This window comes from Coccomyxa subellipsoidea, assembly GCF_000258705.1.
Source record: "Coccomyxa subellipsoidea C-169, whole genome shotgun sequence".
Lineage (NCBI taxonomy): Eukaryota > Viridiplantae > Chlorophyta > Trebouxiophyceae > Coccomyxaceae > Coccomyxa > Coccomyxa subellipsoidea.
The window spans coordinates 1-272,533 of NW_005178016.1; the positions used below are offsets into that span (position 1 = coordinate 1).

The following is a 272,533-nucleotide window of genomic DNA, read 5'->3' on the forward strand; positions in this document are numbered from 1 at the left end:
CCCTAAACCCTAAACCCTAAACCCTAAACCCTAAACCCTAAACCCTAAACCCTAAACCCTAAACCCTAAACCCTAAACCCTAAACCCTAAACCCTAAACCCTAAACCCTAAACCCTAAACCCTAAACCCTAAACCCTAAACCCTAAACCCTAAACCCTGAACCCTGAACCCTAAACCCTAAACCCTAAACCCTAAACCTAAACCCTAAACCCTAAACCCTAAACCCTAAACCTTAAACCCTGAACCCTAAACCCTAAACCCCGAACCCTAAACCCTAACCCTAAACCCTAAACCCTGAACCCTGAACCCTAAACCCTGAACCCTAAACCCTAAACCCTAAACCCTGAACCCTAAAACCTAAACCCTACACCCTAAATATAAAAAACTTTTGATGGTGGGCTCCAGGAACAGGTGAATCCCAGAGTGCCAAGAGTTTCATTTGAGTGTTTAGGGTCCATGGACAAAGTCTACAAGAGGCCACGCCTTGCCAAGGCCATTTGGCCAAAAAGTACTTTTGGCTGCCAAATAGCGGCTATTCATTGCGTGCTGGGGATCAATAGCAGCTATTTGGCTGCATGGGTCCACGAATAGCCGCTATTAACGAACCTGTTCAGTACTTGGGCAGATCCTCAATAGCAGCTATTGCACTGCATGGGTCCTTGAATAGCTGCTATTATAGCCCCCTTCAGTACTTAGGCAGATCACCAATAGCAGCTATTGGACTGCATGGGGCCTTGAATAGCTGCTATTGTAGCCCCTTTCTGTACCTAGGCAGATCACCAATAGCAGCTATTGGACTGCATGGGGCCTTGAATAGCTGCTATTGTAGCCCCCTTCTGTACCTAGGCAGATTCCCAATAGCAGCTATTCGGCTGCATTCGTGCTTGAATAGCCGCTATTAACAAACCTCTTCAGCACTTAGCCAAATTCACATGCCTCTGCAGGATCCCCAATAGCAGCTATTCGGCTGCATGCGTGCTTGAATAGCCGCTATTTGAAGGATTCGTGGCAGGGAATAGCAGCTATTTGAGGATTGGTGGCGGAGGATAGCTGCTATTTGACCTCTGCCCATCATGGGATGCCCATCATGGTTCATCGACCGTCATGCTACCATCATGCCTAGCCATGCTTCTATGGGTTGTGGGCCTTCCAAGGTTCAAGGCCCCACCTCAACCTATAGTGTTGGTCACACATGGAGGCTTTGAGCCTTGATAGCACTCAGACAAAGCCCTTCTTGCTCCACAATGGCCTTTGAATACTAGCTAAACCTTACACTCCTAAAAAAAATAAAAAATAAAATATAAATAACCCTAACCCTAAAACCCTAAACCCTAAATATAGTTTCAGTCCACGCCTCGCATCAGTTTACTCCTGTTCTGAGTGTCGCACGAAGTCGCCGCGTGATTTTATTTGACCAGACGCGACCAGATAGCTGCTATTCTGCCCCCCGCCTGGGAACCGCACGAGCTGAATAGCTGCTTTTGCAGGAACCGGGGCTGGAAGCGGGCCCGGACGCCCAGCTCAGAGGAGGAGCCGTGACGCCGACCGTCGGCGAAGTCGAGGTGGGTCCTCTGACTGCTCTTGAAACGGCTCCGGCCTCGCGAGGCACCTCGTGGGAAGTCGCACAAGGGGAGGCCCCTCATCGGACTTGGTGGATTTCGGGCTGCCAGGGCGGCATCAATAGCAGCTATCCAGGCCTCCTCTCGGTGGTGTGAATAGCTGCTATTTATGCCTGCGCCAGCATCCTCAGCACTTAGGCGTTTTCAGGTTGATGTGCTGTGCGTGATTCAGGATAGCCGCTTTCTTGCTTTCACCGCCTGGCCAAATAGCAGCTATCTGGCCTCCTGTTTCTTGTGTGAATAGCTGCTATTATGGTTGCACCCGCATCCTCAGCACTTGGGCGTTTTCAGCTTGATGTACGCGATCCAGGATAGCTGCTTTTCTGTATTAACCACCTGGTCAAATAGCAGCTATCTGGCCGCCTGTCGGTGGTATGAATAGCCGCTATTGTGCCTGCCCCAGCAGCCTGGGCACTTAGGCGTTTTCGGGTTGAGGTGCGCGGCCCAGGATAGCTGCTATTCAGGATGTACCGCCTGCAGTCGCAGGCCAGGATAGCGGCTTTCCTGGATGCAGCGCCTGAATAGCAGCTATCCTTGCCGGGTAGGGGAAGGGCATGCTCACACTGGTTGGACGTCTCTGTGAGGTGTTGGTGAGGGTTGCCCTTGTGTAGGTGGCACCCATGGAGGCCCATGGAGCTCTCATGGGTGCATTGGATGCCCCGGCAGCGGCGCCGCTTCCCCCGGCAGGGCTGCAGGTGCACATGGGAGGCTCACCTGAGCTCATGGACCATCATGCACCCATCATGCCAACCATCCCACCACCTTCCCCAGCACCTTCCTTGAGCCTTGCCCCCACCCACATCCAAGGTATGGGTACTCTTGGTCACCTCCAGCCTTGCCACCAATGGGGAACATGATGTATGGCTCCCAGTGCCCACATCAACTTGGCCAAACCTTACACTCCTAAATATTTTAGGAGCTGAAGCCTTTGAAAGGCTGCCATGGTCTTTATGGATTTCTTAAAAGGTGTGCTACCTCCAAAATGGCATTGCAACTTTTTCTGGGACATGCATCATGTGAAAGCTCTATATGAGTGGGTCCCATTGGAGGCCTTTGCACTGTATCATAGGCCCCCCTTTGGAGGAGCTAGGAGCTCCACAAGACTAGAACTTCTTGAACCCTTGAAGGGAAATGATCACTTTTTTCAAGGTGTGATAGCTCCAAAACGGCATTGCAACTTTTGGTGAGACATGCATCAAATGAAAGCCCTATATGTATATGTCCCATTGCAAGTCTTTCCACTATGCCATAGGCCCCCCTTTTGAGGAGCTAGAGCCTCTAGAAGGCTGCCAGGGTCTTTATGGATTTCTTAAAAGGTGTGCTACCTCCAAAATGGCATTGCAACTTTTTCTGGGACATGCATCATGTGAAAGCTCTATATGAGTGGGTCCCATTGGAGGCCTTTGCACTATGTCATAGGCCCCCCTTTGGAGAAGCTAGGGGCTCCACAAGACTAGAAGGGAAATGATCACTTTTTTCAAGGGGTGATAGCTCCAAAACGGCATTGCAACTTTTGGTGAGACATGCATCAAATGAAAGCCCTATATGTATATGTCCCATTGCAAGTCTTTCCACTATGCCATAGGCCCCCCTTTTGAGGAGCTATAGCCAACCCTATGCAAACCCTAGCCTGAAACCATGTTTGAGGCCTTATAGAGAGCCAAGGAGGTCGAATTTTCAAATTATGACTTCGTAGGCGTGATCAGCACATCGAAATTGCCCAAGATCGCCCTTAAAACGGGGGTCCATTTTTGGACACCCCAACCCCAAAACACTAGGTGTAAACCCTAAAATATGGGATAACGGTTATCCCAATGACAAGCAGAGTAAGAACACTATTCTGTACGAGTTCCATGATGTCCCTGTTGCTGGACATGTGGAAGCAGAAAAGACCTACCATGCTGTCAAGAGACATTTCTGGTGGCCTCGCATCCGCAAGGAAATTAAAGAACATGTGTACTCTTGTGACAAGTGTGACAGAGAGAGAGAGAGAGAGAGAGAGTAGTACTCAGAGAGCTGCAGGCCTCTGCAACCTCTTGATATACCAGCACACAAGTGGACAGATATTAGCATTGACTTAATTGTCCAACTGCCTAAAACACGAGCAGGCTTTGATGCCAATTGGTTGTCGTGGACCGATTTTCTAAAATGTGCCACTTCACACTAGCTTCCATGGTCTGAGAGGATGAATAAGGTACTTGAGGACATCCAGAGAATTGTATTGGACCAGATTAAGATGACTGGGACAAGCATTTGAGCACCTGATGAGAATTTGCAGACCACCCCTTTCTACTTGAACTATGGGTACCACCCCAAGAGTACTTATATCACTCACTCCTAGGGAAGCCGCTTCTGCCGGCAATCCCTTTGCTGTCAAAATGAAGTTTGACATGCAACTAGCACTAAACAAGCCAGGGATGCCCTAGGGAAAGTACAAGACAGGTACAAGCTTTACGCTGACAAGCACAGACGTGATATTGCATACGAGCTTGGGATTCGGTGCTCCTTAGCATTAAGAACACCAAGATAAGAGGCAAGAGTGTCTCTAAGTTGATGCCCAGATTCATGGGTACTACAAGATAATTCAACGAGTCGGGAAGATTGCATACAAGCTGAAGCTGCCACCTACCTCAAAGATATTCCTTGTCTTCCATGTTACCTTATTGAAGAAATACAAGGTAGACCCCACGAGACCTCCTACTGATCAGACTGTGTTTGAGCCACCGTGGCTCGTGACTAGACCATCCTGAGAGAAATTTTAGGGTTGAGAAATTTCTCGATTACCAGCTGAGATAGAAGCTAGGCACAAAGAAGAACAAGAAAGTCATGTACTACTTGATCAAGTGGGAAGGTTATCCTTCCACAGAAAATATTTCTGAGCCTGAGCAGAATCTCACACAATTGTGTAAGTAACTTGCAAGTTTCAATAAACGAGTTCTGGAGATCAGAAGCTTCTGGGGGACGCCCTGTTGAAGCCGCCGGCCAAGCCAGACAAGACTAGCCACTAGACCGGTCACAAGGGGTTCATGCGAGCCCGCATCTGAGTACTACTAGTAGATCAGTTTGCACAAGTTCCTAGCTGCACTGCGGTAAAGACATACACGACTACTAATAGCACTAGCCACTAGCACGAGCTACAGACAAGACAAGCGGGCACACAAGACAAGACAAGGCAAGCTCATGGTTTGGTGTTATTCTGGGATACAAGCTCCCTTCTCATTGAGGGGGAGGGATGTATCAGATGCACGTGCTGCCTATCAAGCAAAAGCCTATATAGGCTCTGCTTGGCAGGGACTTGAAACCTCTCTTGCCTACACGCCTCATCTGGATAGCTTATTCATTGTTTAATTTAGTGCTGAATGTTGGTGTTCCCATGGGGGGAGAATTGTTCAGGTCATCGTTTCACATCATTACAAAATCCTCCCACCTACTTCCAATGGCATTTGCAAATAGTCCAACGTCCCTGAGATTTGTACAGCACATGCCAGAATTTCAGGGGATGCCCTGAAGATAGGGCATTTTGGCGCCAGGGCTTTGCCCTGAAGCCATGACGTCTTCTTCCCTTTTTTCTTGGGGCTTCCCTGAAGGCTGCCCCCAATTCATGAACCGCAGTGCCCATCCCTTTAGGGAATCCTGAAGGAGTGTCAAACCCTGTAAAATATAGTCACCACGAGACAAAAGCACAGTAGAGGACAAGAGTAGCAAAGAGAACTTCTTATTGGATTAGTTGTGTTCACTTTTTACGGAGTAAAAAAAAGAATACTACGGAGTCACAATATTGGGAATGAGCTTCAGCCTAAAATTCCCGGTCTCTCTACTCTCGGACAATTTGCTAGGACAAATCGCCGCCTGGCGTACCTGCAAAGGGTCGAATTTTAGGTTTTGGTTTCTTGGAACTTTGACATTTTTATTGGCTTTCAGTGGGTCTCCAAAAATCCGACCAATTTCTTTGAACGAAATTTGGCCTTGCGCAGCGCAGCGAAACTTAGATACTTCATAATTTCAAGTTATGACTCGCAACTATATTAACTTGCAAAGTTTGCGAGTTCTCAACCAATCAATTGATGTAACAAAATAGTTCGAAAATGGTGGCGTGTAGAAGTTTTTGAAAGTGGCGGGGCAGCAGGCAAGCACGGCTGACCGTCGGCCGACGGCAGGGTGACTGCCAGATTTCTGTTGAAGTAAATCCTGTAAGAGAACCACCGGTAATTGCCATTGGTCTGCTTTGATTACGCCTCAAGTCCGTCCTTACGTAAAACTTACATGAGTCTTCAAAAGTGTTGACTGTGTGTGATATCACAAAAAGGTAAGAGAAGCAGGCCGCCAAAAAGTGTAAAACACCACAAGTGGCCATTCATGGCCACCTTCCCTACTTGGTGGCCTAAGTTGCTTGCCCATCTATCTTTGTCCATGATGGATGGTACCGACAAAGTACCTAATTAAAGAGCTTGGTGCTAGACCGACCTATTCTTGCTACAATAGGGATGTTATCTAAGATAATAATACATCCTCATACAAAATTGAATGAAATTAAAGTACTGGAAAACTGAGGAAGCTACAAAGTGCCTCGAGGTGTCCGCGCAGTGCTCAACATGATGATCTGCGGCAGCCCGATACGTGCAGATCCTTCGGAAGACCATCATTTACAGTGATCGATGTCGCGATGGAATGGTATTTACGAGACAATTGTATCGCAACCAAGTCCGCGCAAAACAATTACGCACTCGCCATGTTATGAGGATTTCGATTTCCCGCATCGGATGGCTGCAGTGCAATGCAGCCCGACAACGTAAATCCGTGCACACGGTGCGTTTTTGAGCGCTCGATGTGGCATCGGAAAGAGCTCGCTTTGAAAATTCCATCGCAATTAATTTCACTCAAAGCGCTTGCGTACTCGCAACGAATTTAATTTCGGAGTTTTCTGTTTCACTTTTGATTAATATTTACTTCAAGACCTTGCAGATACGCTAGGCAATCATTCTTCCTTGCAGATTGTCCGAGACTCTAGGTTGAAGGGATTTAAGGGTCGAACCCACCCCCGATCTTTTTTGGGGTAATGTAAAAAATGTACACAATAAGCGGCTGCAGAGTCTGGTGACGTCAGGACACTATGAGTAAAGGGGGAAATAGCCTGAGACTACCGTCTCAGGCTATTTCGGCATGTTTCGGTGCTGCCCGAAGAACTTTCGGCACAGCATGTGCCCGAAGTCTGCCGAACCCATGGCAGAATGCCGAACCCAATTTCGGGCTTCGTTCCGAAAGTTCAGAGCTCCAGCAATTTCACACTGGGAAACACGTTGTTTACGCCCTCCAGCAAAGTTGTAAGGCATATGTCTCGCTGGGGACGATGGTGATTAGAAGACAAGTTGTCTGTCCTCCCGACGTGTGCTCCGCGGCCCAGAAAATTACCTCAGTAGGACTTGCAAGGGGAGCGCTTCTTAAGCACTTGAAGATTCCTGCAGCCAGGCTACAAGGGACGCCTGCACAATCTGCGAGAGTGCGTTGTTTAAAAACCGTTGAGCACCCTTCGCACGATAATACCACAAGCAGCTATGCCTTTGTGCTGCTTGAAGCGGATGTTCAACGTGCAATTTTGAGTGACTTCAAGGTGTACAAGCAGCCCACGAGCATACATGCGAGCCAAGGCAGTTATTGACTGATGTACATAATTAGATGGGAAAAGGACTGGCCTACACGGCCTATGACAACAAGAAGCACCTCCTTCACCGCCAATAATAACGTTGCACTCTATTGTGGTTGTCCTGTAGGCGCAGGGATGCAAAGGTGCCGCTCCGCGGCGTGCTACAAACCTTTTAGACATGGTTCTCCATTTGAATCGCGGACCTGCACCGCTCTGTGAAAGCGCAGGTGCTTTATGGACACGCCGATATCAATCATTATATATAGCAGGCAAAATCAAAAAGGGCACACAAGCGCGCTCGCCCACTGCCACGGAAAAGCTTTCAACTTCTGCTCTAGTTTAGGGGTTTTCTTAGGCCTCCTTTCCCGGATGTGCATATGCACCGACTCATAACATGTCTAAAAGATGTATACGGCTTGCTTTCTTGCCACAATTACGCTGACATATGAAGAAACAACCGCACAAAGTCCTGCGATGGTGTTGCTCTGCGATGAAAACCGAACCAGTCCAGGATATTGAGAATTACCTGCGAAAGTGTCGGAAATCTGCCGAATATAATGCTCCGAACCTTCACGAAACTTCTACGAATTGCCTGCTTTCGGGAGTTTTGGCGCAGTTTCGCAGATCCCCGAAAGTACCTGCCGAACCGGTTTCGGAGGGGGTTTCGTGAGGTTTCGGAATCCCGAGACTACCCCTTTATTCATAGTGAGTTTGATTATTTGTGTACTGCTCATGAGCGTCGGGCATTCAATGCACGTTGCAATAGTTGGGCACATGCAAATGACTGGTGTTTGCATACAGCTAGAGTCCGCCGCAAGCCGCGCATTTTAGACATTGACCCCACCGCAATGCACATTGCTGTGACCCTGAGAACCAAGATGCCAGAATTGCAGAAACGTCCAGCACACGTCAGTGCTTACCTGGAACAGCAGTCTGAGGCAGCGGATGGAGAGGCGGGGCCTACAGATGTTCCAACATTCACCTAGTGCTCAGCGCAATCATCACAAGTAGGCTAACCTGGATTGTGTGTTTGGAGACAGTGCGCACAAATCCGGATCACCCGGCATGATGCTGCACCGGCGAGATAATCTGTTAGAGAGCCAATGCTAGCCTGCTGGACTAGGAGAAAGTCAACAATGCACCCTCATATGGTGTGATCGATATCGAGGTGAGCAGCATCTTCAAGAGAGAGTGTATTACTCCTGCTTGCTGAGCTCCTTGCAGTGTGGTGCCCAACAAAAGTGCGAACACTCTCGTGATCGGAGCACTGATTGCAGACGGTGCGACCGTCTGCCCTGCGCGCTCTTGACACACGATTGTGTCGATTGGATGGGTTGTACCAGCCGTGCGCGCGCACAACGAATGGTGTTCTAAATCTCCTTGGCCAAACCCTTTCGCAGGCGGTAACTGATGTGTGCATTCCGAATGCGAGTCGCTCACGCCGCAGCTCCCTCATATGGTGTTGCACTCATAGCTTGACCAGCTCCCTCCACCTTCAAGGGTCAAGTTGTCACATATTTGTAGGGAAGGCCAAAGATGCGAACCCGAAACTTGGGCCGCAAGCGCTGCGCGGTAAGCAGCACACCATACTGTGTGCTCTAATAGATAGAGGTGCGCAATTGATGTCCACAACGGGATGTAATAAATCAATGTAAAATTCAAATGTGGCTTGGTTCCGCCCACGGTCGATGACGCAGCCTCACGGTGACCCCTCTATACGGGAACCAGCAGGGCTCAAATGTCTCAAAAGGTAGATACAATTGTGTTTTGCAAGAGGGGCCAGCGCATTGGCGCACCTACATGCATACTCATGTGGCAATTAATGTTATCATGACTATGGTAGTGCTATTGTTACAGCCCCACAGGGCTAGGTGCGTTCAATGGTGCAAGTTGCAGCAACTTCGCTAACCTTCCTTTCTACCCTTCCCTATCTTGACACTTTCTCCCGGAGGGCCACGTGTGACATGTCAGACCCATAGAGTTCCATTCTTTCCATACACAGACTGAATCATTTCAAGATTCAGAAGTCGAGGCCTGCCTTTCAGAATCTTCTTGCCTGTCCTTCCCATAGATATGAAGAACAAATCTTTAGGCTACATGTCAGTGACAAATTCTTGCAATGTGACCAAACATCTTCGTCTTCTTGAAATTGTTTTGGACCAAGACGTCAAAATTGCGGTCCTTCCGTGCACTTTCTAGTAGAAACTGAATCCTCACTTCGTGTCACATAGGCCATTATTTTCGGTGGGATGGATTGGTCTAATCATTAGTAAAGATTACTCGGTTAGCTAGCCCTATAGGTGAATCTAAATCTTGCGGCTTTTTATTACACTTTGCTGAACTTGTTGTCATTGGAGGAAAGTCTGGAATAACTTGGTCGAAATTTTTGTCAATTTTTACACACAGTATGTTGATTATTGAAGGCACTCGAGCAATAAGTTTCAGTCATCAATATGGCTTCAATGAGGATTCAGAAAAGTCAAATTCCGACCCTTTATTCTTCTTGTAAATAAATCGCCTGATAAGAGACACCATAGTTGCAACATTAGAATTCCTGTAACCAACAAAGAAATTGGTGTTCGCAAGCATCTCAACATCTGCAAGAATCCTGAAAGTACCATGACAACGCTCTTGAAGAGGACTACTATTATAAATGCCTTGATCATGAGATATGCTTCTCGGCGAGGGCATAACCCTGTTAATGATCAAGCAATCAAAAGTAGCGGTTGCCAACCTCGCCAAGCTATTTGCCAGATTATAGTCATCACCAACAATGATGCAAACAACCTTGCCATGGACATCAGGAGGAAGATGCTTTTTGACTTGATCAAAGGCTCTTGAATGGCCCTTACTTGTGATCTTGTTGGCCCAATCTCCTTGTTCAGACATCTTGTCACCACCACGAGCTTGTATTCCGATAGTCAGCTGTTTGCCCGCCATGAGTCGAATACTCTCGACTTCATAGTCAACAATGTACTGCATCTTGCTTGAAAACTTCCAAACTTTTTCTGTGGCATCTGCCAGCTTTGCATACAGAAGCCTCACACTAGGTTCACCTTCCCTAAAGCTCAGGTCATCTGCACTCGAGCATCCCGCCTGGACTGCGAGCTCTTCTCGCATTTGAAGGAGCTCCATTGTATTAACCTTGCTGCAGTTTTTCAAAACATGTTCACTGGTGGGGAATCTTGTAGGTTGGGATCCGTTAAAAAATACATCCCAACTGTGATTTTCAACTCCAGTATCCGATGGGCAGTGATACGAATGTTCTGAGTCATCAAAATACAGGATATTCCCCGGGCGGGCCACAAATGCCACAGCAAGAATAACGTTGTGCACGTTTGCCATGAATCCCCCGGTATACGACTGGAAGACAATGCAGCGGTCCTGGCTCCCATCATATATTCCGAATGTTGTGGACAATAAACCCAAAGCCGTCACAAGTGACGCGAACCGAAGAGTCAACATATTGGTCGTACGCGTCCTGCAAATTTGTAAATAAAATAGCTCTTACGATCACCCATACCCAAACAGAGGAATTTTGTTGACACTGAATGACAGACTACGTTCTTGACTTGATTCTTTCACTACTCTGTTCAGTCACGAGAACTCGAGTAGTGAAAAAAATGTATGTGTGGGATGACGATTTGTGAAGAAAAAGAATTACACGTACCGCTATTGGCCTCATAAGCGTTCGCGTCAATCGTCAACCGATTGGATGTACGCTACCATTCCGAGCAGGAGTCGAACTCCGCTTTTGATACGAAGTCTGGGAGGAAAATAGGGACTCGCAAAATCTTACGTATCCGAGGTCGGAGAGGTATCGAGAACAAGATGCGTGTGTTCAGCTAAGGCGGTCGTAAGTATCTACAAACCCTTGTATATCCGTTATCCACGTAACCTTGTAGATTCTCCGAAAACCCTTGTAACCCTCAGGATGACTTTTGCTGCCTGAACGAGAGAATGAACACCACATCAATCAACTGTACTGTGAATTTTGGCAGAGATAGCCCTCGAAGCTGTTCCCTGCTTTACAGCCGCTTGAGCTCTTCTTTAGGAACCCCCATGCCAGTGCTCGAAGCTAAGTACGTCAAGCATAGATGACTTAGGTCGTACACAATCATTCCATTCATGATATTTAATTTTATTTTTTAGCAGATCGTGCTGTTTCCGGGCTACATGCAGAACTTATATCAAACAAGTGGAGCCATCAGGTTGGTGGCCAGACCTCGGCCCCTGACAGAGGGTGAAGCAGCACGCAGTGCAGCGTAGTCTGGTCCTCAGAGAAGAGTGAGACAGCGGACCCAGAGGGATGCTGCTGCTCCCTACAGACCTGAGGACATCAGCCCTGGATCTAGTGATCATGAAGCAGATGATCCTGTGGATTTTGACCTGGCTGGCCAAGGAGACCAGGTGCCAGTGCACATGCAATGGAGACCCCATCAGCGTCCATCTTACGAGGATGTCCTCCGGCGCAAAGAGGAGGTGTGGAGGCAGGTGCTGCCAGAAAGTCTTTTAGTTGCCGTCAAGCTCTGTACTGTGATCCTTGCTCAGGTTCTTAGATTTGATGGATTATTGCACTGATGACTTAGGCCACAGTCTCAATGAGCTCGAAGCTGCTACCGAGCTGGATCACTGGGTAGCAGCACAAGATCAGCACCTTGATCAGCGTGATGGGACCCTCTTGACTCTTGCCCACCATCGTCAAGGAAACTTAGAAGATGTTTGCTGTCCTGATTTGCATCGGACTGATGTAGGTAATGGGAATCCACAGAGCGATCCCGATGATGAACAACCTGATAGCAGTCATCAGGACTACTTGCAGGACTTGGCAGCTTTTCAGCCCAAGAGCCTGCCTCACCTCTGGCCAGAACAGAATCAACAGATTGGCTAATGAGGTGCCAATCCCAGCACAACTCCTTTGTTGCGTTGCGGCCAACTCTCCTCCAGAGTGAGTTGCTGAGGCACGCTGTGCCAGTGCCTGGAAGCCGCTGTGGGAGCTGCAGCAATCTCGTGGCACAGATTGTCTGCTTGGACTGTTAATTCCCCTGTGGCAGATTGCTGTGTGGGCCCTGTGATGAGGCAGCCCACCGTACGCTCACCTGCACAGGCGGCAGAGCATTCCCTCTGAGTGCCTGCTGCCTCTGCGCCCATCGCCCGGGATTGGTGAAGCAGGGAGAGAGCAGCAAAGGGGTGAGGCTTTGTGTTCATGAAGGCGTCCTGTTGTTAAGATGTCTTGCAGGCTTACCGCGGCAGTGATGTCCATCATGATACTCAGAAGAAATATTTGTGAATGTTGCAGGGCTATGCTTCAATATCAGACCTGCTGCATGCTCACAGTGTGGGTCAAAGGACTTGTGCGAGCCGGAGCCAACTGCGGAGTGCTTGACCTATGTCATGAACGGTAAGCTCTGCAATGCACCTCTACCGCGATGCTCTACCTGTTGACATGGCTTCGTGCAGAGCTTTGTGCAACAGTGATCTCTTTGTTGGTCAGGGCGTGTGCAGTTCTTCAAAGGGCAGTGCAAATGCAGCTCCTGTGGGCATTATGAGAAGCAGATGCTTACAGATTTCGTCAAGGTTGGATTCTGGCCTGGCACCACAGACGCGCTAGATTTGAGACTGTCTACCGTCTCTGTTTTCCTGGGACGCGATTTTTGCTGGGAATTAGCCACAGACGTCCCGATTACGACCTTTTCGGTTTTAGACATGCGCTGCCACGGCTCAATTAGGGACGAGGGTCGTGCGACCTAGAATATTGACGGCCGGCAGATGTCTGAGCGGGCGGGTGCCGCAGGGACGTGCATTCAGATAGGACAGCATCCGGACAGGTCAGGTGTGACGTTAACGTTATAGGGTGGTCGTCAACCCCTAGGGTCGGGGTGGGGCTGTCACGGAGCTTGCGACAGGATCGCGCGTCAAGAAGCCACCGACAGCACAGCTGACGTCATCGGGAAGCTGGACGTCAGGTAGACGTCAACATGTGTCTGATGTCAGAACTGCATTTCTTTCTGTGAGCTGAGTGGTGGATGTCAGTGTATTGGAGACGATGAGAGGTGTCTACGTGTGTGAAGTGGCTTGCGGGTGTCAGTGTGACCAGTTCAGCGGGAGACCAATCCTAAACACTGAATGCCAGGCTGACATACTCACTTACAAGCTGACTGCCATACATGCACCCATAGATATCTTCTTCCAGACATCCACACAATTGATGCATCTTCTGGACCCTAAACCCTAAACCCTAGACGAATTTCGGATCCTGGTCCCGGGAGAATAGTCACTATTCTGAGCATGCACAATACGGTAGTCACTATTGTACGCAGCCACCATCCAGGATAGTCACTATTTTCAGCTGCAGTTCGTCACCGGTTACGCTTCCGGAACATCCCAAAAAGCTCCGACACTTCTAATATAGGCAAGACAAACAAGCTTAGTGATCCAAGCTACAATACAACCAAGTCACTTTTGCTCACCACCCTATGGACCTACCTTGGATTGGTTTGCACCAATTACTAGACCCCAACTCCTTGATCACTTGGGGGGACTTTAGCTACATTGTAGCTTTGATCAGAGGACCATCTGTAGGAAATGGCCAAACAATGACCTTGTATGACACCTTTGGGAACCTTGTGCAGCAAGCGGCTGTGGCAGGAGTGTGGAGCAAGGCCACCTTTGACACTGCCACCCCTCCTTTGAGCAAGGGAGTGGGCAAGGTATTGGCCAAAGCCTACAATGGCATCCTTGATCCTCATGGATGGGATCAACCCCTGGACATCCAGGATCTAGCAATGAAGCAGCCCATGGAGCACTGTGTGGGGGTTGACCCTGGGAACCTACCATGGCCAGTGGCTGTCTCCCAAGAAGGATACCCATACTTGCTCTTTGGCAAGTGGAGACACAAGTACAAGGAGAGAGTCCATGTGAAGGGAAAGTGGGTGTGGGTGGACAAGAAAGATGAGCAAAAGAGATTGGAGTACATAGGCTGGCGTGTTGGCTAGCACATGGGGACCCACCTTCACCAGCTCATGAGTGCTGCCATGCTTGCCCCAACAAGCCATGGTGTGTGAGGCCATCTTGCTTGAGGTGGGGGACACACCAGGAGAACAATGCACCCCCTAGGGCCACAAGGAAGAGGAGAAGGTGAGTCATATTGCACCACTTTGGCCAACTTTTGATTGCCAGCTCATGGAATCATGGTATCTAGGTGGGCCAAGAGTTTCATTTCAATGTTTGGGGTCCCTAGGCAAAGTCTACAAGAGGCCACATGTTGTGGAAGCTTTAGCTAGGAGCACCTCTTTCTCAGGATAGTGACTATTCTGGGGTGTCACTATCCTGAGGATGGTCCCAGGATAGTGACTATTTACCTGCATCCCTGAATAGTCACTATTCTGGCCGTCACAGGTCCTCCGGATTTGCCAAGCCCTTGGAGCGCGACGACGGCTCGGGGTGAAGCCTCCTTGTTGAGATGGAGGTGAGCACCTTGTTGTGTTTCTCCCAAGCTAGGCTAGGATAGTGACTATGCTGACCTAGCAAGCAACCTCGTGAGCACTTAGGCGAATTCTCATGCTTCGGGGGCTGGCAAGAATAGTGACTATCCTGGGTGCCAGAATAGTGACTATTGCATGCCTCACCCTACAATAGTCACTATTGAACATGGCCATGAATAGTGACTATTGGAAGCCAAGCTATTTTGGAGCTATGCAGAGCCTCTCACTTGACTGGCATGGTGTAGGGGGCATGCCTGGAGCTCATTGGGGTCCACAAGGATGCAAAGGGTGGGGCCAAGGGGGCACACCTCCAATGATTGCCTTAAACATCATGGAAGGCCCATCATGGGTCATTGATCATCATCCTACCATCATGCCTAGCCATGCTTGACGTATTGTGGGCCTTCCAGAGGCCAAGCCCCCACTTTTATGTCAAGTTGGTGTCACAAGTAGAGTCTTTGAGCCTGAGTAGCACTAGGACAAGGTCTCCCTTGCCCACTTGTGGCCATTTCAACTTGGCTAAACCTCACACTCCTGGAGCCCTAACCTGGCCTGTAGGGCCTGGATGATGGCCAGATCCAGGGTTTCTTGGCCATCATGATGCTCAGTGTATCCCCCATGATGGCCATGAAGGTCAAGGGGGCATGAAACCCAATGGCATGATAGTCAAGGGATCATCACACTCAATGGCATGATAGTCAAGAGGGTCATCAATGGAATACCATGATAGTCACCTAAGATGATAGTCAATGAACACTTGAGATGATAGTCATGGAACACCTTGGATGATAGTCAATGAACACCTAAGATGATAGCCATGCAACCCCTTAGATGATAGCCAACACCATAACACTTACTATGATAGTCATGGGACCCCTAGCATGATGGTCACACCTTAAAAAGCCCAACTCAAGGCTCCTAAGTGGCATTTGAGTGTAACACACATGGTGGCAAGAGTTCAACACAGTCTGCCATGTTGTCTTCAACATATTGAGTGCAAGTGTAATTCCACTTGGCAAGTGCTAGGAATCCCATAGGAGCTAGAATAGTGTTCCACTATGTCATTGGCAAGATCCCATGGCCATGATGGTTTCCAAAGTCAACATATATTGTAATAAGTCCAACCAAGTGGTTGGGAGGGGAGCGGCACTGTTTCAGTCACCTTGTGCACAATATATGGATGCATGGCAACTCCTAGTGCTAGGAACATTCCTTCAAGAGCTAGAATGGGCTTTCACCACATGTGGTCACATCCACAAGCTTCTCATAAGTATTTGTAGATAGTCATGGTGGGTATCTCGAGATTTTCAACCTCTATTAAGGGTGTTGTGGTCATAGGACTCATAGCATATGCATGGCTGCTAGGATAGCAGCTTTTTGAGTGCCATTTCATGGACTTTTGATGGTGGGCTCCATGAACAGGTGAATTACGGAGGGCCAAGAATTTCATTTGAGTGTTTAGGGTCCATGGACAAAGTCTATAAGAGGCCACGCCTTGCCAAGGCCATTTGGCCAAAAAGTACTTTTGGCTGCCAAATAGCAGCTATTCATTGCATGCCGGGGATCAATAGCAGCTATTTGGCTGCATGGGTCCATGAATAGCCGCTATTAACAAACCTCTTCAGTACTTGGGCAGATCCTCAATAGCAGCTATTGGACTGCATGGGTCCTTGAATAGCTGCTATTGTAGCCCCCTTCAGTACCTAGGCAGATCCCCAATAGCAGCTATTGGACTGCATGGGTCCTTGAATAGCTGCTATTGTAGCCCCTCCAGTACCTAGGCAGAGCCCCAATAGCAGCTATTTGGCTGCATGCGTGCTTGAATAGCCGCTATTGGAGGATTCGTGGCAGGGAATAGCAGCTATTTGAGGATTGGTGGCGGAGGATAGATGCTATTTGACCTCTGCCCATCATGGTTCATCGACCATCATGCTACCATCATGCCTAGCCATGCTTCTATGGGTTGTGGGCCTTCCAAGGTTCAAGGCCCCACCTCAACCTGTAGAGTTGGTCACACATGGAGGCTTTGAGCCTTGATAGCACTCAGACAAAGCCCTTCTTGCTCCACAATGGCCTTTGAAGACTAGCTAAACCTTACACTCCTGAGGCTCAAAATGAGCCATAAACACTTGGCATGTTGGCATAACTTGGCATCTGGCTTGGTTTGGGGTGAGCACAACTTGGCCATGCATGTTTGGACTTAGCCAAAGTTCATAAAGAGTGTCCCTGGACACTTTGAGCAGGGGGCAGGACCTGGAAAGGCATGCCAGCACAACCATGTGGATGCATGCACTGTCCTATGTGCATGGAGTGGTCATGTGGGGTGTGGCATGTGGGACTTGTGCCTATTCTGAATGTGAATAGTGTCAAAATACATTTCCCATCATCCTTTGGGCAAGTCATGACATGATCTGGAGAGCGACACTCTGAAACTTGCCCAAGGCAGGTGAACATGTCAAGACTTCAACAGGCTGCTGCACATAGTAAACATTTTTGTTTTGAGCCCAACTTGGGTTGGCTTGTAGATCTTACCTTGCTTAGCTCATGTGGGACTTTTGGTCACTTGGACCAAGTTTCCATACAAAGGGTCAAGCATGAACTAGCTACAGGAACCCCATTTCTGACTTAGCCAAATTCTGCCAAAGTCTAGCATTTGCTGTCAGAACTTCAACTATGTGTTGCACAATGCAAAAGTACTTGTTTTGGGCCCAAGTTGGGTTGGTGGAAAGCCCTAGGCAAGGGGGTCCTCTGGATGCCACGTGGACCCCCAGGGCCAAGTTTGGCACCCTCTGGAAGGCTGCCAAACTAGGCCAGAATCTGGCTTTTGCTTGGCATGCACCTTGTAGTGTGTTGTACCAATTTGAGGATGATGCCCCATTGTTCCAAGTTCCAAAATAGTCCTTGGGGAGGTGTTGAGAGCTCTCTATGTCCTTGCATGATTCCATGAAGGTCACCTATAGACACTTCAAGTGCTTCAAGCACAAGTTGTGCATCCCTAGCATTGGGCCTAGGCATGCACATAATATTGCTGTTGCATGACATAGGTGTAAATGTGAGGAGACTCATTTCACAGTCCCATGCAGAAGGCCATGTTATGGGTTGCCAGAGGTGGCTCACAATTTATGGAGGTGGGTGTGAATTTAGATAAGGTTTGCAGTGGCTTGCAAGGCACATGTGGTTGCCTTGGAGGTGTGCAGGGGATCCAAGACCCTTGGCATGGCTGGGAGGACTCATATGGGGCCCATACATGATCCTGCATGGGTGCCAAGTGAAGCGGCACCCTGTGCTGGTGTGCAGCATGGTGTATACATATGCCAGGTGCATGGCTGCATCCTGTGCCCACTTGGAGCATGTGCTGTGCTTGTGCAGTGGGTCCAAGGGCCCTCAGATCTCACAAAGGGTCTCATACATCCCACACAACAAGTATGGGCCATGGCAGCAGTCATTTGCAGCCCAAGGCCAAGTCATGCCAAGTGATGCCAAGTTATGCCAAGTCATATGCCAACATGGGAAACTGGGTCTTAGGCGAAAGTGCTGTTGGATGAATTCCCCTTGAAGCCATGCATTCACCCCTTCAAAAGGGGTGTATATGAAACTTGGCTAGGGGGGTGTGCCTCCATAGAACATGCATGGCTTGGCTTGGCATGCAATTCCAAAAATGTAAACCCAGGATTCCTAAATATGGCGTGACTTTCGATAGTCATGCTATGACTTTTGGGTGCACCGTGACTTTCGATAGTCATGCTATAACCTTTGGGTGCACCGTGACTTTCAAAAGTCATGGCGTGACTTCTGCGGGCTCTTTGATTATTAAAAATCATGGCGTGACTTTTCATAGTCATGCTATGACTTTTTAGTGCACCGTGACTTTCAAAAGTCATGGCGTGACTTCTGTGGGCTTTCTGACTTTTAGAAGTCATGGCGTGACTTTCGATAGTCATGCTATGACTTTTGGGTGCACCGTGACTTTCAACAGTCTTGGCGTGACTTCTGTGGGCTCTTTGGTTATTAAAAGTCATGGCGTGACTTTTGATAGTCATGCTATGACTTTTGGGTGCACCGTGACTATCGAAAGTCACGCTATGACTTCTGTGGGCTCTGTGACTTTTACAAGTCAAGGCGTGACTTTTGATTGTCATGCTATGACTTCTGTGGGCTCTGTGACTTTTAAAAGTCATGGCGTGACTTTCGATAGTCATGCTATGACTTTCTGTGGGCTCTGTGACTTTTAAAAGTCATGGCGTGACTTTTGATAGTCATGCTATCATAGTATGACCTTTAGATTCAGCCGGGAAATGCACTACTTGTGAGCCTCAGACCTGCACTGCATCGGGCCCCTGTACCGGGTATCGTCTCAAATGTTGTACGCGTAAATGGCAACAGTCTTCAATGACGAAACTGATGTGCCTGGCAACGTTAACGGAGAAGCCGTGCACCCAGAGTAGAGCACTCGCCATAAAAAAGGGTCCTGCAGAGAGCCTGACTGACTTATGGCCCAACGACTCTAGTGATCCAGGAATGTCAATCCGATACAGCCCACCCCGGATACTGAAAAACAACGGCCACTGGAGCCCGTACTGGTAAGTATTATTATTACAGGCAGGCAAACCCAAAGACCAAGGCCATAGAGCATGCACATGCGGCGTCTGCAGCCACGTCTGCGGGGCCTACAAAAGTCTGCAGCCTGCCAAGGTGTTGTACCAGTGACTCATCAATTGTCAAACTTTAATCCTTCATGCAATCCCTGCACCGGCTACGTACCCCTCTATAATCCGACACCTAGGGGACCCTAAATCAACTGTTCATAGTTGATTTAGAGTCCCCTGCGATACACCTATTTGTCAGCAATGCAACACCCCTTGGGTGACGTTGAGGGTACTTTGCGAAGCAACCCAGAGGTTTATTCACACAACACAGGCAAGGCCACAATCAACGCATGCACAGCAAGCAACTGCAATCAACTGCAAGAGAGGTCACAGGAAAGACAACACTCAATCACAATCACGGCAAACAGCACGGTATTACAGCCTGTCCTGAGGATAGTCAGCTGGGAGGCTGGAGTTTCCTTGAAGGGGACTCCATAATCGGATTATTCAGAGATTGCTGCAACGCACCGAACCTGAGGGTTGGAGCAAGCTTGTATCATAATGAGTCAAGTCAGCATGGTACCTCCCACAAAGGCATGGCCGTTACAGGCCTTGCAACTCCCCTGCCACAGAAATGTGCGCTTGCCAGCATTTCTGGCAACGACCTCACAAAAAAAAATTTTGTGTGCACAACCCTACCGTATTTACAATGCAAATATACATCCTAATTGCATCATAGTTTTTTAAAATTCTAATGTCTAGGAGTCCTCTTTGTATATAAAGGGGAGAAAGACAATCATTTATACCATGATCATGGAGTGCATCAGTCATGACATATAGTAATCCTGCCGCAGCGGCTGCTCAGGAGGGCCATTTTGGAGGCCACCAACTACTTGCAACGCTCTTATGGTTTGAAATTGGAGATTACCTCAGACCATCTCATTTTTACATGTATGAGTTCTTCATGTGCCATATCAGTGGATCCATTGCAACTTGCATATGTCATCCAGGCAGACACCGTGTGAACAAATTGATAAATTTGTGAAAGGATTCAATCAGATTCTTGTCAGACTGCTCAGAGCAATCGTCTCATGAGTGTCTTGGGTCATGAGAAATGACACTTTCGTAGCATTTGAAAGTCTAGTGCCGCACGATGCTAACCTCCAATCCGACTGCAAAACCCCGAGGTTATCCTTCTTATATTTGCTTCGTAAAAACGTAGGAAGTAAACATACGTATAATAATACAAAATATAATCATGCTCATAATCAGAAAACACAGTTGCATTCATTGGAAGTTCCTCAGGAAGTTTGCTACCAAAGTTTAACAAAGGCCCCAAACCCGGGGTTTGTTGGCATTGCCATTATCGTAGATTCAAAGTACTCTACTCAAAATTAATCAGGCCAGCCCATTTATCCTTCCAGTTCAACGTTCCCAGAATTATTTGCTGGCTGAGCAAGTACCTCTTCAAGGGAGATTCTTTCCAATATGTACTTCACCGTATATTCGTACGTAAACATGTGGCGGTGCTTGGCCAACGCCTCTTGCATGCGCGTGATATTGGCCTCAGCAATCTTTTTAGGAATCAGTTGTATGTCTTTGAATTCCACAACAATTGCAAACTCGTTCCAGTCAACCTTGTCCTCAAATGCTAGCCATTTTTCGTCTTCCCAGACATATATTGGGATAGTGCCTAGCTGAAGAGTCTCATAGAGACGAAATGATGTCGGGCCATAACCCCTGGGGCAAAAGGAAAGATTACTGCTCTCTGTGATAATCTTCCAGTCATCACTCGGGTTTAAGAACAGGTAAGAGGGACTATACCACTTTTGCAACACACTCCTAATGATGTGGTTTCGTGTAGTGCACTGACTGCTCGCGGTAATTGATTTAGAAAGCCCTTTCGGTTTAAGTTCTTCCTTCAAAAGTGGAATGGGTACAGCCCTTAGAGGAGGAATACCACTCCCCGCGGCAAAGACTAAGAAGTCAAGATCAGTGGGCACATGCAGATTCAACAGCGGATGATTGAACCCTAGGCTAGCTTGCATAACTGTGAAGTACTTGAACATTGGATTCAGCTGATTGATCACCTGCTGCATGTGCAATCTGAGAGTTTTGATATGCATGGAATCAGTCCATGCTACTGGAACGTAGATACGTGAAGGCCTAGGCTCCAACGTAAGCCACGCATCATAAAACACGTTCTCTAACCAGGGCCCACTGTATCCGTTGAAACTGTGTTGGGTTGGATGCAAAGACAACGTCTTCTTTATCAGTTTTGCTTGGTACGTCGCGGCATCAGCGATTGTACTGTCGCTGTACATTGCTGCAGACCTTGTCAGAGCCACAGTCAATAGTGTTGCACCCAACGTGACCATTAACCATAGTCTGCTCGCCACCACGCTTGTCCCTGCAAGCCAACAAAAGCACGCCATTCAGATGATATTGAGAAAGCAAGAGAAGAAAGTGAGACACAAGTAATACAGCATCTGTATCATCCAGCGCACGCTGCTCGAAAAGAGCTGAAAGAAGGAAAAAGATGGGACGGATTCTCCAGAACCCCCGGGGCTCGTCAGCACCGTCTAAGTCGGTGCAAGATGTAATATGGGTGCATCTACATGTTTGAAGACGGTGCCACGGCGGGACTCCCCTCACCCATCCCACGTTCAAAAAAGGCTTGCTTCATCGCAGTATAAAAAGGGAATTCGTGGAGGGTGCATATTACCTCCCACTTTTTGTCCACATACTTGTCTATGCAATCTTTGATATCGGCCACCACTCTTCATATCTGAAACCCGCTTTTCCCTTTGGTCGTGATGCGTACAAATGACACAAACACGGTCCTCCGCAGCAAGTTTGAATTCTACTTTTTCCAAATCTGATCATATCATTCTCAAGCAGAAGTCTGATCATCCACACGAGTAGTACAAAACTTCACCTCTGAGAATAAAAGGACAATTTGCACTCGGTTAGAGGACTGCATCTACATAACGCAAAAAGTGTCACCCAAAGTTTCAAGCAACTTGCTGAGAAACGCAGTGTGTAATATGGTCACTTTACTAAAATCTTGCCAATGTAACTTTCACTATCTACTGATTGAGGCCATGGCGATTGGGATGAAAATGGTTCATGGGAATGTCGGTCCGGCACCGGTATGATGGCGTGCCTACTCATCAACCTTCTAGGAGCCCAAATACAACGTACAATGTTTACATGCAATTGTGCTACTACACAACTTGAGATTTGAAGCCGTTTTGGCCTGAATATTTTCCTGGATCCCTGTCAAAACCTGATTTGTATTGTACGATTAGATATTTTTCATCTTCGCACGTCGCTTACCTGATCAAGACTAATTACTTAGGCTCTGACCTCGGGTGGGCTCATTGAATGAAACATTATGTTCATGTTGATGCTGATTTGCGCATTCATAACCATATTTTTGTCAAATCATCACATTCCTATGATCTCCAGTGGATCGCCCATTGTATGAAGTTGAAGTTGGTGCTTCACTTTGGCATATTGTACAATTGCTGTAATGACGCCTACGCCGCCATTAAACTTAGTTGAACACAGTCACGGTGAAAACCTGCGTCTGCATGATGCCAATGTTAACATAAAACGTCCGAGTTAAGTCCAAGTGAGTTACCGGAAATCAGAAACCCAAACTTCATGAGTAGACTAGGAGGACACATTCTGTCTGCGTGATGTTCTGGAGATATTTGGGGGGTTAGTGGCCCCCGGGGCCTGAGCAGGGGTGCATGCATGCATGGATGTTCAAGGGCAAGCCTTGAGCTGAGCTGCCAGCAGTATATATTGTGTTGGAGAGGTGGATTAATTGCTTGTAGCACCAGCTGCGCGGCGCATGCAAATGCCTATCATCTTCTGTTGCGGCAATTTGGATTGCCCTTAGCTCAGCATTGGATTTTGCTTAGATTTCCATGCAGTTGGCTACTAGCCAATAGTATATAGTATAGCTACGACATCACCAAATAATTGACATTGTGGCACGAAACGGTGTTACTTCTTGACTTGATTACGGTATACTTTTTTATCATTCAACTTTATCCTGCATGGCAGGAGAGCCATGTCGAAACTAAATGTTCACTCGAAAGCAAGGGGCATGCAATTTGCATTGAATGCATACATGCTGAATTCAGAATCCTGGAACGAGTAGGACATGTTTTAATTGTAGGCCGTGGCCAACCCAAAAAAAAACCCTGCAACAGTACCTGTAAAATATTTATGTCACATGATTTTGATAATTTACAGGTATACTTGCAGGTTTGGCATACGGCATTTGTATGCCAGATATGTTTAACAACGGTTCAGCTACAGCAGCTTAAGATATTGACAGGCTTGCAGCCAAGGTACGTCACGTTCTTTCCCGGTGGGCATTTCAATTCATTCGCGAACGTAGCGATCTTTCCATTGTCTCGGAAGATGTGGTACAACTCCATGGAGAATGTTGAGTGCCTATTGCCAACAAAGGAATATGCTTGTTGGGTGATGAGAAAATCGACATAAGAATTCACGAGCGATGCCTCCGCATGAGGAATAAGGGATGTAGTCGGCTGCCAAACATCGTCCTTTGTAAAGCACTGGAATGTTTTACAGAAGAGGGTCATGTTGCTTTTTTTGCCACCAGACGCAATGTACACAGCTGACTTGTTTTTCAGCTTGAGGTCTTCCAGCAAGAAAGATACCAAGCCTTCTTCTCCAATATAGCAGAGATCTCCCTGCAAAGGTTTCACATAAGCACTATGATGCCATTAAAATGTAAGTAACTGTTGCACCAACAACTGCTCAAGGTTTCTGTTGGTTGATGACCTTCTTGCATCATGATGATACTAATTATTCTATAATGTCCTTGCGACACAATTCCGTCCAGTATTTTAGGCGATTTTGGCATTACCTGAAATAGCTCACCCTTGCAATAATTCTTCCAATCGTCTTCCATCCTCGCATGAAGAGCGAGAAAATGAAGTGTACCCATGATCTCTTTCAACCTTGACAGTGCATTTTCAATTTCTTCCTACAAAATATGACTAGAAATAATTTGCCTTACGACACGGTGGTGGCCAATTATGACATTAGTCTTTGGCAATGATTCCATGACAGCATCATTGGCAATATTTCGAAAACGTTCAATGAAATTAAAAAAAGTGTGTCGGACTCTCACTCTGAACTGTAAAGATGGTCGAAGTGCCTTCCGTATTTGTTGTTTCAAGACATCGTTCATGTATTGTTCTGTCCAGGGATTATCGATGGTGTGGCGGTCATGCAAGCACACCACACCGTGTCGGTCTGCCCAAGCATCCAGAGTGTGCATGGAGGGACTGATGGCATGGTCTAGGGAATGCTGCAGCTGTGTCAAGCAAACTTGGTGCTTTGACATAGGAAGGGAGGTGGCAACTGACAACCTACACATCCACACAGGCACTGCTAAGCTTGTTCCACATAATTGAGAAATTAGACCACACCTGCTATGCATAAGTAGTGAATACCCGTAAGAAGAAAGTGTCTTCAAAGCAGAAAGATCAAAGAAGAACTCGAACGGTTCAGAGTAGAGATTTGGAACATCTGGATAATTGAAGCGTAATTCTGGTAGAACAAGTGTCCAATGCTTTCTCAAAGCCATAGCAATTGCATTTGCAATGCACATCCTCTGGTTTGAAAGGCCATGATATGCTCCTACGTGGGAAACACATACTTATAGGCAGCTGCACTCCAGGTGCATTTCCGGAATACAATTCTACAGCATCCGCTCCAGACAATTTGGGAAGATATTTACAAATGACTTCATTAGTTGTGTGGGGTGGGCGTTGTTGTGCACAAGTCATACCTGGTACCAAGTAGACTTCTGCGTTGTGGCTATGTCCTTTACCTCTAACGACTATCCCGGAACAGTCTATCAGCAGAAGCAACAAAATTAAGGTCCCTGCAGGGTGCAAGGTCGTGTGATACCGTGATGCCGATGCTTGTGTGATGCCATGAGTTAAACCCACATAACGACACGCTAGAGGTATTGCAGTAATGCAAGACGTTCGCGGCAATATGTATTTTGACTGAAACAGAGGTTTAACTCACCGATTCTGTGATACCAGGCACATGACCTGAGAGCTATTAAGAACATGCGAAAAGCGCCTTTTTGCCTTGTAGCAGCCTTTTGTACTGAACGTATTCTGTCGTTCCTTTCGCTGATTACATTCATAATGCATGAAAGTAATGCAGAGCTGCATCGCACGTCCATAATCCTTGACAGAAATATTTTACCAGAAGAGGGGTCAAGGCATCTCAAAAGTTCATGAGATATGATCATATCTCGGCCATAGGGATGGATTGGGTGAATGCTTTCAAGTTCAAGGCTCTTTTTGAAGAGCTGATGGCAAGGTCAGCGCAAGTGGCAGGCACCATTTATGTGGTTTTGTGTGAAGCAATGGGGCGACAATTTGCACACTGTAATACCGTAAAAATACAGGGGACTCTAAATTAACTGCTTTAAGACTCTTAAATTAAGAGTCCCCTGGAAAACACACAGTGCACCAACCCTCCTAGCTAGGGTTTGCCATTCCCTCCACTCCTGCCATTCCTGACTCCTGACATTCCTTCTACTCCCGCCCATCTTGCCACTCTTGCTACTCCAGCCAGTCCTGCCACTCCTTTTCACCTCTTCTGTCCACCTTGATTCTTAGGAATGATGAAGACTGAATGTAAACCACACAGGGCACTGCCCACGACTACACCTCGTGGTACTGGGAGATCTGTAGAGTTTCTCTGCGGTGCAAACTTTGTACGCAAGCTCGAAGCTGGCACAGCTTGTTGCTTGAACCTTCCAGAAACTGCCAGTGAAGTCTTGCAAGTTCCAAAAACTCAAGTCACCAACTGGCTTGTCACTGCAATGCGATGTGGCACTCGCCGCTGCTTCGCCGCCCACGGTCGCGTTGAAGCTTTGTGAAGTCGCTGCCCAATCGCCACTGGGCCAGTGGCGATGCAGGCTGTATACAAACCTTAGGACACAAGGCTGAGACTTTAGCAATTGAATTTGTCACGCGGGGTACCTTTCCCTGCCTTCCCCTAAATACAATTTAAGTTGCTTCAAAATGTACATCGCAGCTCTGAGCATGCTCAGCAGGCAATCGCCTCAGATTAGGCCTCTTCAGAATAATATGACATGCATATATATGTTACATTATGCCAAATTGATCCTTGTGTTAACATGAAGCCTCTTACAGGAGAGGCATGTCCAAACAACAGATTAGCAATCTGTCATCATGGTATAAACTTGCGCCTCCAGTTCAATCACAGCACGACCTTCATGACAAATGGAAGACCAGTCAGGGTATGTCTCAATGCTACCACACTGTGTCTGGCAGACAACGGTGGCTGGCCCATTCCGGGAATGGCTAGAGTGGCTGGAATGTCAGAAGTGGCAGGAATGGCTGGAGTGGACGAAGTAGAAGGAGTGGCTGGAGTGGCTGGAGTGTCAGGTTTGGCTGGAATGTCAGGAGTGCTACTAGTAGAAGGAGTGGAAGGAACTGCAGGAGTAGAAGAATGTCGGAGTGGAAGGAATGGCCAGAGTAGCTGGAATGGCAGGACTGGCAAGCGTGGCAAGAGTAGAGGGAGTGGCGGGAGTGGCGGGAGAAGAGGAATGACAACATCAGAAGGAGTGGCTGCAGTGGCAAGAGTGGAACCCTAGAACACAGTTCTAGGGTTACAGGAGTCGCAGGAGTAGCAATAAAAGCTAATGACCGAGCCAGGCCTGTCTTTGCATCCTGCCTTTCCTACCTTGTGCATTGGTGTATAGCAGGTCAAGTTGGCGCCTTAAGGTCAAGTGGATTACAACAGTGGATGGGATGGCAATACCCTAGACCCTTGGTACTCCGTCCGAAAACAAGGACTATAAACTGTGTGACCCCTGAAAATCTATACCCTACGTAATGAGGGGTCATTCTGTGATCAGGATTAATGAGAAATCAAGACAAAGCGAGCATGAAAAGACTCAACTACGCCGACCTGATGTTGGAATACGAGGTTGGCCCTAAAATACCTTTCACCTAGATCCTCGGACAAACTGGGCAGACAGTTTGCCGAGCGTATCTGCAAAAGCATGACTTAACCAATACTCATCGAATCTTAATGGATATTGTCGAAACATGTATCTTTGCGAATGGCCCACCTTTTTTAGCAAACTAAAGGTGCTTTGAAAAAGTCTTAAAGAGATCCTTCCAACGAGACACCAGGCGGCGGGCCGCCGCCTCAGATCTAGATCAGAGACCTATGCGACGAGCTGCACGCACCCGCCGTATGATGCGGAAGTTCAAGTTGAGCCGAACATATCTTTGAGACATTCTCAGCATTTCTAATAAAACCACTTGCTGGTTTAATAATAGTGAAAACACCTAATCTTCTCAACGCAATTGTTACATAGGCCTGAACCGTCTCTGTTTTGGGACGCCGTGTCAGACCAATGATTTACACATCACATCATTTCATGATGTTCTGGCACCATGGAAATTCCCATCTGAGCCCCCTGAGTCAGGGGCCTGACCATGGGGCGCCGGGGACATCCAGCCCATAATTTCCCATGAACTCCTGCAATCACTGATTGCAGGTCTCAACTGAGCATTAATGGGATGCGACTTCATTTGAAATCTTGGGAGATTCAATTCTTGAGAAAATCCCATGAAAACTTCAACCTAGGGTATCTCCATGCATGAAGCTGCTTCACACATGAAAAGCCATGGCTGAATATCATGGTATCCCTCACGAGTGTTACTGTTTTCTCCTTTAGCGCTACTGCACAGCGGTAGGCAGTGTCTAAGCTCTGCGATCTGTTTTGCACAGTCTCTTGCACTATCATAGCCACGATGACCTGCTATAGCAGCGCACAACAGTGGCCCAGCCCGTTCGTATCTTCTGCCGTAAAGTAAAGCTTGCCGCGAATGTAATCAAAAGGCTGCACCCGACACGAGAGCTCATTCTAAGGGTTCTTAAATGTATGTAGATGATTATGATGGCCACGCGATGTATTCCGCAGTGGCTGCGAGGTCTGGAACGTCCAAAACGGGGCCGGATCGTGCGGTTATATACAGGAAGAAAGCAACACTGCCAACATGTGATTGTAGATGTAAAAGCTTGTCCTCTAGTTGCTATTTTAAAGGTCTCAGGTTTGATCCCGTGATGTGCACTGCGTTTTTTTTTTTGCACTTTTTCTCGAGACATCGTCGTTCGTGCGACAGGCTGCCGTCACGTTGCCGTCTTGCCCTGCCCATTTCTAGCGCTATTTGTCTTATTTCTGCGCTTTAAACCATGATTTCACACGATCCACCGTCATGGAAAATCATGGGAAAGCTGACTGTCGTGGGAAATCCTGGCGATACCCAAGTGTGCGGTTCCCATGGAACCGTAGGCCAGGACGTCCCAAGATTCACCGGCTACGTGGAGCAAAGCCGTGATTCCATGGTTGCGGCGATTCCGCATTGTTTCTCAGGGCCCCAAAACAGAGACGAACGTGCTTCAAAATATTTCAGATATACTGCCGGCAGGCGGCCTCAGGCTGTACTTCAAGTACCTTGGTTTGGACATGTGCATGTAATTGGGAGTCTTACTTAGTCTGCTTAAGAACCTATGCCTATGCCGAACCTTTCACCTACAAGTATACTTTTCTTTACCCAAAGAATGCCCACCAACCATAACGAAGTTGCACAGCTGCCACCGCAACAACTGTTCCATCCAGATGATCTTCCAACGCCAGAGGCTCAGTCAAATACACGCAAAATAAATCAGCGCAGAGTTTGCCTACAATCTGTCGGATCTAGATGAAGACTTTGACCATCTGGGAAAGTAAAAGCAGCAAAAATTTTTAGGAAGAAAGGGTCATTTGACTTCTCTGGTTCTTTGCAATTGCGTCTGCTGAGATCTCTCGATGACAAAAGTATATTATTGGCGGCGTACCACGAACGTGTTACAAGAAAAGTTTGGGGCCCTCGAGTGTTGCTTTGATCCCTGAATAAGGCAAGAACAGGCGGGAAAAGGCCGCTGCCGCGGTAGTTGGCTAAAAATTCGGGGCATCCCTAAGATTTATAAGATGTTTTATCAGGGAGACTCTCATCGGATGCATGTTTCCCTTGTATTCGGCCTCGTGGCTCAAATTGCCGAAGGAGTGTGGGAGCACCGCGCATGACGTCGTGTACCCCTGAGGCACAGTCTCTACTCACAGGCCTCTCAGAGCAGGCTGCCTTCGGGGCGTTGTAATGGCCAGATCTCAGTTGTTCTCAACTTAGGGTTTGCCCTTAATTCCGCAGGCTGCCCCTAGCCCCTAATTATTTTGTGCATCCCTCGAAGGGCCCTTGGGGACTATTAAATGGTACTAATGCAGTAATTACGTAGTGTGGTAATATATCATTATTACATTATTGAGACCTTGTGGCAGCCACTAGTTTTGTGTGTCTTTACCCCCCTGAGGCTAATTGGTCTTGTAGGGAGTCTGTCACTGCCCATCTTCATATCAAAACTTTCTAAACTGTGTTCCGTCAAAAAATTGGCTTGATATCAGTACAGGTTTGCCTCAAAAATGCATGACTGGCTGAAAGTGGTGCAAAACTAAATAGCTAAGAATTTTTTCCTAATTGTCACATATCGGGGCAATCAAACACAAAAGATGTTCAATAAAAAGTTCATCTGATCCGCAATCATTCACCACTGGGGTAGCTCTAACAAGGGGTAGCAGTTGTGTATCTAGTACCGTACCTTTTGTATGTAATCTTCTCGGAGTTTGGACTTCTAGGAAGGAGCTTATAAGCTATTTAGGCCAATATCCTAAGCCTTTAAGTTCTTCAGACTAGGGTCGTGAAGATTTTGGATCCACCTTCTTCTAGGCTTGCAAATCACCCAACGAATCTGATTCAATTTTCAATTAGATTTATTACAGGCTGCAACAAAACACAGATCGGTTGCACCTGCCCCTGCAAATTGCCCCACAGCAGCACAGATAATGCCATGGCGACTCACGACATTAGCTGCCTCACTGTGTCACACTCAGGCTGATGTCAACAACAAGCAAAACCTGCACTAACTGAAGGAATCCACCTTGAACAAATCGGCATCAATATCAATCTCTTGTGCAAGTTGACTTGTTGCATATCTATACATTTTGTCAGCATACAACCCTTGTGTATTGGCGTGTCCATTTGAATGTGCTAAAAACCACCTGGTGCACCAAATATAACTTTTAAGAGTTCCATGAATATTCAATGGCGTGATTCTGCTCATGCCGTACAAATTATGTCACATGGTCAGACATCAACATGTAATATACACAAATTGCGAAGACAAGGATTCCACACTGCAAAGAGGTAAGGGTACCGTGTGTAGGCAGATAGGTGAGGTTCACCGACTTTCCAGCTGGCCTTTACAAAAACAGTCTCAAATGGATGCATAGAGATATTATCGTATGTCCCATGACGAGATGGATGCGTATTGTTGTTGCACTTCCAATGAACCCTTTTCCTCCAATTAATCCCGACAGGATACCTGCAGAAGACAATGATGCATGTCTGGATCGCCCACCGGAAACAAAATACAGTAATTTGTTTGTAAGTAAACAACGATGACTCGGACCAATGATTGCACCTAATGCGCTGTCATCATGTGAGGCACGTGAGCCTGAAGGGGCGTGATGAGCAATGGCCCAAACAGTGATGTTGTTCTTCAGGTTCTTAGGCACCTGACTAATGCTGCACTTTTCCTTGCCCAAACAGGAACGATGATAGTCCTTTCTTGCAAAAATTTCAGCTGACAATAACCTAAGACAATAATCATGGAGACCTATGTTTGTACGATGTCACAGTAACTTACTACAAAGTAATTGAATTTGGAAGGTTCAAAAAACGTTCAACTAGGGTAGCGACTGCAAGTAAAGTCTTAACTTTAATGCTTTTTGACAACAAAGTGTCAGATTTGGAGTGAAGCTTATGGGGGAGCGCACATCGACATGATGGTTGCAATGTTGTACCCAGCATTGAAGATGGCGGTGGAAAGGCCGTACTCCCCCTTGACTACAATACCGTCACTACAGAGCTTGCACTTACGAACATGGAAGACACCCTCGTCCAACACGGTCTTCAGGCCTATTCTATCCACACCGAAGGCCCAAGACTCCACCTACACGCACAGAAACCGATTGCATTTGCAAAATATGCGATGTAGAGTAATTTCGTACGATTGTCTGTACAATGCAAAGGTTCCTCAGATTGCAAAGGATACCAGCGGAACTGTGATAATACAGCCGGATTGCAACGAATATATGTTGACCAACATGAGCATCAACTTATTTTGCAGCTACACATAATGTTTTGGCAACGTAGTGCATGTTTGTAACAGAAGCACGGGTTGTCAATCGTTACCCTTGGTCCCGGGCCTCCTAGATCTGTCGGAGGCAAACAAACCAACGATGACCCAACCAGTTTGACATTCTCATCAATCCTGTCCGTGAAGACTTGCGTCCACTGCCATGACGGCGGCAAGTAGGAAGGATAAAATGGTCCTCTTACAGAGCTATTCAAAAAAATAAAGTATTTGTATTGCTTTATGATATCTAACTGGCGGCACCATTCAATGGTCACCTGCATGTAAAAAAATCCATTTAAAATCAAGAGCTACATATGGTTGGTTCAATCCTGGTTCAATTTTCAACAGATGTCTACCACCACAAGTCATCAACAAGTGCGTTCGCACGTTGTGTGCCGCAAAATCCATTCCAATATTCTGCTTCCGCAAAAGCAGCGTGAAACCATCCCCCATCCAAGCTTTCGAAACAGTTTTCAAGACTTCTTTGTTGTACTCCTGGGCCTTTGTGAGCAGCGATCGGCAGGGCGAACACTTCCTTGTGTTCACTACAATGAAAGTATCAGTATCGTGAGGACGTATAAAATGGTGACTTCCACCCATTGCAACCCTTGTGAAGAACTGGAAGTTCTCCAGTTGGACTTTGTCTTTTTGATAGTAAGAATATGACACAAGCACTTTCGTTGCCCTTGTTGCCGGAAACCCATATCTGTGTTGGTGTTCTGAAGGAATCACAGACACCGTCTCAAGTGGCCCTCTGGCTTCTTCAGAAGAATGCATTTGACCGGTATTAATGCTTTGTGTCATTGCTGGTTGATCTCTGAAATTCCATGGTTGTCCTATTGAGTCTTGCTCTTCCTGCATCAACTACAAGTGTCCATAATCAATGCCATTCGTTACTTCAGCATCCTTGCTCAGTCTCTAGATAAGAAGACTAAGTCTGTTGTAGCAAAGTCAAAGCTAAAAACCAATGAATCACATAGAATGCAAGACATACAAAGCAATGCGGGAGCCAAGAAGGAAGGAAGGGTTGCCACTCGGTGTGAACATTAATATAGAAAACATTTGCCGGCTCAGGCTTTGTACAAGGGTGTGGTGATATTACGTTTCAAAATCGATAACAACGTAGTGATTGTTGCGCACGCCCAAAACAACCAAAATGAAAAAGGAAATGCGATGCACCTCACTTGCGGTGGAAGTGATGGGCGTCCTTTGGATTTGGCGATCTATAAAGTTCCATATTGAGAAAATGCCGATACCTTCCCCTCCACCGACGTTGACCCTGACATTTCATGCAATTATTGATGACATGATTTTGTTACACCTCGGCTCCAAGAAACAATCTAAGAAACCCCTGATGTTTGAATAACAGAGAATCGGCAGAATGTGGAGAATTGCATAATAACGGTGCTGGGTCTTCAAGCATCAACTGGATGTAGGAAAGCGAGCAGCGAGATAACATATGTTGCACATTACATTCATGTTGAGCAGGGCTCAATTACCTATCACAAAGCCGCCGTGCTTCCGCCATCCAGCTTGCGCTGGTAACCTTTGATGTCACTGTAAGAAAGGCAACTTCATAGCCCGCCTCAGCTATAGCCAAAGACGCCAATTCCTCAAACTGATGCAAGCTGGCTTCCATAGTATCACAAGTATCACAGCACTCACGAATCTCATTATTTCTCATAATTGCTTGCAACCCAGCCTGCAGAGAAGGTACAATTCTTTGGCCGCCGTATATTTTGACATAGAGGCCTGACATACAGAAATTTCAGTCCCTTCTTTTCTTTGTAGGAGATCATTCAGGCAGAGCTAACCTTGGTCACAGCGAACATTCGGCCATCCACCAAGGGATGCTTCTGGTTTTTGGTCTTCACCCAAAATCCAGGGTCCAAACGATTGCAGCTTAAAGTGTCCCCAACCATTTGAATGTTGTCCTTTAATTTTTCTGAGTAAATGGATGTCCAATGCAAATTGTCCTGCAAACCGTAATTAGGATCGGCAAGTAGATTAACAACATTTTCAACAACAGCATGGGGGCGTGAGAAAAGTGATAAAGCAAATTAGGCCAGGCAACAAGTGGACAGACTATTTACCACAAAGGCACAGAGTTTTACCGGCAAATATTGAGGCAAGACAGGGCCACGAAGCGAGGCATCAAGGAAAATATATTTTTGATATTGTGCAAAGCGCGCATGCCGCTTCAATAAGAAATTCACTAAAGACACCCAACCGGAACACCTTTCCTTGTGTAAAAAACCTACAAGGTTGCTGGGCAAGCGATGGACTTCATTTTCACCGTCCCCTGGCCCCTGTAAAATAAGTACAGAAACTTGAAAGGGACGAGGTACACACTACGAGACATCGATTGTTGACACATAACTTTTCTCCGCCCGATCTCTTTCCAGTGCGGCAACGTATGACATTCGTAGGGGAGTTCATCTACCAATCATCACACGTCTCAAGATGAATTTCAGATAGCATTGTGGCTATACCTTGATCGCAATGAAAAAATAATCCACCTGGACACCTCCCATTCCCTTTTCAAAAAATAATTCCAAGTTCTGTAGATGCTCCTTTCTGAACAAAGCATAGCGATACAGTACGACAGTGCTAGCTTTTTGATACGTAGACGATTGCAAACGGAGGTGTCCTGTAGAATTCCTGATGCCACTGCAAGAAGACATGTCAGTTCGGCCTCAAATTTCACGTATGGGTCACGAAGGATCGGAAATGTTAAAAGGCGTATAACTGCCTGGGATATTTGGGGGGCCAAGGCTATGGGCGCAAGAGAATAATAAAATTTTACGCAAAATTGCACCTACCAAAGAAAGACATTGAATAGCAAGGGCTTGGTACAATACTGATCACCTGAAAACAGCGATGCCACAAATTGTTGCCAAAAGCAAGAAGTGAATAAATCGCATTGGCTATCACGTTCTGCTTCTATCTGCCAACATTCTCTGTGTCACGAGGATATCTCTTTCACGCACTCCCACCAGGATTGGGTCGGGGAAAGAAGTGTCTTGCAAAGTGCGTGAGCACGTGTTTGTCCGGCAAGCACCAAGCGAACCTCTGTAAAAGAAAAAAAGTCTTATTCCTCTCTCGAAGGAAAATTATATATGCACCAACTCAGATTATAAGAGCCTGTCAAGGCTTTCGCTCGGCGGCACTCTGTGGCCTTGCGAACCGTTCTCGGCAGCTAAGATTTTCCGTTTCAAGCACTGCTGGCATGCATGATGATGAGAACTGTCTGGGATGAACATGTTGGGATCAATTAGACCGGAATCGTACTTAATGACAGGTACATCAAAATGTTGCATTCACAACAGTTTCTATAGGTAGTACAAGTAATCCTTAAAGCTAGCTAATTTATAAGCTATCACAGAGAAATCGCCCCGTGCAAGTCCTAAAAAGAAGTGATTAAAGTTTGGAGTCAGTTAAACAAGTTGTACCATCTAGATAGTCACTATGATGTGTACTCGGAAAGACCCGTGAGACGCGAGTTGAGTAAGATTCGTCAAATTTGTTGTCATACGTTATCATGTACCATGTGCCCCTCTTAGAGGTCACGTGAAGCCTTAGGGTCCAGAGGGATTGCACGATCGATACCTTTGGAATCAGTGATGAACCTAATATCTCTCACATAACAATGCTCGATGTCGGGTATATGTTCCCTTGTACAAGTATGCCGTTTCCCCTGATTATTTGCAACCGCTGGCCGGCCGCCGGCCCGATCTACTTGATGTATACCATCTACGCACGTGTTGGCGTGGGATGGTAAAAGTAGACCACCATGCCAACCCATGATGGGCAATGCCAACGTGCGAATGCCCGATTCACCGGGTGACTCATTGGGTCGGACCCAATTAAATTAAATTCATTGGGGTTTCCCGAAATCATGCATAGTGCGACAAGACCCTTAGGGTTTGGCATTGTGCTACTCCCATTCATTGTTCCCATTGTTACTAATTAGGCATGAGCAACCTTCTAACCTCTCCCATTCCTCCCACTGCTGCCATCCCTCCCATTTCTCCCATTCCTCCCATTGCTGCCACTGCTGCCATTCCTCCCATTCCTGCCATTCCTCCCATTGCTGCCACTGCTGCCACTGCTCCCATTCCTCCCATTCCTCCCATTGCTGCCACTCCTCCCAATCTTGCCATTCCTCCCATTGCTGCCACTGCTGCCATTCCTGCCATTCCTCCCATTCTCCCTTTCCTCCCATTGCCGCCACTGCTGCCATTAATGCCATTCCTGCCATTCCTGCCATTCCTCCCATCGCTGCCATTGCTGCCACTCCTCCCACTGTTGCCATTGCTGCCATTGCTGCCACTCCTCCCACTGCTGCCATTGCTGCCATTCCTCCCATTCCTCCCATTTCTCCCACTGCTCCCATTTCTCCCACTGCTGCCATTCCTGCCATTCCTCCCATTCCTCCGGGGCGCAACCCAGGGCCCCGGGACGCGCACGGCAACTCCACCCTCAATATTTTATTAAGCCGCCGCGGCGGGAGCGCACCGCTGCCGCCTGGCCGCGCCCCGGGACGCGCACGGCAACCCCACCCTCAATATTTTATTAAGCCGCCGCGGCAGGAGCGCGCCGCTGCCGCCTGGCCGCGCCCCGGGACGCGCACGGCAACCCCACCCTCAATATTTTATTAAGCCGCCGCGGCAGGAGCGCGCCGCTGCCGCCTGGCCGCGCCCCGGGACGCGCACGGCACCCCCACCATCAATATTTTATAAAGCCGCCGCGGCAGGAGCGGGGACGCGCCAACGGGTACAACAGCGCTCCTGGCGCAGCAGCGTCATCGCCTGCCTTCAAATTCCTGTTCAATAGGGGCGCTTTGGGTGCTTTTAAGCGCCGCAAATGATCACTTGCCTGCCTTTCCATCCTGGAGTACAAAGGTTGCTCAAATGTACGCTGGGCATGTGGTGTTCTGATGTAAGTGCTCAGTCTTGTAAAACACCTCCTCTGTTTCACTTGCGATGCATGGAGCCTTCTCATTCACTCTTGGTGGACCCTTGCAACTCAACTTCGGAAAAAAAAAATTGTACGAGCTCGTCAGTGTTTGCCACACAAGAATGCATTCTTGCTTAGCCTGACATGTTGAAGCAGCTATCTTCACAATGTTTTATCTCTGCATGCTGCATCCGGGTATTGGGACGAGGGAGCGAACCCTTATGAACCTTGTGTTTAAGCTTTGGAGAAGGGGGTGGATCTGCCCTTCCGAAGAATGGCAGCAACAACGGCAGTGGCAGCAGTGGGAGGAATGGCAGCAATGGGAACAATGGGAGAAATGGGAGGAATGGCAGGAATGGCAGCAGTGGTAGAAATGGGAGGAATGGCAGGAATGGCAGGAATGGCAGCAGTGGCAGCAGTGGCAGGAATGGCAGGAATCGGAGGAGTGGCAGCAATAGGAGAAATGGGAGGAATGGCAGCAGTGGGAGGAATGGCAGAAATGGGAGAAATGGGAGGAATGGCAGGAATGGCAGGAATGGGAGAAATGGCAGCAATGGCAGGAATGGCAGGAATGGCAGCAGTGGGAGGAATGGCAGGAATGGCAGCAGTGGGAGGAATGGCAAGAATGGCAGCAGTGGGAGGAATGGCAGGAATGGCAGCAGTGGGAGAAATGGGAGGAATGGCAGGAATGGCGGCAGTGGCAGCAATGGGAGAAATGGGAGGAATGGCAGGAATGGCATTAATGGCATTAATGGCAGCAGTGGCAGCAATGGGAGAAATGGCAGCAATGGCAGGAATGGCAGCAGTGGCAGCAATGGGAGGAATGGCAGGAATGGCAGCAGTGGGAGAAATGGGAGGAATGGGAGGAATGGCAGGAATGGCAGGAATGGGAGCTGTGGGGGGAATGGGAGAAATGGGAGGAATGGCGGCAGTGGCAGCAATGTGAGGAATGGGAGGAATGGCAGGAATGGCAGGAATGGGAGAAATGGCAGCAATGGCAGGAATGGCAGCAGTGGGAGAAATGGGAGGAATGGCAGGAATGGCAGGAATGGGAGCAGTGGGGGGAATGGGAGAAATGGGAGGAATGGCTGGAATGGCAGAAGTGGGAGGAATGGGAGGAATGGCAGGAATGGCAGCAGTGGCAGCAATGGGAGGAATGGCAGGAATGGCAGCAGTGGGAGAAATGGGAGGAATGGGAGGAATGGCAGGAATGGCAGGAATGGGAGCTGTGGGGGGAATGGGAGAAATGGGAGGAATGGCGGCAGTGGCAGCAATGGGAGGAATGGGAGGAATGGCAGAAGTGGGAGGAATGGCAAGAATGGCAGCAGTGGGAGAAATGGCAGGAATGGGAGGAATGGCAGCAATGGCAGCAGTGGCAGGAATGGCAGGAATGGGAGGAATGGCAGGAATGGCAGCAATGGGAGGAATGGCAGGAATGGCAGCAGTGGGAGAAATGGGAGGAATGGCAGGAATGGCGGCAGTGGCAGCAATGGGAGGAATGGCAGGAATGGCAGCAGTGGGAGAAATGGGAGGAATGGGAGGAATGGCAGGAATGGCAGGAATGGGAGCTGTGGGGGGAATGGGAGAAATGGGAGGAATGGCGGCAGTGGCAGCAATGGGAGGAATGGGAGGAATGGCAGGAATGGCAGCAGTGGGAGAAATGGGAGGAATGGCAGGAATGGCAGGAATGGGAGCAGTGGGGGGAATGGGAGAAATGGGAGGAATGGCAGAAGTGGGAGGAATGGGAGGAATGGCAGGAATGGCAGCAGTGGCAGCAATGGGAGGAATGGCAGGAATGGCAGCAGTGGGAGAAATGGGAGGAATGGCAGGAATGGCAGGAATGGGAGCTGTGGGGGGAATGGGAGAAATGGGAGGAATGGCGGCAGTGGCAGCAATGGGAGGAATGGCAGGAATGGCAGGAATGGCAGCAGTGGCAGCAGTGGGAGAAATGGGAGGAATGGGATTAATGGCAGGAATGGCAGCAATGGAAGGAATGGCAGCAGTGGCAGCAATGGGAGGAATGGCAGGAATGGCAGCAGTGGGAGAAATGGGAGGAATGGCAGGAATGGCATTAATGGCAGCAGTGGCAGCAATGGGAGGAATGGCAGGAATGGGAAGAATGGGAGGGAGTGGCAACAATAGTAAAACCCTAAGGTCTTGTGGTTCCCTCAAATCATGGCATGTCCACCAAGGGGTATATGTACAATGTGGCAACTTTCAGCCAGGTTCAACCAACAATAAATAAATTATTCAGTATATCTTATACAGTTTATACAGTGTATCTGTAGCTTGTCTGCAGTGCAGACAAGCCTTGCCTGTGGCAGAACAAGCGTGATATCATCAATATCACCTATATCATCTAGGTTTCAGATATTACTCGATGAACAAACAGCTGAGGCACCACTTCTTCAAAAAGGCCAAGTTTGGCGATACAAAATTATGAAGTACATACTTCGTAATGGGCGCTGCCCCCATGCAAGCGTAGTAGACTAATAGTGACGATCTTGCATCGGCGGCCTTTGCCGTTTGCAGTCTGCTTAAGCCGTTACACAGCAGCTTCCCCCTCAATCTATAGATTTATAGCTTAATGGACTTTGGACGGTCCTTTGCACTCTCTACATCATTTTCAATGATGCCAGTTCACAACTGACTGCCTTGCAAAAAGCAGATTTTGACAATTTTGCTCATTTGTGTTGGGATATCCGACAGCGGTGAATTCCTCTTGTTGTCCAGCGATATTATGCTTACCACCACAAGAACTTAAATCAAAATCAACAAGCACCATTCCAGCATCCTCCAAGAGTTGGTATAAGCGCCCCAATGCAGTTGCATGATCTTTTGTTTGGGCAATAATCTTACTGGTATGCACCTCGATTGCAAATTGGTCCACCTTATGGACAAAACTCTCGTCATGCTTGAGAATGTCATCGGCCAGGCCGTATTCACATCCTTCACAGTCCATTTTGAGCACTTGCAACTTTTTCGATGGACAACGCCTTTGCGAGGAGGGGAACGCTTGCTAGAAACCAAACACCAGGTTTGGGTACGAAGGGTGGCGATTCTTTGAGCCTAGCACCCACCTGCAAAAAGACTGCGTTGGCCCCTAAGAAGTTGGATTGGTAGGAGACAGAGGGATCCAATCCCAAACCATAACAGTTGTGTCTTGATATCAAGTCTGTATCAAAGGATGCATCGTAATTGATGCTAAAAGACCAGAAAATACAGGCGCCGTCTGGCTTTATAAAATGAGCCACGTTGCAGATTTGATGCTTGCCATATCCGGACCCATACACTGTAAGATTACACCAATGAGGCACACTAGTTGCGCCCGTTCGGGCCTCAAACGTCGCCGTTATACGCTGTAACGCGTGGACGGCTTGTGCCTCCGAGATGTGCCTGCTAGATGGTTCCCCACCACCTGCGATTTCTTTCTCAGCATCAAGGCACTAAAATCAATGCAATCACGTTTTGTGAAGACACAAGCAGGTTGAGAAACGCTCGAGGGTATGTAACCCGCCTGGCTCGTGGTGGATGAAATTAGATTTTGCTGTGCTCAAGGATTCCAGGATCCATAAAACTAGGAGAAGAATCCGCAGCATGCGAACGCCGGACACACTAGCAGCAACAAATTTCGGCATTCTACGCGAGGAGCTTTCGCATTCCCCGTAAGAGAACTGAAGGCGCATCATCGTGTGATATTTCGTGTTCTCTTCAAAGATAAAAATCATCACGTCTTGCAGCCCTCAGTACATGGGAGATAGAAGGCAATGATAGTTCCCGTTATAACTCGGTGGCCTGCGCAAATCACAGAGCGCAGAGGCCATTCAGCATCCACATAATCTCATATATGAACACTGTCACCCCTGATGTGCATCAGCTCACTCCTGCAGCAAAGCAAGCCCCAAAAAGGCCAATTTGTTGCTCAATTGGCAACCTTTATGGGTGGTCTGGCGCACCTTTGCTTGGCCAGAATGCGCAGCCCAACCCTGAGGGCTGGCACCACTGTTGCATCCAGGTACTCCTTCACTGGGAGCTCTTCTGAGACGACCGCGGTTGCAGCATCCAAAGATGCATCCTCAGGAGATGTCTCCTTGATGGCGACGGTGTCAGGTTGCACCACCGCCGTTGTGTGCTCAAGCGTATCTGTGACTGCCACTTCTGATGCTTGTGGGTCTCCTTGGGAAGTGAGAACATCTTGCACCTCTCCTGTAAGGGGTGATTCTGCGGGGAACAGCAGGTGCATCAGGTCCAATTGCTGTTCTTGAAGAGATAGACACGTCCAAGATGCCTGGCGCTCTTAAGACGCAGAAGATGCTGTCTTGCGTCTTGATGAGGGTGGTCTACAGGCCAAATATGTATATAAATATCGAGACTGGAGGACAACTCACGAACATGTGAAGCAAATGGTGAAGCAAAATGGTGAAGCAAACGCCTCACACCATGGATGTGGTGTGAGGCACAGAGTGCCTACCCGCAGCTGTCTCGCCGTCCGCAGGGCCTGCATAAGCCTCCAATATTTCGGGAGCCTCGAAGACATATTTCTCGATTTCAGCTTGACTATTATCGGCGGCTACACCTTCGGCAATCTCATCGATTTGCTCATCCGTCACTTCCTCGGCAGAGATGCCGAGCGTGGGGATTACAGCTCCAAAGCCGTCTTCATCTACGTATCATTCCAACGGCAGAGATGAGATCGCTCGATTTAGTATGACTAGCAGATGATTTGTAGCTGAATACAATTGGATACACCAGGAAGCAGAATGAACTATAAATAGCAAGCGGACCGCTCTTGTCGTCTGACGGAAGTGGTGCGCCTTCATTGCCTTCGACGGTTCCTTCAATGGAGATGATGTCCATGGTTGGATCCCTACTTTCACCTCTGATGCATACGGAGAACTGAAAGAGAAAAGAAGCAGGGCCAGTTTCCTCGGAAGAATGAGTAGCTAGAGCGGGAGGACCTGCGGGGGAGCCGCAGCTTCTTCGCTGGAGCTGCTTCGGCTAGGTGCATTGTTGTTGTGAACATCGGCATCACAGATCTAGACGATCATTCACGCAAATCATTTGGTATCCACTCAGAGAAGCCGACGAACGCACCGTATAATTTTATTTTCGGGGGAAGGTCTTTAAGCAAAAAGTGATCTGACAAGACGATGAGCGGTACTGAGGAGAAAATCTCACCCGAGTTGCAGCAGTTCTTACTCAATGAGCAAGCAAAGGCTCAGATGCAGCAGACAGTCGCACGATTGACAGACACATGCTGGGACAAATGCGTTGGCACACCAGGTCGCTCTTTGGGCAGCAGAGAGGAGGCTTGTCTCAGCGACTGTGCAAAGCGGTTCATAGAAACAACTCAGGTATGAAAGTAACCTTATTTTCTTAGCTCCTGAGCTTTGCCACATGTGTATGTGGAGGCCCTCTGGTGCCCACAGTGCTCACAACAGCATATGTTGAGTTTCACACGCGCCAACTTACTGTCTCAAGCATTCCCTTCATTTGCTGCAGTTCATCATACAGCGGTTCCAGCAAATAAGCGAGCGCAGGCGGCGGCTTCTAAATAGTGGACCTAGCCATCAGCCAGAAGTTCGGGACATTACTTTGAGCAGCAACTCGCCTTGCAGCCAGCTGATTAGCAATGCTTCAGTTTTCCTGGTCTTGGCTTGGGGTGGCAATCATTAGTAGCATATGCATGAACTGGGGCATGCTCCCGAACTGAAGCCGAAATAATGTCATCTTTTCCTCAGAATCTTTGCAATATTGAGCCATGGCAAGGCTACACTGTGACAGGTGCCTCCCATAATAGCGCTCTTACAACCAAGGTGGTCTGAGCGTCTAAGCGTTTGTGCTTCGTGTCAGAGCAAGTTTCAGATAGGCATGCGCTTTGACGATTATGTCATTTAGTTGACGATTATGTCATCATTTGTCTCATCCGAAGGCAGGGGACTGTAAATTAAGATGATTAAAATGGCTATATACGGAGGGCAACCAGAATGCTGCGCTATGATTGGCTGAACTGGGATCCTCGGCAGTTAATAATTTATAAAATCTCCCGGCAGAACAGGATCCCATGTTCCACGGTTTCATCCGAAACGTCTGCTTGCGCATATTGAAAGCCTCGAAATGTTGCAAGGCTGCTTAAAGTTGTGAACGTCGTTCACTGAACGAGTGTCGCAAGAAACCTTCATACGTTGGGTTATAGATGTTGCTGCTTGGAATGGGAATAGGGGTTGTGATGGTGTCGCAGTCACTGGGGGCTCTTCTCCTACGCACAGACTTACTTCGGCTGGACACATGGGCAGTTCTCTCAGCTAGGAAATTCCTAGCCTAGGATACTATCTGTTTGACACGTGTGCGGCACATGCCGGCAGGTGCCGGGAACTTGCTGCCCTGTCAATGAACCTTTTGCATTGTCCTGATTTCTGCTGTGCTACTTGTATAAGGAGAGTAAGGAGAGTGTAAGAGGTTACTACAGAACCCAGTATGCAGTATGCACAGTGACCCGTGTTTCCTCAGGAACAGACGTAACTCAAGGCACGGTCGTATCTGGGAAAAGCTGGGGTGTTCCCCACGACTGGGGATCCCTGATTACATGTAATCCCGGTAAACCTCAGCGTCGGCATCTTCCGGGATATCCTAGCATCAGTGTGAACTCGGGATTTCCCAGGCACGATAGCGCTCGAGATTTCCCAGAATCGAGAGCGAAGAGTGTGATTTCCCAGTCGCAGGAGCACTGCCTGGGATTTCTCAGGCTGCCAAAACACAGACGGTAATACATGCACAGCCCCGGCCTGGGCCTGTCAATTTCGTTCGTTTTACCGCGCTCTTCAGGAGTCCACGGAAAACCTAAAATGTTTGCTCGCTATTTCGTTGGTCGTAAATCCTGCCAGTTCCCCCAGACCAGGGTGCGCGGCAGAAATTTTGAGGGTCTGGACAGAATGTACCTCTGGCCTTAGGTGACCAGATGAGTCATCTGGAGTCAATGACAGTGACACTGTTTCGATTTGTGGCCGGAACCTGCCAATTGGCGGATTGCAAAAAAAATTGAGGTACTTTGTGGCGTATTGCAAAATCACTGAAGGTCGCCACGATTGGCCGAAAAAAAAATGGACCGTCCCACCTGCCCGCCACTTGTGGCGGGCAAAAAAAATCCTGCCCAACCCCCAATCCGCCACTGTGGCGGGAGAAAAACGAGGCAAAGACTCTTGCGTGTCGGACACGCAATCCGTCACAAACAGGGGATTTGAAGAGCTTTTCCATGAGTGATGCCCTCAACTACTGGTCCACCGTTGAGGATCGCAGGGTGTGTAGGAGGCTCACTGAGGCCCTGGCAGGCTTCATGCAAGGCGCATGCCGCACACTGTGACACCATGTGCCCAGAATGTGCGCCGAGCTGATTGCAATGTAAGTTCTTTTCACAAATCAAAACGTACAAGCTCCAATGCAGAGATATTGGGGCATCTGCCACAATAATGCTTGTACTGGCCGTATTTGGCCAGGACATTGAAGGCTGAGCTGCCCAATATGGAACCAGATATTCACATCATATGACAAACTGTAGTATCACATGCTGGGTCTCTTAGAGAAGAAGATCCATAATTTATGTGTGGAAATTTTCAAGCTTGTCGGCCAGAGGATGCAATGTGCCATATATGTGTGTGCTATTTAGTGTGTGCCCCAGTGTACAGAGTACTGGACACAACGTGTGAGTGCATTGCGCCCTTCAATCGCCGCTGCATGCAATGCGAATAAAAAGATCCTGGACGTCTGCTGCTTGGCGTTGTTCTTAGGTTTTAGGTACAGGGAGTGCATGCCCTCGGTGAGGGTTTGTCCTGAGATATTGTCAGAAGCGTAGGGAACTAGGCTGCAGACTTTTGTAGGCCCCGCAGATGTGGCTGTAGACGCCCTGTTTGTATGCCCTACTAGGTAGTACCAGACACAGCATGGCCTTTCGCTTTGGGTTTGCTAAGCTGCAACATGGTCATAAGAATAGTACCGGTTTACGGCACTGCCACTACGGTATCGTATAGTATATTAGCTATTGAGGTACTGTCTAAGTATTGAATAGATAAAAACGTTGTACCTTGGTGCTCTACAAGCCTTGCTTGTAATTACAATTTAAGCTGCCAATTGACACGAGGGTCATCTAGCGATCCATTTGGAAAGTTAATTTGACAAAGTCCTCAAATTACATGTGCATCATAAAGTTTGTGCATCATATGTACTACATGTAGTACATCTTGCCTCAGGATGTTCCCGGCGGGACGTCCAACACCATGAAGGCAACGCCAAATTCTAACATTCAAGGTTTTAATGCCGCATGTGGCTTCGTGAGTTAAGCTGCCCAGCTGCAGGTTGCTAGCTGGCCCTTCTCAGTCTGTGCGTCATGGGATTCCTCCGAGAAGAGTCTTTGTGTCTTGCCCGCTATGTATTGGTCCATGCCCAGGGTAATAACCATATGGATACTGGCACATTGATAAAAGTCAAACATATGAAAGACTACTGTGAGACAATCTGTCCTTTTGAACTCCTGCTAGTAGCAGATAGGCTGCTCGTACACAATGGCCTACTTGTTGCATGGCAAGGATCCTGATGGTCATGTGCAGTCAAACAATGGCGCAACAAGAACGGAAATGGCACAGCTGAGCTGCTCCATAGGACGGCCCCTTTCAGGCACTAGATGAAGTGCAAGACTTTGTTAGGCTGGCGATTTTCTGTTTGGTGCCGCAAATTAAAATTTGTAGAGAATCTCTATAACTAGAGCTGCATGCACTGAATGTTGTCTCCAAATGATCATGAGACCAGCACTTGGAATAGCTGTCCACCAGAAATTCCCATACATGGCGCAATGGAGTATACTTCTCCAGTGCAGCCAGATATTAGCTGCAGGCCAGTCCCAAAGCTATGATTATTAATATTATTACACGCTTTTCCTCCCAGAAGCAAGGTGCGTCTGCATACAAGCTGCCAGCTTGTATTCAGACCGAAGTGACTGCAGTGCAGTCACTGCGGTCACCGGTAAAGGCTGCCAAAATCCTACCCCTTGATGGACTCGCCAGATCCAAGCAGGACCCAATCAACCGTGGGCACGGTGCTCAGTATTTATACCGCCCCCCGCCAGCCGGGGCTCCCAAAGCTATACAGTGTTATATTATGGGGATAACTATAGCGACGCCATTGATACCCAAGTACTCTGACCCAGAATGAATGCTGTATGAGATGCAACTTGCAGGCAAGACAATTCTAAGAGCTCTCTGCTTATAAGCAGAGAGTTAATTAACCCCACAAGGGCCACCGGAGGGGGAAACTGAGGTATCGGGGGGGATGAGTATCGAGCAGAAGGAAGATCACAGTGTAAGGCTTTGGTGTACTGAGCGTCAAATGGAACTCACAGTGAATGCCATTTCTGCAGTGCAAAATCACTCGGATTATTCCAGGTACATCAAGAACACCAGGCCTTGTGTTTCTGTCTGAGTCAAAACTGGATTGAAAACCTCATGAGATAAACCTCCTAATCAGATACTATGACAGAAACCCCCCCAAACTTTGTCCTGCCGGCGTTTTAGTGCTGGGCAGCCATGATATATTACGTCGACCAATCAGAGCGCAGCATCATGCGTTGTAGGAGGGCAAGGGAATGATTCCCTTGCCCTCCTACAACGTACTGGTCATTCTGAACCCCGCACTTTGGAAATTTCGAGATATGAATAGATTTCCCGCAGGGCTTTCCCGCACGACAAAAAGATCATATTTTTGTTTGCAAGCTAAAAAACAATCATTACAGTGACCAGTACGGTATAGCCATTCTAAAATCGCCTTGGAACCCTAAATTTTAATATGGAAGAAAATTGCATTTGATCACTTTCTAATGAATTACTGCGTGGCATGATGTCGTCGATAGCAGATCTAGATCGCAGAATCCACAACCGTTGAACTTTCAAATGCTCCACTCAAGTGATACTGTTTCAAGTCAAACTAGTTAAACAGTTATTATTATTACAAGTTGGCAAACCCAAAGCCAGAGGCCATAGGGCATACACAAAAGTTGTCGAAGCAGGGAATCGAGCCCTGGTCTCCACGGCCACAACGTGGTGTACTAACCACTATACAACATCGACGCCTGGGAGGGCCCGCTGCAATGGTTTTACCCAATGCCGAGATAACAATAACCCTAAACCCTAAACAGTACTGTCAATAACCAAAGATTCAAATTGTTTGGTGCCGAACAATTTCAAATGTAACGTTTAAACCAAACTCGTATTGAGCTGAATTAGCTCAATACCAACATACAGTATCACCTACGATGATCACTGATCATGGCATATGCATATGTATGAAGGATCAACTTGCCGCAAGTTGTGAAAGTCGAAATCAGCAAGTATGGGACATAAGATGTAAGGACAGTAGCAAATCTCAGTAACCTGATTTTGACAAGAGTTTTTAAATAAATGTTTAAGATTAGGATTAAGATGTTGAATATCAACGGTCGTGGTTCAATTTTGATTGGGCTCGTGGAATTTTTCTGTGTCATCGACGCTTTCAGGCAAGGAAATTGGATTTCAAATCCATGCTACACTTCCCGATATCACAGGACATGGTGACAAATCACTTTTGGGGCATGCTCCGGCCTGCAGACCAGCTCTATGTTAGAATTGTTTTCCTTGTTTGCAATACTTCCAATTCAACCAAGTCAGTATTGACAACACTTTCTTTTAAACGTGTAGAACATTAGCACTAGTGAATGGTTCATCCATATCCTAAGATGATGCTCAGGATTCCAAAGCCGAAATCAAAATGGCTGATAACATTTGTGTCGCCACCACCTGATCGATGATATCACGCAATGTGCCACAAGTGTCGATCATCGACTTGCCGGCCATCGGCATTTGGGTACGTAAAGGGTGAATTAGGATCGTCAATACCATATAATATAGGGTGTTTTTCAGGACAAGATTTACCTGATAACGCTCTGTATTTGGCAACGACCAGATGTCCGACATGGCATGAAAACAGCCAGGAAATGGCAGGCGATCAGGTCGGACTGCAAATGAGGAGTATGTGCCAAGGTGGTCAAGCAGATTTTTATGGTAGACATATTGATGTTTCCCAGAAGTGGTTCTATTAGTGCTATCAACTGCCTTTTTTTGGCTTTCTTGTTTCAGCCACTCCCCATACAACAAGTCCGGTGGTAGCCATGCTGTGTGGACGCTGCATAGCAAGGACACATTGTTAGTAGAAGGAGATGAGGTTGCCTGAGACTTCCTTAATTGACTGGCCATGTGGACCCAATACAGATCAACCTGCGATGCTGAAATCCTATTCCATATGGATTCCTCAAGAGCCGTCGCATTTTGGGAAGCACGAGTAGATAGATTTATAACATTTTGGCCGAAATGAATCTGTCAAATTCCAATCATAAATCCAATTGTTTACAAAGTCCCTCACTTCCAGAGCTTTGTTATGCTTGCTAGGTGTCAAAAGATTATGCATATTGCACACCGTGAGGCCAGTGCCCCGACAAAGAAAAAAGTGGTCATGGTGTGACAAAATAAAGATGAATGGATTGGAATGAAATGAAGTGAACTGAACTGAACGAAAGTGATGTTACGAATTTAAATGCATTCACATTCATGTTAAGGAGGCGCGCGTGCCGTAAGTGTTCTGCGAAGCTGTGCAAGTGCACAGTGGGCAGAAGGATCCCATTCATGCCATAACTCAACCGAACACTCAGCCACTCTTCTGTTTCCCGCGCCGCATTAAGCTTTGCCACCACATACTGCATGATGCGCATCGCATTGGGACACATCCTGCAGTATAGAATAGAATTGTCGTAAGACACTTGCGATAAGCATGAAACCAACAAAACGTTCGCATGCGCTGAGCATAGGTCATTGCCACGCTCTATCTTCGTGGTATCATGTGAGATATCTAGACCCTCCACATATGTCTTGTTCAGAAGTTTATGTGCAAAGTTGTACCCTACCCAAGTTATACACATAAATTTGGCTAGAATCTCGTGCAAGCTCCAAATTCCAGAGTGTGCCTTATTTTATATTATTAATTCTACACGCTTTGCCTGCCAAAAAGCAAGGCACGTCTTGTAGAAGCTGTAGTTTAAGGCTGCCACAATCCTACTACTTGTTGGACTTGCCAAACCCTCAAGTGCCCTACTTTACACGGGGAAATCACAATCATCTGCTTGTAAACTTCATCTAAAATGGTTAGTCGAAAAGTGCATATCACGTCCAGACGCAATGTCCACTGAAGATGCGGCTAAAGCGTCGAATATCTACCCGGTGTGATCGAAGAGAGGGGTTGAGATACAAATTTGTGGAACTCTCACAATGACGTATTATTGCATGCACAACCTCAACCTTAGGTGCACATCTGCAAAAACAAAATACACCCTCTTGCTCTTCCATTGAATCTTTAGCCTTAGACTTTCTGATAGACTTGGTAATTGCCTTGTCAACCACAACGAGTACCTGAAGTCATCTTCCATGAAGAGATAGTAATGTGACAAGGGTGCGGAGGTTTCCATGAGGCTGACAAGGTCGCATGTTTGCTTCCGCACCTGCCTACCCAGAACAGAATATCTCCAGAAATCAGTCATACATTTGTAGGTTGCCATCAAGATGTTGGAGCCACCTGACTCAGTGAGGTTGCACAGCGCAGATTGGCGCATCAACGAATGGCATACTTCTATTGACAGAAGTACCACTTCAAGAAGCAAATGAAGTCATTAAGAAGGGTACTGCCCGGCAGGATTTGGCACATAATGCTGGCAGTGTCGTCACACCTCCCAGGGCGATCGGTAGGGTTATCAAGGTCGTTAGGATCCTCTGTGTCTGGCGCTGGATCAGGCAACAGGCCAGTATTTTCAAGCATTCTCACATAAACGCGTGCCTTAGCCACAAACACATCATCTGCTGGTCCCGTATCAATGCGCCCTTGCACCTGTGTGATCATGGCCTTTGATCTCCTGGTGTTAAACTATTTTGAAAATTGGATCATTTGAAGTCTCCCTATCCTTCAATATGTACGCAACACAGGGTGACGTGTATCCATAGATGCACACACAAGATTTGCATCGTGACATTGCTTTGCTGTAATGCGGCCATATGTGCGGCAAAGATTTGTATAGCAATATCGCATTAATGATGCTGAGAGGTTACCTCGTAGAAGACGCTGTGGTTGCCAATCTGGTTATTCATCACAACCACTATTATATTCTCGTATAGTGGATCACTTGTATCGAGTGGAAGCTCTTCCAATATGCTTTCAAGTGTTTTGCTCAGATAGTCTGCCTCATTTTGCCGCGGAACGGTCGGTATCCCCACAGTAAGCCATGCCTTGCCCAATCTTCTTTTTTGCAAAAGTTGCTGGCATTCCTCAAGACCTTGTACGCCTATTTTTGCATTAGCATCAAGTTTCCTAATTGCATTTCGATGCTGACCGATACTGTTCTGCAAGTTGAGAGCAACATCAGTGCCACGATTTAGACGCACGGTGGCGCTTGCCAGATGTGTCCCCGTCACCTGCAAGAACATTCCAAGGTTCCTGCAAATATTATAGTGAAGGGAAGGTGACAACAACTGGAGCAAAGCAATACAGTCCGTGGTTACAGTCGCATTCATTGATTCAAAGTTTGCTGGAAAGAAGGTTAACATTTGTCTTATAGAACAAGCAAAGGGGGCTTGTGCAGTATCTCAAACAATTAGGCTGTGTAGACCTAGCTACGATAGGTTGAATTGTGCCTTGGTGAGTTCTGGAAATGGGATTTATATTCACCTGTGCGACTTTGGTGAGCCTTGTCAACAAAACTTCTGTACTGCTTATTGATGCCGATGCATTCCTACGATCAATGCAATTCTTTTTTTTGCTCAAAGTAGATCAAGACGTAATGTCGAGCATGTAGCGTGCAGCTTGACAAGGCACCAGGCAAATGACTACCTCAGTGCTTTCCTTGCGGGCAAGGATAGTGTTGTGGAGACGTAGATAAGCAATAAGCACAAAAGTGCATTACCCACTAGGGAAACCACAAGACTTGATTGAATCACATATCCTTGACTTCTATTACTATCAGTGGTCTGACTGCAGTGTGAAGTGTGTAAACGCTGTCGAGGCATCGTTCCCGTAACAGTCAGAGGGAAAGATGTAGGATACTATTAGCCCAAGCAAAGCTACAGAAGCTGCCCGGATTTTCCCCAGCCCATGTGATGCGATGATGAAGAGATTTCAGTTCTATGTGCATGATTCCCCTCCTCCTGTAAGACAATCGACCTCCGGTATGAGTGGGCTTATGTCTGCAATATAGAATAGAAACCGAATATTGTGTAGTTTAAGATTAGAATATATAGGACGTAGATAAGACGTAGCAAGTGATATAGTGGCAGACAACGAAAGGATGCCCACCTCGAGCGACAAGCACCGCAATCACTGACGTGATATCACTTAACTCCTAGAAGTCTGACACGCTTTACGGCATTTGAAGTTCAGAATGACCTGCAAAGCAAAGCTTTCGCAAAGTAATCAGGATTCACTTTAAGCAATTTTCGAAAATTACAGAATCGGAGAAAAAAACCTTGCAGGAATGTCTATGAAGGGGACAATGCTTTCATTGAGATTACAACTTGACTAGCCGGCCCATACATAGGACATCCTGTCAAATGGGCCAACATCCGCTTTCATGTTCAATTACTAACCAAGCAGGCACCAAGATGCACGTGAAGAAGTTGCCGATATTCCGCAAGTGACGAACACTGGGGTGTACTGTACACTGTGCAAGCTCTTCAATCAAGAACCTGTATTTAAAGACTGCGAGGTTGGACCAAGACGTCGTGGAGTGCATAAGTCGCGATATCTTTTCGAACACCAGATATACCTCTGCATCGCACACGGTATATATTTTGGATTAAAGTAAGGCATTGAAGAGCTCCTACCGGGCAGGTGTCACATACTCGAAATCATATGGAGACTGGAAGAGCTGGCCTGCAAGACAGATTCTGGGTCATTGTTGCATTACTCGTTCTCGTTCTTCAAAATAGCGCCCGGTGCATCAATGACACAGTAAGGCAAGAATATAGCTTCTAACATGAACCCGTAAATTCTTTTCGAGCATGTCAACTTTGGAATGCAAGAGGACATGACCTCGTCTAATGTTCAGGGACAACGGCTTGAGGGAATTCTCATCCTTCTCTCGAATACCCGAGGCTCTTCTGGACGCTGGCTGGGGCCTCCATTCTCAGTCCCTTCGTTACATGTGTGGCCAGAAATTGGATCCACACGAGTGCCAAACATTGCTCACCAACAGGACATACTGCCTCGGTCAATTCAGGTGAGAAGGTAGTAGCGTGAAAGAGTGTTTTATTGTGTTGCTCCTTTGTCTCCTATTGACCTTTGTGAAACTACAAGGATAGTAAGATGCAGATGCAACGACTTCGGCAGATTGGTATGCATGCTGCTCTTCGAAGGAGTCCCAAAGAATTTTGATAATCTAGTATCGTTCTATGTAGGGCAGAAGCAGAAAGGTCGAACGCTTGCAAGCGTGAACTTGAGTCATTCCAAGAATGGCGCCTACAACGGGAGAGTTTCGCTGCTGAAATTCATATTTACTGCTTCTCTGATACGAAGGTGGTCGTTAATCGTCATTCTCATGTCGCTTTTTTGATTATCTCACAATAGGCACACGCTAGCCATGCGTTACCTTTCTGCTTGCAAATGTATTAAGAAGCGACGCTTTCCACAATATAATACATGGAAGGATGATCTCAAGGCGGCAGTCAATCCAGTCCTTTTTATTAATGTAGATACCAGATACGGATTGGGCAAGAGCGTGTGAGTACATGATCAAGCGCCTTGAGGTGCCCATGGCTGAGGATTGGGCCTATGAGGAAGATCTCAGAACCTCGTGTCAAGAATATGTTGACTCCAGTTGCCATCATGTGTTGTCTGGTCAAGGACGGCTAAATGCATGCCTCAGGTAATTGACCACAGTGATAAATGAATAAATATATTGTGAGTGAGCTCGACCCTGGCACCTGACAGTCAATTGCACACGAATGTCGCCAGTGCGCAGTATTTTTTTGCTGTGGAATTTCGCCTGCGGCAGCTGAATTTTCAACATCATTGAGGAGCAGGCAGGGCGAATCTGCGTCTTGTGACATACCACGTGTGGGCGGCAAATCCTGGACGGGCAGCATGGAGGTAAGAGACCCTGTGGTAAGAGACCCCAAACCTTTCTTTCCATATGGTCCGAGCAAAGTAAGCATTCGTGGATTGAATATCATACATGGAACATTTCTTGTCACTATAGGTGCACAATTTCGTTTTTCAGTGCTGCCTTGTGACTTTCATCACAGACAAAAAGCGATGGCCAAGACATGCAGAATACATTGTATTTAACAACAGATTTGTCCGTTTACAATAGCAGCCCTTGTGAGGCTATTTATGTGCACATCAATTGATCAGCTGTGCAGCGGATCTATAGCCAATCGACCTAGGACCCATCTTTGCGCCTTAAGTGCGGCTGAAGAGGGGCCTTTTGGTTATCTTATAGCCTTCTTTGCTTGAAATGAAGGTAAGCTGTCTTGAGATCTTTCTATTGCCCAATGTAGGGGACATGCAAGGTTGCAGTGTTGAGCACATACCCTCCTAAGAATTGTGGCTTGGCAACATTCACTGCGGCGCTGCTCGCGCAACTACGTGGACACCTTGTGTTGCCACCCTCTTGCGAGATTGAAGTTATTGCACTGTCGGATCCGTCAGATCGCCTCGTCTACACCGACCCCATTGTCAAATACGACCTGCGCGTTGATTCGGTAAGTGTCACAGTGAAATCTTGCATGGTCCTGGAAACACTACGTTGAAGTGGAATATCGTCTATATATCAAGGGGCTATGGTGCTTGTGGCCTGACCTTCTGGGTTGCAACACAACTGCCGTTGACCTTGCTATATGAAGATATCGCCGGGCTGCTCGGAACCGGTAATCTCTTTGTAAGGTTGAGAATTAAGGGTGTGCTATCGTAATTGCAGTGATGCGCATCAATGCGCGGTGCTGAACGTGATAACATTCGATATCATACGTATCCAAGGAAGCTAGCAACAAACGAAGTTCCCCACTAAAATGGTTTTCATCAGCACCGCTGTCAAGAGTCATTTGTGCCACCATCACTGTTCTAAAAGTGCGATTTGACAATCGTTGAGCAGCTGGTTGTGGTACATTATGAAGACCTACACATCTTTCAATCCTCCTAATCAAGGAGAGAATATGCGCTGATTATGAACCACGATTGCTCAATCATTAAGCAGGTCATTTTGTGTGTCTCTATCAGGAGATGCCGTCCGGGATCATGCTCGAGGCGGTACATTTCATCCATAAGGCGGGTTACAGCCACGTCATAATCCAACAGGTTTCCCAGACTACTTCCTTCAAAAACATAATGTTATTTCCCGTTCAATTTTTTCCTTCATACAATTGTTGACATCAATTATTGTTGAAACTGTGGATGCGTTTTTCTCATAAGTTTTCCACGTACCCCTATGCTGAGCTGCTTCATTCAACATTCATGCGTAGGAGTTTGGGTTGACCCCCATTATGTGGCAGTTGGTGGATGTAGCTCGCTGGCTTGATCCCACCATAAAGCTTTACACTGTGGTACATTCACCGCGAGCCACTCCAAATCTAGAGGAAAGAGGACTTCTGCGTGCTATGTCGGAATATTCTGAGCGCCTGATTGTTATGAGCTGGTAAGAAATTGAAAATTGGTGTGCTCAAAAACCACTGAAAGCATATCTTTGAACTTAGAATCGTGACACAAATTGCTGACAATGGCATGCTCAACAACTTGGGTTGCAATATCATGCAGCAAAGTCTGCACCAAAACTGTAATCTTGATGCAGTGAAATGTACATGGGGATCTATATTCGAGGGAATCCTTACCCAATTTTATGTGTTTGCCAGGTATGGTTGGCATAGCTTGATCTCTGCATATGGTGTAAGCCCACACAAGGTGGTTTTCATTCCCCATGGAGTTAATGCACCGGAAGGCCCAAGGCCTGCACGGCGCTCGAGATCCCTTCAAGGAATGGACAATGCAGCATTGGAGAAAAGCTTGAAGGTGAGGGAGCTTCTGACCAAAGCAGGTAAATATTCCCCTAATGTTGAGAAAAGTTTGGTTCCTTGGTGTGCTCAGGGAAGCCACGTGCAATTGAAAGAAGCTCAAAGATACTCAATGGATTCATTTTGTTCACGCGGATGCTAGAAGTACAAACATGCACTGCTGACCATAGGCGTCAATGACGAGTCGCACCTCATCCTGTCAAACGGGCTTATCCACAAAGCCAAGAGGCTTGACCGTGTTCTCCTGGCATTCTCCAAAGTTCTGGTACAGCACCCAAACACTTTCTTTCTGATACTAGGGAGAGAACATCCAACAGAGCCCCTAGCTGGTGAGCATACATAAATGCCCACTACCTCCTGAGCATGTAGCAATTTGCATAGCAAGCCGATCACCTCTGCACTCATGGCGAAATAGTATCACGATCAACACATAGTACCTTAGCACATCAAGGTGTAAAAAGGCGGTCACTAGTAGGGTGTCTGATCTATACAACTGAAATGCGCACAGGCAAACTCATGCGGAATTTACTTGACTTGGCAACAGCCTTAGGGCTGAAGGACAAAGTCATCTGGCTAAACAACTTTGTACCCACAGAGGAACTAATGTTGATGTTCAAGTGTACGAGCGTATACGTCACAACCTTTGATGAAAGCACTCCAACCTCGGTATGCACCTTGCCACTTACTATTTTTATGCTCCGTTTTCAGAGGCTTAGGCTACTACTGGCTCCTTTCCCTTTGTTAGTATAAACCTTTTGCATGGAAATGGATGACATAGGTTTGGAAGGCTAGAGCCTTCAAATAGCCTGCATCTAATGATTAGGTTCCTTATAAGAAGGGCACTTTTCATTTCTACTATGTTGTAGGGATTGCTCGTGACATTGCTTGCTTCTAGGCCACTTTTGTACTGAAAGTTTTGTTGCTGTTGCGGCTGAATTTGAATAGATATCAGCGGTGCCCCTTGGAGTAGCAGCTTCTTTTGCTCCTCTATTAAGTGGCAGCAGCTTTTCAGATTTGGCGAAAGGAGCTTGTGCATTACGTGTAAAGGTCTTCTAGGGAGCGCTGAGGTTGTGCAATACATGGTGACTGCAGGGAACTCTTCTTATGGCCATGGCAAACGGCATGCCTGTTGTATCAACACCATACCATTTTGCACTTGAGGTGATACAGGACACGAATGGTATTATTGTTCCCTACAAAGATCACAACAGTACATCGCTTGCCAAAGCTCTCTCAACCTTGCTTGAGGATGATGCGTTGCGCAAAGAAATGGTGCGATCCGTACAAGACGAGATTAGTCCTAGCGCACTCACAACAGCAATGGATAATACTTTTCATGATCTTCTCGCTATAACACCACTGATGGCCGTGCCTTGGGGTCGACCATCATATTGTTATGACCCAGTGACCTGCAAGTTGGGTTGATGTTGACGAAGATATTGGATGGCAGGGTGCTCGGGCACAAGCATTCGTACGGAGATGGGACTGGGATCATGTGGCTGCACAATATGCTGGGCTTTTATCTGAGGAGGAGATAGCACCCCTCAGCGCAGATCCATTTGCAGAAGTACCATCAACTGTTGCAACAGCAAAATGGAATGCGTCTACTATAGCTTTGCCCGACGGCAGCTCCTGGAATTTTCGCTATCTTGCTCCACGCCCAATTATTAATATGGGGGCGTATGCGTTATACATTGACGTCGATGTCCAGGTACGCAAGAGCCCTAAGAAAAAGAATAAGAAGGTTTGCTTGTGTGTCAGCAAATTCAAACACATTTGACTTGTTGCTACAGAACATGGTGGAGGTCATGATTTGAATTTTAACGCAAAAATTGTGATGATGTCGGCAAAATCACACATTTGCAGGGCTTTGTTAGGTAGATGGTATGGAGCACAGTGAAAGCCGTTGAACAATGCTGAACAGAACGATACCACAATCCTACGTAGAAATATTAGTTTCAATTCTGCCGTATTTGTGACCCATTACAATTAGACTTATCATAAGTATGCATGGCTCGACAGGTAAACGGAGCTCTCAATTCCATGGGCGAGCTATTTGGCATAGGGGTTTCTTCAGGAAAATTTTGGGTTTTGATGAACGCCGATATCGGAATCGATTTCGAATGGAACCCGAATACTGTGGCAAGGGGCAGACTGGGCGAATTGGGACTGGCCATTGACATGGAGAGTCTCATTCTCCAGATTACTTGCCAGAATGCTATCATAAGAGCCTCACTCACGTCAGGAGGTCTGATAGACTTGCAAATCGACATATATGATAGGTGCAAAAGCTCCCTTTCCGACATTGAATCGGTTTATTTCATGAATGCAGAGAGATATATTGAAAATCTGATATGCAAGTGGACGAATTGCAAAAAAATACTTGATGGCGGTTGGTATGGGAGTCAAAACTTGTGATAATTTTTAATGCTGATGCCAGGTTTGCCAGCCCTAAGGGCATCCTGGGAGAGATCTTTGTCAACCCCTTCGACACATCACAAGAAAGGACATTGGCTGATATGGAAACCTGGGCGCAATGGCAGACAAGAAACAACTTTATGCTTTCCACGGAGTCCTTTGGTCAAACCTGGGAAGTGCAATTCTCGAGCTCAGGCATTATCCGCAGTAATATAATTTGGTTGCCTGAGAATTCCTTACCAAGAACCCGCTACGATACGACTCTTGAGGTCGATGCTTCGCCTTTAGTTTTTGTATTGGAAGGCCCTCTGTTTGGTCCATCTGGCATTGCACAGGTTTGCTTTCCAACGCACTTTAGAAATGTTGCTAGTGCACTTTCACCAATGTTTGCCGAGTGCACATGACATATTTATTTGCGTACACAAAGCCTCACCAGATATTCAGATATAATGATCCAAACTGAGGATGAAGTGCAACAGAGGAAGGGCTTTTTATGAAAATTACATGGAGATCACTGCTTGTCGTGGTACAGGTGAATAGGCGCTATTGGCTACAGCTGTCTCGCACATTTGACTCCCCTGCTGGCCGGCAGAATTTTCTCGTCTTGTTGGATCCTCAGGTAAGTGAAAGTCACTCCCATGTAATCACGGTAATTACATACATTTATGTTTTGAAGGCATTGGCTGCGAAAAGAGCGCATCATGCTAGGATTGAAGGCCGATCAACATGCCCAACAATGGTCTCAGCATGTGGCAGCCTCACTTGACTACAGACGGACTGTCCTACCTTGATAGTAAACATACTCTAAAAGGAGAAATAGGATAATGACGCTGATTAAATTGCAAACAATAGTTCTACCATGTTGCAACAATCCTAACAACTGGTGGCTTATGCTAGCGGTAAAGTACATATGACTAGTATCCTTATATCATTTGAATCTTCATTGATCGGGTCGTAGAGAAATTATCGTGTCATTCTGCAGGAGCCATCAAAGAGCAAGAGCCTGATGGAGATGGGTGTTTTGGAAACGCTTGTATACGAGGCATACCACAAACAGTCTTGGGAGAAGGCAGCATCTCTTCCAGGGCCAGCTATTTTATTCAGGAATTCATGGCCGCCGAATTTTGCGCCACCTATGCCTGAGTTTTTATACATCCACCAGCAAGCTTTTGAATTCCAAGGCATTCCCTCCTCATGGGTGGACCCCATGAATGAGGTGGCCCAGGAGATATGGGTGCCATCAGAATACAATGCACTTGCTTTTGAGGAAGGCGGCGTTCGCCGAAACAAGATAAATGTGGTCAGCCATGGGATTGAATTTGGTAAATTCAATGTATCTCTGCAGCCTTTGAAATTGCCATCACAGAAAGGCTTCAAAATTCTGTTCAACGGTGGCCTTTTACCACGCAAGGGCATCGATGTGTTGCTGAAAGCCTTCACAAGTGCATTCAAGAATAGTGACAACGTAATCCTTATCATCCACTCGGTCTATGGCGACGATTTCCAACTTAAAGAGATTCTGGCTTTTCAAAATGATTCAGAGATGCCTGACATCCTTCTCTTACAGGATGATTTGTCACATTTTGAGATGCTCCAGCTTTATAAAGCAACCGATGTATATGTATCACCATATCGTAGTGAGGGTTTTGGGCTGACAGTCTTGGAAGCCATGGCTATGGGTCTCCAAGTGATTGTGACGGATTTTGGGCCAAGTGTAGAGATATGCCCTACTGATGTGGCAGCGTGCTTGCTGATTGATACAGAGCCAGCACAATGTACAATTAAACCATGTGGCAATATGACCTTATTCGGACACTCAACAGTGCAACAGCCATCTTGGTCAGAGCCTAGTGTGCAATCCTTGAAGTGTCGCATGCAAGAAGTGTATCAGAATTGGCAAGCAGGTCGGGGGTTGGCGGATAAACTGAAGGAAGACATAATGGCCCATGCAGAGAAACACAGCTGGTTTGATGTGGGGTCTTTGATGATAACGAGGATCTTGCTCCTCCTTCAAGAGTTTGGCAAAACATCACCCGAAATGCCATTGGTCAGATAGCAAGCAAATCTTACCCATATTTAAAGGTTCCCGAATATGCAACATCCAAATCTCAACGTGATGCATATTGAATCAATATTATTGATTTTGTCACACCATCCCCGCTTTGACAGCTTTAGGTGCACCATCATCGTGACAATCATATATATATAGAAGATGCATGGAGCGTGGAATGTGGAATGTAATGGACTACATGCGAATGGGTAACAGGTAGGCCGCAGGTAAAAGGACAGGTCTTGGTGTCGGCCATCTGGCCTGTCAGGTAAGTTTGGCCCACGATTCACAGCTACTGTGCCGTCATCTTCGATTCCGCAGAATGTCTGCATGTTTTTTTGGTACTTTGACAGAGGTATCAGAAGCTACGAGGCTCTCTGAGTGTTATGAGATGCAGGTCACACCGTCTGCTCCGATCAGGATATCACCCGCGTTTTTGCTGAGCACTATCGGCGGCTGGGGCAGCCCACCGATGTGCATGCTGACAGTGACTTTGATGCTGAGTATTGTCGTGTTGTCAGTGAGAGGGTTTTGCAGTATGAGTTGCTTTCTCGTGACCCTTGCCACTCAGATGATGTCTTAGACTCTGCGTTCTCTGTGCAGGAGATCGAAGTGCACTTAAAAAGCTCGCTTGTCACAAGGCCGGCACGGATGACGGCCTTGTGAACGAGCTTCTTAAGTATGGTGGGGGTGGGAAGGCCCTTGTTGACATGTTCCACCGGCTCGCCAGTGTCCTGTGGGCCACTGAAAGTGTCCCACAACAGTGGCGATCCGGTAACATTCAATTTACCGGTGACAATGATTGTCAACATCTTCAAAAAGGGCGACAAGGCGGATCCTGGTAACTACCGCGGCATCACTTTGTTGAATCATTCAACTTGAATGTCGTCGGTAAGTTATACAACAAAGCCCTTGACACACGCTTGATGTCTTGGCTGGAGACTCACCAGAGGTTGCACACGTGTCAGGCCGGTTTTCGCCGGAAGCGCAGTTGCGTCGACCATATTCATAACTTGTCCCAGATTGTCCAGAGCCGGATCCGCCAGGGTTTGCCGACGTTCATCATCTTCAGAGATGCAGCTAAGGCCTTTGACACAGTTTGGAGGGATGGCTTATTTGCCAAGTTGTGGGACACCGGAGTGAGAGGCAAGTTCTGCTTAGGAACCTTTATGCCAACACACAGAGCCGCGTGCTTGTGAATGGCAACCACTCGGACTTTTTTCCCATCCAGCAGGGTGTTGCACAGGGGGACCCTCTGTCACCGACTTTATATGCCATTTTTGAGAATGAGCTCCTAGAGACGCTTCATTCGGGACAGGCCGCTTCAGAGTCTTTCATGGCAGGGATTCTTGCTCTCATGTATGCAGATGACCTGGTAGTGTGTGCTACTAGTGCTACTGACCTGCAAGAGAAGGGCATTTTGCCATGTTTTGACCATGCTAGGAAATACAGATATAGAGCGAATGTCGCTAAGTCTGGTGTCATGATTCGTGGGCCTGCTACCGAGCAGGATCGTGCACACCGCTTCTTTTGGGGTGACCAGCAGATCCCAGTAGTTGAGGAGTTCCCGCACCTAGGGGTACTTGTTTCAGCAGATGGCTCGCATGACGCACATTTCGAGAGGGTGGTCAAGCAGGGTAATGCACGTGTCGCGGCTATGAAGCCGCTTTTTACCGATGCTTACCTTGCAGCGCGTTAAGCGCCTACTTTTGCTGACCGCCCTGCGCCCCTGTCTAGAGTATGCTAGTGAGGTGCTTGTGCCCACCACCGCTCAGTCCAGAGCGTTGGAGTCTGTGCAGCTTAAAGCTGCACGAGTGATTTTATGCTGTCCCACATTGACCGCTTCAGAGGCTGTTAGGGAAGATTTGGACCTGCCTTTGCTTAGCTCGCGCAGAGATGTTGCGAAGCTAAAGTGGCAGCACCGGTTGCAAGCTATGCCTGAGAGTCGCTTTGAGAGGTTCCTATATGGTCAGGAGGTCCCTACAGGTGTCAGGGGTAGGAAGAGGCGGTTGTTGAGTCAAGTGTGTGATGGCATTTGGTCATCATTTACTTCGTTCACACGTGACTGGTTAGATGCAGGTTATTCTGCCTTTGTCACTGCCCTTGATGCTGCTGTTCAGGAGAGGGACACCGCGCTGCTTGCGGGGGTCCTCTCAACCACGCCTCGGCTTGGACTGTACAACCGTGTCACTGAGGGTGCAGGTCTAAAAGAGTATCTGCTCCGGCATTCGGATGGGCATCGGGAGCGAAGATCCGGTTCCAGTTTCGGTCTGGCACCTCCATGCTTGCACACCATCGCGCTGACTACCTTCGCAACCATGCCCACGAGGAGGACTCAGATGCTTGCCCGGCCTGTGCCCACGCAGATGTTATGGAGGATGTGCATCATGTATTGTTTCAGTGTGCAGCCTATGCAGAGTTCCGGACTGCCTTATTTGAGTCTTTGAGGGAGTTAGCTGGAGCTGCGTTGTTTGATGCGTTCCTTGCCTTGTCGCCTTTCGAGCGAGCCGCCTCTTTTCTGAGAGACGATTTCATGTCAGAGGTTCCTGATCAGTTGCCTGCGATCCACCGTCTTGTGGACAGTTTCCTTGTTGACCTCGTGTCACATAGAACTTCTTTGTTGTCTGCACGGTGAATTCAGCTCAATGTCTATCTTAAGAAAGCTTTATGATGACCACGGTTTGTCCTGTGTGTGAGTGACTACACACATGTTTGTCTGTGAGTGTCTGCCCAACTCTGGGTTTTCCTGCAAGATACCCTCAACGTCACCTGCAATGGTGTTGCGTTGCTGGCAGGCCAGAGGCCCCGGATATAGAGGGGTACTCATCCGGGGCAGGGAGTGCATGCATGTATATGATGAGTGAGTGATAGGCTGCAGACTAATGAAGGCCCCGCAGATGTGGCTGCAGACGCCCTGCGTGTATGCCCTATGGCCTCTGGCTTTGGGTTTGCCGACCTGTAATAATTATAACAATAATAATCATAATAATAAGATAGTGCCTTGTGACAACGCCACCGTGACCACCGTGTATATAGTGCCACGTCTCGGTGACGTGATCACCACTGCTATGGTGGCCTACCACTGCCAGGCTGGGTGTCACCACTTGAAGCATAACGTTTCAACTGAGTCTACAGTCTGTGTGGTAATCTCAGAATCCTTGTGTTTCAAGGCCCCTTGGCGGCCAAGGAGCATCTTTCAAGTTGAACGTCATTGTTACTAAGATTAATGCACGTTTTCCAGTCCGACTCTTGCGGACGGTCCTTAAGGACTGTATATAAGTCAAGCAACACCTAAAATATTGCTTTCCAGTCTTCTCGACTCTTGCACTTCCTTCAGCAGTCATATGTGCATTGCACATGTGCATGCATGCCTTATGATGATAGCATCAACGTCAAAAAGAAAGTAGACGCCATCATGGTGCCAGGCACCCTCCCATAATGATGAAACCTGGGGCGTGATTAAGAAGGCAGAGGTCAACCATTCCAAAGGCCATATTGACCTCACCACCTTGAGGGCATGGGTTCACCCATGCCCATTAATCACGAGTTAATGTACTCATTGCACAAAATTTATGAGGATTTGTTGAGTGTCTTCTTAGCATTGCTTCTGGACACCCCTAAGAGGATCATAACTCACATACAGCCTTCCAGCTCTTCAATGGTCTGCCTCTAACCCCCGAAGCCTGGGCCAGTGCCTGACATCTTTTCAAAGTTTGACATCTGATTAAAGATATTCTCATCCGATTCCAGTCAATAGATTTCAAGAATCTTGCTTGAACGCCTGTATACTTTTTCCCTCTCGATACGTATACGGTATACCCAAATGTTGCCCCAATTATGTGGCTGCAGACGCACTGCGTGTAAACCCTAAGATCTTTGCCTTTGGGTTCGCCGACCTGCAAGAATTTTAGTAAAACAAAACATGAAAAAAACGGGGAACTGCGTTCTTTAGCCTTCTATAGCCGGTTTTTCTAAGACAAATGTCTGGCGGTACCGGCGGGATATCAAGCATCCCTTCAACCTAGTGTCTTTCACCGTTCCAGAATTAGTCCAAAGTTATGACCGAACACTCTAGATGTGTCAACACGTTGATCTGAACAATGACGAGTCATACGGATGTGTCCGAGAGTCTCGTATCTATTTCTTAAGGTATTACATGGTGTAATAACGCTTCAGAAGTGTGGCACATAGACATCAGTCCCGCCAGCAATAATACACGGCAATGATGTTAGTTTTCCGCGTCGCCGTGGGTTTTACTGTATTGTGCGCCAGTGTATCCTGGAATGTGTTGTGCGCAACCGATTGGGCTTGCCTGGAACGTTATGAAGCGAATGAGTCTGCAAAGAACATTCCTTTGTATCCCAGGTCGTCACGACGCAGCCGTGCTATGCACTCTGAGGTCGAGCACTGGAATTGCCTGTAGAAAGTGCCCGAACAAAGCTGAATTAACAAACTTAGAACCCACAACGAAGTTCAATAGCGTATTTTTCCAGGAAAACAACCTGACTCAGGCCTTTTTTTGTATTCTTCTTGTCTGTAATGCAGGCGGGTCAACTTCTTAAAACTATGTACGCTCAGAAATTAAGCATTCCAGAAATTGCCATTGAAAGGAGCACTAGCAATTGGGGAGACAGCGAAAGGCTGCGTCGCTTGTTTCGCAAGCTGCATGCAGGTGCACAACTGAAAAGCGTGCATGGAAGTATACGTATCTTGTTCATGCGCCTGAAGAAACCCATGTTAGAACATACGAAATAGAGGAGTTTCAAATTGCCTTGGGCAACCCGTCGGCAAGCTAAGGCGAGACAACTATGATTATTGGCTGAGACCCCAAGGTCTTACTGTGTTTCTCTAACACTGCAGGGGAAGCTATCAGCATGGTCGTTTTGGGTGGGTCCATCACGTGTGGAGGGGACACTCGTCACCTAGAGGAGCAATGGCCATACAGGGTTTTCATGTGGATCAACTCTACATTTCCTCATGCAGATCACACATTCTCAAATTTGTGTAAGTCCGCTACTCCATCGATGGTGGTTGCAGCTTGCCTTCAAAGTAGCCTTCCTGAGGAAGTGGACCTTGTCCTTATGGAAGTGCGCTCTTGCTTACATCCCCGCCAGCACATGTGCTACCAGCCTATCAGACAATCAGTGACAGGTGTATGCTAGTAAATTGTGTGATAGCCTTGTGGGTACATTATTAGAGCTGTAGCTTGTAGTAGTCCATCACATGAGATTGCCAATCAAATTGACAGAAATAATGTGCAGCTTTTGTGTGTTTCAGTACACCGTCAATGACGACAGAGGGGCCTCTATGGGCAATCTGAAGGATCTCCCTATTATGGAGAACGAATGGAGGTGCGTCCACACAAGCCACTTGATGCAGAAAGGTGCATTGCATGGCATGGTCCTTGGGGATGTTAGCATTCATGTGCATGAATTGAGGTTCCGACCATATATAGCAAAATATGTTTCATGCTCACGGCAATTGGTGTGTCCGCAAGGCGTGGATTTGAAAGACTTTTGCGGAAGCTCGTCAAGCTTCCCACTTCGCCCGCACTGCTCTATTTGCATGTCTATCAACCTGCATACATGGGGCGTTCATTCTGGATGAGTGCTGAAATGGAAATGGAGACGATATTGCAGTACTACAGCATTCCCACAGTGTCAGCTCGCAATGCCTTGTACCATCTGCTAATTGCTAAGGCCCATGGCTTTTCAGAGGAGGAAGTGCACTGCGGGGTGCATCCAAATCCGTTGGGCCACAGGTATCCCATCTTCTCATACTCGAATTGCAAAGAGGTCCCCTTCCTTAACATGCGTATTCGTCGTGGTGATAATAATCTGAGCACCGGGCCAACATTCAGAGTTCCTGCAAAATAAAGCCATTGGGCTGCTAAATCAGGGGCATTAGGCAAACTTGAATACTGAAAGCAAGGCACAAGTTTTCGAATCTCCTTGCACTTTATGCGGAATTGTGTAGATATTATGCAGACCTCGTCATAGCCACCTTGCAAGACCACGCCTACATTGCTTACACAACAGCAGAGGAGCACATGGAGGCAACAGCAACTTTTGAAAGCTTGAAGAGCGTGCCACCACCCATGTTGGATCAAAATTGGGATTTTGAGAGCGAATGCTTGTCAGGGGATAGCCTTCATCAGGCACTTGTACCAGAACTAACCCAGGTGAGGAGCATTCCTACCATTAGGTGATAGTGACTGTTATGAAATCTGCTAATCGTGGTGACTTGTAGCATACATTTACATACGTAGATTAAGATCATTTGATATAGGCTGATCCGTCTTTGACTGCGGGTATCCGATACCATGAGTCATTGCAATGGTGCGTTTTGAGGAGCTGGGACAACATCGTGTCACAAATTATCTTAATATTGACTTTGCTGCATATTATCCTATTTCACTGTAGGAACAACTCTTTAAAACTCCTATGGCAAATCCAATAGTGTGCTGCTGCGGTCCTGCCACAGTCAAGAAGTTCTACATCATGACATGCAAAAAGGTTATCCTTTCTTCGGTATCTTTGCAGGACTGGACATTTGTGGATGAGGGCAAGCATGGGCACCCAAAACTGGGCTTCGTTACTACTCAACCTGGTGCAAGCATTGTATTACAGGCAAGTTTAATTCTTCCTTGTCACGTAGTCCAATCTATTATACACGTCCACAAGCAAGTTCAAGAGTGTTTTGACGCCTGGACATGAACGCATATGAAGTGTTTGGCTCAGGTGAACACGACATCAGAACACAAGAATTTCCAGGGCGATGTCCTGCTGGCATTGGGCTACCTAGTGAGCTACGAGCACATGGGTTTCTTTTCAGTGGAATGCTTGTCGGGGTGTGCTTGTGAGGGCATACCTAATCACACTGCCACCCACCAATCCCACAGCTCCATATTTAAGTTCGTCTATTTTGCAGCAACGCAAAACAGCCACTGCCGCCTCAGGATAACATCTCTAAACCAAACGGAGTCCGGGGAACACAAGGTCAAATTTGATTCCATCATGGTGGCCACTGGGATCAGTTCCAATTGGGTGAACGATATGAATCACGTTTACCAAAGTTGATTCTTGTGAGGCCGCAGCTTTTCAAGAACCTTGTCAACGTGGTTTTGACCAGGCCATTTAATAAGCAAATGAGTGTCAATGGAGTAATAATTTACTAGCAACTCGTGCAGTTCTTACCACTCGGACTTCAAATAAAATTCATCACGGCTGCTAAAACATCAAAACAACCACACAATCCTAAATCTTTCTATGCGTGGCCATGCGTGGCGTACAAGAGCCAAGGCGGGCAAAGACATAATTTGCGCTTCTGTGATCAGATACCTCATGAGTACCGAAGCAACTCAGAACACACTGTACAAAATGTTTAAAGTAAAGACAAGGGGTTTAAATTTGCATGGCCTAGGCGGGCCGCTCTCAAGTTTAGAGTCAGAGCATTTGAAGTGAAGGTCGACCTCATCATAGCTCCCGAATGCGTGCAGACTAAATCGTGATGCGTGATACAATCTTACAATAAGTGTGATTACAGATGCCACCGACTTGGCATTTTGAGAAACTTGGATCGAAAATGTTCGTGCCAGGCACTGCCAGCCTGGCTTTACTGGATCCATGAGCATATTTTAGTCAATGTAGCACTTACTTGTTGACTGCATGATTTGCCATAGTTGTGTTCAAACGTTGCGAGTGTTGTATTGCTGGCAGGCCAAAAGTATCGGATATCCAGGGTTATGTGTTCGATATATCCGGTATATCCAGAGCGGTAAAAGGTTGCAATGAGATATGAAACAATGCTAGGCTGAAGACTTATGTAGGCCCCGCAGATGTGGCTGCAGATGCCCTCAGGCTGCAGCTGCGTGTATGCCCTATGGCTTTTCGGTTTACCGGCATGTAACATTAACAATAACAGTAGTAATAAGCAGGGTCACCGCATGCGGGAATGCGAATAATGCGGGATATAATAGAATGCGTGTATTTTACTGCATTTTATTTTTGGGCATAGAATGCAGATAAAATGCGAGGTCCACAAATACGCCTTTCTTCCCCTTTGGGAGACCAGTGAGGATGGGTCCCACCCAGCAAGGCTATGATTCCCTGCAAACATCTTGAGAATACCCAAAAAGGGGCTATTCCTGGAATTGCCTGGTTAAACCAGCATTTTGCCTGGCTGTACCCAAGTTTTGCCTGACAAAACCAAGGCAAAACTATTTCTAACGCATGTTACCGCATTTTACCCGCATTTTATTTTTTCCAATAATGCGTGCATTTTTACCGCATTTTATTTTTGGTATCACCGCATGCGGTGACTCTGGTAATAAGCAATATGAACCTTCGAACCAGGCTTGTAGGATAGGTTGCAGGATAGTTTGATCTACATATCTCAAGGCTAGACTTGCTTGAATTGCAATTCCAATTGCGAATTACTTTTATTTCACTAAGAAGGCCCTCACTACCTACTAGGTAGGATTAGTAGGTACTCCCTTACCAATGATTCCAATGATACCGATGATGATGAGGGCACACCACACTGGTTCAACAAGTTGTCATGCGTCTGCAAGAAGGCCTGAGCGCTTTGGTAAAGATCGTCACAAAAGTGGCTTCTCGATAAGTCTGCAGGTGCCACCACTGCAGGTGACAGTGTCTTCGAGACCCAACTTGATGAACACAGAAGCCAGCACCTGATCTTATTACATCTAGATCCAAACGAGCAAGCCAGACCATACAGCAGCCTTGCCCAAGCAGGAAGTGCACTGGATTCGTCACCACTGGTATCGAGCTGGCATGCCATCCGATCACATCATGAGTGCCACTCACCCCGGGTGCACTGCATCACACATGCTACAATGCCAGATAATTAAAGATGCAATGATTCAACGGATTTTTATTTCAAGTTGAACGCTTTCCAATGATAGGATACCCTTGCATTTCCAATCTCCTGGCATTGTGCTTGTAATGATGGCCCACCAGCGGTAATTTGTGACGTTGACTGGCACACAAGCATTCAATGCAAGTTGCCAGTCCAAATCTGGTATCATAGCATGATGCTGGCGGTCACCGGCATTGTGCGTTGTGGCACACTGTGCCAACGATACACAAATGTGTACACTCGGAAAAGGTGCCACTCTAAAGACGAAAGCTTGAAATTTTCCGGGCCACGAAATGTTGTTGTGTAAATAAGTTTTTCGCTCCTCATTTGACATTCACTGTGTCAACTGATGATACTTCTGTCCATGACCAGGTGGAATTTCCAAAGCAATTCTGGGGCAAATAATTGTCGCCATCATTGATAACAATAAATCAATGACGGCTTCATTAGCATGCAAACCATCTTCAGATTCTTCGTGGACTGGTAGCTCCGCTGTTACGTTATACCCTGGAAGAATAGAGAAACCGCGATTGCGAAATATCGGTGTTGTGATATTGCGCAGCTTCACGTTCATCTCCTCCCACTCAAGACTCTTATGGTGGTAAAAGGCATCTCGCCAGATTAGAGCAGCATTCGGGAACAATGTTGCTATTTTATCAGCAAGCATTTCTGCTCTCACACGAATCTCTTCAAGGAAAAGCGACTCGGGAAATTTGTTGACAGAATACGTACTGATCCAATCACCAACAGTGTGCACCCCCTTGTGCACCACGATAGCGTGTATAGGAGTGTCCTTCTGGCCAGCCAAACGTTCTAGTAAGCGTATATCATCTAACGTGAGCATATCAGGTTTCCAAGAAAATTGTACTAGTTTCCCTTTGGCTGTTTCGACAAACATGTCTTCCCAGTCATAGGCGCGGCCAATTTTATTATTATAATGTGCACTGTGACATCCACGAGCGCAATCAAAGCAACCCCATCCCATCTCAAGGTTGCACGGGTGATGCGATGGCCATGTCATACCAAGGTGAACGATGAATCTGTGGAAGAACACTCGGGTACTAGATCCACCCAGAAACAGAACGTTTTGTGTGGACAAGCATTCTGTGCTGGCAACAGACGCCGTAGGCAGGCTGCAATTGTTTGAAAACCACCCTCCATCTCTCCACGCTCCTTCAAGACACGCGGCGTTCAACGAGCTCACTCCCAGGCACAGGAGAAAAATTGCATGTAAGTGCCACCTGAACTGCGTCCCGGACGGTTGGGCCTGCAAGATTGGTAGTTTTACATTTGGCAGTTTCAACATCATCCTTTGCAATGGTTTCCGGCGAGCCTTTCATCAAGATAGTAATAGGCCCCTTACCATCACCGGAGACGATCAGCGCCAAATGATGCGCCGGGTAAAAAGTTAATTCGCTCACCAAAGTAGTCAGAATGACTTTAAAATAGCCTCGCTGAGTGTCTTTCAAGCTTCACGAATATGAATGGACCTCGGACGGAAGCTGCTTATGCGTGCCAATCCTGAGCCTCTTCCGTTGCGAGATACATGGCCTAGCTACTAGCTATATCACCTCTTTGAGATCATGAGTCATATCATATCGGATACCTGAAGGGTTGCATGACACGTTGCTTGTGATTTGCATCCGTCCCTTGTGGGAGTTATGATCATGTGTGTAGGGTATTCTTTACGTTGCTGTTGTATGTGCCCCGTTTCTGGGGCCCCGTCGAGACAGGGGGATCTGTATCATAGAAGGCTTCAGGGTCCATGATATGTCGACAAAAATGGTCCAAATCACCTCTACGGTGCATAATACTCCACAACACTCCGTAACCTTTCATAAGCCAGATTCTCCGTGTATTATGCCGAGCACCTGAGAGTGCAACGCAACGTGATAAAGCAAACTACACAAGCGGAGGGTGAATCGGGTCGTGATGCGAATGTCATATTGCAGAGTTCCGTGATGATTTCCAGAAAAGGTGGTAGCAAGAATAATCTGCATTTATTCTTGTTCTTCCTCAGTTCCTTACTGTTGTGTCAGACATTGGCAAACAGCTTTGACCGCATTCGACAAATACAAGCGAGTAACGCAAAAACCTACAGCGGAAAGCGAGTATTGGTGTTTTACTTCCCGCAATATCACGAGGTTGAAGAAAATAACAAAGCATGGGGAAAGGGCTTCACAGATTTCACGAATGTGGCGAAAGTACACAGAGCAGCTCATGGCCACCCGATAATCAGACCTTCAGAAAGGAACGGCTTCTATGATCTGACTGATGAGCATCAAAGAAAGTTCCAAGGAGAGCTGGCGCGCAAATATGGCATTTACGGCTTCGTGTATATGCATTACTGGTTCTCGAACGGTCCAGTAATGGACAAACCTCTGCAGCTGATGCTAAAAGACGGGCACCCAAATGTGCACTTCTGCTTGATGTGGGCAAATGAGCACTGGACGAAGAGGTGCGCATTGTCGCAACCAAAGCCAAGTACTTTAAAGTTGCGATGGATGTCGTCTTCGTGATTTATACAAGGCTTTGGGTGGTAGAATGTGTTTCCCTAGACCTGGGTTGCAATGTTTGTGTGTCTTCACTGACGCCCAGGTGGGATGGGTTGGACGGCAGTGAGGTGTACCTAAAGCAGACATACAAATCAAACAGCTGGGATGCACATTGGAAGTGGTTGCTGCAATTCTTTCGCCATGAAAAGTACATCTTAGTGCACAACAAACCGTTGCTACTCCTGTACAGAGCATCTGACATTCCCTCGCTGCAAGCACTGTTGAAAAGATGGAGAGCACTAGCACTGCGAGCAGGATTTGATGGCCTGCATGTCATTCAAATGAACGGTGTGAAATGGACACCAGACGCGTTGGAACAACAGCCAGGAGTGGATGGGGTTGTGGAATATTACCCAAACCTTTACAACGGTCCTCAGTGGCCTGTCAATGAGGTTGTGTCCTCCCCTAAGCATGGCGATGTGCATTATTATGGAGCGCACTGTGGATGGGATAACACACCTCGGCATGCCACGGATGGCAAGTACTCCTTTAGGATTGGGCACCCAAGTGTGTACAAGTATGTATTGAGGCAGAACCTTGCTCGGACCAAGCCAGGAGGGTTTGTCTTTGTGAATGCCTGGAACGAATGGGGGGAGGGTGCGTCTATTGAACCAAGCTTGCAGTGGGGAAGAAGATGGCTTGAGGCCACCCGAGATGCCATTCTAGAAGAGGCAAGGGGTGAGTTTGCTACATTGCGACCAAACGGATTTGCTGCATCTGTGCCTTTGCGCCGCGCTGGGGTGCCCACGCCCAAGGAGCGCCAGATTGGTGGTCAGGGTGGCAACGTGTGCATAATTGTCAGAACTCACCAAGACCACTTTTCTGGCCAGCACAACTTGTACCAACTTCTATCGTCTCTGCAAAGCCTGGAGTACAAAAACTGGCAGGCATTTGTGTCTAGGGTAGACGATAAACCATTTCCTGACCTCCCGCATGTGATTGCCGACATTCATGATGATCGCATCCATGGCGTGGATCTGCCAGCCAATTTTCTCGAAGGTTTCTCTTGGAGGAATGCTGGGTACAAGGCGACCGATGAGATCATTAAGCGGCATTGTTCCTCCAAGGAATTTGATTGGTTCATGGTGACCAACGGCGACAATTTCTATGCCCCTGATGCGCTTAATTACCTACCCAGTGAGTACGACATAGTTTTGATGAATTTCTATGGGCGCTACACGGCCATCAATGAGGTGCTAGGCACAAATGCTACCGTGGCTGGCGTGCCGCTTGAACATTGTTGTGTGCGGTTCAATGACCTCAGATGCACACATGCAGCGCCGAAAGTATCATATTCAGATTTGGGTGGCATCATCTTTAACGCTCCCAAGTATCGTGCGGAGGGATGGAATTTCGAACATTATGATGGGCATTGCAAGACTTCTTGCCACGATGGTGCTCTTCTAGAGGACCTTGTTAGAGCTGGCTGGAAGTACACAAGCCATCCCATAGATGTTTGCGCTTTGTACCACAACACCAACCCAGTCAGCTGTCGGATGCTCGGTGGTACATACTTTGACTCCTTAGATATAATGAAGGCAGGCTGCTATGACATGGCAGATATCCAAGAACAGCCTGTCAGTGCCTTGAGACACATCAATTATTTCAACTTCATGCAATCCAAAGGCTCATGCATATGTGAGGGGTATGATGCCAAGCAAATGTAATATATATGGGGCTCGTAACTTGAAATGAGGTCTTTGATGCATGCTTAATGCTATTCAACGATCAAATTTCAAGTTTGCAGTTCAAGGTTGACTCAAGCTTGCTTGCTCGGAGCATGACGCATTGATTGCATCTCATTACATATGCATCAAATTGAGTCGCAAGCCTGGCCTTCAAACGTGAAAATTTCACCATTCCTGACGGTTTCCTGTTTATGGGTCCAGAAAACTGATTGATCTTAAACCGTGACATCATTTGATGGGAATATCCACACCATGACGGAAGGTTACCTAATAGCTTATAAATATTAGCATAGCTAATATATTGTCACAATTACTGTATAACCCACGGTTGATTGGGTCTTGCTTGGACATGTCGAGTCCATCAACGGGTAGAATTTTGGCAGCCTTGCTGCAGCTTGTCTGCAGATGCACCTTGCTTTGAGCAGGAAAAGCGTGTAATAATAATAACAATAATAATAATACTAGCTATGCTAGGCCACGCTCCCAGGTTCGATCCCCAGGAAAAACACTGGGACTTTTTTTTGGATCGATTTTCGGGTACATCATGTATCCCCATAAATCGGCGAATGATTCGGCGTTGCGGCCGCTCCTGAGACACCCGCATCGTCGCTGTCGAAATCCATCCCGAAATTTCGAGCGGTTTGCTAGGGACGACCCCTCGACATTTGTGTAAGAAGGGGGTGTGGACCTGTAGGCTGCAAGGGTGCAATTGCGAGTTGACAAGGCTGCAAGCCTGTGCATATCGGCCACCCGGCGGGTTCCGGCTGCAGACGGACCTGTGTATGCCCTATGGCCCTGGGCTCTAGGTTCGCCACTCATAAAGATTAAGTTTATGATTATTATTATTATTATTATTATTATTATTATTATTATTATTATTATTATTATTATTATTATTATTATTATGCTACGTATTAGCTCTACGGTATATAGCTTACAGGAATAGAACTTGCCAGAAATAGGAATTTAATGATGGAAAAATAATTCGTAAGTAGCCTTTCAAGGTTTGTAGCAAATCTATGTCAGTGTTTCTTATAAAATTTTCAGCTGAAAGGCAATGTGGCTTTGAAAATGTCCTTGAAAGAGCATTCATGTTCAGAAGTCAGTCAATCAGTCAGTCAATTTTTGTCAGTCAAGTTCTGAAACCACCGAAATGCATGAGGCTGAAGATAGGAGATTGAAGAGATTTTTGGCTCAGATTGGTTTTGGGGACATTCAGCTACAAGGGGGAAAATGTGGCTTTTGCGCGGTTGTGATATATTATAATATATTATTATTACACGCTTGCCTATTACACCTGGCTAGGTGCGATCAACAGTGTTAACAACGTTGTTCGTAGCAACCTCACAGTAATTCCTCTCCAGCAGGGTTTAAAAGCCCCCCAGGCCGGCCCCCCAAGGGATTGGCCAAGCTGCTCCAGGGCTAGGGGCAAGTTTTCAGAGCAACCCCGGGATAATTTCAGATTTGGCCAAATGGCATGAGGGCAACGCCGAGAAATCCACGTGGCTGTGACTTGGGGGTTCCCCTGACTTGTCAGGCAATACGAATCACTTGCAGGCCGGCTTAAAAGGAAAATCTGCTTCTCCCTGTTGAAAAATTTTAGGAACCTCAGGGATGCCCCAAAGTTTCAGCTACTATTACTGCGGCAGGCGGGGGCAAAGCCTCCGCCCGCCCCTGCCCTACTTAGGGGCTGGCCAGACATTTTCTAGGACCCCTGTCAAACCCTGCTCTCCAGCCTGGTTAAACTCTCTCTGTCTTGGCACTTTCGCCACCAATGGTATGTCAATCCAATGGAGTCCAGGTCATCCCTAATCATCCACACTGTGGCAATCATTCCGGGTGGAATATTGGTAAAGGCCAATTTGTGGCTTCCAAGCAAACATCTCCCAAAATTCCTTCAATGGCCACAATCTGCCCCAAATATTTCCTAAAAGCCATATTGGCTTTGAAAATTTTAAAACCCCTAAAAAAATCATTGGATGGCCATACTGATGTGTATATATATATTGGCCCCGGCTGGCGAGGGACGGTGCAAATTCTGAGCACCGTGCGCACGGTTGATTGGGTCTTGCTTGGATCTGGCGAGTCCAACAAAAGGGGTAGGATTATGGGAGCCTTTGAATGCAGCTTGTCTGCAGAACGCACCTTGCCTGTTGGCAGGAAAAGCGAGTAATAATAACAAGAATATATAGATCAATATTGAGCGTTCCTTATATAGCTCTGAGTGTCACTGACTCGGCTAAGATGACTGAGTCCATTATCATATTTACAATATGTACAAACTACTACGGTAGTAGTACCAGTGCAACTACTCTGGAATTGACAGCTTGCAAATGATATGCGAAACATGCATACGTACGCCGCTTGCAGCGATCTCAATCCCGGAGTGGGCCACTATCATAGTATTGGCCTTGTCTGTATGCTTCTTCACCCTTCCGTGCCATGGAAGGGGTGAGCAGGTGGCACTTGTTCAGCAAGTTGCTGTCATTCTGGCAAACTATGATATATCATAGTTTATATGATCCAATGCATCATATTAGTCATTGCTACCATCAATGCAACCCTAATCCCGTCATATGACATGCATGATAATGATAATAATAATAATAATTTATAGTCATTCGCCATTCATACATAGTATATGTATGAATGGCGAACCCAGAGCCGAGAGGGCCATAGGGCATACACAGGTCCGTCTGCAGCCGGAACCCGGCCACAGGCTTGCAGCCTTGTCAACTCGCAAATGCACCCTTGCAGCCTACAGGTCTACGTAGTGCAGGAGAACAAATGCTTAGCGATTTGGCCACCTTAGTTGGAACCTAGTCTTAGTGCAACCTTGGTGGTGCTATTTAGGCAACTACAGTCAGAGCGGAATATATCTACTAGATAGTATATAGGTACTAAGACAGGCTTTTCTTTAGTGCTGGATTAGTTCTGGATCAGGGCCTTAGTAGGACTGGGCTCAGTTGAGCCAGAAGCGAACTATGGTCCGACAAATTGATATTCTACAAGTATAGTACAATTATACAACTATCTGAAATCGACATCGGCACACATGGGACTCTAAAATACTTGACAATGAATGACTGGTCTCTCTCTTCACACAGCTGAGCTCGATAGGAATTCCCTCAAACACATCACTCTCACACACATAGTGGCACTCAACAGAAATCAGTCGGCACTGTACTACAGTGCTGACCTAGTAGGTCATGGACTTGCGCTCAATATGCTCTCTCCATGCCTCCTCAAGGCTCACCGGGAACTAAGTGTCTGCCCATCCTGAGCCCTCTCCCTCACAATGCATGTGGCCAAAGATGTTGCCACTCAAACACTGGAAGACCTCAGAACACTGCCCGGCGGCATCTATACGCTTCTGGGCGTCCAGCCTGCAGCATGCATTTATTATGCAGTGTACTAGCTCGGAGCTGTAATGGCCCCGCTAGCTGTACTGGCCCCGGCTGGCGGGGGGCGTTACAAATACTGAGCACCGTGCCCACGGTTGATTGGGTCTTGCTTGGATCTGCCAGAATTTGGCAGCCTTTACATGCAGCTTGTCTGCAGACTCTGTCTCGACTCGTCGGACGCACCTTGCCTTCGGCAGGAAGAGCGTGAAATAATAATAATAATAATAATAATAATAACTAGCTCGTGAGCCATGCCATGTGCATACACATCTAGCATGCTCTGAATGGGATACCCATCAAACAACCACCCTTCTGGCTCGCCTATCTGGGGCACTGGATATCTGAGCACATTGCGCCACCGTGCAAAGAGTGCAATCAAGGTACGTCCACCTTAGTTGGCCCTTATCCATGGGACTAAGCCTGGATGGCCAGACCTTAGTGCTGTACCGGGACTAAGCTACCTTGACCGAACCTTGTTGCTTTAGTGGGGGCATTGGCACTAAAGCTGGCAACAAGGTAGGACTAAGCCAGAATCCTCCTAGGGTCTACCCGTTACGTTGGAGACAAGTAAATGTGCATTTTCAACTATGATTGCCAGTGGCTACCGCGGTCGGCTGTGCTTACTAACTAGCTAGTAGCTAATACCTCTAGGCCAAAGCACGCACCAAACTACTTGTTGATTGACCCCTCCGAGGGGTCCACGTGCACGTTGCCGTCGACTTTGAAATTTTGCTAGTCGAGGACATTCTTGACAATCTTGATCATCGCGGCCCCCGGAGAGGCCCACTTAAGGTTATATATATTAAGGCTACCAGTTTTGGTTCTTATAATCTGGTTCGTCCCTTTCCTGGAGTCCAATGTGAGCTCTCTTGAATGGGTGTTTTGGGCGTTCATGTGCTGGAAATTTCTTTAAAGGGCTGAGTCGGATATCGCATATGTGGCTACCTGCACATGTGATTTCTTTCTTAAAGCCAATTGCTGGCGCTTCAAAGTGGGACACCCAATGCAATTGATTACCGTGGCATGCCTGCGCAGCCTGCAGCCATTGTGTGTGCATGTACGCGCATGCTGCTGGTGTTGCTTACAAATCAATTGCAAGTTGCCCAACAAGCAAGAGTATTCTCGACCAGTCTCGTTGAGGCCTCCTTGTCCCTCGAAAATTGCTGAACAGTACTGATTATTGTCTATTACAGTATGCAGTACCATGCATGTGGCCACGTGATTCAGGCTGCAGTTCATCATGATGGTCTTGTAGGCACCAAGTAGGCAGTGCCACCAACTTGTATACGATTAGCAATTCAAAGAGCACGGACTCCGAGTCGGACTTCAATTAGGCCTAGGAGGCCTGGTCCCAGACACTTAAGTGTTCCTTAGAATAGGCGAGTGTGAGGAACCCTTGCCAAGATGGGACGAGGGTATCATGAACTTCATAATTAAACCTTCAAGTTGGTGGCTGAGAGACAAGGACGCTTGACAATGCGCACTGCTGCTGACACATAGAGGAGCCCAAAGTATTCTCACCTACTAGGCGTGATAGTATCCAGAGTATTGGCTGCGGTCGTATTCTTTGTGAGGCTGAAACGCTCGTCATATACCGTAAATAGTGAAGGGTGCTTCAACCCAACTGGGCGCAGAGGGCAAGGTACGTCTCTAGACAACCTCCAGGTAGAGTCTACGGTATGGAGGCAGGTAAATGATAAAATTGCCAGTAAAAAAATAGCCCTCATATGCGCTCCTGGGCGGCTGTTGGCAGCACTGCTTTTCATGGCGCCCGCAAGAACAAAGCCAGCCTTGTCTCTGCAAGACATCCAGATTACACAAGTGCCAATTCTTAAACGCTGCATCGCAGTATTCAAGACTCAAAGATTCCAGAGTGTCCTTTGTGCACGGCATCAATGCTCGCGCGGTTTACGTGGCAGTGTTGCCATCGCTGGCCTCAACAGCAGCTCGAGCTGCAAGCGCAGAGGCGCGTCGTCTTTGATGGCACGCTCCAGTGCACTCAGCAGACCATCTCGTCCCTCCACGCTCCTGGTAAGGCTCTGCACTGCCCTGCTTGCCGCGGCAGCTCGCAACGCCTGCGCGTCACCACATGAAGTTGAGGCCCATTGTGCCATGAGCCCCTTGTCAAGGGTGGGCACCAGCCAACAACAAGTTGTGGGCAAGCTCGAATGAAACCACTGCAGTGATGCAAAGTTTACTGGCAGAGAGGGTATGGTCAGATGCGCATGTAAGGAGGGGTTGGATTGGATGCACACGCGATGCAGCACACACACAAGCAGCACAGCGCCCTGCTCCCAGAGTGCACAGGGCTCAGCAGAATCATCAGTTCCTTTCTGCCACTGCCAGCGCAAACGAGCATGCTCGAGGCATCCCATGTCATCCCACTGCATCACCGCTGACGATATATTCACAGCGGCAAGCACCCTTCTTGTTCACAGCCAGCCTCCGTCTTCCCGCCAGGTGCAGGAAGCACCCAGGCGGGTCCATGCGTGGCTCTTTTTCTTCTTTCGGATTCACATTTACCTCGGATTTGCATTTTTCCCAGATTCGCGTGCGACGCATGGCGCACCTTGAGCTCAGCGGCAATGATCGAAGCGCCGCCGCCGCCCTCGGCCCAGGCCAGGAAGGCCCCGTCGTCGGCCCACGCGCGCGCCTCGCCTTCGTCCGCAGCGCTGCGAGCAAGGTCCAGCACCACGCCGGGGGCCGGGCCGGCCGGCGCGGCCGAGCCCTTGACATGTGGCATGCCGAGGTACCAGGAGCGGAGCAGGCCAAGCGCCTGCGAGCGTCTGATTGCGCCGTCCGTCGTCGTGATGTGCTTGATGATCTCCTCCTCTGCCAGCCTGCGTACACGCAAATGGTGAATTTTGCGGTGAAGAGCAGGCCAGCGGCACCGCGGGAGCGGCATCTGGCACAACACAAGTCTAGCCTCATCCTCGTCTAGCTCAACAGGGCCCGATACGCACAATCCAGCCCTCCTTCGTGCGGCCATCTGGATGGGAATTGTGGTACTCACTCTGAAAGCAGGAACAAGTAACTATTCTTGGCCAAGAAGGGTGGATAATTGCGGCCTCATCTCCTATATATTGACCCCTACCGAAAACTTTGAGACCTGCTCTTGACGAGCCCAATCCGATTAAGCGTGACTTTGTTTATTCTAGAATCAGGAGGACCCCAAAAAAAAAATTTTGCGTCGCTGGAGGTGCGAGTTTGAGATTGAGTACTACAGTGGTAGATTCACGGCTAGTTCGGTCATGAGCACGGCTGGCGTCTGGCCGCACCTGCGCCGCAGCCGCGTGGCGAGGAAGCAGCGGGCCTGAGGCCAGGGCACAATGCCGTGCAGAACGCCCTTGGCCACCATGCGCACAGGCGTGTCATGCATCTCTGCAAACGCCACCGCCACCTGCACAGACCAGATTTCGATAAATGGCCGCTAGCGCCACTTTTTGGCTATTTCCAATTTCTCCAAGGTCCACCACGCCTCTGGCATGCCTGACCTCTGCCTCCTTAATCGCGCACCAGGCTTCGTCAGGGTAAAGATATAAATAATATATAAATAAATAATTCAGGACCTCAAGCACTGCGATCTATTAGGAGGCTACGACGTTGTCGAGGGTTTTGCAGATGAACCTTGTTTAATTTATTTCAGGGCTGCGCACCTGGCGGTAGACGGGCAGCAGCGCGGCCTCGCGGGCGCGCAGATCCGCCTCCGAGTTGGGTCCGTCCTCGGCCTTGATGCGCGCGATGACCGGGTCGAGTCGGTGCATGGCCTTGATCAGGTCTGGCGCGCGGAACTTGATCTCCACGATCCCCTCCGGCTCGAGCACTCCGCCACGCGCCACCGGGTCCGCATACATCTCAACCTGCACCACAGAAGAGTCTCCACAGTCAGTTGGGCGACACTTCACCGCCGACACCCACTGCATGCTGTACCCCATACTTAGGGTTTGTTTTTATGTTTTACCCTGTATCCTATATCCTATTCTCACCCTGAAACCCTCACATATACAACCCAACCCAACCCTAAATACACACCCTAAATGTAAATGTAAGCCGGGTTTTGCAGCGCAGAGAGGCTGGCATAGCACTAAATGCTGCTGCTGCGGCTGCTCTGCTGAGTCTACAGAGTCTGCTCTACTGGCGCCCGGGCACGCGTGAAAGTGTGAAGGCAATGTACCCCCCACAACCAATACGCTTCTGCTCAGGCAGCTGACATTGAGAGGGCGGACTCGCGCTTATGTCACTGCAAGATTGGCGCTTTCAGTGACCTTAAAATGGGCAGTCGCTTTCTGCATAATCTCAATCCATGTATGACACGCCTGTGCTAAACCTTGAGACACACCTGTTCGGCGTTGATCTGGCCGTCAACGACGACCCAGGCGCCACCCCTGAGCTCTGCTCCCGGGGGCAGGTACACAGTCACCGGCTGCCTGTAGGTCCGCAGCGCTTCCACAATCAGCGAGCCGGCCTGCGCGCACACAGCGAGGTTCAGGGCAGCACTTCACGGGTGTGACAGCAAGCCGCACTCCACCGCCGACAGGCCTCCCTGCAGGACTGCATGAAAGAAACGGCAGATGTATCCAGCGAGGGAAAGCTTGCCAGGCTGTGACACACCCACCGCAAACACGCGTCCTCTGCTGGCCCCATGAGATCACTGCCATTGCATGGTTGCCGTGCAACTGCATGGTGCAGCTAGGCAGGAAGAAATGCCATCGCCACCAAGACGGCCAGAAAGCGGTTGATTCCAGCGGAAAAACGAGGTGGGAGGGAAAGGGGAAAAGGCCGGGAAGCGCGCCTGCAGGACGCCCTCAAAGAGGTCGCGCTGGCCGCCAGAGAATCCGCGCCAGTTGGCGAGGATGAAAAGCGGCAGGCCCTCACGGTCAAATTCCTCCATCGCGTGCGCCGTTTTCAGCGCGCTGTCTGGGAACCACACCTGCCCAGCCTGCGCGAGCACCACTGCCAATATAAAGTATATGCCGGGCAATTGAGTGACGCCAGCCTGCGCATGTCTGAGACAGGCCAGTAGTGATAGCTGGCCAGCCCATGCAAACAAGCAAGCAAGTTCCCAGCCCCCGGTATCACGCGCTGCCATTGCCTGTTTGATGCGCACAAGGACGGTCATGGCCAAGACATCGATCTCGACAGCCATGCCTGACATCCAAGCTGCCCATCAATGATGCCGCTATGCGAAAGACTAATTATTTTGGTAACAAACATTTGTGCAAAGGTATGGGGTCACTCACGAAGCTGCTTGGCGCTCAAAGCCATCAAACACTGATGCAGGCACTTCCACTGAGCAGTGAGGGACCCTGCACCTGGGGGATGATGCGCTCGGAGGAGTCGGGGGCGCCGGGGTCGGCGGGGATGTTGAGCATGACGGTCTGCGTCTCCACGGCGATGACTCCGACGGGGACGCCCCCAAGCCGCGCGCGCCCGGTCACCACGCTCCGCGCCCAGCCGGACTGGCACTCGATCCAGGAGCCGCGGTCGAAGAGGCCGCTGGCCCATGGCTCGCCGCTCGTGGGCGGAGCCGCCGACGCGCTACGGCCCGCGATGGCCGCTCGGGGGTCGAGCTTCTCGCCTGCGCGCAGCGCGTCACACGGCATCAATCCCAGCCGTGCGGATACAAGCGAGCGCTGCCGCCGCTTACGAGGGTCGTTAGTGGGGAGCAGTTGTAGTGTGATGGTGCTGTGCGTATAACCTGTGCTCGTGATAGGGTTGGAGCCATTTTCTCCCTCTAGGAAGCCCTGTAAATATAGATATAATTTATAAGTATGTACTGTAGTGCTCAACCTAAACTGCGCGGAAAATAATTGTAAAAATTGAAAAAAGGGTCGAAAATAAAACCCTAACTCCTGAAATACTTAACCTATTTAAGATCTGAAGGCGGATTTGGAAAGCTCTTGAGCAGGCGCATCTTTTGGGGACGTACTTAATGCACATAACAAAGTTTTTGATCAAGAAAATAGCCCTGCGGGAAGCTGTTTAATAAATCACTTTTTCCAGGGTGCGCAGTTTAGGTTGAGCACTACAGTATATAATTTGTGATATACCCCCACCCCTGTCCTATGGGCCGCGCAGACTGGAGAGGCCAGCACAGCGCACCTGGCCCGGGCGCGTAGACGATGGGGCGCTCGACAGGGTCGGAGCCGACCAACGTGGGCGGCTGGCTGCCGAGCACTGCAGGCACAAAGGAGAGCCACTGCAGCACGGCCGCGCAGCCGGCCAGGTCGTCCTCGACCACGTGGTGGCTCACGCCGTTGACGGCCATGACCTTGGGTCCGCCGAGCTGCATGTGGCTGGTGTACACCTCGCGGCCCAGCAGCTTGTTCAGCGCCGCGTAGCCCGTCAGGATGATCGGCTGGTCCGCGCGCTGGATGCACCTGCGCCACGCACACCGAGTACTGGCACGGCCCTCGTGGGGTTTGTACAGCAGGTACTTGTTGAATATAAGCTGCTGCAGACGCATTGTGCCATTGTGAACCATGCATGCCTCCTGCATTGCCCTACAGCCCTCTTGTCTGTCAAACTTGAGGACAGCTTCGACTGAAGGCTGCAAACAGGACCACCAACTGAATATCTTCCCTCCCCTTGCTTGGTCAGAACGATTGAAAAAACCCTGCTTATGTCCTGCCTTCACCGCAGAATCTGCGGTGTCGCACCTGCGGCCGAGGCGGGCGAGGTAGGCGCCGATGCCAACGGTGCGGCCAGAGACGAGAGTCAGCGTGAAGCCGTCGCGGAAGGCGCGCGCGTACGCGGAAGCTATCGCGCCACTGCCGCTCAAACACTCCACTCCCAAGCCATCCTCCGCGCCCACCACATCTGTCAGCCGCCAGCGCCGCTCGCCTGCAGCGCAAAAAGACATTCAGAGAGCACAACATGGGTGCATGACCAGGCCATGGATACTTGAACCTTTGGGAACTAACCCAGTTTGGACCTGCTGCACCTTCATGGCACCTGAAGACCACGCGCGTGCAAAACCGCATTGGACACGGCCACAGCTCACTGGGCCCTCCGCCCTGCTGCTCCCGTGCGCATTCCTACTGCCACAGTCGGACAGGCGGCACCTACTGTAGTACTTATTCTAGAACCCGCGAATAATAATTGTTTTTTGGCCAAAAAGTGAGGATAAAATAAAACCCTATCTCCCAAAAATATCAAACCTATAAGAATTTTGAGACCCGATTCGGAAAGCTCTCAACAAGCCCAAACCATTGGAGCACGACCCTGGTATACTTGAAGTCAGGAAGACCCCTAAAAGTTGCTCTGAAAAATCATGGCACCGCCGAGGGTGCGGATTTGATATGACTGCTATAGTAGTGGGGCTGCACCTGACCTAGAGCCAGTGTGTCCTGGCCAGGCTTTATGGCAGCTCTTAAAAAATGCAATCCAAGCATCGGACCAACCTGACCCTGGCCACTGAGCCACCACTCAGGATCCAGGACACACCAGAGGCAAACATGTGGACCCATGGAGTAGGATCATGCTGGGAGGCAGGCTTTGACAGGGGTCCAAATAATCCCCAGGCCAGCCCCTAAGTAGGGCAAGGGCGAGCCGCAGTGGTAGCTGGAATCTCAGGGTATCCCTGACATTCCGAAGGATTCTGACCAAGGAGATGCAGGATTTTCTTCCTGAACTTGGCCTCTATATATTTCAAGTTGCCTGGAAAATCCCCTGAGTCACAGCCATGTGGCATCAGGGTGTTGCCCTGGCGCCATTGCGCCAAATCTCATTTATATCCCGGGGCTGCCCTGACACTGTGCCCCTAGCCCTAAACCACTTTGCCCAATCCCTTGGGGGCTGTCAAAGCAACTAAGAGGGCCTCAGAGTGAATATGTGGATGCGACTTGTGCAGCACTGTGGTCAGGAAGAGCAAGGTGTGATGCCGGGAAGAAGCACGCACCGTTGTCTGCAAAGAAGGGCTCTGCCTTGAGGACGGCGGTGTCGGCGCGCGCTGCAATGGAGGAATAGTCGGCGTCGGAGAGGTAGAGGAACTTGTAGCCCTTGGTGGGGTCGGCTGGGTTGTTCCACTCCACCTGTGCGCAAACAAAATTTTGCTCAGTCAATTTAGTTGGCCGCGCATGGTGAAATCCATGCCAAGTCAGGTCAGCCTGCCACTGAGTGGGTGCCGAGTGGGTGCTTCTTGAGCAGTAGCATGACTAGGCCCTTGGTGACCAGAGCTTTCTCACACACGAGCCGCGACGACGTTTGAAATCTGCGAAGGCTTGCCTCGCCCTCAGGTCAAGCAGAACCACACGGGAGCCGCTCAATAATGACAGGCTTTGTGGAAATCCAGCGAGGACAGAGAAGGCTCTACGACCACCTAGTATCAGTTGCAGGCATACAGCAGACGGCACTCATTGCTCAAGGAGATCTTGAATGCAGAGTCCTGGAAAATCTTGTTCAATGCGCTGGATTCAAACCCCTCGCACACAGGAGGTTTGATGCTGTGCTTCCATGGTAGAGCCGATGCTGCAAGCCAGCCTATCCTTGTGCAACCACCCAACCATCCATTGCACATCTTGACATGAGTGCTATTTTCCTAAACCCAAAAAACAAACCCTAAAACCCTAACACTCAAAAAATAAAATCAGAAACTCTGAAAAATTTTTAAAGCCACTTGTGGTGAGTCACCTGCAGGCACTGCTTGACCTCCTGGGCCAGCCCGACGCGCGCGCCGGCGTTGGCCGCCAGGTAAATCAGCGGCAGCTTCTCCTCGAGCGCGTGCTCGGTCGCCGCGCGGAAAACGGCGTCCTCCTTGGTGCCGAACGCGCCGCTGTTGAAGGTGATGTCGTTCGCGACCGCCACGATCTGCAAATGCACCAAGCACCTCAGGCAAGCGGTTGTAAGGGTCACAGTGAATTGATCTGGTTGTACGAAGCTTCTGCTCCGCAGATGCCGGGCGGCAATGGAATCTGTCGAGCAAACATTGCCCCTGCATGCCTGCACGCTAGGAGGCACCAGGCTTCACACACACCCTCATACAAGTTACTAGACCTGCCGGTAGGACGCTGAGGTGCGCAACGCAATATCCGGCAACACTCAATAGAACACGGTCGAGCCGCAGGCGCTGCTGCACATCCTGTCTCGGCAGCCGCCACGCAAGCAGGAGCATGCAAAGAGCGCCTCAAGGAGACTGTTGCCTGGCCGAAGCCAGACAAATAGCTGGATACGGAAGGGCTGAAAGGATCTCAATTATCCTTCTTGCCCCAAGCACACCATGCAAATTGGTGTTCCGGGTGGCAAGAGCTTGTTGTATATGTTGTACATGCAAAACAAGTGACACAAAGAAAGGGGCACCATGCAAACAGGTGTCCTGGGTGCTATGGCAAGAGCTTGTTACATATAATGGGCATGCAAACCGAGAGGCACATAAAAAAGGTGCTTGGGCGCGCACCTTGCGCCCCTGGGGGCACTCGGGGGTCTTCATGGTGAGCGTCCAGGCCACCATGCCGACATCGTTCTGGCCCACGGGGCGAGTCACTGCCACCAGCGGCTTGGGCGCCTGGTGGGTGCCCCCCGGCGGCATCACCAGCTCCTCAACCTCAACCAGTCGGCCTGCATGACATGCACCAAGACTTCATCAATGTGCCCAGCACGCAGAGGTGTCTGCATCGGTGGTGGGTGTGGATACCCTGAAGAAGTGTAGAGCCTCCATCACTTCCGACATCATGCAATTCACTTACAAAGAGCTCTGGAGACCACGGGAATGCAGGTCCAGAATGGCCTGATTGGCGTGAAAAGAGAGCTGCTGGTGGCTGACAAGGGACTCAAGGTTGTGCATCCCACAACATGAGCTGTCCAACCATCCCTGTGCAGGGGGACTGATGAGGAAAACCATAACTGACTTCACCCTGCTGGATTGTGTCTTTATGTTCGGCAGCACTGATGATTGCAGACTGCTGAAATACAGAGGCTGGAAGCTCACAGCGTCTGACCCACCAACTTCGAGTGACATTCTGCAATGCTTGTAAGTAGACACATAAAGATACTTTTAGGCTGGTAACCACATGCTGGAGGTGGTGCTCAGCCGCAGGCCAGTGCTGTCAATGATCGGGGTGGGTTCACGGGGTGGCCACGTCCCGGTGGCGGCAGGCGCGCACCTTTGGGGGCGGCGCATGGCTCGCCGGCGATGGCGCGCGCGGTCCACAGCTCGCGCAGCGCGTTGCCGAAGACGGTGGGGAAGTCGTAGGCGTAGGTGGTCTTGTGGCGGCGCGCGGCCAGGCGCTTCTGCTGCAGACCCTCCAGCGGCGGGTAGGGTGCCAGGATGGGCTGCCGGTGCAGCGGCCCGGCGCCCTCATGCTTGCCGTGGCGCGACTGGTAAATCAGCTCGCCGCTGGGGTGCAGCACCTCGCGGTATATCTGCACGCTGTCCTCCCCGATCTCGTGCCCTGCAAACATGCATGTCCGTCAGGCCAGGCCACCGGCACCCTAGAAGAGCCCTGCCCAGCCCATGGTGGTGCACTCGCTCTGCGGGTGGACTTGAATGCCACGATCATGCAGTAGACACTGCATTGTGCTTCTGCAAACATAAAGCGGACATCAAGGTCCCGCAGTCTGCTGCGGCCCTTCCCGAGGCAAGCCTGACACGAAGTGTGCGTGACTCGGCAGCAACGGGTGGGGGCAGCGTGCTGATAAGAGGGTGCCAGGGCAGGGTTGCACCAGTACTCCATTTTACAAGATGTTAGTACTTCAGTGCTCGTCCTGGGAGGACGTGCTGACGTACTGGCCCAGCAAATGTGGGTGCTCAGGGCCATTTAGTACTCCGCGTACTGGGATATACAGGTGCAACCATGTGGAAAGGGCGAGAACACTTTTTTGCTGTCTCTGGTCTTTGTGAAGAGCATATCCAAATAACGTGCTACCAACAGCTCGACTACTTTGGGAAACTGTTTGCTGCCCATAGGTGAAATCTTCTCATCTTGACAAAAGTCCTTATAGATGGATGGCAGGTGCAGGGGGGTCACCTGTGGGGGAGGAGACGACGAGGCGCCAGGCGCCACTGGCGTCCGGGACGGGCAGGCGAACCTCCCACTGCGCGACAGCCGAGCGGCGCAGTCCGGCGCCGTAACGGGCCATCACAGTCGCGCCGGCCGCTCGCAGTGCCACGGCCACGCGGCCCTCGTCGGCCGGCGCGTTCAGCGGCAGCTGCGGCAGCACCGACAGGAACACGTGCGCCCAGTCAGCGCGCGCCGCCTCGCCCTTCTCCCCTGCGCCCACACCGTGCACCTGTCTTCAGGCCACGTCCCCGTCTGCACTTCATCCAACCACCAGCGCCTCAGCCCGCACATGCTGCAGCCGTCACACCGACCCAACGAGCAGAACAGAAGGTTCACACCTGTGCACAGACCTGGGATGACCGATGCCGGGGCATGCGCCACAGCAGTGTGAAAGGTTCGGCCACAGCATAAGTTCTGACAACAACTGTATGGGGCCCTTCCTCCTCGTCAACAACGCTGGGCCAAAACGGATCGGCAGGTTGCTGGGAGCAATGCATGAGGCACGGCAGGATACTGCGCGCACCAGGGGTTCCGGGCGAGGAGCGCTCCAGCTGAGTCAGGGTGTCGACGAGGGTGGACTCCAGCTCCTCCATAGCAGCTGCCGCAATCGCGACAGCGTCCCCCTTGTACGTGGCCGCCAGCAGCGCCGGCTTGCCCAGCTGGCGCACGAGGCCCCTGCAGGGTCAGCGGGCACGCATGAGCACGAGCCGATATCTGTATTCCTTGCTGTGTTGCGCAGGTCTCGATTGTCCCTGTGGGCCTTGGAAGCAACGCTGGCACAGTGTCCTTCACTTCAGGATGACTGGGAACTCCACCGGGAGGTCAAAAGTCACAGACAGCAGATCTGATAGCTGATGACCACGCACAAGCTCAAGCCAACTTAGCCACACGAGAAGGTGAAGGCTGGCATTGGAGGCATTGGGAAAGGCATTGTCCAGGTCTTGACAAAGGGTGGACACACCCCCAACGCATGGCATCCAGGGAGACAGGGCAGGCCAGATGCGGGAGCTTGGGCTTCCAGTAGGGCTCAGATCAGGCGAGGCAGGTTGCTTGCAAGGCCGAAAATATACTTATACGGTATGATATTTTATGAATTTTTAAATTTAGTGTGATGTTTATTAGGCCCTTAACTCTAAACAGGAAAAAAGGAAAAAAGGCGGCGGGTCCGACCTGACAAAGACGCGCTTGAGGGCGAGGCTGCGCGGGTCACGGCGCTGAGTCACGGCGTACAGGTGGCACTGGCGGTTGCGGCTGGGCGCGTAGGTGAGCCCCTCGCCAAAGGCAGCCAGGCGCGACAGCTCCAGCAGCTGCGCGGCCGGCGGCTCTACCGCGCACAGCAGCGCGTCCGGCACGTAGCCGGGCGGCTTGCCGGGCGCCTTCTGGCGCCAGAACCCGATCCGCAGCGGCGCCAGGCCTCCGTGCTTGCTCAGCACGCTCACGCTCTCGTACCCTGCCCGCAACCCAGGCACTGTATCAACCCTCTCTGTCAGCCGGACAGTGTCCCAAGCTCTCACTGCTTCAGGCTGTCAGACAATGCAAGACCCAGCAGATGGCACAAGAAGGCCCTGATCCCTCACCAAGGAAGCCTCACAGGTGAAGAGCATTGGCAAGCAACCAAACATTCAAGTTTTGCGAGTCCTGATACCACCAAGGGTATGCAGCAGCCGCAGGACCATGGAAGGGGGATCCCATGCATTATTGGCACGCTGCTCTCTCGACGTGCTAGCAATGAATCCATGGTGGGTCGAGTCAAAACCTCCTGACGAAGGAGGCGACATTGTGGGGATCTGCAAAGGGGCACGACGCGGATGGCACGCACCGGCGTCGAGCAGGTCGGCCTGCTCGGAGCGGAGTTGGGCGTTGACGGCAGCGGCGGTTGCGCGCGGGTCGGCGCTGACCAGGCTCTCTCCTGTGGCAGCTTCCTGGAAGGCGGCGACCGCAGCCGCTGCCGCCTCGCGCTCGGCCTCGGCCGCCTTGGACAGCGCCAGCCCGGCCTCGCCCGGCTTGGTCAGCATCACATGGAGCGTGCCCCGCGGGATGGGCGCCAGAGCTGCGCACATCCCCACAGCGATCAGCCAGATTTTTAATATATATTTACATTTTTAGGTTCTGCCATGCATGCTGAAACGGGTAGTCCCTACTAGAGGTCATCTGGTTAGTAAAGGCCATGTAATTGACATGATTGTGCCGGGGGATACCGGGCGTGCCACCACTACTATTGGCCTGACTCGAATGCAGAGTCTGCCAAAGCCCCGGCAGCCGACAGAGAGTCTGCAGTTGCAAGAGCCTTCCTACGTTGAACATGACGGGGAATCCTGCAATCGCGACAGGCGACAGAAGAGCCCCAGCGCACCCGAGCCAGCTATGACGTCTTCCACGGCGGCCAGCGCGGCCGGCAGGCCGGAGAGCGCCGGCACGATGACAGCGACGCTGAGGCTGGTCTGCGCATGGGGCATGCCAGCCAACGTGGGGTGGGTGTGCACCCACAGCGCGCACAGCACGCCCTCCAGCACGTGGATCTCCGGGTCGCGCAGCAGGAACGGGTAGTAGACGCGCTTCACGTACGTCTGCAGCGCCCGCGTCTACGCATGTGCACGCAAGACATCAGCCAAAAATTGTGTTCTGCATGGCCTGAAGCGCACCAGCAACCCAGAGACGTGAAATTTTATGAAAATACTGGCCTTTCCTGTGCACAAAGCCACCCACTGGTGAGCCCGAGAGCTCTCCTCACTCTGGCGCGGCTGTGAGCACGGCAGCTTGGAGGAGCTGTGAGGGCAATACATGAGGCAGTTATTGGCGGGCCAGGGTCCGCAGAACCACTCGCTGGGCGCTCTGGCCGACGCAGCAAATGGAAGGTATCAACACTCTGCGGTGCATTTTCTGCAGAAATGAGGGTTGTCGCTGCCGTCGGGTCACCACCAACTGAGTAGAATAAATGCAAACCCTTACTGCTAACCTAAGTCTGAACTAGTCTAGCTGTGAGTACGAATCTTCCCTGGAAACGGTGACTGGACGATGGCGGCGCTCTCTGCGTTCTGCGCAGCAAAACAGATGGCCCACCTGTAGCATTACGTCGTGGTGGTCCAGCAGAGAAGCCAGCGCGTCCTCGACTGCTGCGGGCGCCTCCACCAGCAGCTTCATCTTGATGTCCAGCTGCGTTGCGGTAAGCGCCGCTCCGCTGCCCAGGCCGCTGTAGAGTCCCTCCACCACCGTGGGCCGCCGCGTCAGCACGTTCGGCTGCAGCCACAAGCCATCGCCCGTTCAATGACAGAAATGTGTAAGAATGCGGACAGCTTTTGAGTGAGAGGCAGCATGGACAATTACAAGGATGCCATTGGCTGCAGCCACATGTCATTGCCCGATTAGGGAAAGAACCATGTGAGAGTGCGGCCACCTCTTGAGCCTGAGGCAGCGTCTACATTTACAAGGCAATTACAGTTTCAAGCATGCCCCAAAGCAGGCGCCTCGGCACAGGAAGATGTTTTCGCAATGGCGGCATCATGCCCTCCGTCCATGTACAGCAGAGGGTCATACATATGCCCAAGTTTGATTTGGATCTTGCTTGGATCTGGCGAAGGGGCAGGGTGTGTGGCCGCCATAACTGCAGCTTGTCCGCTTGCCTCTCGGCAGGAAAAGTGTGCAATAATGAAAATGATAGTCATAATGCATAGATTGCCGCACCTCGGCCGGCAGGGGCGCTTCAAGGAAGTCGGAGCCGAGCAGGTCCAGCTCGGAGAGCTGGCCGCCGGCAAACATGTCCAGGCCGGAGAGCGCTCTCGCCACTATCGCGCGCAGCTCGCTGAGCAGCGAGTGCTCCAGCAGCTGCTGCGCTCTGTAGGCCACCTCCGCGCAGCCATTGCCTGCACACAATTGCCACCGCATCAGACTTTAACACACGCGGCACACCCATTGTCTGTGAAATGCAGCTCCTTGCGACAGCATGCGCCACAATGATTGCTATTGTCCTGCACAGCAACTGTTGTAGTTCACACAAGGTGGAAGGTGCGCAATGGCATTCCCAGCAGTGTTCGTCCAACACAAAAAAGTGATTTGCAGGGGCCCTGAGAAAACAACCGCTCAACCCTGGGTGGGAAGGGAGCAGACTCACCCAGTGCGGCGAGGCGGCGCAGGAGCGGGCGGTAGTGCTCGGGCGCGGGCAGCACCAGCGAGGACATGAGCTGGCTCACCATCTGTGTTTTTGTCGCCACCCCCTGGTGACTCACCACGATGTCTACCACCTGGCCCAGGTTGGTGCTGTACACCTGAAAAAGCGCATCCTCAACAGTCACGGCCATGGCTCCTTGCTGTTATCAAATGCAGGCGGCAGCACTGCCGGCACCGCTTGCATGCGGCAATCTGCTTCAGGAAGACAGAATTGCAGCCCACATTGCTCTTGCCAGGGCCAATGCCGTGACGCCAATGTCCGCAGCCATGCAATTTCAAACATGCAACACACTGTACCATTCGGCCGACATACTGGCGCTGTTAAAGTAAGCAACAATGGCAAATCAGACCACAGTGGTGACGCTCCCTGATCATGGAAACGGTGTGGAAACACACCTTGAAGCAGATATGTCCATGCACACCAGCCTGCAGTTCTACACCAATGTCCAGCATGAGGAGGGGCTGCACACCTGGCGCAGCTGATCGATGACCTCCTGCTCGGTGGCCTCCTTGTTGGCCGCGAAGCGCTCCTCGACGGACAGGAAGTCGGAGAAGAGCTCGGTCGCGATGCTGCGCGCGAATGCCTCCTTGCCCTCCGCGTGCGCCTCTGCCACCGCCAGCAACGGCTCGCACTGCGCGCTCAGCGCCGCGCGGTCCACCGGCTTGGTGTTCTGCAAATGCGGCACATGCTTGTCGATGAGTGAAGGGGGAATTAGACGTGTGTAATCTATCAATGGGCCCTGTAATGAGCACGAGCTTTGAGCGAGGGTACATTGCAATAATAGGAACCATATTGGGGGCCTGCGCTCGCACTGCGCGCTCAGCGCCGCGTGGCAGGCCGGCTTGGTGTTCTGCGGCAGGACGCAGCCACACAGCGCGTCAGGCAGCTGTTGCATGTTTTCTCACGTGCACTGCAGGGCTGTGGCGCTTTCAAAAAATGCCGCACATGCTTCCTTCACGGAGGGCACCGCCGGCCACCGGTGAGGCTGCCGGTCGCAGCGTAAGGAGACTCGACCGGTGGTGCTTTCCTCATGAAGCGGCTGGAGGCCAAGGTAGTGTGCACCCGTCTCAGGCAGCTCTGCAATGGACCGCTTGCTGGGCTGGCCAGATCATGCACGACGCAGCACTGCAGCTTGTGGCCGGGGGCCGGCCACTTGAGAGGCGGCGCACAGCGCACCTCGATGGCGGTGTGGATGGCGGTTATGAGAGCGATAGCCGGGAAGTTGCGCAGCGGCCGCAGTGGCTCGACGCCGTCTTCTTCGTCCTCGGTCTCGCTGTCGGCCGCCTCCTGCTGGTAGTACATCAGGTCCGACTCGTACTCCACTGCCAGGCCCTCAAGCTCCATCGCAAGCTCCCCCGGCAGCCGCGTCTGCGCGCGTCAGCGCCACCGCGTCAGTGCCCTGGGGATTGACATAATGGACGACAACACAGGACGAATAAAACCCAGCTGGTTTCACGCAGTCGGTTACCATACGGGCAGAGGCCACACCTGTCGCTGTACGAGGAAAGAGCCGGTCGCAAAAACGGACAGCACGGCATTAGGCCCACAAAGCAAGAACCCCAGGACCCACTCGGCTGCTTTCAGCAGATGCCAATTGTCATGCCTAGCAGCCGGGCGCATGGCGCTTGTGGAGAGCAAAATCGCACCTGCACCACGCCGAAGGCCTCGTTCCACTGCAGCAGCGCCAGCGCAGGGTCGTCCAGGCAGCTCAGCAGATCCTCCATCACCAGGTCCACTGGGTGCTCGTAGCCTGCGACACACTCCCCACCCTCAACGCATGCGAGGGACAGGAGGACTCCACTGCAGCAGCCAAACCAGGGGTAGTAGTAATATTTCTAGCACTGTACATGTCTGTGATACCCTATATAACCCCTGAAACCCTAAAAGATGCAGGGCCCGAATATGCAGGGGGGTTAACCCGGCAGTGCGTCAGGTGCGCACCCTCCAGGATCATCTTGGCGGCGGAGTAGGCCTCCTTGAAGCGGTAGTCCACGCCCTGGCTGTGCACCAGAGGGGGGCCCAGCTCAGGGAACCCCCCGGGGTAGGGGGCCGCGGCGGTGACTGCGCCCGGTTCATCCAGGTCCAGGACAGCGATGAGGTCACCCGCTGTCAGCACGGCGCCCTCCGGCAGCTGGAAGTTGATCGTGCCCGTCGCCGGCGTCAGCAGCGGCATCAGCATCTTCATCACCTGCACCGCCCCGGTCAGGATTTCAGTAAAGGCACCCTCGGACTTCCCTGGCCTTGAAATCGGGTTGCGAGGAGCCAGCAATTGACCGCAATGTGTAGATCTCTGCTGGCTGCGATTCGTATCAAGATTGGGCATGCAAGATGACAGCAAAGTCCCAGGAGATGACTTCAGACTCCCCAAGGGAATCCTGAGGCCCCCGTAATCAGCTAACCCCAAAGAGTGTAAAACACAACGCTGCCAGTGCGCACCTCAATCTCGGCGTATGGCTGGTCCGCCTGAACGTGGCCCTCGTCAGGGACCAGGTAGCGCATGAGCTTGCCCGGTGAGATGGCGAGCAGCTTGGAGGGGTCGGTCTCGTTGGCCATGAGACACGTCAGCGAGTCAATGGTCAGTCGAGTCCCCAGTGCCTCCTCCTCGCTGTGCACCACATGCGATTGCCCGTCCACCTGTTCAACAGCCAGACCAAGTTCAGGCAAACTCCTCCCTCTATTCAACCCAGCGATCCCTCAGCAACCCTGCCCCAAGGTGCTGGACACCAGTAGGTGAAACAACTCATCATCCACTCGACAGCGGCTCCTCAGCACATCTTTGCCCAAGGAGCTTTGGTCTGAGCTTTCAAGGCAGCCCAACGTCAACGTCAGGTGTGCCCTTATAACTGCAAGGTGCCAGGCTGTAAGATGGCCAAGACTGGCGCACCTGGACGAGGAGGCCGCCATCATTGAGCTTGCGCGCGACCACGTCCACGTGGCTGCTGCCCAGGAAGACCCGGAAGCTCTGCGGGCCGCGGCGCGAAACCTTCACGGTGTACTTCAGGCCTGCAGCGCAATTCTCGCCCACATCACACGCGCACAACAAAGATCCTCTCCGGGCGCTGACCGCCGATGCGCGCTGAATCCATGAAGGACACTGACCGGCTTTGCAACAGGGGGCATATAAAATTGGAGGCACACTCTTCAGGAGCCCCCGGTTTGAGTTTGATCAGATGATTGCCTCACAGGGAGCATACAACGCTAATGATGCCGCCAGGCCAAGGTGCTAAAGGTGAGCTACAGGTGCCGCACCGTCCAACACAAAGGCCTCCTCGAAGGCTGTGAGCGTGAGACGTGCGGGCGGCAGCTGCCCCTTCTCCAGGTAGCCCAGGTACTCTGCGCTGCGCGCGGCCACAAAGTCCAGCGTGCGCAGCAGCGCGCCGCTGATCACCGCCAGATACCAGGCCGGCTTCTCTGCGCGCACCTGTGCGGCCACAGCATGCGTGAAGGACCCTGCAAGAGCTCTCGTGAACTCTGAGGGCTGAGGTTCGAGCTGTGCCCCTCCAATAGTGCTTGGAATGGGCTCTCGTGGAAATGGAGACTTCAAGCTTTGCCCATCCAGCCTGGTGGCAGGCAGACAAATAACTAAAACGCCCCAGACCGTCATTACCATTACTGATGAACCCCGACCAAGCAGCGCAGATCATCCCACCAAAAGAGCCTGCCTTTAAGGCAAAGCTGGCTGCAGAAAAGGTTTCTCTCAGAAAGGTTCCATAAGGCCGTCCAGAGCATGCACTTGATGGCAGGGGTGGTAGAATCAAAATGAGATCAGTAGCCCGCATGCCAGGCTGGCAGCTTGCGACGCCTTGCATGCATGCGCAGGCAACCAGCGACAATGCGAATGCTGCACAAGTGGACTTAAGATGATATGTGGCTCACGTGAGAAGCGATGCGAGAGTCTAGCCAGCCAGTGTGGATGGCGTTGCCGACGAAGTCAGGTGACTGGATCATCTCCACGCAATAGTCGACGGTGGTGCGGATCTCGCCGCGGATCTTCACCTCCTTCAGAGCCACTACCATGGCACGGATGGCTGCTTCGCGCGTGTCGCCCTTTGCAAACAGGTGCCCGAACTGCGCAGCATCGCACACAATTAAACCATCAGTGATGCAGCGTCAACATTAAGTCTGGACCAACCTACTGTGTTCCAAGGACATCCTGTCTCTGATGCCAGTGGCAAAACCCTGGGCAAATGGCGGCGTTGAGACCTCAGTGCTGGATCCTGGAGGTCATGTGAGGGGACCATGGCAGGCACGCCCACTGATTGAAAGCTATTGACACAAGATGCATCCTGGACGGGCACAATGAGCTGTCGGCTTTGACAGGGCGGCAGGGGACAGCCCAGCTGTTCACTCTCTGAAATACATGCAAGTCGTGGAGCAGAGCACAGGCAGGGAGCCACACCCGGCAGATGGGGACAGTTGGGCCCACGAAAGAGGGCTTTGTGCAGCAGGCGCGCAGACATAGTCTAACAAATGTTGTTGATGATTACAGATTTTCAAACCTTCATCGAATCTGATCCCTAAATCCACCATTGCATTTCCCGTTGAAAAAATTTGAAGGCCCCTTCCCTAAACCCCAAACCCTAAAATCACATTCCCCAAGCAAAAAACACATTGTGGAAATATTTCCGTGGCAGCAGGGGCAATGCAATGTAGGTTTTAGGGTGATTGTTCCTGGCGCACCTGGGAGTCTGAGAATTCGTGGATGCCGCCGCCGGACTTTACTGAGAAGTAGCCCCAGACGTCGGGCGAGGTGCGGAACGACAGCTCGTCGATGCTCCCGCAGGTCGGCTTGAAGCCATCGTTGGCATCCTCGCTCGTCACGCGCACCGCCACCACATGGCCTGCCACAAACACCCTGCTGCTTTAGGGTTTTCAGGGTTTTATGGGTTCTTAATTCATTTTTAGGGTTTATCCCTACCCCCTAACCCCTAAAAAAACATACACCCAGGGCACTCATAACCTTCGGGGAGGACCAGTGTCACCCGCACCCCTCTGCCTGCCCCAGTCTGGTATCGCTGGGGGGAGCTCCACTTATTTGCCCACCACCCAGCTGGGCCTCAGGTGGCTCCCAGAAGGCACTAAATCTATTAATAACGACATAAAGATGGACAACATAGAGGAAGGTTGCCTGCAAACAAAGTCTAGCTCATTTCTATGCCTGCACCCGGCCAACACGCACAACAGCGGCAGCCGCCCTAGGGCAGCGCTGCATTTCCACTTTGAGAGCCAGCTTCAATGTTCCAGGAGCGTCAGCGCTGGGCGCATGCAGGGGCCTGCCTGAGGGCGGGATCCTAGCTGCAACACTTGTGCGCTGTAACATGCGAGCCGCACCAAATATTACATTCTTGTACAATATGATATCTGGGCCTGCCAGCCGCAGGCACAAAAAGGACATGCCACAGCTCTGAGAATGGTGGAGGAGAGGCACATGAAGAATTGAACACACCTGAGGGCGGGATCTGGGCCTCAGCATCGTAGTCGATGGGGGAGGTGCCCTTGGGGTCCTTGCCGAAGAGGCGGCGGATGTCGGGGATGCGGTGCAGGGGCACTCCCATTCCAATCATGAGCTGGCAGGAGGGGATGTTGACTCCGCTGATCCACTCGGTCACCGGGTGCTCCACCTGCGGCGCGGCAAAAACTGATTGCAATATAAATATGAAATGACAGATGGACGCCCCGATGAAGCCTGGGGCGTGGTTAAGGAGGCAGGGGTCAAGCATGCCAAAGGCGTGGTGGACCTCGCCACCGTGAGGGCACGAATGAACCCATGCCCCCTAGCCCATCCATGGCCTTGCCTCATCCATGGCACCCGCCAGAGCCAGCAAGAAGAGGTCATGAGAGTGCCCCTGTCGCAATCAGGATCAGGGTGTCTGACGGCACCAACCGAAGCTGGCTTGAGAACACACTACAGGTGCGTGCTGTACTGCGTGATTGAGCCACAGGCTGCGGATCAGGACTTCACACCGGGTACAGTTTGCCTGGAGGCTGCTGTTTCACAGTGTGGGCACAACTGCATTGATTTTTTGAATTGCTGTCAGCCGGCTGGGCATGCTTGTGAGCGCGTGCAGCTGGCAGGGCTAGAGCATTCTAATAGTTCCTCATTACCCACTTGGCGCCCATCTGCCGGCCTAGCCCAAATGGTGAGCACTTCTTCTGGGAAACACCTGCAGGCGCGGGTTGAGCTCCAGGAAGAAGTATTTGCCGTCGTCCAGGGTGTACAGGTACTCCACAGTGGCGGCGCCGACATAGCCGACACTTCTGGCCAGAGCGCGCGCGCAGCGCTCCATGGATGCCAGCACTGCTGGAGGGGCCTGTCAACACAGTAGGGACAAGCGGTCAATGCATGCCGCAAAGTTCCTGGGCGCCGGCATGACGGCGCCCAACGTGAGTAGCACAGGCCAGCGCAGCCGCTCCTGGATGATTCAGGTGATCAAGAGTCGGAGGGGCGTGTGTAGGATGACTGGAAAACTGTCAACAACGCGAAGGTCTTAGAATTGAACAGAGCTTTCAGTAACACCACTGAACACGCATCATGCAGGTACGTCTGAGACCCCTGCTGTAAAATAAATATTAGGGCTTCTATAACTGGGGGCATTGACCTAGGGTTTTTCCCTCCAATTCTTTCTAGTCTTTCACATATTCTTGGCACACCAACCCTGCTAAGAAAGAGTCGTGGCATAGATTTCTGCAATTCCAGCGGGAGTCAAGGGACGTGGGTCTGCACCTTGGAGACAGGGCCCTCCTCGACGATCTTCTGGTGGCGGCGCTGCACGGAGCAGTCGCGGGAAAAGATGGAGGCAACGCCGCCGTACTCGTCGCAGATGAGCTGGACCTCCAGGTGGCGCGACTGGGGGGCCAGCTTCATGGCGAAGATGGGGGACCCGGGGACTTCCCCCTGCACCTGCTTGAAGCTGGCGCGCACGTCGTCGTCGTTCATCACCTGCAGAGAACGCACAGGTGCCAAATCTCAGATAATTGTCACCCAAGACCACCTATTTTCGCCCAACAGCACTTCTCCAGACACAGCTATCCACTCTTGCCAGTGATGCAGTTTGTTTGTAGTGTCCTGTCCTGTCCTGTGATAGGATTGCCTGGTCGTAATCGGTGTAGGCACTCCCCACTATTGATTGCTTCTGATGCCTGCACCACTGGATTGCAGTTGCAAGAGGGGCATGGCACTGGCACTTCCTCACATCTAGGAGTGCTTCACGCTGACCTAGATCCCTCGGATCAATCGGAGAGCCACACCCACCTTCCACAGGGTGACATGGCGTGCCAGGAAGGCTTGTTTGGCAACTGCAGTACAGGCTTGCTCGAGCAAAAGTGTCTGTATGCGGAGTATGTACCTTCCGGATGCCCTTGCCGCCTCCACCCCAGGAGGCCTTGAGCATGATGGGGTAGCCAATGCGCTTGCAGCTGACGAGCGCCTCCTCCAGATTGTGGATGCACGCCTGCCACAAATCACACCACCTCAAGACAGCCGTGAAGGCATGTGAGCCGTAAGGGATAGCCGCATAGCACATTCTCAAGCCAATCTTGGCGCCCCTGAAGGCTCTTGAAGGCTTGCTAATCTTGCTGCTGCCTTGGGCTTTAGTGTGGACAACGGCGGCACTGGTGGCATCAAGACCTCCCCCTAGCCACCTCAAGCCTGTCATGCATCATGCTGCATAACATGTAGCAACCGCGGCTATCCAGCGATGCGAGTATGCTCTGGTGGTCCTGAAAAGTAGATCTGAGAGCCCCTATATGCAGCAGTGGGGGCTGGCCCCCTCCCGACCACACAACATTGACTGGCCTACGCACGCGAGCACTCCCATTCCTCGAGCGGGCACCCACCTTCTTGTAGACGTCGGCCGGGATCTTGCCGCCGCATGACTCATAGTCCACGCTGACGTCAGAGCCTGACCAGGGGATGGTGGGAACGCCTGCCGCCTGCGCCAGAATGGTGGAGCCTATTTTGTCGCCCAGGGCTGCCATGGAGGGGGCAGGGGGTCCCAGGAAGCGGATGCCCGAGGGGGTCTCTGACAGCGCTATGGGCAACTCCGGCTTCTCTGAGGCGTGCCCCCTGCACACGCACCGCCGTGAACATCGATGAGTAGCGCCGTTTTTCTTGTGAACATCGCCGCTCCCTTGTCAAGCTGTGCAGCCCCGATCCCCCACCGGCGTTGCTTCATCTGAGGACGGCTTTCAAGGCTGGCAACTGGCTCAGAACACTTCGTGGCAGGAAATGCTGAAAAGGCGCGTCCGCAGTTAAAGCAGCAACAGGAAATAATTCTTGTGCTGGTCCATTTCTCTTCAGCACGGTGTATCGGGGCTGCAATCTAGAGCTTTTAGACACATGTGGGAAGCTACACACCAGCCGGGCCAGACAGCGTCCACATTGGCGCGGTCCGCCACCTGGACGATGAGCTGGACGTTGCCATAATTGTTGTTGTTAGAGCCACCAGGAACCTCCACAAATTGATCGGCCATGCGGATGTGCTCTGCGTCGATGCGCATGTCCTCGGGGGTTGCCATGGCGACCAGCGCAACCGCGCGTTCGTTGCCAAAGGTCTTGTAGGCCCAGCTGCGGATGCTGCGGATGAACTTGACCGCGGCAATGCCATTGTTAGCCACGAGCACACTGCGCATTCGCACAAGCAACAATGTCAACTGTTTGTGTCGAAATGTGGCGCCTTTAGTGCTCCTTACTGCACGCGAAGCACGGCGCAGTGACATTGGTGCCAAGAGAGCAGCCTGCCTTCAGATCAGATCAGAAGAGATTTGAGGACTTGGTCGCCAAACAATGAACAGGGCCCTTGCAAGTGCGAGCAATGCTTTCTTCGCCAGCAGGCTGACAATTGCCTGACAGGTTTGGTGCCCCGTGCTGATCCTTTGAAGCCACAAGACTCATAGTAGAAGCGCAAATCAAAACACAGCCCCACCTGTGGATTGCATTGATGCCTCCCAGCTCCCTGCACTTTCCCTCCACCTGTGTGTTGAGGCTGGGCACGCGCTTTGGCACCCCCATCTTCAATGGGTTGCTCCCTTGCCTGCAGGAAAGGGCAGTCCCTGGTATATCAGTAGAACGAATGTGTTTCTGGTGCTCTCAAGACTGCTGGGTCTCCTGGCAGGGTGCTCTCTGGCAGGTAGGCGTGGTATCTGAGCCAAACCTGAGCACCCCTGCAACCCTGACAGCTTTCACCCTCGTCACCCACCGCCCACAATTTCTAAAATGTACAGATTTTCATGCTACATGCAATGCCAGAAACAACGCTGACGAGTGGTGCATGGAGTCCAAGACGCAGATACATCGTCAGCCAGAAAATAAACAAGTACCCTAAGCATGCTTGCAGCACTCACGAAACGGAGTAGCGAGCTGCAGAACATTGGAAAGATGACATTCGCAAATGCCGAGCCCAAAGCAGGCGGGACGGAGACAAGGTAGAAGTCCACAGAACAGTCTCAAGTGTACAGGTCAAGATGCTTCCACACCTGGACAGGTCCGATAGAGAGGATGCCCTCTTGTGCCCAGGCAACCTACGACGAGCCAACTCGCCGCTGTGAGTTGAAACAGGTCCTTCAGCAACGGTCTGCTCAACACTGCTGGTCCTTGGCAGAGCGCCATGTGAGGAGGCTCTTTCAAAGGGGCTTGGACCGACATCCATGTCCAGGTTAATGTTCTCAGAACGCTCCACCATGTTGATTAGGACGTCACAAGGCTACCAATGCCTAGTTATCTCTTCTTGGCAGGGTGCCCTGTGAAGAAGTACCTAGAGCGCTTGAGTGTGCAATGTCAAGAAGGGCCATGCCTCAAGCAGATGTCTGCAGGGACGAGACCGGACACATAATTAAGAGAAAGCAATTGCTACGAATTAAAGTTCAAGGTGAGCTTCCAGACCGGTTGAAGCAGCGCACAGGTGTCGTTTTGACATTGCAAAGGGGGTCCACCACGTTGTTCATTGCATTCCCCTTTAGTCCCCTGCCTGGGAGGGCGTCAGTAAGTGCGCAAGTACATGCACCTGCGTGAGGATCACACGTTTCGATCAAGCGTCAGGTTCTGGCAACGGCGTGTTCAGACGATCATTCAAAGTCCAAAGGGTTTGCATATTCTTACAGGAGATCGCTGTCTGCTCTTGATACATATTCATATCTTGCAAAGCCTGATCACATCGATGAAGTCACAATTTTGGAGTCTAGGGGAAGTCGTGGAGGCATTCATAGGGATGTTGAGGCCTTACGGAGAAGCAAATTGGCCGACTTGGAGAGCCTAGCTAGCTTTGTGGCGTTGGAAGCGCAACGATGTGATCAGCTTGATCTTGTGTCGATAGGCGTTGAACATTGGTTTCCTAGCACGCAAATTTTATAATGCGCCTCCGCGACTTCTTAGCTTTTGCTAGCGAGCTGCATCGTGCCGCGTTCCAATACTTTCTGCATGCCATGATGGGCCCAGTCTCTGCCTAGGGCTGCAAACCCTATTTCCTTGCAAAGAGGATACCACACTCAGTGGTCCACGCTATGAACGTAGTCCCTCGAGGAGCCCCCAGCCCAGGACTGGCGTCCCTTAGCCCAGTCTAGTATGATTAGGTCTAAGACCAGGTACCGATCTGAAGGTCAGACATGATTAGCTGGACGTCCAAGTATCGATAGGAAAGACGTTTTGAAAAGAAAGAGTCCATGTTGGACTCCTCCTTCCGAGTGAGTCATCCATATGGGTCCACTCTCAAAGTGGCATGTTTGACGTCAAACCCTTTCGTTCGGTCGACCTTTGCCTCCTTGATCACTCCCTAGGCTCCATCAGGGCGCCTAACACAAATTGTTCTATTTTGTCCATGGACTCTGCAAGTTTTCAGCCAGCAACTAGCACCATCACGGCTGGGCGCCAAGCATCCGGGACCCAAGCCTTGGGTTCTGAGAACCCGAAGGCCCAAGAGATTTATGCACAACACAAATCGTTCCCCCCGCCTTCAAGCCGTGGGAATTTAACTCCCCCGCGGGAGTCCTAGCCCCCCCCCCCCCCCCCCCCCCCCCCCCCCCCAACACCTCGGCTCGTCTTTGCTTGGCTCTTGCTTTTCTATCTTGGCTCTCTAGCACCTACTAAGTCCTCGTCGTAGGTCCCCGGCTCTTGTCTCCGGATATCTTTTGTCTCCGAGCTGTGGAGAGTCTTAAGGCATGATCAGCTAAGGAGACTCGACTCCCGAGAGCTCAAGTTCTGAGAGCTCGAACTACCCAACTTAGGTGACCTGGAAATGATCAACATGATTGAATTAAATGAAGAGGGATGAACGATGAGTGAAGGAGAGGAGTGTTAGGGTGCGTGCTATGGAAGCACCGCGACCCGTTACGGTCCCCGCTACGGGCACCTCCAAGGTATTCACCCCGGCCCTGCCCGAGACCCTATGACACAAAAGGGTGAGCTCACGGGTTAGGATCATGGTTCCAACCCTCTATATAAAAGGGGAAACTGGAACTGTTGTTAGCACGATCACACATTTCTTCTCACGCAGGCTTTCCAAAACGTATCGCATTTTGGAACTCATCAGTCTGGGCGCCTTGGTAGATATCAACCGTAGATTGCACATTGCATGTGATATTAGCGTTTCAAAATGATGTATTACCAGCGACCAGCTACTCATTAGTAGACAGCCGATCAAAAGAAACTGGCATGAAAATAGAGGAAATATTCTGTGTATCTGTCGCTTTGCAAGCAGCACTAGCATGGACTGCACCCGTTGCACCAATTGGCCATTTATACATGTACAGCAGTTGGCCAGTCGCCTTAATTCCCAAGATATTGTCTGTTGCTGTAACAAGCAGCTTACTCTCTATATCGAAACAAGTCTGCTCTGGGTGGTTGTGGTCTCTGGCTGGCTGGTCGCTGGCTTATATGCTCTGGCTCTTGTAATGTTCTGTACAAAACTCTGTCCAAGGTTGTACAAGGTTATCTCTGGCTGACAGCGCCCTTGGACTGCTGCATCTGGCTGACTGGACTGGAGACACCCCTGTATGAGAGATATCTGTGATCTGGATCTGGTCTGTTACATCCCTCCCCCTTATATGGAAAAGAGGTTGTACAGCTGCTGGTGGCAAATCATTTAATGAAATTGCCCTGGTGCATGTAGTATCTTTAAAGATAAACATGCCTGGTTTACACATACCCTCTCTGAGAGTAATGTGACCGTCACACTGACTGGTGCCCTGGGCTTGGACTAGTCTGGATGGCCATATCTGGTCTGTGTTCACTTATTCGTGACTCACACTTCCTTCAGGCACTTAGTGCTACAGAAGGGTTCCCACATTCAGGTACTTAGTACTACTGAAGGGGCTGGCACTGGTAATCAGGCACTTTGTGCAACTGAATCTGCTGGCTGGTTCTGGCTGAGTAAACTGGAGACACCCTTATATGAGAGATGTCTGTGATCTGGATCTTGGCAACCTGGCCAACGTGCTTCTGTGTGTCTTGGCGAACTGGCCAAGGCAATTGCAACTCTGGATTTTGGCAGACTGGCCAACGTGCTGTGTCTTGGCAAACTGGCAAAGGCAACTCTGGATTTTGGCAGAATGGCCAACGTGCTTTGTCTTGGCAAACTGGCCAAGGCAACTCTGGATTTTGGCAGACTGGCCAACGTGCTGTGTCTTGCAGCATTGGGTTGTGCAATGCTGCTGATTCGGCTGATGCGCCCGCTGCAGCATGCTGGGGCTGCAACATCATGTCGTTGATAGACACCACTGGCAGATAGCCGTATCCAGGCACAAGCACGAACTTGCTGTTCGCCACAATCTCGCTGTGCTCGCGCTGTTCCCTCTGCTCTGAAGTGCCCAGCAGCCTGGCGAATGGCTTGGAGAGGACGTTGGGCGAGCCCAGCACCGGCCCTGCACGCGCCGCTGGCGGCCTTGCAGGGGGCACCATAGGCGCTGCCCATGGTCTGTCCACATCAGCCGCTGCCCCTGCCGCTGCCGCTGCCGCTGCCGCATGGGCTGAGGCTGCAGCTTCAATGGGTGCCACTGCCTCAGTCCTTTGTGGACTGCTGTCCGATGAAGCTGATAGCTGCAGCAGGGGCGCTTCATCCCCTGGCTCCCCCAGCTCTGGAAGCAAAGCGTCCTCCATCGCCTCCACCATGTCTGCAACAATCAAAATGAAAGCCTTCACGAATCTCCATGTAGTTAGAAAATTCCATCGAGAGCAGCAAACTAGAAGAGAGAAACCACTTAATTTATTTCTGATACAAGAAGCACATTCAAGAATTTCACGCAGCATTGCAATATTTTTGAACAAGGCATCCTCTATCAGGCAAGTACAGAGCAGGCAGACATCGGCCTAAAAGGCATGAAGCACATTTAGAAAATCATTCAATAGCATGACTTACAGTGCATGGCTTGGAAGTGGTGGGAGTGATCAGAAATGAGACTTCTTGCACTTCTTGTAGGAACTGCACACCTTCAGGCTGCGCGCTCGGCTCCATGCGCGCAACAGTGGCTTCCAGATGCTGGAAGGAGCGCTGCTGGCTGGCTAGCTCTGAGGCATAGCTGGTGCGAGCAGCGCCGCGTCCCTGCACCACCCTGACCGGGGAGTACGCAGCCACTGCCAATGCTCCGCTGGCAGTGGTGGGCTGTGAGATGAACTCCCTGAATTGCATCATGAATGCACGCACTTCCAGCATGTGCCTGGCAGCTGTCATTGGCCGCATGCTGTCAAAGCTGTGGGCTGCCTTGTCCTCCTCATACTGCTCCAACAATTTCCTGCAGTCACCAAAGTTGTTGTCAGTATCGGATATCTAAGTCCATGCCTCTAGGCCACATAGCTTCAAGCTCCTTGCTCTCTTGGCACAAGCAGCAATCTTTACTCTCTGTGCCCTGCACTGTGGGAGGATCATGCAAAGGCAAGAAAATCACCTAAATAGCGGCGAGCCCAGCAGCAGCGCATGCACTGAATTCTCTGGGTATCGCTCGGCATCCTCCAGATTATCTTGCACCACAATCAATGCCAGGTAGTCTAGGGCGGCGGGAACGCTCTGCATGGAGTTCTTCACAGCGTTCGTGCTCTCAAGCTCCTTGACAGTCTGCACGGGATAGAAATTGTCAGCAAGGTCAGCAAAGGCTTGGCAAGAAGGTAAGAAGCTTTCCAGAGCCTCGGTAGCTTATCAGAGCCCCCCCACACTCACACTGGACTGTGCGCGCACCTGCCGCAGCTTTGGAAGGAAAGGGAACAGCAGATCCACCAGTCCCTGTGGCACTTGCACGCAGAAGCGCGGGTGCCAGTACTGCTCATAGTCGTTGGTCGCAGCGCCAGGCCAGCCAGCAGAACCGAGAAGACCAGCGGGCTTGAGGTAACTCATGAGGTAACTCTTTGTCATGGCCTCATATTTCCACTTGCCCATTCGTGCAATGATCTGCAACAGAAAAATGCGTGAGGCGATGGAGCCAAGCAAGTACCCATAGACAGGGGCACAAACTCAGTGCACTTGCCAATCACAGTGGTAGATGCTGCGCAATATAATTTGCTAGCATGAGACTGAGCCTTCATCGATGCCCTCCTCGTCCAGATTCCTCGTTGCCAGTACCCGGAAAAAATGTGTGACTTTCCTGACATGGACACCCATCTCGTCCCGCACATAGCGCTTGATGGCCATTGCTTGTGTTGTGTAAGACAGATTCTCTCTCGGGTTGTTGGCAGGCCACATGGGGGTCTTCACCCACTTGTCAAAGTCATGCGGGTCTGGAAAGGGCTCCGCCATGATTGTGAAGCGATTCACAAGATGCTGCCCCAAGCTGCCATGGGGGCAAAGGGCAGGGTCCCTGTGGCGCAGGCTGCCAGAGAAGGAAACCTTCCCATTTTCCAGGGTCTTCCCACCCTTCTGCACGAAAGCTAGCAGAAATGCTGGGCAAGGCCCTGCAAGCACCAGGAGAGATTCAACTTTGCGACTTCACTGGGTTTCAGTGCCCAACATTGGACAGGAGCTGGTGCTGCACAGCTGTCAATTCCTCCTGATGAGATTGTACCAGAACGGCAAGTGCTCTTTCAGCTTCAAGTAAGTGTGCACACAATTTATGAGAACACAGGAACTCACCAATGCATTTGATCTCCCGCGGGCTCATCATATCCGCCAGAAAAATCATCCTGCCATCATCTGCTCGCCCAACGCTGGCGTACAGGTAGGCAAAGGACGACCTATCCCTGAGAGCAGTTGCGCTCGGGGAGGCTAGCAGAAGCTTCATCAACTTCGTGTATTGGCCTATGGTCAGAGTGTCCTCCACTGTATTGTCCTGGGGGTCCATGCCCACATATGGACGCATGCCCTTCGCTGCCATGTTGTTTTTGATAGTATCATAGACTGCCCCATATGTAGTGTCATCCTTCAAGGAGGAAAGCGACACCTGCATGCAAGAAATTAGTTTTGAAGCTCAGGCCTGGCTGTCATATTCCCACAGGCCACATTGCAGCACCCAAAAAAGAATGTGCGATCAACCCACCTTTCTGCGTTTCTCAGCAGGCAGGGCCGCCAGCTCCGCAGCATATCTGCTCTGCAAGGCGCTGTGGGCCCCTTCCAGGACTTTAAGCCTCTGTGAGCCACAACACACCTGCCGTTCTCAGAGGTTTCCTGTGTGGACAAAAGAAAGGCAACTTCACAGAGAGTGCGATAGAGGCAATTGAGATTACCAGCTCGGAGGCCTTCTGTGGCCAGTCCAACCCTGGCCAATTCTTGCCGACCCAGTGAAGGAAGCGCACCGCCACATCCACACCCGCCCGCACCATGTTGCCATCATAGGGCTGAGCACGCTTCCTGCCCTCCTCATTGTGGAGTAAAAACCACTGCAAAAAGCAATGCATTTATTCTGAGATCCATGACCAGTGCAGGCCAGGGCTCCAACAAATTGAATCGAGATGAGACAGTGCTTCACCTCAAATCTCTTGATAATGCTGTCATATTTCTTGATTGTATTCTCCCTGCCAGAAGCTCGCCTCTCCTGGCCAATCTGTTGCAATTCACTGGCGGACAGCCTGCACTCACAAGCAGCAAAAAACATCACTGCTGCAAGACTCCCAAGCACCAGATGGTTGAACCCGTGATCTGAACACCCTTTCTCTTTCTCTGCGCTCAGAAAACCACCTCACCGTGCAGTAGACTTCTTGGGCCTCTTTTTGGGCCTCTTTGCTGGTCGTGCAGCAGCGTCTGGCTCTGACTCTGCCCCTGAATCACTATCATCTGCCAAACCCGACTCTGGATCTGACTCCTGCTCAAGGTCGGATTCGGAGGACGGAGCAGCTGCAGCAGCCACTTTTCGCCTTCCACGAGGGATGGGCTGCTCATCGGAACTGTTCGGTACTTCTGACTGCGCTGTTTCACTCGTTGATTGCTCACCCGCTGCAAGACCTGCAGACCAATGCCAACGAACCGAAACAGTTGATAACTGAAAGCAATTACTAAAAGCAATGTTTGGAATCTGGTTTAACTGACATATCAGCAAGCAAAATGCGGAGCTCACCAGTTTCGGCAGACACTGCGCCGACTGCATGAGGCACAACATCAGGACTTCTTAAATGGTTTCGGGTTGCCAACGCCTGGCTCCGGAGTAACCTGCCTACCGGTTCTAATCCACTTGCTGCCCTTCTCAAACTCACAAGAGATTCTAATAAGTTATCAGCCTGCATACCGCACAGCAAGTGTTCAGACACCCCATGATCAGGTTCAGCCCTCACGAAATTCCAACCAACCAGCATACTCGATCACACATTCATGCGCTAGCACTAGGTTACGCGCTGGCATCCGTGCTTGGGCATCCGTGCTTGGGCTCAAGGCGGGGCAGGCGGGGCTTCTGATCTCGCATCACACCTGTGCAGGTTGTCGGGTTCGTTTCGGGGCCATACATGTGCGTCCACGGCTGAAGCTCCAGGAGACAAGCCAAGCATCACCTACTATCACGGTAGCCCGGACAAGACTGGGAAACGGTGCGGGATCCCGCCAGAAAGTGGATTTGATTACAGCCACATTCACGGGCACATATAGCGGCTTGAGGACCCTTCCCTAGGAAAACCCTGCGGACCCTGAGGACCCACCCGCATGTGACCTACAACGGCGTACGCTTGAAGTGACACGTACGGCTTCTAATTTAGGTAGCTCAGTGGAAGAGGTTTCAATGGGTAATGAGACAGCTGTTTGGCTGTTGAGACCACATGAGATTCCTAGCAATAAGTATTAGGACTTTTGAACTGATTGGAGAAAAGAAATTAGCGTGGCAAGGTATGGCCCCTTCGCCTGGGCGGTAGCCCTCACCCTGTTTTGTACTTTCACAGAAAACTTCGGCCAATGGGCCCACACACACCTGCGAAGGGTGGTCTGCAGGTCCGGCGCTCAGATCAGCTATACAGCTGATCCGTATGCCCGCTGCAGGCCTTTAGTGCGTGGGTGCCAGACACCCTGGCCTGTTTACTCCCAACCTTATCCTCTCGCTGAGGACTTCCCAGTGTGCCAGACCGCTTTTACCTTCGCGTCTGACTCTATTTTAAATCGATATTGCCTTCCAACTAACTCGGATGCAACTGATTGCCTCTGTACCATTCCGAAGTCCCTTGCAGGATTGTACCTGCCAACACGATGCTACTGCCCCAGCGATGATTCCAGTCAGGCTTGCCTTTCTCCCATGCGTCTACAAGCCGTAATTTTTGCTCGTATTTGCCAATATTACATTTCGTATACAGGCTTGCTTGCACTATTGTATTGTAACAACCCACTCAGACCTGCAACATCGTGTCTGCCTGCCAGGTACCCTACCAGCGTTGGCAGCCATGATGCTCAGGCGTGCCTCTTCCCGTTGCGTACAATCGCATGTGCTCCTGTTGCGGCCTGCTCATTACAGCACTGCTTGCAAGCTTTGTTGTTGTGCACCTGTACCCCAGACCCCACTTACCTTGCCACTCCTTGCGTCACCTCCGTTCTACACCCCCCATCAAACACAAACGATGCACATGAATTCTAGTATCCACATTTCTCCCGGAGAGGGACATGTCCTCATTGCACTCCTCCAAAGCCGATACCCCACTCTCTGTGCTCTCACCACCCACACCGCTAGCACCCCACCCTGCAACACAGGCTTTGCCTTCTATCAAGTGATGCAGACATGTGGCACGCCAACATTTTGTGATATCCTAGAGACTTACATCTCCTCTCCATGTGAAGATCATATGCCCAGTGTCCTCTCCTTTGCTCAGCGGTATACACTTCTCATGACTGAACTTGAAGAGACCACATCTGCTATGACGGGTCCCCTCCTTCCCTGCCCTCTAAATCTTGCCGACACTTTGCACGTTTCCACATCACCCCCTCTCACATTCCTCACTTGGAATGTCCGGGGAATCCAGTCTCGGCTTTCACACCTCCAGCCCATTTTGCAACAGACATGTCCTGCAGTTTGCATTCTCACAGAAACCAAGCTGCGCCCGTGCCAACACCAGCGATCATGGCTCCGAGATAGCATGCCTGGCTATACCCCCATATTTAGCTCATTCCCATCCGTTTCTGGCTCAGCTAAAGCAGGAGTCCTCCTTGCTTTGCACCACAGCTTTAACCAATCCCATGTACTTACGGTACATCAAACCCCGACCCATCTCCAAGGGTACCTAGTCCATATTCATCTCAGTCTCCCAAAATCCAAACCTCTCCATATCATTGGCGTGTACCAAGACATTGCGCATGATCTCCGTCTTGACGTCCAGGAATCTATCTTTGAGTACATTAATAATTTAACACCTGATGGCTTTACCACTGCTGGAGATAATGTCCTCATTGGTGGTGACTTTAATGCCACCTTGTTTGACTCCGATCGCGGACCCGCTCGCGCCACAACCAGCTCATTTGATACGCGATACCGTAGAAAATTACACGACGCCAATCTCCACACAGCCTTCGAACATCACTATGGCCCACGTTCCCACTCATTCACTCAAGACAGGGACTTATGCCCTTCAACATCACGCATTGATGATTGGCTCTGCTCGCCCGGTACTCTCGATTCCCACATCATCTACACCCAACCTCAGGTACTTCACTCCCCATACACTGAAGGCTCTGATCACCTGCCTGTGCTACTCCAAGTCCCGCACACCGCCTTGTTTGCCTGCCCCATTCCGAATCCGCCCCCTTTACAGTCCCGCCCTCCTCAATTCATTCGTCCTTTTGCCAAAGAACCCCTCCTCGAGTGGCAACGCCTATGCGAAGCTACCAATGGCGGGAAAGCCCACACCCTCACTATTGCTCTCCAAGAGCGCCTTCTCGCGGCCCAGACCTCTCCCGATGCTCCCATACCTGATGACGAATTCCAACAATGGCATCGCGATGTCTCTGTTTGCCTTGATAACTCCTTCCAGATTGCTTTCGATAGGCTACCCATGACCCCTGTGCACTCTCCCTCGCGATCTCCTACCCCCAACATGTTTTACCTCCCACGCACACTCAAACGCAACTTCACCCGCCACGTTCATAATGCCCAGGCGCTGCGGCGAGTTATTCATGCGACAAAACATGTCATCAATGGTACCTCCACAATCGCCCACATCCGTGGCACATCCGCCTACCGTCACCTGTGCACACATCTCCCCAACGCCACTCCCCTTCCGGACACTACCCCATCCCTTACTTTTACATACTTACCCCTCTTACGCACCCTCCTGCATACACAACAAACCGAGATCAAAGAACTCAACCGCCGCCACGTATCTCTTCAGAAACAAGCACAAAAAAGAGCCTTTGATGCTGCCCTCCAAAATTCTCCACGCAAAGTACACAAACAAATCTTCCATCCTCCCAGCCCGTCCTCTCCTGGTCCCAGCGACATTCCAACTTTGCATCATACCACCAGGGGATTGTCCACTGATCCTCCTAGCATTCTTCAGAGCATTCACTTCTCGCAGGCATGCCTCATGTCACCCAAAGTCCCAACATCCTCTGCGCCAGCATTCCCATGGGAAGCCCATAACGCTCCCGATTTTTTCAGACTCAGTTCTCGTGGCCCTAAGACTCCCCTTGCCCCCCAACTCACCCAAACACTGTACAACTCCACCTTAAAAACATGCGACAACAACAAAGCCACCGGCTCTGACAGGATCCCTAACGAACTTATACGGCATTTGCCTTCCTCCCATCACCATTTGCTCTTCACGTTTTTCCAGCTTTGTTGGCATACTGGCCGCACCCCAACGCCTTGGAAACATAGCACGACCATCCTCCTCCATAAAAAGGGAGATCCTACAAACCCTGACAACTACCGTCCGATTGCCCTCCACTGCACGATATACAAACTCTGGAGCAAAATCGTCACCAACATGTTGCAAACGTATGCCGAACAGCATGGCCTCCTCAACGATGCCCAAGAGGGTTTCCGCAAAGACCGCAACACACCTCGCCAACTCCAATTCCTCACATGTGTCCTTGAGGACGCCAAACTCCACCACCAAGATCTCTACATGCTCTCCGTTGACTTCAAATCCGCTTTCAACGCCATTGACCACACACGCCTCTTTCACATCATGGACCGCCTTGGATTTCCATCAGATGCCATCAATGTGGTCAAGGGCTTGTACACTGACGCCTCCACCAGCATCACTTGCTCTGCCGGTACCACACCCCCGATCCCCATTCGCAGAGGCACCATTCAAGGCGACACGCTCTCGCCCTTCCTCTTCATGGTGTTTTTAGAACCCCTCCTGCGATGGCTCAAGGTCAATGATCGCGGCTACAAATGTGCATCGCCTCCCCAAGACTTTCCGGTTTATGCAAATGCCCTCGCCTACGCAGATGACTTGCTCATTATCACCCCCGACTTGCCACAGCTGCAACGCCAAACCACCAAGATTGAAGCATTCTCTGCTTGGTCTGGCATGGAAATCTCCGCCCCTAAATGCCTTGCTTCATGCATCCTCCACGGTTCTGAACCAACCCGCCCAACTCACTTTTCCCCTGTTCATAAACAGCTGTCCACTCTTACTATTTCGGGCCAACTAATTACTTATCTTCCCCCCAGCAAGCCTTTCAAATATCTGGGCATCCTGTTCACGCTTTCCCTCGATTGGAAATCACAATTCCAAGCCTCCCAGGATCTCATCAAAACTAAAGGTGCTCTACTCGCGGACTCCCTAGCCACCTTCCATCAAGCCAAGCTCATTGAAGAGCAATGTATCCTCGGTGCACTTCGACACGTCCTATCGCTCTGCCCTTTCACTGCCAAACAATTGCACGATCTGGACGCTGCCCGAGCTCGGGTCTTGAAACCAATCTTTGGCCTTCCTAGCATGGCACCTGCCGCCGCTTGCTTCCTATCCTTGGAGCACCAAGGCCTTGGCTGCACGTCCATCGTTGTGGAGGCCGCGCAAGTCGCTGCCGACACTCTCACGTCCTCCCTTAACGACTCGGGCCGCCTTGGCCGCTTGAGCCGCTGCTTAACCGCCTGCCATCTAACAACCATGCCTTCCAGTAGTAACATGCCACCGCCTTCCCTGCAAACGGCCCCCCCCGCCTGGCTTGCCCACTCTTCCGCCATGCATCTTCGCAAAGCCTCCCTTTTAAACTTGTGCGACATGTCACTTTCCGTTGGCTCAGGTGGCTATCACGCGGTCAATTCCGCCACTCCCGATTTGCACCAACTCTTCTTTGAAGCCTTGCGTGCGCACCACTACTTCTATACCATAGACGATGCCGTACGTCATGTTCTCGTCCTTTTATGGTCTCTCCGTATCTATCACCCATCACAAGTCACTGAAAACGATCTTCTCATTGACTCAGCACAACTGCTCCTCCGCTTTCCCACCGCCACTATCGCACAGCGCTCAGCCTTGAATACTCTCACTCACGTTCTCTGTCCCCCCCCACCATGTTCTCAACCCAGGCATCTCTCTCAAATTCTTTCATCAGTCACACCTGCGCCTCTCCCCCCTTCTTCCCGTACACTCCCTTGGCTTTTCCAGCCCGCTGCTTCTCGCCCGCCTACGCCTCCCTTCCCTCCAATGAAGCCCTATTGGCACGAGCTGCACACTGTCTTGCGCATTGACCCTTCATCCCCCGATCGCCCCATGCAGCCATGCTATCTTGTGTCTTGGTGCCCCTCCCTCAAATGGCCTTCCTCGCGCGTACAAACCGCCTTGGATCTTGGTTATAAGATCAAACAAATTCTGCAAACCAGTCCTAAACGCAATGCACAGGGACAACCCATCTGGCAATCCATCACATGGCAGGACTCTTGGGAATGCATTCCATATGTTTGGCGATACTGGCCTGGCAAAATTTCCGCCACTTTTGCCAGCAACCTGCGAAACACCGTCGATCCTATGCCCGCCATGCCATGGGCGCGCGAACCTCGCCAAGAAAACCAAGGCATCGACATTGCCCCGCACCTGACACCACTCCCCCTCTCCTGCAGCCCCCATCCCATCACCATCTCCCCTGATGAAATCAACCCTGACGTTGACATCCAACCCATGGGTGGCCACCCATCGTTTCGAACTCTACATCACCGACACATGTGCTTACAGCTATACGCCCACGGGTCGTTGCATTGAATCCGTCTCTCTGCCTTGCTGCCGAAACTTGTACAGACACTTCTCAATCGCACACCCCGGGCCCATAATCCCATTTCCGGACGCGGTTGCTAGCCTTTTGCAACGATACACCCGGGTGCACGGCCATGTAGACACGCAGCACACCCTTACATGCCGCGCCCTCTTGCCCACATCCCTCCACACCGCCCTTGTCTCCACCTTCCACACTGAAGTCGAATGGTTATCTTCCCCTCTTCTGCACCACCCTCTTGTTCCGCGGTATGCTAGCATGCATGCCAGCGATGCTTGTTTCGGAGCCATCCCCGGATATTATACGCATAGCTGGACTGGCTCGGGCCTCGTCCACCCCTGTCATGACGTCTCTGCCATCGCAAAAGCTCTTCGATGGGCCATCTCATCGGTCTATGTCAATTCTCCCACCCTCAACATCCTCATTCTCCCTAAGCTACCGCCCCAAGCAGGCCTTCGCCGCCTCCTTCGCCACCCCGCCGTCCACTCCCTATGTTCCTTCAACCTTCCTAAACACACAGCTATTTCTTCCATACACACTTGGTGGCATCGGCCCCTCACTGACCTCACACGCACACCCGGTGTTGAAATTCTCCTTATCGCCAACTCTTCTGGGTTGTCCACTTACCTTCCCCCTAATTATCGTGCTGTCCTCCAAGCTTCCTTGCAACCCCTAGCCCTCCCCATGCTTGCCTTTTCCCCCACCCTTGCGCCCTTCCAGGGTCCTTGGCCTCGATTCCAGGCACCTCAAAACTTTGCTGCTGCTCGCCTTCCCGTTCTCGATGTACCTTTGCCTCCTCTCCCTCCTCTCTTGTCTCTCCCCGTCTCTACCACACCACGCATGCTCCGCTTTCAATCCGACACTTTTATCTACACCGACGGTAGCAAAGTCGGTACTTCCCTCTCTGCTGCGGTGTTCCACCCGGCACGCGACCGTCGCTGGATGTTCCGCCTTGCTGACCATGACCGCTCCCTCAACACGGTCCTCCGTGCTGAGCTTGCCGCCATACACATTGCCTTCCGCGATATCCCTGCTTCCGAGGCAGTCACACTCCTCACTGATAGCCAAACTTCCATCCATTTGCTCTCCACAATGCTTTCCAACCCGCAATCCCTCGCTCGCCACAAACATCGCTGGCTTCTCTCCGAAATCGCACAGACACTTTATAGCCGCTCAGCGCCGTCTGCCATTCATAAAGTCCGTGGCCACACTGGTAGCTTTGGCAACACCACCGTTGATGCGCTCGCAAAAGCCGCTCACACCAACACTGCGGCCCACACCTACCACTCCTCCCCTTCTCACGGCCGGGGCGTTTTCTGGCCTCAATACCCAACCACTCTAGCACCACCATCTTCCCCTGCCCCGCGCGATGTGGATGATCTGCGCGCTCACCCTCGCAAACTCGCTAGAGCTGCACATAGTTTAGCCCTCCTTCACTCCACTCCTGGTTCCACCATTCCTACCCTTCGAAATCTCTTCACTCAAAGCCCTGCCTCTGTCAACCCTGACCCGGCTGCCACCCTACCTCTCCCCACACACGTTGGCATCCTTCCCGATACTAGTGCCATCTTTCTTACACACGGCCGCGCCAAACGCCTCCGCCTCTCCCATATTAAAACCGCCCTCCGTCTTCGTTTTGCCCCCACCGTTCCCTGCAAGCGGTCCGCCACAGCTGACCCGTCCCGCCCACATGCTTGCCCCCTCTGCGATGCCAACCACTGCTCCCTCGCCCACCAGTGTGGCGGATGTCGTCACCCTTCCATGCAAGATGTCATATGCCGCCGCCATGGGGATGCTGTCCACATGATCGCCACCGCCATTCGCCAAGGCCCGCTTGGCTCCTGTTACCTCTTCCAGGATGCTGAAGGCCACCGCGACCTCCCCAACGCTGCCGCTCGCACGCCCACCGTACCCCCTTGGGCCTTGCCCGCCCCTGCGTCTCGGCCTGATATTGTCTTCTTTCCGGACATCCCTACCTCTGTCACCCCCTCCACGCTCGCCTCATGGACCCCCGCTCAACGGGCCCAGCATACCATTCTCCTCCTTGAATTTTCCTGTGTCACCGACTCCTACATTCACAGCCGGACTGTCACCAAATGTCTCCAGCATGACACTCTCCGTCGCCAGCTTCTTGCCCATGGCTGGGGCACTGTAGAGGTCCACCCCCTCATTCTCGGCAAGGCAGGCCTCCTCCCCTCACATTTTCGTCCACCTCTCGCCCGTTGCGGCCTTCCTCATCCCTCCCGTGCCCTTTCCCAGCTCGAGGTCTCCCTCCACCTCTCCATCATTGAAGCCACCTGCCGCGTGCGCAACAATTTCCATCTCCAGTGCAAACGTCGCCGTTTTCCTTCCCCTTCTGACGTCCACCTCCCTGGCCCCCTTCCTGCTGGCCGTCCCCCTTTGCGCCGCTCCACCCGTCCCCTTCGACCCTCTGTGCGCCTCGATGCCCGCCAGCCCTCCTCTTCCCACCGTCGCTCAAACCGCCGTGCTACGCCCCCCCGGGCTCCTCCCACATCCGCCCCTCCTCCCCCTGCTTCTTCCCCAAGCCCGGGGTTCCGGCGCTCCTCTCGCGCCCGCCGGCCCCCCTTGCGCTCCGCTCCTGCCTCCTCCTCCCTGTCCTCCCATTTCCCTTTTGATGACGGGGGCTAAGCTCACAGAGTGATGTTCCCTGCAGAGCCTCCTTTGGCTCTGCCCGTATGCATGCTGGGTCTCCCACGGGGTTCCCAGGTCGTGCGTTCTTCTTCTTCTTCTTCTGAGACAGGTTCTCTGCCTTTTAGAATGCTAAAGTAACATGGTGCAACATCACCAAGGTCAACCCAAGGATCCGAAGTCCCAAAACATCAAACTCCCGTTGCATATGGCGGCCACAAACCTCACTACATCATGCATTCATCATGCATTCATAATAGAAAACGTGTATTCGTCATCCAGATTTCCTCGAGTCATCGAAGGTGATCACTCATTCATAATAGGTCGGAGCTGCCTCGAGCAGCTCCGCGCTTTGACAAATAAAACAGGATTGGCGCAATGTCCTAATTTGGCAACCCGTACACCCTAGTCACCCGTACGCCCCTGGCGGTCACAGCTGTGACCTACCCCCTCCAAAGCCAGTCACGTCCTCGAGACTGATCAGCTTGATACAAAAGAACAGCTGACGCCAGGGCGCGCTATGGTCTGATGCCGGTAGCGGCGGTATCGGCGGCGGCGGCGGCGGCGGCGGCGGCGGCGGCGGCGGCGCGGTGGAATCATACGGCACAGAGGCCACCCCCTCCAAGACAAACACCCGGGAGCAAGCGGCAGTGTGTCAGTCGGGCATTGCCAGGTGCATTGAGGCCCAGAAGTTGCGACACAGAAGTGTAGAGTCGCGGACAGGATGGCGGCAGTGATGGCCGGCACTGACACATCGATGCGGCAGTGATGCAGCGGATCATCGCGGCTGAGGCAAAGTGTCCCGAGGAGGCTGTGTTGGGGTATGCCTGGGTCTGGCGGAAATTTGGCGGTCAACATGACCCCCCCCAAGAGCGGCGGCAGGGAAGCGGTCGGCGCATCCTCAAGTGCAGGCAGGCTCAGGCCAGACAAGGCAGGATGCAGCGGCGCAGGGATAGGCGGCACGATCGTGAAGACTGGTAGCCTCGTGAAATTGTAGGATTGAGGCCAGGTTGGACTGATGAGGGTCGGCTGCATGGAATACAGATTGGCAAGCGGTCGCGGCGCTGAAGCACTAGCTTGTGGTGCAGCGCCTTCGCTAGTAGCGCCCCAGTTCCACTCGAGAAAATCTTCATCATCATTGTCGCTGTAGAAGGTATTAGTCTCGTTTGGAGGCAGCATTGCTTGCAAGAAGTTGACGTGGTTGGCTTGTGGCTCCTCAATGCGCTCTTGAGACGGCTCGTCAGTAGCAGGAGCCTCAAGCTCAACAAGCACCTCCAACGCCTCATATGCGGCGGGCGCCTTGTGCGCAGGCCGGAGGGTTTTGTAAGCAGCCTCCAGATCCAGAGCATTGCGCAGAGCATCCTCGAAAGACTTAGGCATGGTGATGGCCAGCGCACTAGCAAGGTCGGTGCGAAGTCCTCTGGTGAAGGCGAACTTATACAGGCTGTCAGGGATCTCCGTTCCAGCTTGAAGGAGAAGTCGCTGGATGTCATCTGCAAAGGATGTAACGCCCTCATGCTCCTTCTGGTTTCTGGTGAAAGCGCGCTGCAGGGCTTGGTCGACCGTCAAGCCGTAGCGGTCAAGGAAGGACGTTTTGAAGTCTGTCCAACTGAGAGTGTCAATAAGCGGCAGCACAGCAGTGTTGTACCAAGTCCAGGCGGCATCCTTCAGGTATTTGCCCAGAGATCGGAGCTTCTGGTCGTCGCTGAGCCAGAGATTGCATTGGCAAAGGTAGTCATATTTGCCCAGCCACTCCACAGCGTTGTCAGCATGCTTGCCGGTGAATTGCAGTGGATACGTCTCCTTTGGTTGGGGTCGCTGCTGTAGCTCAATGAGCTGGGTCAGCGCTGCAGCGTTACGCTCTTGGCTTTGCATAGCCAACGCGGTTAGTTGCTGAAGAGAGCTGGCGAGGAGTGCAATAGAGTCACGTATGTCGATGTTGTCGTCTGCAGGTGTTTGATCCTCCATTGCGCTGCCACGCGTTGGCATCCGGAAGGTGGTGCTGTCGTTTTGTTCACCAAGACACGCTATATTGAATTGCGGGCGGGTGCAGCTGCTATAAGACCTGTTCTAGTCGTCTTGTCCAAAATCATGCGGCAGAAGAGCGGTAGACGAGAAGTTCTGCAGCTTCTGCACGGCGGCACGCCGCCTGACGAATGTCGTAAGAAGTGCGGGCTGCAGCAGACGAGTTGCTGGGCGAGATAGGCGGCTTGACGTAGCCTCGACGACCTCCACAGCACTCCACAGACGATGTAGACAGCAGTTGCCCAGCTGGAGAGGCAAGCCGAGCTTGATTTTGAAGAGGCGCTGACGGATGCCGATGACGGGATGCGGTTGACGGTCGACAGAACGGTTGTAGACGCGAATGCATTCCAAGTCCTAGGCTCTTAAGGAAGATTTATTACAGCAGAGGTTCCAGAGCAGCGTCCACGCGGCTGGTGTTGTAAGGCGCCAGATGAGGATGCGACAGAACGAGATGGGTCGGGTCGGTTGAGCGGCTGTGGGCGAGAATCCGGTCCAAACTCCAGGCGCAGTAGATGAAAGCAATGCCGCTGGGATCTCCAGGGCAGGCTCCACTCGGCAGGCGTTTGTATTCTCCACAGATGGCCCGAATCTTGATGTTTGGCACAATGTCCAGATGCGCCACAGAATTCCCAGAAGCTTGCGCGCTTGTCGTGCTGCAGTGTTGCTGTGATATTATCAAGTCGTCCTCACAGGTCAGGAGGTCGTAACACGGTCTCCGAAACCAACAACGGCGTACGCTTGAAGTGACACGTACGGCTTCTAATTTAGGTAGCTCAGTGGAAGAGGTTTGAATGGGTAATGAGACAGGTTCTCTGCCTTTTAGAATGCTAAAGTAACATGGTGCAACATCACCAAGGTCAACCCAAGGATCCGAAGTCCCAAAACATCAAACTCCCGTTGCATATGGCGGCCACAAACCTCACTACATCATGCATTCATCATGCATTCATAATAGAAAACGTGTATTCGTCATCCAGATTTCCTCGAGTCACTGAAGGTGATCACTCATTCATAATAGGTCGGAGCTGCCTCGAGCAGCTCCGCGCTTTGACAAATAAAACAGGATTGGCGCAATGTCCTAATTTGGCAACCCGTACACCCTAGTCACCCGTACGCCCCTGGCGGTCACACGCATATATAGGGGTCCTCAAATAGTAGATATTGTAGCTACATGAAGGGAAGATGCGTGCGATAAGTCTGTGTTGCCACCCACCCTGAACTTGAGTGGCCATCATGATGGGCACGGACGTCAGCATTCATCCAATACTGCAGATGCTCAACCTTCACAACTACTGTGGTACGCACATGGTGAGTGGGAGGGCAATAGCTTCCTTGCGTCAATTCTCAAATCAAGTTCTCTGTCTATGTTCATCTTTTTGGAATTTGGGCAGGTCATAACACATTGGCCCACCCTCCGTCTGCACCCCTTCAGTATTGGGCGTACCAATAACCCAAGAATGGTGGGCATCGATACTTTTGGGTGTGTCAATTGACGCCATCATGTGACTAGTCACCAAGAGTATGCAGTGTAATGGATGATACTCATTATATGATCATAATGAATAACAGGTTTGGCAAGATAGCCAATGATCAAGAGAGAGATCATCAACAAGAGCAAATGTCAACGTCATGTGATGAATCCCACACACCACATCCTTGCATCATGCATGATGAAGTTCAGCAAATGAATTCAACTCAAACTAAGTATACTAAGTTCAATCTTAGCTGAAAGTACCCGCACAGAAGTAAACGTCTTGCAAAGACAACTTCTTGCTGAAACCTTTCCTAAATGTTGTTCACAAGGGGCCGACCTAAGTCAGGCCTGGTCATAGCAATAGTGATCTATGGTGAAAAGGAGATGTACCTTGAAGACTGAATAACTTGCATATGCCATACATATATATATGTGTGTATGACAGTGTCACATTAATTTCTCCGTTCTTGAAGACCTTGGAGCCAAGCCGCCAATTCCCCTTCGTTACACCACCGTACAATGGAACGTCCAAATCTTTGTCCGTTGCATTCACCATTGGATCCTGATCATTGGAACAGTACACCTTGAACACGATCATGGCCCAGTTGACTCAATTTTGGCATCGTTTATGGCGCAGGATGTATTATAGGTCTGTAGCTCACCACGTCGAAGTAAAGAAAGGTAACATATGTTCCCTATGCATATAAAATTTGTATTGATGCTTTCAAACTGTCCCCATACAGCGTTCAATGTGAAATTCGGCAAAACTCCAGATTTCGATTGCGCGTTGAATCTCAAATATTTGATTAACCATGTGATTTTGATAGTGGCCCCCTTTCAAGCATACATGTCTTGTGTGTGGAATTGCAATCACTGAACAGTGGATGCAAATATGACCTAAAATAGAATTAACACGGCCTTGACAGGAAATTTTACTACCTTCGCCTCCCGTGAATCCCTCACGCTTCCATAACTTCGTTTGTTAGCCCAACATTTGTGCCTTTTTCAGCGAGTAATGTGACCATTGCTCCGTCTGGTAAAGCACGTATTTTGGGGGCGAATTTCCAGCAATGGCAGATTGCGCTGCAAAAGTAATGTAGTGTTCTTTGTCAAATTCAGGATCACCCATTGCCCATCTCGCTGCTGTTCAGCCCTCGCCGAAGGAGCCTGCCTACGTGGTGAGCACCTTGCTCGCAGATATAGTGTGCATAGAGCTCAGGCGCCACCATCTGGTAGACTTTCTTGCATACCAGGGAGGTGAAATGAGGTGAAGTGCTGCAGACATAGCTTGATGGCTTCAACCACACTGACCCACACCGCTTCATCTCCCCTGACGAGCTCCATCAGAGTGAGAAGGAGGATGGCGAGCACCTCATCATCGTTTCCACGACCCGCCTCACCCCCAACCAGCTCACTTGGCAAGCTGGTCAACGATGCCATTTTGGCATGCCCAACCTTCCCTGGTGTGCGGCTGCCAAGCGAGGAGCTGCTGACATCATGGCAATTTGAGCAACAGCTGGGAGCTCTGATCAAAGTGCTGCCCCCGCGCTGCTGGCAATCCCTGAAGTGCCCCTGGCAAAGACGCTTGGGTCTGTGATTTGCGGTGAGGTGCCCAAATGGTGATGAGTGGTGCCTGTCAGGATGTTTCAGGAGATATTTTCTAGATGCTAGTATCTACGAATGATATTAATGTGGTTTGGGCGGTGCAAAGTACCTCGACTACCTCAAGATAAGGGATTTCAAGGTACAAACGGCAGACTCTGAGTCCCTACAACGGCTGAAGGCACGTAGAATCATGCATGTCTTGTATCTCTTCATTACTCTGCAGAATATGCTTGCAGATGCGCCAGGGCGCGCCAGGGTGGATTCAGGGGCGCATTGGAGGATTGCACCCACAAGCGATGATGAGAGTCTTGTATGATGGATGCATATTCAAAATCCTTGTCGAAGGATTGGCCATGGAGCTGCTCTCAGAAGCGATAAACTTTCGGTAACTAAGGTTTTTCACAACCGCAAGGATGAGATGGCTATTGACTGGGGAGCGCCATCATCTTGTCTGCATCCGGCGGGGAAGCAATCCACAAGGAGCTGAAGGCGGCCTGGCGCCACACGAACAAACAAAGCGAGTCAGCTATCGACCAGGCAAGCCCAGATTGCCCTGCACCCAGCACCATGGATGGCCAATTGCTAGCTTTTTTGGCCAGTATTTGGCCAGCATTTTTCTGGTGGCCTCCTAAGCAAAGCAGTCATGCATTCGCTATGATGTGGGGGTGGCCATGCGGATGTTTGTGAAGAATCTTTCACAAACCTCTCATGTGTCCTTCTCACATGGTTGATCTCCGCTGCATGCACTGCAGCTGCTGGATGACTTGCGCAAGGCTGATATGGTGCGCATGATGGAGGACAACAAGGAGGACCGTTCCCAGCGCGGCAGTGCGGTGCGTGCTTATGCACATGGCAAAAAGAGACGTATAGGCAGAACATGCGGCATCTCGATGGTGTTGCATATTTCATCCTTTAAGATAATTCTTTATTGTATCGCATTGGGCTGGGTTAACAATCGGCTGAATCAGTGAGGATATGCTAAACATTCTGGGGTGGCCAGCGGCGGCTGGCAGGGAAGCGGTGGCAGCATTTGTTGCCAACAATGAGTCCCTGACCATTTGCTAGGAACTGCAGTGGTCGGCCAATGTTCTCTGCTGTTCTCTGCACGTTTCTGGAGTGCTTGTGGCTGAAAGACTGCTGGTAGTTGCCAATATTGTTTGTCTTGGATAGCCGGTTGAAAAGGTGCATCACAATGTCTTCAGAGGCTTGGGCAGCTTTTGAGCAGTTGTTTGCAGCGGGAGCGCTGAGTGCTTTGCCAGCTGGCTGCAGCGGCTCGATGGAGAAGATGTTGGCAGAATATATTGTATCATTACATCAAGGAAGGCAGCTGGCGGCGGCAGCTGGTGTATGGGCGGCGGTGGCGGTGGCTTCTCAGCCTTTATCATTTTTGGTAGATTACGCAGGTCCATGCGAGCAATTGAAACAATGATTAATTAAGTGCTGCCTGCAGCAATGCTGGGCGTTGGAAAGTGGGGTGCTTCTCATGGTGAAGACCGGCACATTGATGTGTTATGCGAGAAAAGTAAAGGAGAGCAGCGCCAGCGCTTTGTTGAGCGCCATGCGCTGCAGGCGGAGCTCGCCGGTTTCCCCCGGTGCCTCCGTCTTTTCCTTGCAGGTCTGCCGGAGTTTGATGCAGCAGCCAGATGCAACCGTGCTGGACACCCTGCCCAACACTCCAGGATGCATGGTGCGCTAGAGGTCATTGTTGACAGTCATAATGAATCAACCAGGAGGTGTTGTGTCCTAAGTGCTCCTCGTGGCATTTCTGGCCGGTAGCTCCTGATTTCAATTTGCAGCTGATGTGTGCGCTTGACACGTTTGGCAGCCAGAGGTATGCCATGTCATGCAGTCCCATGATATGCGCTGCATGCAAAGTGCTTGGTTCCTGGGATGCGTCTGAGTACTAGTAGTGTGCCACCACATGCAGATCAGCGTCCGCAGCACCTTTGCCGTCCCGCACCAGAAGCACAGGGAGCTCTGAGGGAGGCGTGGTCAGGGCATCTCCCTGCTTTGGATCCCAGCGCCGTGCAGCCTTCGACAATGTGGCCATCAGGTAGGCACTGGCAGCATTCTCTAGGGCTACAACTTGGTCAATGCTTCATCTGAACTTTTGGCACAGCGGATCAAGTCAAGTCCCAGTGTTTCAGGTGTTGAAGTAGAACCAGTAAAGGGTAAGATACATGCTAGTTTGACAAGTGCAAGACCATTTTGGCCATCAACAGAATGCCGCCATGTTGCGCCATGATGTTGTCTCAGATTGTTCAGCATGTGCAACCCTGAAAGGAGCAGGTGCTTGTATGATTGCGCAGGTGCGAGGAAAAGGACGAGGACCTTGACTGCTGGTTCGGCAATGTCCGCTTGGCCTTTACATACCAGGAAGGCAGGCGCTCCAGAGCGCGAGGGAGTGCATCTTTGTGCGGTGGTATGATGTAGCGGACTTCACCGCCAGCGACCGGCACCTGGAGGGCGGCTACATGAGGCTGAAATGGGAGGCAGTGAGGGCTCCCGGCAGCGCAGCCCACCAGCCCCGTTTCGAAATTATGGAGCTGGACAAGGTGATCAGGGCTGTGAATATCCAGCCACACCCGACCCAGCAGGATGCCTTCTTTTTCATTTGCTATGTGTGAGGCACTGCCTTGGGTAGTGCGTGCAAGCAGTGACCTGTTTTTCAGGGTGGGCTTGTTTGCATCAAACAATCCTGTCTGACAGGCCCTGGTGACGCCAGGGCCTGTCTGCCTTCGGCCTGTGCACTGGCACTGTACACTAATGAATGTCCTGACAACATTAGCATGTGATCAGATGATGTGTGCAGATCTGGCTTGATCAGCAGATCTGTGGGTACCATGTTGTATCATCTGTGAATCTTATTACAATCCTGACATTGTGTGACTTTTTAATACTTATGCAACAAATGGTATTTGCCGTTCAGGCCCTGACACCTCGGCAGCACACCCAACGGCAGCCAACAGATGGTGCATTGAGCAGATCGCCAGGGTTGAGGACGTGCTGCCCGTGCAGCACGCATTCAGCGTCATTTACCAAATCTGTTTAAAGCCTTCGGGTGGTCAATCGTGCATTGAAAGGCTACAGCGACCTCTTTCGACCCTTCAAACAGCAACGCGGGTGAGATGATGTACTACGGCATCTGATACGGTATCCGTCAAATGCCATCAGGAAACGTCATGATTCAACACCTGGAATCCAACCCCCGGTCGGGCACCGCTGGCCAACACTCCAATTCAAATGTCGTACCCCTGACGCGCTCGTATTGGTTCCGAACAAGTCGTTGCCTGACGGAGCCGTGTACCTTGCGGCAAATCACGACCCTCGCTATCCCGTGGATAGTATTCAGTGGAGTTAAGCTCTAACTCACCAGATCCAAGCAAGACCTAGTCACTGTGGGCGCAGTGATCGGTATTTGTGCCGGCCGAGGCTAAGGCTTTTTAGCCATGGCTTTGCAGAGCAAGTGCTCAGCTGGCTTTTGTGTGCCTCAGACAGCACCAGGCAAGGGATGTAAGCCGGGGCCGGGGCTTCAAACCCCAAGGGGCTATGCTCTAGGAATGCGACTCGGTCTTCTGGGTGTGGGTGCTTGTATGGCCCATTTGCGGTCCGCCCTCAACCATGCAACAAGGGGTTGCGTATATGGGAATATGCCAGGAACGTACATCAGAACGATGTTGCGCTTTTGCAACAATTTCGCAAACCCCACTACAAAAGAGATTTGACTGACAGACTTGACTCAGAAGATTTCGGAGTAAGTGTTGGAAAGCACGTTATCACACCCGACTAAAACAAGAGTTATTGTCATCACTGACAACAGTAGAGCCCTTCAGACTACTGTGCAAGCATGGTCCCTACGCACGTTTTAGTACGAGGCCTAGGCCCACGGAGAAATCCCGATGGCAATGCCTTTGCGCTTCTTGGGAGCACCGTCTCATCTAGAAGAAGCTTAGAGGAGGTGGTGGTCAGCCGTCCTTTTCATTCTTTCAACTCTTGCATGTACTCACAAATCATGACGAAGGCCTAACATATATTGACATGACCGCTTGAATACAAAGAAAAGTCAAACGACACCTAGTGAAGAGAGATCACATTGCACCGTGACATATTTCTGTGATATAATTTACCCAAGTGGTAAAATGTTTTGGGTTAACTTTCAACAAGATCAACCACGTCTCGGGAATGAACTTGGATACTTACAACCAAACACTGGAGTTGGACTTGTTGCAGTCATCATGCCATCCCGGAGGGCCTCCAGCCAGTGGCTGTGAGAACATATGCGCACACAAGCACTACATCTAGGTGCCCTTCCTAGCACACCAACTTGAAGACACTGTGTAGTCCATGGCAGCGTGACTTTTAAAATCTCAACCTTCTGTCTCTGTATTACGGTTTAACTCTGAGAGTACCTTAGCCATAAATCCTAACTGACCATTTTATGAAGGATTCATGGTTTCTCTCTGCAGATGGTCAAAGTGCGCATGCATCTTTGACTACTGTTTTGAGCACAGCCTTAGGGATTTGTTCACGACTTTGTCATCGTTTATTCTGTTGTGGTGTAAGCAAGAATGGTAGAATGGTATATCGTGCAATGGCCGAGACAGGGCTCAAGCATTGCGCATAACTTTGTTGATTGACCAGTGGGACATGTTCTTGCAATGGGCCGGCCTCGCAAAACATATCTCGTATGCTATATAGCTAGGGCTCTGACCCGGAACTAAGATATGTTGCATTGCGGGTTGACTACACCGGTTCGTCAGAAGCTGTCAGAAGACTAATCAAATGTTATCGCGCAGTGACTCCCTGCAACTTGTTAAATACAGACACTGCTCCATAGTGGCGATAAGTGTCGAGATCTTTGACCCAGATCTGCAACTTTCGCTCGGGGATATGCCACAAGCTCTAGCCTCCTCAAAGGCGGAAAGCAAGATGTATAGTGGTGCAATGAGCGTGAGATTCCTTCCCTGCCGTCCACTCAGCTGAGTGCCTTAATCTGCTGGTCGTTGCGCATTTACAGATGGCTTGTCCCACCATCACGTGCAACTCGGTGCCCTTGTCACGAGTTGTCCGGGCACTGTACGATCGTTATCTCGCATGCAAGCATGAGCATAAGGAACTTGCCTCTGCTCAGATATGGCCCATTATATGCCTCGGGGGCAGCGCACGCAATAAGACAGAAGCCGCCCACTTCTTACCGCAAGCGCTGCAATTCAGAGGCCGCCAATTTGCCTTGGCCGAAGGGGCACTATCAAGGTGCCACTGCCCTTGCTTGCACAAATGTGAAAGTGACTCTGCCTATCGAAGCAGATGTGAATTGACCCGTTGTCTGCCCACTGCAGTCATACGCGAACTCATAAATTCCAGATGTGCCTGGGCACCAAAACCGACTGTTTTACTTCTTTGAGGATTCCTGTACCGCTGAAGCAAACCACTCAAAGCTATAATGCCCATTTGCCTTCTAACACATCAAAATATTTTCTGTTGAGCATCTATTCATCACTATAATGCAGCTTGGTCTGATTTTCAGCAAAACCGACTGCTATTTTTGATCCACTCTTCCAGCAGGTTGATCTTCAGCCCACAGCATTTTCTGAAATTGCTTCAGACAATCACACTCAGCTGAGGTGCCTCCTGCCGCTACTGTTGGCCCAAAAAATGCCTATATTTCGGGTACTGTAGTCTATGGGAACTAGAAGGAGCATGATGCATGCCAAGCCTTTTGGAGGCGGGAGCCTCCATGAAAACTGTTTCTGTCACAATGCCATACTTCATGCGCCACAATGCCATACTTCAAGCAAGTCTGTCTCTTGATACCATCAAGCACAATTTGGGAGTGCAATGATTCAAAATCGGACTAGCATTGCCCACTAGGAGTACTAGTACCGTACTAAGGTACTGAAAAAATATTTTGACCTGGCTGGAGGCTGCCTTCTCAATGTTGCCATTAATGCAATTCTGCTCACAGATATACAAGCGTGGCCGTGGATATTATGCTGCGGTGGGTGGACCTGCGCGCGCTATTTCAGACTGCCACTCTTTACTTTATCTCAAGCTGCAATGCTTGTTTTATAACTTTGGCATTTATGGCTTTGGTGCGGAAATGACTCCGGGTCACAGCATATATTATTATTATCACAGCATATGGCAACACTCTCGAGTAAAACCTGGAGCAAGCTCACTTGGCTGCTAAGGCGAGTCTACGCGATTGTGAAGCACATAAGTTCCTGTCGATTTTGTAGTTGCTAGTGAAGGCCTTCCTTTATCTGTGCTTCAACATAATGGCCTTTCCTCTGAGCAACGCAAAGAGCACCCTCAAAATCTAGAATCATCTGGTGTCATTGGCAGGATGCTAGCCTAGCTGCGGGCTCAATATTGAGCAGTAGTATGTTCAAGTGAGTGAAAGCTGCGTGGATGTCCTGTATTCCTTCAATGCAGAACAAGGGGTTTGTCATTGGCCACCTAAAGTGCATCGAGACGAAGCCAGCGATGCCAGCCTTTTTTTGTTGAATCGAACTTCGATTTGGAATCTGCTTAAAGCACGTAGCATGAAGTAACAGCCTTGAAGGTGAGCACATGGGTGCACTGCTACTCAAGGGGTGGTGAAACGAGCTCATATATTGTGCACTGTGATGATGTGGTGCAGGGATCAGGATTACATACTCCAGCCCTGTGTTGTCTGACGCACTGCATGCAAAAAGACTCTTTGCTTCAGCTGCTGGCATTGTGCAAGAAACCTTCCAACGTAGACATTGCAGCCAAAAAGCTACGCCCAACAGCAACTGTCAAAATACTTTCTCCCGGACAACCAATTGACTTTCAACACTGCAGACGCTTGGAGACAGGTTCAGGTTATTTCAGCAGCACACTCTATCACAGCACTAGATTTGTCAGGTTTAGATACTCAGCACCCATGTGGCAGTGTCATGCCGGCACCTTCCTCTGCACTACTGGTGTGGCTGTGCGGCGCACACACATGCCCATTGTCTGACACCCGAATGAATGAAAACTCCAGCAGATTCTTCGCACACGCGCCATCCTCACAGTAATAATTGGGCTCCACTGAGAAGATGCGGTACTTGTCCGCCAGAAGCACATCCAACACCTGCAAGCAATCAGCAAAAGGCTCAAGATAAATGCTTTCCCCGTATTGCTCAACACAGATAAAATTGTAGTCTCCTTACTACTTCAAGAATGGCCTGCAGTTGGTCACAAGGGGTATCTCACTGCCACCAGTGCGTGTACACGCAAAGTCAGAACCGCAATCCCAATTCAGCAAGTTGCGGTATGTCTGATGCACAGCATTGAGGCTCGACGCACCCTACCTTCCAGACCTTGTCAGCGCTGCCGGGCCAGTGGAACTCGACAAGAAGCTGGGTGGCCGGCAGGCGCGCATCGGGTTGGGCATAGAAGTCCAGAAACACATCCCACTCGTGGCCCTCAATGTCCATTTTGAGCACATCCACCCATGAATGGCCGAGTGCCGCCATGACCTCTTGAAAGCTGTGCATGCCCCGGTCGCTGGGAGACTTGAGCGGCCCACTGCTGCGGCCGAGTCCAACTGCATGGAAGTTGAGGCTGGGGAGACTAGCCTGCATCTGAGTCTGCGTCTCCGCGCTTAGGTTGGGGTCAAAGGTGTGCACTTCGCAGGGGGTTTGGCTCAGAAGCTGCTCCTCGAAGGAGGCGTCTCCTGCACTGCCGAGGCTATAGATGAGGCAGGAGCGAGACTGCAGCAGGTAGCGCAGGCCGCAGACCCACTTGCCACCGTCCCCAAGGCGGCCCACTCGCTCTTTTAGGAATGGGCAGTTATAGTCGGGCGTGTAGAAGTCCCAGATTCGACGAAAGTCCCCGAGATCTGTCACGGCGTTGGTCAAGACTGTTCCTGGCAGCGCCTTCCGCTCCCTGTTTGCTTTATCGCGTGCTTCCAAAAAGATATTCTCCGTTTGCGCCGTTCTGCTGTGGGATTGATCCTGATGACTACTGAGCTCGACATTTAGGCCTAATGCCCCGGAGGCCAGAACAAGATGGACCAAGGTTAACAGCAGGTTCATGATCTTTTGACCTGGAATCAATAAAAACTTAGGCTTCTTAGAAGAGTGACGATCACTCGACGCAGCGTTGCAGCTCGGATAGATTGAAGGACTGCTAGCGTGAGCCTTGCAAGCACAGTATCCAAGGATCTCTTTGCTGAAAGAAAGAAAGAAAGAAAGAACGCACTAGAGGGAACCCCGTAGGAGACCCTAACATGCATACGCGCAAAGCCAGAATGGCTGAGCAGGGAACATCACCCGTAACGGCTAGCCCCCGTCATCAAAAGGGAAATGGGGGGGCAAGGAGAGGGAACCAGGAAGGGGCGGGCAAGGGGCATGGCGGGTCTGAGAGGACCGGCGCAGAGCCACGGGTGGGATAGAAGGGCCGGAAGGCAAAGGGGCAGAAGACCGGGGAGGGACACCGGGGGGTGCCACAGGGCGGCGGGGCCGACGGGGGGCAGACGAGGGAGGGGGCCGAGCGGCAAGCCGGACAGAGGGGCGGGAGGCCCGGGAGGGACGGCGGGGAGGGGCAAGGCCCGCAGGAAGGGGGGGCGCGGTAAGGAGGGCAGACAACTGGGCGATGGAGGGAGGGTGAGGAGTAGCAGATGGAGGCGCAAGGCGGCGGCGTTTGCACTGAAGATGGAAATTGGCCCGGATCCGGCAGGTGGACTCGATGACGGAAAAGTGTAAAGAGCGCAGAAGGGCGGTGAGGAGCGGAGATGGGGAGGGGATCCCACATCGCTCGAGTGCAGAAGGGAAGGTGGTAGGAAGCGTGCCGGCGGCACCGATAATGAGGGGGTGGACCTCAACGGTGCCCCAGCCACGTGCCAAAAGCTGGAGACGCAAGGGCTCGTGTTGCTCGCATTTACGAACAGCACGCTCGTGGATGTAGGTATCGGTCGTACAGGAGATTTCGAGAAGAATGATGGTGTGCAAGCTCCGCTGGGCGGGGGACCAAGAGGCGAGCGTAGTGGGGGAAAGAGAAGAGGGTATGCCGGGGAAAAAGACAATGTCAGGTCGAGAGGGAGGGTTCGGCAAGGCCCAAGGCGGGACTGTGGAGCTGAACATCTGAACACTTAATGGTTGCCGATGTTGCTTGGATCCGATGAATTACGTCAGCCTCAAGCCGCCCATGGCGGGAAAATGTCCGGGAAAGGGACAGCTGCTCCGTCAACGGGCGTCCCATCCCATCACACATCCCAGTTGCTGTTTCTTCTCTGGGAGTACAGGTCCAAAGTAAGAATGTTATGAGCTGCCCCACTGGGCAGCTGGCAGCTAGCAGCTGTTATACCGGTACCGTACCGTACTGTAGAATGATTCTTCATTAATGAATATTCCCAGTCAATCCACCTCTCTCTCGGCGCACACGGTGCATCCCCCACAAGGTGAACTGGCACTTTCACAACAACATCCCAAGAGGGTCCCAAGGGTTCCCAACCAGGTAAGTTGCCTGTGTACCCACTTCCTATTTGCGTCATGCACTTGTGAAGTGGTTGAGAACGGTTCACAAACATATCCTATAAGCATCACAGCAACGCGATGGATATTGAGCCGATTGGGAAGTGGTCCCATGGACTTCCTGTATGGATTGTCTGAAGTCACAAGAAGGGGAACTTGTTGGGAAGCATGTGCCGCTGGCTTATGTTGATCACATTTACCCTACAACCAATTCTCAAACCCTTCCCAACTTTCAAAAGTTAGGGTTAGAGGGTGTGACGGCCGACTTGCGCAACAGTGGCCTACAAGGCTTACCTAGTAGAAAATAACATCGTGAGGAGTGCGCTCCAAGCGTACCACTTTAAGAGAGTCTCTTACAGACTCTAAGGTTGTGATCGATCAAAATTCTAAATTTCAAATTGGAACTCCATGGTTGTCAGCCTCAAGCTGACAATGCGTCACGGTGACTCTATGCGCACTGCAGTCACCATGACGCCGTCGTATCATGATGATACGGCGTATCATGATGATACATATATATGACCTTAACATCATCTATACATGATGTATAGAGTAGTGCCCATTGGGCCGGCAGCCAGGCTGGCGCCGCGACGCGTCCGACACGTCCGACGTTGACCGGCCCGGCGCTGCATTTATGCTGATCACTGATCGGCATCATGATAGATGGCATCTATCATGGTGCCGATCATATCGGACAAAATGCATTTGCAATGCAAACGCTTTGCAAACAACCCCGGTATCAACTTGATGCCGGGGATGTTAAACATGGAGTCCAAGTTCTCCGAGGGAGTCCTTTCCGTATACGTTTCTAGTGAATTCAATCATTTCGTCATGGATGGGATACGATATCCTAATGAACATTCGATCAATATTGTCCTTGCATACTACTAGTATGTAGTATATATATGTATAGGTGGTCCTGCCAGTGGCTGGCGGGGGGCGATATAAATACTGAGCACCGTGCCCACGGTTGATTGGGTCTTGCTTGGATCTGGCGACTCGGAGTCCAACAAGGAGTAGGATTAATGATTATGGCTTAAGCCTTTTGACTGTAAGCTGCAGGCCGCACCGCACGGTGCCGTGGTGACCTTGGCTCTTGGCAGGACAAGCATGTAATAATAAAAGGTGGAGGAAGTCCCATTGCAAAATAGATTGACTCAGTACATGTTTACACGGGGCAGCGGTTCCGTGCACAGGGCATTGGCCTGGGCCATGCCATGCCATGCCAGTGGCCTCAGCATGCCATGATCGGATCAATAATGATATCATATCATGATGATCATATGGCGCACCGCACATATCCGATATGAGTCATCATGAGGTGATATGATGGCACGTTGCACGGTATGCGTCGAAAGCTATTTAAATAAAATTTGGCAGGCAATTATGCGGGCGGTTTTTAGCAAACATAGTGCAATACCGTATGCAGGTGACTTGTTACACTAAATACCGGGTGGTACATCCGCAAGCTCTCGAACACTGACAGCTTTGCAGCTAGGGTCCTTGTGCCAGTGAACTTCGTAATAACCCCACTTGTTTGAAGAGAGAGCTGCACTCTTCCCAAAGCCTCCAAAACCAAATATATGATAATCTGCCAAGCTAAATAACCAATGCTCTCCTGCACTAAGACTCATGGCGTCTGCCCCACCACCTCCTTGGCTCGACCTGACATGCCGCGGCGGCCTCCCATCTTCAATTTTTGTCAATATCTTCTTCCCATGCAACACGACAGCACTCTTTCGCAGCAACATAGAATCACTTAATACCAACCAAAGAATTTCCTTCTTACTTGCACGTGAGATCTTCTCCTCTATTTCCAAAGCACACGAGAAATATGGTCGATAATTTGCTAACTCTCTTTCTGCTTCATCGTGGCTAGGCCACCTAAGCTCTTGGTTAGCCATCGTTGGGTCACTTGTGCGTATGTGGATACCAATCTTGATGTACCTGCTGTCTTCCATTGCCTCTATCTCCTTTTTCACTGTATCCTTAGCTGTGGATCTCAATCTAAACAAAAACGAAAATATGCAACCATAAGCAGTCTCGGGCGTTAAACCTAGTTCATACAGTCGAACTTTGTAAAATGGATTGTCAAAAAGCGGCATGATAAGGCCCGCATTGCAATCATCAAATATTACAAGCTCCTCACTGCCAAAGCTGCTTAGGTTTCCCCAATGGAATACGTCAATGTCCGGTCCTTCTGCGGGAGGCCCAGTCGTACCAATTCCATGCACTGTCTTCCTAGAAAGAGATTCTAATTTTTGAGGTTGGTGGATCCAGTCAATGTTTGGGGCAGAGTAAGCAACGCTCAAACGAGAAGACTCATCAGACTCATCAATGATGAGGGCTCGATCGCTGAGAAGGGCGCAGAGGAATGCTGAAGAGATGCAAGCAAACATATCAGCTAGTCCACTGGTGTTCTTCGCTTGCACCATGAGATACCGTGGACCTTTTGCACCGCTTCTCACACTTTTGTGCAACTGCGTGTAATCGCGCATCCAGTTCCCACAATTCCCTTTACTATCTTCAATTGTGGACATCTGATTTTGTGTGGGCCTGGGCTCGCGGTGAGAGCGTGCATTGCTAGCGAACACACTTGTCAGGGTCAGCGCAACCACAGCCAGTACCACAGCTCTTGCACTCACCTGTATGGCACCCAAGTGCGATCCATCTTTAGTTTGGATCCTTCAGGTTAATTCAGTATACTGAATTGCATATAATGACTAACCTGAAGAAGAGCTTATATGGTGGTCAAGGTCATCGTGAAATAAGCTCTGAAAAGAACGTCTTTTTATTGCTGTCATAGGAAGGCGGATACATGTCCACCCCCTTCTTTCGGAGACAAATTCAGTGCTCACCCGTTCTATTCCAGCTTCCTTCATGTTGGCCTGAGATCGTAATTGGCCTGTACCCAGCAAAGTCCTGGATCTTGCCGCTTACCAGCAGTGATTGCTTTCTTCTAATTTGACGGCAAGCATCTTCAGGCCTTGCCGACATTATTGTGGCTCTACTGCATGTATTTGAAAAGAGGTGGACCGACTGTAAAAGTTTCTACGTACATGGCAATGCCAAGCCAAATCAACCATAATAGACACTTTCGTCGATTTGCTTGAATCCGTCTATCCTGCTTATGCGTAATGCACTATGAAGTGTTCCCGTGAAAAGATTTGACGCCGAGTTGCTTTCCCGTCGGACTTCCTGAGGCCTGTCCTCAGCGTCTGTATGGCAACTCTGCCAGTCTCTTTGCCTTGAATGCTCAGAATTGTGCTTATAAGATGTAATTACTAGGGTCAAATAATATCAAATTAGAGTTCCAACAAAATCTACAGTAACGTGACGTAATCCACTAGGGGTATCTAAGAGTACAAAAGACCCGCTGATAAGGTAACATCAGAGGAACACAGAAAGTAAAATTACTGTAGGGCAGAAATTAGGTACCTCCCATATGGGATGCATCCCCTCGACACTGATAACAACCACGTGGTGCACCATGACGGCAGGAAGGCATAGACCCGTGGCAGAGAGTAAAACTTTCAGGGCAAGAACTTCAAGTTGTTAACTTTACTAAAAAGGCTCAATGGCCAACACACAGTCTCTTCTAAATACATATTTGTGCCGCATGTGCGGCATTTATCATAGTGCATTCAAGAAGTTGGACCGTCAAATATTTGTCTAGAGGTCGGGATTACATCAGAGCACCCGGGAGACAAGACAATGCATTTGCATGATGGTGTAATACGACTTGCAATTGCTTGAAGCCGAGGTGAAGCCAAGTCGAATATAGACATTATTAGTGACATTCTCAGACTCTGTCGGACATACTACGTCGTACTAAGCTACATACTATGCTAGTAGCATCATATGATGCCCATGCATGCTGAGCATGCCTACATTTCGCACAGAACAGTGACTGTATGCACAGCGAGAGACTACAATTTGGCAGTATACTGTAATATATTGTCAGGACTTGGTCTTAGGTTGCAGCTATGCGCATGCGGCATTGTACGCATCATATCCTTCTTTGTCGTGCAGTAGCAGAATTAATCCCGGATAGGAACCAGCGCTGACAGTGGCTGGAGCATGCGTAGGACATGCATGATTACAAAATGATATTGACTACAACCCTGCAAAATAGTAGCAACTTGAAGTTGTTCTTCATGGATATACAGCCCTAAGTTAAGTCTACAGAGGATAAATGAAATTGGTGACTAAAATAGACGCAAGCCTCAAGCACTGACTCACAGTGCACGACGCACTGGGCTAGTAGTACTATAGCAGGGCTCATTGTAAGACTCGCGGTCGGACCCGCGACCCCGGCAATGCGGGATCCCGCACCAAAAACCTTCTATAAAGCAACATAATCAGAACAACTTTCAGGGATCTTCTCAACTTCAGATCCTGCCCAAATCTGGGTGTAATACAACTTGGACGCTTTCCGCTGATGCTGCCGCTCAGCGGCTGTTGTACATAAGCGCCACCCCTGCTGCATTTGACATGACATGTCTGAAAATAAAATTACTTGATCATAACGGTTGTATTGCACATTACTCAACATGAAATCGATTAAACTGGATATTGGTCCTTTGCGTAATGATATGCAAATATGGACAACATGTGGACATATGGACAGCATGATGCAATTATTGTCTCCTTGCTCATGAGTGATCACTGTATTATTATAATATTATTAATAATATTGTTGTTGTTGTTGTTGTTGTTATTATTACGCTTTTCCTGCCAACAGGCAAGGTGCGTTCTGCAAACAAGCTGCAGTCAAAGGCTCCCACAACCCTACCTTTTGTTGGACTCGCCGAATCCACTGGATTCTTGGATGCTTGGCAAGCAAGACCCAATCAACCGTGGGCACGGTGTTCAGTATTTGTACCGCCCCCCGCCAGCCGGGAGCACTGTATACAACTACATAATTCAACTTTGGCAAGTACACCAGCTGGTGTCACACAACGGTACTGTAAATACTAGCTTTAGTAAATATGCTTTGAGGATATCAACTTTCCAGAGCTTCTCATCCTACCTTAGTAAGCGAGGGCGACTTGCGTGTGATTATGATCATCCCCAACTTTGAGCGTTAACATCGACGACACTGCATTCAATGCTGTTCAAGCAACTGCCAGTGAAAGGAGGAGTGCATGGAGTGCCGAGCAATTTCGGCTGCTTTTTGGATTATATTTGGGGATGGTCGAGAGTATTCCTCAGCGCACGTGAACCTGCATGCAAATTGAAAGGTCAGCGTTAATTGCTTATGGCCAACCGGCATTTGATTGTAAATGGCAATCAATGCTCATTTTACGATGTCAAGGGTTTCAGCGAATTCGCAACATAAACGTTGGAGGTATCAACGCTTATGCAGTCTGATTCACCTGAAAGGCCTGCCTTCAAATTGGCCATAGGATATAAAGTGCTGCCAGGTAGCATTTACAGTCGGCATGTCGGTATTTGCTCTTTGGTAGTATGCCAAATCGAAGCAATCGCTGCCTCTCATGCTCATAGCAATACCCTTGCTCAAAAAATATGAAAATTTGCCCTTGTCGAACTCATGGAGATTCATGGATGCATGATGTCCCTGCAGTGCACAATTATTTTATTATTATTGCACGCTTTTCCTGCCAACAGGCAAGGTGTCTTCTGCAGACAAGCTGCAGTCACTGAGTGAAAGGCTCCGACAATCCTAACCCATGTTGGACTCGCCAGATCCAAGCAAGACCCAATCAAACGTGGGCTCGGTGTTCAGTATTTGTACCGCCCCCCGCCAGCCGGGGCCGGTGCTCAATATTGTGACATAAATAGTGTCACACGGTGTCTAGGCAACCAGCATTTTTCTCATTGCTTTACAACTCTAACCGAATCGTTTCTTTATGCTCTGACAGTATATATCCGTCAGAAAGACAAAGGTAAAAAGTCATATCTACTTAGATATTATAAGTCATCATGATGTACTACATAGTATGTGCTTCATGATCAGATGTGTGTGGAATGTTCCTAGGATCAGACATAGGAACCATAAAATAAGAAATCAGGTTGATATTGCTAATTAGTTTACAGCTGTTTCTGACAGTATATGTCCATAACAGATAAGAGGCAAGAAAAAGGACCTGATCACGATGCCATCTCTCGTATGTTATTGCCATCTTCGAGGTTATCCAGTTGCTCTCTAATTGGTAGCTCTTTATCTTCACAAAGAGGACTTCAAGGGGGTTTATCATCAAGCCATCGTAAGCAAAATCGTCATAAGGGTTTTGCCTGGTCAGCAAACATCGAGCAACACTGAGCGTTAAGATAGAACATTGTCAAACATCATGTGGAAGAGAGTCATCGTGCATGTGAACTTATCAACCCGATTGCATCAGATTGTCATCTCCTATTTCTGGACAGGTGATTATCGACCAGAAGGTGGTCAGGTACGTACGCCCGCAGCATGACATTGATCAACAATTGGTCTGCCGAGCACTATCTTGGAATGTTAATGTCACCAATGCAACTCCAGTGACTCACCCAGCGTTGCAGTCCCAGTTGGTCTCATTGCGCCAATCAACGCCTGTATACTTATTCATGAGAGCATCAATGCTGTATCCTGCTTTGAGAACGGCTCGGCTCGCCCCGACTTCAGAGAACCAAACAACATCATGCAATCTTTTATAGCATTGGAAGATCGTGCGTTCGCTTTGGAGTAAGTGCAGACCAACCTTCACGATAGGCATGAAAAATATTCAGAGTTTGCTCAAATGATGCCTCGTCAGCAAAGGAGGCTGTTGCAATGTCCCGGGCTTGTCAATAAAAAGGATGAACAGTAAGGTTTTCAGAATTTACTCCAAATTTTGTGCAAGAGACATATCTTTCAAAAGAAGGACTTGCCTGATCCATTGCCACTATGTAGCTCTGCACATGTGGGTTTCTCCGCATCTCGTTTGCAGTATCTGAATTCCAGTATATAGGCTGACAACTTATGGTGCTGCCAACGAGCTTCACGTTCTGATCTATGCGTTGCGTATACAATCTAGTCCAGTGAATATCGGCCTGCAAACACGCATAAAAAATCATGCATGCCTTATACTACCCCGCTGTCTCACATGCTACCATGATCATGGTCACACAGAAGTACAAGACATTAGAGAAACTTCATATTTACAAATACTTCGTTTTCTTTGAGGTCATTTTGCAAATCAGGTGAACCATTGTATGGAACGTACGCTATGATAGGAAGGCAGGAAAGGCCCACGAACCGACGAATTCATGAGAATCAAGAATTTGTAACCCTGTGGGTCTACTTTTCCTGTTTGCAGTGCCCATCCTATGGTCCCCCAGTCGTAGCATTCATTTTCATGCTCAATGTATCTTGCATTTTCAGGAAGAGCAGGCAAGCTCAAAGATTTTGAAGTCCTTGTCTGCAACCAAAGGCGCCCAGAATCAGATACCAAGAATTCCCAAAAATTCCATGTCTTCATTTTACCAAATGTAATCTTTTCAAGCAGGGATACCTGCTGTACAATGAAGATGTATTCAACATCTTTGCCACCAAGTCCGTACTGAATGAAGTACTCCAGATTGTGGAGATACTCCGGATCAGTATCAGAAAAAGTGTACAACACCAAGGTGCTGTCCTCATCACGAAGAGCAGGCATACTCATAGCCTTTAAGTTGATGACATTCTTGCTAGTCCTGTTCAAACAAGTAAAGAACCTGTAGCAGAACTTTCGGCAGTACTTGTAAATGCAAGATCAAGCAACTCTTATAGGAGGGCAGCACGGCAGGAGATGACCTTCACCTGTTGGATTTGTGGGTGTTGAAACTACCCAAGCTTAGAATTGTGATTGCCAGAATGCCTGCCAACCAAAGGCTGCTAGAACAGTGTCTCAAACTTTTATGTAATGAATTGCAGAGAAACAAGTGGCCCTGTTGATCCGGCATCAGTGTGACAGAACCCGGAAGGTTACCAGCGAGCCGCTTTGGGCCTCGGCCACCTCTGATACTGATTACAAACCTCCATTACCAGGTGTCCTATTCAGCGATGCTTTGCCATTTGTTCTTGGGCATTGTCTTCTTGATGAATCATAACAGTCAGCGAAGTATTATGCATGCGGAGCATGGACGGAGATCAGAACAAGCTCACAAGTCTGTCTATCTGGGTATCACTTGTTCACTTCCAACTGGAATGATCCTTGAAGCCCTGACGATCTCTACATGAGTGAACATTCAATCTCGTTTTAATGTATATTGTGTGACCCCTGGAAACCTGGCATACCCTGCCAAATTGTGGGGTGTTCTTAGTAGCCGTGAATCGGCCCAAGGGGATTAATACGGCACCATGATTGTGTGATCATCCGTGATCCCACTTTATATTTATTGCAGAGACTCCATCTTGCAATATCAATTGATGATCAGTTGCAGCGGATGCGCTTCACATCGTAATGATTACAACGTAATCAGGTTCATTAATGATTCATTATGATTCATTAATGAAATATTTGCAAAATGTTCACTTCCACTTGGATCATAAATTGAGCACCGCCTCTTGTAAGCTTACAAGCCTCCGAGGAGTCCTTAATGTTACTCTTCAACCTACAGCTACCCTAGTGACACAGCGCTGTAGGTTTCAGAGTGTCACAACATTTCCTTTCATAAGAGGTACAGATGCTAGATATAGACCTCCCTGATTCACAGTCCCTTTGGGGTTACAAGGGTTCTATATCTAAGTACAGGTGATAAGATATATCACATGATGTCCCCCGTTGGCAATGTCATCACCAACTTGGTTGGACCTGTAGAGATCAACCTGTGACCGTGACCCCTATCCCTTACCCTAACCCTGAATAATTTAGGGTGATCCTCAACCTTCACCTCAAAAGTCACAACATATATGGACCCTGGTTTCCAGATTGACCTGACACCTCAGGTCAATCTGGTACTGGGTACCAGGCTGATACATGGCACAAAAGCCAGAGTGTGGCACATGGTTTGGTCCATGGCGCAACTTTCAACTTGATGTGTCACTAGATATATAATGGACAGTTTTTGGGAGAAAAGTACTGTCATGCATTGAGTAAATGCAACAGCATGCTGTTGGCCCAGCACCATGTGATTCACCAGTTTAAATCCTGCGGCGGATTTTCCTGCTCCGCGTCTAGATACGTCCCATGCGCCTTGCAGCGCACCGTCGCGCGGAGCTCGTCAATGAGCCGGCACCAATTGGACGATAGGGTGCCTATCCAGGCGTCACACTCCAGTGCCAAATCGAGGTTCACCAGCGAATTGAGCATTTCTTCGTCGCCCCCGATCTCTGCCACGTAGGCCAGCGTCGAGCGATTTGCATCCGGCTTGCGCGGCACATTTGTGAAGCTGACGTCCCACTGGGGTTGCCGCGTAAAGATTTTCACCGTTGCCGGGTCCTCCGTACTTAGGAAGATGGATGGCCGCCTGATACCGCTGTCACCCTTCTTCCCAGTCTTGCGCGGCTGCCATACCAGGCTGATTGCCTCATTTGCTCGGGCAAGATAGGCCTGTTTGCACCCAAATTCACTTGGTGAGCTGCATGTTATCAAGCGACGCCTGGGAATCTCAGGCTTGCCCAGTCGGCACCCAAGCACCGGGGACCCAACAAGACAGATATGGTACGGCTACTCCACAACTTTGCCATGTTATTGATGGGCTCGTTGCAAACTTGCATCTTTGTCTGGTGGTCCCCTTGGGGTTTTTTCGGCTTGTCGCAGGAAGAGATAGCTTGGGTTGAAACAACTCAGCGGGCATTCCATCAACTTTTGCAGTACATCTCATTTTTGCATCCTATACTCTTACGGACCAGGGTTGGCTACACACAATAGTAGGAGCCAAAGAGCATGGCTACAGACTCGAAAGAGCGTGCCTGGTCGGGTACAGGCGGCGTCTCAGTGTGTTTGTCGCCGTGGCGGACATGCACGGAGAGGGTGCTGCGCCTGATCAGGCGCCCAGGGTAGATGCGCCGTTTGCGCGCCGCCAGCTCAGCAAGGGTGCGCGAATTGGGGCGGACGATGTACGCGACACTCTGCGCTCGCCACCAGTAGTGCCGCTTGGCCCAGTCGATGGGACCCCCCCTCAGCAGTGCATGCAACTGGGGGGGCACGCTGTCGTCCTGGGCAACAAAAGGGAATTTTGGGGGGTTGTTATTCATGGGGTAACCATAGAACCCTTAATCCTACAAAGAGGTGAGTTTGGGCGGACCGGGGGCCAGCTTGATTACCTGCATTTACGCCAGCTGCGTAGGCACATTAAGGCAAAGAGTGCTCATATCAGGTGCCTTGGTCCGACAGCTATTCTGGTGGGACCTTGCAGCCTTAGTGGTGTTGTCTGTACTAATTTTGAAACGAATGTTGAATCAACCCATGGGTTGCATGGGCATTAGCTAGGCTGGTGCAGGACGCAGTCTCAACATTTACTTTTGCTCCTCAAAGCCAGGCAATGCAAGGAAGCGTGCGCTGCAAAACATCTGCAGGCCCTTGGGGCATGGTTTGGCACGGTGGACAGGCTGCATCAAGATTCTGACAGCAGCACTTTCTACAACAACAACAGCAGCAGCACTTACAACATCAGCAGCAGCTGCAGCAGCAGCACCAACAGGCAGAGCAAATACCTGACAATGGTAGTCAGGAGCAGTGAACGCTCCAGAAAATTGCACTGTTTTGGTGTTGTTGTCCGTGACCTGCAGCGGAGCCATCACACCCGGCCATCACAACCGAGCTGCATCATGGAATCTCAGTCCCCGCATATAAGTGATGATCGCCCCGGACCACTTGGGGTGCCGATGCTAACCGGATCAAACCCCCTCAGTAATAGGGAGACCGCAGTGTATGAGAGGTCCGTGGTGAGAACAACATCCATGCTGGTGAGGGCCATGGAGCACCGGCACTGTACGTGGGTCCCAATAGGGTCTTAGGACACACCACAAACCGCTCCCGCAATGGTCTTGTCCAGGAGATCGAACAGGGAGCTAAATAAAAGGGGAAAACACCTTGCCGGATTCGCCGTACCCCCCAGGATTTACACGTCCTAATACCTCACTCCGCCTGCATGGCTGTAATCTTATTCATTGTTATAACATCAGATTACCCTGGGAGAGCACCTGTGAAGGAGAGTTGATCGAGGGCATGTTGCGGCGGGCCACGCCGTCGAGGGCGTCACTCCATGAGCATGAGGACAGCGGCTCAAAGTAGCACGCCTCAAAGCTTACCTCCACACCACACCTGCAGCAAGACCACCCCTGTGACTGTATTGCATGCTCGCTGCTGGGCGTTCCAAGAGCCGTGTGTCAGCAGCGGGTGCATGTTGCATTGCACACTGCATCTGAGATAGCACTGCCATTAGTTCCGTGCACAGATTCAAATTGCCGCTTATAAGCGAAGATACTCTCGCGACATATATTTGGCACATGATCTTGGGTGTGTGCAGCGTCACCCTGCTGAGTCACCTGGCCTTGCTGTAGTAAGGGAAGTCAGGTGAGTAGGCCACCACCATCACTCGATTTAGCTGTATTGCCAGCGCCAGTGCCTGCTTAGCAGCACATCTTAAGCCTGTGAGGCGGCGCACTTGCAACGAAGAGTGGATATGCTCCCTGATTTCACCGGTGGCAGAGACATCCGCAGCCGACAGACAGCCTAAAACAGTACAGCGCTCTCACAGCATGCATTGTACAACTGACATGTGTGCATGACCTGGCATGGCACCGACCTGTCCCATGTGATGAAGGATGGAGCCTATGCCGGAGGGACTGGGCGGGTATAGCAGAAACTTGGCCGCCGTGCAGTTGCGCGGGTGCTGGTGAGCCCAAATGAAGCGCTGCGCTTTGGCAGTGCCGTACAAGTGCGAGCCAAAGCTGGAGGCGCCATGTTTGCCGCCTGATCTGGAGACCCATGCCCCTGGCCATGAACCACCCATTCACTTCCTGCTGCTTTTTTGGCCGGGCTGTGCATGTATGTCTGCCAGAAACTGACTTGGCTGCACTCTGAGCGAGTGTGAGGCATGATTTGGCTGGTGCAGCTCAGGGCGCTCCAGCATCGAGCATCCATTAATCATATTGGTCCTGAAGGTGTATCATTGGATTGACACACCCAATGCATGAAACTACAAGTACATCCCCACCTGTGCCAGCTGTACAACCTGAGATCATTGGGCAAGTGGAGCACTTCACAGTATTCAGGGCAATTACACCAAAGAAGTAACGGGCTCGCCCTGGCATCATTGATTTTCCCACGGCTAGAAAACCACTTGCTTGGCCAACGCATGCCAACCTGGTGGGTAGGCGTCTGGGTGGCACGGCGTCCAAGCCTCCGCTGCAGAAACATTTTTCCTGTAGATGTGGTGCTGTTCGCCGTGAGGGAAACGTGCTCTTGCTGTGCTGTGCTGTGCTGCCGCCGCAGCATGCACTGCCCTTGCTGTGTTCTTGCCACTGCTCAGAGCTGCATCGGCGGTGTGGAAGACAAGGATTGCAAGCAGACTTGGTATCGCGTACCTGCATGGAAGTGGCAGAGATGTGAGAGAGACAAGTCTATGCCGTTTGCCCCAGCTGCATTTTTCAGCAGGTTACTGCACACAACACCTGGTCAGGCCGTGAGACCAGAAATCGGTGCTTAGAGCAGGAAGTTCGAGCGGTGATGAAAGCTGAGATGAGAGAAATGCCACGTCACAGCTATGCTCCTATTCATACATGATTGCATGGGCATGCCCTCCAAAAATACGCGAGAGCGAGGTTGGTCACCTGACACGCAGCATCTTTCCTTCCAGCCTTGCAAGCCAGACATAAAGGACATGAAAGTATTGCCATCATCCGTGCTTTAATGTGTCGGGCATTAAAGTTCGTCTACAAAGAGGATTGAAGGTGGAAATAGTAAGTTTATCAGTGCCTTTATAAAGCAGCCCTTGGTGCATCTTCATATATAGCGACTTTTGTGGACAGCTGCTTATTGCTTTGCGATCAGGCTCGTTCCCATTCTGACATTCTCTTAGGTTTGAGGAAAGTTTCAGGAGTTGAGTAAGCAGGAAGGGATATCAATCGAAGCCACTCTGCACTTAGAGGAGAACTCAACTTGAAATTGGGAGGTTCAGAGCTGCAGGTATCGCTTATGATTTGCCAAGCCCGGTAGACAAAGACTGTACCAGTGGATTGCAAGAGGGCACTGTATTCATGGTCATCACGGAATCATCACGCAATCAAACTCGCACAGAAACGACGATAGGGACGCGTGGGGCACGTGCACGTCCAACATGGAGTGGACTCTCCCTGTCTGGGTGGCATACTCCAAACGTACAATACACTATCCTCATTTGCAACTGCTACCAAACTTATATGCACGCCTCCTTGTGGCAAAGGCCTCATCTTCAGGTATCCACAGTGCGAGGATTTGCGGGGTCGTGCTACTAACTTAGTAAGGGCCTTCTGAAAATATTGAGTCTGTTTTTGCTCTTGCCACGCTTTCGTCTTGCGTCTGAGGAATCGAACACGCTCTCGTTGATTCTTATCACACCAACAATGGGAATTGGCATCGGATTCCTTTGCTTTTCGCTACCATGAACTGGTCCAGCCATCTTATTTTCTATGGCGTTATGACGTACGAGCACAGAAGAAGCACAGGACAGGCGGTCCAAAGAAAGCCGCGCACGGCGCAGGCAGACCCCTACCATTGGGATGAATTAGTCAGGCAACTGTGAGAACAGCACGAATGTGCCAAAATGAATACCAGTGACTCAGTGAGACTTGTGTTGCCATACTATCATACTACTATCATTTTAGTCCCCAGAGGGTTCAATATTTGATACGCCGCTATATGCACCTTCTGGAAAAAAACTAAAGAGTACTGACGTTGACACACACCAAATCAGCCTGGCAGGTACAACACCGAGTTGAGGGCGTGTACCAAATGCTGGTTTTTGCAGAAAGAAAACTGTACCAAGAACTTATTTGCAACACGAGGACCTGTCATGAGAGAGCCTCGGGATCCAGAATTTGAATAAGGACTGGTTCAAATTTTAACTATGAAGTTGAAAACGTGCAGGGGTTCTGGTGTAAAATATGGCTCAGGTCTTGCGCTATCCAGGAGGTCTCTGGAGAGCTTGCTTCTCCACTGTTTTCCTGTGGCATTGTGCGGCCGCAATGAAGTCAAAAACACACAAGAATCAGCTTGCCAGGTCCCACGTAAGTATTCCTATCATGAAAGTGCCCACCTTGCTCTTATCAACTTGATAGTTGAAGTAGATAAAGCAACTTGTAGTGTTGCTGTAAGTGGCTTTTTTCAAAATGAATGGCTAAAGGAGGCGTATACATTTTACGCGACTTTGCTGAATGAATAGCAATTGATGTGTGAGGCAAATTTGCCTGAGTGTCAACTCCCCATGAATATAGGTATATCCGGCCCAGACCATTATGGCAAATGTTGAAGGCACCCAAAGTACACCAGAAATGACGGACGATACAGGACTGGCTCGGTCTGGTCAAAATCTGAATGGCCAGGCGCGTGTCTCTCTTTGAAGCCACGCTTATTTGTTTGACCCAAATATATTGCATAAGGAAACGAATGAGGATCCACGAATCCACAAATGAGGAGGCTGTGCACTGGCACTTCAGAATAGTCCAATTGAGTTGTGCATATATCCTTCTTGCAAAATTCAAACTTGGGCGGTTCACTACCGCTTTTGCTCGTACCAAAGCAAAGCTGCGGAAAGAAATGCTTAAATGAAAATGTGACTGGTTTGCTAACCATTAAAGTGCAGCAAAAGCATTTGCAGTAGAGATGTGAGCAAAGGAGTGTGGGTGCAGGCCGCTTATTGCGTTGGGACACAGTGTGATTTCATTGAAACTGTGCACACCCAGGAGAAGGCAATGCAATACTTTACTGATATTTTGCATGTCATGCGCGCTGAGCATCCAGATGCCAAGATAGGCCAAAATCTGGACCCATCTGTTGATGTGCAACACTGTTTGAGAAGAATTGGCGAGTCAGGCTCCAGCCAATCCAAGGAGGGGCTGGCCATTGTTGTTTCAGTTTCCCCTGACCGGACATCGGACGTGGAACTTGACCACACAACGGACAACATCAAGCAATATGCCGAGAAGCACGGATACAGATTTTATCTTCAGATTGCTCAGACGAGCAAACTGGTTCACTTCTTTAGTGCAAGATGGCTGGACCTTGTCAGCAGTGATGTGTGGCGGCGGCACAAGTGGGTGTTGCACCTTGACGGTGATAGTATTTTCCTCAATTTCAATAAGAGTCTGGAGGCCTACACCTCAATGCCAGAGGATGTCATTCTGCAGTTGCGCCTCAACCAAGAGGTGACGGCGGCTGCTGTTCTGATGCGTACAACGCCATTTGCGGATTGCTTTGTGCGCTTATGGGGAGGCAAAGGATTGCATGCAAGGGGAAATTGGGATAATGGCGATTTGTTGTCCACATTGTTGGACTTTGCAGCACCTGACTTGGCAAGTGTGTGTGAACGGTCAAGAGAAGAGAATGACTATAATAGATATGTCGACTGTTTCAGTGAAGCGCATCCGAGACTACTTTCGCTGGCAAATTTCATGCCCATCAGGACTTTTCCGCCCCTTGCGGGGTTCTGGAAGTCATTGGAAGGCATGCACGATGCAGACTTTGAACAAGAATCCCCAGAGCGCTTTAGACTGCTAATGAGGTGTTGGTCATCCGATGTCATTGGCCATGGCTCCAAAAATATTGGGACATGGGGATGGTCGACCCGACAAGATAAGAATTCATTTGCCCCAAATTGTCTTTTCAATACGCCGGAGGAAGAGCTTGACTTGGCCAAGAAATGCTGCTTATGGCACTTTCCAGGTGTGTACACGGACCTCACTCTCATGCTTTGATCTTCATAATGAACTTGATCTCACTCTTGAAGAGTCACATGCCGATAGCTTGTGTCAAGGAGCAGAGATTGATTGACTACCGCTTATCACACATTGGATGTACTAAATTAAGTCACAGTGCTATATGTGAGAAGTGTTTGACAGCCGCTTGAATTGACGACTGGTTTTGTGGCATGCGCAGGTTGCACTTTAGATGGGCAAAATATCTGCAAAATGGACCCTCGTTGCAAAGGTACCGCGGGCACAATCATGCGGTGTACCAGAGCCTGAATACATGTGATTGCATCCAATCCATTAATCACACCCACTGCAATGCAGCCTCTTCCAAAAACGCAGCCTGTAGCTGACCTGGACGCCGTGAGAGTCAGCATTCTAGACTGTAACAATTGTTGGCAACAATTTTGCATTATAAAAAGATTTATTACTGTCATTATCACACGCTTTTCCTGTTAAAAGGCAAGGTGCTTTGAAGCCCTAGAGGAAAATGCAGTTTATTAAAGGCTGCCACCGTGAAATTCTACCCTTCAAGTTGTCACAAGTCTAACGGTTAGACTGCCAGACTCTGGATTTGATCTAGATCCAAGCAAGACCCAATCAACCGTGGGCTTGGTGCTCAGTATGTGTACCGCCCCCCATCAGCCGGGGCCATATTGGCCCATACAATGAAACTTTAGGCCAACTTGAAGTTTATAGCCCTCACTGTAGCGAGCCACTTGCCTTGTCAGCGAGAATACCAGATGTCGATGGTTTAGCCACCTATCCTTAGGTAGCCGGGTCACTGTGGTTCGTCGGGAAGAGCTGTATAATAAATATATATATGCCGAGCTATTCTCGGAAGCTCGAACAAGGGCCTGCAGCGCAGGGTCCCCCCGGTCTGCTGCAGGGTCCCCCGCAGGATCCCCTGAGCACTGCCACGCAGGCAGACGCAGACCTAGAACTACACAACCTTAATTGTATTACCCCAAAGGGTCATCGACTAGGGAATCGAACCCTATCTCACTGCTAAGGCACGTGCTCCCACGTGTATAGCCAGATCCGTTACATTCCTCCCCACTTGCTGTGAACGCCCTCGTTCAATAGCTTAGGAAGGATAGAGTGGAAAAGGATCACCGAGTTTGCCGAGATCGCTTAGGCGACAAACGTGTGCCGGAGCTTGCGTCAGCGGGACGCTTTGTCCTGCCCCCGCCGCGCCTAATGTTGCGCCTCAGATGTGCGGCACTCTGCCCGGCAGATGCGTGCTCTCCACCAGACTCATCCGGGGCAATGCGCTCTGCCGACTGGTGCTCTGCAGGCTCTGAGACAGCAAGACCCTCCGCAGCTCCGTGAGTAACTTTATTGCGAATGGCAATATTCCTGGGCATCCCAATATTCTTGCAAAAGCTCTTTGCAATTGGTTAAGCATTCCTCAGGTTCCCACGAGTTATGCTCAATGCCAAAACCTTTCCACTTTATCAAATAATCATAGACAACCTTGCCCCTTTTCTTGTGCTTCCGTATGGAATGGTATAGGATAGCCTCAACTTCCCATTCTAGATCACCATCCTCAAGCACAATAGGAGGAGGGGAGCGCTTGCCTCTACCGTTAGCTGGCGGCACGTATGCTTTCAGCTGAGAGACATGAAAGACGTTGTGCAAACGCTTCATGCTCGCCACCATATCCAGTCGGTAGGCAACTGCTCCAAGCTGTTCAGTAACCTTGAATGGCCCAAGCCACCGCGGTACCAGCTTCCGGGTGCCTGCAGTCTTTAGCGGTATATTCCTGCTAGACAGCCAAACTTCTTGCCCCACTTTAAACTCAACAGGTCGCCTCTTGGTGTCAACAAAGGCCTTTTGCCTGTCTTGAGCGGCAATCAAAGCTTTCTTGGCTTCCCCTATAGACTGACTGAATACCTTTACGAAGTGCTTAGCACTTGGAACCTTTGATTGGCCTTCCTCAATGACCATTGATAAAGGAGTGAGAGGATGCTGACCATGGTTCAAAAAGAAAGGGGAATTCCTCACGCTTTCTTGATAAGCGTTGTTCACTGCAAATTCTGCAGAGGCAAGCAAATCATCCCAGTTATCCTGAACTGGAGATACATACATACGCAGCATGTCTTCCAGCACCCTATTCATCCGCTCAGTCTGCCCATTAGTCTGAGGATGATAAGCTATTGACATCGCCTGCCTAATATGCAGCATCTTGCAGATATCTCGCCAAAACTTGCTGGTGAACCTTGGATCCCTATCGCTCACCATTTCCCTGGCAAGACCATGGTGCTTCCAAATCTCATCCCTAAAGATGCCGGCAAACTGCTCAGCACTTATCGTGTCATTGACGGCTATGAAATGTGTCATTTTACTCAGCCTATCAACAAACACCACAATCGCATTATGACCCCTCTTGGTCTTCGGTACACCCATGATGAAGTCTACACTAACGCTTTCCCATCGCCTGCCTGGTATTTGCAACGGTTGCAACTTACCAGCAGACTTCTGATTTGTGGGCTTGATAGCTTGACACGTTTCACGAGACTTCACGTGCTCAGTAATGTCCTTCAACATGCTTGGCCACCAAAACAGACGCTGGGCTGTCTTCCTAGTTTTAAGCTGCCCAAAATGCCCGCTATACGGCGCATCATGCACTTCTTGCATGCATTGCAGCCTAAGACTATCATAATCTGGAACAACAAGGGCCTCATCCCTGAACCACAAGCCCTTGGCATGCCGCAGCTCAGCCAAGTTCTCAGCTTGCTGGAACCAAGAATCTTCCTCATACCCTTTCTTCACTCTCATCTCAAACTCGACAGCAGAAGGCTTGTCACTGACTCCAAGCAGAGTTGGCCACACCTCGAGTGCCTCAGCCCCCTCGACTGCACCTTTCTCTCTTGAGTCAAGACCAGCAATCTGTACAGCTCCCTTGGCACTCCTAGTACTCGCAGCAATAACGGCACTCACAAGTGCAGGATGCCTACTCAAAGGATCCGCAACATTTGTTGAGCCCTTCTTGTACACCCATTCCATTGGGCGGAAACGCTGCAAATACTGAGACCACTGAGCTTGCCGTCTTGACAATGTGGGCTGCGTTTCCAGAGATGTATTTGGCTTATGATCGGTCACAATCCGAGTTGTGCCTTTCGCCCCCTCTAGGTAACAGCGCCATGTCCTCATAGCGTGGACCACAGCATAAAGCTCTTTCTCTGTAGTAGACCAATTGAGCTCCGACCCTTTTAATTTGGCCGATTCACAAGCAATGAGATGGCCATCTTGCAATAAAATTGCACCAATGCCAAACCCCGAGGCATCACAAATGACCTCAAATGGCTCGTTAAAATCCGGCAATCGAAGGACGGGAGCCTCAATTAGGCAAGATTTTATCCGGTCAAACGCGCGCTGGCGCTCGGGTGTCCAAACAAAAGGGACATTTTTCCGGGTCAAATCTGACAGAGGAGAAGCTATTGAAGCATACCCTTGCATGAATTTCCTGAAAAAGTTGGCCAAACCCAGGAAAGACCTCACCTGGGTGACAGTGGTGGGCACAGGCCAATCCTTGATGGCCTCCACTTTGCGAGGATCCATGCGCACACCCTGCCCGCTCACAACATGCCCCAAAAATGGGAGCTCAGCCTTCAAGAATTCACATTTCTTCATCTTAGCATAGTACTTGTTCCGGCGAAGGACCTTCAAGACATGCTCAAGATGCTCTAAATGTTCTTCTTCATTTTTGCTGTAGACAAGAATGTCGTCTAGATAGACCAAGACAAAGTTGTCAATACAGTCAGAAAAGGCATGATTCATTGCATGTTGGAATGTAGCAGGTGCATTGGTCAACCCGAAACAGAGCACCTTGAATTGGAAGTGTCCAAACGGTGTCCTGAATGCTGTCTTCGTCACATCTTCTTCACTTATGCGAATCTGGTGATACCCGGATTGCAAGTCTAGAGATGAAAAGACAGTTGCACCACGCAATTTGTCCAGCAAATCATCTATGCGGGGCAACGGGTACCTGTTCTTGATGGTGTGCTTATTGAGCGCCCTGAAGTCAATGCACATCCGCAAAGAGCCATCCTTCTTCTGCACAAAAAGAACTGGAGCACCATATGGGGAAGTGCTTGGCTCTATCAAGCCCTTTTGCAAGAGCTCGTCAAGCTGCCGTTTGACCTCTGCAATTTCAGCTTGTGACAGGCGATACATCGGCCTGAATATGGGTTGTGTGCCAGACTCAAGCGGAATTGTGTGATAAATAGTATGATCACGAGCAGGAGGCATCCCGGATATCTCTTCAAAAACATCCCCATATTCTTTTAAGAGACTATCCACACGAGCAGGAATGGGATCCTCAGCCACAGCCTGATCATCTCCTAATTCATCATCAGCAACTACCGGCGACACAACCACATAGAAAGATCTACATTTAGTCTTGACATATTTCAATGCTGCCTTTGCAGAGCATAGAAGAGGACCTTGCGGCCTCGGTACATGATACTGTGCACCCCCATCTGCATAACTAGCGTCAACACTTCCGCTAGAGGCCATGCTGTGCAATACATGAGTCACATTTCCTTTTCTCAGCATCATAAAGTTTCCTGCAAGGTCCATCTGGACAAACCGTTTTCGTAAAAAGTGGTTTCCCAAGATCACATCAAAGTCACTGTGCAATGGCGTCACAAGGAATTGCAAGGACTCTCTGTAGCCCTGTATTTGCAAATCAGCCACACAAGTGCCAACAACTGATGATTCAGTCCCATTTCCCATCTTGATGGTCATCGCCGGAGCGGCCGTTACATGCAAGCCACAACGCTGCGCGAAGCCAGTGTCCATGAGGAGTTGCACATAGCTGCCAGTATCCGCGAGGATCCTTACTGGGCAGCCTGCGGCAGAACCAGAGTACAACTGACTCCATGGTTCATCTTGATCATCCAGATCAATTGCCACCTCCATGTCACTGGGCATAGCACGCGTGCTTGCCAGTACCGCAGGTGCGGGAGGGTCATAGAATGCATCAACATGCCATGGCAGCCCAAAGAGCGTGCCAGCAGTTGAACAGCAAATCTTGCTACCGCGCGGGTAAGCCTTGATGCACTGCATTCCCTTCAACAAATGCCGAACATGACCTCCCCACTTGAGGACAAGAATCACAGCAGATGTGCGAGATGGATTCTTTTGCTTACTTTGCAAATATGCAGACACTTGAGAACCTAGTTCTCCAGAGGGCTCAAAGAGAAAATAGTGGACATGATTGCTGTCAGGAGCAGCAGTGAAGCTGCGCCCGACCAAAGATTCCAGCTCATCTTTGACAGCAGGAGAAACCTCACAGTCATGCACATATGTCATACTTGCTAAAAGATCTCTGCCTGAAGTGCTCGGTTCAGTGTCAGGCTCACAAGCAGGGGAAGGCTCGGCACGCGCCTTTTTGGCCTTCTTGGGGTGGGGGCACTGGTAGGACTTGTGGCCCTTCTGGTCACAGTTGTAGCAGGTGCAGTCAAAGTCAGGCTTCTTGACACCGGCGCCGGCTTTGTTGATGCCGGGCGCCTTGCCTGCCCCACCACCGTTGCCATTGCCGTTGTTGCCGTTGCCGTTCTTCTTGCCCTGTTTCTTGTTCCAACCCCCTTTCTTGCCCTTGCCATGGCCTTGGCCATTGCCAGAGCCACGCACACCACCCCGGTTACCCTGCTCACCAGCCACAGCAGATGAATTGCCTGTCTTGGAGTCAGTCTGAACCTTGCTAGCACTCTTGTGCTGCAAATTTGCACTATTTATAAGAGAATCAAGGCTTGTCCACCATTTGTTGGTGGATGTATCTTTGTACAGGTCCTTCTGCAGGGCCTTGGACAAACCACGGTGATACATCATGATTGCATCAGCTTCACCAATAGGTGACTCAATGCAAAGAGCCTTGTAATGCAGAAACTCTGCATTGTAAGCAGCCAGGTCACCATCCTTCATGGTGCAGTCCATAGCATTCATGCGCGCATGATACTCAGGATCACTCTCACCAAAATGCCCAATGAGCATTGCAGAGATGTCAGCAAAAGTATGGGCAGTGCTCTCAAGCGTTGCCTCAAACAAATTTGCTGCACGACCTCTCAAGGATGATGCGGCCAAATGGCCCTTCAGAAAGCTTACAACCACTTCTCTTAACCTGCTTGAGCCACTGGCGGACATCCACTTCAGGATGCTCCCCATCAAACAAGTCAGGCTTGTGCATCAGACTGCCAATTGCTTGCAAGAGCCCCTGGCTTTGCAGCCATCGGGTCAGGCACATGAACAGCAGGTGCACTAGGTGCGGGTGGGGCATTTACCTGGCGGATAGCCGCGAGCGCCGCGAGAGCCTCTGTCAGGACTTCGCGAGTCAGGCGAGACTCCTCTTGCACGTTGGCGCCGATCTTGTCGAGAGCAGCAACGTAGACGTCCACCTCTGCCGGGTCCGCCGGTGCTGCAGCCGCAGCCGCACCACCTGCCGGCTGTGCCGCAGCACCACCAGCTGGGACAGCACCGGCTGCGGCACCCGCAGGCACCACAGCCGGGCCGCCAAGGGGAGGAACTTCAACCTCTGCAGCCGCAGCCACAGGGTCGACCTCCATGTGTTCATCATCACCACTGTCCGCCATCAGTGGGGCCTCAAGCAAACCTTGCGCGGCAACACATGGAGTGTTAGAAACATGTTCCAGCTCAATGACTATCAAGTCTACGAGCTTACTGAGAGGAACCCCTGCCAAGATATGATAGAATACCAAGCAGTCACGGATAATGATGCCTATCTTCTCTGGGCCATCATCAGCATCATAATAATCAGTACCAAGTTTAAGGTAGCCCCAAATGCTCAAATCCGTGTAAAATGCCCACACTAACCTCAGATAGGGCTCGCCAGGTTCCTGGAACACACTGGCAGGAAGGTAGTTATACGTTCCCAAGCCCATCTCGAGGCACAGGTGACTGGCATACTTGATCTGCTCGACTTGCACACTCTTGCAACAGTGCCTATCAATCAAACGGCATATTTCTTCGTCAAAAGGTGTGACCTCCAGCAAAACGCTGGCCACCTTGCCCAGTTCGACCTGACGATGGGCTCCGACCATCTGTACGACCTCGGGCATAACGAAACTTTGGGGCAGCAGAATTTTACGAAATCTCGCGCTCTCGACATCCCCTCTGCTACTATACGAGATAGGACAATCCTCTACTTCGCCCTCTAAGCGCATTTGCTCAGCAAAGGACGCCCCCACAACACACGGAACGTTAGACATCTCCGAAACCAAATGTAGCGAGCCACTTGCCTTGTCAGCGAGAATACCAGATGTCGATGGTTTAGCCACCTATCCTTAGGTAGCCGGGTCACTGTAGTTCGTCGGGAAGAGCTGTATAATAAATAAATTATACGAACTACAGTGACCCGGCTACCTAAGGATAGGTGGCTAAACCATCGACATCTGGTATTCTCGCTGACAAGGCAAGTGGCTCGCTACACTCACTGAGTCGGAATTTATGAGACTGCTGAAGGGCCGTTCCAATTCAGTAGCATCCCACTGATTCAGCAGGTGTCGTTCTGATTCAGGATGCCTATTGTTGATTCAGTAAAGTGATCAGTTGGTAATTTAGCAAAGCTTCCATTATTGATTCAGCAGTATTGAATCAGCTGCACATTCAACAAGGCTGCTTATTGAATCAACAGTGGTCCCCTCTATTGAATCAGAGCGTGCTTTCTCCCTCTACTGAATTGTGACATGCTCCCTTGCTGTTTCAACAGCACGGGTCCTGGGAGACTGATTAGGCAACAAGCCCGAAACGAAATTTCTTTGAAGTCCCGAGCACTGTTCTCTTGTATAACACATACATAGGAGGAGCTTGGGCCGGCAACAGCCGTCCACTTCATTTAAGGTAAATAACAGTTGAATATAGTGGGCGCATTCGGTACAGTAAGATAGGGTTCGTTGGAGAAATTGTCTCTTTCACTGTGAAGCCATCCTTTCAAATTTACTGTCTTGGTTTGTGCGGGAGTAGCATTTACTATGTGCAGATCTGTACAAATGTATCAGCAGAATAGCTTGGTGCTGTGCACGAGGCTGGGCTCTGGCTAAACCTGGAGTGTCACGAGTTTCTCTCCATGTTGTTATTCCAAACTTTGAAGTGCAATTAAGTCCCTTGTAAGACCTGCTGATGCGACTGCCTTAACCCATAACTGATAAATAACCGAAAGGACATCCTATTTTAGTCTTCTTGCTCAAGTAGTGGCGGATAGCGGAGGATCAAGGGTGGGGATGGGCAGCCATTGCTCCAACAAGTAACGCCAGTGGGCGTGGCTGTAACAATGCATCCCGGACATTTGCAATGTACACACCGTGTGTACAGCGTACGTTTCCTTTGCCCTTCTAAGACTGTGTAACATTGAAACGCAGAGCATATTCTGTCCTAGAACATATCCGCAGCATCTGTACAAGCCTCCTATTGAATCAGTAAACATCCTGTTGCTAAATCAGTGCATCCTCCTTACTGAATAGATAGCAAAGTAACTGCTGAATCGGCAAGCCACTGTACTACTGATTCAATTCGCACACTTGTTGATTCAGTAGTATTTACGGAATCTGCTGAGCGCACTATCGCCCCTCGTCCAAAATCAGTAGAGGCTCTTTCAGCAGCAGCGTACTATTGAATTAGGACTGTCCAGGTCTCTTCAGTAGGCAGAGGAAACTTCCGACGAAACTTCTGGCGGCCAGGGGCGCCCGCAGGCTGCCATTGTGGCAGTAATTGTCGCGGCACATGACACACAGCCTGTGTGGCTGAGTAACACTCTTTTTGGGCATTCGCCATAAGGCGAATGTCCTTTACGATCGGTCAACCTGGTACGGATTATCTCTATCTTTTGCCCCTTCCCTATGCCATGTGGCTGCTCGTGAGGCGGCCACGGCACATAAACGGAACGCGAGGCGCAGTTTAGAGGCCTTTCCGGGTGATTGCCCCGTTTTTGGCCCTAGATTATCTCTAAATAACTCCCTGGCGATTGGCTTTACGGGCTTGCGACTTCTGTGAACATCAGGGAGTGCTGAGAACTGAGATATGAGTACATATCGGAACTGTAGTGGATCGTGAGAATGTGTAGAATGCCCATTGCGTAATGTGAATGGTGTTTGGAAGGGAGTTCGCGTATGACCTCGTGCCCGCCCACGGGCGCTCCCACTTGTTTACCCACGTGACCCAGTAATCACTAAATCACCCCCTACTTATAGGCAATTAGTAGCGCTGCTAGCTCTGCTGGCAGCCAATTTCCGCTGCCGTAGCGGCTACTTTGTAAGGCTCACTGAGCTGGCAGCCAGGAACTGCAGTCAGGAAGGCTTCAAGCTCCAATTTGGGATTTAAACTTGAAGTTGGGCTTGCTAACATCCTCCCATAGGTCTAGACGTCCTTCTCCGCACTCCTACGTGTTTTCCCCTGCAGGGTGACAAGACTACTTTGATTCCTAAACCCTAACCCTAGTTTCACTGCACGTGGTACAATCACGTGCAACATGACGTGGATCATGCAAGTTCATCAACTTTCCATCTTGCACGTTCGGGAGGGACGATGCGGAGATTTTAGAGAGGGGAAGGTTTCGGGGCTCCTGCGAAACAATGCTGAGGGCTCAAGCAGGCGCCATCAGCGCTGTGCCGCAATCTCTCAGGTGCCCTACTTCCTATGCCTTACATCCTCTCTGCAGGTTGCTAGTCCTGCTGAGTAGACCTCAGAAATTTGTCATTCTTGTACTGACGGTCATGTCGATTCGCTTCAAGAATAATTTTTTTCCCGTGTTCAGTGTTTTCATCCACTTGCTAAAGGGTGTGATTATGCCTTGCCTATTGGACATACGGATCTGCTGCCACCACATCCATTGAATCCAATTACTTGTGTCATTCATTTCGTTTGTCGCGTAGGACCACCCGCTCAAGTGCACCAGTTAGCCAAAGATTCGCTGCTTGCAACAGCATCCTCCAAGGCAGGCGCCAACGCAATGAAAGGAACACCGTTGTCAGAGCAGCAGGTACATCTTTACGCCTTCTTCAAGGATCTCAACGTTTTGAACAATAGAGAGCGAAGGCCTTGCAAACAGTCTCATCTGTCTATTCAGCCGTGGCATGCACTTGGGGCCAGGGATGCTGGCTTGTCCAATTGTGTGCACCGGATGTGATGTCAGGCCCTTGAGTGGGGAAGTCAGCGAAAATGAGGTGGCGCTCTGACTAGATGCGTGAGAACTTGCGCCTTGCGGTTTGCAGGCCCGTCCGGGGGAGCTGCAGCGCTGGAACAGCAGATTGAGGACTTGACTGTGGACCTCAGCGCCTTCACTTGTGACTTCTTCCGTGTCGAGGTGATTTTGCGCTCTCCTCCAAAAGCAGGAAATGCGGCTGTGAAGATCTTATATCCTGCATGGCTTGCTCGAATGCAAGGCTGCACGGCTGGCTCCTGGATGCCAGTGCCTTCCTACCTGGTTTTGGAACAACACCCTACTCCTGCACTATTGCTCAATTGTGCATGCCCAGTGAAATATCTCAATGAGAGATACCTGAGCCCTGTCGAGCTGCCCAGAGCGCAAGCTCTACACAACGCTGACACGCTTTCCCAGCCAAGAGGCAAGGTGCGTCCTGCAGACAAGTTGCAGATAAAGGCAGGTATATTTTGGTAGAGGACCTCCTAGAGGGACGAAATGGTTCAACCCTTTTACATTCACAGGACAAACGCACAGCACCATCACACTACAACCGCATCACGCCACAAACCATATTGATGCTGCGCTGGTGTTTCCCTGAGTGGCAGATCACCTGCGCAGGCTATCATCCGGCCGTGGCGGCTGCAGAATGTGGTGTCAGCCCTCAGCGCGCGTGGCATCCTGGGCATGACAGCCAGCACAGTCAGGGGGGCAGGCGTGCAGGGAGGTGAGTCACTGCTCATTCGACACTAATCAGTATGCCCAATACCACAGAGATGCTCCCCAATGTGCGTCCACGATTTGTAGCCTGCCCAAATCCAAATTGAAATGTAGAAACTGGTGCTGGGCATCGGAGCACCAGCAAATTCACATAGCGATGGAGGCCTGAAAATCTAGATTACGGGATCAGGTCCAATGTGCATATAACTCTATTTGCCCCACCCAGTATTCTGTGTCTGCACACACGGCGCATGGGATGCTTGGTAGTTGGGGGACTTTTTTAATGACTGTGAAGCTGCAGTGAGCGGCATCCACATAAAAGTGATTGGGCAGCTTGAAGAGCTCGCCGCGTGCATGCAAGCTGCCTGAGAGAACTGGCTTCCGGGTTTGCAGGCAGGAAGGAGAGGTACAGTGGAACGGAGCATGGCATCGATAATCTGGTGGAGAAGGAATGCCTCGAGATTGTTGTGTTGAGGTAATGCATGCATGAAAAGTGCCACGTGGGCATGGAATGTGTCACAAGGCCGGAGTGTGCCAGAATGGCTAAGACAGAGCACAGGGGGTCAGATGCACAGGTCTCTATAGTGGCTGCAGCAGGTCTTTGTCACAAACCACAAGATGTCCAGGCATGGCAGGTGTCAGGCCGTAGGGCCCAAACATTAAATTTCAACCACTATCGGGTAATGGGAGGCCTCTTGGGATTTAGAATTCAGGGTGTTAGATATAGAACCCCCTGTAGAATTTAGGAAAGGGGTCTTTAAATTGATAAATTTCATGGGGAAGACAATGGTGGCCTTGGCTTTATAAGCTATAGTGCCCTTTCAGGGGTTATGGCACTTGAAGGTCGGACTTCAAGGTCAGGGGCTGAAGGGTTTACAGCATGGCAGCCTGTGATTTGTGATGCATATGCTGACTCGCCGGTTGCAACAAACAGGGCGCAGGTGGACACAGTGGTGCGCATAATAACGCGCGCAGCGCAGACTGGCGAGATCGGCGATGGCAAGATATTTGTGCACCCTGTCGCTGACATCATCAGAGTGTACGTCACCCACAGGCCCTTCTGGAACAACCTTGCCGTTGACACTGACACATCATCTCATCAAATCGCAATGTACGATGCATTTCAGGTCTCACTGATCAGTTGACACTGTAGGATGCATTCTCGCATGGCTTGTACTGACGTGTCAGAGACTCTGAGGGAGGCTTTTCACACTGCGCTGCCAGAAGGAAATTTCTTGGGGCAGAGGGGAGCAATTCTTGACACCACTGGCTTGATATGCAGGCGCACTGCGGAGACGGGCGTTATGGCAGAGAAGATGGAAGGAGGCATGATGGACCGCAGCGGCAATGGGAACGGAGTGTGATTAACCACACCCCCGTGCACCAGATTGCAGTTGTGCCGGTGAAAGACACTGTCAGTTATCACAAGCTTGACAGGACGTTGCTGGCGGCATACTTTTTGATGGCATACCTGTTGGTGCACTGGGCGACTGGAAGAAAAAGCCGAGAAGACAAAGGCATGACTGAACCTTGTTGACATGTTGAGAATGCGACACTGCTGTACCTGTATGGTCTGCTTAATTGCCTACATGGGACGCATGCGAGCAGCTAAGTTCAAACACGCAAACAGCATTGCTAAAGACTCTTCAGTGAAGAGCCTGACAGAAAGGCAACCTTCATTTAGCTTTGCTTGTTGATGTTCTGCCTGGCAGCGCCCAATTCTGTCATGTATGTGGTTGCATGTGCATGATTAGCAGCGCAACTATGCGATGTGCCACTGGCAGTGGGTGTGTGCACTTCATGCTATAAGCTGTGCAAACCCAGATTTGCAATCCAATAAATGGCTGCACCTGCTGGGGTGGAACAGGTTCAAGTGAAAACATGCATGTGCTCGCACCCACGTTGGAATCTACAAGAATCCTCCAGCAGTATCTCAGGGCCAGCCAGATGCCAGCCAGAAAGCCATAGACAGGGGTTCACATATTGCCTCACAATCATCTGCCTGCAATATCCTGCGAAGATGGGCCTCCTTGGGTATCGGCCCTGAAGACACACCCACTGGGTGTGGCATATCCAGACAGGACCTACCTAGCTACAGCACACCCAAAAAGACTGACAACTTCTGGAGCAACTCGCGCAGCCAACAGGCTGCACCCTTAGAGGAAGCCATGCCTCTGTCAAATGGGAGTTGTCCTAAATTGAGCCGATGAAATCGCTGTCTGCCTAGACAATGCCCGCTGCCAGGTGGATGACTCCCGACCCCTCTGCGTATGACTTCACGTAGAAGTAGCTGCAGCAGCACACAACAATACGCAATCAGCACACGGACTGCGTGCTAACATAAGAATGATGGCAAGACATACAAGGCAGGGCAAGACAATCAAGGCAGTGTGAGCGCCAATGAAAGGAGAAATGGCTGCCTCGCAGTTTAGATGCAATGCGTGCGAAGAATTTTGTACGCCCCTTGTCCTAGGTGCTTCACTCAGACTCAATGCAAATACCCCAACAGATGCCATGCCAATTGCTGCACTTGGAAAGGCACTGAACGGCCCAAAACAGCCTGTCAGCAGACTCTGAGGTGTTGGCATCCTCAGAGAACAGACATTCTGCCTTCGCTCAGATCATCCGCTTTGCTAGGAAGTCACTAATCATAAACATGGAGAAGCAGCGGGCCGCCCACATATACATGCTTTCAGAGCATCCGACACCCAGGTTCATGGACAGTGACCCAGAGTTGGGCAAATGCTCCATGGCGTGAGACTCACAGTAAAGAAGAGCAGCAGGACCACAAGGACCTGCTTGCTAAAACATGAATTACAGGACGAGGGGAGGGTGACAGCATTTACGGTATGTGGGGAGGGTGACTCACCAGAAGTCTGCCAGGATGAAGGTCTGCACCACCTCCGAAAGCAGCACCATCACCGGCCAGATCCCAGATCCCAGCGCCTGCAGGAACGCCCCATCACGGATGCATCAGCTGATCTGGATGTAACAAAAGGGAGCCCTTCTAGTAGGACTGGAAGCGTTTTTAAGATCTTGCCTGATCTTTTGCAAAGGCAAAGATCTCTGAGTGTCTAAGCTCCCAATGGGGCCGGCAACACCTGGCCCCAGCAACAGCGCTGGAGAGCACCCACACAGAGAGGCGAGCCAAGCACCGGGCCAAGGAAACCAATGGGATGACAGATACATCGCTTCTGTGTGAGTCCCGTCACAGAGAGCAGCACCCAAGAATATACTACAGCAAGTGGCAAAGAGCATCAGGGAGATGCAGGGTGATGGGTTACTTGACACGAAGGCATGCGGAAGGAAGAAGACAGGACAACATGTGCCGGCAGCATGCGCGCGCACCTGCAGCAGGAATGAGTCGCCGTCGATGAGCTGCAGGATCCAGTGCGCACAGCTGATGAAGCGCGACAGTCCCAGCGCAAACACATAGTGCGCCGTGAACTTCTCCACCACCTGCGCACAGGTCCCAGGTTCACATCTCACAAGTTTCACCTTTTTTCCGGATTTCTTATTAGTGTTGCTCCACCACCTGCGCGGTAGCACGCATGGGGCCCTGGATCGCATCAGCCTCACGCACAATGGCACCTGTCGCTGCATGGTGCGTCGAGGCCGCCCCCCCGGATTAGCGGGTGCAACAGAATGAACTGTCATAGGTGGTTGTGCGGGCAGTAGCAGCCTGGACAGCCTCCAGCGCAGATGGGGAGAAAAGGCGTTCGCTCACTTCTAAGCTGAGCTCTGCAACTGCCAATCTCCCCAGCCCTGCATGAAGGGGAGAGGACCCCTTCTATTTAGAAGAGCTCGCATCATGATTGCACCTATCCCCCCGCCCGTACCCTGAGCAATAGAGTACGAAAAGGCCCTGACCCGACTTTGCTAGTGCCCGTACGTCAGTACGTCCTCCTACGAGTACTGAAGTGCAAACTTGCTGAAAAATGGAGTACTGGTGCAACCCTGGCTTCATGGAATCACTGCTGAACCTTGAGTGGGCCGGTGCAACCCTGGCTCCCATGCTGCACCCATGGATTTATTACTGAGCCTTGGGCGGGCCGCGCACCTTGGCCTTCTGCATCATGCGCAGCTGCGGCAGAACGCTGACAGCCTCCACATACACGCACAGCGCCCACAGCACCTGCTCACAGCCAACGACGCCCCTGATCTCAGCACTGAGCTTGTGCAGCACTCTCGCACTCCCCAGAAACACACATGAACGCGGTGTTGCGTCCTATGCATTCCAGCTGATGGACTGCATGCGGCACGACATGCTGGCAGGTGAAAATGGGCCACAAAGGAATGCTCGTTGCAAGGCATCATGTGGCAGATCAGACGCATGGGCCTGGGCACCATAAATTGTGGGCATTTGGTTCATATCAGAGGACTCTGCGGGCTCACCCGAAGCACGAGAGGGTGGTGCGTCCGCGGGTGCGCTATCGCCGCCACCACTAAGCAGGGCACCGCCTGCGGATCAGAGACAAGTTCTTGAGCCTTCAGATGCGCTGCTCAAATGCTGTTCGCAACAGCCAGTACGCAGGCTGTGCCCCCTCAATTGTCCACACAGAAGAGGTGTGCAACAAGTTGCAGGTCACGATGCACTGGGAACATGTGAGGCAAGATGCAGGGCTGCAATGATGTCACACGGCAGGCCTTCAGAGAGAGCAGGAAAAGAATTCACTGGCTGCGATGGCTGCAGCGTCAGCTGCAAGCGGATGACTCACCACGTAGTAGGACTGCACGGAGTCCTGTTCTGCTTGGTAGGTGTCCTTGAGCGGCAGGCGCAGCGTGTAGATGACCCACACAGTGGCGAGCAGCGTCAGAAAGTCCAGCACCGTGTGGATGTCATACTCCATCATGAAGCTGCGGTGCACACAGAGCCGTCGTTTCACCACACTCGCAAGAACATTTCGGGTCTGGACTGCCGCAAAGCCTTGGCTGCCAAGCGCCAGAGTACTCACATCTGCCGGGTTCCATTCGCCATGACATGCAATCCAAACTGCAATCCGGGGGCACATATACGTCTGGCTGAGGATTTCATCTGACTGATGTTTTCACTGGAAGCTCTTCACATGCACCGGTGTCCAGAGGTCATGCATGCATCATGACCGCTATGACAAATGTGGTGCACAGCGTACTAACAACAGCCATAATGTGCACATGCATGAGACTTCAAGCTAGGGATAGGACTCGCAAATCCTGCTCCCAGATTAGCTATGTGCCTTTGGACAATCTGACTGCAGACCCACTAAGGACTACATCAGCTGTGGCACCTTGCAGCGGGTCTGCCATCTCACCTGCAGAAGAGGCGCACGGCAAGGAAGAGCGCGGTGAGCTCCTGTGATCGCAGTGACAATCCTGCACAGGGAATCCCACGGCCCTGTCAGCTCCCCAGCGCATGCAATTGCTTGGAGGCCTTGTGGCAGTGTGCGCGAGAACAAGCATGATTCCCCTTGAGCTGTGACCACATTCCCACATGGACAGTCTTGCCAGGCGCCCAGCATGCTGTGTTCCCCAATGCGATCCTCAAATGTCTCTGCAGAGCCTCCATGACAGTATGGCATGGTTGCCTCACTGCTCTTGCAGTAAATTGGTATATGAGCAAGCTTGACGCTTAGGATGCAGCCCCTCTGATGGTGCGCACCTCCCGCGTTCTTCTTCGTCATCAGCTTGTAGATCAGCAGGCCGATACCCAGAAAGTGCACGCTCTCCGCCATGATGAATAGGTTGTCATGATCCTCAATCACCAACCACAATAGGACGAGCAGCTGCGTGGAAGCAGCAAAGAGACAAGTGAAGGAAAGTCACACTATCAAGCCCAGCATTGAGGTAACCGCCTTCTCAACTATTGATTTGATAATCAAGACAATTTCGCGAATGACATGTTCAGCAATTGTTGAGCGCACAGACAATAGTCTGATCAACTGCAAACCCAGAAACGCTAAGATGTCCGGCCCTTTGGGCGACCTGAACTCTAGACCTTGTACGAACTGCATTTGACCTCAGTTTAGGCAATGCGCTAAGCCTTGAATGAGCAACAACCAAATTTTTTGGCGCCTCGTGGAGTTTAAGACGCCCTGCAATTTATCTGCCCTATGGCACCCGTCGCATCCATTGTAATGCCATGCAACTACCAGTACACCACAGCACCACAGGACAATCGCTAAACAGGATGACCTAAAAAGAGCATGCACTTGGTCCTGTACAGGTGTGCGTGGGACACACCAACAATCCGCCCAAGCACCCCATAATGCCTTTCTCCCGCGGACTCCTGCTCTTGATCCATTTTATCACTCGCACAACGGGATCCTTTACTTTGCCAAGCTTGGCCTCTGTATGGTCGTCGTAGTACATCCTGCTGTTGTGGGATCACTCAATTACGTGCAGTTCTGAGTGCCAGAAAAGAAAAGCCTAATGTGATGACATTGTTCACCACAATGACTCTCGCAGTGTCAAATTTTCGCAATGAAAGGTTGCAGTTGGCATGCAGCTGCACCTTCTCAATCAGTTGACACCAGTACCCTAAACATTTCCCTTGGTGGAGGCGATTTTGATATCCACAAGACCCAACTCGACAAGCTTAAGGGGACGCCGTCTCAATGAGGTCTCGTCCTTCCGCGTGCGACAAAAGACAGAATAGCCGTTCCCGAGTGGTGGGCACTGTGACGGATTCATTTCAATATGACTATACTATAACACAATTTATGATCAACAATTTTAAGTTGATCAATCAAAGAGCACACGTTCGGAAGTAGAGGCATCCTCACCCTTTTGTGGGACGTTGTGATTCCAGAAGGCGCGAACCTGCAGCCAAAAGTCTCTGGGAGCCTCATATATTGTTCTCTACCGCTATTGGCTGGTAACTTCCCAGATGCCAATAATAAGACTGCAAGCCAAGTTTGACGAGAAGAATCCTTTTTATACGTGTGCACCATTTCTCTGGGGCAAACATGCTGGGAAATTGTCTGCGCAGGTCCGCAATGCAAGGAAAGAATTTTTTCGCGATAAGCGGAACAGTTGCGGTATTTCTGTTTGCGATGTCCAGCGCAACCGGTACAGGAGACGACCTTGCGACCTATCAAGAAGAGCTTGTTTCCCAGACGGCATCCTTGCGTCCAGGCTGGCATTCTTATGCAGGATACAACGGGCCATGGTTGGAAAACGCGTTTTTCCAGGAGTGGTCAAAGTTGAAACCACGTCTTACACGCGTCTATATCCCTGTGGCATGGACTGATTGCATGCATACAAATAGGCTAAAAGCAGCAATGCAAGAGGTTTTGACCGATTTGAAGCCACAATTCAAGTATTTCACTGTCTTACAAGCAGACCTTGGCTTCAATCACGACCAGCTATCGCTCACTGTGCCGTCCAACATCGACTTCATACTGTTTTCATCGGGAGGTGACAGCCCACCTTTGAAGACGGTGCCTGTTCCTCTCCTCAAGGAGGAGTTGAAACCTGCTGGGTTTGGCAAAACCATATCGGTAAGCTTTCAAGCTTCGGTTCACACTCATCCTATCAGGCAGGCAATACATGACCAGTTTAATGATGTGTATCTCTTCTTGGGCGGAGAATGCAATAATTGGAAACTGATCTCCGAGAGTAGCAATATTTCGTTTTGCCCCCGTGGGTTTGGTACCACCTCTTTTCGAATGTTTGAGACTCTGCAGCTAGGCACCATTCCCTTATATGTCTGGCAACACGAGAAGTGGTTGCCTTTCCAAGAGATAATCGATTGGAACGAATTTGCTGTTGTTGTTGAGGCCGAAGACATTCCAACCATTCCTGCAAGACTTGCTCAAGCTGATATCCCGAGCATGATGGCGGCCTTGAAAAGGTACCATCACATGTTTACGTACAATTACACGATTCATTATATTATGGAACACTTCCTTGAAGGTACCCCTGCCATTGAGAAGCAACATGGTGGCATCTCAAGGCACTCGTTGCATGGTAATGTGTAAAGCTGGTCAGATGAGATCTGAGTCTCTATTACAAAGCCGGGAAATCAATGCGTTTGGTTCAAGTGGAAATTGCCAAGTCATTCTGATATGACAAAATCCTGTCAATGCAAATTGCATTCCTCAGGAGCGTCTACTAGTAGTAGTAGCAGTGGCATTGATCAACTAGAGCGCTCTATATATGGAATCCAATCAACTTTCTGATAACCATCAGTCATTTCCATCGTATACACAAGGTCACCTTGTTGACATGGTTACTAACCATAGTTTTCGCACAAACATAGCTGTAAGGTTGCAACTAGTGGTTGCTAACTAGTGTAGTACACTTGTAGTGGGCGGAAATCGAGATCTACTAAGTAGGTGGGAGGTAATTTAGTAGATACAAGGGTGGCAGATAAAGGAGGATGGTTGCACGTGACGTGTGACGTGACTGGGTTGGGTTACTGGATATGGGCAGCGGAAGTGGAGGCAGATCCGTGACTTGCAGATGTATTTTTGATGACATTATGGTGGCATTTGCCAATGAAACATTGATTATAATGGATTATCACAGCCGACCTAACAATTATCGTTCAATTCAACAAACGTTATGGGACACTTAAAATTGAGTTGCCAGTGATGCATATGGCTGATATCACGAGGGGTTAAATTAAAAAATTGTCAATTGCAACGGCCACAACACAATATCCCACACTCAGTGCGACTGTGTACAATCATAGGATGATCCACAAGTCAAGGACATGGCGTTCGCTATGGAGCTACTACTATCTCAGTGGAATCGGCAGGTCTTGCCAATCGAAATCATTTCAAGACGGCCCTTTCTCAACTTCGGGAATATACTGTAAGCGGGGACTCATTCGATATCGATGGAAGTTTTGAAGTGTGACTGACTCAAGATATCATCCGATGAGTCTATATAAATCATATGCATATCCTCCAATATCATATAGGATCCTCGATCACAGGTGCCAATCACGAAAAACTGGCTCCTATTGCAGGGTGAGTAGTATGCTATGGCAGTAGTGCATGTTCTAAGGTATATAGGTAAGGTAAGGTAAGTAGTTCAGGTGAGTAGCAGCAGTGTACACCTTCCGTCAATTTGCACTACGGCCATCCCGTCTGTCTTCACTCGTGCTCGCCCTGGTCTCCGCGTTGTTTTCCACCACAGCTGTTCACATAGTGTACCTGTATATTTTTAAAACCATTTAGGGTGCCTTGTGTCTTTGCCATGCAGTTCGAGTAGGTTTCTGTGCGCATCTGACGGATGGTAGTTTTGTCCCTCGTCCCCCTCTCACGTTCTTGCCTCCTTCACCTCTGTGATAGTGTTGTGTATCCTTGTATCAGTTGTTACACCTTGTGTTGCATGTCCAGCTTTCCTGTGCGCCTCTTGTGTGCGGTTTGTGTAGGTGACCGTTGGCTGTCGATGCCCTGAGTGCCCACACCTCCATGAGGCAGACACAGCCTGTTGCAGACGGAGGTTAAGAGGGATACATTGAGGTGCAGCTGTGGTCGTTTCGGCTTCGTGACCCTGCCAGACTACACTTCAAGTTTTGCACTCAGCCATCTGCAGTTGTGGTGCCCTGTGACTTTCGTCAGAGTGCCTGGACGATCAGTTGCCTGTTCTAACTACCATGTGCTGTTTATTAGTTGCCTTTGCCCCACTCTGCCATTCCCTGCATGATGTCCTCGACGTCACCCACAGGGTGTTGCGTCGCTGGCGGGCCAGAGGTGTCAGCACCAGAGGGATACTGGTCTGAGTCAGAATTGCTTGATTGTACGTGCTATGCTATGGAATGCATTTGCTTGCTTTCTTGTGTAGCATTGTTTGGTGGTGGGGGTGGTGGTATGTTCCTAAATACGCACGCCTGACTAGGACTTAGACTTTTAGTATATACCATATATGGTACCATATGGGCTGCAAACCAGACCTTCAGGCCCCACAGATGTGGCTGCAGACACTCTGTGTGTATGCCCTATGGCCTTCGGGCTTTGGGTTTGCCAACACTGTAATCATAATAATAATGTCCTTATGCGCACGTGTCCGGATCCTCCTCACAATAAATTTTTTGATGAACCGGTGCTAAGTGCTAACCGTGGAGGGGCTCCGAGAGTCTCACTGATATCATGAGCCAGGCTAGTAAATCATTCACTAGGCTTTGTAAGCCTTTGTGGAACCTACCTTCTTAGCGAGCTTCGATCTTGAAGGGATAGGGATTACTAATTTTAGTAGACATGCCAATGGCATCATGCTGCCAATCGCCACCGTGGCCATTGTTCACCATGGTCGGTCACTGGTGACCGTGAGGACATTGGTGAGCTCATTTACCCTACAAGGGGGAGCTACCTCATTATCAACATGTCCGCGCAATAGCGAAGCTTTTTAAGAACAACCTGGTAACGGCCCGTGACGCTAGTAGCGCTATCACATGTGTACTAAATATGATATCATTGCCGGCAATTTGTTGGCTGGCCCCCATTGACATTCACATCAGGCCACCGCAGCTGTTACTATCTGAGTCAGTGTGCAAGTACCTTGTCACAATATTGTAGTGCAGTACTACAATATTAAACAAATTAGAAGGGCGCTCGGCCCGTACTGGTCTTATATGAAAGGCATTTTGAGAGCCTATTCAGGCCGGCCGTTCGTGGCGCCACTAAAGTAATTACTGAGGGCAGCTGTCTGAGCGCTGAGCGATGTCAAACGGCATAACATATTTCCTGGTGGCCCCGGCGGGCCGTCTGCAGAGACCGGGTCCATTCGGGGTACCCCGGTGCAACCCGGTGAGTCACCGTGACCTGTGGTCGCAGGTGACAGCCACTGTATACATTTCTACTATTCCTGTCAAAATGTTGCCAACCTGAGACACATCACAAGCACTACTAGCAAAGGAAATCTTACCTTAGTGACTGTGTGGAACACATGTGATGAGTCGTGATAACGAATGTACATGAATGTATTAAGACACCAAATGACTTATCAGGCAGAATTGAACTTGAAGAAAGATGTGGTGAATACAGTTACTAATTGGATAGTGCAGTACTACTACTAGTAGGACTCCTCGGAGTCACTACACTGGGCCATAAGATGCATATTGCCACAAGGTGCGTACCTACTGGTGGACACTGGGAAGAGACAAAAAAGTGCCCTAGTACAGCATGCTACAGTGTGTGAACTGGGGTTTGATTGGGTTTGATTAAGATTATTAAATCACATCACTTTTCACCCCAGCTGCGGGGGCCACACGGCGTATAAACACTGAGCACCGTCACGGTTGATTGGGTCTTACTTGGATCTGGCGAGTCCAACAAGCCTTCATGAAAGGGTACTACCTAGTAGGATTAAGGCAGCCTATTACGACAGCTTCAAGCCAAGTTGTCTGCAAGACACACCTTACCTCGAGGAGCTCTTGGCAAGAAAAATCGTATTGATAGTAACATTTTTTTTGCATTTTATGAAATTCCGAGGTCACGAGGTCACTTAGGGATAGACAATCTAATCACCCTCAGGGCTGGCTTGATACAGGTAATGCAAATAACTTGTACAATGAGCTATAGGTACTGCTGAACTCGTTTTTGAGATTTCTGTTTCCGTGTAGTATAGCTGGAAATCCTTTGTAACAAGCTGAGTCTGACCGGAAATTAAATACACAAGACATGACATGTAAGCGTGTAGGATATTTTGAAGCAAAAGCATTGAGCACATCCTGATCCCCAAGTGGCAGAGCTTTTTTAGGATGGAAGTGCCTTATGATTTTATCTCTTTCTTGCGCGAAGTGTGATTCTCGCAACTCGTCTAAGTTGAGAAGTAACACACCGGCGTTCAGTCCGTACTCGCCATAGAATGGAAGACTCTTGCTAAAGCCTGGAAAGCAGAAGAAGTAATTGTAATCCATTGCACTTGGTTGCATTGTCAGGTCCATTGGTTGACACCACCATGTTTTATGAGTATTGTGTCCAACACCCTAAATTGGGTGGCTTTCACGATTCTGGCCATTATTGTCAACACTTAGCTATTCCTGGCATGGAGAAGGCACGATGTTGCCAGGGATATCACCTCCTTTATACCAGGAGCCATTGCCATTCTTGTCCGACGTCTCAAGGGCCATGGCAAAAAAGGCATGACTTTCTCTTAGATTTCTGAATTCGTTCAGTAAACGCCGCGGAGTATCCATCCATAGGGTATCTAAATCTAAGTAAATGGCCTGTGGAGAAGAGCACTTTATCAATTAGCCACCACACATGCCTTATAAATTAGCCACCATACATCTAGAAGAGTAGTAAATCGGATAAGCACTGTGAGGTTGATGATGCGCATGCAAACATGCAACCAGATTACTTCAACTTCAAGTTGGGGTTGTAAGCCATCATGATCCATTGTAAACACAAACCATGTGATGAACTTCAACTTGACGTGGCCAAGCAATCCAGATCAACATTGGGAGACCGGAGAAACCTACCTCATGGGCATCACTGAAGCCGGGGTGCTCATGAAGATACAGTCTTTGCGTTGAACATGGCGCAAATAAAGTAGCAGCTTTCGAATTAGGCTTGTGAAAACGGTAGCAGACGTTGGTGGGCTGTATTTCAGGAAGATCTTCGGGTGTGATGCTGCCATCTGTGATAATATGGATGCAATAGAGAACATGCAACTGAATGCCTCCATCAGTCTCCCCTGTGGCTGTAACAAGTAAAAGCAAAGAATGTATGCTGCGAAGCAACTCTTCTTTCCTATTGCCTCCGCACAGGGAATAGACGATTTCGAAGACATATTCGTCATGCGCCTGTGAAACAAACGCGGCTCTTATTGACATGTTCGTCTGGCCCAGGTATTCTTCCGGGAAGGATACCTGCCATTCTGGTTTCTGATTAGAATAAGAAAAGGTTGTAGCCATTTGACTTTCAGGTTGCAAGCTCATAACCTGAGCAAAACCATTTGTGACAAGAAAAAGCATAAAGCAACAGATATTTCCCACCGTCACATGGCCTTCTTCACATTGAGTATTCTCATGTCGGGTCGACACATGCCAACTTATATGCTCCTGAAGTGCACCTTCTGTATGGGAGTACAAAGCACGGTCGATGACACATTACTACCAGACTGGGGTGGAGTCAGGATTTCCTTGCAAAGACAATGCCTTAAATGAAATGCAAGACATAGAGCACGGTACCCACCACTGTTGGGCTTGTGTTCAGTAGTTGCGCTAATAACTGCTGCATAGCAGGTCGCAAGAATGCAAATTCGGGCCACAAAGTCGAGTGTCATAAGCCCTCATCCTCCTTCTACAATCGTATATACAGGGAGCCATGACGGTCTTTCTGTGCGGAAATCATAATATGTCAGAATTCTAGTACCCGCTGTCCTTTCATCAAAAGATCTTGAAAATATATGCAAGGCATTTAGCCTGAGCACGCCTTCTGCGCTCCCAGCCAAACATGCACAACCCTCCTGGTGTGCTTTTCGCACCATGTCTCTGACACGCTTCTCTTACGTTGAATCCTTAAATATAATTACAGCACAAGGCAAGAAAAACGTTAGGATGCTGTCGTGTCAGCACGGGCTGACTGTGAAAAGATTAACATATATGACACTTCAAACAGCTGCTGTCTCTGTCTGAGCGTGCTTTATCCAATGTGCTTGACAAATTTGTGTGAGGCGCTATCAGGACAGCGATATTGTAGGTCAATCTTTGCGCATGTCAAAGGTGGAACTTCCGCGAATGTCACTCAGGGGCAGACGATAAAATCTAAAGGTAGTGTGAAGCTCTGATAAGACTGAGGGATATCAGATTCAATACTTACAGTGTGTGACTGAGCAAAAATCCAATTCTACACTTGTGAGTCACAAATTGTGACCAACAACGAGAAACAGAGGTCGAGGTGAAGGAAAATCTTAGTCACCCTTGCATAAAGAGTGTATTGCAAAATTTCACAATTTCCTTTATCATCTTTACAATCATGTATCTTCTTCAGGTTGCTCAGCTGGTTCCCTGCCGGAGAAAGGAAGAGGTGTCTCCGTGTATCACAGAGAGAGCGGAGCGGTATGCCAATGTCGATATTCACTTAAAAAAATCACCACAAGGATCGGTGACGTGAGCAAATAGGCATAAGAGCGCACAGGGGCCGACTCTTGACTCTCTCGCTCGTCATGGTCGTAGGCCGTCTGGTAATCAGCTGTCTGAACCACATGCCTTTCGCACGAAGCTTGCTACGTCCTTGCAGCAAGCACTTTTCGCTAGAACAACCAAATCATTGAATGATTAAGTTACTACCGGATACTCACTTCCTGAAGTTTTTGTTCGGTGACCGTGATCTTTCAGGAGAGGCTTGGCCGGTGGAGGGCATTTGTTGTGTTCCTTGCTGCTCTGATGCACAGCGATGCAAGTGTCCTCGATCACGGTCACCTGCTGCAGGTCCTAGAGCGGGTGGCCGTAGACCAAGTTGTCGTTCTTACCCAAGCATCTTGTGGTTACCTAGATTTCGCTGAGAATTGGATTCTTCATGTTGAGGATTTGGGTATAAAAAACTACCTAACGATTGTGGATGATGAAGGCAGCTTCGAGTATTTAAATGCGAGGTTTCCTGGTCACATTGTGACGCCAGCACTATTTGGACGCAGTAAACTAAAAAGAAACAGACCAATTATGGAATATGGGTCGGCGGGTTTCGACGAAATGATGTGTGAGAGGCTCACATTTCAACGAAAGGTATTGGAGCATGGCTTCACTTTTTTGTGGTCTGACATGGACACAGTATGGTATCAAAATCCTTTGGATATCATGCCCAAGGGCTTTGATTTTGTTGGGGTAGATGACTCCTATCATGGACCCAAGCACCTAGAACAAAATACTGGAAATCTATGCGGGTGCTTTATGTTTTGGCGGCCAACTCAAAGGTCAAAGGATTTCCTAAAAGATTGGTATGATAATTGTGCACACCAAGCTGGTGACGACCAACAAGCCCTAAATCGAATGTGGAATAGTGCTGATATGAAGCAAAAGCTACACTGGTACATCATGCCCAGGCAGTTGTTTCCTTCAGGAACGCCCGCCTTAAGCAACCTTAAAATAGATTGGAGTCCAAATGAGGACCCAGCCCGACCGCATACACTGTTTCCGGCATGGATACATGCAAACTGTCGTACCGGCCACGAAGCCAAGCGCGGGTTTTTGAAGGAAAGACTGGCATGGAATATCACAGATGACTCTAAGTATCCAACTTGCTGACTCACATTGGCAGATGTCAGTGTGAGATCAGTCAAGAAGATAATTTAAGAGGAACATGTTTTTTCGAGGGAGCTTTTGTTGATCGACTGTGGCCGCATTCTATCCAATGAGACATATACTATAGAGTATGCACTGCAGCTGGCAACTACATAGCAGGCTGCTATTTGCACTGCCAGCACTGCGGGCAGCGGATGGGTTTAGTACTGTATATCTGACACCCGGTCGGGCCGAGTCACATCGAATGAGTCACTAGTCCTGAGTGGCACGGTGATTATTGTCATGAGTCAGTCCGAGTCGGACTTTATCATGGTAGTGACTTCATGATGTCACATGGGGCAACTTGCATATAAGTTGAACTTATACGCCGAACCGCCGTGAAATTGTGATTAGAGGCCATGGGTTCACCCATGCCCTCCCGATGGCGAGGTCAACTTTCGCATGCTTGACCTCTGCCTCCTTAATCACGCACCAGATTTCCAAAGAGGCATCCGATGAGTCAGGGCCCCGTCTATGTTTTATGTTATTTTCAAGCCCAACCAGGGTTGAACCAGGTCGAATTTTTCTTTGGACTCAAAGAATGAGGCTTAATGCCTTTGAAATGGAAGTTCAACTTCAAGGTCGACTGATCCTGTATTCTGAAAAGGCTGAGCGTCAATTGAAGCTCAGCCTTTAGTTATGACCTTTGCAAAGGTCAGACGTAAAAGTAGCTTTAGCATGATTAAGGAATTTATCCCAGACAAAGGAGTCCACCATGGAACACATCGCCAGACCTTTGCCTGAATTGTCAACTTGGAATCATTGGCCAGACCATTGCCAATCAAGTTGAGATACGTTTAAACGGAATTCCCCAGGGGATACGTGACGTTGCCCCTAGTTTGGACTCTATACAATGCTCTATACATCTTATCTGGTACAGTAAAGTTAAGTTTACACACTAGGACAAGGTATACTATATACTACTAGTAGTAGGTTCGAAGCATTACGACGTCGACATTTTCCATCGATGATATCATAATCATGACAACCCGTTCGGAATAAAATTCAACTTGATTCGAAGTTCGGATTCTCAAATGGAAATTCCACCTCTGATGGCATGACTTTACTCGAAAGGGCCGCCCGCGGCGGTAATTGCAAATGCCATACAATGTACAAACGATATGAAAGTCTGACAGAGCTGTCACCTCATGCACTGCATGCATGAGGTGTTGAGAACTACACTTGGAATACTTCCAGTTAAAACTGTTGATTTGAAGTATGTGACATGGCATAGGGAATCTACAGCAGCTCCGAGTAGCTAGCTCGCAAATAGCGCTATTTGAGTCGAATACTTTGAGAATTTGAAGTGTTCAATGCTTTAAAAGGTGCTAGCAAGAGAGGTTTGCCACGTAGCCAACGGCCCCATCATGGCATGATGCTATTGCATGTTGCCCGGATTGCCGCCGCAAATCAAACCATACTAGATATGGAATCTAGTGACCTTGACATGGTGATAGGAGACTCTAGAGCAATTTACCATTAAAAAACCTGTCTGAAGCCAGGTTGGAAAGCTGCAAAGCATGCGCAGATAAGTGGCGGGCCCATGGATCATCGACAATCCCTAGGGCTGCTAATTTATACCCAGATGCCATCAGTACTAGTTGTGGTATGAATTTAGATTATCATGAGTCACTATCAATAGTCACACGGTGTTGACTCCTCCGGATCACAAAATAGTCGGTCGGTTTTGTGACGGCATACCACATACTTCAAGTTGTAGGAAAGTTTTTGCACCAAATGTATAGACCGGGGCAACATACGTCAGTATCTCTCTCTTGGTTTATTACATGCGTTACAGAAGTCCTACGAAGAGTCTTCAACTTGAAGACTTTGAGGAAGTTCCCAGCGCGCTGTCACTGCCAAGGAATCTCATTCCTTAGATGAAAATCAAACTTTTTCATTTGAAAAGGTAAGTTGGCTACTCTATAGATTTGTTTGTGTAGACATGTAGGGATTGATCCTATCTCTAAGAAAGACTAGAAGCAACCACGCACTGCGGCAAAATGTATGTTGAACATGTTGAACATGTTGAACATACATTTTGTCGCAGTGCGTGGTTGCTTCTAGTCTTTGGAGTGACTGATTGCAAGTTGCAATCAGTCACTCCAAACCTACACTTGGCGTCTCAAGTGGCTTTGTCCAAGAGCATGCTTATCAATGGTTCCGTGGTGGTGACCTTCGATGGAAGAATGCGCATTTGTTTTGGAAACAGGGACAAAGTGCGGGCCCAAGAACCAATCATTCCGCACCACATGACCGTGGTAGGTGTATCCTTTGGACACAAGCAAATCAATCACCCCTTGATTCTTGCTTGGATTGTGCTCATCTGCCTCAATTGCAAAAACTCCCACCTTGACGACGTCAAAGTCAATGCTGCGTAGAACCTCTAATTCACCTCCCTCCACATCCAGGCTCCAAAAATCAATGTTTTCGATGCCCAATTTACCAAAAATTGCACTCAACGGGTGGCATTGAAGCGTGGCCAATGTGGCAACATCTATACCGGGGTGCCAATACTGCAGAAAAGCAGCTGGCATGAATTCATAAATGCCGGTTGTGGGTGCGGGTCCCGAACCAACAAAGTGCACCACCCGAGAAGATGCACATATAGCCACATTAAGACACACATCATCAGGACGGTTCTTCACAAGTGCAGCATAAGATGTGGGATTCGCCTCAATTAGGAGTCCATGCCAGCCGTGGGCCTCTTGAAGGTACAAAGTGTTGCTGAATTCAACCCCGTCGAGCGCTCCCATCTCCAGATAGGTACCGTGCGTGGTCTTGTAGAAGAAGTTTTCGAAGGCATACTTGTCTTCTTCATCTTGCCCATGGTACCCAGCAGCTGCATTTTTTATTGAGAGGTTCGAGGTGGATTTAGCCCAAGAAGTGCCGCTCTGGTACCACCCAGGCACCCACATGGGAAATGCGACGTTCTGTTCACTAAGCTCGCCAGACTTTAGAGAGCGCCTCGACACATCGTTACTCTTGCTGTAGGAGTGTGTTCCCTCTGATGCTGCTCCTTCCAGACCATCGGTCCACTTCAGTTGAGTGCACAAAGCGAGTGCGAGAAGATAAAAGGCCCGCATCGTCAAATACTGGCTCGCCTACCTGGCATAACGTATATACTTACATACAATAAGTTTATTACAACTCAGTCTGAAAAATCGTCATTTTTGTACTTGGATTCGGACCTCTTGTAGGGTATCGCCTACTGAAGCTTGGAAGTGGTTGACTTATAGCTGCGGGAGCACATTGTTCGGGTTTTGGTCGGGGGAAGATAATCGTGGAAAAGAAACAACCTCGTCCTCATGCGTCAGGATGTGCCGGCTTACTGTATCGTCAACGTCGCGGTTTCTCTCACCAATTTTTGGATACGCTCTTTTATAAGCGTATGCTCAATGGTCGGTTCTGGTTAGTAACCGGTGAGGTAGATAATCCATAGAGAACACGAACTGGAAGGTGAGGCTTGAATATCTGATTGTGTGTTGGTCGGTTCGTGTATACTCCGTGTGATCTATTGAGTATACGTTGAAAGGCGTCGGTTGATAGGTGTTTTCACACGTATACGTGATGTATGGACGTGGATCGAAGTGGTCGTCGTCTGAGGGTGTATATATATGTATATCTGCACGTATCTGGTTGTCGCTGGGGTGTAGGTTGGCCATTTTGATCCAATGGAAATCGTGGATTTTCGGCAAATTTGGAGTCTGGCGAACCTCTAAAGCATATCCATTCCCGATTTTTGGGACTTGTTCTATTTATACCCTGCTGAGGATTCTATCAGGGGTTACTAAAGACTCCCTGTAGACTTTAGTACCCCCTGATTAACGCGCTATTCAGGGCTCCACGGAAAACCTAAAAATGTCTGTCCGATTTCTCACCGCTTGTAAGTCATGTCATCTGAGAATTTTAGGCTCGGCAAACCTCCCGTTCCATTCTTATCTTCCTTCTCTTCAGATCGTTCCTCTTGCGTTTTCTCTGCAAGAGCTTCTTCCGTCTTCGCGAGCGTTGCAAACTCGGCAGGGTTTGGTGATTATAGGTGTATCGACCTTTTCCGCGCTTCCGACTTAGCCGGATTTCTGTTTACTTGCGCATCACAGATGAAGGCGTGATAGATTGTGACAATCAAGCTGATGAAGCTCAGCAGTACTGTTCTGATACACTTGCAGCACCGAGCAATCAACAAAGAGCTAGAGTGGGCACTTGCGAGGACGTGAGGAAGTGATCTTGGATGAGGCTGGCCTTCTTCATTCCTTGCGATTGGGCAGTACTCCTAAACGTTGTGGATGTAGAAGACAGCATGCGGTCCACAACGTTTAGGGGCATTGCGCAATGGCAATGAATCAACAAGGCCATCCCATCCAAGATCACTTGCTCACGCCGTGCTGGTGCCCACTCTATATCCATTGACAGTGTCTGCTCCACCTTCATTGACAGCCAGCATGTCTTAGACTGCAAGTGTGTCAGACATCTTTGCTGACCTCTACCATAGGAGCTTGCACCTGTGGCCTTCCCTGTTGTAGTTGTCTTTATTTAAAGAAGCTACTTGATCAAGCGGTAGCAAGATATGTCTGATCTCAATTGGATGAATGCTACACAGAGACGAGATGCTGCACGACGATTCTGTGCTGTCTACAACATGTGAGACTTTGTGCTTGGGACTAGAGCAGAAGGATACCTTTGCTGAGCGTCCTCAATGTTGAGGTTGCAGTCACTACCAATCATCTTCTTGCTGGCTACCTTTGACTTTGAGGTTTGCCTCAGTTTGGACAGGACAGGCAACCACTCTGAGGCCCGGTGGATCTCGGCTTCGTGACATTGCAGCCCGCATGGAGCTTTCTAGTAGCTTTACGTCCCGCAGACAACAGGGATTCAAAAGAATTGAAGGATAGTGGACCTCCACCATCGTGTTAAAGGGGAGAATATTCGCGTATGTCCCACAAATAGTGTAATTTTTGGTACTTGCTCTGGGTGTACATGTAGTGTACACTAGAAGGGGAATTGTTGAAAGAGTGCAGGACTAAAACGGCCAGTGTTCTTCTCCGTGACTCCTACCTTCCAATAGATGAAAGCTTTTGGGTGCTGCCTTGTTGTTCCCATTGCTACCTTTGCATGCATGCCGGCGGTGATTGTCTTGGGCAGTGAAATCTTGCGCACAAGTGACTTAGGCATAATGCATATTGGGAAAGCCTGTTGCTATGTTCTGACACTTGCGCAAGATACTGACAATTTGTTGCAGACAAGAGGTTTGAGTGCTTATTTAATAAGTTGGTAGTTTGGGATGCCGTTGTGGGGGAGGGAAGTGTTGCAATTGACAAGGAATTATAAAATGTTTACAAGAAGGAGTGTCCGAGTCATCATGACTCATGATCATCGGATGATCCCTGCTTTATTAGCATTCACAAAATCCCAGTCCACCAGAACCGTTATGTGACAGTCTCAGCAAAATGCATAAGAAAGCTTTCCGGTTCCCATGTGGCGCCCTCAGGATCTGACCACGCCACTCATCAGAAACTCCAAGTCAAGCTTGGACGTGCATTGGACGTGCGAGCGTGGTCGCCCCCTCATCAGCGGGCACTTTGTGGGTACCGCAGCAGCTCCTCACTGCACGTGCTGCGACTTGGACTACTCTCAACCCCTGGCCACAGCTATGATGCGCTTCCTGCACATCCCCACAATGGATGACGTGGAGCCATTCTTTGAGAAGCTGCGGCTAGCCGCCAGGGACACCATCGGCCATGTGGTCTTGAGCGACACGCACAACTGGCAAGTGACATGCATGAACTGCCGCATCGTTCTTTGCGTGGCAGCCATGGGGGTGCGCTTCTTCGTTAAACATTCACTCCTTCGATGCAATTATGGCACAAGTGGCAGTGACACAATGGCGAACAATGCAGTCCTGAATTTGTTACTTTGAGAGGCCCTTGATGCACACTTCTGGGAATTTTCTAGTCAGTCAAACTAATACATCATGTGTGCAGAATGGGCAGGTCCGCCTGGTGAAGAATGAAATGGGGCACGAGGTGCCCAAGGGGAACCAGCTCTGGTGCTTCACCTGCGCTAGCCGGCTCAGCACCGACGCACAGCAGATTTGCAAGCTGTACCCGCTTGTCACAGAGAAAAGCTGCCTGGCTTTGTTGCATTTCATCCAGAAGGCGGGGCCGCGCAAGGTCCCTGCAACACCGGTGAGGGCTCAGAGTCAGCACATCTCATGTGGTCTCTCCTATGACATGTCAGCAGCATATTTTCCAACCGATCAGAATCTTGCTGACTCCTTCAAGGATTGCAGGTGGAAAATGATGAGCCCAAGAGCAGCACCGGGAGCACACTGGGCGGCGAGACGGCCGTCGACTTCCAGCAACTTCTGGAGTCCACAGATGACACCGAGCTCTACAGGTGAGCTGCCTCAGCCTACTATACAAACAGACTGCTGTGATACCCCTTGACAAGCAAGCACTCTGTCATATTGAACTCAGCCTCCAAGCTCTTTTGCCACAGGACTGTGGTGGACTCTTCACACTGCCTCAATTTTACCACACCGGAAGAGAACGACCAACTGGGCAGCGAGATCGAGGCTGAGAGACATTCAGCGGCAATGGAGATCGCACTCAAGTACACCTGTCATCCCAAGAAAGGCTTCTACCTGCGGGGCAACATTGTGGCGAAGGGCAGTGGCCCCGGAACAATGAACACCATCGAGTAAGCATTCCATTTTCTCAATGCTACACTAGTGAACAATTCAAGATCTAGTGAAATTGACTCATGATACTTGTTACATTACACAATCTGAGAATACGAGCATAGAAATCTCTTGCTTTGCATTTTTTCCTTTCAAAACAAAGAGGTGTACTAATTCCTTCTAAGGCAGCACGTGCGCTGTACGTGCATTGCACGTACACTTCACGTCAGATTGTATCTCAACCCCTTGCAGTTCAAGCCATCGATTCCAATTATTTTCCTATGTACAGGCGTTTCATCACGACGCGCCGCGGAGGCGACGAACATTTCTTCACGCACCCTCGCGACTGCCACCTCGGGCTTGTTGACATCCACAAGTCTTCGATGTTCATGATGGGAGGCATCCCGACAGGAACAAAGCAGCATGCAGACGCAGCACAGGGGTCGAATACATTGTTTGATGTTCAGGTAATCTTTCCTCTTTCAAGCATACAAGTTCCTATAGATTCAAAACCAGCACACTTCAAGCAGGTCATACAGTTTTCAGCAGCTTTCAGCAAACTAGAAGATGATTGAAATACCCAATATACAGGTGATATGAAGCTGAAGGTGCTGTGTGCCTGCAGAACCTCCCAACCCACATGCTGCGCAAGCTTGACAGGCTCCTCACCACAGATCAGAAGATCCGGGCCACGGCAGCCAAAGCGGGGGGTTACTTTGCGACTTGGTGGTTCTGCAAACCGGCCGTAGCTGCTGACCTCAACACCTACCTGGCTGAGACGTACAAGGGCTCAGGAGGCCTCATGGCGAAGCATAGGGACGGGGAGTGGCGCCTCACAGTGGAGGAGATGGAGGCCGCCCAGGCTGCCATGGGGCTGGATGAGCGGGACCGCTACAACATCCAGGTATGCACGTCCACTTTTTGTCTAAGGAAGCCTCGCACCCATCACATGCAAGTCATCAAGACTCACAACTCACCCTCACCAATGGCCCCTGCAGCCGGCCATTTCATTGCCAAACACTATGCCCACAAGTTTTTTAGTATTCCTTATATTTCGCGGCTCCTTTACTGCTGCTCATTTACACACTAACCTTACATCTAGGACAGCAAATTACAACATACATACTAACACAACTCTTTGTTCAAAAACCTGCAGATCTACCATCAGAAGGCAGGGGAGACGCTGTATGTGCCCTCCGGATGGATACATCAGGTCATCAACCACCGGCCCAACATCAAGATTGTGTGGGATTTCCTGGAGCCCAAGATGCTGGACCGCTATGTGTGGACGCACGAGCACATCAACACAAAGCTGTTCGACCCCAATGCAGGCCAGCCCGGGGACTACTCCAACTGGTCCACATGGATGGATGCAGAGATCCAGGAGATTGCCAAGGAGTGCCCGGCATTCCTGCACAGCAAAAGAGTGCGGTTGCACAGTTGAGCTTGCCGGCCAGCGAATCCATACTTGCAAGTGACATACATTCATTGCTTGAAATTGCCTCCAGTCATTTCCCCAGCCATATTTTCTCTTGGAAGCTGTGTGACAGCTTTCCAGATTTAAGTCTGTCAATGTGTCTGTGCAATAACATAAACATGACAAGCATGTGCTATACTGTGCTTGTTAGTCTTCCATTGCTGAAGGATGCAGAAATCCAGGAGATTGCCAAGCCAAGGGCCCCGGCATTCATGCAAAGCAACAGAGTGCATTTGCGCAGTTGAATTTGCCTGCCAAACATGCAAACTTGCAAATGTCTATGAAAAATGATTGCTTGCAATTGCATCCAGTCACGGCTAAGATGATGATGAATGTCCATGTAAGATGACCTTTGCCTTATGACACGAGTTAGCAATACTTACACATTCTGCTCAATGCAGACCAACCTCAAGAGGCACCCCACGTGCAATGCACGTGCAATCCCACCCCAGGGTGTATCTTCATCCCTTGCAGTTCAAGTCAACGATTCCAATTATGTCTACAATGTACAGGCGTTTCACATAACGCACCGCGTAGATTCCGGACATTACTTCACGCATCCCCGCGACTGCCAGCTCGGGCTTTTTGACAATCACATGTCTTCGATGATACTGTTGGGAGGCATCCAGACCGGAACAACGCTGCATGCAGACGCAACACAAGGGCCGAATACATTGTTTGATTTTCAGGTAATCTATCCTCTTTCAAGACAGAAGTTGGGCACACTTCAAGCAATTTGAAAAAGTTTCCAGCACTTAGAGGCAGTCTCAGGCTGATTGATACACCCAAATAAAGGTGAGATTACCTTAAAGTTGCTTGTGTGCCTGCAGACCCTCCCACCCGACAATCAGGGCGAGATTGACACGGACCTCGCCCCAGATCAGGAGACACATGCCACAGCGGCTGAAGAGGGGGGCTCATCAGCAACTTGGTGGTTCCTCAACCCTGCCAAAATCTATGACTCCAACGCCTGCTTGGCTGAGACGCACATGGCTACAATGGCCTCATGATGGTCAAACTAACAAAAATCTCTCTTCAATGACCTGCAGGGGAAATCTCTTCAATGACCTGTAGGGGAACCGCTGTATGTGCCCTCCGGAGACACTTCAGGTCCTCAACATCGGCCCAACATGAAGATTGTCTGGAATTTCCTGGAGGCGAAGATGCCCGACCGCTATGTGTGCAGCCATAAGCACATCAACACAACTCTATTCGACCCGAATGCGAGCCAGCCCGGGGACTACTCTAACTGGTCAACATAGATGGAGGCAGAAGTCCAGGAAATTGCCTAGGACTGCCCGGCGTTCATGCACACCAACCATGAAGTTGCGCTGTTCACCTGCCATGCATGCATATGCCTACAATTCCAGACTTGCAAATGTCTCAACCAGTGAACATTGATTGCTTACATTGCCTCCAATCACTGCTAACATGATAATGACTATCCATGTGAAATTACATTTGCCTTCTCACACCAATCAGCAAGACTTACCCATTCTGCTCAATGCTGACCAACCTCAAGAGGCGTCCCCACCCCCCAGAGGGGGGTGGGGGTAAAACGCCGTCTTATCCACCTCAAGGCAGCGCGTTCACCTCTAGTTCTGTAGGGGGATTTACATCCGTACACAAATAGACCCCCCTAAAACTAAGCAAAAAAATATATATATATTATTATTATTATTACTATTATTGCACGCTTTTCCTGCCGAAGGCAAGGTGCGTCTGCAAACAAGCTGCATGTGAACTTCATGCCTTGAAGGCTGCCAGATTCCTAAAGCGCAACTGCTCGTCCCTGGACATGCTGATTGTGGCTGAGACGTCCCCCGAGGCCATACCCGAGGACAAGGACAACATCAACGGCATGCAGCAGCTCTCCCTGGAGGCCACCGCCATCAACCAGAACTTCTCCCAGCAGGTGATTTGCCGGTTTCATGGGCAGCCCCTTTAGAGTCAGCCCCTTTTTTTCATTTGTGCTAGCACATGCCCATAAAATAAAATAAAATGAAATATAGACGCCCTGATGAGGCCTGGGGCGTGATTAAGGAGACAGAGGGCAATCGTGCCAAGGGCATGATATTCCTCGCCACCGTGAGGGCATGGGTAAACCCATGTCCCCTAATCACAAAGCCCAGGCGTCACGTGACGCCTACATTTGTTGGCTGGTTCCTTGAGAAGTGGCGTCGAGTCTTCACGAGTTTGTCCACCCATTGCACGGAATTAATATGAATCTTTGTGGATGTCTTTTTGGCGTTGCTTGATGATACACCTAGTTGTTTGCAACTGTGTCAAATCCGTTTTTAAATAGTGCCAGCAACCCCAAACAGAAATACGTAAGGGTCTTGCACCCTCCACCCTGCGTCGCGCAAGTATTGCACAAGCTGTGCATGTTGTGACAATTTAGCTTGCATTTTCTCTTTGTATCTTGTGTCCGCACAATAGCCAACCTCGATAATCTGTACTTCATATCGCGCCCGTTGGTCCTTTGAAATCGCAAAGTTCGTTGCGCCTGCTGGTAGCCCTCTAATTCTGAGAATATCCGGTCTTAGCTTCATGCGAATGTCATTGTCAATGTCAGGGAGCATCTCTTTTGGTATGCGGGTGCCTAAGGTTTGGTCAAGATCCTCTGGGGTGTTCAGGGGATTTGCACTATTTTCAAACCCTGTTAGTGGGGCGCCTTGAGGGTCGTCTTGTGCCCCATTAGCGGTCATATCACTATGGCTTGCCTCTTCTTCCTCAGGGTCCTCAATTGAAGTGACTTCAGAGGCGCACAAGTCGGTGTCACATGGGTCATGATCCGGTCGGCCGGCATCAACAATTGTGAAGTAACCTCCTTGGGTGTCTGCGCTAATGCTTTTGTGCAGTTCCCATACTGCCTCGTTGTGTCGTTTAATAATCATCCCTTTGGGGTATTGGTGTAGACAGCCTCCTAGTATGTGGCCGGCCGAGTCGGGTTCTTGGCACATTGGGCATTTTCCCCCCGTGTAGCTGAGCTCTTTCCATATCGCATTGCCAACTTCTCATTGTAAAGCACTCCTGCTCTGTATTGCAGCACGTTTCTCAAGGCACTACATGGGATTTTTGCGGAGGTCCAAAACGTGTTGCTAATGTTGCCATGAGCCTCTTTGCATATGTCGCGCTAGTACCGAGTGTAAATGTTTCCTTTGTGTAGCCTAGCCTGCATATTGGGTATAGCTTTGATTTCAACCCGGTCTTCAGGTCCGAAACCTGCTGCACTTTAACTTGAGGGCCTGTATCCGTATCAATTGTCTCATTATATGTTGGCCAATAATGGTCAGCATATGGGTCTCTACCAATATCAACTGTGATATCATGTCCGGTCTCGAGCCGGCGGCTAGCTTGCACGGCGCCCTTGTCCGCTTGCTCATTGCCATGAATGCCAATATGGGCTTTGACTTTGCCTATCGTGGTACGTAGGTTGGCTTCACTTCTTTCTATGAAAATGTTCACTATTTCTTCCAAGAGTTCGCGGTGTTTATTGTCTTGAAGTCGCATCGGCGACCTGATGGCTTTGCGGATGAGGTGCAAAGATGTCATGCTATCCGTGAGGATGGTGACATCGTCATTGTGCATATAATCTTCCAATGATGTGAGGGCAACATGAATTGCTGATAATTCTGCACTTGTAATCGTGTTGCACAGCCCTGTGCCCCCGGTATGGATCATGATTTGTTCTGTCTTCTTGGGCAAAGTATACTGCAACGCCCGTTACTTTGCCATTAGGACCTTCTTGTGATGAGCCGTCCGTGTAAATAGCCGCCAAGCGTCATGTTGGAGTGGGTGGCTTGATATTAAGCGGTGCATGCGGTTCATGTTATTTAGCGTTGTCAGTGACAACTTGTCGCACGGTGAAGCACACACCTTGCAAGCCTTGCACCTGAGGTCATACCGCACTCAATGAGAAAAGCTTGTATGGTGCTACCTGATATCATAGTGTAGTATCATATATGATGTATATAGTTTTGCATGGTATTAAATAGTACTATATTCAGTAATAGCAAGTTGCCCGATGGCAAGTGACAGCATGTATTTGATGTACTACATCATCGTAGTACGTTGGCAGTGAGCATGCCCCGTCAGCGACGCAAAGAAAGACGGCACCTTGATTGGATCATGATGTTGGCAAACATGATGTACGATCACAACTTGTTGATGACCGAGTTGAACTAAAAAAATGAATTGCCGTCGTGAACCACTTATGGCATGGCTCGGAGCATCACAGTGTAGCCATGCGGCACAGCTAATTTTGGGACAATTGCAATGATGCTTACAACCTGGAGAGGGATATCCATGTAGACATGGGTGCAATACAAGGTACACCCCTGGCAAGATATCCACCAAGGGGAATCTACGGTATACCGTATTTGCTCACATTTTTACAACATTGGTATCACTCACCCAGAGGAACGACAGATCATGATCAGCGGTGATTTTCGGATTGGTTCTCTAGATTAATAGAGTTCTAACCATTAAAGAGGTCTTACTAAGTGTCACACACCTTACTGCCACATAGAAATACCATCAAATGCTTTCAAGCAGGGAAATGCGTTCACCGACCAGAAGGCAAACTTGAGCTTCTCATGAGGGCACCCTAATCGGGGTACTCAGATGAGAAAAAGCAGTGATTGTCCTCCGGCCTAATTTAAGAACCTCCAAAATCCCCCAAAAATTTCATACAAACCCCCTTACTAAGAACACTACATTCATATTTCAGTGTCAAGGGAATCAATGGCGGTTTTGTGAAAGTAGTATTTTTCGTACACACTTGACAGTACCGTCCTGTGCCCTCTACGTGCCGAACGCGCAGCTTGTCCTCGTTGTGCAGCAATGTCAAGTTCATTTGAAGTGCGGACATAGACAGTATGTATTAAAGGCGGTCTTTTCCCTATGTTTATGGTGTTCCCACACCTTCCTCAAGCCCAAACTTCCTCAGCACGCAATTTGTGTTCTGCCCAACAAATGCATGAGTATGTCGGGGTCCGAAATGACTCCGAGGAACCTTCATTCTACAGCAGATCGGCGCAAACCCGAGCTAGACAGACCAAAAACCCCTTGGCGCATGCAAGCCCACGGGGCGCTGAACCCATGAAAGGGTGCTGGCAGTGACAATTAATGCTCAGACTCTTGCCGCGCTTGCAAAGTATCCTGGTCACACCCTAGCACCCAGCATATGATGTCAGCAGGATTCACGTGCACGCGAAGGGCAATAGAAATTCTCATACAACCCTCACAAAAAAGACAAATCGGCATCTAGGCAATCAATCAATTGACAGTGAAGAGCAAGCAGCAAAAAGGGCCTCGTGCTTTTTCTAGTCACTCTCTCTTCTCTAGATGCTGCAAGCGCCCCTCAATGGCCGTAGTGCGCTGCCGTTAGGCTTACCCTGCACTATGGCTTTTTTGCGCACTCATTAGGTTCATGCCACTGATGAAGGGAGGAAAATGTGTAAAATATTCCCCCCTTCAAGTTCAGGGCCTGCATACAGCGCTGGACGGGTCATGCAATTGTGCAGGCCGCGCCCCCAGGGGGTCTGGCATTTCCAGGGGATCAGGATGAACCCTTACCCCCGGAGATTCAGCCCCTAAGAATCTTCTAAATTGGCCGTCCAATGGTGAGTCACCGCCAGGGGGTGGGCATGGAGAAGGGTGGATGCTGCGGCGCGAGCTGCGCTGCTGCCGACGCCATGCCTTGCATCGCCTCCTGCGCAGCACACAGAGCACCCGTGATCAATCTGTTCCTGTGAGCACTCGGCGACACAAATACTCAGCTGGCACGGACGGAAGGTTCTCTACTGATCCCCCTTTAGGTGCAAATCTTCTCGGCCGGATTTGCTTGTTTGCGCGTAATCTGCCGGCCTGTCAGAAGCCCATCCGGAGGCCAGCCACTCGTGTCACCTAGACTTGTGCTGCATCCTGGCAGGGGTTAGGTTTAGGATTGAGGAGCCTGCGGTGGCCGTCGCACGGCGAAAACCCCAGGACTCAAGATAGGCAACAGCCCATGTGCATCAGACCACCAAGAATCCACCACTCGAGTCAGGCATGGCACGATGCTGCGCTGCATGCAAATCCGGGGTCAAATGCCTGGCCTTGGCTGCAGCACACAACTCTGCCCTCGCGCATGTGATGTGCCAAACAGATAGGGATGTGCCAAATAGATAGTTAGATATGTGAATACCCCTAAATCAGATCTGCGGCCCCCGGCTTTGTGAGGGTGGATAGGGCACATTGAACACAGTGAAGAGCCCATGACAGAGGACTCATCAGGACCCTACAAGATTAAAATGCCGGGCAGGAGAATATCAGAGTACTGAGGCGGCATGTTTTGGTGATAAATTCTGCCACAGGCTGCAGTGGGCATCTGATTTTCTGCTACAGCCACCCAAGGTTTGAATGCATATACGAGCTGGCTTGTCTACCGGGTATACCGTAGTCATGCCAATGTTCCATGATTTTTTGTGCTGTATCAAACCTGAGCGATTGATTCCTGAGCTTTCATGTTCAGGCGAAACTGCATTTACTTGGTGAATGAATGCTTACGCAGCCTGTTGTGGAAAAAGAAAGGAAGCGATCTGGTCAGATTAGTATTCCTAATCAAAGTCAGCGGGCAGGGCTCACCCAATGCTGCTGGGAGGGAACGCGCTGCGCTGGTCTCAACTGCGGTACATGCAGGGCGAGGGTTGCCGCGCCCTCACTCAGACAGCCTGTGTGCAACACGGAAACTTAGCATGTCAAGCCTTTCTCACCCTCCGCACAAGTAGAGCGGTTCGCACGCAGGTGCTTGCCCGAAAATCCCAAGTCTTCAATCTTCACCACCTGTAAATTTGGGAATGTTTCAAGCTCCTCGACCCATGGTTTTGCAGGTCGATTTGCATATGGGCAGGCCTTAAGTAAGTAATCCCCATTTTCTCAGGTGCTTCTGTAAATTGGGCGGGACTCACGACACAATCATGAATCAAAGCAACGAGTCCTGCAGACACACCCAAGCTGCCAGTTCTGGTTGACGGGCGCACCGTGTATCGCGGGGTGGCCCATAATGAAGCTGTGGCCTACGGGCTGCCCAAACTCGCTGCCCGGCTGGGCAGGAATCGGCGCCGCTGCCAGGCCGCTCGATGCCATGGACTCGGGAGGAGGCGCAATCTGCACGCGCACATTATCCGGCCGTCAGGGGGTGTTTTGTAAGATGCAAATATGTGATATATGTAATAGGTTGCCCCACCTAGAGGTCATCTGGTTACTAAAGGCCAGAGAATTACACAGTCAGCCAGGGAATTTAAGGCCACTGGTAGTAGTCTCTAGTAACTTCTAAATCAACCCTGTAAAGGGGGGTTGGCAGAAGGTGCATGAGTGGACTATGCCCGGGACGCAAATGCAAGCGCACTCCTTGGGACTAACCTCGCTCAAGCAATCTCTAAAGGGGCAAGTAATATGTCCTTGGCTTTTCCAAATTTTGAATTGCATGCAGGCGATTTCTTTCATCTTGCACACTTAACATATGCACAGAGTAGGCCATGCAGCTTTGCTACCTCTCAAAATATGCATCGATCTCACAAAAGCGGGCCAGGAGCAAAAATGAAGCAGAAGAAAGAAGCGTTCACCCCACACCGCAGCTGAGTGCCATTTTGGCGCACACAATTCCACGACATATACTTCAGGGTTTCAATTAAAACCCTAAGTAACCATAAACCCTAATACAGCACAACCCAAAGTGAGGGGAGGTGTGACTAACCTGATGTGGCATGTGTGGCGGGAGCGTGTGTGCAAAGGCGGCCAAGTTTGGCGCGCATGGCATGGCAGAGGTGGTTGACTCATGGGAGGCCTCGCGGGCAACGCCACGGGAGACCAGGCCGTCTGGCAGGCGGCTGCTGCGCAACTGCTCAGCCGGCGGCAGCGGCGGCGTTGGCGCTCGGCCCGAGAGCGCCAGGCTGCGCGGCTGCACGCGCGCCTGCGCATTTCACACACGAGCCATCCTGAGCAGTGCTTCTACCAAGGGTTTTGGCTGAAAGCCAATGTGGCTTTGACAATGTCCTTATTACAAACTCTCTGAAGCCACAAAAATGGCCGAGATTAGGATTTTGAAGAAAGTTTGGGCTCAAACGGGTGGTACTGGGAGCATGTCGGCTCGAAAAGAGCACAATGTAGCTTTTGCGCGATTGTAAGATACTTCTTCAAAGCCAATATGTGGCTTCCAAGTGGACCTCCAGAACCCTCTCAGAGGCCACAAATCTACCCTCAACAATTGCTAAAAGCCACACTGGCTTCCAAAAGCCTTTAAAAGAAACATTGATCCTGAGAGCTCCGCTGTGCGCCGCACCCATCTCTCCCACTATCCCCTGGCTCAAGCAGGCCTGCTTCTTTCGTGGCCGGTCAGATAGCCTCACATTTAATCAATGTGTCAATCAGAGGACTGCTTGCCAGAATTCTGTGCTGATGACGGTAGGTTCATCGCTGATCCACCCTTATTGCATGTGTTTTGGGCAGGCTATCACTTATTTGTAATCTAACCGGGCATGCCTTGAAGGCCCTGGTAAGTAGCATCAGTGGCAGGCAAGATGCAGCTGCCAGACCTGATTTTTCAACCTTTTTTGGGTTGTATATATTGTGAAGGGGCCACGCCCATCTGCCGGTACGCAGGCGGCGGCTGCTGCAATGGCGGAATGGCCCGGCCGTGCTGCTGCGGCTGCGGCGGCGGCGGCGGCTGCGGCATCGGAGGGATTTTGCCGGGCAGCAGCACGTTGTAGAGCTGCATGATGCAATTCTTGACGATGGCCAGCTCTCCAAAGATGCTCTCCACCTGCGTTCGGTGATTTTCCTTAAAGGATTCTGGCTGAAAGCCAACGTCGCTTTAAAGATGAAAGTCTCTGAAGCCACAAAAGCGGCAGACATTATGGTTTTGGAGAAAGATGGGGCTCAAATGGTGGTCTTGTGGGCATTTCAGCTCAAAAAGGACACAGTGTCGCTTTTGCGCGGTTGTGAGTTACTTCTTCCATATGTGGCTTCCTAGGGACATCCAAAAACCTCTCGACCGCTACAAATCTGCCATCTTCAATTGTAGAAGCCAAATTGGCTTTCATAACTTTCTTTATTTCCTTATTTCCGTTGTTATTCAATTTCAAGAGCCACTGATAGAAACCCCACCTGCGTTTCCACCCGCCGCTTCCAGTCACGAAGTTCCCTCCGCAGCTCGGTTGCGTGGCTGCAAGCTGCCGGCTGCCGCGCTGCGCCGTGGTGATGGCAGACCTCTCTGCCCCGCCCCAACTCGTCCTGCACAGCCGCAGCCCATATTAAGGGCTTATAAGACCTGGGCCCCGGCTGGCGGGGGACGGTATAAATACTAAGCACCGCGCCTACGGTTGATTGGGTCTTGCTTGGATCTGGCGAAACCAACCAGGGGTAGGATTGAGGCAGCCTTTGACTGCAGCTTGTCTGCAGGACATACCTTGCCTTTTGGCGGGAAAAGCGTTGAATAATATGATTATACCCTGAACCCTAATCTATATCCCCTAAAACCCTAAAAGATGCAACCCTTATCCCCCAAAAAGAAACCTCCAAAAGAAGAACAAAAGTTCGAGAGAGGGCATGCGCAGGGGTTCGGCGTTCACGTGGGATGCGGAGTGGACGAGTCGCGGCCGCTTGATGCTGACGTCGGTCGCCTCGGCCTCGCGGAAGTTGTACATGTACTTTGCCGCCGTGGCCGCCAGGTCGCGTGGGCCGGCAAACAGCCGCGATTGCGCGCCGTTTCCCGGGGCGGCCGCGCTGCCTGCTGGCATCCCTCCCTCGGCCTCGCCTGCGCCGCTGCCCGGGCTGCGCACATCCACGCATCCTCGAATCTCTCAGCGCCCGTTCGAGCCCCTCTGTCGGCCATTCTCAAGGTAACGTGCAGGGTAGAGCTATACTCCCCTCAAACATGCACGTGCCCATCTGTCTGCGATCCATCCCGAGGCCCATGGGAGAGCATGCAGTCTGCCCTATCCATCAAAATCATCGCAACGTCCACACCGACAGGCCAAGACCATTGGTGTCTTCAGTGCTGCAGAACATGCATACACAACCCAGCAGGGAGATCACTGACGAAAGGTCAGATGGGTGCCAGCCGCACTCGGCCTGTTTGTCGGGCGTGGTGGGGTCTGGAGGCGGGTGGCGCAGAAGGCAGTCATAAGCAGACGCGCAAATAGCGCCCTGCAGCGCCCGGAACAGCGGCAGCCCTCGCAGCTGCTCCTTCAGCGCCATCGCATTGTACACTATTGGCAGCAGCACCAGCCGCAGATGGCCCTGCGCCGTGCACAACTTGACACCTCAGCACTGGAGCGGTTGCCTCCCTCGTGGCCAGTACTTCTTATAACGAATTTGGCTGGAAGCCAATGTGGCTACAAGCACATGCTTGATTTGAAGTTATGAAGCCAGAAAATGTCTGAAAGCTGAAGATTCCTGAAGTCTCCTGAGTAAGGTGTTTTAGGGCGTACCTTTGCTGAAAAGGGCTGGAATGCGGCTTCCTACACTGGTAAGATTTAATTATTGATGATTTGACACACTATGGGCAGCAGCACCAGACGTAGGTGCCCCTATAAAGACGAGAGACACAGCACTTCAGCTCACAGGCGCGTGCCACCGCTGGCATCGTATACTGTAGTGCTCTGAAAAGGCTCCTGCACCAACAGGGGTGCGGGAATGTTTCAAACCAACTTGGGGGAGTCTCCCTGGCTTCAAAGATACCAGGGTCATGCTCCATTGGATTGGGCTTGTCGAGATCTCTCCAATTCTGGTCTCAAGATCATAGGGTTTTGGGAGATAGGGTCTTATTTATCCACCCTTCTTGGCTACTATTTATCATTCAAGGCGGTTTCAGGGTTCAAAGACATGCAGGTGATTTCACAACACCCATGACCATGCGGCCCCACCTGCGGCGTGTTGTCATCGCCCAGCTCCTGGCGCACGAGCAGCTTCACCCCGGGGGGCGCCTCGAATGCCCAGCGCCAATACAGGTATGCGTTTGCGCGCGAGTCCGGCAGCACCGCGTCGGCCGGCATGGTGACGAGCCGGTGCTTGAGCGCGGACAGCTTGCGGCTGTAGTTGGCCTCGAAGACCGCCTTCATGTAGATCAGCGGCATCAGCATGTCTCCCGTGTCCGCGTCCTCCAGCAGCAAATACCTGCAATCGACGGCGCGTCTCATCGGTTGTACAATACTGTCGAAAATCACCGGGGCCGTATATACGACCATAGATGTGGTCGTACGGATTTTAGAGATATGGAATACAGTCCGATACGGCCAAATTTGGCCAAAATCCCGTGTACACGACCTTACATATACCATGTGCCATTCTCTCCTACTGCTCAACTGCATTTGGATTAAGCACCGCCTGAAACTCTTTTCTTGTCCCTCTCTTTGCTGTCCCTTCAATTGACCGAGTTTCGCTGTGCGGCTCACACATCTCATCGGTATCTCTTCATCTGCTCAGCTGCATGCGGATGAAGCACCGGTTCACACCTTTTTGGTTTCATGGTAGCACCTGTACGCCCCAACACGCGGAGTACTGATGTACTAGAAGGCCCTGAGCACCCAGATTCGCTAGCGCCAGTACGTCAGTACGTCCACCCAGTACGAGGACTGAAGCACCACTGCCGGTGCAACCCTGCTTTCTTTGGTGTCCCTTCATCGGACTGAGTTTTGCTGTGCGCATCTCATTGGAAGCACTCCATCTGCTCAGGTTGAGATTTTTGCTGCACGGCTTGCGAATCTAAAAGACCTTTAAGGATGTCTCTCGGGCCGGCAACGCACAGACAGCCCAGCTGGCAGGCACGCGTGACAGATTACCTCTGCAAGTCTACTCTGCATTTCTCACAACCCTCAACATTACTTGTCGGTGTTGCTGAAACCGGCAAACGCTGCAACACAGATTGAGGCTGTCATCATTGCCGAGGGCAACGGTCCCCTCCCTGCACAATGATTCACAGTGACGGGTGTGGGGTATCTGCACCCACCTTTTGCCGGGGGCCGCCTCCAGCCAGACAGGATGTACCTCGTCCAGAATAGGCACGCCGACTGCCTCGGTGCTGCGCTGGCGTTTTGCCGACACCGTGGACGTCATGCCCGCACCTGCGCGCACATGCCAGTCCTTCAGCTGCCAGGACAGCCGTGCAGTCATGAAATATTGTAGGGCATGGGGAAACTACATGCCCTCCACATTACAATTATCCAACGACTTGTACTAGTCTAGATCGCCTGCTCAGCATATCGGACTAGGCAGACCAGTCAGTGCTGAGTGGTGTGGAGGGGTGCCCTGCCCCCACTCTATATACCGGCTCTCAGGTACACTTTATAAAACAACTCGAGATACACTAGCACTCTGACCATCAGCGCATGCTGTAATGCTTAATTCGTACACGCACTACCTTGCCATTTATGTAATTTGTTTGTATTGTCTTGACCTGTGATAGGATTGCCTGATTGTGGTCGGAATAGGCACTCCCCACTATTATATACTACCTGCCAGGGGCACGGAGGTACGGAGGCACGGCACAAACATCCAGATGGGGCCTGTTGAGAGGCAAGGCGATGAAGTGACCACAAGTGGCTCACGTGGACAGAATGAATACACCTTCACAGCTTTGACTAAACACCAATTTGGGATACTAACGCCAGGTGCTTTGAGGGGGAGTATCTGCGCTGCGATGATATCAGCGTTCTCGCTATCCACTGCCTGGAGTGATCGGACAGTGCCTCTCCGCACTCGGCTCCATGCCATGATCTAGCAAATACTGCGTTGCTGTCAGATTTCCTGGAATTTGAGGAGCTATGGGACGCACTGCAGGCTCGCTCCAGGTGGCCAGCGTGGTGTAGGCTATGCTCCAGAGGCGATGTGGAGACAGCAGAGCGGAAATCAGAGGACATACGGCTGGTCGCATTGGCGGTGAAGGGATCGCTGTCCATCTCGTCGGGATGCCTCCCCTGCACCCAGACAAGGCAGCAGCCTTGCTCTGCAGGTCACATTCAAGATGACTGGGGTACGACATAGGTGCCCGTTCGATGCGGTAACGCATCCGAGACAGGGAGAAGTCTGCTCAAGCATTGTTTTGAGAATAATACCCGGCAATCGGAGCATGACCAAAAGTGAATAAAATACCAGGAGGCCGTGATGCAGAGGGCTGATCAGGCCACAATTGTTCCGAAACCTGCCAGTCTGCACATAATTCCCCTTTGGGATGGCTGAAAGGCCCAACGGGGTTTATTGATGCCCGATTTTGCGTGTATGTAACACGCAGCCTTCCTCCCGGTTAGTGTGATGAAGCAGGCTCTTCAAGGGCCAAGCGGGAATTATCGCCCTCCTGTGGCCATTTGATGCAATCAAGCCATAGCTATTCTCATTCAGATATTCTTTCCTGAACATACAATAGCATAGAAGCATCGAGCAGGACAAGTCGTGCGCCCGGATGGCGATAAAGGCCGTGATGCCCCTTCTCCCAAAACCTCTCTAGCATGGCAGCGCCAATAGAAGCCTCAACAACATTTTCAATAGCATTACCTTCAAGACTATCCGGCCGCAATCTTCATGCGGAGCAGCGTCTGTCGTTCCGCCTTTCCAAGGAGACAACAATCTGATCCCCAGGAAGCACTCTCTCCTCGGCTTCCCGCATTCCCTCAATCCGGCTGCTTCACCCCTGCTACCCCACGAACGACCGTCCCGTCCGTCCAGCAGCACTTCTCTTCTCCTTTGTCTCGTTCTTCCTAGGTTAGAGGAGCGGCTGCTATGGCTCACCCAATTTCAGGGTTGCGAACTCCCTGAAACCAGGGCGTTGTGGAAAACCCATGCAGTTGCGAGCGGTCACTGACCAACTCTTCCACTGGTCGCCAACAGCCACCAACAGCCACAAAGTCCATGTGATTAAAATAGGCCTCACAGTGTCAAGGCTCATGGATGTGTCATTTAAAATAGGTGATGCCTCGTAAGCTTCGAATTCATGCATGATCATGATCATGTCTTCGAATTGTATGCCTGCCACAGTGTGCCACAGTGGGTGCACTGCAAGCCTACGCTTCCAGCTACTGTAGTGTAAGCTCAGCTCTCCTCTGAACCAAGGTCCCAAGCGGCCTCGATCTTTAAAATCACTCACTGCATGCAATCTGCTGATGACGATGCCAATCCTCTGGTCGAACTCATCTAAGCACCATTCTAACTTGAAGTCATTATCATGCGATGATTGCGTGCTACGTGGCAGTATCAGCCAATCAGTGAGAGCAGCACTGGCAGCCAATTTTTGCTCCGTCACAGAATGAGCGCTTTCACCCTTAATCTCTTGACACTTGTATTGCACTGTGGTTCATTGAACCATGGCTGCACCAAGATCAATCAGTGCTTACATGCCTGCCCGTCTTGCGTAGTCGCCCATCATGGCATCTATGATAGAGACTGGGCACACGTCACCAGGCATGCTGTGAGATTGGCTATGTGAGTCTCGACAGGAAGGCTGAAAACAGGAGCACGACACACTGACACACTATCTGCTTCCCCCGAGAGCGGCATCACTCCTCAGGAATGTCCACCTCGCCCTCATCAATCTGCAACACCACCACAAAGCCAGTCAGCTGCTGCACCACTGCCACTGACACCACTGCTGCAGGTCACCTCTAGCCAGAAGCATCTCTCCATCGCTGGTCTAAAAAGGATCACCGGCTGGCCACCACATTGCAGACACACTAGCATTCACTGCTCCGCCTGCCTGTCAAGGGAAACCTGGAGGACCAAATGGGTATGTTTGTAGACATCAAGGTGATCACTGGAGACTTGAATAGGTGTAAAACAACAAGGTGATCACTGCAGACTCAATTGGGTGTCCGAATTGCACATGAATGTTCTCACTGGAGAACTACAGGGCTGCTGAGGGTGCAGCACCACATGTATTTGACTGCTGTGCATTAGGCAAGGCGCAGGAGAAAGAGGTGGGCCCCCACCTTGCTCTGGATTTCCCTGGGGTCCTCGTGGTCAACGGTGCAGCCGACGCTGACGCAGGTGCCCAGGATTTCCTTGACTGTGCCGGCCAGCTTGCGCGCGCAGCTGCGGTCGCGCATGACGCGCGCGATCTCGATCACCTCGTCCAGCTCCAGGTTGCCGCTGTGCTTGATGTTTTTCTCCTGCACGCGCGCAGCAACAACACACGCTCAGTGCATGCACTCCCAGGTTGCAAGACTCACGGCACCGTCTGCCAGACTTCTGGCCATTGGCACAGAGGCCTCAGAGCCTCATCAGCAAGCTCCAGGCTATCCCAGCCAAGTGCTTCCCTCCCTTGCCTCAGCGTAAGGCGGCCAGAAGCTATTCCAGGACAGGCTAAACAGGCCAGATTGGAACAGGTGTTCATGCCCTGCCCAGCAGTACTGTCCCCATAGGACGGCTCCCTCTGCATGGGTGGACCCCCAATGTAGTGAGGTCTGGCGTGATCTTTCGGAAAGAGCCTTGGTAAGGCTGTCAGCAATGACAAGATCTGCTCACCTTCTTGCGATCCCTGATAGGCTCCTTAAGGGCCTTGATGACCAAGGCTCCTGCTGAGGGGATGACAGACACCTTGGCTATCCTGTTCTGCACGCTGAGCTTCACCGTTACTCTGAGTCCCTTCCATTCCTTTGCTGTCTCCTTTGCGATGTCCTCACCGATCTGAAGCCAGGCAACCTCAAACATCAGATGACTGCTGCACAGGTCAGACTACTTGCAGACTGGGCGATGAGGTATGCGATCGCGCAATAATACATGCAAACATAAGTAATGATCACTTTCATCGAGTTCTGAAATTCTAGTCGAGTCATGTCTATGCCTCGCTTACAGATGAGCAGTGCACAACCAGGCCTGGCTTCTCACATACAGGAAGCTTACCGTCATCAATATAGCCCTGTTGGAACATGCAAAGAATACAAAAAACGGATCAAGAGAAGCAGACTCATGCCTTCTTTGGGGAGAGACCCAGAGGACCGATCTTAGGTGCCAGAGATGAGGCTGCGCCCACTTCACCGCCTGTGGCCCTCACGTAGACCTCGACAAGCTGGGAGGGGTCAAATTTGGGAGCCATAGCGCTGCTCCTGTGCCAGAAAGTCCTCGCTCTTGTCTGCTGTTTGCAGCTCTACTCCAAGGCGGCTCACAGCTGCCGATGAGGTGATCGGTGACTAATAGTAGTTCCCTCGATTCGAGGGCCTCGAAAGAAAGGGAAAGGATACGCTCCTCATGTGTGGAACAAAAGCCTCTATTCTTTAGCTCGTATTTGTTTCCTGCTCAACGGATCTTATTTCGCATTGACACTGTAACCTGGAGAGTATTCAAGCTCTGTTCCGCTGCAATGCCTGCTTTAAAATTGCATTCCTGATCGAGGCACATCCTTACTTACTCTATTGAAGAGCAAGTCAATGTTATTTTCGCTCCGAGGAGTCAAACTGTGTAGAAGTTCTTAGCTCGTGTCTGGATCGGGAAGTAGGAACCGATCTGCAATGGCAAGAGTATTGCAAAAGCTGCGGAGTGTGGATTTCTACCGGAAGATTCCCAAGTGAGGCTACAATAAGTCCCCAAAATCATGCACATAAAAGCTTTTCTGGCTTTCGTGTGCTCAAAAAGTTTCCTGCGCTTGCATTGTATATCTCGATGGCGCTTCAATGACAGTACTCCTAATCATCAGAATGGAATCTCCAGTTCTGACAAGAATCTTTCACAAATTGTGTTCATAATTATCCATACTCTGCCATACATGTGCATAAAATGTCTATTTGCATTCAGCTGACTGCAGATACGATCAATCGTGTGTCCAGATGCATCACGCTTTGCCTCTGTGGTGTGCAGTGACCTTACAGAAGCTACTTTGGCAGGAGCTGGCATATCATTAGTTGCTGCGTTCACCATTGTGGTGCTCCTAACAGCGGTGAGCTTACACGGCTCGTGAAAGATGTGCCCAGCATGCATAAAATGCCCCCAAAGCCCGTTGTACAGGTTGCCAAAAGGAAATTTCTTTGGCACAAGGAAATTTCCTTGTGCCAACATGATTGTATGTCTCTTGATGCCCAGGAGCTCAGCAGTTTCCTGGCAATTGAGACCAAGGAGGAGCTCATTGTGGACAGAAGTGCACATGGCGACCTGTTGCGAATCAATTTCAACATCAGCTTCCCTTCACTTTCGTGCGAGTTTGCAACTCTGGACGTCAGTGACGCGCTTGGCACGGTGAGAAGCTTCCTAGGGTGCAAAATTTTCGTTGAGCCAGGGCTTCTGACGTGCCCCTCATTGACTGAGTTCCTTTGCTGCATGCTGTTGCTGCCTGCACGATCCATGGATCTGATGAGAAAGCAGGCACAATCCCACCCTTGCCAAGAGGTAATTTGTCAGCAGCATGCAAAACACCCATCTGCAGCATGAACATTTGATAGCAGGTAATGCTGCATGCAGAAACGGATGAACCTAACGAAGACGATCAGGAAACTGCCGATCGATGAAGACGGGCAGAGGGCGGGTTACTATGTACATGACGACCTCAGCAACGTAGACATCAAGTATGATGAGCCCTCGGTGTGTGACCTGCTCTCCTGACTACGCAGAAGCTCGATTTCCTGTCAGGTTTTGCTCGATGATTGGGTCTGTTAATTGCCTTTCACAGCAAACTAAGCGGTCTCCATCTTTATGGTGCTGTCGCTCAGTGTCTGACATGCAGAATTGTCAACCAGATCTACCGACAATTTTTGAAACACAAGCAACCCTCTTGCTTCCCATGTGCAGCCCTCCATGTTGCAGACATTTTGATTGATGCATGCTGAGGCAGCATTCCATTGGACGCTTGTTTGCCATAACGCCAGATAGCTGTCTAGAAATGTCCTGCAAGAGTGTTGTCATTGACTAACAAGACAACTGGTGCCTTTGCAGAAAGAGGCCGCAGCACAGGACTTTGCGCTTCCTCTCAGCAAGGATAGCTTCAAGGCGACGCTTGAAGCCTACTCTATAGGTACAATAACCCCTCACAAATACAATACCCTCACATGGCTTGACATCTGCATGCGATCCCGGTGGGACACACTCTCCATATGTGGCCAGGATTTTGAACCCTGACCTGAAGTGCACTCGATGAAACCCGCAGCACCCCAGACCTGAGCTCTGTGGAAGCATGCATCCTAGAACCAGCAGCATAGTGGGAACTTTTGGCATGCAGCTGGCACATGCAGTAAAACATAGGAGTGACCAGCGGGCAAGAGAGAGGAAACTCTAGGGCCCGGTCTTGATCATGAATGGCAGTCAGGCTCTGGTTCCAACAGCAGCAAGGTATCCATGCAGAGCAATTTTTACTGGCCAATTGACGATAGCCGATTTGCATTTGTGTTAACTAGGCTTAGTGGAATATATCTAATCAATGCCTGAGAGATGGAGTGATGTGCAAACCAGGGGTGATCAGCCTCATCAGGGTCGCTTGGCCTCATGGCTGCTGCGGGTTGCCGCCACTTGGTTCCTTTGTGTTGGTGGTTGCGTGCCGGCAAGAAAGCACTCATGTTTGCATGGGCGCAGTGGTGGTTAATTTCTATGCCCCCTGGTGCCCTTGGTGCCAGCGGCTGGAGCCGACATGGGAGGCAGTGACTCAGGAGGTTCACACCAAGTACCCCGACGCTGATGGCAGGATCCGATTCGCTAAGGTGGGACATCTGCGCACATGACACTGTGATGCACTGGTCATGAGGCATTGAGCCCAAAAAAATCATTTCATGTCCTAAGAAGGAAGTGGGAATATATATATCTGGGTCACTGGAACGTATATCTGGTGTCAGAACACGGTGAGCCCACACTGGCCAGACGGGCTTCTCCTCGGCTGAGCTAGCTAACTGCAAATGAACGAGTGGCAAACATGCCCGATATGAGGAGTGCTGCAGCAGAGTGACGTGTGGGCTGACCTGGACTGGGGGCTAAGGATTTGAACAGCTGCTGAAGCTGTCTGCCAATATGTTCTTGGTGTGCATGGAGGGTGTTCCACTTGGTCAAGTAGGGGTCACTCTAGAAAGTGCTCATTTGTACTGGGACATTTTGCCTTTCGCCTTTAAGTTCAGGATCCTTTCACGCTCTCATCATGTTCACTTTTCACATTTGGTGGTGAGCATTGCTTTTCCAGGAACTTAATCTTGGTTAGTTGGTTTGGCCGAGTAAGAATGACTGCTTCTTTCAGCTTTGTCTTTCTTGGGGTTCAGCGCAAGTAAAGGCTGACTGTGCCTGCCAGGTGGACTGCACTACGGAGGTGGACTTGTGCAGGGAGCACCAGATTACGGGCTTCCCTTCCATCCGGGTCTTCCGCTCAGGTGGGGGACCCATCGTAGCATTCGCCCTGCCCTTCTTTGCGCGATTATGGCTCCGTGGTTTTGCATTCGCCCCCCTTCATTCTGCAGTCTGAGTCTGCATCCTGCACTTCATTACTTTTAGCAGATTCTCTTCCATATTCTCTCCTCTTCCTTGGCCTTGGCCTCAGCTGTCCTCGCGGTCTTAACCTCTCGAGGCCAGTCCATGTTCTCGCAAAGAGACGGAGGGAGAAGGGGAAAAGGGGAAAGGGGATTTGCCGGGCCCCTCTTCTTCAGCATTGCTGCTCCCCCGTTGCATAATCGGCAGGAGCCGCCAGCCTATCTGCGCTCACTCTGCAGCAGGTTCAGAGACCATGCCCTGGTGTCGACACACTCAGCTGTCTAGTTTGCTCCAGTGGACCGCCCTGCTGGCTGTCTGAACACTGCGTGAAGGCACCGTTGGGGTTCTGGGCAGGCCATGACGAGGTGAACGTGCATGGAGTGAAGGAGCACGAGTCATACCGGGGGGACCGCACCCAGGCCTCCCTGCTGGCGTTCGCCGACAACCTTGCGCCGTCTGCCGGCCAGCCGCACCACTACATCAGGCAAGCCCCCCATTCAAACAGGCCACTCCCACAAGCCGCATCGGCTTTGCGTGTGATGTTGTGGTCTCTCTGGTACGATGTGGGTTGCAAAGGGGAAGGGCCTCTGCCAGGTGTCCAAAGACTTGGGATTTTTGGCCAGAGATGTGAATCATGAAAGGAAGCTGCCAGAAGCATGCATGAATGCAATGTCAGCAGTGTCTAGATCCTTGCCGTCTGCTTGGCAGGTTGCAGAGCCACCACTCTAGCGTGCCTGGGGACCTGGTCATTGGCAAGGCTGCATAAATACACACAAGTCACCGAAAGTGATGTATTGCAAAGGCAGGAACACAGACGAGGGATCTGCGGATCCCTTTGCTGCCAAAATGGACAGCCAACCTTGCTTGTGCCCACCCCACTCCTCACTGCCATACAAGAGCCAATTACCCCATTCTTTCGGCCTGTGCCTTGGCATGCCAATACCCCAAACCCCCTGCGCGGCAGCGCAGATGAGATGAAAGAGAAGGTCATGGATGGCGCAACCCTGACTATTCTTCTGGCGGCTGCGCAGGGGCGTGACCCGGATGGCGAAGACGAGTGGGTGCGCTCTGTCGGGCTTTGTGCTGGTCAAGAAGGTGCCGGGGGCACTGCATTTTCTGGCCAAGTCGCCCGGCCACTCCTTTGACTACCAGGCCATGAACATGAGCCACGTCGTCAACTACCTCTATTTTGGCAATAAGCCCTCGCCGCGGAGACACCAGGTGGGGGCTCGCTGTTTCTCCATTGCTTCAACGTTACTTATTATTATCATTGCATTTCAGTCCTCTTTTGGGAGCCACCTGAGGCTCGTTGAACGTTTGCCAGGCTGGGCAGTCTGTCACTGCCCATCTTTATATCACAAAAATCTCATGTGTCTGCATTCTTAGTCTTAATAAAAGTCACGCTCAACCCCGCACCTCCATGGTGCGGGGAACTTTTCAAGGCTGAAATGAGGGGTCTTCCTAACATTTTTATGACCAGGAGCTTGCTCCATTGGATCGGGCTTGTCGAGCGATCGCACACCCGGTCATAAGTCAACGGCGACAGGACAGGATCACTTTCCACTGAGTGGATCTGTGTGGCACAAGAAAACACGATGTCTAGAAGGAGATCCCAGGCCCTGAGGTATATCTGTCACAGGCTGAGCAGATGTCTGATGTGTCCGTACAGTCACTGGCAAAGCTTCACCCGGCGGGGCTCAGCGATGACTGGGCGGACAAGCTGGCAGGGCAGGACTTCTTCTCACGCGCCGCCAAGGCCACCTTCGAGCACTACATGCAGGTGCGCCGCCTTTGCTGATACTAGTATTATTATAATCATTCCTATCATGCCCCCTCAAACTGCAAAAGTGCAACCATACCACGGGGCGCGCTCTAGACACGGTGTGACCCTGGTCATACTCCTGGTGAAGGCTGGTGATGCCGAGTGCAACGGAGTTAGATTGGGGGGATTTATTGCATGCGCTTCCTGTCAGAGGCAAGGTGAGTCTGCAGACAAGCTGCATGTGAAGGCCGCCACAATCCTCCCCCTTGTTGGACTCGCCAGATCCAAGCAAGACTCATCAATAATTGGCACGGTTCTCAGTAGTTCTTACCTCAACGTTGCGCTGCCGCGCCAACTGCCTTTGTGTCGTCGGCGTTATGTTAATCGTTCACGTGGACTTTTGCTCATTCCCTGCCTGGCGTTTTGCAGGTGGTCCTGACAACGATTGAGCCATCCAAGCACCGCCCAGAGCTTAGCTATGACGCCTACGAGTACACGGTACGCTGCAGCCTCCGCCCTGTCGGGCTCTCTTTGATGCACTTGCGTCTTTCCCGGGGGCCAGCTTTGGCGAAGCCTTCTCTCAAGGCCAAGGCCTCTTGGACAGCCTGCTAGGCCCCCTTCTCTGCAACCTCTTGCAGGTCAAATGGGGCCCTGTTGAGACAACAAGAACGTTTAACGGCCCTCCCAGGCGTTGGCACGCACTATACTTGGGTGATAGCAGGACACAGCTACAGCCGTAATTTGCAGCGAATTTATGCACATCAGTCTGGCCCAGGTTTTGACATCCCAGGGAGTTCCGCTCTTCGCCTCTGGATCGTGGGACCGGTTTCTGGTCTCTTCAGAACAGCTGCTCACATGGCCTGCCACATCTACTAGGCCGATCTGACATCTATGGGACTGCCCAGTGACACCAGAAAGTCTCGCTCGGGCAGCCAAGGTTCTTTGCTGAGGCTAGCGCAAGTCAATTGGGGTCTCTGCCAAGCAAGAGATGACAAGCGCGGACGCGCAATGCAGGCCCTGAGAAGGACTTGCTGGGTACTCTATTATGAAAATGAACCACCAATTTGGCAGTGGCGCGGGGTGACTGCGACCCGGAGATGCCAGATCCGCATGCTTTGTCTGGGAGAGACTGCGCTGTGCGGTGTTTCTTTTAGTGGCTTTTAAGAGCCGATGTGGCTTTTAACAATTAAAGGGGGCAGATTTGTGGCCTTGAAGACGCTTGTGTCTGTTCCTTTAGAAACACCCAAAAAGGATTTGAATAAGTAATTCACAGCCGTGAAAGCACGTTTTGCCCTTCTGAGCCAGAAGGTCCCAACACAACCCATTTGAGCCAAATTTTTGTTCAATATCCCATCTTTGTGTCAATTTTGTGGCTTCAGAAAACTTCAAAGCCACATTGGCTTTCATCCATTCATTTAGAAGAGCCACTGGCTGCGCAGGTGCACAGTCACACGTATGACACCGCCGACATCCCTGCCGCTAAGTTCACATATGACCTGTCGCCCATCCAGATCCTCGTCAGCGAGAAGCGGCGCGCATGGTGAGTAATCAATGACTAACTATTTTTTCCCGAACTTCGCTTTCTTCTTGTGGTGTCAAGCTGTGGCCGGGACGTTGGCTCTGGAGAATATACTGCAGACACCGTTGCTGGTCATGGGTCCTGTTGCTGTAGCCTTGCCATCTGCTGCAGGTCGATTTATACTCCCATGCATGGACAGTGCTGGAAGAAATGAGCACAGAGCAACACTGTGCCCGGACTTGGAAGGTCCTTGCCGAGCAGTTTCATGTCACATCAGCAGCAAAGCAGTAATTGTGTCTCGCTGGCACCCCTTTGTTGGCGAATTGTCTTCTAGTCGGTTTGCCTCTGTGGTCGCTTGGCTTAGTGGACTACATAGAAGTAACTCCCCTGAGAAATGGGGTGATGAATGAAACCAGGGGTGGTCAGCAAAAAAACCATCAGGGTCGATTGGCCTGCGGTCGCTGCAGGCGCCACTTGTTTAGTCCCTTGGTCCCTTCTGCTGCACAGCCAGCCAGGGTGACAATGTGAGACTTGTTCAAACTTTAGGCAAGGAATACAACGCAAGATTAGGACATAAGAGATTGCAGACTCTTTTCACAAAGTGTCGACTTGACCACACTTCCTCAAACAGTCTCCATAGGATATTGCTGCCTGAGGAGCAGGACTTTGTTCCCAGCTGTGCCACAAGAAAGTAGAGTGTTCCGCACATAGGCACTTGCTAGAGCAATTACTAGTCTCTCACTTCCAGCTATCTGTGAGTTTGCTGTTGTTTTGAGCTCCCCAGCCCCTGTTTTTGCAGCTCGATTTACATTTGGGCAGGCCATAACACAACTGTCCCACCTTTCTCAGGCACTCCTCTAGACTGGGCGGACTAATCATCCAAAGCATGTGTTTTTGGGGCGCAGGTACCATTTTGTGACAACAACTTGCGCCATCATTGGAGGTGTCTTCACTGTGGCTGGTATTGTGGACGGTCTGGTTCACACCGGCGCCCGATTTGCCAAAAAGGTCGAGCTGGGGAAGCACACTTGAGGGGCAGCAGAGCGCAGGGGTAATGAAGACACAATTGTTGTGGATTAGTAATCCCTAGCATTGCGCGGGGGTTTTGAATATACACCTGGGGGACAGCACAGTGCAGGGGTATATAAAATAGAATGGTTGTGGATTAGTCACCCCTATCGTTGCACAGGGGTGATGAATTTTACACCCGTGGGGCAGCACAGCTTAGGGGGTTCAAGACACAATGGTTGTGTATTAGTCACCCCTAGCGTTGCGCAGGGGGTGATATACACCTAAGGGGCAGCACAGCGCAGGGGTAACGAAGACACAGTTGTTGTGGATTACTAATCCAGGTTTGGTAATCCCTAGCATTGTGCAGGGTGATGAATTTCACACGTGAGGGGCAGCACAGCGCAGGGGCGATGATTAGCAGGCATGCTGATTGTGTGGCGCATGTGCTCAGTGTCTGGTGGAATGCGCATTTCCGTGGAGGCGCCAGGATTGGATGGGATGTGACGGTGTAGCAATGCTCTGAAGCCCCTGCATGGTCACCCCTCACGAAGGGTGGCCAGCAAGGCTTACTGAATTGGGTATGTATATTGCCCTTTGTGCTCAGCTTCATATTTGGCAAGGAAGTTCCTGGTAGGGCTGTGATAAAAGTGGCCAGAGTGACCGATTGGGCTTGTGCTGATTGCTTCTAGTCAGTGCCAGTGCTGTTTGCTTGCAGCTTCACTTGATGAAGTTCAAGTTTCTCCAGGCAATTGCACGAAGGATTCATTTTGAGCAGCTCTCCTGCGTTGAAGAGCAGCCTGAGGCCAACCATGTAGGGTGTGTTTGGGATGCCATGCCATGCCAATACAGTATTTCCCTGAATCAAGTCAGGTCATATGGCAGGACTGCAGTATCGAGCTTCTGCAATATTAATGCTGGGTGTAAAGGAAAATGAGGATTTACATAATCAAACAGTGACTTTTGGCTTTGATTCACCTTTGCTGGCATTAATGCCATGTGAAGCAGTGCATGACTCGAGAATCTTGTTTTTGAGCAAACTCTTTCACCCAGAAAATAACTGGCCATGGCAATCATTATGGGAACGCTGACTAAATACATATGCAGTAAGAAATGTGCATATCTCGGACATCACATCATAGAGGCGCTTGAAATGCGCATTACAATGCAGGCAAGTATCCGTAAACACATTCTTTGACCAGCAAACTCAACTTGAAAGCAAGACCAAAATTTGCACAATTTGCAACCACTTCTTGGGCATGCAGATGGCAACCCAAGAATCTACTAGACAACGAGAGACAAGCTTACAATCCAATGTGGTCTGCAACATGGGTTTTCATGATCCTGAGCCGGAGGTGCACACTATACTAGCACAGCACTGACACAGCATATACACCGCGAGGCAGCCCTTTTTCCCTACTTTGGCGCTCGCACTGCCTTGTACGTTCTTGCATCTCTCGACTCTTATTTCAGCAACCCCTCCCAAGCACATCCAAAACACAAGACTGGCCCAGACGCAGGTGCCTCAATGGTGCCACATGCAATTTTTCAGCTTCAGGTTTGGGGCACAGACACTCTTGCAGTGTATCTGGGATGCCGAGCGCGCAATTCTTCCTGCGTTCAACAGGGCTCAGGTGATTTCCCACAGGTCACAAATTGTAAATGATCCCACCCTGTATGGCAGCACAAAAGAGTCTTATTCCAGGCGCCTCCCTATCGTTTGAAAGGGACAATGCCCAGCATTCTTTTTCTGCCTTTCATGAGCAACTTGAGACGTGCACAGGGGTTGCTTAATAGTCGTGTTACTCCTTAGATCCCCCTGACATGCGGTGAGGAAGAAGGTTTGAGATGATTGTCTGCCGAATTTAATAGCTTCTTCATGACTCTTGTCCAATTTCAGTGCACATGCTTGTATCCAAGCATGTACACATTCTATCAACTGACTCTCCCCCTCGTCCAACCTCGATGAGTTCGGACTTACCGCAGAGATGTCATGAGTAGAGACTCCATCAATGCTGCTGGGTTGGGAGATGAGTGGGGCGGCTGGAGATTGATGCTGGTCAACGGGTGTCAGGCCCGGCGGTGGCTGAGAGCCCGGCACGCTGCGCGCACTTGCGCTGACATCAAGGTTCACCGGCCCTGCACCGGCGATGCGTTCTCAAATTGGTATAATCATAAATAAACACAAATATATTTCTAAGTGTTTTAAGATTTTGCCTACGTCCAAATCCTAAAACCCCTAAACCCTAAACTAGGGCTCTGAGCAACAGAACCTGACAAGTTCTGGAGCCTTGTGTGGAATCTCAGTCTGGCTTGCGCGAGAGCCACCGCCAGAAGATAGGAGGAAGGGCCGCAATATTTTCTGCATCTTAAGGTGCCAGCCTGACCTGCTGAACATTTCTCTAAAGCAAGTGGGAGAAAGGCAGGATGCAGCATGCCGGCACGTGCCTGGGTGCTGCATATGCCATGCACGCTTTTCCTGCCAAGAGGAATGGTGCTTGCAGACAAGCTGCAGTCACAGGCTGCCATAATCCTGTCCCACTGATGGACTCGCCAGATCCAAGCAAGACCCAATCAACTGTGGGCATGGTGCTCAGTATTTATAGCCGGGGCCAACTTCTGCAACTTTTACCAGGGGCCAATCACCACGGGGCTTGCGACTCAATTTGATGCATATGTAATGAGATGCATCCAATGAGTCACTCGGTCATGCTCAACCCTGAAGTGGAAACCTTAAATTTGATCCTTGAATAGCATAGTGTACCTGCAACCTGCGGCACCTTGCCCCTGGCAGGAAAAGTGGGTAAGAATGATAATATCGTGCACAGCTCTCAGTTTCACCATGTCTTCGACCCTGGACATGGGTTGCTTCATTCAACATCCCGTGTAATGCGCGTGCTGCCTTCCTGGCCCATAGAATATGTGAAATCGTATGCAGCGGATGAAGAAAACTTTTATGGGGAATACTTTCTTTCTTGCCAAGGGTGGATTAGCATTGCTCTGTCCCTGGCTCATTCACTTTATTGAGATGCAAAGGGGGATACTAAACAGGCCGCAGGTTGTTGTGAGTCACTTACCTTGTGAGGCAGGAGTCTCGGCACCTGTTGCTATGGGGAAGAGCGGCGCCGGCGAGCTGGCAGCATGTGCCGAGCCAATCGGAAAGGCCGGCACTTGCTGCAGGGGCCCTGCAATCACACATCGTGCTGCTGCTCAGCAGGCGGAGAAAACAGTCTTACCATACTTTTCTCTGTCATGGATCTCAAAACTAAATGCACAAATTCGACCCTTTGTTGACGCTAAACCCTACACCCGCCATTGCATTCCCCGTGACGAAAGTATTGCTATAAAGACCCCTTCCCTACACCCTAAACTCATGTTCCCCTTAAAACCCTAAGCAAACGTATTGCAGGAATGTTTCCGTGGCTCAGCTGACCATTCTGCAAAGCCTTTGTCAGCACGCATAACTCATGCCTCGGAGGGCTGTATTGCGGCACGGATGTCTCATCCGCGCAGACAACTGCACGTTTCCCAAGCTCCCGGAATGGCTCACGGCTCCCGCACAAAGGTAGGCACTGAGATTCATGCGCATGTGGCGGCTCCGGGAACACAGCAATAGCATGTATGCATGCACGTCTTTGAGGCTGCAGACCAGGATTGGCCCAACCTAAAGTGGCTGCATGCACACCTTGCGGCCTCTGGCCTTCAAGTTGGCGTGCCTGAGACATCACTGGTGTACTCATACTACACCCCACAATACATGATTGTTATCAAGCCTGCAGGATGCTTCAATAATAGGTCTTTGCGGTGCCGGAAATTGCCTGCGGGACATGAGTCAACAAGTTGCAGCCCAGAAACCCGTCTTCCTAGTGAAGCGGGCCAATTTCCGGGTTGCGAGGATACAAATAACAAATTTTCAGCGTGCGGAAAAGCCCTGCGGGACCTTATTTTGAAAATGAGATTTTTGAAAGTGGGGGGTTTTAGCTTGATTACTACCGTATGCATGCATTATTAGAGGAGGAGCAGCTGTGGCGCACCTGTCGGCTGCGGAGGCAGACCGTGCAGGAAGGGCGGCGGCGGCCAGGGGGGTGCCACTCCCGGGTAGGGGCCTGGGTGGCCGGCAGAGGGGGGGATCCCAAAAGGGAACCCCGGTGTCGCCATCAGCGGCGGCCGCATGGGTGGCGGCAGCAGCGGTCGCGGCGGCCTGAGACGAGGCACCACAGCAACATCAGCCACAGCGCCTCAATACCTGTCTTCAGTACCGGTCTTGAAAGTATGATTCGAGAGGAACAGAGCCCTTTGAGCCTGACGGAGACAAATTCGAGCATGGCTCCTCTTTTCACCGATCAGCGCCTCGCAAGCCAAGCCTGTTGGGCTGCCTTCCCGGTGCATTTGCATGCTTGACTGAGTCAACTTGAGCTCAACAGGCAAGATTGGCGAGTCAACTTGCACACAAGCAGCATGCGGGTGCTGCCGCAGCTTTTGCCCTACATCGGACTCTCCAGGATCCAGGCAAGACCCACTTGAGCGCTGCCTCGTCACCACCATAAAAACAAGAATTCGCATAGAAATGCTCTTGCGGCATTTTGGGTTACCGGAAGACCAAGACTTAACCTTTCCCTTTGTTGCTGCCCCTTCAGCGTTGAACACAATACCGGTCGAAGTCTTCATCTTGACATCCTGACCTCCGGTGTCCCTGGGTACAATAGTCACTATCCTGCCCGGCGGTATCCAGGATACCAGGTATCAGCTATCTAGTACCTAGGTAGCTTGTTAAACCGCCCTTAAGAGCCTAAGCTTTCCTCCGCGGAATTTGGCGAGGCTGGGACTTCAACAGCAGATACTAAAAGCCATCAGGGATTCTTCTAAGGGTTGAATTTTGGGCGCACATGATCGGCAGCCCGCCGTTGAAGGGTGGGTGATGCGGCTGCGGCGGCTGCAGCGGTGCCGTGGGACCCGGTGCATCCACTTTGGCCGCCTTGCTGGCGGGCTCATCCTCTGCACCGACAGAAATTAATGTACCAAAAAAGACAAACAACCAAAAATATTGTGTGGCACTTTGTCACGCAGCTCAGTAGCACTCAAGCGTGGATGCGGCCTCCGACCGGCTCATAATTTGCGGGAACCACTATGACGCGGACGTCATTCAGGTACGCTTGCTTGGGCCTCCTCAGTCTTGCAACATTCATCCATTTTTCAGTACACGTTATCCCTAGGGGCGTCTGCCGACAAGCTGCAGGTAGAGGCTGCCGCGATCCTGCCCCTTGATGAACTGGCCACGTCCAATCAACCGTGGGCACGGTGCTCAGTATTTGCACCGCCCCCTTACCCACCAGCCGGGGCCGACGTTCATCCATCCATGCTGAGGGGAAATCATGCATGCACTGTGCCATGCGTGATGCCCCCTGCCAAGCTGGCAGAATCTGCACTGAAGGGCGCTCAAGGTGTATCCAAGGCACGAGGAGGTTCCAGGCAGTGTTTCTAACAATAAATTTGGCAGAAAGCCAATGCGGCTTTCAAGATGCCTATGTTTAAACTTTCTGAAGTCACAGGAGTGGCAGTAAATCAGGATACTGAAGAAAATTTGGGCTCCATCTGGTGGTCTGGGGTGCAATCCAGCTCAAAAAGGGCAGAATGTGTCACCTTCCGGGGTGAGTATTCCTGGGCTGGCTCCCTCTGGCACTCCAGACATGCCAAACACCTCCAGATCTATGCTGTCCTTGCCAGGTATGGCAGCAGGGACTCTGCGCAGCCAGCACAGGGCATGAGATTCTGTTGCGTGACCAGCCCAGGATGGCGGGCTCTGCGAGAATAGCAGGTCATGACCGCCACACGCTTGAAAGTAATTTTTTAAACTCATGGCAAGGGTGAGCTGTGCGCACTTGTCAAGAGTGAATCGGTGCACCTGATGGCAATGCACCCGCAGGCCACTGGCGCTGGTCAGCTTCCTGTGGCATGTGGTGCACTGCAAGGAATACATTTCTTCAAGGACTGAGTTGGGATCACCGTATACTGCCCCGCCATCCAAAATTGGGGACTTTATCAGATTTATTTATGCAAGCAGTGTCCTGATGCATGACCCTTGACGTGCAACAAACGCCTGTCTGCTCATGTTTGGCAATATCACCTTGAAGTGCTTCGCCTTCTGGTGTTGGATGAGAGTGCTCTCATCTGAGAATATTCTGTCACAATAGTAGCACCATGGCACCTGCTCTGCTTCTCTTTTCTTCTTCTTGCGTACCATCGCCTTTAGGAGCACCCACTGCAAGTTACTGGGAACGCAGAAGCCTTACACGTCTGTGTTGAAAACAACTGAAGATCTGTCTACCAACACCCAGAATTGATCTACCCGAATCCCATGGTGGCAGTGCCAGAGCGAATGGGACCGGACTTTATGGCAGCCTTACAACGAATGGGCTTCGAAGAAACTAGCCCCTGAAACACTATGTTTCTCGAGAGCATGGAAGTTTGCAGAGCTGAAGTTTGGCCCATCACGACTTAATCTGGGCAGCGAACATTGATGGCAAGATGTACAGGGGGCTCTCAGTTATCATGACCGAGCCAGGGCTGTCTTTGCATCCTGCCTTTCCTACCAGGTGCTTCCGTGTGCAGCAGGTCAAGCTGGCGCCTTAGGGCCCAGTGGATTACAATAATCATTCAGATCAACAACCCCTGTCATTGCTGGAGCAGGGTTCTATAATTTACCCCCAGGCTGGAGGAGACTCTCCTCAGGAGAGGGAACCAAAGACTACTCATCAGTGCTGTAACTTGACAATCTTCATCCACCCCCCCTGGCTTGAGGAAGGGAGTTACAACTTAGTAGGACCTAGACCCAAATGCACCAGCATGTGAGCAGGAGCACCCCTTTTTGAGACGCGTGAAAAAGACATCATGTTGTTACATGATGATCATGTAACACTTGGCAGGGCTTATAGCTCTTTGAGGGTGATAGCGGGGTTTGATACCCTGGATGATGACCCCTGATCCTTGGAATCTGGAAACCCGGATATGGGTTTGCTTGCGTGTCGGGAAGTTCATCATGAACTTCCAGGGGATGCACGGACGTGGGGAGCAGGCCTTTGGGCCTCTAAAACAGATCTTTCAGGACGACATCTGGGGAGGACTGGATCTCGCTGAATAGACCTTGACACCTGTGCCTGGTGTCTAAACCGTCATCGCTAAGAATATTCTATTACCCTCAGGCTGGCGTGCCTTGCCGCAAGCGGTTTCATGTCTTTTCACGATGGCATGATGGCATAAAGCATGGCTCCATATTTACATATGCAGTCACTGCACGGTGGATGCATATACAGTACATGAAACGAACACTGGCGGTCGCAGTGCCGCGGCGGCTCTGCAATCATTGCTGCAGCTGAATAATATGATATCGATATCCTAAATCATTGCAAACAGGGCACCGGCAATGTTGTCCTACAATCATTGTTGCAAACGCACTAGTGCAGGGTCACCGCATGCGATCATTCACAAAATATAATGCGACAACACTTGAGAATGCTAGCATTACTGGCGAAAAAAAATTATGCGATAAAATGCGGAACAGTTTTGCCATTGTTTTATTGGGCAAAACGTAGGTATAGCCAGGTAAATTGAAGGTTTCTTCTGAAAAATAAAAGTAAAAACTCTTTTGGAATGTTTTTTCTCAGTGTGAACAGGCTTGAGGATGGAGTAAGTCCTCAAAGGCCCCCCGGGGACTCTAAAGGCCCCCAAAAAGCACTTTTGAGTGGATCGCATTTTATAGCATTGTACTGCCAGTGGCCAGAGATAACATTTATTTCTTGAAGTGCTATAAAATGCTCGCATTCTATTAAATGTCGCATTAATCCCATTATCGCATGCGGTGACCCTACACTAGTGTAAGGCGTTGTTCGTATGCAATAGCCTCGTGAGCGCAACACTCAGAATGGGCAAGGTTCCCCCTCCAGCCACATGTCAGTTTGCAACTACCGGGTAGGCCAATACAGCAGGTGGCTTCAAGCCGGGCCTATTTTTAGCACTGTGCTCACGAGGTTATTGCAAACAGACCACGCCTTCCCTAGTGTGTTTGCAATACATATACCGTATCACACCATCTTTAATCATACTATAATGTTGCCCTCTTGATATGTTAGACGAAGCAGGGTTTTGGAACACTGCCTTGAATCCATGCAACCTTCGTTGCTGATCAGATGTGGTCGCTAGTGTGTCTCAAGGTGGCATGCATCATAGGCATGTATTGAGTAGGCCAAAATGTCTAGCCTACTTGTGCCAAATCTAGTGTTTAGGATGACTTGGCCTGGTGCCGCACCGTGCAGACCAGCGCTGCCAGCAGCCTTGCACACCGCCTCATAGAGTGACAAATCAAATGCATGCATCACTGTTGAGAGCTTCCCCAGTCTGAGACGGTCCCAACGTGTCCGCATTCCACCCCTGCCTAGCTGATCCCGCCCCACGTTGCTCCAGCCTGCTCCTGCCCAGATGCAGCACCGGCGCCCTCGGTTTTCTTCGACAGGAGCAGCTCCGCCCGCTCGCGCATTTCTTCAAAGTTCTGCTGCCGCAGGTATTCCCCGTAGTACAGCAGCATCTGCCGGGCAGGTGCGTCGCCATCCTCCGGGCCAGCCTCCTCCCCAGAACCCGCGCCAAACCCCTCCGGCTCGGGGAACATGTGCAACGGCTCGAACAGGTTGAAGGGCTCATGACGTAGGCTCAGGTAGAAGGCAGCGCCGTCTTCCGACGTTCCATCCCCGCCGCCGGAAGACCCCAGCTCGGGCTCCTTGAAAGAGCCCAGCAAGGCGTATTCCGTGCCGGAGCGCGCAAAGTTCGCCAGCATGTCCACCAGTTTGAGCAAGGGCATCCGCTGCAAGCAATACCGAACGTGTCGTTGCGCATACCATCAGTTCTAAGAAGATCAACCTTGCATTGAGACTTCGGCTCCGTATCACGGCACCGTAAATGTGTTATTAGTCGTTTAAATTGTTGATCGTGTCTGCCTTAGTGTTTCTCTAGCACTGACGGTATGTTATGCGCTGATCCTGCTTTTGTGCATGCGCTCTAGCTAGGATACTCATCTGTAGTCATGACATGACTGAGGTTTGACACGGGTGCCAGGCGCGCACCAAGAGGGCGGCCCTGCTGACGAGCAGGTCTGCCTTTGGCAGGTCTACGTGCACATAATCTTTCTGATGGAAACTGAAGTTTGGCGTGTTGCCATGCTTGTTCTTTGCCGAGCTGATCGCCTCCTTCGCGTCATCCACCCCGATGTACCTATGGACATCATCTCCACAACTTCGCACCCAGAGACAAAAGAACCCCCCATAACTTTCTTGGGTACGCCTCCTCATCCATGAGAGGAGCAGCAGTGCAGGTATGCTCAGCACTCATCTTCTGATAATATCAGGGTGCGACAGCACAATTCGGGAGCATGCAAGGATGGGTTCGGATGTGACCTGATGGCCTCGGGGCGAGACGTTGGGAAGGAGTTGACTTTGCTGGCCACCTGCTGTGCATCGCCGCAGGGGATATCCAGAATGTTCGTGATCTGGAGGTTATCCAGCATGCGCGAGAAGGCATGCGGCTCTGATGCCGGCTTCTCCGCCCGCCCGTCATCCTGCCCTGGCTCGGTCTTCTGACCCTGCTCCCTGGGCGCATCGGCCTCCGTGCTCTGGTTCTGCCTGCTGTTAGCGCCTGCCTTCCCGGCTGGCTGGTCCTTGCTTGCGATGCTCTTTTCTGCACCGCTGTCCGGATCATCCTTTCCGCCGCTGGGCCTGCCCTCAGCATTCCTCTCCCCATCGCCCCTCTTGGGCGGCGTTGACCTGCTGTCCCCTTTCTCAGCCGCGTCCCTCAGTTCCTGCGCAAACACTTACCACATGCGCTCAAGATGACAGGCCCACAGAAGACTTCATGCGTCCATTGCATGCTCGTGTGTAGGCCATGCGCCGCCCAACTTGGCTTGGCAAGCGTGCATGTGTCCACATTGCCATGCATGCTGTCTGCTGGCCAGGTTTCTGCGCCCTGGGAGAAGCATGACACGAAAACGTGGCGCACCTCGTCTGGTGAGATCACCCAAACGCCATCTTCAGCACCGTCGCTCTGGAGCTGCTTCAGCGCATCGCGCAAGGTGCCCTGTAACGTGGAGAATTCCGCGTCAGTTCTAGCTTCGCTATCCGCCCAACTGGCAGGCCTGTTGCTGTCTGTGTTCAGGGCGGGTTCACCCTCTTGCTCACGCCCGCGCGAGCTCCCGCTGTCCTTGGCCCTCGCGCCATCTGCACCCTGCATAAGGGGCCTTCCCAGATCACCGCCCGTCTGCGCAGGCTCGCGCTCAGAGCTGCGCTTGCTCCTCTCGAGCACCGCATCAGCACCATCGGGCATCCCAGACTTCTGCTCGGAGCTCCCCGTGCTTTCGCCTGCCTTTCTGGGAGGCTGCTGAGACCCCCGCTGCCAGGAGCCGGCTGCCCTCTTCCTTTCTGCCAGCACCTCAGATTTGGATGAGTCATAGAGGTCGTCCTCTGGAGGCGCCAGCGGCAGGAACGTTTGCTCCTCCGAGCCGAGATCCTTGTCACCCTCCCCGAGATCCTGCAGGCCTCCGTCGTGCGGCAGTGGCTCCGCTGCCTCACGCTTGCCGCCTCGGGTCGAGGGATCCTCCGCCGCTCGATGCACCCCTTCGGCGGCTTTGACGGCGTCCGCATCACGCGGCGCGGCATCTGCGGCCGGTTCCCCGGAATTCCGAGGCGACGTTGCTGCTTCGGCACTGTCGCGAGCATCTGCATCGCTCCCGAAGCCCAGCACAAGCGGGGGGCGCGGAGGCACGTCGGTGCGCGTTTCGCCTGCTGCGGTGGGCGGCGCCTCGCCGCTCCCGGCAGTGTCCCGTGGATTTTTATCTGCAGCAGGCTGGCTGGGCTCGCTGCCTTGCAGAGCTGCTCTTGCCAGGTCCTCTTCGGTGGCTTCACCATCAGAAACGCTCAACAAGTTGAGTTCACCAGGCTCCTGGGCTTCCTCGTCCGCGCCATTACTTGGTCTCAGTTTCTGCGGCGCGGCCTCTCTGTGCAACTCTATTTCCGGTGAGCCGGGGGCGTCCTCCGCTCTCCTCTCACTGCTCACAGCGTTGGCTGCCTCCCTTGCGGCCTTGCGCCTCCTTTGTAGCCTCAGCCGGGCCCCTCTGCGCTGGGCGCTCCCGCCTGCTGATCTGGCGGGGAGCTGTGCATCCTGTGTGGTTTCCTCTGCAAGCAGCTGCCTCTGCACGGAGGTGCCACTGCTCTTCAGGGACTGCAGCCTGGCTTGCTGCTGCAGTAGTTCCTCGTTGGCTGACAGCGCTGTTGCAGCCAGATCATGTGCTGACGCAGCTGCCAGAGTCAAGACGAGGAAGAGGGAAGTGCAATGCCACATGGTCTCCTGGGAGGTGAGACTCCCCTCTAGACCCTGATGAGCCCCAGGAATGCCTTAGCCTTGATGTTTACTGAGTCAGTCACTGTATGGATGCACTGAAAGACACGCAGATACTGGTGATGATGTACAAGCGGGGCCTTGAGGGGCACCTTTCCTTGGGTAAGGTCACCTCTCCCTGCTTCCCTTCACCTTCCTGTTTGGTCAGCCTACACCGGGATAGCAGCACTCAGAAGTAAACAAACACGGTTTTAAACTTGACAATGAAACAACAGGATCACGTAGATTCGCTGTAGAGGGCGTTGAAAGGTGTTTTGTATATGATACGATGGGTACAGACTGATGCATAGCTGTAGCAGATGAAGCGTAATTGCTGTTCATCAAAGAATATCACAGTCATTTGCTACGGATATATACCTGAGAGCATCAATCATGCGCAGACTGGGGGGCTTGAAGCAGGCCTTTCAAAAAATGTATTTTAAAGCCTTGAACGCTGAAATGCGGCGACGGGCTGGCAGAAGGCACAAACACCTAGCTACGCATCATCAGCCATGCATGGTACTGGGCCAAGCAACACAAATTTGGACTTCTTCCCTCCAAAGGGCAAGGTACCAGACCCTCTTCAAGTTTTAGGGTATAGAGTGAACATATTGCGTGACCCCTGGAAATCCACAATACCCTACATAATCACAGGGTAGTACCAGAAGCCCTTTGGAGGTGAAAGGGGAATAATAGGAAAGCTTGGATTTGTGATCATCCGCGATCCAAATTTATGTTTATTGTACAGACCCCATTCTGCAATATCAACGCTTGCGCTTCACATTGCACTACACCAGTAGTCAGGTTGGTTTGGATGAAAAATGGAGCACCGCCTCCTATAAGACTCACATAATCTAGCAACAGCTACACCTAGGTAGAACCTGAGTGACACAGGTTTCAAAGTGTCAAAAGATCTTGATTTCGGAGATAAATAAACTTCATCTACCTAGTAGGGTTTAAGGTTGAAGGAAGAATATAACAAGGATCGTCGATAGAGACGAGTCTGGATATTGACACCGTGTCAGCAACTGATATATACCCTAAACCCTAACCCATGTTATGTAAGTTTCCTAAGATGGCAAATCTGATCAATTAAAGGTGGTTCAAATGGTTGGGATACCAGTCATGTCCGGACCAGTTGCCAGAATGGAGCATGCAAATATTGCATTGCGATTGCAAGACTGCCACAGGGCGGCCACTGTATATGACTTTGAGCACATTAAGTAGGCCGGGACTAGGGTAGGGGCAGGCCTCAGAACTCTTCAAAAAGCTCATATGGACTGATTACCTAAGGGAGGATATCCAAATTGATTTACAGTCCAATAAATTGTCATGACCGTCGAGAATGGAGAAATCTGATACTATCCGATGTAGTACATGCGCTTCTTCAAGCTCATGAGGGTCAAGTTGAGGTACCCAATCAAATTGGGCTAGAGAGTTAAGCTAGTAGAAACTGTACTAAATTACCTCCCACCTACTTAGTAGATCTCGATTTCCGCCCACATAAAAATATACTACTACCAAGTAGGTAGTACCAAGTAGGTTTTCTATCATCAATCATTTTTTGACAATTATCGTTACTTATGTGTTCTAGTGAAGCCTGTGAAGCCCGGCAATGGTGATCAATTATTGACAATACAACACCATTTTGTCACAACGGTTGTAGCTCAAGTGACTTGAGTCAAGTCGCACACAAGTGGCACTGAGTGCGCACTGAGTGCCAATGTCGATAGAAGTCATTGCATTTATGAATGATCAGGCAAGCGGTGGATGCATATCATGCATTCACGAATGATCACACTTTCGGTATCATACATGATGTGACCAACCAATCACTGATCTGGCAGATACGAGTATCTCGAGCTCGAAGTCTCACGCAGGCCCGGCCATCATGCCAGTGGCCGGAGTAAGTTGGCATGACAGGCAATGCAACTTCATGTCGCATTGCATGTGGCAACATGCATGTTGCAGATTTGGAATCTGACATCACTGGCTACTACATATTTCAACTCATGAGATAGAGTGCCTCGGATAAGTAATATGTACGATATCCGAAAGAGTTCTCAATGGCATGCGATGAACTTCACATTGAACCCGCAATCCCCCTAACATGTTAAATAGATAATTTCAAACCAATAAATCTTGCATGGTAAAGATGCCATGCACCTTTATAAGTTGGCAATCGTTGACTAGACCCAGGCCGAATCCAACTCACATCCAAGCACCATGCAACGTCTGATTCCGAATCAAGGTGAGTCACGCCATTTTTGACTGAGTATATAAAGTTCATATCATATCAAGTCTTAGATATTTGGCAGTGATGCGGTAAATTCTGGCAATATGCTCAAGAATTGATCAATTTATAAATAATAATACATTGGATGACATATTGCGTTGATTGGTATCATACATGATGGACACTATCTCAATACTAAGCCATTAAACAGTTTTAAATACCCGTAGACTCTAGTCTGAGACATGCGAGCTGACAACTTAGGTCATTTTGAATGGGATGACATGATATCCCATACATGACCGATTTAAATAGCCCATAGATGATAGCCCAATTGACCCAAAAAAAACCAAAAGCGTTGCACAGTGTTCAATTTCAAGCAATCCGGTGTTAGCTTGATGCTCCCGATGCCTTGAGGATTCTGATGCCATACCCACCAACGGCAAATCCAGTCCCACCAACAGCAAAATCCTCAAAGGGATGTTGCGCTGTTGACATCAACAATGTAGCACATAACGTTGGGGAAGTCGCAATGGTCATGTATCCGCTTGCTATCCCCTTTGCATTCGATTTGGGATTAGCAGATCTGCATTTACTTCTACTTTGATTGGGAAATAACAGGATATCATATGATGCCCAAGGCATGCTCCCTTCCCAGCAACAACCTCGTTCCCAGCGAGATTCCCCTTCCCTCGACAAGACACGACACTTCCGCTTGTGCAATCGTGCGGCCCATTAAAGAATTCAGAGACTCGGAACTCTGACAAAAACTAAGTGGTTTCCCACGATCGCGAAGCGATGACTTTAAATTCAACAGAATATATCAAACGTGGATAACCCAGACTCTGAAAACTTGTACGTGTGTAATGTTACATAAGTGAATACCTGGATAGCGACTTAAAGTCACACAAGGGCGCCCAGCAACCTTGAACCATTTTGAGGCAATGCCAGATCACTCGCACGTTGCTCCTGCAGCACAAAGCAGTAATAGCCTTAAATCTAATTTTTACGATCCACTAGAACGCAGGATGAAGTAACTTAATCCCGAGCCTTACTCTGAGATCTCATTTTTTAGTCTTGACACCTTCAACTGCATTTTGATCGTGGCGTACCAGAAATCTGCGAGTTCTATTCTACAGGTTTCGGCACTCCAGCAAACAACTCAACCAAGCAAGAGCAACTTAGATTGCATGCACCCACAGGATAGCACACAATCTGCAGATCAGCAGATCAGTCAATTTGATGATAAAATCCTACACTGTCAAAATCCAGTAATTAATTTTTTTTGTTAACGCACCATATGCAAATTCAAATAAAATGCATGAGAGTATTGCAAAGTCACCTACACGGTGCAAAGCAAATGATATCATTTATGAAACTGTTTGGCGCAAGGGTTTGTTTTGAGGTCGGGAACGAGACATGTCCGTTGCCTAAAATATGATGCAAAGGATTCCTTTCGAACCGCGGAGCTTGCCTGATGCTTTTCCACATGTTGCTGTGGTGCTAGATGTCTTTATGCCAGTCCTTAGCGCGCACAATCAGCTCATCGTAGGAATGGCTTGCGACCTTGCCATTGTTCACATTCAGAAGACGCCTCAGGCCGTCATGGGAGTTTTGTGGGAGGGAGTCAAGGAGGCCTTGGACCTGGGGCCGAAAAACAACTGCTCTTTGGCAATGTTGCTAAATTGATTGTTATGATTGCATCGCTTGCAACGGCCGCAGGACAGGTTGGCAGTCTGCCTAAATTGCTTCATATAATTTTGGACATGCCGCATTTCCAAATGCATCATACATTACCTTGCCATCAGGATGCCTGTCAAAGCTCAAGAGTCCCCTATCATGAGGACCGTGATGAAAAGGTACAGAAGGTGCTGTGCCGTCCTGGACCACAATCTTTATTAAACCCGGGCCCTAGCATGCTCCATAGCAAAAATTTTTAATCTTATTGGAAAATAATGTCCGAAAACTACAATATACTACTAATAATAGTATTCTTCCTGACCACATTATAAGTAGTGATTATTTCACCTTCTCGTGACCCTTAAGGCCACGAAGCTTGAAGCCCAGGAGTCTCCGATCATGAGGACCATGGTGGAAAGGCACGGAAGGTGCTTTGTTATCCTGGCATACAGTGATCACCGCTTATTGAAATTGTTGCATAGCCGCTGTGCAGCACAGGATGCATATCACAATAAATGGAACAATTGAGGTATCTTACCTTGTTGTGACCCTTGAGGTCACGATTTTTGAAGCCCAGGAGTCTCCGGTCATGGAAACCGTGGTGGAAAGGCACGGACGGTGCTTTGTCATCCTGGCATACAGTGATCACCGCTTATCAAATTGCTGCAAAGCACAGGATGTATATTTTCATGAAAATAAGATTTGGATAACCTTACCTTGTCGTGACCCTTAAGGTCACGAAGCTTAAAACCCAGAAGTCTCCGGTCATGTGGACCACCTTGATGGTGGAAAGGTGCAGAAGGTGATGTCTCCTCCTGGCACACAATGATCGCCAAATATAATTTTGGTGCATATTATGCTGGTAACACAGGATGTAGAGCAGATGAAGGCATGTACATCGATACAAGTGCCTTGAGAAGCTAAAGAATTCATGAATCCTTCCTGGTATGCCTCACCTTGTCGTGACCCTTGAATCCCAGAAGTCTCCGGTCATGGGGACCATGGTGGAAAGGTGCAGAAGGTGATGTTTCCTCCTGGCACACAACAATCACCGATGATCAAAATTGGTGCATACTACGCTAGTAACATAGGATGTAAAGACCAGGAAGGCATTTACATCGATGTGATTGCCTTCAAAAAGAAAAAGAAATCATGGACCCTTCCTCGTCCGCCTCAGGCCTCACCTTGTCATGACCCTTGAAGCCTAGGAATCGCCTGTCATGACCATGATCATGGTGACCTTCATGATGATGGAACGGCACAGAAGGTGCCATGTCATGAGGACTCTGGTGATAAGGCACGGAAGGTGCTTTGTCGTGCTGGCCAATAATCAACAGTCTTTAGAATTCTCAATTGTTAGATGATGGACAGAAATGGCTTAGTAAAGTGCATTGCAGGTTCTTTGCTGCATCCATAGCACAAACACGTACTGTCAAGAAACCAAAGATCCTTGCTTGCCTTACCTTGTCATGACCCATGAAGTGCAAGAGCCGCCTGTGATGAGGATCACCATGATGGTGGAAAGGCACGGAAGGAGATTTCTCCTATATAGGCAAAGATCACCATTGTTGAGAATGCTTAAGAACGGAGATGAAAATTGTACATACTTTCAAGATTTAGATTGAAAGTGTGGGAAGGGGACAAATCATTCAAGCACTCTCGCTTGCGCCACCTTGTCATGACCCTTGAAGCCTAGGAGGCGCCTGTCGCGGGGACCATGGTGGAAAGGTGCAGAAGGTGATGTCTCCTCCTGGCACACAACAGTAGATCAGCACTCTTAAGAATGTTGCGTGAGAGGGAACGGCACATCCTTTTGGAACGGGATGCTTTGGAAGGGATGCTGAATACATGAACCCGAGACAATAAATTGTAATGGCATTCGTCTTGTCTTACCTTGTGATGGCCGAGGAGTCGCCTGTCAAAGGGGCCTTGATGGAAGCGTGCATTGGAAGCTCCATCCTCCTACCAAAAGTTGCAGGATACAGTTGACTATCATTCGCCTTGGAAACAGGTGGGTGCCAATTCAAATAGCCCCACTAACGTGAGCCACTAACGAACTGGGTTTCCTTAGGCGAGGCGGTCTAAATTCCAGGTGTCCTGGTCCCACCGGGTTTATATTGTTTATTTGGGTATCCGACAGATTTCACAGCACGCATACAGGCACACATTGTGAGCCTCAAAAGCATCCAACAAGGGATGCACTCCCCACAGATTCCAACGCATTCTTCTGTGGCCGAAAGTGTTTTTACATAACTGTGTGTAGATGAGCCGCTCGTGCCTGCACTGATGTGAATATTTGCAACGGATGGCGAGAGGTATCGTACTATCATACATATAGATGATCTTATTACCTCTGTGCATCTGCGAAACGGTGCTTACCTTCGCTTTCACAGTGTCGAGCGCTGCACAGAGTGACAAGGACATGCAGATGACTGGCAGAATTGCCATGAATGCTGCTCTGAGCATCGTGGACACTGTGAAAAGACACACACGTCAGAACCTGCACCCTGAGACTAAGCGCACTTTGCGCGCGGAAGGCACTTTTTAAACCAACAGGCACATTTGCGTGCAGCTGCAAGAATGACGCGTTCAAAGGGCGTCGGCAGACCTGAAGCAAGCACAGTGAATGTTCAATGAGCTTTACCTGTCCTTTTCCTTCACATGCAGCTTTACGGACGGCACTGGCACGGACTCGTTTCGTGACCCAGCGGCTGAGTTTGTGCTTCAGAGCATAGTGATCCACTACTGAGGAGCTTTTCCCCGGAGCAATCTATCTAATTTTGACACACTCCGCCTTTGGCGCGCGCTGTTGGTCTCCGTTTGAACTTGTCGTACAACTTGTACGATAGAAGGGAAGGGTCTCGGAGCTACATTAGTGCAAGTCCCCTGTAGACGGGGAGGGACAATGAAACCCCCGGCAGCACGGGGCGGTCAGGCAGTGGCTTCGCAGCTCCATCATTGCTGGGTTTCCGTGCCATGCACTTCTGGCATGGGCAGTACATGGCCAGGTGCATGGTAGTTATTAAGGGATCAATATTTGGAAGCAGCGCGAACTTCAAATGGAGTAACACAACTGCAGTGAAGATGTTTTTAAGCTCCTAGCGCCTCCTCCTGATGGCATTGCAGAAGCCCAAATTGAACACTGAACATCGGAGCCTTACATCACGAGCATAATATACACCTCGGCTTCTGTAGTGTGCCTTCCTGCCTGCCAGCCTGCCTGTTACATATATTCTTCACATGACATCAACAGCCGGAGCACAGTTAGTATTGTGCTGAGACTAAGTTTGTTTTCTTCAAATGGACCTCATTAAAGGTCAGACCTCCTAGCAGGTCTACAGAGGTCATTCATGCACACCTTCCTGGCTGACGGCTGTCCTGCCAGGACACCGCTAACAAAAGCGCTCTTGCATGATCGTTCAGTCAGGAGGAAGACCCCCAACTTGGGTATCAGAGGCCCAACCCTTTAGGCCTGTGAAAACAGAGAGTACAATAAAAGATTGCAAATGCTATAACGCTGGGAGTTGCTGCCCCCAGGGCCTGCAAGCCCTCGGTCGTGCACCACTCTACTTGGCACTGCAGGGGGCGTCTGAACGCTCGATAAAGCAGCGACGGTAAAATTTACTCAGTCAGAGACTGATTCCCACCCCGAATCCACCTCGCCAAGCAAACTGGATCAAGAACAATGGTACATCCAAAAGGACAATCAATCATCCTCACCGTGATTGGAATCTGCAACGAATCAACCAGCTGGTCACATGATGTACACAGCTTTGGAATGTCATTCTAAAGATATGAAACTTTGTGAAACCTAGAATACCGCACATCGATGATATCGAGAAGATCTGCCATAGGGACACTTGTACTTTATGCGATCTTCGCCAATTTGCTGGAAACTCTGCTCTTGTCACTTCTAGAAGGAGCCCGGGCAACAATGTTCTGCCCTACATACGGCATGGCCAAAGATGGCATTCATAGCATTGCCGGGCGATTCCTTCATGACCTCTGCTGATTCAGTACCCCTCACTCTACCAAACACTGGCCAGTAAAGAGTCCCAGCACGCCACCAAAGCCAAGAAAGCTTCAAAGAAATCCGGAGCTGCAAAGGCATTCCCCTTGTAATTGACCTGGTGACACAGTCGCAATAGTTGTGAGCCACATCTGTAAAGGTGCTCTGGAAGACCCTCTGCAAGGGCTCATCTGACACATCAATCTATTTATCTGGCCTATCGCAACATACATCCAACGCCTATTGCTCTCCACCCAAAGCTGCAGGTGCTCCGAATGGAGATCAATCCTCTTGGGCATGCATGCCAGGATGAGTGCCTAGTGCAATGACAGCCCGACTGTCACAATCAATAAACGGCCTCTCTGAGTGCCCAACTGAGCGCCCTAGAAGCCTGCCCAAATAGGGCAGCCCAACAAGCAGCAGCGTGCTCCTTGAGCAGCCCGGAACAGGGGACCTGTTACCTCTGCCTCACTTGCAAAATCTTCCCCGCGCATCACTTCAAGCATTCTGTGGTCAGCATACCGGCACCACAGGCAGTCGGGCCCATTCCGGTGCCCGAGCAGCAAAGAGTGGGCAGCACCAGAAAGGTGCAGTAGACAGTGCTGCCCGGGCGGGCAGGCTCAGAACTGCCCGGTCGGGCCGTCGGGCCAGCGCAGCAGGTTTTCCAGCGCGGATGAGCGGCCCGGCAGCTGCGTATCGAGGTACACACTCCAGGAGTACACCCCTTGCCCTGCGCCCTGCTGGAGACCGTAACTTGGCTGCGCAAAGTCCTGCAAGCAACCATGTCAGATGTCAAGAAGCAGGCTCCCTTGGTTTTGATGACACTGATCTTGTTTGGTGCTTTTGAGTGGCTGACATTTCTGGACGCTGTTTCTGGACTTATTGATGGGCAGCACTACTCCACCACATGGATCTCACCCCTGATGATCTGACAGCACACAAGTCCCTATCTTAGCTTTGTTCTCAGAGCCGCTGCTCATGTCCAAAGCATGGCAGCACCCCAGCAGCACATTCACAGCAGACTCTAGATTCCGATGGAGAGCAGCCAAATATGCACCAGGACGCCCCTGACCTTCAATACTACCCTCGCATGAACTACTCCTCTGGGCTACACTACACGTCTATGACTTGAAGGCGCCACCCCACCCTCACCTGTTGCAGTAGGGCTGATCCGCGCACGTCACCGAGCCGCTGCTGCTGCTGCTGCTGCTGCTGCTGCTGCTGCTGCTGCTGTGCGTCGTGTTCCAGTGCTGCCATGCCGGCCTCCAGCATCGCGGCGTTCCCTCCTCCGCCACCAAGCAGCCCCATGCTGGACCCCAGGTCATAGCCCAGGTAGCCGTTGGTCAATCCATCATCCCTGCGAAGACCTCATCCTGAATCCGACTTGGACTTGGATGCTTTCCCTCGACCACAGCACTGCTGGGCACTTTGAAGCCACCAAATAGCTTCTAAAAATCAAATATACTAGTGCAGGAAGCCGCATATCAACTTTCCAGCACATATACGCCCAAAAAACACCGATTTAAGGAGAGAATTCCTTGATACCTCAGCCTTTTTCTGCTTCAATAATTTTAATATGGCTTATGTTTGTAGCCACATTGGCTTCCAGCCATAATTCCTATAAAGAACACTGCACAGCAGAGGCATTTGATGAGGGGACAGAATTTCCCAGAGTGGGCGGGGGCAGTCATGCTAACAGACCGCCCCTGCCTCTGTCATATTTGTTGCTCTGTGTCGCCCCACACATGTGCTGCTGGGCTGCGTCACGGCACCTGTCATTCCCCTTGATGCAAGCTGCATGAGAGGCGAATGGGAGTCAGCGCGTGCCTGTGCATGCTGAAGCTGTCGGCGGGGCAACTGTACTGCGCGTCCCCTCCCTGCAGCGGCCGATTGCCCAGATAGGCCGAGGCCTGCTCGGCGGCCGCCAGCGAGGAGGGCACGCCTCCGGGCCGCGCCGCGGGCTGCTGGTAGTGGCTGTTGGGGCCTGTCAGACAGCAGCACACATATCTAGGATTTTGTCTCAGGCATAGTAGCCACCACAGATAGAAGGCAGGTGCCGTTTACAGCGGCTTTTTATGTGAGATTGGATCCTGTGGGCAGGGCTAACACAAGATGGGACGAGGCACGCCCAGGAAGCAACCAGGACACTGCAAATGGCCCCTTCTAAAGCATTGCATCAACCCTTCTGGGTTTAGATGCCCCCTATGTTTGCCACTCCGCCCCGGCTGACGGTATAAATGCTGAGCACCGTGCCCACGGTCGATTGGGTCTAGCTTGTGTGACTCGCCAGATCCAAGCGGTAGGACTGTGGCAGCCTTTAATTGCATCTTGTCTGCAGACGCACCTTGCCTCTTGCCAGGGAAAGCATGTGATAACAATATTAATAATATCGGTTGCCAGGCCTGAAGGGCACGTGGCAGACTAGGGCCATGAGCAGGGCCCGCACCTGGCATGTTGCCGCCGCGCATGTTGTGCTGCGCTGCGTGGGGCCCGTCGTAGAGGCCGGGGAGCAGCCCGTAGGGCAGGCTGACCTGCCCATGCCCGGGCAGCCCGCACAGCACGGCCTGATTTGACCCCGCGCCGAAGAGCGGCGGCAGCCGCGGCCCGGGCGCCGGCCCGGGGCGGCCGATTGGCCTGCCGGGCGCGCAGCGCCCCTTTCCCGCCGCCGGCCACCGCATGCGCGATTCCTGCGCTTTCCAACGGGGATTCAATTACCGATGCTACGAGGCTGCATGGTCACTTCCCTGAACGGGGTGAAGATGTCATGCGCCGGGGTGTCCACTGTTATGTTGTTTCGATTGTTATTGCACCAGATACAGGCAGCAGCTCAGAGTGTATCTCCAAATGGAAAGATTGGCAAGCTCCTGGAAGCTCCATGCTGATGATTGTTCCTCGAAGAAAATTGCTTCTCCAGGTCATGCAGACCGTAGAGGTCCAAATTGAACAGACTTTCTTTCCCAGATGCCGATTTTCAGAGCCCAACCTTTGGATTTTCACTGATACCGGCAACAAGAGGAGCCCATCAGCCTCTCACCTGCAGGTCCTTGAGCTGCTGCTGCTTGTCGGACTTGTAGAGCAGGTCCTGGAAGGGCACACTCTCCAGCAGATGCTCCAGCAGCGTCGCCGCTGCCAGCTGCTTGGCATCCTTCTTGGCGCACGCCTGCAATTTTGCAGAGACCCACTATGTGACTTGCGTGCAGAGACTGATCTGAGGTCCACGACTTTTTGCTGTGTTCAGCACTTCAAACGCTTAGCTCTGTACGCATGTTCTGCCTGCCTTCTGCCCGGGCAGCTTGTGTTGCCACAGGCTTGAAAATAATCGGCAAGAGGTCTCCAGGAAGAGTGTACACTTGTTGTGATTCTGGGGCCGATGCAATTGCTGGGGCAGCCAGCAACACCTGGAATGGTCATCACAGTGTTGGAAAGTAGAGCGCTGCCTCTCAGCGGTGCACTATCAGCTCAGTACTGGGCACGTGTCAATGCAGAAAGAAACCCCACTACTGATCAGCTTTGACACAATTGAATGCCCACTCGGGACAGGAAGGTGCTGAGATTTTCTCCCCAGCTCGATGGGCACAGCTTTTGCAAGCAGCCAAGTGGGCAATGATAAAGCATCCCCTGGAAGCACACCATAGCCCTTGGATGTCTGCCCAGCCCATACAAGGGTCTTTGGCTGGGCGACTCACCGTGCCGACGCCTGGCCGGTAGAGGGCATTCCCGTCCGCGTCCCTCAGCGTTGTCTGTATCATGAAGGGCCCCGGCCCAGCGCTCTCCTGCATCTCCTCAAACACCAGCTGTGCAGCAGAAACAACCCTGAGCTCTACCCTCACATTCCTGCTGGTGCACGAGGACTCCAGCAAGCTCACAACAAAATCCGAGGAACACTGCCTCATAAAGTCCCTGCTGCCATAATGGATCCCACCTCGACAAGCAAGCATGCCACCTTTCTCTTGCAGACAAGAGCGGAGCCAACAGCAGCTAGCTTCATGCGACACTCCGATCCAGCGCCGTCCCATTCTCTGTCTACATTTTTAGCCAGGATTCGCGATGGTCCTTATCTTGTCTGCCTAGAGGCACGCTGCGTAGAGTATGAGAGCCGGACTCCCACCTAGCTATGGTTCTCTCATGGCTGTTGCTTGATTACTCGTCTGCATTTCACAGGAACCATGACGCACTCCGGTTGTACGCTGTGCAGGGGTGTATCATTCTTCAGGGCAGGGCGTTAGGAGAGGAAAACCTGCAGATTTCGTCTCGAAGCATATTCGTAACAGACACTGAGGGGAGTTTTGTTAGGGATGTGGTAGATCTTCCGGTAGGCGTCCTCGAGCCGCTTGCAGCCAGGGAAGTCGCTCAGCATAAATGCTGGCGCGCTCCTGCACCAGCAACACAGATACACCTTAGCAGCACAGCAAGCTTGCCATGCTCGGCAGTAAGAGTGCAGGAAGTCGGTGCACAGAGGCACTACTGCGTGCCAGAGAAGCAACCAGTCATGCAATGTGGATGCCCACCCTTGCTGAGGGGCAGCTTCGGCAGACCCACTTGCCCTTGCATATAGAATGGATTTAGGCATGCCACACTTGCAGTACGTTGGCGTCACACATGCCACGCTGAGATTGCAAAGCAGAAGGTGTCGTGGCTCGAAGCATGCCATGCTGCAAAACCCGTGCGGTGACGCACAAGGAGAGAGGCCGGCTTGCAGTGGATGGGGACTGCTGATGGATGCGCACCTGGGAGCACTTGCATCCCGCTCAACACTCAAGCTTGGCGCACTTGCTGTGTCCTTGGATGCTGCTCGAGAGGAGGGCACATCTGTGAGCTCCTCGCTCAGCGCCCACCTCATTGGTACGCCCGGGTCCGAAGCACTCTTCATGGGTGTCTCAGCCAGACTCTCCTCCCCTTCTGTGTTGTCCTGGAAGCACAGTCAGCTCTTGTCACGGCCATGGCTTGTTGTTTGGCTCTGGGCTGACCAGCATGAGCGACCAGTTTTGCAAGCCTGACACATCCTCACTTCACATCAAGAGGTTAGGGCCGCGCGCAACTGTGTGAGGCACCCACCTGGTCCTGATAGAGCGACATAATGGCTGCCCTGGCTGCAGCTATGGCTGCTTCCCTATCTTTGTGATGGTACATCACATTCAGTAGCTGCTTGATGACTTCATCCTGGCTCTTTTCTGGGTTTGAGCCTCCCTGCTGTGATGCATCGATGTCCGGCCCTAGTGTCCTACTGTCGTCACCATATCTGTCATCCATCGGCGGTGTGCCGCAGCTCTGGTACCCCTCGATGTCGCTGTCACGCTCGAGACGACCGCAACTCAGCTTCTCCTGTGGAGATGCTTTCACGTGAGACTTCTCATGCTTGCAGCTCAGGCTGCTGCTAAGGGCGTATGCTAGACGCATCGAACGACCGCATCGCCAACACAAAGTTTTCGGAGGTCGGTGCAGCTCTGCTCAAGGCCTTGCCGAATAAGAACCCTCCGTGCCCAGAATGCGCACGCTAATTTCTCCGCCGCAAGGAGGACTGGATATGGGCTGAAAGACACACTCAATGATTTCGGAAAGGCCTGCGCTTGCAGGCAAAGGAGGGTTGAACGAGAGCCCGGGCATGCGCGAGGTCACCTTGCCACAGTACAACTGGCCGGTCCTCCTTTGCGCGAGCGCACAGCTGCGCGACTGCTATATGGTACAAATGTATAGTGATTGCACACGAAGCGACGGTTCTCACAGGTATCTAACAAGATGAAGCGTCGCTACCTTGCAGATTCACATGCCCCCTACCTGAGCATGCCGCAGCGGAAGGTCTCCGGGAACCCGAAGTATCTCATTCGGATCACCAGTCGCCGTGACGATGCGTCTTTCGGTCACAGGAGTTCGCAGCGGCCGATGCACAGCCGTCTCTTATGAGACGTGTCTCGGAGGTTAGATATCTGTAGGATATTGGCGCTGTCCACAGCCGCAGAGCGCCGGTTATGTGATCGCCGGAGCGGATAAGGCCGCACATTGGTCATCTCGGCTGGCAGAGTTCAGGGTGCAGGCGGCGCCACGTGGCTGGAGACTTTGGGACCTTTCTGGTATTTGGGAACTATCCAGGCTGGACAACAGCGCCGCCTTCCAACTCGTAAGTGTATTCGGTACTTCCTTCAAGGGGATATATGTACTGAGGATTCCTCATTTAGGGGAATTATTATGTGAATGATGTAATTCTTTCGCCTTCTGAAACCAGCTGACCTCTAGCCTAGGTGGGGTTACCTCAATAGCACTGCATGGCTTGAAGAGCAAAATATATTACAGCATGCATAACAGGTATGTGCAAAAGGCAAGCCTGGCTCGGTCAAAGTGTTTATGACTTGGGAAGAGGTGTTATCAGCCTCAGTGAGAGCTCTCGAGTCCATTGATGAAGTCGGCACATCCGATGGGAGTCCCATGGCAGCGCCATCAGAAGAACACGGGCACCATCCGATGGCTTGCATCAGGTTTGATCTCAGGCTGAAAAGATTTATGGTGCTGCTCTGTGCCAGCAACATTGAATGCCACCACACTGTGGCACACGTGCTCATGAGCAGGCATGCCTGGATCTGCTCCGAGCATGAGTCATGACTCTGAACTCAAGGGAAAGCCACGGTGGGGGTCCTCAGCACACAGACAAAGTAGAGGGACACTTCTGTCACCCTGGCTTCTTACAGGAAACTGAACTAGCTATTGAATACTGCTGATGGTGAGCAAGTGTGAGGTGTAAGGGTGCGTATGCAAAAGCTGTCTTGTCACTCTGTCAACGACTGAACTCAAGAGCTGAGTCTTGCAGAAAGACAGACAGAAGCACCGTGCATAGCTCAGCTAGGATGCCCTAACAGTAGAACGTCAAGAATTCATGTACCTCAAGAAATACACGGGACTCAACTCTGGATTGCTTGCTCCATGCTTTGTCCACCCAGGCAATGGCGTACACTGTGGCCATGCCATGCCATGATGGCCGGCACTGGCGCCCGTACTGTCAATTCTCAGTAAAGCGTGCTTATCGGATCACTTCAGATCATTGTTGCCCGGGATAGGCGGCACCAACAAATAGTCTCCGCTTTAAAATACACCCACATGCACACTGAGGAAGGTGGATCCACTCCTGTACCCAGCATATCAACAGTGATGCCAAGCGCAGTCCACAGGTTTGTAAAAAAAAACATACCGTATGACCGCCTGCTAAGGAATCTTGCCATTTGTGGGCAACGAACCTACATCACTCATTGTGAATGGTGACCTGGGAGCATCGAAGCACAATCAACCAACTTCAAGCACGGCTGCTAGCCCTTGGGACAGTCAAGCTTTCATCACATGCTGCACCGGCATATGCATGTCACACATGGCAGCAGCAGTGGGCGCTGAATGGAATTACAAAGATGTGTAAGATCGGCAAGGTAAACACGTGAATGCTGCTGGCATGCCAAATGCAAGCATACTGGCTATGTGATGTGTCCTTTTCCTCGAACCTGTTTTCTCTAATGTGTCAAGCTCGGATTGACGCCCAGAGTCTATCAGGGCAGTGCTCAGCAAACCTGGTGCAACCAGTGCACCAGTGACTGGGCACAGCACTCCAAACGGCTGTCCAAACAGCTGTCCAATTGAAGCGTACTGAAAGGTTACAAAGCGAAGTTCTCAGCAGTCACGTCAAAGAAAGGCATGCTTCTCAGGCCGGGCCGGGGGTTCAGCCGGCACGCCGCACGGCCGCAGCTGGCGGCCGTAGGAGGGGTGCCGGTCGGCTGCGGTGTCACTGAGCCGTGCTGGCCGCCACCGCAGGGGGGACTGTCGCGTGCGGTGGCTGCGGGACCACCCCACCGCTCAGCGGGGCCTCACTCTAGGACAGCGCTGCCTTTGTCTTGGCAAGAGCTGAGTGTTTCCCTGCAGGACCTGTCGCAGTCCAGATCACAGACTTTGAATCTGTCTGTGATTCACCGACAGATAGATCACACAGAGTCTGTGATCTGGACTGCGACGTCAAATTTCATATGCCCATGTGGTTCCTGTTCCAACGCCCGATCACTGATCGGGCGTCAGATTGTACGCATGGCCAATTAGGCAAGCTTGCGCACCTTTTCAGATATGGAAATTGGTCGCCAGGACCTAAGTACCTAATAAAAGTTCAGTGAACTTGCCAATATCTTTCGGCTCCGACAAGGCCTTTCGATCCCTGAAGACCCTCTATCAAAATGGACGCAGGGAGATGAGACGTTGAGAGAAGGGTTCGGTTTCCGCTTCTGACATCATTAGGGGCTTCCCTTCCAGCTCTGAGTGTCTAGATCTTTGTCAGACCTTTCACGTTCTGCAACGCTTCAAGATGGCTATCACACATTCATGGTGCAAGTACCCCAAAAGTATAATAATGGAATAAACTCAAAACCAGAAAGAATGTGCCATCTCGATTTTTTCCATCGAGAGCGGAACCCCACCACCCGCACTGCCCAGCTTCACGTGCACCCTGACGATCCCAGCCGTTCACACGCCCTTGGGTGGCTTCGAGGAGGCGACGTTCACGGCGTGGTCGATCGAAAAAGTCCGCTGAACACGCTGCGGCGGAGAAGGCTGTCGCCTGTCTCGCCTTTCTCGTGTCCAATGGCTTGCTTAAGGCACCCCTTCCTCCCAGCGGAGCCGATGTGGCGGCAAGACCCTCCACGGCGGTCGACATCACAATGAGAGATGTGCGCGATCGCCTGCCCATGCTTGATCAGCCACGGTTTAGCCGATCGGGTCTGGCAGCATAATCACGCATACTTATTTTTAGATTGTATTTTCTTTCCTGTATAGGGCCTGTATCCCAGGAAGAGTATCGAAGGCTTAATCTTAATCGTGGGGGGTTGATGGCTCGATCAGGTGAATATCACGCCGGATCGCTTGAGCGCCCTGTGCTCTGAGGCAACCATTGGAACACGCGTGCTGCAGCGATCGCCGACAACTCAGGTGTTTGCAGAACTGCTGATTCTGCTGATGATCATGCTGTGCCCGTGCTATGCATACTCGGTGCCTGCTATCAGAGAGGATATCAAGAGGCCCAGCAGACCGATTTGTGCAAGCAAGCTGAAAACCAGTGAGCTTCTCCAGTAGAGTTCTTCTCAGTGAATCCCTTGTCATTAAGTCACGCCTGCAGCTGCAGGGGAGAGCTACACTTTCCAGAAGTGAACGTGGACGCTCTCTCCAAGGAAGAGTTGGTGCTGGATCTGAAGAGGGTGAGCGCCACATACTCTTGCAACCTCTCCTTGCCGCCAGCCTGCATGCTTGGTAGTCCAGCCAAGTCAGGGGCAATTGTCTGCCCTTTTGCTGCCAATTGGGAACTTCATCCTCCCAGTCGCAAGTGCCTTTTTATTTACCGGTATATGCAGCATGCAGCACTGTCTCAGGACAGCATTTAGGCCGTGAATTCTCAAAGCTTTTCACATCTGGTACAGCACAAGTGCTCCAACAGAGTTATGTGCATGTTGCGCGATGCAGGCCCGGCAGATGAATCAGCGGCTCAGGGCAGAGCTCACATTGCAGCAGCAGCGGCGGATGGCGGTCCTGACGGCCCTCATATAGGCCATCAGAGCGCCCTTTCCCACTCCGTGACGAAGCATTTTGTATTCAAACTCAAACCGACCGAGGCACGCGCATGAGTATTAGTAGTACATGCACTTCAGAGCAGACGCAGGACCCTGCCGTATTGTAGCACTGCTGCCGGTTGTGATGTCCTGTGCGCAATAATTCGGCTCTAATAAATATCCAAAGGGTTCCGCATGTGCCATGGCAGCTGTGAATTAGTGTAGGGAGCAGGCATATTGTCGGTTTTATTTGGTGATGCGCAGAATTGCGCCTTTTAGTAATTTACGTTCTCTTCCAGTTTGTCTCCTTGCTTTGCAAAACGACCTTGACCTGACTGATCTTCCACCAATGAAGCTTTGTGAAGCCAGAAGAAGGAGTGAAGCAGCCACTGACGTGCTAAGCCCTGCGAGACAGAAAAGTGAACGATAGTTTTGCAAAGGGGCCTGCAAATTTAAAGATCTGCAGACTTTCAATTCAAAGTCAGAAGCTGGGAGGCCTGTATAAGGGCAGACCGTCGGCAGTATCAATGGCAGCGTACTTTTGGGGTTGGTGGCGTCTTATCAGAGGCTGCTCGCCAGAAGGTCTCTGCTGGGCGAAGAATAAGCTTTTCCGTGCTCTATCATAATCTGTTCTGCTCAGCTGCTTGTCGGATCTTGCTTTGTCAAGTTTCCTAGCTTTGGGTCATGCGTGCTGCAACCAGCCATGTACACCTGAACCAAAGCTAGGGAAATCAGCACGCATAATCTGTGTTCCATCTGAAGTCCTTTGGGTTCTCTTCTTTGAAAAATAGCCACTGCAGATGCATGCAATGGCTTAAAATTGCTGTCACATCACATTGACAATGCATGAGCACCACATTACACTGAGGCTCTCGACCGATTTACTGAATTGGCAAGAGCCATGTGAATGATGAAAGATCAATTTATAGGTCAGGTTTGAGAGAGGAAGCGTGAGGGATCCCTTTGCACGCCAAGCTTTGTCATCTGTACCTTTCTTCTAGCCACAGTGCACTGTGGCTAGTGCTGCAACGTGTGGGGTGGTACTGGGCTTAGATGTGATTGGCGGTGCAGAGTCAGAGGTGCTGCGCTGATAGCAGCTGGGCTATTTGCCCTGCAATGCCATGTGCGGCCCTTGCTCTTTGCGACGCCTGCGAAGGATACCGATGGATTGAGGGGTTTCAAGATGAGAATGACGTAGCTGACAGATTAGCATTGAGCTGGAGTTAATGTGGGTCCACCCCACATAGAAACATTTACTAACAATTTCCCTAATTGCAGTGTTGAAGCACAGCACAACGGAGTCTTTGTATGTCTGGTGCTTTGAAGCATGTATGCCCGGACTGGATTTTGATGTCGCATTGAAAGTGAGGAAGCCTTGTGTGCTTGGCATTGCCGTTCTTGCATTGGGTGTCCGACAAATTTGGGTGGGTGGACCTCCGCGCGCTATCTCAGACTGCCACTCTTTACTTTATCTCAAGCTGCAATGCTTGTTTTATAACTTTGGCATTTATGGCTTTGGTGCGGAAATGACTCCGGGTCACAGCATATGGCAACACTCTCGAGTAAAACCTGGAGCAAGCTCACTTGGCTGCTAAGGCGAGTCTACGCGATTGTGAAGCACATAAGTTCCTGTCGATTTTGTAGTTGCTAGTGAAGGCCTTCCTTTATCTGTGCTTCAACATAATGGCCTTTCCTCTGAGCAACGCAAAGAGCACCCTCAAAATCTAGAATCATCTGGTGTCATTGGCAGGATGCTAGCCTAGCTGCGGGCTCAATGTTGAGCAGTAGTATGTTTAAGTGAGTGAAAGCTGCGTGGATGTCCTGTATTCCTTCAATGCAGAACAAGGGGTTTGTCATTGGCCACCTAAAGTGCATCGAGACGAAGCCAGCGATGCCAGCCTTTTTTTGTTGAATCAAACTTCGATTTGGAATCTGCTTAAAGCACGTAGCATGAAGTAACAGCCTTGAAGGTGAGTACATGGGTGCACTGCTACTCAAGGGGTGGTGAAACGAGCTCATATCATATGATATATTGTGCACTGTGATGATGTGGTGCAGGGATCAGGATTACATACTCCAGCCCTGTGTTGTCTGACGCACTGCATGCAAAAAGACTCTTTGCTTCAGCTGCTGGCATTGTGCAAGAAACCTTCCAACGTAGACATTGCAGCCAAAAAGCTACGCCCGACAGCAACTGTCAAAATACTTTCTCCCGGACAACCAATTGACTTTCAACACTGCAGACGCTTGGAGACAGGTTCAGATTATTTCAGCAGCACACTCTATCACAGCACTAGATTTGTCAGGTTTAGATACTCAGCACCCATGTGGCAGTGTCATGCCGGCACCTTCCTCTGCACTACTGGTGTGGCTGTGCGGCGCACACACATGCCCATTGTCTGACACCCGATTGAATGAAAACTCCAGCAGATTCTTCGCACACGCGCCATCCTCACAGTAATAATTGGGCTCCACTGAGAAGATGCGGTACTTGTCCGCCAGAAGCACATCCAACACCTGCAAGCAATCAGCAAAAGGCTCAAGATAAATGCTTTCCCCGTATTGCTCAACACAGATAAAATTGTAGTCTCCTTACTACTTCAAGAATGTTCTGCAGTTGGTCACAAGGGGTATCTCACTGCCACCAGTGCGTGTACACGCAAAGTCAGCACCGCAATCCCAAATCAGCAAGTTGCGGTATGTCTGATGCACAGCATTGAGGCTCGACGCACCCTACCTTCCAGACCTTGTCAGCGCTGCCGGGCCAGTGGAACTCGACAAGAAGCTGGGTGGCCGGCAGGCGCGCATCGGGTTGGGCATAGAAGTCCAGAAACACATCCCACTCGTGGCCCTCAATGTCCATTTTGAGCACATCCACCCATGAATGGCCGAGTGCCGCCATGACCTCTTGAAAGCTGTGCATGCCCCGGTCGCTGGGAGACTTGAGCGGCCCACTGCTGCGGCCGAGTCCAACTGCATGGAAGTTGAGGCTGGGGAGACTAGCCTGCATCTGAGTCTGCGTCTCCGCGCTTAGGTTGGGGTCAAAGGTGTGCACTTCGCAGGGGGTTTGGCTCAGAAGCTGCTCCTCGAAGGAGGCGTCTCCTGCACTGCCGAGGCTATAGATGAGGCAGGAGCGAGACTGCAGCAGGTAGCGCAGGCCGCAGACCCACTTGCCACCGTCCCCAAGGCGGCCCACGCGCTCTTTTAGGAATGGGCAGTTATAGTCGGGCGTGTAGAAGTCCCAGATTCGACGAAAGTCCCCGAGATCTGTCACGGCGCTGGTCAAGACTGTTCCTGGCAGCGCCTTCCGCTCCCTGTTTGCTTTATCGCGTGCTTCCAAAAAGATATTCTCCGTTTGCGCCGTTTTGCTGTGGGATTGATCCTGATGACTACTGAGCTCGACATTTAAGCCTAATGCCCCGGAGGCCAGAACAAGATGGACCAAGGTTAACAGCAGGTTCATGATCTTTTGACCTGGAATCAATAAAAACTTAGGCTTCTTAGAAGAGTGACGATCACTCGACGCAGCGTTGCCCCTCGGATAGATTGAAACACTGCTAGCGTGAGCCTTGCAAGCACAGTATCCAAGGATCTCTTTGCTGAACATCTGAACACTTAATGGTTGCCGATGTTGCTTGGATAAGATGAATTACGTCAGCCCCAAGCCGCGCATGGCGGGAAAATGTCCGGGAAAGGGACAGCTGCTCCGTCAACGGGCGTCCCATCCCATCACACATCCCAGTTGCTGTTTCTTCTCTGGGAGTACAGGTCCAAAGTAAAAATGTTATGAGCTGCCCCACTGGGCAGCTGGCAGCTAGCAGCTGTTATACCGGTACCGTACCGTACTGTAGAATGATTCTTCATTAATGAATATTCCCAGTCAATCCACCTCTCTCTCGGCGCACACGGTGCACCCCCCACAATGTGAACTGGCACTTTCACAATAACATCCCAAGAGGGTCCCAAGGGTTCCCAACCAGGTAACTTGCCTGTGTACCCATTTCCTATTTGCGTCATGCCGTTGTGAAGTGGTTGAGAACGGTTCACAAACATATCCTATAAGCATCACAGCAACGCGATGGATATTGAGCCGATTGGGAAGTGGTCCCATGGACTTCCTGTATGGATTGTCTGAAGTCACAAGAAGGGGAACTTGTTGGGAAGCATGTGCCGCTGGCTTATGTTGATCACATTTACTTTACAACCAATTCTCAAACCCAACCCAACTTTCAAAAGTTAGGGTTAGAGGGTGTGACGGCCGACTTGCGCAACAGTGGCCTACAAGGCTTACCTAGTAGAAAATAACATCGTGAGGAGTGCGCTCCAAGCGTACCATTTTAAAAGAGTCTCTTACATACTCTAAGGTTGTGATCGATCTTAATTCCAAATTTCAAATTGGAACTCCATGGTTGTCAGCCTCAAGCTGACAATGCGTCACGGTGACTCTATGCGCACTGCAGTCACCATGACGCCGTCGTATCATGATGATACGGCGTATCATGATGATACATATATATGCCCTTAACATCATCTATACATGATGTATAGAGTAGTGCCCATTGGGCCGGCAGCCAGGCTGGCGCCGCGACGCGTCCGACACGTCCGACGTTGACCGGCCCGGCGCTGCATTTATGCTGATCACTGATCGGCATCATGATAGATGGCATCTATCATGGTGCCGATCATATCGGACAAAATGCGTTTGCAATGCAAACGCTTTGCAAACAACCCCGGTATCAACTTGATGCCGGGGATGTTAAACATGGAGTCCAAGTTCTCCGAGGGAGTCCTTTCCGTATACGTTTCTAGTGAATTCAATCATTTCGTCATGGATGGGATACGATATCCTAATGAACATTCGATCAATATTGTCCTTGCATACTACTAGTATGTAGTATATATATGTATAGGTGGTCCTGCCAGTGGCTGGCGGGGGGCGATATAAATACTGAGCACCGTGCCCACGGTTGATTGGGTCTTGCTTGGATCTGGCGACTCGGAGTCCAACAAGGAGTAGGATTAATGATTATGGCTTGAAGCCTTTTGACTGTAAGCTGCAGGCCGCACCGCACGGTGCCGTAGTGACCTTGGCTCTTGGCAGGACAAGCATGTAATAATAAAAGGTGGAGGAAGTCCCATTGCAAAATAGATTGACTCAGTACATGTTTACACGGGGCAGCGGTTCCGTGCACAGGGCATTGGCCTGGGCCATGCCATGCCATGCCATGCCAGTGGCCTCAGCATGCCATGATCGGATCAATAATGATATCATATCATGATGATCATATGGCGCACCGCACATATCCGATATGAGTCATCATGAGGTGATATGATGGCACGTTGCACGGTATGCGTCGAAAGCTATTTAAATAAAATTTGGCAGGCAATTATGCGGGCGGTTTTTAGCAACCATAGTGCAATACCGTATGCAGGTGACTTGTTACACTAAATACCGGGTGGTACATCCGCAAGCTCTCGAACACTGACAGCTTTGCAGCTAGGGTCCTTGTGCCAGTGAACTTCGTAATGACCCCACTTGTTTGAAGAGAGAGCTGCACTCTTCCCAAAGCCTCCAAAACCAAATATATGATAATCTGCCAAGCTAAATAACCAATGCTCTCCTGCACTAAGACTCATGGCGTCTGCCCCACCACCTCCTTGGCTCGACCTGACATGCCGCGGCGGCCTCCCATCTTCAATTTTTGTCAATATCTTCTTCCCATGCAACACGACAGCACTCTTTCGCAGCAACATAGAATCACTTAATACCAACCAAAGAATTTCCTTCTTACTTGCACGTGAGATCTTCTCCTCTATTTCCAAAGCACACGAGAAATATGGTCGATAATTTGCTAACTCTCTTTCTGCTTCATCGTGGCTAGGCCACCTAAGCTCTTGGTTAGCCATCGTTGGGTCACTTGTGCGTATGTGGATACCAATCTTGATGTACCTGCTGTCTTCCATTGCCTCTATCTCCTTTTTCACTGTATCCTTAGCTGTGGATCTCAATCTAAACAAAAACGAAAATATGCAACCATAAGCAGTCTCGGGCGTTAAACCTAGTTCATACAGTCGAACTTTGTAAAATGGATTGTCAAAAAGCGGCATGATAAGGCCCGCATTGCAATCATCAAATATCATAAGCTCCTCACTGCCAAAGCTGCTTAGGTTTCCCCAGTGGAATACGTCAATGTCCGGTCCTTCTGCGGGAGGCCCAGTCGTACCAATTCCATGCACTGTCTTCCTAGAAAGAGATTCTAATTTTTGAGGTTGGTGGGTCCAGTCAATGTTTGGGGCAGAGTAAGCAACGCTCAAACGAGAAGACTCATCAGACTCATCAATGATGAGGGCTCGATCGCTGAGAAGGGCGCAGAGGAATGCTGAAGAGATGCAAGCAAACATATCAGCTAGTCCACTGGTGTTCTTCGCTTGCACCATGAGATACCGTGGACCTTTTGCACCGCTTCTCACACTTCTGTGCAACTGCGTGTAATCGCGCATCCAGTTCCCACAATTCCCTTTACTATCTTCAATTGTGGACATCTGATTTTGTGTGGGCCTGGGCTCGCGGTGAGAGCGTGCATTGCTAGCGAACACATCTGTCAGGGTCAGCGCAACCACAGCCAGTACCACAGCTCTGGCACTCACCTGTATGGCACCCAAGTGCGATCCATCTTTAGTTTGGATCCTTCAGGTTAATTCAGTATACTGAATTGCATATAATGACTAACCTGAAGAAGAGCTTATATGGTGGTCAAGGTCATCGTGAAATAAGCTCTGAAAAGAACGTCTTCTTATTGCTGTCATAGGAAGGCGGATACATGTCCACCCCCTTCTTTCGGAGACAAAGTCAGTGCTCACCCGTTCTATTCCAGCTTCCTTCATGTTGGCCTGAGATCGTAATTGGCCTGTACCCAGCAAAGTCCTGGATCTTGCCGCTTACCAGCAGTGATTGCTTTCTCCTAATTTGACGGCAAGCATCTTCAGGCCTTGCCGACATTATTGTGGCTCTACTGCATGTATTTGAAAAGAGGTGGACCGACTGTAAAAGTTTCTACGTACATGGCAATGCCAAGCCAAATCAACCATTATAGACACTTTCGTCGATTTGCTCGAATCCGTCTATCCTGCTTATGCGTAATGCACTATAAAGTGTTCCCGTGAAAAGATTTGACGCCGAGTTGCTTTCCCGTCGGACTTCCTGAGGCCTGTCCTCAGCGTCTGTATGGCAACTCTGCCAGTCTCTTTGCCTTGAATGCTCAGAATTGTGCTTATAAGATGTAATAACTAGGGTCAAAATATATCAAATCAGAGTTCCAACAAAATCTACAGTAACGTGACGTAATCCACTAGGGGTATCTAAGAGTACAAAAGACCCGCTGATAAGGTAACATCAGAGGTACACAGAAACTAAAATTACTGTAGGGCAGAAATTAGGTACCTCCCATCATGGGATATGATATGGGATGCATCCCCTCGACACTGATAACAACCACGTGGTGCACCATGACGGCAGGAAGGCATAGACCCGTGGCAGAGAGTAAAACTTTCAGGGCAAGAACTTCAAGTTGTTAACTTTACTAAAAAGGCTCAATGGCCAACACACAGTCTCTTTTGGATACATATTTGTGCCGCACATGCGGCATTTATCATAGTGCATTCAAGAAGTTGGACCGTCAAATATTTGTCTAGAGGTCGGGATTACATCAGAGCACCCGGGAGACAAGACAATGCATTTGCATGATGGTGTAATACGACTTGCAATTGCTTGAAGCCGAGGTGAAGCCAAGTCGAATATAGACATTATTAGTGACATTCTCAGACTCTGTCGGACATACTACGTCGTACTAAGCTACATACTATGCTAGTAGCATCATATGATGCCCATGCATGCTGAGCATGCCTACACTTCGCACAGAACAGTGACTGTATGCACAGCGAGAGACTACAATTTGGCAGTATACTGTAATATATTGTCAGGACTTGGTCTTAGGTTGCAGCTATGCGCATGCGGCATTGTACGCATCATATCCTTCTTTGTCGTGCAGTAGCAGAATTAATCCCGGATAGGAACCCGGTTCCAGCGCTGACAGTGGCTTGAGCATGCGTAGGACATGCATGATTACAAAATGATATTGACTACAACCCTGCAAAATAGTAGCAACCTGAAGTTGTTCTTCATGGATATACAGCCCTAAGTTAAGTCTACAGAGGATAAATGAAATTGGTGACTAAAATAGACGCAAGCCTCAAGCACTGACTCACAGTGCACGACGCACTCAGTGGCTGGGCTAGTAGTTCTATAGCAGGGCTCATTGTAAGACTCGCGGTCGGACCCGCGACCCCGGCGGTGCGGGATCCCGCACCAAAAAGCTTCTATAAAGCAACATAATCAGAACAACTTTCAGGGATCTTCCCAACTTCAGATCCTGCCCAAATCTGGGTGTAATACAACTTGGACGCTTTCCATGATGCTGCCGCTGTTGTACATAGGCGCCACCCCTGCTGCATTTGACATGACATGTCTGAAAATAAAATTACTTGATCATAACGGTTGTATTGCACATTACTCAACATGAAATCGATTAAACTGGATATTGGTCCTTTGCGTAATGATATGCAAATATGGACAACATGTGGACATATGGACAGCATGATGCAATTATTGTCTCCTTGCTCATGAGTGATCACTGTATTATTATTAATATTATTAATGTTGTTGTTGTTGTTGTTGTTGTTGTTGTTGTTGTTGTTGTTGTTGTTGTTGTTGTTGTTGTTGTTGTTACGCTTTTCCTGCCAACAGGCAAGGTGCGTTCTGCAAACAAGCTGCAGTCAAAGGCTCCCACAATCCTACCTTTTGTTGGACTCGCCGAATCCACTGGATTCTTGGATGCTTGGCAAGCAAGACCCAATCAACCGTGGGCACGGTGTTCAGTATTTGTACCGCCCCCCGCCAGCCGGGAGCACTGTATACAACTACATAATTCAACTTTGGCAAGTACACCAGCTGGTGTCACACAACGGTACTGTGAATACTAGCTTTAGTAAATATGCTTTGAGGATATCAACTTTCCAGAACTTCTCATCCTACCTTAGTAAGCGAGGGCGACTTGCGTGTGATTATGATCATCCCCAACTTTGAGCGTTAACATCGACGACACTGCATTCAATGCTGTTCAAGCAACTGCCAGTGAAAGGAGGAGTGCATGGAGTGCCGAGCAATTTCGGCTGCTGTTTGGATTATAATTATATTTGGGGATGGTCGAGAGTATTCCTCAGCGCACGTGAACCTGCATGCAAATTGAAAGGTCAGCGTTAATTGCTTATGGCCAACCGGCATTTGATTGTAAATGGCAATCAATGCTCATTTTACGATGTCAAGGGTTTCAGCGAATTCGCAACATAAACGTTGGAGGTATCAACGCTTATGCAGTCTGATTCACCTGAAAGGCCTGCCTTCAAATTGGCCATAGGATATAAAGTGCTGCCAGGTAGCATTTACAGTCGGCATGTCGGTATTTGCTCTTTGGTATTATGCCAAATCGAAGCAATCGCTGCCTCTCATGCTCATAGCAATACCCTTGCTCAAAAATATGAAAATTTGCCCTTGTCAAACTCATGGAGATTCATGGATGCATGATGTCCCTGCAGTGCACAATTATTTTTTATTATTGCACGCTTTTCCTGCCAACAGGCAAGGTGTGTTCTGCAGACAAGCTGCAGTCACTGAGTGAAAGGCTCCGACAATCCTAACCCATGTTGGACTCGCCAGATCCAAGCAAGACCCAATCAACCGTGGGCTCGGTGTTCAGTATTTGCACCGCCCCCCGCCAGCCGGGGCCAGTGCTCAATATTGTGACATAAATAGTGTCACACGGTGTCTAGGCAACCAGCATTTTTCTCATTGCTTTACAACTCTAACCGAATCGTTTCTTTATGCTCTGACAGTATATATCCGTCAGAAAGACAAAGGTAACAAGTCATATCTACTTAGATATTATAAGTCATCATGATGTACTACATAGTATGTGCTTCATGATCAGATGTGTGTGGAATGTTCCTAGGATCAGACATAGGAACCATAAAATAACAAATCAGGTTGATATTGCTAATTAGTTTACAGCTGTTTCTGACAGTATATGTCCATCACAGATAAGAGGCAAGGAAAAGGACCTGATCACGATGCCATCTCTCGTATGTTATTGCCATCTTCGAGGTTATCCAGTTGCTCTCTAATTGGTAGCTCTTTATCTTCACAAAGAGGACTTCAAGGGGGTTTATCATCAAGCCATCGTAAGCAAAATCGTCATAAGGGTTTTGCCTGGTCAGCAAACATCGAGCAACACTGAGCGTTAAGATATAACAATTGTCAAATATCATGTGGAAGAGAGTCATCGTGCATGTGAACTTATCAACCCAGATTGCATCAGATTGTCATCTCCTATTTCTGGACAGGTGATTATCGACCAGAAGGTGGTCAGGTACGTACGCCCGCAGCATGACATTGATCAACAATTGGTCTGCCGAGCACTATCATGGAATGTTAATGTCACCAATGCAACTCCAGTGACTCACCCAGCGTTGCAGTCCCAGTTGGTCTCATTGCGCCAATCAACGCCTGTATACTATTTCATGAGAGCATCAATGCTGTATCCTGCTTTGAGAACGGCTCGGCTCGCCCCGACTTCAGAGAACCAAACAACATCATGCAATCTTTTATAGCATTGGAAGATCGTGCGTTCGCTTTGGAGTAAGTGCAGACCAACCTTCACGATAGGCATGAAAAATATTCAGAGTTTGCTCAAATGATGCCTCGTCAGCAAAGGAGGCTGTTGCAATGTCCGGGCTTGTCAATAAAAAGGATGAACAGTAAGGTTTTCAGAATTCACTCCAAATTTTGTGCAAGAGACATATCTTTCAAAAGAAGGACTTGCCTGATCCATTGCCACTATGTAGCTCTGCACATGTGGGTTTCTCCGCATCTCGTTTGCAGTATCTGATTTCCAGTATATAGGCTGACAACTTATGGTGCTGCCAACGAGCTTCACGTTCTGATCTATGCGTTGCGTATACAATCTAGTCCAGTGGATATCGGCCTGCAAACACGCATAAAAATCATGCATGCCTTATACTACCCCGCTGTCTCACATGCTACCATGATCATGGTCACACAGAAGTACAAGACATTAGAGAAACTTCATATTTACAAATACTTCGTTTTCTTTGAGGTCATTTTGCAAATCAGGTGAACCATTGTATGGAACGTACGCTATGATAGGAAGGCAGGAAAGGCCCACGAACCGACGAATTCATGAGAATCAAGAATTTGTAACCCTGTGGGTCTACATTTCCTGTTTGCAGTGCCCATCCTATGGTCCCCCAGTCGTAGCATTCATTTTCATGCTCAATGTATCTTGCATTTTCAGGAAGAGCAAGCAAGCTCAAAGATTTTGAAGTCCTTGTCTGCAACCAAAGGCGCCCAGAATCAGATACCAAGAATTCCCAAAAATTCCATGTCTTCATTTTACCAAATGTAATCTTTTCAAGCAGGGATACCTGCTGTACAATGAAGATGTATTCAGGAGTCACTGAACTCTACATGACGTCATAATGATGTCAGCGTCAGGATGATATATTTCGGATAGAAACAAGTTGTCATATGCTGTCATGATGACATCCCAATGATGACATGGGATCCCCAAACCCGATACGTTCTGATATCATAAAACGGGTGTCCTGGATATCATTTGTATGTCAAATAATGTCCATATGATGTCCGATTTCTGTCAGAAACTGGCTCGATCCTGATACCTTTTGATATCGTAAGTATGGTCCCAGTGGTTGTCTTTCTGATGACATGCGATATTAAATGTATAGCAGATGACGTGTAAAGAGCTTTACGTAACTTGTGCTGTGCAGGGTGCAATGTTGATGCCAGATGTTGATGCCAGCTTTTGTCAATGGTGCCACGCATGTCCAAGTGAAATTGACATAAATTGTGGTGTCACACAGAACTGGTATGGGCAATCTCAGGAGACGAGTGCTGTGATCTGGTCTGTCTGCACTTGCAATGTGCATTGCGAGGAGTCACAGGAAGAAGATCTTTTTACAGTACACCGCTCATGTGCATGCGTGAGACAGCACCAACATTGGATCAACCATCAGAGTTATCAGTCACCTGCCCACATACTTGTTGAAGTAGTATTTGTCATCCTCAGTGGGATCTTTTTGGAGCAGCACAGGGCGCACGATGCTGCAGATGTCAATGACATCGTACCAGGGGATAATTGCACCACTGGCAGAGGCGGTGGTGGCCCATTGTAGGCGCTGCATGGGCAGCTCTCCCTCCTCAGCATGGCAGAACCAGTGCACAAAGGCGCAGCGGTGCTCCGCCCCCTCTTTGTCCGTACAGCTGAAAACTAGCCGGAGCTGCGCGAACCAGTCCTCCTCCCCTGACCTGCAGAGCATAGAGGCACCTTAGATTGTGTTCATGAGGACAGGAGGACATGTGTCTAGTCACCAGCAACCACTACAGCACCATGCCGAAAATGACAAGCAATACTAACACTAACACTAATGGCGCTGGTCACTGCTGCTGCTTGCCACAAGGACGGCAATGGCCTGCTGATTCATTTATACAGACTGCAAATGAACTCAAGCTAGGTGAGATGTAGATCAGCACAGCCTGTTGCATGGCATGGTGCCATGTGCCCAGCACATGGGAGGCAGGTGCTGCCACATGCCTGCTGTACAGCCGATGCCGGAGCTACCTATGGGGAAATGAGGATGAGGATGAGGACTGATCTCGAAGAGTCATGTGTCAAGCATACCTGACGGTCACAAAGCTGAATGCCTCCCGTTTCCCAGCTCCGAACTCTGGCACCGCCCTTAGTATCACCGCCTCATGCGGTGAGCCCCTGTGAAGGCTGAGAGGCACAGCCAGTCCTGGACGCACCAACACCTGAACAGCAGGCCTCTACCAAATAAGGCGCTTGGAAGCATGCATACGGCCCAGATGTGCCAAGGGCACTTGCATGACTCCTTTTATATATCTTGTACAGAGGAGATCAGCGCAAGCTCAGCTCAGAGCTCAGGTAGTAAGCTCAGCTCAGCTCAGCTCAGCTCAGCTCAGCTCAGCTCAGCTGAGCTCAAAAAGTGCAGGCTACACTCTCAAACGCAAACGCACCAGATCCCCTTTGGCGTCCGGCAGCATGTCAAGATCTGCGGCGTCCGGTAGGCCTGCCAAAGCGCCCAGGTACAGCCGCAGGCAGCGCTCCAGGTGTACAAGCTCAGGCCGCCGCTCCAGCCACGCAGCATCAGCGCTTGAGCCGCTAGACAGCTGCTTGTAGTGCAGCTGCTTAGAATGGTTTATGAGCTGATGCGAGACTGTCTGCACCGCGAGCTGGCCCTGCGTTGTACCAAACAGACTTTATAAGCATGGATCTAAGATTGATCAATACCAGAAGACATTGACAAAGTGACAACGGCGGCACGCTGACTAGTGGATTAGCCGGTATACAAATCTGCAAGTAAGATCCTGAGGGTGTAAGACTCTTGCAAGGGGTATGCCGATGCGCACCGCACTCCTTGCTGGCATGTCTGCTGCTGGGTCTGCACTGACCGACCGTGCCAGATCCAGATTCCTGCCGTGATCCCTGATGTGCAGCAAAGGGTTCCCATGTTGAGTGCATGAACTTATGAGAGCATGGCAGGTTGTGCGATGCAGGCTTGGCATGCGTAAATTGGAAAACCCTATGGTCACAGAATCTCAATGGCAGGAGACCTGTGCAGAGTCAAGATGCTTGATCACACCTGTTCTTCCAAGCCGCCAGACTTCTTGTTGCTGTTGAGGTAACCCGCCTTGATGACCTTGTGCGTGGCCTCTCCTGGGGATGCTGAGGCCAGTGTCGCGCTGCCCAGCCAGCGGATGAGCGGCACATACTTGCCGTGGGCGTGAAATTTTGAGGTTTTGAAGCTCCTCAAACCCCCCAGTTTCTCTAGAGCCAGCATCTGGTACCTGCGCGCACAGCACCAACTGGGCTGTTTTTCATCAGTTTTCATTGTATTTGTGGCATCAACTGTCAGAAGAGATGGACTGGGCGAGCTCAAGATTCCTTGCAGTTTTATCAAGAGTACAGTGTCATGTCATGGATGCACAAGATTGCGCTAGGGGGGCAAAGAAAACCCGTCATGCCAGTCAGCTTGTATGCACTCAGTCATGTGCTGTCCAACAAGTGGCCTTCTGTTGTCTGAAGCGATTGCAGTGATGGAATGAAGGGGTGGCACCTGCGACAGTTGGCCTCAAGGCGCGCCAGGGACTCCTCATCGTGCACGTCCAGGTCCCGCAGCCGCTCAAAGTCCAGATACGCTGCATGTCAAACAGCACACTGGTTTTCACATGCCTGCAGATTTTAAGTTAAAGTAAAAATGGTGCCACACTGCCTTGGAATGCAGCCAGCACGCTGCACTTGTCCCCTAGGATTGGACTTATTGTTGTCATCTCCTCAAAAGACAGCATATATCGCATTTCTATGGGCACAATTACTAGAGCATTCAAAGAAGGGCAGCCGGCATGCGCTCACCAGGAATGACAACTCTCAGAGCAGTTGCCACCTCGCTCTCCAGTCCCAGGAGGGCAACAGGCAGGCAACGCAAAAGTGTAGCCTGCTGGCTCGCGTACATCTTCACCGTCGACAGCCCGCGGCTCGGCAGGGCCAGCCCATGCATGGGCTGAATGGTTGCCAGGCGCTCGTCAATGAGTGCGATGCCGTCCTCGTCCTCGGATTTTCTTGAGAAGGTCCAATGCACTCTCTGTGTCGCCCTTGTCTGCTTGATGCATTGGGTCTGGCTGGATGAGGTGGCAGCAATCAGTGCCAGCAAACCCAGCCAGTGGGGACTGCGCATGCACAAAGGGGCATCAGCAGAAGGACAGCATGTCAAAACAACAGCGTGCCCAACCCTTAACCCTAAATGTAAACCCTAACTGTAAGCCACGTCAAGATTGCACTGCGTCATGACAGGGGCAAACAGGGGGCAGCATTGCAGATGAGCACAACCTCTTCAGCACGTTGCAGGCTCCAGTCGTCCATCAGTTTCTTTGCCTGCCGCTTGCCATCCGCCCCTTCCTTCATCAGCTGCTTGATTCTCTTCACAATCTGCACATGCATAAAGCGAACCAATACTCAGTGCCTAGTCTTGAAATGATCACAGATGCAAGGTGCCCTGTATCAAGATATTGACTCCAAATGGCGAATGGATGTTACCTTTCTAGTACGCTTCTCGGTCCTTTGCATGTACAGGGCATCTGGATTGTCCAGCTGCTCTTTTGGGATCAGTGAGTGCACATCTGGGTGGTTTGAATTGGCTTTCACGAGCAGCAGGTTGTTGGCCTCCAGTCCATCTGCCACATAATTGCATGGGATGGGCACAAGCTTCATAGGAGTCCTTGAGGCTCCCACATAAAACGTCTGGCACCTGCATCATGCGAATTAGCTCAATACTATGCTCTCAGATGAACTCTGCTTTGCAATAGCCTGTTCATATTTTGCAATTTGCAGGCTTCTGTGCAATACCCAACAGCTGTACTGAAGATCACTCGACTATAGAGCTTTAGTGTCTCACATACCTGTAGCTATCTGCCTTTGGCTGCTCCAGAACCAAGTCGATGGATGGGTGGAGCACACTCCTCCTCAGCTCCTTCAGACTGCATGCATCACATGAATCATTATTGCGCAATGCCCCACTTGCCCCTCCCAAGCTACACTTGAATTGATCTGACAGAGCACTTATAAGACATGTTTGGAAACTGGGTGCTTGTCGATACACTCACTCTGCTTTGTCGCGCTTCTTATTGAGACCAATCTCTGCGCCCGTGAAGGATGGCAAGTATGCCAGGTAGCGGAACAGGCCGCCCTGCCGCATGATCCTGGGTGGAAGGGCCAAGAACACAACGATCGGGTGGACTTTGCGGCCAGAGGGGTTCACATGGGTCTCATCAGAATAATAGATGTATGGCAACACCCCCTCTGCGTCTGGGTGCTGCTCCTGCACAAATGCCTGCATGTTAATTATGAAGCAGTGAGGTCACAGCTCTTGCACACAGGCCAACACGTTAAGGATTCCACTTGTAACACAATCCGCAACAGATTGATTTGGTGAGGCGCCCAATGCCTCACCCATGTCTCATGCATCCACTGCCCGTCCCTAAGCTCACTGAATCTGTGTCCAGAGCGTGGCTTGAAATGGCTCTTCTGGATCTGCAGAGCACATGAGCAGATCAGTAAACCGCTGCAAGCAAAGGCAACTTGTGATAGACATTATCATTGCATACATCTCAAAGACGATTGCACGATGCACAGCTTGCCTGTGGATGGATCAGGAGCTCTTGCAGGAGCTCATGGAAGTCAGTCCTATAATGTACAAAAATATCCTTGCCGGACGCACTTGCCACAACAGCTTCTTTCCTCCAGGCCTGTACACCGCCACCGGGTGCTGCACATGAGCATCTTAGCTGGCATAGATCATGGCACACTGGTGCGTAAAGAAAGGGCTTCACCTGTTCATTTTGACTGTCCATGTACTTCTTGAATGCTCCAGATGACCTCCAGCGTATTGAGTGGGGCGTGTACTCAGGATCTGTGATGATCTTGAGCAAGTCATCTATCTTTCTCATGGACATCCCGGCCAGCAGGGGCTTTAGGCCCTCTTCAAACTTGTTCGGTACGGCTACAGCCGCTCTAGAGCTGACTAACACCTCTACAACGCTGTTTGCACTCTCAGATGCATCATCTGAATCTTCACTCACATTGCATGCCGAGCTATCCTCCACATTCATGGCTTGAGCGCCCTGCACTGGCCCGTCTACACAGTCAATATCGCCACCAGATTCATCAGCTGCAGACGCCGCAGCCAGCCCTTCTGACCTTTGCTGGGAATTTCCTGGATGCTCGGCAGGCCCCTCCGAGGCCTCTGAACTGCTTTGTGACGTGACACTGTCTGAGTTGGGGTGCGACCTTGAGTGATCTGTCCTTGAACCTGAAATACCTGATCCGTCTCCTGAAGATTCAGAACCATAATGCGCTTTTCTGGCCATGTGTATAGCTATAGCTTTGTCTGAATCGCCTCTGAATGGGCACCCGCGTTTTGGGCACGCGATCCTGCCTCGCTTGGGTGACTTTGGGCCGTCTTTTTCAGCCCTACGTTTCCTTTTCATCGGATCGAAATGTCGCACTGCTACAGGAGGCACTACATGGCTTTTTGCTTGACTGCTCCGGTAATGAGATCTCCCCAAAATTTCCAATGTCAACGCTGGTGAACGGGCAGAACGCAATATTTAAAGTGATTTAATGTCAGAAATGAAGAAATAATCATCTGAAAAGGTGATCGTGACATAGCAATTGTCCGCTACACCATCCGAAATCTGGGATCTGCTGTGAAAGAAAGTGGCTGCGAGGTTCGCAGCTGGCACAAAATTGTCTCCATTTAGTCTGTCACTTCTCACTGTGAGATGACATGCGAAGTACCCAATGCATCTTCTGCTGCAGCAACGACATGGTTGAAGGCGATCGCTGACTAATGGTTACCACGCAGTTATGCAAGACGGCCAATCTTGGAAACTTCTGCTGTGCTTTCTTTGCTGTGCACAGTGCACAAACGAATCCATGATATTACCCAGCAATCGCTGAGTACCGTTAGTTTCCTTGCCAAGATCAGTGGTGGAGCATTCTTTTCGCAGAAAGATAGGGAAAATGGCCTCGAGGAGAGGTAGAGGCAGTGCAAGAAATGCACTGAATTCAACGAAGGGAGACATGAACGGCGCATCGACGGTAATAAATTCACCCCTTCCTTATATGGCAATACAGAGCGGGGCTGCCATGATGTAAGCAATGTCTAACACGCCGAATGCTTCTAGAGGGATGTACTTTTTTTAGCATATGGATATCTTAGTAGACCACATGACCAAGTTGAGCACGTATCCTAAAGCTTTTATATGGATCATATGACTCTTTCTGCGGAAGGAGAGGTCTTGTCTTTTGGTCTTTCGACCACAAAGTCCTAGGGTCCTTTATTTTGGCCACCTTGATCGAAAAAACGCCAAGATCCGAATCGCCGATTTCAATCTGCACCATCTGGAGTTCATTGCGAGATGAATGGTCTAAAATTTAGGCTTTAAGCAGATTCAAGAGACCATGCTTGTTTCAAGAAGGCTTGCCGCCAAACGCGATCCGGTTCACATGCACGACAGCTAAACCGCCCTTGTTTGCTCGATTCTGAATATCTGGCTTTCCTTGCAGAGCAAAGGGGATCTGCAGTCAAAGGGCAATAAGGTGAGCGAGAAGGCGAAGAAGAAGGCCATGCAAGAGACTGGCAACTCCCTGGTCCAGAAAGAGTCCAAGGTAAGCAACTACGTGAAAACTTTTGTACATGTACATTGGGAGATCTGCGGAGAGGGAAAACTGTAGCAAAGAAGGTCCATGTCCATGCCGCCATCAAGTTGCATGGATTGCCTGTTATCAGAGAGGACCTCTATCGACTCAGGGACACATGGCATGCTTCGAATTGCATTGCTGTTTGGTTCCTTGCTGCCAGTACATGCAGGGTTTCTACATGCATCAACTGACCGCAATTCAGATCACTCTTGCTCTTTCCAGGGCTAGCCTTCCCAGCGCAAGATTGATAAGCCTTTGTGCATGTTCAGGGCCGTAACTCCAGCGCACCCTCTAAGGATGACGAAGCAAGTGAGGAAGATGACATGAGCAAAGGAGGAGCGGGTCCCTCAAAGGGAGGGAAAGGTGCCCACGGGGGGGGCAAGATGTCATCTGCTGCTGCCAAGGTGTGCATGCATGCCTGGCATGTGCATGCATGCCTGGCATGTGCATGCATGCCTGCCATGTGCATTCATGCCTACTAGAATGCCATGCCATCTGCAAATGCCTGCTCGCAGCAAAGCGTGTATTCTATGAATAAGAGCAACTTGTACTTTGCACAGCTGCGTTTCTTTACAGGGAATTGTTACGTTTCAAGAGTCCCACATTGACATGCATTGAGCAATTTGCTGCAACAGAGGCATGATGCCATGCTGATCTGATCCTTGCACATCTTCCAGGAATGGGCAGAGGAAGAAGGGGAAGACGATGAAGATGACGGTGCAGCAACCGAGACAGAGAGCGAGGATAGCAATGAAAGTGACAGTGCAGAGAATGACAGCAGCAGTGGCAGTGAGAGCGATGAGGACATTCCTGTGGCACGCAAGAAATCCTTCAAGACTGCAAAGAAGAGCAAGCCTCAGCCTCAGCTAAGAGTGAAGAGGAAAAAAAGCAAGCACAGTGCGTGGCTGCAGCATTTGGCTCAATTGTAGAACTTTGTCTGCCTATCTTCGCTCTGCAAGCAATGACATGCCAATACTGTTACATCTCACCTGGAGCAGGTTGACCGTGATTCACATTCTTCATTCAGGGTGCTGGTGGACACAAAGGTTGTCCCTTGCATGCACTTGGGGAATAAAATGGCATGTAATGATGCATGCAGGTAGTAAGAACAACAATCTGGAGCAGCTGCTGGAGTCCTTACTGGAAGAGAAACTTGCACAGCGATCGAAGGCATCTGGAAAGACTGCAGAGAGGAGCCGCTTGACCGTGAACTGGTGAGCCAACCTCAAAGTTGTTTGTACGCTGGCATTCTCTAACCAGCTGTGAGACATGCATTTGCTCGAGTAATTCCTGCTCAGTTTTAGCTCTAATGAGGTTTTGTTGAAGCGGTCTCATGGAAAGCAGTACCAGAGTTTTAAGGGCTTCAAATGAGGGGCTGCATCACTCACAACCAGTCACTGCTAGTCTTAAACAGAATGTGTGCATGGGCAGAAGAAGGACATCGTGCAATATTGCCATGAGAAGCTCTCCAAGAAGACGATGTACCCTTCATCCGCTGCCATGGAGAAGGCAGCAAAGAAGCTGGCGTCCAAGGAAGAGAATGGCAGCGCATCATTCAGACGCGCCATCGTCAAAGTGGTGCGTGGGAACTCAAGTACCTTCTGCAGCTCATGCATACATGTGCATGTACAAGCATGTGCCTGGTCGGTGTCTTGTTCATGCCAGATGGAAGAATGCAGCCACCCAATCCCAGCGCTGGGCTTGTCTCTTGTCATGTGAGGCTGCATCGTGCCTCTTATGGCCATGACGCCTCCTTGTCCTGTTGCAGATGCGCACCGCAATGACAAAGCAGGTGCGAGGAGAGACTGCCAAGGAGATCAAGGGAGCACGGATAAAGTACTATGGGCTCCTGAAGAAAGAGGAGATGGAGGCCATGCTGGCAGGTGAGAGTCTCTGCCCCGACCATTGCAGGAGTTCACTTCTCTGATAGAAGACAAGCGGCCTTATTGCACCATCCGTCCCATAGTGTGAACACATGGCTAACGTAGACACATGCTCAGAAGCACTGACTAATCACTGTGCGGTGGGCGCAGATGTGTCATACAGGAAGGATGGAGCACAGCAGTATGGCGCGCAACCCTTCTTGAGCCTGCTGCTGGACGTGTACAACCCGCCCAAGCAGGCAGGGGGCGCAATGCAACTGAGCGCAGCAGAGGTGGCCTTTGCCGAGATGGGTGTATGTGAGTTGGCCAGTGCAACTCTTTGAGTGATGCAGGTTTCAGAGGACACACACTCACTGCCATGGCGTGCTTTGCAATGCTTTTGAAATCAATGTGACCATGAGGTCATGCGATCCTGCCCGTTGATCGTGTCTGGCTGTGTTTGCCAGGTGTGGCTATTCCTGAACGGCATCCCTGAGTTTCCAAAGGACACCGCAGAAGGCAGAAAGCAGAGGCTGGAGTATGACCGCTTCCTTGCTGAGGCTGCAGCTGGGATCAACGAGAAGGCACTCATTGTGAAGAAGACCAACTGAAACCTTGTGTATGCAAGCATACACTGAGCGAGGCTTTAGCGTGACAGGCCTAGTAGGAGCAGGGGTTGTGCTCCGATGTATAAGATGAATGTACTCATCTATGAGACAGGGTGCTTTAAGGCTGATTTTTGTCTGTGTAGCAATTCTTAGGGACTTGTAATACAATCTTGGCTTGAGACAGCACAGTGCTGTCTAATGATAAGGTGGTGATGTCATCTGATCATCACTTGATGTAGACCCTAGGATGTCAGGAGGACTGGACATGTATATGCTTATGATGTCATCTGATGACAAGAGGCTGTAACTGGATATCAGGATGATTATCCAGCATCACTGCTGATGCACTGACATGCATTTGATACAAGCTGATAAAATTGACATGCTCTGGCACCTCTGATATCCTTTTGACATCATATGACGTATCAATGACATCACATGATAAGAATTCTTCGACACGCCAACCCACCGCTGGCAGCATAATCCTTCCCCTTCATTTTGATATCCGCCATGATGTCATTTGGATATACGTCTGAAACGATATGGTCATTTGACGTCATGATGATATCGGTGTCACGATGACGTCATTATGACGTCATAAGGAGTTCAATGACGCGGCGTCCTGGCGTCATGCATGCCATATGGATGCTCGATTTTAAGATACAAGTTTGAATCGGTGAGGGGCTGCAGCTGAAGCCTTGCATGGGTTGTGATCCTTTTGAAGTGGAAGGGAACGCTCCAAGGTGCAGAAGGGCTGAGGCAGGATGAATACATTTTGAAAGTGTAGTAATTCGGCTGTCATGAGTTGTTAGGTCTGGCTGTGACTGCGCAACTTGCTTGAAGCCAGCCTTAGATCCCATGTGCGGAATTGCATGCGATATTGCAGCAGCACACTGTGGTGACTAGAGATAACAGACTGGGTGGGCGGAAATCGAGATCTACTAAGTAGGTGGGAGGTAATTTAGTAGATACAAGGGTGGTAGATAAAGGAGGATGGTTGCACGTGACGTGTGACGTGACTGGGTTGGGTTACTGGATATGGGCAGCGGAAGTGGAGGCAGATCCGTGACTTGCACATGTATGTAAAGTGAATAAGGTGCAAAACAAAAGACGTTGACACTTTCCATCGATGATATCATAATCATGACAACCCGTTCGGAATAAAATTTCAACTTCATTCGAAGTTCGGATTCTCAAACTTTGCATGCACCCGTGCATGCGATATTTATTATTATTATTATCATTTCACGCTTTTCCTGCCGAAGGCATGGTGCGCCTGCAGACAAGATGCGGCATGTAAAGGCTGCCAACTTCCTACCCTACCTTGGACTCGCCAGAGCCAAGCAAGACCCAATCAACCATGCACGGTGCTCAGTATTTGTACCGGCCCCCGCCAGCCGGGGCCATGCGATATCGGTGCATGATAAATCCAGCATGGACCTTTTTGAAGTGCACAATTTCGCCTGTGCATTAATGCAATATTGGATATAAACTCTTCGATATTGAGCGAGACGGTAGAGGCAACCATGTTGACAAGGAGCTAGCTATAGCTTAGCTAACTGTCTTTGCTTGGGGAGGATCCAATTACATAATCTGGAGAAAATGTAATGAAGACATCAAAGGAGAGCTAGCGTGAAAATTGAGGACTCCTCAATTTTCAGAGTCACTTCGGTCGGACCGAAGTGACTCCGAGTTTTCTCGGAGAAATGACAGTACTGCATCGCCGTGCAAATGCAATGCGTGCAATATAGAAATACTACGTATAATTACATACATTCAATCCTGAACCCTAAATACTAATAATATAATACTACCCTCCCCAGGTTCACCTAGCCTGGGGGGGGGGTCTAATATGAAGGTCTATGAACCGGAGGATCAGAGGTTCGAACCCGGCGAGGTGGTCAGCCACTTTTTCGGGAGATTTTTGTTTCTCTGGGGCAAATAGGTTGGGGCTCTGTCCCGGGAATCAACAATCTCTTCGTGCAACGGAAAAGAACCGGCAACGTCTAACTTAGTTCAACTAAAGTTAAGGCTTGAAGCTGGGGCCCTCGGCGGGGCTGTCCGGTATGGCAAAGCCACCTAGGTTCCGATTACGGCCCTGGGATGGTACTACCTAGTAGCCGGTCGCGATCTAGCCACTCGACGCAAATTTGTTTTTTTTAATAATAAATTTAAATGCAGCCCCAAAATGGGGAGCGTATTTCTTTGATCGCGCCCCAGGTGACATCAAGGCATCGGATTTTCATCTTTTTTCTATTTATGGCTCTACAGCATACACACCGAACCCTACTGGTGTACACATGTAGTACACTACCTTAGCTAATAGTTACGTTAAACCCTGACACCACGAAAGCTACATTCCACATATAATCATGAAATCATACGACTTGAAGTAAAACTTCACATATATAATATTAATGTTCTGTAATCAGAGGTCCGGATCCTCCTAGTAATACCGAGTGACTCTAGGGAGTCCTAGCGTCGACACTAGGATGTCACATCATTGTAATAAGTGTTGTGGTGACTTCAAAGGCCCAAATTTGGATCCTTTAAAGCCTTTCTTAGTAAGAAAAACTAACAAGTCGGGGGCTCCAGATCAGTGCAGCCTCTCAAATCGTATTGCAATGCCAGATCAGATGCCTTCAAGTACAACTTCTTCAAGCTGGGCGTTACCGCAGGTTCCTGATACCATGCATACACGACAAATTCCCAACACACCCTACTAGTCCAATGATCATCATAAGGCTCCACTGAATGTTGGAGCGCTTCTCTGTAAAATCCTTTTGGGTACCAAAGAATGCGGTCCCAAGGGAGGATGAAAGTTGCGCAACAGCTCCAGAAACCAGCTGAAGTTGCGTTGACAGACCATTTGCTGAAGAGATTTGCACAACTTGAAGTCGCCTCAACCTCTTCAGGAGACTTCTCTTGCAAGCGCCGTGACATTGGGCTCTCCGGAAACACATGCATCCAATCTGGGTCACCCTGCCTGCTGAATCTGGTCAACGTCACCATGTGCCTTGCAAACTCTGCGCCATCTTCATAAGGCGATACGAGACCTCTATAAAATAAACGTGCTCTGCCAACTATAGTATGACAGTCAGTATGGTAAGCATGTGGGCCATGGCCATGGAGGAACAAAACAGCCAAAGGGGGATTGTCATAGTACTCGAAAACATAACTATGAAAGGCCGACAGGTCTTTTCCATGGTTGGGAAGCAGTAGTTTCTCTTGGACAACCATACCGCAAGGACCGTGCCAACGGCCAAGGGGTCTTTCAGGCTCCACCCGCCTATAGATGATAACAAGAGCATTGGTAAGTCCTAGTTTCCACAAGTACTGCTTGAAGCAATGCTTTTCTTCGTAAGCTGCAACGACAACGTGGAAGCTGCCCGCGGGTAAAGAGGGTGACTCACAAGGAATTTGTGAAAGGCTGTCAATATTTGATGCAAATATGCCAGTGGTGTCCAACACTAGAGTCAAGAAAGTGAAGCCAATCAATCTTTGTGTGCTGCTCATCGTTGGATTGATGTGAAGCCTGAAATCTGATTATCCACCCCTTGTACCTGGTGGTGTCACGGTGAGACCGCCAAATGTCACATCGCGGTCGCTTTCATAAACCGACCGCCTAAATATGTGATCAGGATGATGGAGCCATAGCAGAAGGCATTTCGAAATTTTCACGATGCAAGGCAGCTATTCATCTCACTCGCTCCTCAAGAAGGAACTGCTGCTGGCTTCGAAAGGGAGAAGTTAAAGGAAGTCCGTGGCATAACACCTGCGTACACAACACCTTTCTTCTCCTTGCTTGCCCGAAGTCCATGGCTGGGTAAGGGTAAGGTATAGTTGCATCCAACATTCAAGGATCGCAAAGGATGCATATTATTGCTACTTCAAAGGATTGCTCCCTTTGTACCAGTGTGTTGAAATTAAGATTGGTTGCAGGGGGAACGAAAAACAGGTACGTAGGGCACAGCAATTTTGGGCATCCGAAAGGAAGTCTATAGATCCAAGATCATATGCTTGTGGCATCGAGTTATTAATTGGTTGCCCTAGCCGCGTAGTACCTCTCTAATGATTGAACTTTTTGCAGCGACTGAACCATTTAGCATTTTGCCAGTCACACTAATATTCTGAACCCTTCTGTATGTCGTCTTATTATATTCTCCGTCGACTCACTGAGTCAAACACGGACTGTAATCACTAGGTTGTCCTGATTAACAATTGCCGGCTTGTGCATAAAACGCTTTTACAGCCTCAAACTTAGGCAACAACACGCAAGTGTCTTACGGAGACGAGATGTATCAACCAACCTGCGTGTTTTTACCCATGGTGCACTACAAGACATTTGCGCATTATGTTGAATGTATGGAGTTTCAATCCAAAAGGTATGCAATAGTTAAGCTGAGTCCCTTCAGGAACTTGAAGGAATGATTGTGGGCTTCAAGTGTGCAATGCACCCATGCTTTGCGCCTAATGACCTCAATATCTTTTTGCCTATATCGATTTTCCTAAACCCAGGGGGTACTAAATACTACTCGAGGGGCGGGGGACCCCTGCGAACCCTTTGTCCAGGGGCATCGACCTAATAGGACCTTCAAGAATTTAAGATAACGGGTGCACAGGGGCTCATGCAAGGTTCATGGTAACCTCTCTAACGTTTTGGGCCATGCGACAAGGTTGTTGCCTGCAATGTGATCAGCAATTCTTGTTCTGGGTGTTACCGTGCACCCGCCCACTGGGAGCTGGCAGTGCTGAGTCACTCCGAGTGACACCGTGGAGTCCACGGTGGATGTCACAGTGCGGTACTCATGTGCCACAGTGAACAGCATCCAAGGGGGGTAAAATCCCATGATATGTTTGCAAGACTAGTACTGCATGTCCAAGTCCCACGTAATCTGCTGCACAACAATTTTTTTGCACAATATTTTGTCCTTGGTGATGTCTCAGGATTCCTATGCCAGGAAGGCACTCACTGAGATGGCTCTTATCCCCAATGTAGCTTTTTGCACAGTTGGCTGCAGCCTGAGATCCATGCCTAGAGTATCCGGTTTCCTTAAGGTATATGATAAGCTTATCGATACTGCTGTATCATGGATGATCTCTAGTATAACAGAAACTTGCAAACGCTCAACAAAAGGATGAGAGGAGTGTTGGAGCAAGCTTGGCCCGATACTATAGTAGTACCTTCACACTTTAATAACAAAGCGTCATTCATGAAGACGCTTTTCCCTAAGCATGTCCACCAAACAAAAAGGAATACTCTTCTGGGCTAGATCGATTATTTGGAAGTACAGAAAATTGCAAAAAATGCATTTATATTTCGACGATGCATTACAATACTTTCACCCAGGGGTGGTTGATGGCAACCTCCTCAAAATTGTCAAAATTGCTTCGGGTGCACTCCCATGAAACGTTCCGGCCGCGCTCCGCCATTGCCGCTGGCGAGCGCATGGTATATACCGAGCGAAACCGCAGCGACCGCAGCGCAGCTAGCCGCCCAAAACTCGACTCCTCCGTTATCACCTGCAATAAAGTTTTGAGCCCAACATACAACAGTGGAGTGGTGGGTAACATTGACAATGGCTTGCATTGAAAGCGGCAAGCGAGAGATTGAAGGTCTTCAAAGATTGAAATAAAAAGCCTTTCCAAGAAGACTAAATGCAAGGTCGGCGGGCTGTCTACATCACGTAGGTACCACATCTTGCAAGTCTCTTGTGTGTGCATTGAGGTGTCTAGATGGTGTGCAAAAGAGTTGAGCGTATTCCCATGTACCTGAAAATCAGTCATGCCTAGAAGCCACTGCTCCGCAAATGCGGTACGCATGGCAAGCACATCTTTTGTGCTATTTCCTGTGCTAAAGGTGACGTGCTCCGTGACCAGTTCGCGACTTGGCAAGAGCACCTGCAAATGGGGGAATATTGGTTATGCGAGTAATGATTCATAGCGGGACGTGCATGGCCAAGCATGCAAGGCAGCATTTCCTGCAGGCAGCTGCCAATGAGTTGCAAAAATGCTATCTGATGTAAAGATACAACCCTTTCCATAAAATAATGATATTGAATCCTCAGATGTAAAGATGTAGCCTGCTGCCAAGTGCGCCTCGTTTTGAGACGTAATTAAACCTGCCGCCATCATGGAAGATTGGCACTTACCTTGAGCCCGTACTTCTCGACGGCTTTGTAGCGTAATGCAGGGCAGTCAGAAACAACATACCAATGCACTGGCATTCCCTCCACCTTGTATTCCTGCTCCACCTGCACCATACCAGATCTGTTTCAATCATTGATGATCTTGTGCATTGAGGTTTACTGTCTTACGCAACCTCATGTAACGGTCACATGAAACTCGCCTCCAGTGAGTTAACAACGTTGCCGGTTTTCCCTTACAATGAAATATCAATATTTGGATAAATGGATATCCAAGGAATCAAAATTGGTATAACGGCACACTGTGGGGACCTCAATCAGAGCGATATTGACAGAGTAGAACACAATTGAGAGCAATTGACATACCTTGGATGCGCATCGAAACCACCTTCCCAAGTCATCATAGTCGATTTTTCTGTCACAAACGCCATTTGGCTTATGCTGCAGCCATGCATCGCCCATCCGGACCTACACATCAAGCTTTTGACTTTAGACAGTGCATGCAATAGTCTCTTCTCATGCCATCTTTGCTTACATGCAGAACAAGACTGAACATCGTTGCAAATTTTAGACACGATCTCGAAAACAGACACTAATGCGGAATCAAATCCCTGTGACTTGGAACGCACTCAATGGCCCACTTCATCTTTGTATCCGAGGATTCGATGTAATCATTTCACTGAAAGGTTGTACCTTTTCATACCTGAATGCCTATCTTGAGAGCATCTGGGTTCCGCAGCGCCTCGTAACTTTCCCGCACCACTTCCAATGTCTCTCGGCGCGGCCGAAACAAGTAATTCAGTGCGCAGCCCACAGCCGTCTCTGGCCGCAGGCCCCAGGTGAACAGCTGCTCGACCACAAAGCGCCTCATGAAATAACAAGATTTGAATGGTCTGATGGCTCACTGCTTTCACCAAAATCGCCGTCCTGCCCTAAGACTTATGCCCAAAGTCTCCACGCATTAGAATATAATGGGGGACATGGGTGAGTCACCCATGCCCTCACGGTGGCGTGGTCAACCATGGCCTTGGCATGTTTAATCTCTGCCTCCGTGATCACGCCCCAGGCTTCATCAGGGCTTTTGTATTCAATTTTACTCTCATCTTGAAAACATGATAGGACGAGGGAACGTCGCGCACCTGTTGCCGGTGGTAAGGGTTGTAGAAAAGTTTATCGACAGCGCCGGTGTTAATGTCAAAGACGACCGTGCGCGCGTCTGGCCACATGTCTGACAGATTCGCGCCACCGAAGACCTTGAAATCCATCGCGTCAGGCGGATGATGCCCATCAATCAACCACCAATCCACGTATTGTGTTCCGCCCCCGCCCGCCACATCACCCCGTGCGGCCTCCCAATCCACATTCGCCTTCTCCATCACAGCCGCCAGCGTGGCTTCTGTGCTGGCACCGCGCCAGTTGATTTGAAAGGCCCTACCTGGAGACCGCATGCATGAAATTCGTGTGATATTGTGTACAACGCCAAGAGTATCCACTGCTGTGCTTAAGAGACGAATCATGGCATAGATGTCTGCATATGTGCATTGATGCACAGCAAAGCCGGCTCGCTGCTAGCCTGTTATGTGGCTGAATTGCCTGCTTATGACAACTGCCGCCACCGTTTGATAAGTCAAGGAGTTTTCAAACAGGGGTAGAATGAATGAACAGTTCAGCCTGCAGGAACCAACATGTATTCGCTCTATGTATCTCCAAGGGCTGTGAATCCTAGGCGCTGTGTTGCTCACCACTCTGTCCTTCAAGGGAGTGTGTCTGCACCTGAGAGCAAGGCATAATAGAAGACAGTAACGGCAGCTGTCAGCCGGTCGCCTAGCCCATTCCTGTGCAGGTTTACGACCGCCAGACGCTGTCTGGAGGCTTCAGACTCTAGGATGGCAGCGTGCAGGTGTGAGTAGGTATCCTGCCACCCTTGACCGCAGTGTGCGCCATGTCGCCCTCCGAGCCTCCTTGTCTAAGGAACAGGGGACCATCAGTGAGCCAGCCACCTCTTAACTTTCGGTGCAAGATTGCATGAAAAGTTATGGAACAGCTCTCAGAGACAGCGCTATTTTCGTGGAACTTCTATGCTATGGTGCAAAGCCATTATTCCGTGCTGTTGATCCAGTGCACATCTTGATCCATAACTGAACATCCACGCCGACACCACCTTGACTTTGACGCTCTTTGTGCGGTGGTCACTTGCAAGTCCTCCGGTTGCTGAGGCACTTACGGAATGCTGGGTTGATAAGAGCATCGCAGCCACTGCAACTGTTAGCCACGCTTGTGAGCGGGGAATTGTAGACGTCCAACTCATTTTCGATCTCATCGTGTTCAACCCCACACCACATTGCAGTGTGTGTGTCTGCAGTCAGGATGTCGTCCCGTTCCTCATTCAGTGACAGCTGATGATGAGTTTCAAGTTGAAACTTTCAACTCATGCAGGGAGGAAGCTATTCCACAAACTCCCCTGTAATTATTATTCTGCTGACGTAAAATGCGTCATGGTCCAATGGAGAGCAACATTGGAGCCTGCATGCTATCTGCCTGCTCCCCGGGCATCGTCCGGACAGCATATGTCTTCGATGAAAGGAATGGATAAACTAACATACATCGCAGAGCCATTTGTGCACCCATCGCTACTAGTAGGGTAATCGACCTCGGGTTTTGGGTATTCTTTTTCACGATTGTTGTCTCCACCTGCAGTTCTGGAACGCGTGTGAAGCATGATGCCTTGGCGATGGTTGCTTTCGACCAGAAATATTGAGTCAACTGCCACACACCGCAGAGCTAGACAGCATCGTGTAGGATTGGCGCGGTTATTTTTGATAAGTATACTCATTTGCTTAAATTCGAGCATCCTATCATTATCAAGCAATGTGATAGGTCAGTATCGCGTTAGGTCCAATCATGCAAGTGAAAGAGACCCTCGCACCTGCGGAAACTGGCAGGGACCTTACGAGCACCTTGATAGGGCGATCAAGGAAGGCATGGAATACCCAAGATATACAGTTATGGCGTATTCAAGCATGGGTAAGCTATATTCGCGTGCATCCATAGCCATTACTTGTCAACAGTCAGAAAAGCACATTTGTAGGTTTTCATATCTTTTTGTGGCCTGTCTTCCAGGTCTCAGCGATGCACAGTAAGGGCAATGGACCCCTTGTCATAACTGAGGTTTGAAAAGATGGTACTATCCGGTACACTCGAATTCGTTTTGACAAGCCCGTCATAAGTTGCTTGACAGAGGTTATGGTGCAGGAGTTGCATGATTACAGCTTTCATGTACTCAGTTCTTACAGGAAGAGCCTTTGTTCTACGAAATCTCGACGATTCATTCAAGCTCCAAGATGGGTGTGTTAATCCCTCTTCTATATCAAGGACTTCTGTCTTGCTGGAATTGTCAAAGACCATGCCAAGGAATTCTAACCTGCTTGTGCCGTTCCATTTAGGTATGATAGGCCAAATATAGACTGGACGTTTCAAGTTGACGAAACTGGCCGATCGGTACATAGGTTGTCTGATCTTGGTACTGGTGGAGAGGTGAGCCTAATACTTTGAAATTTTGAAAACCTTTAATGTTGCAAATCAGCGAATTGTTGGCATGGCTACTTGTAACGGCTGGCTGTGCCAAACAACTTCGCTGGCTTGGACCAAATGCAGGAGCCTAAGAGTTCAGCTTTGCCAATATTTCGGAACGGCAACCTGCATGACATAGGTACGCGCCACCCAGTATGTAGAGGAACAACAGAATCACAGGGATATCGATTGGAGTACCCGGGGGATCCGATCCTTCCTGAGTAAGCAATTTTCCTGTCACATGGATTGCCTTTTGAACTCAGCTGCGCATTCCGCATTGTCTTGCAGGCAAAGATGCAGATATTGTCATATTTGAGCATTGCAATTTTGGTACCGTAATACAGCTCACTCACAACCCCTACCACAAGTCGGAGATTTTCCACATGGTAATGCTCCGAGCATTACCATGTGGGGTGTGTGAGTCACTGGCAGGCTGCAATGAATTTGCTGCCTGTTCCTGCCTAGTAGGCTAACTTTGCCTTACCCAGATGTTCTTCCAACAAATGCAGGGCTTGAGGCCAGAGACGATTTTTGGATGTGCCTTTGACTTCCTATTTGAACCCACTTCGGCTGCAAAGGCATTATTCCGCAAAGAGCTTGCTAAAATGCAACAAAAGAACACCCTGAAAATCGCTATTCAAATAAGGACGTCTGACACTGCAATGGCGCAAAATGGACTTGTACTAGATGAACAAAACAGCAAATGGGACGCTTTATTGAACCCTTACGAAAGTTATTTTGCATGCGCAAAGGTGTGAAGTCGTTGCATTTGCTTGGGAATCTGCTTTGCGCTGGTACCGTTGTTATAAGTTCTCCACTTTTTATGGCCCAAACGGTTTCACTCTTCGGCTGGCATCTCAGGAATTGCAAGAGGACAATCAACAAGAAGGCCAGGACGTCATATGGCTCCTTGTAAGTGACAGGGAAGATATTCGAAAGGCTGCAGCAGAGAAATACCCTACTTTGATCCTGACCAATACCAAGAAGGTAAATGACATTCATTGAAAGCCCTTGTACATCTCACACAACTAGCAGTTGTATTAATTCACCTTGTTTATAAAGCTACCAATATGACACACAACCTTATTCAATAACTTACTGTGGATGGTGCGGCGCGTCTGACACATGTAGAAGCTTTAATCTATATTCAGGATAAAGTGGTAAATGAGCAGATAAGCTGACCTACGTTTTACATGTACCAGGGTCTCGTGCAGCATACTTCCATCCCAGCAGGGCAAGGGCCCTTATCAGGAGGACGACAGGCATTGTTGGCAGCAGTCGGAGAAAAACTCCTCATCTCACTTGCAGATTATTTTGTCATATCAAACTCTGGATTTGGCCGTCTTCCAGCAGTACATGGAAGACGATGGAATTCTATATATACAATAAATCCCAACCAGCCACGCGACTGCCACCTGGAAGGTGACTCGTATGAAGATTTGTCCAGGAGACTACCTGGTGTCAGGCATTTTTTGTGATGCACAACAAGCTGCATAAACCTTGGCCTCATATTTCTTTTCAATTTTAACCGCTGATAGTCTGGCAGTCTGTGCATTAAACAGCAGGTACCACATATAGTAGATTTACGTGAATGGCAACTTGCCGCCTTTCCAAAATGCGGAAAATAGGTGCCATACAATATTTAACTGTGTCATTATTATTTTGTCTGTGCGCCGTAACGGTTACTAACAATCGTAGCATGATGTGACTCGGAGTTGAGTGTCAAGAGGGACGTCCTGCTATTGTACAGTTTCACTCAGCCTGAGGCTGACATGGCACGAATATCGTACCGGTACCGTACCGGTGACTTCATGCCATCATGGTGATCATGATGACTTGTCGAGGAGTAATTGTCATTGCCCACGGGGAAGAATTGGGACGGTCAGAGTACTCACAAAGCAAGTTGGTTGATCAGTTGCAAAGTCGTCATCAATGTTACTACTATCCATCAATATGATGACATATGACTCGAATCCGTTCTTGGCCGTCACTGGCATGACAATTTGTTGTTGACAATAGCATTCTTAGGACAAAAACGTGAGTTGTTGTGAGTATCAGTATTTGTAGTACACCTATCGTTCATTGTACACCGGGTATTGTACGCATAGTGACAGTGAATGACAAGTACTGTTTTTTAGTAATGACCACTGGTCAGGCATATATTTAAACACCGCATACTCAGCTAGTACCGGCTACTAGCCAGCAGTGAGAGTATACGTATCGTCCGACACGATAGAGTCTAGGGAGATCTCAGATCTCAGCAGGCTGCCAAATTTTTTCAAGGAAGTTCTATCTTGATCTAGTACTACTGTCAGTGACTAGTAGTCATCCAAATGCCATTCGACATAAAAGAGCCACATAAAGCATCTATTTGATCCTCAATTCGCCGTCCCAGGATAAATTTCGGGTTAAAGGTTTTTTTAATGGGCTTAAAAATTGTCAGTCCACTCAATCACTGCCCACGGTGGCAGGGGCCCTTAAAGTGAATTCGATACGATTTTCGCGGAATCTACCGTAATGTCTTGGTCTAACTTGAAAACCACTTCAGTGAATATCGTAAAAGCGGCAAATACCATTACTATCAATTATTTGTTCCACTGCATACATAGTATGTGTACCTAGCCTGTGTCTGAGTCCCTGTTTCAGATTTGACTTGACATTGAGAAAAACAGGCTCACATAGAATGACGGGGTGAAGCCCGGTCTCCGATTTCTATTACCCTTAGCCCTATGCCCTCTGAAACCTCCAATGACAGTTGCGCCGAAGTGCTCCACATAAATGCCCGTACAAGGAATCTGGTGCTACTATCATAGCAGGGACACACAGACGACCAGTGCTCCACCTATAGTAAGGTGAACCAGAAAACTCATAGTATTTCCAAACGCGGCTTTGTCGCGCAACTTTTCCTGGCACTGCATCATACAAGAGGCTGTACTGCAAGGGTTGAAACAAATCACTACTTCAAATCACAAATCGACCTCTGCATTTTGCCTGTACAGTTGACCCATTGGCGCCACACGCCCTTCAGGAGATGAGCCCCTTTACCAGAAGATCCACCCTTGCCGTGCTGTTGCTCTCGAGGTACATTTGCATCCTGGGAAGGCTCAAAAGTAGTATTCAAGGTGGCGACCAGGATATCCTGCCTAAAAAAGATACCCGATCTCATGTTCACAACGATGACTTGAGCAAAACGGGCGTCGCGTTCCCTGCTTGGCTTCCGCAATGGTACCAACACGGCGAGGCGTGGATTGGCAAGATTACACCACAGACGTCTGACGAGAGGATATCCGCCCGTTATTATAGTCAAGGTGGAGAAGACAAGTATGCAGTAGAGAATTTCTTCCGGGGATTGGATCACGGCACATATCTTGAAATGGGCGCATTCGATGGGGTAAAATTCAGTAATACTTTGCATCTTCGGAAGGCTCATGGCTGGCGCGGGCTCTTGATAGAACCAAATCCCACTTCTTACTCTGCACTGGTGAGGAACCGTCCTGACGATGTATGTGTCAATGCCGCTATTTGCGCCAACCCTTCTTTGGTTCATTTTGTTGAAGCTGGTGGAGCCACTGCTGGGATATATGAGTTCATGTCGGCTTCTTTTTTGGACACATGGTATAAGGGATTGAATGTCAATGATTTACCCACCATCCAGTGCCTTCCATTGAATGCAATTTTGTCCAAATTGGGCTTTGGCCATATTGATTTCTGGAGTTTAGATGTTGAGGGTGGAGAGATGGAAGTTCTCCGCACGGTAGATTTCAATAATGTTGAAGTGGGAGTAATTACAGTTGAGGCCGATTCTCACAGTATGAAGAAAAACGAGGAGGTGAGAAATTTGTTGACCTCCAAGGGATTCACCTATCGCGGTGCAGTTGGTAACAATGATTGGTTTACAGGGCCTTCATTTGTGCCACAAAAAGATCATAGCAGTGAAAGAGGTGCAAGGAGTAGTAATAACAATCCCAGGAGGAAACATTCCATATCTATGAAGACACATATCTAATAGTAATCCAATTGCCATCGGCATCATAGTTTGTAATCAAGAAGGTAATCGGCAATAGGTCTGGAAATATATCGAGGGCCTTCATCAATTCACACGGATCAGCCCGGCGGTATATTGTGATCATGATGATGTTGCCAAAATCATGTGCACATGGCATGAGTCAGTGAGACACATGTGTACACGTAAAATATGATATTGCTCGCAGCACCTTCAAGTTGCTCAGCAACTTTGGAAGCCCAGGTCATTCTGCTGATCATTTACATCTGAATTATTATGCTGCTTACTGTACACTCGCACTAGCAAATTCACGTGAACTTGCACATCAAGTAGGAGAACACTTCCAACCCAGGTTATCCTGCTAAACATGAAAGCACCTTGTAGCCTACCTTCCTGAAGAAACACAAGGATGCAAACACAGCTGCCTGTACAAACCTGCCTCGCTATCAACCATACCGCAATAGTGCACTATGCGGGTCTGCCATAGTCACTATGCACGGTGAGGGGCATTCGATTCGACTCGAATTCGGGATTCATAGTTCGTGTCCATCATGGGTCCATAATGATTAACTTATAGGTATGATCCTGACAATATAAATTCAATTACTAATTGATATATAATATCCTTAAATAAAAAATAAAATTTCCCATAATTTTGGGGGGCCTTTGCCCGAGCCACTGGTATAATGTGAAAAAATGGAAATCCGACGCCCTGACATCGATGTCACATCGACGGTCGCCTGGGGCATGATTAAGGAAACACGCTCCCCCATTTGCATCAATTGGCTAGATCGCGAGCGCCGCTCGCGGCTACCGTCCCATGGCCGTAAACGGAACCTAGGTGGCTTTGCCATACCGGATAGCCTCGCCAAGGACTTCAGCTTAGGCGCTGTCGGTTCTTTTCCGTTGCCAGATCTAGAAGAGATTGTTCATTCCCGGGACAGATCCCGTACCTTTTTAAACCCAGAGAAACGAAATCTTCCCGAAAAAGTGGCTGACCATCTCGCTGGGATCCGAACTTCTGATCCTCAGATTCTAAGACCTTCGAATTAGTCCCCCAGGCTAGGTGAACCTGGGGAGGGGAGCCACTGGTAGGCTTCCCCTGTGCACATATATGCATATGTACCTGCTATGCATGCCGTATTGTAGTACGTACTTCTGTACCGGTAACCCCATTGGCATCTAGATATCTGATGCGATGAATTATCTGGCAATGAAAGAGAAGAATTTTAAAAAACTTAGAGTCCTGATTATAAACCCACTGGGTGGCACCAGGGGTACTAAATTTAAAGTATAATAATATCATCAAGATTGCTGTTACGGCTCAACTCTAACGAGTCTGTGATTCCAATTCACTAGAGATGGACAATGTCCAGTGGACGCAAGTGGATCCTGGAATTCACTTGGACCTGCAAGTCAATCACCCTAACTTGTGACGCTAGGACGCGAAGAGAAGCTGGGCTAGTTCTGAAGGACAAGATAGCACAACACGACAACGATTCTCTTTTTGCAAATTTTGTATGGGCATAGAACCTGACAAGCTGGCATTTTGATACAATCGGGACTAGTATCGAATGCATGGAACGTTTTGGTCCGCTTACACATACATGATAGTGTTTCTGTTTAAAATATGGGCCTGTATATATCTGGGGCAATTAGGCTTTGCAAGTGCTGCTCGAGGTATTATACACCGGCCGGATGAGTACTGCAAGGCTTTCCTTTTTGCGGAGACTGACGTTAGCGAGTCAAGCTTTCTCTTTAAGGATCTGCTCAGTCAAGTGGGTAAATGCGGCTGTCGAATGGAGTGGCGGAAGCGAGAAGAGTACAGCAATTTTTTTTTTGAAACTCGGCGACTTCATGGACCAATAATTCTAGCCGCAACTGGTGGGCCTACTGTAGAAGAACAGGAGTCATTCCAGAAAATTCCCGAGGGACAAACTGTAATACTTTTGCACCCAAGTGATGAAACTATTTCACAAACAGATCCAAGGCTGTACGGCAATGTCAAACTAATATATAGAAACTATTTTCATTCGCAAATGCATGCTAGCACAATGGATTATCTGTTGCCTGAGCGCACAAAGTTTGGCACAAATTCCAGTGGTATTTTGTGGATGCCTTTGGGACTGGCGAATCTGAGAACGTTGCCAGAAGCACTCAGGGTTGGTTTTCTGGATAGGCCATTTCTGTGGAGTTGGGCAGGTAGCACTGGTTCAAAGCCAGAGCGCTTGCTGATGCTTGAAGCTCTCAAAGCTCACAAGGCAGCCGAACACATATTGCAGTGGGGAAGTCTTCAGCCTTTTGGCTCATATGCTGGTCGTCCTGTTCGCTCTCAAGACTCCATGGACAACTGGGAATACTCCATGCTCATGCAAAAAACACAATTCATTCCCTTGCCAGCTGGAATCAGTCCGGAGCAGTTTCGCATTTGGGAAGCCTTCGAAGCAGGTAAGGTTCCGATTTACAAGTTCAAGTTGACAGCATCTTCAATTTGTTCGTGTAATCTCTGTATCTGTTTGATTCTAAGATTTAGCTTTTCAGCGTCACTTGTGATCATGGGGCCGCAGGGTGCATACCTATACTATTGGAGAGGCATGTTGGAGTTGGGCAAGTATTGTACCCTTTGCAATATTTAGGTTTCAACATAATTTTCCTTGATTCTTGGGAGCAGCTGCCTGATAAGCTCCTATACCTACACAAAGAAGTCAGGAAACGACCGCGGCGATATACTCTCATGCAATCGCACAACAGCAAATTATGGGCTCAGGTGAAGGGTGCTTTAGCTCGTCATCTAGCAAGAGCAGTGTGCAATGCTTCACATTGGCAAACTGTGAGCAAGTCAGCTCAAAGCTAGAATACACATGTACATGTATGGTGTGTCAAATTGTGGAACATGGTGTAACAACTCTCAGAGGCTCGAGACGTCATGCACAATCTCAATTGCATTACAGTATACACTAGCAGTACCGTACTGTGACGTACGTACGTTGCAGAAGATTCAAAGAGGACAAAATGGCATCCATATACACTGATGCCCTGATCATGATTGTCATTCCCAAGCAAAAGCTGCAAAACCCACCTCCCACCCCAGCAGCTGTGGCGATCGCGCCAACCTCAGGAACAAAGATGTGGCAGAAATCAGCAACTTGCAATTGAATCTTGCATGCACTGCAGTTCCTGCTTCTGAGTGTCCAGATCTCGCAGTGCATTATGTCCCGAGGCGTGGGGCAGGATCACCAATCTCTCTTAAGGAGGAGACCAATGTTGACGTGATGTTACCTTGAAAGTAATTTCCAAACTTTCAGTCTTACTAGCATTTTTACTAAGGAGTCTTACTATGGACGGCTTGGCCCACCAGCGTCTGGCCTATAAGGAGCTACTTGGCCTAAACTTTTGAAACGCTACCAAGCTTCAAGCTTCAAGCCTTGAAGTTCAAGCAGGCAAAGTTTGGGTTGCCCAAGCCTAGTCCAGACCCAAAATCACCCAGGGTGCCCTTTGCCAAATGACTGAAGTCATTTATGAGCAATCCGAAGAGTCTTGTTCATAATATGGTCAAACCGTGCCCCTTGTTCAGCTGTTCAACTGCAGTGGGTCAATCAGGGGCAATCTGGCCAATTTGGGAGTTAAGAAATGACTGCTTTACATTATTTTAACACTCGGGTAGCAATGTGACGCGTAGTCAACCACACGTGACCCTGAATCACGGAATTCAACTGTAAATGCCTGGTGGGTAATTCATCACAGAGGCTATTGGGCATCATGATCGTGATCACATCAATCGTTATTGCACACAAAATTCATATCCCAGCTTACATAGTATGTCACAAGCATGCGTATAATGTCAAGCAAACATTGACTCCCAAGGCAGCCATGATGTTCAGCCCCACAGCTAAGCACTTTCATCCTAAGGCTCGTATGATTCCTTAGCATGCCACCACCGTGGCACCACGGCTACCCAGGCCCTCAAAATCCACCGTGGATTTTCACTGACTGTTTATATGCATGGCTGCGCCGTGGGATTCAGAGTAGATACACTATCGCCCCATCCCTCAGGGAGATAGGCTATTTCCCACCTTACGTTATATACACTTCCTCGGAACTTTCATCGCTTGAATGCCCATGAATCATGGGCCATGATGAGTGTAGAAAGTGCCAATGGCCAACAATCTAACACTCTACTATTTATACAGTGGCCTACGCCACCAGCTGAATCACAACTTTCTGCCGTGTTTACCGATATGGGGTTGCTCGGCGTGCTGGCTTTGGCAGCCATACTATTCAGCAGTCAATCGTGTATCGTTTCAGCTGGACTTGGCAAGAACAGGTTTGCTCAAAAAATTCTGCATCTGCTTCTAAAGCGAAAGCAGGTTGTGTCTTTCCTAGCTCGTGACCCTCCTGAACCACCGACGTGACCTCCTGCTTATATGTAGCTGGCACGAGAAATTTTGTGACTGTGTCGTGATCATATCTGCAGGTCTGGCAGCGACGAAATAGCAAAAGGACCTCAACGACACTCTCAGTGTTTCTCCAGCGTGCGAGTCGGTGGCTCG

At 50.0% G+C, this 272,533-nt stretch overlaps 50 protein-coding genes and 1 non-coding gene across 51 annotated transcripts in view; 16 read left to right on the forward strand and 35 right to left on the reverse strand.

Annotated features, from left to right (window-relative positions):
• Positions 1-1,406: 1,406 nt before the first annotated feature.
• Positions 1,407-2,251, reverse strand: COCSUDRAFT_45602 (hypothetical protein; the record flags this gene model as incomplete). The annotated part of the gene is made up of 2 exons (XM_005642544.1): positions 1,407-1,732; positions 1,921-2,251. The coding sequence occupies 2 exons, from the start codon at positions 2,249-2,251 to the stop codon at positions 1,407-1,409; spliced, it is 657 nt and encodes a 218-aa protein (XP_005642601.1).
• A 2,194-nt stretch (positions 2,252-4,445) lies between these two features.
• COCSUDRAFT_45603 (hypothetical protein) lies at positions 4,446-7,275 on the forward strand (the record flags this gene model as incomplete). The annotated part of the gene is made up of 4 exons (XM_005642545.1): positions 4,446-4,524; positions 5,926-6,050; positions 6,243-6,425; positions 6,724-7,275. The coding sequence occupies 4 exons, from the start codon at positions 4,446-4,448 to the stop codon at positions 7,273-7,275; spliced, it is 939 nt and encodes a 312-aa protein (XP_005642602.1).
• Positions 7,276-9,708: 2,433 nt separating this feature from the next.
• COCSUDRAFT_34622 (hypothetical protein) lies at positions 9,709-10,644 on the reverse strand (the record flags this gene model as incomplete). Its single annotated transcript, XM_005642546.1, has 1 exon — positions 9,709-10,644. A coding segment is annotated over one exon (936 nt), but the record flags the coding sequence as incomplete, so codon positions are not given.
• A 576-nt stretch (positions 10,645-11,220) lies between these two features.
• COCSUDRAFT_45605 (hypothetical protein) lies at positions 11,221-18,300 on the forward strand (the record flags this gene model as incomplete). The annotated part of the gene is made up of 14 exons (XM_005642547.1): positions 11,221-11,342; positions 11,589-11,754; positions 12,015-12,208; positions 12,368-12,450; positions 12,560-12,661; positions 12,755-13,000; positions 13,167-13,226; positions 13,831-14,177; positions 15,303-15,377; positions 16,167-16,263; positions 16,347-16,517; positions 17,789-17,872; positions 17,942-18,062; positions 18,114-18,300. 14 exons carry the CDS (start codon positions 11,221-11,223, stop codon positions 18,298-18,300), a joined length of 2,055 nt encoding a protein of 684 aa, XP_005642604.1.
• Positions 18,301-20,793: 2,493 nt separating this feature from the next.
• On the reverse strand, positions 20,794-21,138 carry COCSUDRAFT_9502 (hypothetical protein; the record flags this gene model as incomplete). Its single annotated transcript, XM_005642548.1, has 1 exon — positions 20,794-21,138. A coding segment is annotated over one exon (345 nt), but the record flags the coding sequence as incomplete, so codon positions are not given.
• A 199-nt stretch (positions 21,139-21,337) lies between these two features.
• COCSUDRAFT_31846 (hypothetical protein) lies at positions 21,338-22,416 on the reverse strand (the record flags this gene model as incomplete). Its single annotated transcript, XM_005642549.1, has 2 exons — positions 22,056-22,416; positions 21,338-21,740 (listed from the first exon to the last, which is right to left on the reverse strand). Coding segments are annotated over exons 1-2 (462 nt in total), but the record flags the coding sequence as incomplete, so codon positions are not given.
• A 1,165-nt stretch (positions 22,417-23,581) lies between these two features.
• COCSUDRAFT_49391 (hypothetical protein) lies at positions 23,582-25,747 on the reverse strand. Its single transcript, XM_005642550.1, has 6 exons — positions 25,418-25,747; positions 25,173-25,268; positions 24,835-25,021; positions 24,510-24,750; positions 24,243-24,362; positions 23,582-24,066 (listed from the first exon to the last, which is right to left on the reverse strand). Exons 1-6 carry the CDS (start codon positions 25,647-25,649, stop codon positions 23,656-23,658), a joined length of 1,287 nt encoding a protein of 428 aa, XP_005642607.1. The 5' UTR covers positions 25,650-25,747; the 3' UTR covers positions 23,582-23,655.
• Positions 25,748-29,722: 3,975 nt separating this feature from the next.
• Positions 29,723-32,352, reverse strand: COCSUDRAFT_55018 (hypothetical protein). Its single transcript, XM_005642551.1, has 5 exons — positions 32,066-32,352; positions 31,735-31,953; positions 31,317-31,492; positions 30,695-30,862; positions 29,723-30,539 (listed from the first exon to the last, which is right to left on the reverse strand). The coding sequence occupies exons 1-5, from the start codon at positions 32,276-32,278 to the stop codon at positions 30,401-30,403; spliced, it is 915 nt and encodes a 304-aa protein (XP_005642608.1). The 5' UTR covers positions 32,279-32,352; the 3' UTR covers positions 29,723-30,400.
• A 7,567-nt stretch (positions 32,353-39,919) lies between these two features.
• On the reverse strand, positions 39,920-40,371 carry COCSUDRAFT_34624 (hypothetical protein). Its single transcript, XM_005642552.1, has one exon. It carries the CDS (start codon positions 40,363-40,365, stop codon positions 40,099-40,101), a length of 267 nt encoding a protein of 88 aa, XP_005642609.1. The 5' UTR covers positions 40,366-40,371; the 3' UTR covers positions 39,920-40,098.
• A 9-nt stretch (positions 40,372-40,380) lies between these two features.
• On the reverse strand, positions 40,381-41,494 carry COCSUDRAFT_60566 (hypothetical protein; the record flags this gene model as incomplete). The annotated part of the gene is made up of 4 exons (XM_005642553.1): positions 40,381-40,432; positions 40,594-40,858; positions 41,109-41,300; positions 41,422-41,494. The coding sequence occupies 4 exons, from the start codon at positions 41,492-41,494 to the stop codon at positions 40,381-40,383; spliced, it is 582 nt and encodes a 193-aa protein (XP_005642610.1).
• Positions 41,495-41,787: 293 nt separating this feature from the next.
• On the forward strand, positions 41,788-41,997 carry COCSUDRAFT_20999 (mitochondrial inner membrane translocase; the record flags this gene model as incomplete). The annotated part of the gene is made up of 1 exon (XM_005642554.1): positions 41,788-41,997. The coding sequence occupies one exon, from the start codon at positions 41,788-41,790 to the stop codon at positions 41,995-41,997; it is 210 nt and encodes a 69-aa protein (XP_005642611.1).
• Positions 41,998-46,677: 4,680 nt separating this feature from the next.
• Positions 46,678-46,749, reverse strand: COCSUDRAFT_t80. The gene has a single exon. It is a non-coding gene; the product is annotated as a tRNA-His (tRNA).
• Positions 46,750-48,164: 1,415 nt separating this feature from the next.
• Positions 48,165-50,268, reverse strand: COCSUDRAFT_45611 (hypothetical protein; the record flags this gene model as incomplete). Its single annotated transcript, XM_005642555.1, has 3 exons — positions 48,165-48,438; positions 49,117-49,205; positions 49,807-50,268. The coding sequence occupies 3 exons, from the start codon at positions 50,266-50,268 to the stop codon at positions 48,165-48,167; spliced, it is 825 nt and encodes a 274-aa protein (XP_005642612.1).
• A 13,178-nt stretch (positions 50,269-63,446) lies between these two features.
• COCSUDRAFT_45613 (hypothetical protein) lies at positions 63,447-66,300 on the forward strand (the record flags this gene model as incomplete). The annotated part of the gene is made up of 8 exons (XM_005642556.1): positions 63,447-63,620; positions 63,767-63,893; positions 64,082-64,167; positions 64,499-64,572; positions 64,719-64,982; positions 65,198-65,402; positions 65,644-65,874; positions 65,962-66,300. The coding sequence occupies 8 exons, from the start codon at positions 63,447-63,449 to the stop codon at positions 66,298-66,300; spliced, it is 1,500 nt and encodes a 499-aa protein (XP_005642613.1).
• A 261-nt stretch (positions 66,301-66,561) lies between these two features.
• COCSUDRAFT_34625 (hypothetical protein) lies at positions 66,562-67,142 on the reverse strand. The gene has a single exon (XM_005642557.1). The coding sequence runs from the start codon at positions 67,130-67,132 to the stop codon at positions 66,836-66,838; it is 297 nt and encodes a 98-aa protein (XP_005642614.1). The 5' UTR covers positions 67,133-67,142; the 3' UTR covers positions 66,562-66,835.
• Positions 67,143-67,221: 79 nt separating this feature from the next.
• On the reverse strand, positions 67,222-68,999 carry COCSUDRAFT_45614 (hypothetical protein; the record flags this gene model as incomplete). The annotated part of the gene is made up of 5 exons (XM_005642558.1): positions 67,222-67,419; positions 67,721-67,845; positions 67,914-68,059; positions 68,200-68,423; positions 68,601-68,999. 5 exons carry the CDS (start codon positions 68,997-68,999, stop codon positions 67,222-67,224), a joined length of 1,092 nt encoding a protein of 363 aa, XP_005642615.1.
• Positions 69,000-69,135: 136 nt separating this feature from the next.
• On the forward strand, positions 69,136-73,017 carry COCSUDRAFT_49395 (hypothetical protein; the record flags this gene model as incomplete). Its single annotated transcript, XM_005642559.1, has 4 exons — positions 69,136-69,501; positions 70,141-70,559; positions 70,700-72,233; positions 72,832-73,017. The coding sequence occupies 4 exons, from the start codon at positions 69,136-69,138 to the stop codon at positions 73,015-73,017; spliced, it is 2,505 nt and encodes an 834-aa protein (XP_005642616.1).
• A 3,968-nt stretch (positions 73,018-76,985) lies between these two features.
• On the reverse strand, positions 76,986-100,776 carry COCSUDRAFT_26470 (hypothetical protein). Its single transcript, XM_005642560.1, has 39 exons — positions 100,385-100,776; positions 99,835-99,942; positions 99,267-99,533; positions 98,747-98,975; positions 98,257-98,361; positions 97,635-97,850; positions 97,075-97,221; positions 96,357-96,531; positions 95,591-95,751; positions 94,787-94,978; positions 94,160-94,331; positions 93,795-93,913; positions 93,347-93,544; positions 92,852-93,098; positions 92,557-92,660; positions 92,223-92,278; positions 92,087-92,183; positions 91,380-91,580; positions 90,854-91,007; positions 90,427-90,605; positions 89,806-89,982; positions 89,115-89,327; positions 88,874-88,986; positions 87,916-88,254; positions 87,269-87,420; positions 86,713-86,955; positions 85,849-86,136; positions 85,143-85,303; positions 84,380-84,556; positions 83,649-83,781; positions 82,408-82,591; positions 81,851-82,128; positions 81,061-81,326; positions 80,550-80,687; positions 80,088-80,213; positions 79,405-79,608; positions 79,027-79,148; positions 78,318-78,588; positions 76,986-77,823 (listed from the first exon to the last, which is right to left on the reverse strand). Exons 1-39 carry the CDS (start codon positions 100,588-100,590, stop codon positions 77,641-77,643), a joined length of 7,101 nt encoding a protein of 2,366 aa, XP_005642617.1. The 5' UTR covers positions 100,591-100,776; the 3' UTR covers positions 76,986-77,640.
• Positions 100,777-111,404: 10,628 nt separating this feature from the next.
• On the reverse strand, positions 111,405-113,303 carry COCSUDRAFT_68408 (hypothetical protein; the record flags this gene model as incomplete). The annotated part of the gene is made up of 4 exons (XM_005642561.1): positions 111,405-111,840; positions 112,180-112,327; positions 112,798-112,863; positions 113,271-113,303. 4 exons carry the CDS (start codon positions 113,301-113,303, stop codon positions 111,830-111,832), a joined length of 258 nt encoding a protein of 85 aa, XP_005642618.1. The 3' UTR covers positions 111,405-111,829.
• Positions 113,304-113,880: 577 nt separating this feature from the next.
• Positions 113,881-117,969, reverse strand: COCSUDRAFT_60573 (hypothetical protein; the record flags this gene model as incomplete). Its single annotated transcript, XM_005642562.1, has 8 exons — positions 113,881-113,934; positions 114,325-114,475; positions 114,726-114,802; positions 115,027-115,339; positions 115,658-115,876; positions 115,915-116,058; positions 116,538-116,713; positions 116,842-117,969. 8 exons carry the CDS (start codon positions 117,967-117,969, stop codon positions 113,881-113,883), a joined length of 2,262 nt encoding a protein of 753 aa, XP_005642619.1.
• Positions 117,970-121,977: 4,008 nt separating this feature from the next.
• COCSUDRAFT_60574 (hypothetical protein) lies at positions 121,978-123,965 on the forward strand (the record flags this gene model as incomplete). The annotated part of the gene is made up of 6 exons (XM_005642563.1): positions 121,978-122,031; positions 122,717-122,790; positions 123,126-123,251; positions 123,508-123,550; positions 123,592-123,753; positions 123,924-123,965. The coding sequence occupies 6 exons, from the start codon at positions 121,978-121,980 to the stop codon at positions 123,963-123,965; spliced, it is 501 nt and encodes a 166-aa protein (XP_005642620.1).
• Positions 123,966-127,832: 3,867 nt separating this feature from the next.
• Positions 127,833-129,362, reverse strand: COCSUDRAFT_34628 (hypothetical protein). The gene is made up of 2 exons (XM_005642564.1): positions 128,521-129,362; positions 127,833-128,300 (listed from the first exon to the last, which is right to left on the reverse strand). The coding sequence occupies exons 1-2, from the start codon at positions 129,244-129,246 to the stop codon at positions 128,100-128,102; spliced, it is 927 nt and encodes a 308-aa protein (XP_005642621.1). The 5' UTR covers positions 129,247-129,362; the 3' UTR covers positions 127,833-128,099.
• Positions 129,363-129,516: 154 nt separating this feature from the next.
• On the forward strand, positions 129,517-131,574 carry COCSUDRAFT_45625 (hypothetical protein; the record flags this gene model as incomplete). Its single annotated transcript, XM_005642565.1, has 2 exons — positions 129,517-129,816; positions 131,347-131,574. 2 exons carry the CDS (start codon positions 129,517-129,519, stop codon positions 131,572-131,574), a joined length of 528 nt encoding a protein of 175 aa, XP_005642622.1.
• A 457-nt stretch (positions 131,575-132,031) lies between these two features.
• Positions 132,032-133,922, reverse strand: COCSUDRAFT_34629 (hypothetical protein). The gene is made up of 2 exons (XM_005642566.1): positions 133,412-133,922; positions 132,032-133,328 (listed from the first exon to the last, which is right to left on the reverse strand). Exon 2 carries the CDS (start codon positions 133,221-133,223, stop codon positions 132,126-132,128), a length of 1,098 nt encoding a protein of 365 aa, XP_005642623.1. The 5' UTR covers positions 133,224-133,328; positions 133,412-133,922; the 3' UTR covers positions 132,032-132,125.
• A 1,577-nt stretch (positions 133,923-135,499) lies between these two features.
• On the reverse strand, positions 135,500-138,320 carry COCSUDRAFT_31853 (hypothetical protein; the record flags this gene model as incomplete). Its single annotated transcript, XM_005642567.1, has 8 exons — positions 135,500-135,590; positions 135,716-135,908; positions 136,062-136,264; positions 136,794-136,941; positions 137,194-137,384; positions 137,530-137,715; positions 137,889-138,083; positions 138,177-138,320. The coding sequence occupies 7 exons, from the start codon at positions 138,318-138,320 to the stop codon at positions 135,791-135,793; spliced, it is 1,185 nt and encodes a 394-aa protein (XP_005642624.1). The 3' UTR covers positions 135,500-135,590; positions 135,716-135,790.
• A 779-nt stretch (positions 138,321-139,099) lies between these two features.
• Positions 139,100-143,436, reverse strand: COCSUDRAFT_68410 (hypothetical protein; the record flags this gene model as incomplete). Its single annotated transcript, XM_005642568.1, has 8 exons — positions 139,100-140,195; positions 140,558-140,803; positions 141,302-141,370; positions 141,791-141,911; positions 142,136-142,215; positions 142,396-142,583; positions 142,956-143,176; positions 143,423-143,436. The coding sequence occupies 8 exons, from the start codon at positions 143,434-143,436 to the stop codon at positions 139,779-139,781; spliced, it is 1,356 nt and encodes a 451-aa protein (XP_005642625.1). The 3' UTR covers positions 139,100-139,778.
• A 540-nt stretch (positions 143,437-143,976) lies between these two features.
• Positions 143,977-144,805, reverse strand: COCSUDRAFT_34630 (hypothetical protein; the record flags this gene model as incomplete). Its single annotated transcript, XM_005642569.1, has 2 exons — positions 144,715-144,805; positions 143,977-144,549 (listed from the first exon to the last, which is right to left on the reverse strand). A coding segment is annotated over exon 2 (163 nt), but the record flags the coding sequence as incomplete, so codon positions are not given.
• A 6,914-nt stretch (positions 144,806-151,719) lies between these two features.
• COCSUDRAFT_60578 (hypothetical protein) lies at positions 151,720-153,132 on the reverse strand (the record flags this gene model as incomplete). The annotated part of the gene is made up of 3 exons (XM_005642570.1): positions 151,720-151,784; positions 151,906-152,191; positions 152,824-153,132. 3 exons carry the CDS (start codon positions 153,130-153,132, stop codon positions 151,720-151,722), a joined length of 660 nt encoding a protein of 219 aa, XP_005642627.1.
• A 2,914-nt stretch (positions 153,133-156,046) lies between these two features.
• COCSUDRAFT_31863 (hypothetical protein) lies at positions 156,047-163,870 on the reverse strand. The gene is made up of 15 exons (XM_005642571.1): positions 163,635-163,870; positions 163,054-163,177; positions 162,707-162,767; positions 162,134-162,272; positions 161,811-161,876; positions 161,476-161,550; positions 160,764-160,874; positions 160,285-160,361; positions 158,698-159,705; positions 158,348-158,454; positions 157,809-157,888; positions 157,317-157,422; positions 156,766-156,857; positions 156,427-156,533; positions 156,047-156,176 (listed from the first exon to the last, which is right to left on the reverse strand). Exons 1-9 carry the CDS (start codon positions 163,761-163,763, stop codon positions 159,639-159,641), a joined length of 849 nt encoding a protein of 282 aa, XP_005642628.1. The 5' UTR covers positions 163,764-163,870; the 3' UTR covers positions 156,047-156,176; positions 156,427-156,533; positions 156,766-156,857; positions 157,317-157,422; positions 157,809-157,888; positions 158,348-158,454; positions 158,698-159,638.
• A 206-nt stretch (positions 163,871-164,076) lies between these two features.
• Positions 164,077-165,915, forward strand: COCSUDRAFT_31865 (hypothetical protein). The gene is made up of 2 exons (XM_005642572.1): positions 164,077-164,268; positions 164,383-165,915. The coding sequence occupies exon 2, from the start codon at positions 164,390-164,392 to the stop codon at positions 165,371-165,373; it is 984 nt and encodes a 327-aa protein (XP_005642629.1). The 5' UTR covers positions 164,077-164,268; positions 164,383-164,389; the 3' UTR covers positions 165,374-165,915.
• Positions 165,916-166,661: 746 nt separating this feature from the next.
• Positions 166,662-167,642, reverse strand: COCSUDRAFT_45633 (hypothetical protein; the record flags this gene model as incomplete). The annotated part of the gene is made up of 2 exons (XM_005642573.1): positions 166,662-166,898; positions 167,550-167,642. The coding sequence occupies 2 exons, from the start codon at positions 167,640-167,642 to the stop codon at positions 166,662-166,664; spliced, it is 330 nt and encodes a 109-aa protein (XP_005642630.1).
• Positions 167,643-168,562: 920 nt separating this feature from the next.
• COCSUDRAFT_55028 (hypothetical protein) lies at positions 168,563-169,501 on the reverse strand. The gene is made up of 2 exons (XM_005642574.1): positions 169,425-169,501; positions 168,563-169,232 (listed from the first exon to the last, which is right to left on the reverse strand). Exons 1-2 carry the CDS (start codon positions 169,474-169,476, stop codon positions 168,874-168,876), a joined length of 411 nt encoding a protein of 136 aa, XP_005642631.1. The 5' UTR covers positions 169,477-169,501; the 3' UTR covers positions 168,563-168,873.
• A 2,464-nt stretch (positions 169,502-171,965) lies between these two features.
• Positions 171,966-172,656, forward strand: COCSUDRAFT_34634 (hypothetical protein). Its single transcript, XM_005642575.1, has one exon. The coding sequence runs from the start codon at positions 172,012-172,014 to the stop codon at positions 172,591-172,593; it is 582 nt and encodes a 193-aa protein (XP_005642632.1). The 5' UTR covers positions 171,966-172,011; the 3' UTR covers positions 172,594-172,656.
• A 2,468-nt stretch (positions 172,657-175,124) lies between these two features.
• On the reverse strand, positions 175,125-175,436 carry COCSUDRAFT_9466 (hypothetical protein; the record flags this gene model as incomplete). The annotated part of the gene is made up of 1 exon (XM_005642576.1): positions 175,125-175,436. A coding segment is annotated over one exon (312 nt), but the record flags the coding sequence as incomplete, so codon positions are not given.
• Positions 175,437-178,102: 2,666 nt separating this feature from the next.
• Positions 178,103-181,795, forward strand: COCSUDRAFT_60582 (hypothetical protein; the record flags this gene model as incomplete). Its single annotated transcript, XM_005642577.1, has 8 exons — positions 178,103-178,447; positions 178,611-178,799; positions 178,919-179,025; positions 179,128-179,328; positions 179,598-179,775; positions 179,934-180,212; positions 180,465-180,734; positions 181,616-181,795. 8 exons carry the CDS (start codon positions 178,103-178,105, stop codon positions 181,793-181,795), a joined length of 1,749 nt encoding a protein of 582 aa, XP_005642634.1.
• Positions 181,796-186,417: 4,622 nt separating this feature from the next.
• On the reverse strand, positions 186,418-194,430 carry COCSUDRAFT_60584 (hypothetical protein; the record flags this gene model as incomplete). Its single annotated transcript, XM_005642578.1, has 12 exons — positions 186,418-186,501; positions 187,416-187,501; positions 187,811-187,937; positions 188,527-188,742; positions 189,412-189,591; positions 189,936-190,061; positions 190,400-190,601; positions 190,897-191,069; positions 191,696-191,945; positions 192,778-192,892; positions 193,603-193,744; positions 194,410-194,430. The coding sequence occupies 12 exons, from the start codon at positions 194,428-194,430 to the stop codon at positions 186,418-186,420; spliced, it is 1,722 nt and encodes a 573-aa protein (XP_005642635.1).
• Positions 194,431-195,135: 705 nt separating this feature from the next.
• COCSUDRAFT_55030 (hypothetical protein) lies at positions 195,136-196,891 on the reverse strand. The gene is made up of 4 exons (XM_005642579.1): positions 196,729-196,891; positions 196,281-196,442; positions 195,746-195,925; positions 195,136-195,352 (listed from the first exon to the last, which is right to left on the reverse strand). The coding sequence occupies exons 1-4, from the start codon at positions 196,849-196,851 to the stop codon at positions 195,317-195,319; spliced, it is 501 nt and encodes a 166-aa protein (XP_005642636.1). The 5' UTR covers positions 196,852-196,891; the 3' UTR covers positions 195,136-195,316.
• Positions 196,892-197,263: 372 nt separating this feature from the next.
• COCSUDRAFT_21001 (protein disulfide isomerase) lies at positions 197,264-204,499 on the forward strand (the record flags this gene model as incomplete). The annotated part of the gene is made up of 13 exons (XM_005642580.1): positions 197,264-197,319; positions 197,610-197,688; positions 197,832-197,984; positions 198,207-198,330; positions 198,691-198,756; positions 199,311-199,435; positions 200,011-200,089; positions 200,541-200,722; positions 201,240-201,407; positions 201,856-201,966; positions 202,378-202,446; positions 203,388-203,488; positions 204,373-204,499. The coding sequence occupies 13 exons, from the start codon at positions 197,264-197,266 to the stop codon at positions 204,497-204,499; spliced, it is 1,440 nt and encodes a 479-aa protein (XP_005642637.1).
• A 1,117-nt stretch (positions 204,500-205,616) lies between these two features.
• Positions 205,617-211,079, reverse strand: COCSUDRAFT_68416 (hypothetical protein). The gene is made up of 8 exons (XM_005642581.1): positions 210,600-211,079; positions 210,355-210,437; positions 210,116-210,216; positions 209,362-209,470; positions 208,510-208,676; positions 207,553-207,660; positions 206,457-206,614; positions 205,617-206,089 (listed from the first exon to the last, which is right to left on the reverse strand). Exons 1-8 carry the CDS (start codon positions 210,714-210,716, stop codon positions 206,030-206,032), a joined length of 903 nt encoding a protein of 300 aa, XP_005642638.1. The 5' UTR covers positions 210,717-211,079; the 3' UTR covers positions 205,617-206,029.
• Positions 211,080-212,903: 1,824 nt separating this feature from the next.
• COCSUDRAFT_49408 (hypothetical protein) lies at positions 212,904-215,851 on the reverse strand (the record flags this gene model as incomplete). The annotated part of the gene is made up of 4 exons (XM_005642582.1): positions 212,904-213,326; positions 213,586-213,733; positions 213,916-214,316; positions 214,514-215,851. The coding sequence occupies 4 exons, from the start codon at positions 215,849-215,851 to the stop codon at positions 212,904-212,906; spliced, it is 2,310 nt and encodes a 769-aa protein (XP_005642639.1).
• Positions 215,852-224,429: 8,578 nt separating this feature from the next.
• COCSUDRAFT_60589 (hypothetical protein) lies at positions 224,430-229,631 on the reverse strand (the record flags this gene model as incomplete). Its single annotated transcript, XM_005642583.1, has 10 exons — positions 224,430-224,579; positions 224,962-225,166; positions 225,673-225,793; positions 226,256-226,496; positions 226,844-226,969; positions 227,496-227,603; positions 228,083-228,182; positions 228,537-228,718; positions 228,865-229,096; positions 229,585-229,631. 10 exons carry the CDS (start codon positions 229,629-229,631, stop codon positions 224,430-224,432), a joined length of 1,512 nt encoding a protein of 503 aa, XP_005642640.1.
• A 1,846-nt stretch (positions 229,632-231,477) lies between these two features.
• On the forward strand, positions 231,478-233,364 carry COCSUDRAFT_60590 (hypothetical protein; the record flags this gene model as incomplete). The annotated part of the gene is made up of 4 exons (XM_005642584.1): positions 231,478-231,612; positions 232,232-232,348; positions 232,666-232,812; positions 233,281-233,364. 4 exons carry the CDS (start codon positions 231,478-231,480, stop codon positions 233,362-233,364), a joined length of 483 nt encoding a protein of 160 aa, XP_005642641.1.
• Positions 233,365-235,682: 2,318 nt separating this feature from the next.
• On the reverse strand, positions 235,683-236,829 carry COCSUDRAFT_45640 (hypothetical protein; the record flags this gene model as incomplete). Its single annotated transcript, XM_005642585.1, has 2 exons — positions 235,683-235,883; positions 236,104-236,829. The coding sequence occupies 2 exons, from the start codon at positions 236,827-236,829 to the stop codon at positions 235,683-235,685; spliced, it is 927 nt and encodes a 308-aa protein (XP_005642642.1).
• A 6,449-nt stretch (positions 236,830-243,278) lies between these two features.
• COCSUDRAFT_34638 (hypothetical protein) lies at positions 243,279-244,415 on the reverse strand. The gene is made up of 2 exons (XM_005642586.1): positions 244,301-244,415; positions 243,279-243,991 (listed from the first exon to the last, which is right to left on the reverse strand). The coding sequence occupies exon 2, from the start codon at positions 243,759-243,761 to the stop codon at positions 243,513-243,515; it is 249 nt and encodes an 82-aa protein (XP_005642643.1). The 5' UTR covers positions 243,762-243,991; positions 244,301-244,415; the 3' UTR covers positions 243,279-243,512.
• A 1,043-nt stretch (positions 244,416-245,458) lies between these two features.
• COCSUDRAFT_55033 (hypothetical protein) lies at positions 245,459-248,677 on the reverse strand. The gene is made up of 9 exons (XM_005642587.1): positions 248,630-248,677; positions 248,423-248,521; positions 248,047-248,262; positions 247,653-247,734; positions 247,179-247,383; positions 246,946-247,021; positions 246,553-246,774; positions 246,197-246,327; positions 245,459-245,823 (listed from the first exon to the last, which is right to left on the reverse strand). The coding sequence occupies exons 5-9, from the start codon at positions 247,304-247,306 to the stop codon at positions 245,541-245,543; spliced, it is 840 nt and encodes a 279-aa protein (XP_005642644.1). The 5' UTR covers positions 247,307-247,383; positions 247,653-247,734; positions 248,047-248,262; positions 248,423-248,521; positions 248,630-248,677; the 3' UTR covers positions 245,459-245,540.
• A 2,496-nt stretch (positions 248,678-251,173) lies between these two features.
• On the forward strand, positions 251,174-254,267 carry COCSUDRAFT_60592 (hypothetical protein; the record flags this gene model as incomplete). The annotated part of the gene is made up of 9 exons (XM_005642588.1): positions 251,174-251,191; positions 251,660-251,761; positions 252,064-252,198; positions 252,472-252,691; positions 252,894-253,000; positions 253,226-253,372; positions 253,563-253,677; positions 253,828-253,970; positions 254,124-254,267. The coding sequence occupies 9 exons, from the start codon at positions 251,174-251,176 to the stop codon at positions 254,265-254,267; spliced, it is 1,131 nt and encodes a 376-aa protein (XP_005642645.1).
• A 1,749-nt stretch (positions 254,268-256,016) lies between these two features.
• COCSUDRAFT_55034 (hypothetical protein) lies at positions 256,017-258,714 on the reverse strand. The gene is made up of 2 exons (XM_005642589.1): positions 258,575-258,714; positions 256,017-258,039 (listed from the first exon to the last, which is right to left on the reverse strand). The coding sequence occupies exon 2, from the start codon at positions 257,778-257,780 to the stop codon at positions 256,839-256,841; it is 942 nt and encodes a 313-aa protein (XP_005642646.1). The 5' UTR covers positions 257,781-258,039; positions 258,575-258,714; the 3' UTR covers positions 256,017-256,838.
• Positions 258,715-259,441: 727 nt separating this feature from the next.
• COCSUDRAFT_68419 (hypothetical protein) lies at positions 259,442-262,799 on the reverse strand. Its single transcript, XM_005642590.1, has 8 exons — positions 262,572-262,799; positions 262,184-262,376; positions 261,550-261,845; positions 261,114-261,257; positions 260,777-260,878; positions 260,417-260,518; positions 260,037-260,165; positions 259,442-259,787 (listed from the first exon to the last, which is right to left on the reverse strand). The coding sequence occupies exons 1-8, from the start codon at positions 262,728-262,730 to the stop codon at positions 259,596-259,598; spliced, it is 1,317 nt and encodes a 438-aa protein (XP_005642647.1). The 5' UTR covers positions 262,731-262,799; the 3' UTR covers positions 259,442-259,595.
• A 4,503-nt stretch (positions 262,800-267,302) lies between these two features.
• COCSUDRAFT_9481 (hypothetical protein) lies at positions 267,303-267,611 on the forward strand (the record flags this gene model as incomplete). The annotated part of the gene is made up of 1 exon (XM_005642591.1): positions 267,303-267,611. A coding segment is annotated over one exon (309 nt), but the record flags the coding sequence as incomplete, so codon positions are not given.
• Positions 267,612-269,323: 1,712 nt separating this feature from the next.
• On the forward strand, positions 269,324-270,898 carry COCSUDRAFT_55035 (hypothetical protein). Its single transcript, XM_005642592.1, has 3 exons — positions 269,324-269,867; positions 270,163-270,431; positions 270,551-270,898. Exons 2-3 carry the CDS (start codon positions 270,218-270,220, stop codon positions 270,835-270,837), a joined length of 501 nt encoding a protein of 166 aa, XP_005642649.1. The 5' UTR covers positions 269,324-269,867; positions 270,163-270,217; the 3' UTR covers positions 270,838-270,898.
• Positions 270,899-272,099: 1,201 nt separating this feature from the next.
• COCSUDRAFT_31870 (hypothetical protein) overlaps positions 272,100-272,533 on the forward strand; it is a 1,357-nt gene continuing 923 nt past the window's right edge. Inside the window, exons 1-2 of the mRNA XM_005642593.1 lie at positions 272,100-272,307; positions 272,458-272,533. The exon at positions 272,458-272,533 is cut by the window's right edge and continues 923 nt beyond it. Coding sequence (XP_005642650.1) covers positions 272,117-272,307; positions 272,458-272,533 — 267 coding nt within the window. The 5' untranslated portion in view covers positions 272,100-272,116. The remainder of the gene's footprint in view (positions 272,308-272,457) is intronic.

What these genes read in the sequence shown, in the direction of transcription:
- COCSUDRAFT_49391 (XM_005642550.1), bottom strand. Translation starts at nt 25,649, where the DNA reads ATGATCATATCTCATGAACTTTTGAGATGCCTTGACCCCTCTTCTGGT. An exon ending in AGAAGTCTACTTGGTACCAG is followed by an intron (nt 25,022 to 25,172) that starts GTATGACTTGTG and finishes TTTCCCACGTAG; the next exon opens with GAGCATATCATGGCCTTTCA. An exon ending in GCAAGGGTGAGCTATTTCAG is followed by an intron (nt 24,067 to 24,242) that starts GTAATGCCAAAA and finishes AAACCTTTGCAG; the next exon opens with GGAGATCTCTGCTATATTGG.
- COCSUDRAFT_68416 (XM_005642581.1), bottom strand. Translation starts at nt 210,716, where the DNA reads ATGGTACGCAAGAAGAAGAAAAGAGAAGCAGAGCAGGTGCCATGGTGC. An exon ending in CGAGACTCCTGCCTCACAAG is followed by an intron (nt 206,615 to 207,552) that starts GTAAGTGACTCA and finishes TCGCCGGTGCAG; the next exon opens with GGCCGGTGAACCTTGATGTC. An exon ending in CTACTCATGACATCTCTGCG is followed by an intron (nt 206,090 to 206,456) that starts GTAAGTCCGAAC and finishes TGTTGAACGCAG; the next exon opens with GAAGAATTGCGCGCTCGGCA.
- COCSUDRAFT_31863 (XM_005642571.1), bottom strand. Translation starts at nt 163,763, where the DNA reads ATGTACTACGACGACCATACAGAGGCCAAGCTTGGCAAAGTAAAGGAT. An exon ending in GCCGTGCGCCTCTTCTGCAG is followed by an intron (nt 162,273 to 162,706) that starts GTGAGATGGCAG and finishes TGTGCACCGCAG; the next exon opens with CTTCATGATGGAGTATGACA. An exon ending in GCATGATGCAGAAGGCCAAG is followed by an intron (nt 160,875 to 161,475) that starts GTGCGCGGCCCG and finishes ACCTGTGCGCAG; the next exon opens with GTGGTGGAGAAGTTCACGGC.
- COCSUDRAFT_34624 (XM_005642552.1), bottom strand. Translation starts at nt 40,365, where the DNA reads ATGATTTTTATCTTTGAAGAGAACACGAAATATCACACGATGATGCGC.
- COCSUDRAFT_55034 (XM_005642589.1), bottom strand. Translation starts at nt 257,780, where the DNA reads ATGAGCAGCACACAAAGATTGATTGGCTTCACTTTCTTGACTCTAGTG.
- COCSUDRAFT_34629 (XM_005642566.1), bottom strand. Translation starts at nt 133,223, where the DNA reads ATGTCCACAATTGAAGATAGTAAAGGGAATTGTGGGAACTGGATGCGC.
- COCSUDRAFT_55030 (XM_005642579.1), bottom strand. Translation starts at nt 196,851, where the DNA reads ATGGCTCCCAAATTTGACCCCTCCCAGCTTGTCGAGGTCTACGTGAGG. An exon ending in CTATCAGGGATCGCAAGAAG is followed by an intron (nt 195,926 to 196,280) that starts GTGAGCAGATCT and finishes GCGCGCGTGCAG; the next exon opens with GAGAAAAACATCAAGCACAG. An exon ending in CCAGGGAAATCCAGAGCAAG is followed by an intron (nt 195,353 to 195,745) that starts GTGGGGGCCCAC and finishes GTGGTGTTGCAG; the next exon opens with ATTGATGAGGGCGAGGTGGA.
- COCSUDRAFT_55033 (XM_005642587.1), bottom strand. Translation starts at nt 247,306, where the DNA reads ATGTGCCGCTCATCCGCTGGCTGGGCAGCGCGACACTGGCCTCAGCAT. An exon ending in CTGGCGGCTTGGAAGAACAG is followed by an intron (nt 247,022 to 247,178) that starts GTGTGATCAAGC and finishes GCTGCACATCAG; the next exon opens with GGATCACGGCAGGAATCTGG. An exon ending in CGGACGCCAAAGGGGATCTG is followed by an intron (nt 246,328 to 246,552) that starts GTGCGTTTGCGT and finishes CCTGCTGTTCAG; the next exon opens with GTGTTGGTGCGTCCAGGACT.
- COCSUDRAFT_34628 (XM_005642564.1), bottom strand. Translation starts at nt 129,246, where the DNA reads ATGAACCTGCTGTTAACCTTGGTCCATCTTGTTCTGGCCTCCGGGGCA. An exon ending in GCGCTGACAAGGTCTGGAAG is followed by an intron (nt 128,301 to 128,520) that starts GTAGGGTGCGTC and finishes GATTGCTTGCAG; the next exon opens with GTGTTGGATGTGCTTCTGGC.
- COCSUDRAFT_34625 (XM_005642557.1), bottom strand. Translation starts at nt 67,132, where the DNA reads ATGTTACATGCCGGTAAACCGAAAAGCCATAGGGCATACACGCAGCTG.
- COCSUDRAFT_55018 (XM_005642551.1), bottom strand. Translation starts at nt 32,278, where the DNA reads ATGGGTGGAAGTCACCATTTTATACGTCCTCACGATACTGATACTTTC. An exon ending in TAGGAGGCCCGGGACCAAGG is followed by an intron (nt 31,493 to 31,734) that starts GTAACGATTGAC and finishes CTGTGCGTGTAG; the next exon opens with GTGGAGTCTTGGGCCTTCGG. An exon ending in ATTGCAACCATCATGTCGAT is followed by an intron (nt 30,863 to 31,316) that starts GTGCGCTCCCCC and finishes TGTCTTCTGCAG; the next exon opens with GTATCCTGTCGGGATTAATT.
- COCSUDRAFT_55028 (XM_005642574.1), bottom strand. Translation starts at nt 169,476, where the DNA reads ATGGCCCTTGAGACGTCGGACAAGAATGGCAATGGCTCCTGGTATAAA. An exon ending in TGGCTCCTGGTATAAAGGAG is followed by an intron (nt 169,233 to 169,424) that starts GTGATATCCCTG and finishes TCTGCTTTCCAG; the next exon opens with GCTTTAGCAAGAGTCTTCCA.
- COCSUDRAFT_55035 (XM_005642592.1), top strand. Translation starts at nt 270,218, where the DNA reads ATGCTTGAAGCTCTCAAAGCTCACAAGGCAGCCGAACACATATTGCAG. An exon ending in TTGGGAAGCCTTCGAAGCAG is followed by an intron (nt 270,432 to 270,550) that starts GTAAGGTTCCGA and finishes ATGGGGCCGCAG; the next exon opens with GGTGCATACCTATACTATTG.
- COCSUDRAFT_68419 (XM_005642590.1), bottom strand. Translation starts at nt 262,730, where the DNA reads ATGAGATCGAAAATGAGTTGGACGTCTACAATTCCCCGCTCACAAGCG. An exon ending in ACCCTTACCACCGGCAACAG is followed by an intron (nt 261,258 to 261,549) that starts GTGCGCGACGTT and finishes GTGGTCGAGCAG; the next exon opens with CTGTTCACCTGGGGCCTGCG. An exon ending in TCGAGAAGTACGGGCTCAAG is followed by an intron (nt 260,166 to 260,416) that starts GTAAGTGCCAAT and finishes CCCCATTTGCAG; the next exon opens with GTGCTCTTGCCAAGTCGCGA.
- COCSUDRAFT_26470 (XM_005642560.1), bottom strand. Translation starts at nt 100,590, where the DNA reads ATGGTGGAGCGTTCTGAGAACATTAACCTGGACATGGATGTCGGTCCA. An exon ending in GGCCCAGATCCCGCCCTCAG is followed by an intron (nt 95,752 to 96,356) that starts GTGTGTTCAATT and finishes TGTTTGTGGCAG; the next exon opens with GCCATGTGGTGGCGGTGCGC. An exon ending in GGAGGCCTTTGTGTTGGACG is followed by an intron (nt 93,914 to 94,159) that starts GTGCGGCACCTG and finishes ATTGCGCTGCAG; the next exon opens with GCCTGAAGTACACCGTGAAG.
- COCSUDRAFT_34638 (XM_005642586.1), bottom strand. Translation starts at nt 243,761, where the DNA reads ATGACTCTCTTCCACATGATATTTGACAATTGTTATATCTTAACGCTC.
- COCSUDRAFT_34634 (XM_005642575.1), top strand. Translation starts at nt 172,012, where the DNA reads ATGGAATATGGGTCGGCGGGTTTCGACGAAATGATGTGTGAGAGGCTC.
- COCSUDRAFT_31865 (XM_005642572.1), top strand. Translation starts at nt 164,390, where the DNA reads ATGCAAGGAAAGAATTTTTTCGCGATAAGCGGAACAGTTGCGGTATTT.